This window comes from Emys orbicularis, chromosome 1 (genome assembly GCF_028017835.1).
Source record: "Emys orbicularis isolate rEmyOrb1 chromosome 1, rEmyOrb1.hap1, whole genome shotgun sequence".
Lineage (NCBI taxonomy): Eukaryota > Metazoa > Chordata > Testudines > Emydidae > Emys > Emys orbicularis.
In genome coordinates, this window is record NC_088683.1 from 204,708,653 (window position 1) to 204,969,351 (window position 260,699).

The 260,699-nt window shown below is 43.6% G+C and overlaps 3 protein-coding genes across 9 annotated transcripts; 1 reads left to right on the forward strand and 2 right to left on the reverse strand.

Moving 5' to 3' along the window:
* Nucleotides 1–3,210: 3,210 nt before the first annotated feature.
* On the reverse strand, nt 3,211–10,863 carry PIGP (phosphatidylinositol glycan anchor biosynthesis class P). Of its 6 annotated transcripts, none has more exons than XM_065414867.1 (5): nt 10,816–10,863; nt 8,980–9,072; nt 5,967–6,039; nt 5,093–5,211; nt 3,211–3,841 (listed from the first exon to the last, which is right to left on the reverse strand). In XM_065414867.1, the coding sequence occupies exons 2-5, from the start codon at nt 9,059–9,061 to the stop codon at nt 3,711–3,713; spliced, it is 405 nt and encodes a 134-aa protein (XP_065270939.1). In that variant the 5' UTR covers nt 9,062–9,072; nt 10,816–10,863; the 3' UTR covers nt 3,211–3,710. The 6 variants fall into 6 exon arrangements, with proteins under 6 accessions (XP_065270939.1, XP_065270947.1, XP_065270924.1 ...); XM_065414875.1 differs by lacking the exon at nt 10,816–10,863 and adding an exon at nt 10,582–10,765; XM_065414852.1 differs by lacking the exons at nt 8,980–9,072; nt 10,816–10,863 and adding exons at nt 8,213–8,415; nt 10,582–10,610.
* Nucleotides 10,864–10,896: 33 nt separating this feature from the next.
* TTC3 (tetratricopeptide repeat domain 3) lies at nt 10,897–177,484 on the forward strand. The gene is made up of 46 exons (XM_065414830.1): nt 10,897–10,936; nt 17,183–17,262; nt 33,947–33,992; nt 46,981–47,104; nt 51,070–51,157; nt 53,369–53,422; nt 61,946–62,069; nt 70,427–70,512; nt 70,815–70,909; nt 75,343–75,405; nt 77,885–77,939; nt 78,680–78,842; nt 78,964–79,012; nt 80,208–80,331; nt 82,570–82,627; nt 92,949–93,009; nt 95,988–96,054; nt 99,537–99,674; nt 107,665–107,745; nt 108,608–108,720; nt 108,986–109,112; nt 112,783–112,905; nt 113,076–113,177; nt 113,929–114,021; nt 115,378–115,442; nt 121,680–121,816; nt 140,249–140,566; nt 141,744–142,007; nt 142,896–142,942; nt 145,289–145,345; nt 146,889–146,965; nt 147,424–147,579; nt 149,980–150,889; nt 152,725–152,790; nt 153,654–153,803; nt 154,158–154,297; nt 155,968–156,036; nt 159,341–159,437; nt 160,587–160,687; nt 161,730–161,823; nt 162,668–162,769; nt 167,769–168,196; nt 172,403–172,529; nt 172,672–172,899; nt 174,058–174,150; nt 175,466–177,484. Exons 2-46 carry the CDS (start codon nt 17,194–17,196, stop codon nt 175,571–175,573), a joined length of 5,937 nt encoding a protein of 1,978 aa, XP_065270902.1. The 5' UTR covers nt 10,897–10,936; nt 17,183–17,193; the 3' UTR covers nt 175,574–177,484.
* A 20,357-nt stretch (nt 177,485–197,841) lies between these two features.
* Nucleotides 197,842–216,379, reverse strand: VPS26C (VPS26 endosomal protein sorting factor C). Of its 2 annotated transcripts, none has more exons than XM_065402791.1 (8): nt 216,275–216,379; nt 213,074–213,217; nt 211,243–211,392; nt 205,529–205,609; nt 201,996–202,070; nt 200,893–201,043; nt 200,424–200,572; nt 197,842–198,736 (listed from the first exon to the last, which is right to left on the reverse strand). In XM_065402791.1, exons 1-8 carry the CDS (start codon nt 216,329–216,331, stop codon nt 198,671–198,673), a joined length of 873 nt encoding a protein of 290 aa, XP_065258863.1. In that variant the 5' UTR covers nt 216,332–216,379; the 3' UTR covers nt 197,842–198,670. The 2 variants fall into 2 exon arrangements, with proteins under 2 accessions (XP_065258863.1, XP_065258855.1); XM_065402783.1 differs by having other exon boundaries at nt 200,420–200,572.
* Nucleotides 216,380–260,699: the final 44,320 nt, after the last annotated feature.

Sequence of the window (260,699 nt, forward strand, 5' to 3'; positions counted from 1 at the left end):
CATGTTCAAACTCAACACTGTCTGTAGAGAAACTCCATTCTGGAGAATAGGATGTCACACTGTTTCTACACATGCATCTCTCTTGCATAGAATATCAAAACAGAATCATAGCAATAAGCATCCAAATGCATATGAAAACAAAATTCCTCTAAAGGAACTAGACAAAAAGCATAGCAGTTACTTGCACAATAAGGCTAAAGGCTACCCCCCTTTGCCTAGTTCAGCAAGAATAAAGCTATTAGCCTAGTCTACTAAATACTACTAATCTTGGTGGTGACAAGATACCACTGATAAGGCCAGGCCAAGAGGTGAAAATGAGGGCAAATGTAGGATTTAGCATGACTAAAGGGAGTGGATATTTGATCACATTTAGTCTATTCCAGATCTTTGGGTAGTCTTTACACAGGTATGTTTTAGGAAGGAAGGAGTTAAAACCAGCACCACACTTTAATCTTGTCAGGTTTTGTTTTGGAATCATCCATCTGATAACTTTGAGCTGACAACTGCATAAAGCCTTCTAAATACTTTAGCAGCTAAAAAGAATGCTGTCTCTTTAGGTGCAAAGAACTAGTGAAAAGTAGTTTCCCCCCACCAAGTTGGTAAGAATAAAATATACCTGATTACTGCTGTATGTATGGTCATGTAATGAGGGACTCTCAAGATCCACAATGCCCTGTCAAAGTATATTAGTTTTAAACATTAGATGCCATTAACCTTTATCACAAGTCCCAAACCCTACACAATAGAAAAATACATTGTGTTACAGAATATATTATTTTGATCATGAAGACAACCTTTGATAGTTTGATAATTATTCTTAAATTGAAGTAAAGGTCATCAGAATGTCATTTCAGCACTGACACTCAATGACAGAAAAGCAAAGATTGAGTTTCGTGCCTGTAAATTTCACTTAAATAATAAATGGCCCCAGTTTGTCTGTTCACTTAGGTCCCTTCTGTTAGTTTTCCCATAATTGTGCTAGATCAGCAGACAAGTGAAATGGCAGATTCATCACTGATAGAATCTTTGTTTAAGATTTATAATCCTTTAGTTTGTGTGTTTTTAGGACTTGAGGGCATTTTCCAGTAGCTCTTCTTTATCGTGTAGGGATTTGTGTATCTTTAACTGGGAATTAATTTAATCCTTAAATTAAATGACACCAGAACCATAGCCTTCACTAGTTGTCAAGTTAGAATTTAAATTGCTTTCTGAAAAATTTAGAAAAAATTTCAAGGAACAAGAAAATCATAACCAGAAATTGCATATGAGAAAATATATAACCCTGGAGTGACTTAGTCATGAATTCTCTCAAGAAACAAAAATTGTTAACTATTTTTTTAATGACAAACCTCCCCCCCCCCTCCTCCCCGGCTAGGGAATAGTAAATACATGGTCCCTGCCAGAATAGCCTATAATTTCTATCAGTTCAAGACTGTATGAGAAAGTCAAAAATAAAAGGGGAGAAAAGAAAGGGTTCAAACTGAAAAAAAAGATGAAAGTTCAGCTCTGTCCCAAATCAAATGCTCCACTCAAACAAATATGCCCCATGCAATCTGAGACATCAAAATGAGATTCCAAGACTCTCTTCTTTCTTGCATATTCTGATCAGCAATTAAGTAGTTAATGTTGCCATTTAAAATATAAGCATTAGGCTCTGGCATTAGCACCCCAATGAGATGAATAAGGGCAAGTTACACACTTTAGAGCTATTATTTCAGGCTATCTGCAAACTCAAGCAGACAGCATTACATTGGTTTGTTTGGTTCAAAATTTGAGGATTTTTCTCATTGCTCTAAGAGCTGGAGATTCCTCTCTCTCCCCCCTTGCAAAAAACAAAAACAAAAAAATCAACCAAACAAGCAATCTTAGATTCTGGATCACAAGTTGGGAACATCCATGTGATTGTTCAGCTATAGCAAGCTGGGATGTGGAGGAAGCACTCCCACTGAAGTTAGTGGCAGAGCATTCATTAGTTTTAATGGGATCAGTATGAAGTCCTGCATACAGACGTTTTCCAAGATATCTTATTTCCTTTTCTAACAAAATGGTAACTTTTTGTAACTCTGAAGTTCTTTCCTGATAAGAGTGACGGTATTTTTGTCTGACGACGAAGCTTTAACTATTATCACTAGTGTTTTATGATGCAATGTGTTAGGATGTCAGCTGGTGACAAAATATTTAGACAACTTCTGGTGATGATTTGTCAGCAAAGTAACGTTTAAGTGGAAGAATATTCTCTGTTTAAGATATTTTGGCAGTGGCTTAGAAACAATACAGTATACTTTGAGATTTCCTTTGAATTTAAGAAGCTGGACCACAGTTTTCTATGACATTTACAGCAGTTCCATGGGTCCGGAAGAATTTTATTTTTAGTACTCTTAAGAATTGTAATTTTTTATTATTAAAGAACATTAGAAGAAGGATAAGAAAGCAATTTAAGAAAAACCAACTAATATATTTAAATGGGAACTTGTTTGGATTTTTCTTCCTCCCCCACCTTTTCTCCTGGTTTTGGGAAACCCTATCACTTTTAATAAGGCTAATAAGATAGGAAAACAAGGATATTCTTGATATGCAGAAATATATATCTAAATAAAATCCATTGTGCACTGTATGTCCAAGGCAAGTAAGATACCACTCAGAAAAAAAAAATTAGAAATGCAATCAGTTTTAGACAATTAAAAACATTTTATTAATATTACTGTACAGTCACAATGCATACACTTGAATTTACCATGACTGGTCAAAAAAGGGTGGGATATTTAAGAGCACTCAGTGTTGGCCTAACTCTGCTCCCACTGAAGTCAATGAGAGTAGAATTAAGCCAAACATTAAATGCTTTGGAATATCCCACCCTCAAATGTGCAAGAAAAAAAATCTAGGGGTAACTGAACAGATTACTTCAGATCCAGAGCACAGCTAAACAAATTTATATAGAAGAATTCAGTTCCCAGAATGAAGTATTTTGTCGTTTAATACTGTAGGTCTCTCTACATTAAGGCCTGGTCTACATTAACCCCCAAATTCGAACTAAGGTACGCAACTTCAGCTACGTGAATAACGTAGCTGAAGTCGACATACCTTAGTTCGAACTTACCACGGTTCAGACGTGGTCCACACGCGGCAGGCAGGCTCCCCGTCGACTCCGCGGTACTCCTCTCGCCGAGCTGGAGTACCGCAGTCGACGGCGAGCGCTTCCGGGATCGATTTATCGCATCCAGACCAGACGCGATAAATCGAACCCGGAAGTTCGATTGCCAGCTGTCGAACTACCGCGGTAGTGTAGACCTGGCCTAAGAAATAAAACCATTTCAACAATCATCAATTTGTTTAATAATAAATAATAATACATAGCTCTTAAATAACACTTATCAGTAGATCTCAAAGCACTTTATAAAGGTCAGTATCATATACATAGTACAGATGGGGAAACCAAAGCAGAGTGGTGAAGTGACTTGCTCAAGGTGACCCAGCAGGCTAGTAGCAGAGCTGGGAACAGAGCCCATATCTTCTGAGTCCCGGTTCAGTACTCTATGCCACACAAGGTGAACCAGTGCTGACCACAGCTTAATTTAGATACAAATTCATCTATTCCAGTTGTTGAAAGAGTTAGATTTCTTAGCACTGACAAACCTTTGACTTTTCTTACAATGTGTTTCTAAAAATTATTGTAGTACTGTAGTGTCTTATTCTAACGGGGCTGGTTCCAATTAATTTCTGTTACAAATGCCTTTGTCAGCAAGGAAGAACATTTGGTTTACTTCACTAATGGGAATATCCCTCAATGCAGGGATTGCGTCTTCTTGAGATTTCTTCTGCTGCTGATTTTTTGCAAAGTTATCTGTAGGAAATATGACAAAAGACATTTCACTATTCCATGGTTTAAAACTGATGGTATAAACTGAAATGCTTTGTTTTCCTGCTAGAAGTGTTGCTAGACTCCTACACTTCATCAACATAAAAGCATACTGCTCTGATTTTACATCACATCCAGCTACAACCTAAATCCTATGCAACGTTTAACAGAGTGAAATTCAAGAAACATCCCACTTTTAGTAAACCAGAATGATGCTGTAAATGTCTGAAAAGCGAATACATTTAGTTGGTACTGTCAGTTTATCTACAGTAGATGTTAACATTCTGCTCCCTCTAGCAAAGCAAGTTCCATAGTGCTGATTCAAGAAAGACTTGGGGCTAAATTCTGCCTGTGGATGTGTGCTGCTGACCCTTTTCGTTCTTGACCGCAGCAGCTTTCTATCAAGTCATCAGTCTAGTCACCATCTTTACTGCAGAGTCTACACTTGGCTCTTTCCACTTCAAAGAACAGTTCAGTGGAAGCAAGTGAAAATAAGTCAATGAAGCATGCCTTAAATATTAATTTTGTTGGTTTTCATTAGAAGTGAATGGACATGGCCAAATGGTGCTGTCAATTGGGACAATTTAGCTTTAGCATGGACTCAGATTCTAATGATCTGGGTAATTTTTGAATTCTCCTATGTTCTTGCTCAGGAAAAGCAGTTATCAGCAAATAAAAGAAATACCATCTTGAGAAAGATGGGAAAATACTGAGGAAGCCACCTATATTTCAAGTATTCAGAACTGGACCAGTGGGCAGAAATAAAATCCATGGGAAAGAGTAGCAAATGCTAGACTGTAATGGTTGTCCTAAAGAAGATACATTTGGAAAAAAACAAAACAGTCAAAACTTGTAGTTATAACATTGTATTGAAATGAAGTTTGAACAAAATATATAATTGTTTGTAACAGTCCTGTAATCATAGAATATCAGGGTTGGAAGGGACCTCAGGAGGTCATCTAGTCCAACCCCCTGCTCAAAGCAGGACCAATCCCCAGACAGATTTTTGCCCCAGATCCCTAAATGGCCCCCTCAAGGATTGAACTCACAACCACCCTGGGTTTAGCAGGCCAATGCTCAAACCACTGAGCTATAATACACCAATACATTAAACATAGGTGCAAATTCAAGGTTTTGAATTTGGTTTAGTTTAGTAATACCAGCAAGTATGTTTACAGTGATTGTCAATAACTTTTGTAGAAGGCTTAAGAACTATACAAGAAAATTATCAACTACCTGTAATGGTGTGCATGGAGTTGAGTGGAGCAGTACTCATCATGTTAATACCAAAGAGTAGTATATAGCCAATTCCTAAAGTAACTAGAAGGTATACAGGCAAAGCAACTGCCCAGTACCTGCAGAATAAAATATTTATTTTTAAATGACATTTCGCAAAAGAAAGTCTTTAGTAAAAAATTATTTCCAGCTCTAAATCAAGCAAGACAGTACAGAAGTAGAAACAAGTACACCTCTACCTCAATATAACGCTGTCCTCGGGAGCCAAAAAATCTTACCTCGTTATAGGTGAAACCGCATTATATCAAACTTGCTTTGATCCACCGGAGTGCGCAGCCCCCACCCCCATCCCCCAGAGCGCTGCTTTACCGTGTTATATAGGGTCGCGTTATATCAGGGTAGAGGTGTATGAATTTAAAGTGGATAGAAAAAATAGTTATAGCTAAGACCACCACACTAAAAACAGAAGACCCTGAAAATGCAGTTCATTAACTAAGGACCCATTGTGACCAGTATGGAATAATAGCCAAATAAATGTCTTAGACAGTTTTTTTGGCAATTTAATTTAATAAAATTTACCATGATATTTCAGAAAAAACCTTAATTAAACCAAGCTGCCAAATTACTTTAAGAACATAACAGACAGGTGTACTGCACTTCATTTTAGCTTGCTGATAATTTTTCAGAGTAAACTGTTGTTTGTGAAACATTACTTTACATAAATACTGTAGCTGTTTGTGAGGAGAAACATTAAATCTTCTTTTTCAAGTTGGATTAAATGTAAAATATTTTAAATGTAAAAGGACACTGGCACAATTTTTCTGGGTATGTGTTTGTTCTTTCACATGTTTAACAGTGAATGAATTTAACCTACTTTTGAGGCCAGTATGTTAGTCCCAGTGAGAATAACCAAGATTCAGGAACATACGCCCATACAAGGTATAACACTGTGCAAAAAGAGTAAAAGTTAATATTTTGATCATAATTGTACAGTTTACATTGTTTTAAGAGACAAATTAATTCTAGATCTAGTTAGCACCGTCATTACAGAGGATACAAACAAATTATAAAAATTTTCTCTATAGATTCCAAAAAGCATCTAAATAGGTCTACTGAAATACTGCAGAGAATGCTACTATGAACACAAACTATGCCATAGGGATGCAAACTTTATAACTGATGGTACTTTAATTCTCTTCTTCATATTTGTTTTCTAATTCCAGAATAAAATAGACAAGAATTCCTTGCATCATTTGTCGATTTTTAAAAAAGGTTAAAAATTTAATTTAAAATTAATTTTAAACATTTGTATTTTAAAAACATTGGTCCAAGGTATTTCTCTAGGTCTTCAGAAATATGTACAAATGACTATGTATGTAGAACTATATGACAGCACTAAACCACAAAGGGTCTAATTCTGCAGTCAAAACTAGCAATGATGTTAATGCAGGGGCAGGCAAACTTTTTGGCCTGAGGGCCGCATCGGGTTTTGGAAATTGTATGGAGGGCCGGTTAGGGGAGGGGGGCGTGGCCCAGCCCCCACCCCCTATCCACTCCCCCTTTTGGCCCCGTGATGGCCCCCCCGGACTCCTGGCCCATCCAACCCCCCCCGTTCCCTGACCCCCCCCCGGAATCCCCGCCCCGACTGCCCTGCGCCACCTCATCCAACCCCTCCTCTCCTTCCTGACTGCCCCCCCGGGACCCCTGCCCCATCCAACCACCCCTTCTCCCTGTCCTCTGACTGCCCCCCGCCGCCCCATCCAACCCCCCCGACTGCCCCCCCGACCCTTGCCCCCATTCAACCCGTTCCCCACCCTCTGACTGCCCCGACCCCTATCCACACCCCCACCCCCGACCACCACCCCGAACTCCCCTGCCCTCTATCCATCCCCCTCTCCCCCTGCTCCCTTACCGCACTGCTTGGAGCACCGGTGGCTGGCAGTGCTGCAGCTGCGCCACCCGGCTCAGCACAGAGCCAGCCATGCACCGCACAGCACAGAGCACCGGGTCAGGCTGCGCTGCCCCAGGAGCTCATCGCCCTGCCGCCCAGAGCATTGCACTGGCGGTACAGTGAGCTGAGGCTGCAGGGGAGTGGGAATAGCGGGGGAGGGGCTGGGGGCCAGGAGCTCAGGGGCCCCACGGGCTGGATGTGGCCCGCAGGCCGTAGTGTGCCCACCTCTGTGTTAATGGGTAATTTGACTACACAAGGATAGCAGGATTTAGCCATTAAACACCCCACCCCCAACAAATTAACTCCCAAAACGAGACATCTGTGGAGTACCAAATATTATTTTAATGGAATTCCACACATCTTGAATGAGATTTTCTTTTTTAAATACTTCAGTTCTTTACTACAGTATGCCACTTAAGGGGCTATCACAATAGAAACGATAAAATGTAAAGACCAAAAATAGGGATTAGGATAGCATTGTACTAGGTACTGTACAAACAAACACACAATGACAGCTCTTGCCCCAGAGAGCTCAAAAACTAGAATTCTGGCAAGTGAGTAAACATATAAATGGGGAATTGGTGGGGAAGGATAAAGTAACAGAGTCACTAGTCCTAACTGTCACAAAACTGAAACAAGAGTTACAACAACCTAGTACTGGAAGAAATGTTTTTAAAAATGCATATTTTACTGAAAATATATTTAGAATGGGAGTAAATTTGAGATTACTGATTTCAATGCCAATGAAGCAAGTATTAATCCAAAAATATTTCTCTTAAGAGGAACAGTAAGGTCAGTTTTGGCTCAAAAGTTAAGGTTTTACAACCTCTTAGATCAACAGAACAGTTACTAGCAAGAGGATACAGAAGATGGAATTCCAGAGTAGAGTCTCGGGAACACCCTTGGAGTGGAGCCCTCCTTAGCTCCATCCTTGCTGAGCTGCTTGAAATGGGAAAGGTTCTGGGATTCTTACAGCCAGGTGCTTTTCTGTCCCTGAAATATCTGGTGCTCCATTTTTCATCTCTGTCTTTGATATGCTAAATCTGAAGTCCCTAAACTATCCTCTAACTGTTGGAAGAGAAGGAGCATACCTTCTCTATTTAGTTTTCCCCACCCAAAAGCCTTATACTTGCTGCAAGGGAGTATGGGCTCTTTACTCCACTCCTTACCAAGTGAGTATCTCCAGCACCTTGCTCTGTTGTGGCTCATCATTGCTGAAAGCAGCAGCACAGTGAAACTGATGTGATTTTCGTCAGCCTTCATCCTTTGAGTATCAGTCCCCATTTTCAGAATTTGGGTTTTGCATCTTTGACTTCTACACAGGTCACAAAGTGCCAACTGTGTACACATGATATGCTGTACACTCAGCCTACTAGAAAGATTTTCAATTAACTCCCTGAAATATAGCTGTTCCCTCAGCACACTCAGCTATGTGGCCACCAGCAGCAGTATCAGGGAGAACAAAATCCAAAAGAATAATACAAGGGAGAACTGACAAGACTTGGATTACCCCATAAAGTTGCAAAATTAACAACAGTTCAGAGAAACAAGCTTGGGAGGTAATAACTTTTATTTGACCAACTTCTGTTGGTGAGAGAGACAAGCTTCTGAGCTTGGTGAGAGAGAAGCATTAGAGCCCGGTGTAAACTCAAAAGCTTGTCTCTCTCACCAACAGAAGTTGGTCCAATAAAAGATATTACCTCACCCACCTTGTCTCTCTAATATCCTAGGCCCAACACAGCTACAACACTGCAAATAATAGTTCAGTCCTTCTTTACAACTAATATCATTTTTATTACTTGAGAAGTATTAACACAGAGTTAATCTTTTTTAAAACTGCTACATCTTACTAGAGGCACTATTGTACAGTATTCATTTCTGCCTCTTAATACAGCAAATACATGTAGCACTTTACTCAGAAAGCAAACATACTTACTAAAGCCAAACTGGGAGCCTAAGAAAAGAACAAACCCATATATTGCTCTTTCAGGCAATGGGGCTGGAGAGTTTTCAACCATGTTAGTCTCTTCTTTTTAAATGAGAGAAAGAAATGAATTACAAGAAGCTATTAGTTACACATCACCTTAGGATAGTGTTGCCAATTTTCTAATCGCACAAAGCGGAACATTGCCCCGCCCCTTCTCCGAGGCTCTGCCCACGCTCACTCCATTCCCTCTCCCCCACCCTCACTCATTTTCACCAGGCTGGGACAGGGGGTTGGGGTGCAGGCTCCAGCTGGAGGTGTGGGCTGTGGGGTGGGGCTGGGTATGAGGGATTTGGGGTGAAGGAGGGGGTTCTGACCTGATGCAGAGGGTTGGGGTGTGGAAGGGGCAGCGCTTATCTCAGGTGGCTCCCGCAAGCAAGCATATCCGGCTCCTAGGTGCAGGGGTGGCCACAGGGGTTCTGTGCGCTGCCCGCAGCTGCCGCCCCCACAGCTCCCGTTGGCCATGGTTCCTGGCTAATTGGAGCTGCAGAGCCGGCGCTCGGGGCAGGGCCAGCACGCGGAGCCCCCGTGGCTGCCCCTGCACATAGGAGCCACATGCCGGCCACTTCCGGAAGCCGAGCTGAGTCAGGGAGCCTGACTTAGTCCCGCTGCACTGCCAACCGGATTTTTAGCAGCTCATCAGCAATGCTGACCGGAGCCATCAGGGTTCCTTTTCGACCGTTCCGGTTGAAAACCGAATGCCTGGCAACTCTACAATAGGGATTTTGTATAGGTTTCAAAGATGCTGAGAAACCCGTGAATATGCTATTCCTCTCACTTTCATCTTCGATGTGGCTGGGGGGAATGGGAATCAAGTGGTGTGGTTCCTGGTGCAATGTGGGTAGACCCATACTACTAGCGCTACCTGTTGCCACGGCTCCTAGCAGGGGAACCTGCAGTCTAACTGGATTAGTAATTGCTGGCATAGACAAGACGACGGGGCTTGAAAGAAGCAGTATTTCCTGCTCATCTCAGCACCAAGCACGTTGTTGGGCAGAGGCTGCCCCTGCCGGGGCGAAGACCCGTGCGGAACCCGGTTTTCCTTGCAGCGGAGATGGGCACCCAAAAGACGCCTCACTCCACTCCGGGGCAGCGCGGGCAGAGTACGGCCCGTGGGTGCCAACCCCCGGCACCTTTCGGACCAGCCGCGACCCTCCTCGCCCTCAATGCGGAGACGGGCTGTGAACTAGGTAGGCCCTCGAGTAAATCCAGCGACACCGGGACCTTCGTCCCATCCCCTGCTCCGGGGCGCTTCGCCGCGGCCAGGGCCAAGACCCCGGTGCCTCCCGCGGGGGGGCGGGGGAGCGGGCAGCAGCGGCGCTGCAGAGAGGACCGGGAGCCACATTCGCCCCCGCGGCGCGGGCGCCGGAGGCTCTCGGTGTCCTGGAGGCTGCGAGGTCCTCAGGACTTGGGCGTCTCCTCCCACCCCCGTGAAAACTGCCGCCCGCGCCGCGCCAAGCTCAGTGCGGCCATTTGACACCCCGGGGGGAAGCAGCAGCACCGGGCCGGGGCGGCGCCTCCGGTTCTCCCGCTCTGCCCATCCCCCTCTCTCACCTCCCCCCGGCCTGCTCCGCGTGCGGCCCGGGACTCCCCAGACCAGTGAGCGAGAGAGAGGAATGGGGAGGAGCGCCCAGCCCAGCCGTCCAGGACACATCCAGAGCGCAACGCAACTTCTTTCTGCGCGCATGCGTGGTGAAACGACAGACACGCGTGAGCTCCGAAGTTGTCGCCTGCGCATGACGTTAAAAGAAGCCGTCGGACCCGCTTTCCCGCTTGCGCGGTCTCTACCAGCAAGCGCAAGGCGCCATCGACGTGTGTCTCTTCCTCTCGCGCAGGAAACGCAAGGTCCCGAGGAGCCCGTTCCCCTTTCTAAAATCCCTGACGTCAGAAGGCAGGCAGCCAATAGAAGGTCTGGGAGGAAGGGGGGCGGGGAAGTGGTTGTTTAGCCTGAGGTTCCGCTCGTTGGCCGTGGCGCCGGGCTGTGCGGCTGAGCAGGAAGCGGGCGGTGTCGCTGCTCTCGGGGCTCGCCCGGCCTGGTGAGTGAGTGAGCGTTGTAAGGGGTGCGCTTGGGGTGTCGGTTGAACGATCGTTTCTGGGTTCGCGCTGCCTCCGCCTCCTCTCCACGTGGCGGGGGGGGGGAAGGGTTGTGCTTAGCCTCGGAGACCCCTTGTACCCGCGGCGGGGGGGGGGTCACGGGGCGACCTCGGCTCCCCCGCCCCGTGGTGCTGTCTGCCAGGGGTGCCCCAGTGAGGAGGGGACAGGAGCCCGCAGTCCCCATCCGCCCGGGCTCCGGCGAGTCCCGCTCGCGCCCCTTGCACACCCCAGAGCCCCTGCGGCGGGGCCAGGCCGCGTCCGGTCGCGGGGAGAGGCTGCCGGGGCTCTCGGTCGCTGCTGGGTTGGCTCGAGGAGCTTCCGGCGCCCCCGTTCACGGAAACTTGGGCGAAGTGAACTAAGTGTCACGCGAGGTGGCGTCCAGCCCCCCGCGAACAGGGGCCCGGGCCCCGGCCTTCGCCCGCCCTCCGAGCCCCGGGCTTCACCAGCCTCCGCGCTTCAGGGGCGGGCGGGCGAGCGAGCGCGCGCCCGTCCCTGTGGTGACTGACCGCCGTGAAGAACTGGCGTTGTCTGCACTAACGTGTACCTGTGTCATGTGAAATGGGGTTGACGGGTTAGTTCTGTAAGTGTTACGATCAGCCCTAGTTCGCTTTGGGTCACAAGAGCCAAGACATGACTGCAGACTGCTTTAATTGCCCCGTACTGAAATAGACAGTGCCTGGGATCTACTGTATGATAAAGACTACAGGTAAGCGCCCCTGCGGGGAAACACGCACATCCGTCTGGACCAGGGTGCCAAGTCAGACAAAGGAACTTGGGAATCCTGAACACACAGAGTCTCTGGAATGGATAAAATTGAACCAGGGAGCTGAGGTGAGAGGCTGAGCTCTCCAGTCCGCAAGTCTATCAGGAAGGCAGCAGTTACAGGGGGCAACCTGTCTCACCCTGGCCAAGCTTGGGGTACTCGGCTTAAGCAGAACTTCCATAAACAGGCAAGGGTGGGCTGGGTTTAGGTAGGAAATGTATAGGCTTTTTTTATTTAAAACCCTATTCTCTCTCCTTGTTATGTTTCTGTGAATGAATAATTCACTCGTTTTTGAAGAACGTGTCCTGAACCACTGCATTTCATATTAGCCGCAAGCTCCCAGAGAGGAGTCTAGTTAAACCCAGTTGCACAAGCTGAGCTATACATGACTGGTAAATGAGGGATGTTGTAGCCTGTCTAAAGTGATCCTGTCTAAAGTAGTGTGAATTGTGGGGTTCTGCTCTGGGAGAAGTGCAGGTAGAAGCTTGCCAGTTGGAAGAAGTGCCCATGGAGAGACTGAGGCCTTGGCTACACTTGCAGATGTACAGCACTGTGAGTTAAACCTGACTTCATGCAGCTGAGTAGGGAAAGCGCTGCAGTCTGTCCACACTGACAGCTGCCCAGCGCACTGTTGTGGCCATATTTGCGGCAATTGCAGCGCTATTGGGAGCGGTGCATTATGGGCAGCTATCCCACAGAGCACCTTTTCCCATTCTGGCGCCGTGGATTGTGGGAAGGGGGCGTGGGTGCGGGGGATTCTGGGTCCTGTCCCAATGCCCCGTGATGCATCGCTTCGCATCCCAGAAATCCCTTTGTTTCCGTCCACCTTTGGCGCCATCTTTCAACGGTTTCTGTGCAGTGCGATCTGTCTGCGGGAAATGGAGTCCGAACTGCTGAGGCATATGCTGATGAGTCTCGCCAGCACATCACGTTTGGCTGTCGAACTATTCCTTAAGATCCAAAGTGAGAGTGAGGGTGAGGAGTCCGACGATGCTATCGCGCCGCGTAACACGTACGACACGAAATTGCTTGTGGCATTCACGGACATGCTCAGCACCGGGGAATGCCGTTTTTGGGCTCGGTAAACAAGCACCGAGTGGTGGGATCACATCATCGTGGAAGTCTGGGATGACGAGCAGTGGCTGCAGAACTTTCGGATGAGAAAAGCCACTTTCATGGGACTGTGTGAGGAGCTTGCCCCCACCCAGCGGCGCAAGGACACGAGATTGAGAGCTGCCCTGCCAGTGGAGAAGCGGGTGGCTATTGCAATCTGGAAGCTGGCAACTCCAGACAGCTACCGGTTGGTCGCAAACCAGTTTGGAGTGGGAAAGTTGACCGTTGGAATCGTGTTGATGCAAGTTTGCAAGGCCATTAATCGCATCCTACTCAGAAGAACCGTGACTCTGAGTAACGTGCAAGAAATAGTGGATGGCTTTGCACAAATGGGGTTCCCTAACTGTGGAGGGGCGATAGATGGGACGCACATTCCTATTCTGGCACCACCCCACCTAGGATCCGAGTACGTTAATCGGCAGGGGTATTTCTCTATGGTTCTCCAGGCGCTTGTGGATCACCGTGGGCGTTTCATTGACATTAACACAGGCTGGCCCGGAAAGGTGCATGACGCACGCATCTTTCGGAACACTTGGCTGTTCAGGAAGATGCAGGCCGGGACTTTTTTCCCAGAGCGGAAGATCATGGTAGGGGAAGTTGAAATGCCCATTGTGATCCTTGGAGATCCTGCTTACCCGTTAATGCCATGGCTCATGAAACCCTACACAGGGAGCCTTGACAGCATCAAGGAACGGTTCAACTACAGGCTGAGCCGGTGCTGAATGACTGTGGAGTGTGCCTTTGGCCGTTTAAAGGGCCACTGGCGATCTCTGTATGGGAAGCTGGACTTGGCTGAAAACAGCATCCCCGCGGTTATATCCGCGTGCTGTGCCCTCCATAATATTTGTGAAGGGAAGGGTGAAAGCTTCACTCAGGCATGGACCTCCGAGGTTCAACATCTGGAGGCTGATTTTGCACAGCCAGAGAGCAGGGCTATTACAGGGGCCCAGCGCGGGGCTGCAAGGATTAGGGATGCCTTGAGGGAGCAATTTGAGGCTGAAAACCAGCAGTGATATCTGGTGCCCTGCACGGGAGTGAAGTGCAGTAATTCCAATCTTTAGGAATCAGTGTCTGCTAAGCAGACTTGCAGTGCCTGTTTATTTCCTGGGCTAAGGAGTCTTTTACTTTATGCAATAATAAAGAATGTTTTCAAAGCCAAAGAATCCATTTATTGAAAAGAAAAAAAAAATTATTGAAAAGAAACAAGGCGGTGGAGTGGGGAACAGTACAATCACAGATTCGCGTATGTCCTGTCTGGTGTGCTGTGCAGTGAGTGCTGCACTTCAGGACAGCTATACTGCATGGTGATGGGGGTTGAGTGGTTTTCAGGGCTGGGTGGTGAAGATACTGGTGTTGGAGGCAGTGGGTGGCGTAAAGAACACGGAAGTTGGGGAAAGTGGGTTGGAGGTGACAGTGGGGCACAACGGAAAGAGTTTTGGGACAAGGGCTGTAGGGGGGGTGGCATTTGCGTTTGCGGTACTGCTCCTCTTTCTGCATGGCTACCAGCTCCTGGATAGCATCTGCTTGGCGCTCCAGGATGCTTATGAGCCTATCAGTGCTTTGCTGCCGGTGCGCGGTGCTTTGCTGCCGGTGCGCTGCGTTTTCCTGCCGGATCCTGCTTTCCCTCTCCCTCCAGTCCTTTGCTTTCTCATTCTCTTTAATAGATTGCTGCATCACTTCTTGCAGCATGTCGTCTTTGCTTTTTCGCGGTCTCTTCCTGAGTCTTTGAAGTCTCTGAGCAGGCGATAAGAGGGACGGCTGAGGTCTCAAGGTTGATGCAGCTGTATAGGCAAAATACAACATTTAACAGAGGCAGCATTGTTTATACCAGACAGAGTAATGATTCCCCCCACACTTAAGGAGTAGAAAACACACAGGGTCTACACATTAGCATACTTTTCCCGTCCGAAACAGAGCACATGCATCCCACGGGAGCCTCAAAATGGTGAGTAAGGGGGACTGATTGTTTTAGGGCTGCACTGTCCTCTGGGTTTCTGTGCCTTGGGGAGAGCCAACAGCTTCAGGGGGCACCTACACTGAACACTGTCCCAATGTTTTCCACAGGAGTTCGTCCTGGACGATATCTCGCTGCTGAGGGTGACCTGGGAAGCAAGGGAGGGTCTTCTACTGCAATGCGGCTTCCACCCTGGCCCATATGCAGCTTGCCTGGGTGCAGCAATGGTCCCCGCGGCACAGTGGTGCGGACACGTTAGCCTGGCTGGGACAAGGACCACGGTGGCTCTCCCGATAAACCTGCGCAAGCGCATTGCACACGTTCTGGATGAGACATTCCAGAAGATTACCGAGGCTGATTACCGCGATGTGATAAACCACATCAATGCACTATTCCACATCTAGGCATGCATGCCTAATCCTCCTCTCCCAAAGAGCTCGCACCGAAAAAATTCCTTCCCGAAAAAAAAAACCCGCTTACCGGGAACCTACTCTTCTGTTTGTCCTCCACCAAGTACCGGCCGCTGCGACCGGCTACCTTTCTCCTGGCTCGAGAAGAGCTCCTGGCTGCATGGCTCCAGGGATTCCGGGGTGTCTCCATCTGGCCCACCACCATCACTCCCGTTTTCCTCCTCCTCTTCCTCCTCCCCCCACCCCACACCGGCTCTGAAGTGTCCATGGTGTTGCTCGGAGTGGAGGTGGGGTTAACCCCTAGTATCGCATCCAGCTCTTAGTAGAATCGGCAGGTCGTGGGGGGAGCACCCGAGCAGCCGTTTGTGTTGCGGGCTTTGCGGTAGGCACTGCGCAGCTCCTTCACTTTAATCCTGCACTGCAGGACGTCCCGGTCATGGCCCCTTTCCATCATGTCCTGTGATACCTTCGGGAAGGTATCGTAATTCCTACGGCTGGAGCGCAGCTGGGACTGTACAGCTTCCTCCCCCAAACACTGATGAGGTCCAGCAACTCGCCATTGCTCCATGCTGGGGCTCGCTTGGCGCGTGGAGGCCTGGTCACCTGGAAAGATTCGCTGATAGCACTCCACACCATGCCGGGCTGAGCAAACAGGAAGGGGATTTTTTAAATTCCCGGAGAATGTAAAGGGTCGGTCACATGGTTGGCTACCTGAGGCCAGGGCAGTAGAGTTTGAACTGATGACCAGAGTGGCTAGAACAGGCATTGTGGGATACTGCCGAATAATTCTGGAGGCCATTCACAGCGCATTGGGCGGCCACACTGGCGCCTCAGCGCTGCAACGGCAGCGCAATACTCGCTATTCCTCTTGGAGAGGTGGAGTACATGCAGCGCTGCAACCACAGAGATACAGCGCTGCAAATGCCTTGCCAGTGTGCACGGGGAGTGAGTTACAGCACTGGGGGAGCCTTTACAGCGCTGTAACTCTCAAGTGTAGCCAAGGCCTGAGAGAGTGATCACAGGACAGTTTGCTCCTGAACCAAACCAAAAGCGTTTTATGAATTTGTGTTTGTGTTCATAGTTGTCTGTGATCAGTGAAGAAAGCACAGGCTGTAAAATGCAAATTACAAAGAAAGTGTTTTGGGTCAGTTTTGGCATGGAGAGACAAATTTCTATGAAGTTGACTGTTCTCTGTGGTCCATTGCGAAAAACTTTCCCGAGTCATGAAGCCTACAAAAAATCTTGACAACAGGCTGCTGGTGTGCTGAGTCCACATATGATCATGCTGACCAATATTGTCCCTTGGTTTCCTGTGTTTTCCCCCATCGGTCTATCCATCTCTTGTCTCTAGTTTTATACTACTCTTTGGCGCAGGGGTTGTCTTTGTTCTGTGTTTGTACAGTCCTAGTCTGTGATTGGGACTCCTCAAATAATAACACTGGTTATCTGGACTTAGGATATCTCCATTAATTTATTATTTTATCTCCTAGAACTGGAAGGGATCTTGAAAGGTCATTGAGTCCAGCCCCCTGCCTTCACTAGCAGGACCAAGTACTGATTTTGCCTCAGATCCCTAAGTGGCCCCCTCAAGGATTGAGCTCACAACCCTGGGTTTAGCAGGCCAATGCTCAAACCACTGAGCTATCCCTCCCCCCTCACTTCTATACAATCCTGAGTGGAAAGCTAAAATTCACAGCTGAATGGATCGTTTCCCCTCACATTAGGTTATAACTTAATTTTGCAGACATTCTAAGCACTCTCAGAGGAATATACAAATTGAGGGTTTTTTTCTAATGCATTTCTGGCTTTATTTCCCCCCAGGGACATGCACTATGGAAGTAACTACATTGGAATCAGACTTCAGTGGAATCACTTTTTATGGTAAACAATGCTGTGAATTGGTAAGTAACTATTAATATGTAAGGGATTGGCAGGATGCCTAATGGAGGTTCTTATTTAGGTGGTCTGCACACTGATTTTGTACGTGAATAGCTGTCAGATAGGGTGCAGGTTGTTTTTTTTTTTTTTTTTTTTTAATATATAACTTAAATCATTATACTGGTATGGTACCTAATCAGAACACAGATATACTTATATGAAGATGATCTATACCAGTATAGATTATTCCCCTTCCACTTTGGGAATAAGCTATATGAGTGTATCTGGCCCTCAGAAGGAGTCAGGGGCTTGGCTTACCTCTGACAGGCTGCACTAGGGTGGATGAGGCAACTCAGGTTCATCTGGCTTACTGAGTAATTGGGAGGCATTTAATTAGGCAGTGAAGCACCTGGGCGTGATAAAGAAAGCAATTCCCAGAGGGGATGGGAATCCAATGAAGGAAACCCAGGGAGAATGTTCTTCAGTGGGAGAGTTTCTGGAAGGAAGGGACTATGAATGATTAGGCTCAGAGAAACCTGGCTCCCGTGAAAGACTTCAACAGGCAGAAGCCCTGGAAAAGAGAAATTAGATGTTGTCCTGAGGAAAGGTCTTTGCAGTTTGGCCTTGACCCAGCAGAAGAGACCCTCCCCCAGTTAGTAAGAAGAGGCCCTGGACTCTAGAAAAGGGTTCCAGGTCATGAAGGCCTTACTAGTAAGGGACGTGGGACATAACTAGGTTGACAGACTAATGCTGGCTCAGCCCTTGCACCTACCTACTAGAGATGCTGAAGTGGAGACTTGTTTGTGTGGTATTCCACCTTTGGGGTTGAATAAACTAGGCCCCTGAAGGGGTGATGTTGAATATATGCATCTCATTGGACTTCATAAAACCTTCACTCAGGGAAACTGAGGCAGAGACACAATGGTGGGGCTGCACTGGGCTGCCAGGGGATACTCTAGGATGAGGGCCCTTGTTATGGTATGGTACTAGAAGTGGGGTATGAGGCCCCCTCCCATCATGTAGGAATGATAACACGGAGCGATGCTTACACTCATCTTGAGTGAAAGATATCGTATATTCTGGATCTGCAGAAGGAGCAGCAGTGACAACTCAAGGAGCACTTGTCACAGGCTTGGCGGGGAGCCCAGCAGTCCATGTAGGCTGTCACAGACGCTGAAGGGAAAGAAGTCAGATGGTCCTGCTAAGGGGGTGCAAGTACTGTGGGCAAGAGGGGGCATGCAAGTTGGGTTTGCCCCTGGAGTAACAAGGGAGATTACTGGCTGATGCAGAGTACTGTGGCGCACCCAGAAAGGGCTGGGTCACAAAGGATGTCTAGTCTCAGAAGCAAGAGACCCTGATGTCTCTTAAAGAGACTGACACAAAACAGTTTGTGGCCAAGAAGAGTGATTGTCCTAGGGTTAATGTGCTTGAAATGTGGCGAACTGGGGCATGTAAAGAGACGTTGCCTGGCAAGAACTTTGATCTGTAAACAGAGGGGACCTCCCAATGGGGATGCATTAAGTTGTGTAACAGGAAACTCACAGTATAGAAGCCAGGACTAGAGCTTGACCAGAGGGTTCACCCTCCCCCCACTCTGATTTATCGGGGATACAGTGATTTTTCTTGTAGCCACAGGGCAGAAGAACATCAGAAGTTTGAAGGGCTTGATGGTCCCAGCACTTGCCGGGAAAGAAAGAAAGGGCCCCAGGCTGAGGAAGCTTGGGGGCAAGATCAGCCTAGGTCCCAAAGTTCCCAGAGTCCCAGGGAGCAGGTGGGGCAAGAATGCAAAGGAGGTGGTGAAGCAGTTATCCAGTTTGCAGATGCAAATGTAGGTTTTCCTGGGAAAATTATTTGAGCAAGGGAAGCAAGCCCATCAACTATCTGACATGTAGGTTGGGCTAGTAGCAAGTAGTGAGGGAAATTATTTAGTCAGGTCTTGGATTAAAGTGTTTGAAAGGGAATGGAGCCTTACTCAAGAGAAACCTTGTGTTAGCACTCAAGAAGCCCAACAGGTAAGAGTGCAGTGCCAACACTTAGATGGACAGACATTGTTTAAAATACTGAAAGCTTTGAAAGACAGTAAACCTGAATAAGATGTCAAAGACCAGATGCTGCCTGACCAGGAGAGACTGTTCACAGCGGTGGCCAATACGCAAGGCCAAGAAATCCTGACTCTTTTTTTAGGCTCAGAGATGGGGTAGCTTAAGTCAAGAGTCCAAGAGACAGGATGACTGATGAGGAAAGCAAATATTTACTCAAGGCTGAAAGCAGATGCAAAGGAGTCTGAGTACAGGTCTCTTCTTGCTGCTTTAGAGGTGAGAGTCAGGGCCGGTGCTACCATTAAGGCGAACTAGGCGGTTGCCTAGGGCGCCAAGATTTGGGGGTGCCAAAAAGCAGTGCCCCCAATTTTTTTTTTTTTTTTACAGTGTTCCTCCCCGAGCGCATGGTCGCTGCTCCACTTCTCCCACCTCCCAGGCTTGCAGCGCCAATCAGCCGTTTGGCGCCGCAAGCCTGGGAGGAGAATTAGAGCGGGGGTGCTGTGCTCGGGGAGGAGGCGGAGCAGAGGTGAGCTGGGGGGGGGGGGGAGCTGCCGCACAGCTCCCCGGGGTGGGGAGCTGCTGCGGCGGGGGGGGGGGGGGGGGGGCGGGGAGCTGCCGCAGGGCTGTGGGGTGGGGGCGCAAGGTGGAAATTTTGCCTAGGGCGCGAAACTTCCTTGCACCGGCCCTGGTGAGAATAGTGCATGTGAAAAGCTGTGCAGTTCAAAGTCTAAGAATAATAGAATCATAGAAGATTAGGATTGGAAGTGACCTCAGGTGGTCATCTAGTCCAATCCCCTGCTCAAAGTAGGACCAACCCCAACTAAATCATCCCAGCCAGGGCTTTGTCAAGCTGGGCCTTAAAAACGTCTAAGGATGGAGATTCCACTGCCTCCCTAGGTAACCCATTCCAGTGCTTCACCACCCTCGTAGTGAAATAGTTTTTCCTAATATCCAACCTAGACCTCCCCTCCCCTGCAACTTGAGACCATTTGTCCTTGTTTTGTCATCTGCCACCACTGAGAACAGCCTAGCTCCATCCTCTTTGGAACCCCCCTTCAGGTAGTTGAAGACTGCTATCAAATCCCCCCTCATTCTTCTCTTCTGTGGACTAAAGAACCCCAGTTCCCTCAGCCTCTCCGCATAAGTAATGTGCCCCAGCCCTCTTATCATTTTTGTTGCCATCCGCTGGACTCTCTCCAATTTGTCCACATCCTTTTTGTAGTGGGGGGCCCAAAACTGGACACAACACTCCAGATATGGCCTCACCAGTTCCAAATAGACGGGAATAATCACTTCCCTCTATCTGCTGGCAAGGCTCCTACTAATCCAGCCCGATATGCCGTTAGCCTTCTTGGCAACAAAGGCACACTGTTGACTGATATCCAGCTTCTTATCCACTGTGATCCCCAGGTCCTTTTCTGCAGAACTGCCACTTAGCCAGTCGGTCCCCAGCCTGTAGCAGTGCATGGGATTCTTCTGTCCTAAGTGCAGGACTCTGCACTTGTCCTTGTTTTATAGATTGATAGATTCATAGATTCTAGGACTGGAAGGGACCTCGAGAGGTCATCGAGTCCAGTCCCCTGCCCGTATGGCAGGACCAAATACTGTCTAGACCATCCCTGATAGACACTTATCTAACCTACTCTTAAATATCTCCAGAGATGGAGATTCCACAACCTCCCTAGGCAATCTATTCCAGTGTTTAACCACCCTGACAGTTAGGAACTTTTTCCTAATGTCCAACCTAGACCTCCCTTGCTGCAGTTTAAACCCATTGCTTCTTGTTCTATCCTTAGAGGCTAAGGTGAACAAGTTTTCTCCCTCCTCCTTATGACACCCTTTTAAATACCTAAAAACTGCTATCATGTCCCCTCTCAGTCTTCTCTTTTCCAAACTAAACAAACCCAATTCTTTCAGCCTTCCTTCATAGGTCATGTTCTCAAGACCTTTAATCATTCTTGTTGCTCTTCTCTGGACCCTCTCCAATTTCTCCACATCTTTTTTGAAATGCGGTGCCCAGAACTGGACACAATACTCCAGCTGAGGCCTAACCAGAGCAGAGTAGAGCGGAAGAATGACTTCTCGTGTCTTGCTCACAACACACCTGTTAATACATCCCAGAATCATGTTTGCTTTTTTTGCAACAGCATCACACTGTTGACTCATATTTAGCTTGTGGTCCACTATAACCCCTAGATCCCTTTCTGCTGTACTCCTTCCTAGACAGTCTCTTCCCATTCTGTATGTGTGAAACTGATTTTTCCTTCCTAAGGAAGGTTGTTGAACCTCATCAGATTTCTTTTGGCCCAATCCTCCAATTTGTCTAGGTCACTCTGGACCTTATCCCTACCCTCCAGCATATCTACCTCTCCCCCCAATTTAGTGTCATCTGCGAACTTGCTGAGGGTGCAATCCATCTCATCATCTACATCATTAATGAAGATGTTGAATAAAACTGGCCCCAGGTGTAACAATGCTGGTTCTGGCGGGACCCAACTGAGAGTGCCAATTCAGGACAAATCGCTTAAAACAGGGCAATTACAGCTCAAGGCTGGGGTTTTTTCACCTCTAAGGCAAACCAAACCAGCCAGACAAAGAGGACTTTTGTCTCATCTCACTGGCTAACCACAAGTCACACAAGCAATTCCCTTAGACACTCCAGTTTCCCAGTATCCCCACCAGTGCCACTTGTTATGGGGACAAATGGATATGAAAACCAATACCCCAGTAAAAGAAAAAAGGTTCTCTCGATCCCAAAGAACCAATCCCCAGACCCAGGTCAATATACAAATCAGATCTTATCCACAAATCAGGCTGTTGCCAATCCTTCAGAATCTAAAATCTAAAGGTTTATTCATAAAAGGAAAAATATATAGATGATTCCATTTAACCAATTCTAGCTCTCAATTACATACAGTAATGGCGAAGTTTTTGGTTCAGGCTTGAAGCAGGGATGAAATAAACTGCAGGTTTAAATCAAGTCTCTGGAGTACATCCCCAGTTGGGATGGGTGATTCAGTCCTTTGTGTAGAGCTTCCATTTGTAGCAAAGTCCCTCCAGAGGTATGAAGCAGGATTGAAGACAAGATGGAGATGAGGCATCAGTCTTTTATAGTCTTTTCCAGGTGTAAGAACACCTCTTTGTTCTTACTGTGGAAAATTACAGCAAAATGGAGTCTGCAGTCACATGGGCAGGTCCCTGCATACTTTGCTGAGTTACAAGGCTTATCTGCCTTCTTTCAATGGGTCAGTTGTATAGCTGATGGTCCTTAATGGGCCATCAAGCAGGCTAGGCAGAGCTAACTCCAACTTGTCTGGGATGTCTCCCAGAAGCATAGCATAATTTTGAAATACAGACAGTATAGAGCCAATATTCATAACTTCAACTACAAAATTGATGCACACATATAGATAGCATAATCATAACCAGCAAACCATAACCTTAGACACCTCATTTGACCCCCTTTATACAAGATTTGGTGCCATTACAGGACTTTGGTTGCAACCATGTTCTATATGGTCCCAGTTTAAGTCAATAACGTGACACCAGGACACACCCCTGGGGCACTCCGCTTGATACCTGCTGCCAACTAGACATTGAGCTGTTGATCACTACCCATTGAGCCTGACAATCTATCCAGCTTTCTATCCACCTTATAGTCCATTCATCCAATCCATACTTTTTAAACTTACTGGCAAGAATACTGTGGGAGACCGTATCAAAAGCTTTGCTAAAGTCAAGATATCACGTCCACCACTTTCCCCATATCCACAGAACCAGTTATCTCATCATAGAAGGCAATCAGGTTGGTCTGGCATGACTTGCCCTTGGTGAATCCCTGTTGACTGTTCCTGATCACCTTTCTCTCCTCCAAGTGCTTCAAAATGGATTCCTCGAGGACCTGCTCCATGATTTTTCCAGGGACTTAGGTGAGACTGACTGGTCTGTAGTTCCCCGGATTCTCCTTTTTTTTTTTTTTTAAAAGATAGGCACTATACTTGCCTTCTTCCAATTGTCCGGGACCTGATTGTCACGAGTTTTCAAAGATAGTGACCAATGGCTCTGCAATCACATCAGCCAACTTCCTCAGCACTCTCGGGTGCATTAGATCCGGCCCCATGGACTTGTGCATGTCCAACTTTTCTAAATAGTCCTTAACCTGTTCTTTCACCAATGAGGGCTGCTTACCTCCTCCCCATACTGTGCTGCCCAGTGCAGCAGTCTGGGAGCTGACCTTGTCTGTGAAGACTGAGGCAAAAAAAGCACTGAGTACTTCAGCTTTTCCCACAAATCTGTCACTAGGTTGCCTATCCCGCCTTCTTGTTGCTAACATACCTGTAGAAACCCTTCTGGTTACTCTTCACATCCCTTGCTAGCTGCAACTCCAATTGCGCGTTGGCCTTTCTGATTACACCCTTGCATGCTAGAGCAATATTTTTATACTCCTCTCTAGTCATCTGTCCAGGTTTCCACTTCTTATAAGCTTCCTTTTTGTGTTTAAGCTCACAGATTTCACTGTTAAGTAAAGCTTGTCGCCGGCCATATTTGCTATTCTTTCTGCACATCAGGATGGTTTGTTCTGGCACCCTCAATAAGGTTTCTTTAAAATACAGCCAGTTCTGCTGGACTCCTTTCCCCCTCATATTTGCCTCCCAGGGAATCCTGCCCATCTGTTCCTTGAGGGAGTCAAAGTCTGCTTTTCTGAAGTCCAGGGTCTGTATTCTGCTGCTCTCCTTTCTTTCTTTTGTCAGGATCCTGAACTAGACCATCTCACGGTCACTGCTGCCCAGGTTGCCACCCACTTCTACGTCCCCTACCGATTCTTCCTTGTTTGTGAGAAGCAGGTCAAGAGAAGCATGGCCCCTAGTTGATCCCTCCAGCACTTGCTCCAGGAAGTTGTCCCCAACACTCTTCAAAAACTTCCTGGATTGTCTGTGCACTGCTGTATTGCTGTCCTAGCAGATGTCAAAGTGATTGAAGTCCCCCATGAGAACTAGGGCATGCGATCTGGAAACTTCTGTTAGTTGTCCGAAGAAAGCGTCGTCTGGTGGTCTATAGCAGATGCCCACCACGACATCACCCTTGTTGCTCTTGCCTCTAAACTTAACCCAAAGACTCTCAACAGGTTTTTCTCCAGTTTCATACTGGAGCTCTGAGCAGTCATACTGCTCTCTTACATACAGTGCAACTCCTCCATCTTTTCTCCCCCTCCTGTACTTCCTGAACAGTTTATACCCATCCATGACAGTGCTCCAGTCATGTGAGTTACCTCACTGAGTCTGTGTTGTTCCAATCACGTCATAGTTCCTTGACTGTGCCAAGACTTCCAATTCTTCCTGTTTGTTTACCAGCTTTTTGCGTTCGTGTACAGGCGCCTAAGATAACTAGCCGATTGTCCTACTTTCTCAGTAAGAATCGGGAGGCCTCCTCTGTTGCACTCTCTTCGTTGTGTTTCCTCCCAGTATCCCACTTCTCCACTTACCTCAGGGCTTAGGTCTCCATCCCCCAGCGAACCTAGTTTTAAAGCCCTCCTCATTAGGTTAGCAAGCCTGCCTGCAAAGATGCTCTTCCCTCTCTTTGTTAGGTGGATCCCATCTCTCCCTAGTAATCCTTCTTCGTGGAACAACATACCATGCTTGAAGAATCCAAACCCTCTCTCTGACACCACCTGCGCAACCATGCATTTACCTCCACAATTCGATGGTCCCTACCTGGACCTTTTCCTTCAACGGGGAGGATGGATGAGAACAATACTTGTGCCTCAAACTCCTTTATCCTTCTTCCCAGAGCCACGTAGTCTGCAGTGACCCACTCAAGCCTGAAAACGGTTTCTTACCACTATCAGCATTGGGGGTTCATGGGTTCTCCTCTTGCTTCTTCTGGAGGTCACATGCTGCCAATTTTCTTCCCCGTTCTGCAGTGCCCTCTCTGATTCTTCAGCATGCTGTGCATGCAGTACCAAACGCTGACTTCTATCCAGAAAATGTTAATTTTCTCTGATGCAATGCAGGGTTGATACTTGGGTCTCTAGTCCTTTAACCTTCTCTTCCAAATTGGAGACCAGCTTGCACTTTGTACAGACAAAGTTGCTTCTATCCTCTGGGAGAAAGACCGACAAATGTGGCACATCCCATGCAGGTCACAACAGCTGATTGCTCACTATCCATAATATCTTCCTTCCTGGAGCCTCTTCTGTGAGCAGTAAATACAACATCTGAAGCATGAAAGGCAAAAAAACCCTGTCACTGAGTGTGGGGGGGAGACCAGGCCCTGCACCCCCGGCTTCCTGCGATTTACCATGACTCTCAGCCAGCCAGTAAAACAGAAGGTTTATTTTGACGACAGGAACACAGTCCAAAACGGGTTTTGCTGATACAGACAACAGGACCCCCTTTAGTTAGGTCCATCTGGGGGCCCCAGGGAAGCCACAGCCCTGTTGGTCGGGGCTCCCCTCTTTATTTCCCAGCCAGCTTCAAAAACTGAAACTCTCTTCCGCCCTCTCCTTTCTGCCCTTTCCCCGGCTCCTCCCCCAGCCTTTGTGTCCTTTGTCCAGTTTCCCGGGCAGAGGTGTTACCTGGCCTCCAACCCCCCTCCTGGGTTCTCATGTTACATGCTCAGGTATCCTCCCTTACCCAGTGCAGGCAGTCCCAGCAAAACTCCCCTGCAACCTTCCCAGGTTAATACTCCCTACTCAGCATTTAAATAACACATCAAGAACATTCCCACTTTGTCACAAACCCCACTGTGACAAATCGCCCCAGGAGAAGTCCCAGGCAAACTCCATCTTGTTCAGGTTTACTGTCTTCCAAAGCTTGGAGTATTTTTAAACATTGTCTGCCCATCCAAGTGCTGGTGCTGCACCTTTACATGTTGGGCCTCTTGAGTGCTAACATGAAGTTTCTCCTGAGTAAGACTCCATTCCCTTTTAAGCACTTTAATCCAAGAAGTGCCAGGATGATGGTCACCAGGCAGCTAAGGGGAAGAGGAAACTGGTTGACAGGAGAAGTTCCTGGGAGCTGAAACAGGAAGAACCTGGGCTAGAACTATAGCTCTCTATGGAGGCTTTTCACAAAGGGCAGTTGGACAGAATTAATGTGACTGACAGATGCCATCAACCAGCCAAAACAGTAAGTGAAAGACACTATGGACAGACAGTACAGCACCACACAGAAGGATTTGAAGCAGCTGCTGCATCTGGAATAGAAGAGTGCAGACAAGCTCTATGAGGCTTCTTGGCCAACGGCAGGATACGGGTGCCAGTCTCCCTGTGGCCGACCAGCTGCTTTCGGAGGTGAGGCTAAAAGTGGGAAATGAAGAAAGAAGAAAAGAGGCTGCTAAAGTATCAGCTGCAAAGTCTGCACATAGCAAAGCAGGCTGGAATCTCCCAGCTCCAAGAAGAGTTGGACAAGCTTACTGAGGAGTTAAAGGAGAAGAAAGAGTTTCCCACAATTACAGATGGTGAAGGATGCTTTTTTCATTATCAGGGCCAAGAGTGAGGTGATACGGCAGAGGAAAGACTAAGAGCTGAAATCTCTGCAGCATTGTAACCTAAAACTGAAACAGGAGCTGCGGACAGCTATGCGGAATGTCTCTGAGGTGCAGGGCCAGCTAGCGTTGCAAGCTTCCATAGAGCGATCGCCATTTGCTTCTCCACACTCGGAGCAGGTCTCATTTCTGTGTTGCTGTGCTTCAGGGCAGGCGAAAGCTCCACAAAGTTCCTGGAATGTAGCCTTCTGCATTCCAAAGTTCTGCAGCCACTGCTTGTCATCCCATAGCTGCGTAACGATCTGGTCCCACCAGTCAGTGCTTGTTTCCCAGGAGCAGAAACGGTACTCAGCTGTGTTCAGTTGATGCACGACTGCCATCAGCAACTGTGAATTGTTTCACTCAAAGGCTTGCAGCAGGGCTGCTTGGATGACATCGCAATGTTCCACGCGGTGGGTCCTGTCTCGGCTCTGGAAATACTGCAGCATAAGGTGTTTGTAATGCTCAAAACAAGAGTGCACAGCTGAGTGGGTTCCAGGCTTATCAGGCTGTGGTGTCCATGCGGCTAACCCAGGCTTTTGAAAAAAGGTGTGGAAAAAAAACTTGGTTTGTTTGCCGTTGATATTAGGCAGGGAGGGAGGAAAATGCATCATGAGAGGCTAAAGCCGTATTCCCATTACAACCTGTGACAGTGTTTTGGTTACATGAAGCATTGCAAGTCCTACCCCAAATCCCATTTGCCTACTTGCACTGTGGGTAGCTACCCACAGTGCAGTGCTCCGTGCATCGATGCAAGTGCGGCTAACGAGGATGCACTCTGCCGAAACAAGGAGCATTGGGTGGACACACAAGATTGACTTGCTTAATTTGGAAGCCCGATTTTGATTTTCATAAAGTCAACTTAACTTTGTAGTGTAGACCTGGCCAGAGCTCCTTTTCAGGTCTGGGAAACATTTTTAGGGCTTGGCTACACTTACAGATGTAGAGTGCTGGGAGTTAAACCAGCCTTCGGTGACCGCAGCAGGGAAAACGCTGCGGTGTGTTTACACTGTCAGCTGCAACCGCAGTGGCGTGGCCACATTAGCAGCTCTTGTAACACCACAGAAAGCAGTGCATTGTGGTAGCTATCCCAGTGTGCAAGTGGCTGCAGCGTGCTTTTCCAGGGGAGGTGGGGGAGTGTGACAGAGCATGTGTTGTGTGTATGTGGGGGGAGAGACTGTGTGTTTTGGGGGGCAGAGTGTGTGTCAGCATGCTGTCTTAGAAGTTCAGACAGCAGCAGACCCTTTCTTCCCCCCCCCCCCCCCCCCACAAATGCCTGCCTCAGCAGCAGCATTCCACAGTAATGGTTTGCTTTTTGTCCCGGAGCAGATAAGCATGCCTGCTGTCAGAAACGAAGCTTTGAAAGGGGATATCCACATGCCTGCAGCCCAGTTCAAAACAATGATCAGAGTGGCCACTTGACTTCAGGGGATTATGGGACGTTTCCGGAGGCCAATCACAGCGCAGTAATGCGACGCAACGCATCCACACTGACACCCGGGCGTTTCAGCCAGGGCGCAGCAAGCTTTATGCGTCTTGTGGAGGTGGATTACCAGGAGCACTCCAGCTGCAGCATCTAGGCACTCTAAGTGCCTTGCCAGTGTGAACACCTCAGGAGTTAGGGTGCCCGGGGCTGATTTAATGTGCTCTAACTTGCAAGTGTAGTCAAGCCCTTAGAGTGTTACAGCTAAATACAAGGTGGACCAGATTGGTTAGTGTAAGTAGTTAAAACATTTCAAGGGACCATTCAAGGTGAAGTGGCCTGTTAACACCCCTCCAGTCATGGGGAGGGGGGAAAAGGGAGGGGGAAAGGCAGCTTGTTTTGCGGTTGGTAATGGGTTATAGATGGTTGTAATGAGCCATAAATTCAGTGTGTCTATTCAGTCCATGATTTTTATTGTCAAGCAAAGTTTGAACTAAAGGTTACAGACCTTTGAAGGTGTTGTGCAGATTTCCTATAAGAACTGAGGGCTTGGCTACACTTGCAGATGTAGAGTGCTTTGAGTTAAACCAGCCTTCAGAGAGCGCAGTAGGGAAAGCGCTGCAGTCTGTCCACACTGACCGCTGCAAGCGCACTGGCGTGGCCCCATTTGCAGCACTTGCAGCGGCATTGGGAGCGGTGCATTATGGGCAACTATCCCAGCGTTCAAGTGGCTGCAACATGCTTTTCAAATGCGGGGGGTGGGGTAGACTGTGACAGGGAGTGTGTTGTGTGTATGTGGGGGGAAGGAGAGTGGGTTTTTGGGGTGCTGAGAGTGTGTCAGCATGCTGTCTTGTAAGTTCAGACTCCCCCTCCCCCCGCGCCTCTCTCTCTCTCACACACTGACAGCAAACAACATTCCTAAGTAATGTTTGCTTTGTCTGGGAGCAGATGAGCATGCCGGCTGTCAGAAACTGAGCTTTGAAAGGGAATATCTGCATTCCTACAGCCGAGTTCAAAACAATTACAAGAGTGGCCACTTGACTTAAGGGGATTATGGGATGTTTCCGGAAGTCAATCAGAGTGCAGTAATGCAACACCTTGTTCACACTGACGCTGGGGCGTCTCAGCCAAGACGCATCAGACGTTATTCCTCTCGCCGAGGTGGAGCACCAGGAGCGCTGTAGCCAAGCCCTGAGAGATCAGATATAGAGTGATCACTCTGTGAAATGTGTTCACCCACAAGTGATGTGGTGTTTTTGTCTTTTATCATTTTCCTGTGTTAATCTGAGTGTGCAGTAATTATCTGGTTTCACCTATGTAGTTGTTGTTGGGGCATTTAGTGTTGACCCTGTAGACTTGTATTCACTGCTACGATGATCAACACCCCCCACAACACACCTTTCAAGATCCATGGGTCCTACACATGGCTATCACAACATCTGGTGTACCTCATCCAGAGCTGCCGAAGCAGTCTTGGAGTAATGGGGCTCTTGAGAAAAGTGAAGGCCCAGGCCTCCTAGTGAGAAGGGTATGATCCCAGAAAGACTGTATAAAGGTCGGAGGTGTAGCACATCTGTAATATCATGACACAGTGGTAATCTTGTCTGACTAAGCTGTGTAATTTACCATATTTGGCCATATTCAATGATTACTTAAAGGGGAGCAGGGATCCAAAGGGACCTGTTGGTTTGATTGTCTGTTTTCCTGAAACGCATAGGGTTTAGCAGGACTGTGAAGACCAATAGCTGAATGAGTACTCCTGGGAGAATTCTGTGCCAAAAAATTAAAAATTCTGCATACTTTATTTGTCAAAGTAATGCAATATAATCACATCAGTTTCACTTATTTTGGTAATTTATTTAAACTACCATACAGAAAAAAATCACAATAATTGTTCAGCATTTCCTAATGCACAGAAAAGTTAAGTTACAAATACTTTGTAACCAATACCCTGTACTCCAGTTTTAATCTTGGATTTTCATTTAAATTACATTACAGAACACCAAAATTAAAGTAAAGTAGAATGTAGTTTTAAATTGCTCAGACTTTCACATGTGAAAGTCATACAGTGTTGCTAATCATTGTCCTGCCTTTTTAAAAATGGATAGGTAAAATAGATCCTGAGCTGCAATCTAACCCCCTTGTGCCACTCTGGAAAGCACATAGATCTTCCTAGCTGAGGAGTCCCTTACTTGTAATTTACTATAAGGCTCCTTTTCACTGCCCTAGCAACGTAAAGGAGCCTTTAAGCTTTTACATGTGTTTTTAGGCTCCTGGGAGACTTGACTAAGAATGGGAACAATTAACCAACAATGGGAACATTAGCAGCCTACCTGCATAGGCGTGCACAGTACATTTTATTAGGGTGTGCACCCAGGGAGCCCTGCCCCCATCCACTCCCTCTTACTTCCCACTCCCTGACTGCCCCCCTCAGAACCCCCAACCCCCCCGCTCCTTGTCTCCTGACTACTCCCTCCTGGGACCCTTGCCCCTAATTGCCCCCCAGGACCCCACCCCCTATCTAAGCCTCCCTGCCCCTAACCCCCCCCCCGGATCCCACCCCCTATCCAACCCACCCTGCTCCCTGTCACCTGACTGCCCCCACCCCTTATCCAACCCCCCTGGCCCCGGACCCCTTACCATGAGGCTCCTAGCAGCACGTTTGGCTCCACGCAGAGCCAGACATGCTGCCCTGCGGGGGCAGGCAGCCCCGAACCTCAGAATGCTGCATGCGCGGCAGCAAGGTTCCAGATGAGCGGGAAACGTGTCTGTCTCCCCGCGGAGCCAAACACTGGCCCGCGGGAGCGCGCAGCCCCGGCCCCCAGAGTGCTGCGTGCGCAGCGGCATGGCTCCAGGGGAGGGGGGAAGGCGGGGGAGGGGCCGGCCACTTGCTGTGCTCGGCCGGGCTTGCTGCGTCGGGAGAGTGGGGCCATTTTCCCGCCCCTGCATTAGGGTGTGCCTGGGCACACCTGGCACACCCCGTGCGCACGCCTATGCCTACCTGCTTAGTTGTTACATTTCTGCTCTGCTTCACAGGACAGAGCTTGCCTCACAAAACCCTACCCCCTCCAAGTCTGGGAGACCACAATAGTGAGGGAGAGGGACAGAGTCTCTTTTGCTGATCTGCATACAGGTGTGTGCCCAGCCCTGCCCCCTTAACATCTCTCCATGCATGCTCAAACTCTCCCTCTCCCCCTTCCCTCCCCCCGCCCCGGCGTGATCTACATCTCTGTTGGCTGCTGCAGGCAGATACGCCCAGGCTGCCGGGGAAGGGGTGTGTGTTCCCCACAGACTTCTTTGCTCCCCTGTTTTTCTGCAGGGGAGCAAAGCAATCTGAAACAGTATTCTGTGCAGAATTCCCCCAGGAGTAAATGAGGAGTAGTGTTGATTGATTTCTAAGGGCAAGTCTACACTTGAAACGCTGCATTGGCGCAGTTGCATCGCTGTAGTGCTTTAATGACTTTAAGCCAACACAAGAGAGCTCTCCCATTGGTGTAGTTAAACCATCTACCCAAGAGGCGGTAGCTATGTCAGTGGGAGAGCTTCTCCCATAGCGCTGTCTACATAGGGGGTTAAGTTGGTATAACTTAGTCGCTCAGGGGTGTGGATTTTTCATCCCTGAGTGACTTAGTTATACCAGTATAGGTCTGTAGTGTAGACCAGACCGGAGGCAGATTCATCCAGTTCTACTCAAAGAAAATAGTAAGACCATTCGTGTTGAAGGTGGGTGTGATAGTGCACCCCATAAGGCTTTATGGAAATATGCTTATGAATGTATATATGACATAACTGGAATATGTTTTATGCTACATATGCCATGTAACATATCTCTGAAGATTATAATCTATTGAATCTATTCATCCTATTTGTATCATTTTTGTATTAAAAATTATGAATATTGGCTGTGTACTTGCTTGATTTTTAAGTAGCCTTAGTATAGCATTTGGTCATCTTCTCGAGAAAGGAATGTGCAAATTAAGTGCCTAATAAAAAAACACTTAACGAACAATGGATCTTGGAAGGCTCCAATCCACATAAGTCTTCCTGGAGACATTCAAGATAGCATGTGGGCAATGGCTGCTGCCTGTAAAAACTGAGTCATGCATGGACATGTGACTTGCCCAGGTGACTCCAAAACTCCATCTTGGAGCTGGACTTTGCATAGGAGAGAGGAGGGGGTCTCCACCCACAAAAGGAAGTCTATTTAAGCCTGGGGGGGACCCCTCCATTTTGTCTTCAGCTGGCTCAAGGGAGAGCCTCTCCACTCCCAAGGATACCTGAAAGAAACTGGAACAAAGGACAGTAACTACAGGGGGTGTGAGTGATTGCTGGATCCAGACTAGAAGGAGACTAGTCTGTAAAAGGAAGCTTACTGGAACACCCCTCAGGGTGAGGTCTTACCTGTATTCAGTTTTCTTACTGTATTAGGCATAGGCTTGCATGTTTTATTTTATTTTGCTTGGTAATTCACTTTGTTCTGTCTGCTATTACTTGGAACCACTTAAATCCTACTTTCTGTATTTAATCACTTTTTACTTATTAATTAACCCAGAGTATACCGGGGGGTGGGGGGGTAAACAGCTGTGCATATCTCTCTATCAGTGTTATAGAGGGCAAACAATTTTGAGTTTACCCTGCATAAGCTTTATACAGGGTAAAACAGATTTATTTGGGGTTTGGACCCCATTGGGAGTTGGACATCTGAGTGTTAGCCCTGGTCTATGCTGGCGGGGGAACCGATCTAAGTTACGCAACTTCAGCTACATGACTAACATAGCTGAAGTCGACGTACTTAGATCGACTTACAGCGGTGTCTTCACTGCGGTGAGTCGACTGCTGCCGCCCCCTTTCTCCCCCCCTCCCCCCGCCGCCCCTGTCGACTCTGCCTGCAGGAGTCGATGGGAGAGCGCTCGGGGGTCGATTTATTGCATCTAGACTAGATGCAATAAATCGATCCCCGCTGGATCGATCACTGCCCGCTGATCCGGCCGGTAGTGTAGACATACCCTAAGAGACAGGAACACTTCTTAAGCTGCTTTCAATTAAGCCTACAGCTGTTAGGGGACATGGTTCAGACCTGGGTCTGGGTTTGCAGCAGGCTAGCGGGTCTGGCTCAAACCAGGCAGGGCACTGAAGTCCCAAGCTGCCAGGGCAGGAAAGCAGGGGCAGAAGTAGTCTGGGCTGCCAACTGATGTGCCAAAAGGGGGTTTCTGTGATCCAACCCATCACAGTGGGATTAAAAATGTTTTCATTCAGAGTAGAAGGACAGAAATAATCTTTGTGGCTGTGTCCACAGAGCGTGTGTTGTTTTTTTTGTTTTGTTTTTTTTCTTTTGTTATTTGAAAGCAAAGTTTTCTAGCACTATTACTATTCCTTGATATCTTAGTACAGCAAAGGGTGAGAAAAGTGGTGACAGACAGGGCTTTGGAGCGGAGCCCGGAGCAGTGGAGCTGCAGGTTTTTGCCCGGAGCTGGAGCGGAGCCGGAACAGTCACTATTGGTTCCGGAGCGGAGCTGGAGCTGGAGCGGAGCAATTCAAAAATTTGATTGCTCCAAATCCCTGGTGACAGACCTTAAAAAGTCCTTAGCAAAGTTAAATAAACGTAAACTGCTTTAGAACCAGTTAAATCACTATTGCTTAGAGGAATTATGTTGCCTATGGTTTGTGCATTGTGACTTTTATTGCTTGCTCTGCAAAAAATAAAATTTTCTTTATTTTTAGGTTCGTGAGAAATTTAGAAAGCGTTCTTCAAACAAATGCAAAACAGGTATGTAAACTGACGTTGGAAGTTAGCAAACATTTTACTTTGTATTTTCTCTTGTCTGCTTTACTTGGTCATTTGGACTGTTTCACTCTCTTCCCCCCCCCCCCCCCCATATATTTTGCTTGGATGGCTGGGAACATTCTTTTGGAGCCCTGTTGAGCAGAAGCGTGTATGTTTCATGCTGCAATATTTCTCACTCTTGTCCTAACAGAGAACCGTATGTTCGCAAGAATAATATGGGTATTTTATTAGGATTACGTGCATGCAGCCTCTTAGTATGATCTGAGAATTAAAGCTTAAATTCAGCATTAATTTTCCATGTCCGGTTCAACTTTGCTTTCTTAATGAGGTGTCTTTGAGTTGCTTCAGCTATGTGGTGTTGGGCTGCAATCCTGCAGAGGCTTAATTTTACACTGTGAAGAGACCCATTGAAGTCATTGGAGCCAGGATCTAGCAGCTTGGTTTGTTTGAGCTACATTTTTTTCTGTTACTAAATATGCATTTCTGTAGAAAGGAAGGATTGTCTTGCAGTTAAGGCACTAGACTGCGAATTGGGAGATATGAGTTGAATTCCTGAATTTGCCAGACTTATTTTGTGACCATGGGCGTGGTGTTGTCAGTTTTTGACTGCATGTGTATTCTCTCTGGCCAGATAGCCCGGAAGCAGACTTTATCGAACTTCCCTAGAAGACCACAGACTTGGTTCAGTGGCGAAGGCGCTTGGCCAGGTTTATTATCCTAGTTCCCTGGATCAACATCTACAGTTACACTAGAACATGTATGCCTGTTACAATGGACTTGGCTCAGTGAGCGGCGGCCTTTGACTCCCCCATAGGCTGGACAAAGACACCCCCTCTGTGACCCTTTTTATACACTGATATAAATAAGTTATGTATTGCCCCTCGGACGTGGTTAGCTACCACCCTTTACCTTGTACATGTTGGCTCGATCAAAACATCTCTATCCATCACCCTGTCATCCTGACCTTATCTTTAGGAGGGGTCATAAGAACATAAGAAAGGCCGTACTGGGTCAGACCAAAGGTCCATCTAGCCCAGTATCTGTCTACCGACAGTGGCCAATGTCAGGTGCCCCAGAGGGAGTGAACCTAACAGGCAATGATCAAGTGATCTCTCTCCTGCCATCCATCTCCATCCTCTGACGAACAGAGGCTAGGGACACTATTCTTACCCATCCTGGCTAATAGCCATTTATGGACTTAGCCACCATGAATTTATCCAGTCCCCTTTTAAACATTGTTATAGTCCTAGCCTTCACAACCTCCTCAGGTAAGGAGTTCCACAAGTTGACTGTGCGCTGCGTGAAGAAGAACTTCCTTTTATTTGTTTTAAACCTGCTGCCTATTAATTTCATTTGGTGACCCCTAGTTCTTGTATTATGGGAATAAGTAAATAACTTTTCCTTATCCACTTTCTCAACATCACTCATGATTTTATGTACCTCTATCGTGTCCCCCCTTAGTCTTCTCTTTTCCAAACTGAAGAGTCCTAGCCTCTTTAATCTTTCCTCATATGGGACCCTCTCTAAACCCTTAATCATTTTAGTTGCTCTTTTCTGAACCTTTTCTAGTGCTAGAATATCTTTTTTGAGGTGAGGAGACCACATCTGTACACAGTATTCGAGATGTGGGCGTACCATGGATTTATATAAGGGCAATAATATATTCTCAGTCTTATTCTCTATCCCCTTTTTAATGATTCCTAACATCCTGTTTGCTTTTTTGACCGCCTCTGCACACTGCGTGGACATCTTTAGAGAACTATCCACGATGACGCCAAGATCTTTTTCCTGATTCGTTGTAGCTAAATTAGCCCCCATCATGTTGGGGTTATTTTTTCCAATGTGCATTACTTTACATTTATCCACATTAAATTTCATTTGCCATTTTGCTGCCCAATCACTTAGTTTTGTGAGATCTTTTTGAAGTTCTTCACAATCTGCTTTGGTCTTAACTATCTTGAGTAGTTTAGTATCATCTGCAAACTTTGCCACCTCACTGTTTACCCCTTTCTCCAGATCATTTATGAATAAATTGAATAGGATTGGTCCTAGGACTGACCCTTGGGGAACACCACTAGTTACCCCTCTCCATTCTGAGAATTTACCATTAATTCCTACCCTTTGTTCCCTGTCCTTTAACCAGTTCTCAATCCATGAAAGGACCTTCCCTTTTATCCCATGACAGCTTAATTTACGTAAGAGCCTTTGGTGAGGGACCTTGTCAAAGGCTTTCTGGAAATCTAAGTACACTATGTCCACCGGATCCCCCTTGTCCACATGTTTGTTGACCCCTTCAAAGAACTCTAATAGATTAGTAAGACACGATTTCCCTTTACAGAAACCATGTTGACTATTGCTCAAGAGTTTATGTTTTTCTATGTGTCTGACAATTTTGTTCTTTACTATTGTTTCAACTAATTTGCCCGGTACCGATGTTAGACTTACCGGTCTGTAATTGCCGGGATCACCCCTAGAGCCCTTTTAAAATATTGGCGTTACATTAGCTAACTTCCAGTCATTGGGTACCGAAGCCGATTTAAAGGACAGGTTACAAACCTTAGTTAATAGTTCCGCAACTTCACATTTGAGTTCTTTCAGAACTCTTGGGTGAATGCCATCTGGTCCCGGTGACTTGTTAATGTTGAGTTTATCAATTAATTCCAAAACCTCCTCTAGTGATACTTCAATCTGTGACAGTTCCTCAGATTTGTCACCTACAAAAGCCAGCTCAGGTTTGGGAATCTCCCTAACATCCTCAGCCGTGAAGACTGAAGCAAAGAATCCATTTAGTTTCTCCGCAATGACTTTATCATCTTTAAGCGCTCCTTTTGTATTTTCATCGTCAAGGGGCCCCACTGATTGTTTAGCAGGCTTCCTGCTTCTGATGTACTTAAAAAACATTTTGTTATTACCTTTGGAGTTTTTGGCTAGCCGTTCTTCAAACTCCTCTTTGGCTTTTCTTATTACACTCTTGCACTTAAGTTGGCAGTGTTTGTGCTCCTTTCTATTTGCCTCACTAGGATTTGACTTCCACTTTTTAAAGGAAGTCTTTTTATCTCTCACTGCTTCTTTTACATGGTTGTTAAGCCACGGTGGCTCTTTTTTAGTTCTTTTACTGTTTTTCTTAATTTGGGGTATACATTGAAGTTGAGCCTCTATTATGGTGTCTTTAAAAAGGGCCCACGCAACTTGCAGGGATTTCACTTTAGTCACTGTACCTTTTAACTTTTGTCTAACTAACCCCCTCATTTTTGTATAGTTTCCCCCTTTTGAAATTAAAGGCCACAGTGTTGGGCAGTTGAGGTGTTCTTCCCACCACAGGGATGTTGAATGCTATTGTATTATGGTCACTATTTCCAAGCGGTCCCGCTATAGTTACCTCTTGGACCAGCTCCTGCGCTCCACTCAGGATTAAATCTAGAGTCGCCTCTCCCCTTGTGGGTTCCCGTACCAGCTGCTCCATGAAGCAGTCATTTAAAGTATCGAGAAATTTTATCTCTGCATTTCGTCCTGAAGTGAAATGTTCCCAGTCAATATGGGGATAATTGAAATCCCCCACTATTATTGGGTTCTTAATTTTGATAGCCTCTCTAATTTCCCTTAGCATTTCATCATCACTATTACTGTCCTGGTCAGGTGGTCGATAATAGATCCCTAATGTTATATTTTTACTAGAGCATGAAATTTCTATCCATAGAGACTCTATGGAACCTGTGGATTCGCTTAAGATTTTTACTTCATTTGAATCTACACTTTCTTTAACATATAGTGCCACTCCTCCCCCTGCACGGCCTGTTCTGTCCTTCCGATATATTTTGTACCCCGGAATGATTGTGTCCCATTGATTGCTCTCAGTCCACCAGGTTTCTGTGATGCCTATTATATCTATATCCTCCTTTATCACAAGGCACTCTAGTTCACCCATCTTATTATCTGGCATTTGTGTACAAGCACTTTAAAATCTTGTCCCTGTTTATTAGCCTGCCTTTTTCTGATGTGCCAGATTCTTTTTTATGTGACTGTTTATCATCTGATCCGGCCCTTACATTATACTTTTCAGTCCTCTGCTCCTGACTATAACCTGGAGATTCTCTATCATCAGACTCTCCCCTAAGAGAAGTCTGTGTCCGATCCACACGCTCCTCTGCAGCAGTCGGCTTTCCCCCATCTCCTAGTTTAAAAACTGCTCTACAACCTTTTTAATGTTTAGTGCCAGCAGTCTGGTTCCACTTTGGTTTAGGTGGAGCCCATCTCTCCTGTATAGGCTCCTCCCATCCCAGAAGTTTCCCCAGTTCCTAATGAACGTGAACCTCTCCTCTCTACACCATCGTCTCATCCACGCACTGAGACTCTGAAGCTCTGCCTGCCTACCTGGCCCTGCGCGTGGAACTGGGAGCATTTCTGAAAATGCCACCATAGAGGTCCTGGATTTCAGTCTCTTCCCTAGCAGCCTAAATTTGGCTTCCAGGACATCTCTCCTACTCTTCCCTATGTCATTGGTACCTACATGTACCACGACCACCGGCTCCTCCCCAGCACTACACATAAGTCTATCTAGATGCCTCGAGAGATCCGCAACCTTCGCACCAGGCAGGCAAGTCACCATACGGTTCTCCCGGTCATCACAGACCCAGCTATCTACATTTCTAATAATCGAATCTCCCATTACTAACACCTGCCTTTTCCTAGAAACTGGAGTTCCCTCCCCCGGAGAGGCAACCTCAGTGCGAGAGGCAACCCCAGAACCATCTGGAAGGAGGGTCCCAACTACGGGAAAGTTTCCCTCTGCTCCCATTGACTGCTCTACTTCCCTGGGCCCTTCTTCCTCCTTAACAGCACAGGTGCTGTCTAAGCGGAGGTGGGACAATTCTACAGTGTCCCGGAAAGCCTCATCAACATACCTCTCTGCCTCTCTCAGCTCCTCCAGTTCCGCCACCCTGGCCTCCAAAGTCCGTACATGGTCTCTGAGGGCCAGGAGCTCCTTGCACCGACTGCACACATACGTCACCCGCCCACAGGGCAGGTAATCATACATGCAACAGTCGGTGCAATAAACTGGATAGCCCCCACTCTGCTGCTGGGCTTCTGCCTGCATTGTATCCTAGTTAGTGAAAGGGTGGTTTACAGAAGGGAGTTTTGGAATGTGGTTTGGTTTATAGGTTTTAGGGGGGGGCCACGGGGATGGGGTTACGGCTGGCGAGGGACTCCCACTCCCTTCCCACTCCCCTTCTAAACTCCCTTGCGAAACTCCCTGTTAGCAGCCCCTGGTCGCTTGTGCGCGGCTTTATAAAGCCTTGGCCTGAGTGAATGCCCCGCCCACTGATTAAGGCTCAGCCAATTACCAGAGGCTTCGAGCTTTCAAACCTGCCTCCAACTGCCAGCCAGAGCACACGGTCCCTCAAACAACCAAACAAACAAACACAAGCTCAGCACACAGCAAGTAACCCCCAAACACAAACAAACACACACTACAGACAGTCACTTACCCCACAGATGCTGTATTAGCTCCTCCTTCACCTGGAGAACTCCCTTGCGAAACTCCCTGTTAGCAGCTCCTGTTCGCAAAAAGAAACTTTGCTGCTGTCAGTATGTCACTGTATCATCTTCGCAGAGTATATTTATACCATAACTCAGCGGTCCCCAACCTTTTTCGTCTGGCGGGTGCCAGACAATGAGCCACGGAGGACTGTGGCGGCGGACGAGCATCTGCCAAAATGCCGCCAACAAGTGGCAACGTCAATAGGCGTTGCCGCCAAAATGCTGCCGAGAAGCAACGTCATCCAGAGGCGTCGCCGCCGAAATGCTTCTCGGCGGCATTTTGGCAGATGCTCGTCCGCCAGCCAGTACGCGGGCGCACTTAGACGCCCCGGCGGGCGTCATTGCGCCTGCGGGCACTGCGTTGGGGACCCCTGCCATAACTTGATATTAGGGTGCTCTGGTACTACCCTTCTGGAATGTATTTATGCAAGTATCCTGTGCCTAGCACTTCTTAGGAGTGTTTGTATTTTTGTAATGCCAGCCCTGTTCTTGCCAAGTTCGTGTATCAGACAGTGAACCTGCAAGCAACCATCTGTTTCGTAAGATGGGGGGAGGGATAGCTCAGTGGTTTGAGCATTGGCCTGCTAAACCCAGGGTTGTGAGTTCAATCCTTGAGGGGGCCACTTGGGGATCTGGGGCAAAATCAGTACTTGGTCCTGCTAGTGAAGGCAGGGGGCTGGACTCGATGACCTTTCAAGGTCCCTTCCAGTTCTAGGAGATGGGATATCTCCATTAATTTCTATTTTCTATTTCTATTTCTAATTTCTAAGAGGGCCTGACTTTTGCTCAAAGCCTGACTCTTGCTAACTTTGCTTTATATCAGCAGGGCCTGACTTAGGACTTAGGCCTCATACCAAGCCCCATGCTTCAGGCTCTCTCAACTACACATGTCACTTAATCTCTTTTGACTCATCTATACAGAGAAATTTACCAGTATTAGTATACTGATATAACTCCCCATGTAGACACTTTTATTTGGAAAAACAGTGGATTTTTTTTTTTCAGTTTAAAAATGGCCACTGTTGTTCCAAGTGTCCTCACATGGATTTATATTGATATAATAGTGCTGGTAAAGTTCTCCATGTACACAAAGACCTTGGTACCTCAGTTCCTTCATAGGGATAATATTCTCCCATTTGTTGTCTATTTAGATTGTAAGCTGTTTGGATCATGGATTCTTTCTTACTCTACATGCCCAGAGTCTAGTATGATGGGGTTGTGAACTTGATTGGGTTTCTATAGGTGCTGTTGTAATACAAATGCAATATAAGTGAGAGGAAAGATGGTTGAGTAGTTAGGGTGCAAGTCTGGGATTTGGGAAATGGGAGTTCAGTTCCCTGCTTTGCTGCAGACTTCCTGTGTGACCTGGGGCAAGTCACTTAATCTTTCTGTGCCTCAGTTCACTATCGTATAACTGCTCTACCTCATGGGGTGTTGTGAGGGTAAGTACATAAAAAATTGTGATGTGCTCAGATACTTCATTATTGGGGCTACAGGGTTAGCTGCACCTCAGTCCCCTTTCTGGTCTCCCAAAAGAATACATGAAGGCGTTATGCCTCTTGCCCAAATCACAATTCTTCCAATCTTAGACCAGGACCTGAATATACCATTCTATATATGTCAACTGCTTATCTCCATATAGGCCTGACTCAGTTTTGAGTACTTGAGCTTTCTACCCTTTGGGAACCTGTGACCAGTGTTATTGACCAGCCACTTTCTTAAAACAAAAGCCCTATCAACAGTATTGGCGCTGCAGTGGTATGGCAATGGTGCTGTAACCCCATAGTGTAGACGCAGACTACAGTTGCTGTAGGAATTACACCTTCCCGAGTGACAATAGCTAGGTCAATTGAGGGAGTTTTCTGTTGACCTAGCTGTGTCTACACTGAGGGTTAGGTCAGCATAGTTAGTATGCTAAGGAGTGTGGATTTTGAGGCCAATAGATGTTTTCAAAATTCTTAAACTTTTCATTTAAAGCAGCTGTATTCAAACAAATATTCCCCTGCATTGTTTGAAACCCAAACAACTGCAACATTAAAAGCCTGGATGTGAAACTGTTTATAAGTAAATGTAAAATAGCCTTCATTTATATTTTCCAATCTGAGAGAAATGCAAAGAATAAGCATAAATAATGACAAATAGCTTTTTTGATTTATTCTAAAGTGTTAAGAGTTGTCAGTTGCAACCTATGATTTTTAGTTGGCAGATTTGTTTTGTTTAAACTGGTAACCAAAGCCTCAGAAGTAAGTCTGTCCTTACAAGTTTTGAAACCTCATTTAGAAATGTGTAAACTACTCCAACAAACACGCATACTTGACAAAAAATGAAATTTAAATTTCTCCCTGGAGTGACATTGAGGTCATCGTCAATTAATTAATCTGTACTGTGATGAAGTGGGAAGGTTCTTAATGTCGTCTCTGAATACTGTGTGTGCTTCAGTTTCCCCTGTTGTTCAAGTACTGTATTTAGGTGGCGGGGTAAGAGTGTGTGATCATTGCTGTGACCCTTAGAGGGCAGGTGTGACTGCTGCCTGGGACAGAGAACGGCTGACACTCTGGAGCCTGGCAACTGATGGTCGGGTCACCTCCTCTGCAAGAATCAGCCGGAGGTGTCAAAGTAGACCAGGTGACCTGCTGGCCCTGGAAAGAGACAAAGGAATGAGGAGGGGCAACAGGCGTGTCTGGGGCCAGGCAACTGAAAATGATCAGTCTCCTGTTGGGGACTCGGAGTGGGGAATCCAGCGCACCAGGCCCTGGATCCCCCCAAGATGGACTTTGCTGAAAGTTCCTGATTTCTGTGCTAACAAGCTATGGGGTTACAACAGCATAGCTATGACACCATTGCTATGCTGCTGCAGCGCCCGTACTGTTGATAGGGCTTTTGTTTTAAGAAAGTGGTTGGTCAGTAACACTGGTCACAGGTTACCAAAGGGTAGAAAACTATACTGTGTTCCTGTTGACTCAGGGTATGTTTACAGTACGAAGTTAATTCGAAATTATTCTATTTGAATGTTCGGAAGCGATTTTATACATTCGGTGTTGTGTGTCCCCACTAAAGCGCGTGAATTCGGTGGAGTGCGTCCACAGTACCGAGGCTAGCATCGAATGTCGGAGTGGTGCACTGTGGGTAGCTATTCCAAAGTTCCCGCAGTCCCCGCCGCCCATTGGAATTCTGGGTTAAGATCCCAGTGCATGATGGGGCAAAAACATTCTTGCAGGCTGTTTCTGGGTGTGTGTCGTCACTCGCTCCTCCCTCCGTGAAAGCTACGGCAGATGCCATACTGCCAGCAGACGGTGCAGTACGGTGTACCGCTTGTCTCCTGGTACTATTAATCCACCTCGCATGTCCTCTCGTCTATCTACTCTTTTATCTAACCATTTCCCACCTTTTTTTGGCCATTGTGAACTGAGCCGCACAGCTTCCGCCACAAACTCTGCTCTCCCACTCTTGCAGCTCTAGTGAGCTTCGTGCCTCTGTGAAAGCTACAGAAGACAACCATTTTCCGCCTTTTATTGGCCATCTTGAACTGAACAGCTCTCCTACGTTTCGCGCCCTTTTTCCAGGATTACCCGAGCATGGAGCCTGCTCAGATCTCCACTGCAGTTTTGACCATTGTAAATACCTCGCGCATTATCCAGCAGTATGTGCAGTACCTGCAAAACCGGGCGAAGAAGCGACAACAGCGCGATTACTATACTGATGAGGACATGGACACAGACGTTCCTAGAAGCACAGCATGTGGCGATTGGGAGATCATGGTGGCGTTGGGCCAGGTTCATGCTGTGGAACGCTGATTCTGGGCCCGGGAAACAAGCACAAACTGGTGGGACCGCATAGTGTTGCATGTCTTGGATGATTCCCAGTGGCTGCAAAACTTTTGTATGCATAGGGCCACTTTCATGGAACTTTGTGCTTCAGGACAGGGGACAGCAAGTCACAAAGACCCCAAAATGAGAGCAGCCCGCACAGTTGAGAAGCGAGTGGCCATAGCACTGTGGAAGCTTGCAACACCCGACAGCTACCGGTCAGTTGGGAATCCGTTTGGAGTAGGCAAATCTACTGTGGGGGCTGCTGTGCTGCAAGTAGCCAACGCAATCATTGACCAGCTGCTATCAAGGGTAGTGACTTTGGGAAATGTGCAGACCATTGTGGATGGCTTTAATGCGCTGGGGTTCCCTAACTGCGGCGGGGCGATAGACGGAACGCATATCCCTTTCTTTGCCCCGGCACACCGGGGCGGCCAGTACATAAACCGCAAGGGATACTTTTCCATAGTGCTGCAAGCACTGGTGGATCACAACAGAGTTTCACCAACATCAACGTGGGGTGACCGGGAAAGGTGCATGGCGCTCGCATCTTCAGAAACTCTGGTGTGTTTGAACAGCCGCAGGAAGGGACTTACTTCCCAGACCAGAAAATTACTGTTGGGGATGTTGAAATGCCTATAGTTATCCTCGGGGACCCAGCCTACCCCTTTAAAGCCATGGCTCATGAAGCCGTACACAGGCACCCTGGGCAGTAGTAAGGAGCAGTTCAACTATAGGCTGAGCAAGTGCAGAATGGTGGTAGAATGTGCTTTTGGACGTTTGAAAGCGCGCTAGTGCAGTTTACTGACTCGGTTAGATCTCAGCACAACCAATATTCCAATTGTAATTGCTGCTTGTTGTGTGCTCCACAATATCTGTGAGAGTAAGGGGGAGACGTTTATGGCGGGGTGGGTGGTTGAGGCAACTCGCCTGGCGGCCAATTTCACACAGCCAGACAACAGGGCGATTAGAAGAGCACAGCAGGGTGCACTGTGCATCAGAGAAGCTTTGAAAGCCAGTTTCATGACTGGCCAGGGTACAGTGTGACAGTTGTTTGTTTCTCTTGAAGCTACCTGCTCTATCTATCTATCTATCTATCTATCTATCTATCTATCTATCTATCTATCTATCTATCTATCTATCTAATAGTGTGTGTGTGTGTAATATATATATATATATATATAAAAAACTGTTCTTTATTATTTGTTGCACAACACATTGAGAGAAATCAGAAGTTAGACTGGGGTGGGGTAGTATTGGGTTAGTGGGGTGGTGGAGGAGGAGGGAAGGATAAGTCCAGAAACCAAATCAAAAGTTCGCATATGCCAGCTTTCTGGTGCTTGGGCGATCCTCTGGGGTTCAGTGTGTGGGTCCCCGTAGCCTCCCCCTAGTGTTCTTGGGCGTCTGGGTGAGGAGGCTATGGAACTTGGGGAGGAGGGAGGGCGGTTATACAGGGGCTGCAGCGGCAGTCTGTGGTCTTGCTGCCTTTCCCGCATTAGATCCACCACATAGCGCAGCATGTCAGTTTGCTCCCCCATGAGCTTGACCATAGCGTCCTGCCTGCTCTCATTGCGTGCGTCCCTCCTCTCTTCGTGTTCCTGTAATGCTTTACGGGACTCCACAATTGTTTGCCTCCACGCATTCAGCTGGGCCCTATCAGTGCGGGAGGACTGCATGAGCTTGTCGAACATGTCGTCCCGAGTTCGTTTTTTCCGCCTTCTAATCTGGACCAGCCTCTGGGACGGAGTAGATAGGTGCTGCGTTGAAACATTTGCACGTGTGGGAGGAGAAAAGGGGAGGGGGTAGTATTTTAAAAGATACATTTCAGAGAACAAAGGGGACGCTCTCAGTGAAACAGGCAATTCATAGTACACTGCACATGTTCTTTCTGTACAAGTTAGCATTTTGCCTCTTGTACTGAAGTGCCTGCCACTTTGGTGTGAGTAAGCCATCACACACAGCCAGGCAACAGAATTCAGCTTGCAGGCAGCCATGGTAAGCCCTAGGGGTACGCGAGGGTCTGCTTCTTCCGCATTCATTTCAATGCTTTCAAACTGCCGGGCCACCTTTCCCATAGCAAGCAATGCCTGGTGGGTTTGCCATATAAAAGGAGGGCCTGCGGGCTCTCTGGGATGATCGCTTCACACAACCCCCTCCTTACCCCCCTCCTCCCACCGCTCTGATGAGGCTCTGAGCAGGGATGAGCCCTTTAAACTAAACGCGAACAGCCCAGCGTGGCTGGGTTTCTCCTCAGCCACCCACCGTGTGGCTCTGATCAGGCTCTCACTCACCAGAAGTACCTTCTCCAGGGTCATGGTCCGGGAGCCCGCCTTGGGAGTGGGGGGAGGCTATTGGCTCCAGCATTAAGAATAGTTCCTGGCTAGGGGGGAAAACAGATTCCCCACTTACCGCCTTTGCATTGTCCTACTCCTCCTCTTCGTCCTCCAATGACTCATCCTCCTCACTCCGTGCAACTCCCCCCTTGCAAGTGTCCCCAGACAGTGGTGGGGTAGTGGTGGCGTCACCCCCCATAATTGCATGCAGCTCACTGTAGAAGCGGCATGTATGGGGCTGTGACCCAGATCGCCCATTCGCCTCCCTGGCTTTTTGGTACGCTTGCCTGAGCTCCTTGATTTTTGTACGACACTGCTCTGTGTCCCTGGAGTAGCCTCTTTCCGTCATGGCTCTGGAGACTTTAGCGTACGTATTTGCGTTGATTTTTTTGGAATGTAGTTCTGCCATAACAGATTCTTCTCCCCAACATACGATGAGATCCAGTAACTCCTGTTTGGACCATGCTGGAGCTCGTCTGCGAATCCGAGACTGCGTGATCTCTTGTGATGGTGGACTCTGCATGGTCGCCTGTGATGGTGGACTGTGCTGATGGTCACCTGTGCTGATGGTGACCAAACAGGAAATTAAATTCAAAAGTTCCCGGGGCTTTTCCTGCCCACCTGGCTAGTGCATCGAAGTTGAGTGTGTTGTCCAGAGTGGTCACAAGGGAGCATTCTGGGATAGCTCCCGGAGGCCAATGATGTCGAATTGTGTCCACAATACCTTTAACCCGGGATTGCGATCTCGATTTAAGTGCTACTCCACTTGCCGGGGTGGAGTACAGAAATCGGATTAAAGAGCTCTTTAAATAGAAAAAACGGTTTGGTGGTGTGGACGGATTCATTTTTTTTCCGAATTAACTCTGCTAATTTCGAAATAACCGACTAGTGTAGACCAGGCCTAATAAACCTTCTGTTTTACAATGCTGGCTGAGAGTCACTGCTGACTGGGAAGTGGGGGTGAATGGCCCTTTGGAGGCATGTAAGGCTTCCCTGGGTGTCCCATCTAGGTGGACCCAGTGTGGGGAGCTCATGGTGTGAACGGGGGGTGCTGAATGTTCTGAGTTTGCAAATATAGCCCTTTCTGGAATCTCCCATTTATTTGGGAGGTTGTGGCAAAATAACTCAGCTATACCTAGAGTGTTCAGATTTCCTTGATTCCAGGTTTTAGGCCTGAGCATAGCATAGAAATTACTCTAGTGGTTGTTTGTTTAATTAAAAAAAAAAAAAAAAAAATTCAGCTTTGGTTATTCTTAATCAGGTTCCTTATGTCTTCCTTTTTTTTTTATTAAGCAGTTGATCCCTGTGAAGTGTGGTGCAGTAAGCCAGTTCATGTACTGAAAGACTATTGTGATGTGATTAAAATCTACATTGTTTGGCCGTTTCTATTTAAACTTGAGAATGAAACTGATTTCAGGTAAGCATTTATTTATTCATATTGGTTAATCTTGTCCTTTACATTTTTGTTTTTATTTTAATGCTTCAATCTGGCCATGAGCAAAGTTGGCTATAACTGGGCCATACCAAATTTACGGTCCATTTTGGTCAATTTCATGGTCAGATGATTTTAAAAAATCAGCTCTTTAAATCTGAAATTTCACGATGTCATAATTGTAAGGGTCCTGACCCGAAAAGGAGTTGTGGGAGGGTCGCAAGGTTGTTGTAGGAGGGTTGCGATACTACTCCCCTACTTCTTCACAGCTGCTGGTGGCGGCGCTGTCTTCAGAGCTGGGTGGCCAGAGAGCAACGGCTGCTGGACGGGAGCCCAGCTCTGAAGGCAGAACCACTGCCACCAGCAGCGCAGAAGTAAGGATGGCATGGTATGGTTTTGCCACCCTTACTTCTGCTCTGCTGCCTTCAGAGCTGGGCCCTTGGCCAGCAGCTGCCACTCTCAAGCTGTCCAGCTCTGAAGGCAGCAGCACAGAAGTAAGGGTGGTATGGTATTGCCACCCTTACTTCCACCCTTCTGCTGGCCAGGCGCTGCCTTCAGAGCTGGATGTCTGGCCAACAATCTCCACTCTCCAGCCTCCCAGCTCTGAAGGCAGCGCAGAAGTAAAGGTGGCAATACTGCAATCCCCCTAAAATAACCTTATGACTTCCCCCCTCCCCGACCCACAACCCACTTTTGTATCAGGACCCCCAGTTTCAGAAACACTGGTCTCCCCCTTGAAATCTGTATAGTATAGAGTAAAAATACACACAAGACCAGATGTCACAATCTGTGACACGTTTTTCATGGTCGTGAATTTGGTAGGGCCCTAGCTATAACTGAAGAGACTTTAGATTCTGAATATCAGGGATAAACTCTTCAAAAATGACAGGTTTCAGAGTAGCAGCCGTGTTAGTCTGTATCCGCAAAAATAACAGGAGTACTTGTGGCACCTTAGAGACTAACAAATTTATTAGAGCATAAGCTTTCGTGGGCTACAACCCACTTCTTCGGATGCATATAGAGTGAACCATATATTGAGGAGATATATATACACACACATACAGAGAGCATGAACAGGTGGGAGTTGTCTTACCAACTCTGAGAGGCCAATTAAGTAAGAGAAAAAAAAAAAACTTTTGAAGTGATAATCAAGATGGTTCAGTACAGACAGTTTGATAAGAAGCAAGTGTGAAAATACTTACAAGGGGAGATAGATTCAATGTTTGTAATGGCTCAGCCATTCCCAATCCCTATTTAGCCCTGAGTTGATTGTGTCTAGTTTGCATATCAATTCCAGCTCAGCAGTCTCTCGTTGGAGTCTGTTTTTGAAGTTTTTCTGTTTTAAGATAGCCACCCGCAGGTCTGTCAAAGAATGGCCAGACAGGTTAAAGTGTTCTCCCACTGGTTTTTGAGTATTATGATTCCTGATGTCAGATTTGTGTCCATTAATTCTTTTGCGTAGAGACTGTCCGGTTTGGCCAATGTACATGGCAGAGGGGCATTGCTGGCACATGATGGCATATATCACATTGGTAGATGTGCAGGTGAACGAGCCACTGATGGTATAGCTGATGTGATTAGGCCCTATGATGGTGTCACTTGAATAGATATGTGGACAGAGTTGGCATCGGGCTTTGTTACAAGGATAGGTTCCTGGGTCAGTGTTTTTGTTCAGTGATGTGTGGTTGCTGGTGAGTATTTGCTTTAGGTTGGGGGGTTGTCTGTAAGCGAGGACAGGTCTGTCTCCCAAGATCTGTGAGAGTAAAGGATCATCTTTCAGGATAGGTTGTAGATCTCTGATGATGCGCTGGAGAGGTTTTAGTTGGGGGCTGAAGGTGACAGCTAGTGGTGTTCTGTTATTTTCTTTGTTGGCCCTGTCTTGTAGGAGGTGACTTCTGGGTACTCGTCTGGCTCTGTCAATCTGTTTTTTCACTTCAGCAGGTGGGTATTGTAGTTTTAAGAATGCTTGATAGAGATCTTGTAGGTGCTTGTCTCTATCTGAGGGATTGGAGCAAATGCGGTTATATCTTAGAGCTTGGCTGTAGACAATGGATCGTGTGGTGTGTCCTGGATGGAAGCTGGAGGCATGTAGGTAAGTGTAGCGGTCAGTAGGTTTCCGGTACAGGGTGGTATTTATGTGACCATCGCTTATTAGCACAGTAGTGTCCAGGAAATGGACCGCTTGTGTGGATTGATCTAGGCTGAGGTTGATGGTGGGATGGAAATTATTGAAATCATGGTGGAATTCCTCAAGGGCTTCTTTTCCATGGGTCCAGATGATGAAGATGTCATCAATGTAGCGCAAGTAGAGTAGGGGCGTTAGGGGACGAGAGCTAAGGAAGCGTTGTTCTAAGTCAGCCATAAAAATGTTGGCATACTGCGGGGCCATGCGGGTACCCATAGCAGTGCCGCTGACTTGATGGTATATATTGTCCCCAAATGTGAAATAGTTGTGGGTGAGGACAAAGTCACAGAGTTCAGCCACTAGGTTAGCTGTGACATTATCGGGGATACTGTTCCTGATAGCTTGTAGTCCATCTGTGTGTGGAATATTGGTGTAGAGGGCTTCTACGTCCATAGTGGCCAGGATGGTGTTTTCTGGAAGATCACCGATGGATTCTAGTTTCCTCAGGAAGTCAGTAGTATCTCGAAGATAGCTAGGAGTGCTGGTAGCGTAGGGTCTGAGGAGAGAGTCCACATAACCAGACAAGCCTGATGTTAGGGTGCCAATGCCTGAGATGATGGGGCGTCCAGGATTTCCAGGTTTATGGATCTTGGGTAGCAAATAGAATGTCCCTGGTCGGGGTTCTAGGCATGTGTCTGTACAGATTTGTTCCTTTGCTTTGTCAGGGAGTTTTTTTAGCAGATGGTGTAGTTTCTTTAGGTAATCCTCAGTGGGATCAGAGGATAATGGCCTGTAGAACGTGGTGTTAGAGAGCTGTCTAGCAGCCTCTTGGTCATATTCCAATTTATTCATGATGACGACAGCACCTCCTTTGTCAGCCTTTTTGATAATGATGTCAGGGTTGTTTCTGAGGCTGTAGATGGCGTTGTGTTCAGCATGGCTGAGGTTATGGGGCAAGTGATGTTGCTTATCCACAATTTCAGCCTTTGCACGTTGACGGAAGCAATCTATGTAGAAATCCAGTCTGTTGTTTCGACCGTCCGGAGGAGTCCACGCAGAATCCTTTTGTTTGTAGTGCTGGTAGGGGGGATTCTGTGGGTTAGTATGCTGTTCAGAGGTATGTTGGAAATATTCTTTGAGTCGGAGACGTCGAAAGTAGGATTCTAGGTCACCGCAGAACTGTATCATGTTCGTGGGTCTGGAGGGACAAAAGGAGAGGCCCCGAGATAGGACAGACTCTTCTGCTGGGCTAAGAGTATAGCTGGAAAGGTTAACAATATTGCTGGGTGGGTTAAGGGAACTACTGTTGTGGCTCCTTGTGGCATGTAGCAGTTTAGATAGTTTAGTGTCCTTTTTCCTTTGTAGAGAGGCAAAGGAACCATCTTGATTATCACTTCAAAAGTTTTTTTTTTCTCTTACTTAATTGGCCTCTCAGAGTTGGTAAGACAACTCCCACCTGTTCATGCTCTCTGTATGTGTGTGTATATATATCTCCTCAATATATGGTTCACTCTATATGCATCCGAAGAAGTGGGTTGTAGCCCACGAAAGCTTATGCTCTAATAAATTTGTTAGTCTCTAAGGTGCCACAAGTACTCCTGTTATTTCTTCAAAAATGGATGCCTATATTTAAACATCCAAATCATTGCCCTGGTTTTTTGAAAGTGCTAAGAACCCAGCAGCTACAATTGATTTCCCATTTTGAAGAGATTGCTCTAAGTTTCTAAACACTGTCTTCTTTAGATCTGACTGACTTTAATATTAATAGCTAAGGCTATATAATAGGACAAAAATTACTTTTCTAAAAAAAATGTTTTCATTTAAGCGATTCCTTCTCTTATGAGCTAAGTTTGGAGAAACTCGGGGATATTGAGGTTCTGGAAGACGTGCTTGATTTGGCTAAGAAAGTTGTGGTAAGTGGTGTTCTATAACTTACGTTTTCGAATTTGTTAGAGTGCTTAATTAGCACCTTGCCATGATACAGATCTTGATTTATATGTTAAATTAGAACAAGGCAGTTGTTTCTGCTAGGGTGAATAAATATGTTGACAGCCAGTTGGGTTGCACTATGAGTTACTGTTCTTGTAAGGGAAGTACAATGATTCAGTGATGTCTGCAAGAAAACTGGCTCCAGGGGCTTGATTGGAGCATGGATCATCTTTTTGTTACATGTTTGTACAGTGGATAGCACAGCATTCCCTGATCCATGATTGCAGTACAGACAGTAGAACCACGTCAGTGAGGTGAGAGGTCCTCCTACAGAGTGAAATAAAGTTGCTTTTTCACTCCTCTTTTGCTCAGTAACAGTTTGCTGTTTGAATCTTGCTGCTGCTGCTGCTAGTCTGGTCCAAAACAACCATGTACTGATAGGAGACGCCAAACAAAGGAGAGAGGGAAGCAGCAAAGAAAACTGAGGGTTGTGGGCGAGTGTGCAAATGATGAACCAAATATTTTAGTGAAAAGCAACAGAGGGTCCTGTGGCACCTTTAAGACTAACAGAAGTATTGAGAGCATAAGCTTTCGTGGGTAAGAACCTCACTTCTTCAGATGCAAGTCTTGCATCTGAAGAAGTGAGGTTCTTACCCACGAAAGCTTATGCTCTCAATACTTCTGTTAGTCTCAAAGGTGCCACAGGACCCTCTGTTGCTTTTTACAGATTCAGACTAACACGGCTACCCCTCTGATACTTGACACCAAATATTTTAGTGTGTGTTTGGTGTGGTGTTCTAAATGGAGGTATTGCACAGTTTTTACTTTGAAAATTGTGATCAATGGAAGATTGGTTGTGTGCATCCCAAAACTGCATCTTGATGGTCCACTCTGCCGTTACATGACTTCATAATAAATAGTGCAGTGGTTCTCAACCAGGGGTACGTGTACCCCTTGGGTGCACAGAGGTCTTCCAGGGGGTATGTCAACTCATCAAGATATTTGCCTAGTTTTACAACAGGCTACATAAAAACCACTAGCAAATTCAGTACAAACTAAAATTTCCTACAGATAATGACTTCTTTACACTGCTTTATATACTATACCACTGAACTGTAAGTACAATATTTATATTCCAAATTGATTTATTTTATAATTATATGATAATGAGAAAGTAAGCAGTTTTTCAGTAATAGTGTGCTTGTGACACTTCTTTGGATTTTGATATCTGATTTTATAAGCAAGCACTTTTTAAGTGAGGTGAAATTTGGGGTACGTAAGACAAATCAACCTCCTGAAAGGTACAGTAGTCCAGAAAGGTTGAGAACCACCGTACTAGTGGGTCGCACACTTTGTTGCTTCTGTCTGAGCACGTTGCCCTTACAGGGCATCCTTGCATCCTAGGCTATGGCTACACTACGCAGCTTTTAGCAACACGGTGTGCTGCTATAGCCACGCCGCTAAAAGCTGCGCAGTGTAGCTGCTGTTTGTTGGCAGGAGAGAGCTCTCTTGACGGTAAAAAAACTTCCATCCCCCACCAGCAGCAGCAGCAGCTTTGTCTGCAGGAGAGTGCTCCTTCTGATAAGGAGCTGTTCACACTAGTGCTTCTCGGTAAAACTTTTTTGTCGTATGGGGGTGTGGTGGTGTTTTTTGTTTTTTTTTTCTTTTTAACACCCCTGAACGACAAGTTTTGCTGACGAAGTGCCAGTGTAGACATACCCCTGGTATTCCCTCCAACAAGCTTCCTGTGTGCCAGCCTCCTATTTTCTTTCTCCCCACTGTCCTTTCACCCCACTATTCTTATTTTTTGTCTTTCTGTCTGGGAAATAAGTTATTTTGGATATCAACATTGTACTGTATTGGGAGGATCAGCAAAGCTGAGATAGAGGGGATATTGTTACAAGGTAAGGTGTTAATGGCTGCCATCAACCGGTTCTTTGAAGCTGCTGGCTCTCCTAATCGGTTTCCTCTTTTTCCCCTTTCTTTTTTTTTTCCTTCTGATTTTCACCAAAATCAGTATGATTCTACTCACTGTTGCCTAGAACATTCCCTGAAATTTTTGAATGGATCAGATGTACCATTCAAACGTTATCGCATTACAGACAGAGAAATGCCGTTGAGTGAACAGCCTCACTTTGCTTTTGGTTGGGTGAAAAGTCTGATTTCTTTTTTTGTTTTTTTTTTTTTTTCCCCAGAACAATCCATTTTTTATCAGTGGCATATTGAGTATTGGTACTCGAATAGAAAATGTAAGTTATTTTGACTTTAAAAAAAAGAAACAAAAACCTCCTGTAAATACAAATAAGGCTTTTCCATCTGTCCCCAGTATTTCTTGTCTACATATAAACAAGGTACATGGGTATATAACAGCTAGAGCCCTTGATGGTATAATAGGTTGCATTTTCTTAGAAGTCTCCCAGTTCTGAAGTTTTGGTGCATGGATGTACTTTTTCTTCTGCATGTCACTTTCTCTTAACCTACACAGATGGCATAAACTGGAAAGTTACTTTAACGTTAAAAAAAGAAATTTGCTTTGTAGTTTGCCATTTTGAAGACCATATCGTAGCCACTTTTAATAGTGGGAGAAATAAATCAGGCACAGTTATAACTTGTTACTGGATAATTCACTACTTATATTTTTATTTAATTTAAATGGCATTTTGTCTTGATGGACATGCATTTAATAGTAAATAAAATAATAATCTAAATTCACAAAATCTGTTTTAAAAACACACGGATAGAACATACCAGCCAACAAACATTCTGCACTCAACCCCACTCGTTTAGAAAAAGCTTTGGAACATGCTTTGATGGTCCTCCAACTCAGGCTCTTTTGGACACGGGAGAATTATATTTCAGAGTCAAGGGCTTTTCACTTGCAACACCCTGCTTGAGGAATGTCCGTTCTCATGTCAGCTGTTGTCTCAGTTTGGGTTGAAGCACAAATACATAGGTGGGTGTAGTAGAGTCCTCAGTTGGCTTGAGTGGCTTAGTGGTTAGCGTCCACTCAGTCATGGGGTAGTGGTAGGGGAACCTGTGCCCACCCACTCCACCAGGCTCTGACCCAGGGCCCTATGAGGGTCAGCAGTGTTAATAGACCCTCCTGAGGTACCCTCTCTGGGTTGCTTCCTACCACTGCACCTTCTGCTTCTGGTTCCAGATAAAGGAAAATAAAAACATAACATAAGAATGGCCGTACTGGGTCAGACCAAAGGTCCATCTAGCCCAGTATCCTGTCTACTGACAGTGGCCAATGCCAGGTGCCCCAGAGGGAGTGAACCTAACAGGTAATGATCAAGTGATCTCTCTCCTCCCATCCATCTCCACCCTCTGATAGACAGAGGCTAGGGATACCATTCCTTACCCATCCTGGCTAATAGCCATTAATGGACTTAACCTCCATGAATTTATCCAGTTCTCTTTTAAACTCTGTTATAGTCCTAGCCTTCACAACCTCCTCAGGCAAGGAGTTCCACAAGTTGACTGTGCGCTGTGTGAAGAAGAACTTCCTTTTATTTGTTTTAAACCTGCTGCCAATTAATTTCATTTGGTGGCCCCTAGTTCTTGTATTATGGGAACAAGTAAATAACTTTTCCTTATTTACTTTCTCCACATCACTCATGATTTTATATACCTCTATCATATCCCCCCTTAGTCTCCTTTTTTCCAAAAAGAAAAGCAAACCGCGTGAGCTGGGCTTAGGGTGACCAGATGTCCCGATTTTATAGGGACAGTCCCGATTTTTGGGACTTTTTCTTATATAGGTTCCTATTACCCCCCACCCCCGTCCCGATTTTTCACATTTGCTGTCTGGTCACCCTAGCTGGGCTCAGCATATAGTCCTGTACTTCAGGGATGCTTCTCTAGCCCATTTTGGGTGGAGTTGGTGGAGTAGTTCTGTACTCCTCTCCAGCTTTCTGAGCGGGCTTTGCTCCCTTTTCAACCATGTTGCCAGTTGGAGCATGTTCTGCAGGGTTAGAGGGGCAGGGCTAGCTGGGCCCAGGACTGTCCTTTAACCCCTTACATTCCAGTGTGGGGTTTGTATACCCCACCACAGTGGGTCACCAAGAAAAATGCTAAATAGATCAAAGCCTACAATTGAATGATACCCATAAGTTAATTGAAAGCCACTGCAGTTGAAAAGAAGCTTGTGCTGCATTTGGGGAAACCCAGATAAGTAAGCAGATTGTCTCATTTTACATTAACTGAAGTTTCCAAATGGTCTTCAACAGGAACACTCATTCTGTTGAAAAGTAGCTTGCAGGATGATGCAGACTCTTAAAAGTGATCACCAAAATAAGCCTTCTGCAGAAACACCTTAACAATTTTGTATTGTGCGTTCTAAAGGTAACTCAAAATTTATGATGCTACAGTGACAAAATACAAAATTTAAGTTGGTAGGTGTAAATCAATATTTACTTGATTTCTTCGGTGGAGTGATTTTAAATGATTGAATAGTGCGTTACAAATATTCTAAAAAAATCCTGCAATACTTGGATTCAAGTACACTAGTACTGATAATTAATCTGTCAAAAAGAGAAGTTAGGGGAAAGCAGGGTGAATACAAATCAGTGATTTTTTTTTTAAACAATTTTTTAAATTTAAATTAAATACATTTTAAAAAATAAAACTTTTGAATTAGTTTTCATATTTCACATTTATCTTAAGGCCTAAGCTTACTGTAATCTATTAAAACAATTTAAATAAAAAAAGAGTACATTTGCCCAACTTTTAAAGAAAGTTAGACCACTTAACTGGTGGAAGTCACTTTTGAAGCATTGGAACCAGTTTTTGACAGCAGTAGCCTCTTCTATAGGTACAGAGAGAATATTTTCTTATTTTTTCATTTTATTTAACTAGTTCAGTTTAGTGACTAGTTCATTCAAAGTTAAGAAACCAGTTGGGAAGTTGCTAATGCAGGAAAGCTTGTTTTCCTCTTCCAACTTGAATAAAAACTAGGTGTGAGAAGGTGAGTCTACTAGTTCTAAAATGTTGAAGGACAATGGTGACCAGAAACAATCAGTTCAATTCACTAACTAGAGATAGTACTTTGTTTTGTCAATGTTAGTTTTAAATGCAAACCATGTTTTGATAAACAGTTTCTTAGATATCCAGCACATTTGAGGTAGTTTACTCCTGGAAGTATTCTGTGCCAAAAAATTTTCACACAATATTTTAAAATTTTGCAAAATTCAACATATTTTATTTGTCAAAATAACACAATATAATCATGCTCCCATTATCAGCCTGGGGCTGTCAGTGGGAGCCTCAGCCCCCTGTGCCAGGCACGTGCAGGAATCCTGGGGGGGAAATCACAAATTCAGTGTGAAAGTAAAATTCTGCAGGGAACACAGAATTCTGGCAGGACTAGTAGTTTTATTTAACTGTTTAAAAAAAATAAAAATGTGTGCATTTTTAATTGAAATTTTTCATTGACATGGAATCTGACACATCACAAGTAAATTATATAGTAAGTAAGAAATGCATCATTCACTGTTTTGTAATGTAATAAATGTAAATTAAAAGGTATATAATTGCTTACGTTTGTATACAATGTATCCTTCTGGTTAGCACAAAGAAGCATGAAATATAGTATAAAGTCTATACTGAATTGCAAATCAATGTGTTTTTATGGTTACTAATTGTAGAGAATCAACTTTCCCTTAAGGGCAAAAACTAAGAAGTACAAATACAATGCAAGACTAAAATCGATGATTTAAATCAGTTTCTTGCTTACTGATTTAAATTATTAAAATTGGTGAGTTACGTTGCTTTGATTTAAATTAACCCACCTTTTGGGAAAGGATTGTATCCTTTTTTTTATAAGTTATAAAAAGAGGCGTGGGTGTGATGCTTCTGGAGGCACCAAGAGCTGTGATTCACCTGTTGCCATCTTCCTGCTGCTTGAGGGAGTGTGGCCAGTGCCTGCTGGGTGTCAACTCCCTAACACAACAAAACTGTCAGCAACTCAAGAATTCTAGCCCTACTTTTTCCCTGCAGGTTGACAATGGATGCACCCCAGATCCTGAGTCCCTTTAAAGTGCCCCCCTGTGGTGTCCAGCCCCTGATCACTGGATACCCACAGAAGTACTAGGTTCTCTGTTCCCAAAGGAACACTTCACTAGTTTTACCCTAGACTGTTGCTCCTGTATCAAATGCAGGACTTGAATTCAATGATAATTAAACAAAACAAAATTTATTTCAAGAAACAATAGAGATTCAAATTGAAACAAGTGTGAGTGATGTAAACAAATGGCTACATACAAAGCAAAATCATAAAACGCTAACTAGGGTCTTCACTTACTGTACTTTGGGATGGGAATTAATCTTCTTGCAGCAGTTTGCGAGCTACAAGGAGCCAGAACTCAGGCTATGGCTACACTACAGTTTAAGTTGACGCAAGTTATGTCGCGCAGGGGTGTGAATTAGCCACTCCCCGGAGAGACATAATTTATGCCAACCTAAGCACCTAAGTGTGGGACAGCACTTTGTCAGCAGGAGAGTTTCTCCCACCAACATAGCTGCCACCGCTCATTGGGGATGGATTAATTAAGTTGACTGGAGAGCTCTTTCCACCGTTGGCTTAGAGTGATGGCGCAAACAGAGATGTTGAAATCCCTCATCATGCTGCAGGCAGAATGGCTGTGTGCTTGTGCTGTCCCATGGGGGTCCCCCCCCACCCCACCCCACTGATGCAGAACTGCTTGCCATGCCCTCCCCAAACTCCTCCCACACATTCGTTGCAAGCTCCCAGGCTGTCTTGGTACCCCATTCGCTCCGCACCTTCGGATAGCTTCCAAAATGATAGCTGGACTTAGCACAGCTATAAGAGCCTATACTGCCCTGCACTGTTACCTCCCTTCCCACCAAGCGTTTTGTGTGTTGTTAATTGGTATTTAATAAAAACATACTCTCTGAAAGATGATCATTATTTGTCTGCTTCACATGGTGGTTACTGCTGGAATTAATACACAGTGGCAATTGGATCATTTGCAGACTACAAATTTTGGTCAGGAATCATCAACATTTTCATGGAAGGTGGAAAGTTAACAAAGCAGGCAGGGTGCTGTATAGAAAGACTTATTGCTCGTGCTCATTATCAAAATAGTGCCTCAAAGCTTCCCTGATTCAAATAACCCCCCATTGCACCCTCTCTAATAGCCCTGGTATTTGGCTGCTCAAAATCAGTTGCGCAGGCGATCTGCCTCGGTGCTCCAGCAAGGGGGAAACTGCTCTAGGTTTCTAAACACTGACCGGTAGCAGTCTGGAGTTGCCAGCTTCCACATAGCGATCGCTATACGCTTATCCACCGAGAGGTCAGCTCTCATTTTGGTGTCGTTATGCTGCAGTGCTGGGGCGAGCTCCGCACACAGTTCCAGGAAGGTGGCTTTCTTCTTCTGAAAGGTCTGCAGCCACTGTTCATCATCCCAGACCTGCATAACGATGTGATCCCACCACTCAGTGCTTGTTTCCCAAGCCCAGAAGCGATGGTCCACCGTGTGCAGGTGCTCCATAAATGCCAAAAGTAATCTGGTGTTGTTTCTTTCGATGACCTGTAGCGAGTCAGGCAACTCTGATTCCTATTCAGATTGGGAGTTCATGATATACTACTGCATAACCATCCATGATTTGTTCATAACAGTGACCACAACAGTAGAGAACAGTGCAGGATCCACCCTTTTAGACAGAGATGGTGGGCGCACATTGAAAAATGCTGCAAAATACAGTCGGAAGCCCATGGAATGATGGGATGGGGAAAAAATGCATCATGGGACATTGAGCCCACACCCATGGTGCACTATGATCCACTCTGCCTTCCCACAACTCCTAGCTGCAGAAGGTGGCAAGTAACATAGTGGGATAGCTACTTACAGTGCACTGCTCTCACTGTCTATGCTAGAGCACCAACTGTGTATGCACTCCACCAACAGAAGCAGCGTTGTGCAAATATGCTCAAGCAATGTAATTATAGTGCTTTTAGATAGTCGGAGTAACTTGTGTCCACAAAACTCTAGTGTAGACAAGGCCTCAGTCTTTCATCAAGCACCCCGTTCAACAAGACTCATCTCAGTGAATAGATACAGAATGGCTTTCTCCACCTTGTAATATACTAAAACAGTCTTTTGTCTTTATTCACAAACATGGCCACCCCTTGCTGTCATGTCATTCCTTTTCACTTACAATTAATTTCAGTGTTTATAGTTGCTTTGTTGGTATTCCATTGCCTTTTCTGGGTTGTTGCCGAGGTGGATGATTGAGTAATATGTTACATCATTAGCTAGCCAGAGAGGGGTGACAACTCCCTTCCACTTGAATTGGCCATCACCAAGATGCATTATTTCCTGGGGACTCACTTTCACTTCAAGACCATAAGAGCTTAATTTTCAGTGTAGTGACATTATTCCTTAAATATTTCCCATACGCACATCTCACGATAAGTGAGTGTCGATAAGTTACAAGCTTTTAGTAGAGAAATTGCATATTACCCTTTATAGTGAATGTAGTGAGTTTGTCAGGTCTGAGGAAGGAGCTGCTTGCAAAGAATATTGAGCCATTTGCCAGTTGTCACCAATGGGCCTCGATGTCACAGTGGGCATTTACTGTGCTGAGTAACATTCAGTTCCTTACAAGGAGCAATGATTGGCTGATGACTACAGTCAGGTTGATCCCACATAATGCGGATAATGGTTTTAAAAATTAACATTTGGTTTTATATTGATATACCGGAAGTGTCCTTTCTGGTTTGCTGTCAAACAAGGATTTGAGGAAAGGTTCATAAGTCAGGAGTGGTAATCTGTAGCACCAGTAAAAAGTAACACTGTATGAGAAATGGTACTTATTGAAAGGCATTTGATATGCTACTTTGACTTGATACTGTAATGCTGCCTGCAGTGATTCAAGAGAAGGAGTACTAACCTCAGGGCAGACTGTCAGGAAGCAGAGTACAACCCCCAAATTGGCTGTGAGTTCTATACTAAGGCTATGTCTACATTAGCACTTTTGTCAGCAAAACTATTTTCAGTCAGGGGTGTGGAAAAAAATGAAACCCTGACCGCCATAACTTTCACTGATAAAAGCACCGGTGTGGACAGCACTATGTTGGTGGCAGAGCGTCTCCTGCCAACATAGCTACCGCTGCTCGTTGGGGGTGGTTTAATTATGCTGGCGGGAAAGCTTTCTCCCGCCGGCATAGAGTGGCTATACAGGAGACTTTACAGCGGTGCACTTGAGTGGTACAGTTGTGCTGCTGTAAGGTCTGTAGTGTAGACATAGTCTTAGATTTCATCAACCATTTATCAAGTGTAAATTCCTTAGGCACTATAGGAGCATTAACATGGAGTCACAGTCAGTCCCCTGGGCTGCTCTGAGCTATCTCACCACCCAGGTGAGCGTACTTTTGTGATCAATGGTCCTTTACACCAAGAGAAACAGCAATATTTAAGTTACTCTGAGTCCCAAAAGACCAGTCATTACCCCAGGTCAGTTGCACCTTAAGTCTCACAACAAAGATGATGCTTGCAGCCAATCCTGTAATAAACTATACAAAGATTTATTAAATAGAAAAAAGAAATTTAGAGAATTCTTTACAAGGGTAAAGCAGTAAACATACACAAATGAGTTACAATCTTAAGTTTCAAAAGATAATAGAAGTTTCTATAATCAGCAAGTTCTATGTCCTTTAGCGCTAACTCAGGCTAAGCAGCTGGAGATCTCTTGCTTATGCCTGGAAAAATCTTGTCCCCAGAGTCCAAGCATCAGTTCTTGTTAGGGGTTTCATACCCCTCCTGCCATGTACTGTGAGCTGGAAACTCAACTGATGGGAGGAACCCACTTGCATGACTTGTCACAGGGAGGAGGCCAGAACAACATAAGTCTTTTGTTCTCTTGAGGGTTTGTAGGGAGATTCCAATTGCAGGGTCCCACAATAGTGTGTCGGGTATTGATGGACCTTTCCTTTTGGGAAAGGCATAACACTTTCTGTTGAAGATGAGCCCCTCAGTAATTAAGGTCTCTCTCCTATCTGGTGATATACACAGTCACAGAGGTTCACAATGTAACTGCTGAAATATTACCTTACAATATTGGATACAATATTATAAATGATATTAATGCATGCAGCAATTCATAAGCATTCAATGAAGTCTAAACACATTCGTAGAATTGTTAAAATAGATATTAGAATTATAACACAGGTTGGCCAGACTGATTCCGGTTATGTAATTTGTCAGTGTCTAATTGAGACATGGGGACCTTGGTATGAGCGGGCACCTGATCTGCCAGCATCACTGGCATGTCACATCTAACCTAGCTAGAGCAAAAAACCTATTCCAAAGTTGTCCTTGTGCCAGATTTTTAAATCTAGTTTTAGCCTGACCTTTTCTGGCCTTTGTGGTGCATAAAATGAGATGGCTGTTATAATTTGTGAAAATGCAAGCTAACTTAGTGTTGGTTCTCTTTGACCATATATTTATGCATAGAAATAACATGTCAGGTTTCTGAAATAAACTAAAAATACCTTTCCTGAATTCTGTGGGTTGTGGAATAGATATGAAGTATTTGACCTATGCTCTTCTATTTTTTCCAGGCAACACCCTCAACATTTGCCCTTGCACCTTATTCGTCAGACTGTTACACAACATTGCTGCTATACTATCCATATTTGTTAAATTTTTTACTTTATATTGTGTTGCCAGTAATTTAGGTTATTCCATATAAGAAAAACTGAGTACAGTTGCTAACTTTCTCTAATTTCTACCCTTTATTTGAAATAGAGAGTTTTTGATGTTGGGGCTGCCCTTGCCTGGGTGAAATGTACAGGCGAGTTCAGTGTTCTACAGAAATTAGAAGAACTTGGAGATTACTGTTGGCCTCCTTTAGAAGCTTTCTTTGCTAAATGTAAGTATAATCATTGTGACGGGTATGCAATTTCCTGCAATATTCTGGATGAACATTATTAAATTGGGCTACACCTTATTGAATTAAATTTTAAATATCATAGGATCTCATTATTAAAAATGCAAATGTTTGTGGGATTGTATGTAAGCTGTGTAGGAGACCTGACTAATGTAACCCTTGGGAAGTATTGAGCTTCAAAGGACTATTTTAGAAAATGGGCTAAGACAGGAATGAATTGATAGTTGTGCAGGTTTCCTAGGAGGTATTTGGGAGGAGAGGAATGCAAATGCACATCTCTGGACCTGATCTTTTCAAACTTTCCTTTGGCGACAAGACCTTTGACTATCAATTACCTATTCCCAGGATCAAAAGTCCCAAACAGTATGGAGGAGTAATTTGCAGATTCATGGGGGTGTTTTTTTCTGAGCCAAGGCAATTACGAACTTGTGATCATGAGGGGGGAACAAAACCTTGGTGAGGCTTGAAGGACTGCTCACCAGCCAGAGACCTTGTAGGAGTTGGGGCGATCTCTGGTCAGCTTATTAGCATGCATGTAGGTTCTTTTATTGGTTTTAATATGTTTTCTATATAATGCTTTTACTTTAAGAATAAACATATTTGCTTAGGAAGAGCTGTGATAACTTGTAACTCTAGCAGTTACACAGTTTACAGCCTTGGAAGAGTAAGAAAAGTGCAGACACAGGCCTGTTAGGTGGTCTGCCTTGCTGAGGAATAACAGTCTTAAAGGAGAACTGTACAGGCTGGACATGCCCCAGTCAGGAAGTAGAGAGGTACATATGTCAATCCAAGAGCGGTAATGGCTTAGGAGCTGGAAATCTAAGGGTATGTCTACACTACGAGAGTAGTTCGATTTTACTTAAATCGAATATGTGGAATCGATATTACAAAGTCGAACGTGTGTGTCCACACTAAGGACAGTAATTCGACTTTGTGAGTCCACACTAACGGGGCAAGCGTCGACATTGGAAGCGGTGCACTGTGGGCAGCTATCCCACAGTTCCCGCAGTCCCCGCTGCCCATTGGAATTCTGGGTCGAGCCGCCAATGCCTTCTGGGTAAAAAAATGTGTCGAGGGTGCTTTTGGGTAACTGTCGTCATCCAACCGTCACTCCCGCCCTCCCTCCCTGAAAGCGCGGGCGGGAAATCAGTTCGTGCACTTTTCTGGTCAGTGACAGCGCGGACGCCACAGCACTGCGAGCATGGAGCCCGCTGCGACAATCGCTGCAGTTATGGCTGTTGTCAACACCTCGCACCTTATCATCCACCTTTCCCAGAGGCAGATGCTGAGAAATCAGGCGAGGAGGCTACGGCAGCGCGGTGAGGACCTGAAGTCTGAGAGTGGCACAGATCTGTCAGAAAGCACGGGACCCCGCGCCGAGGACATCATGGTGGCAATGGGTCATGTTGATGTTGTGGAACGGCGATTCTGGGCCCGGGAAACAAGCACGGACTGGTGGGACTGCATAGTGCTGCAGGTCTGGGATGAATCCCAGTGGCTGTGAAACTTTCGCATGCGGAAGGGGACTTTCCTGGAACTTTGTGAGTTGCTGTCCCCTGCCCTGAAGCGCAATGACACCCGGATGCGAGCAGCCCTGAGTGTCCAGAAGCGAGTGGCCATAGCCCTCTGGAAGCTTGCAACGCCGGACAGCTACCGGTCAGTCGCGAACCACTTTGGCGTGGGCAAATCTACCGTGGGGGTTGTTGTCATGCAAGTAGCCAACGCAATTGTTGAGCTACTGCTCTCAAAGGTAGTGACCCTGGGAAACGCGCAGGTCATCATAGATGGCTTCGCCGCGATGGGATTCCCAAACTGCGTTGGGGCTATAGATGGAACTCACATCCCTATCCTGGGACCGGACCACCAGGCCAGCCAGTACATTAACCGAAAGGGCTACTTTTAAATGGTGCTGCAAGCACTGGTGGACCATAGGGGACGTTTTACAAACATCAACGTCGGATGGCCGGGCAAGGTTCATGACGCTCGTGTTTTCAGGAACTCTGGTCTGTTTAGACGGCTGCAGGAAGGTATTTACTTCCCGGACCACAAAATAACTCTTGGGGATGTGGAGATGCCTATAGTCATCCTCGGGGACCCAGCCTACCTGCTAATGCCCTGGCTCATGAAGCCCTATACTGGCGCCCTGGACACTGAAAAAGAACTCTTCAACTACCGTCTGAGCAAGTGCAGAATGGTGGTGGAGTGTGCTTTTGGCCGTCTCAAGGGGAGATGGAGAACCTTACTGACTCGCTGTGATCTCAGCGAAACCAATATCCCCACACAGCTTGCAGTGTGCTCCACAATCTCTGTGAGAGCAAGGGGGAGACCTTTATGGCGGGGTGGGAGGTTGAGGCAAATAGCCTGGCTGCTGATTATGCCAGCCAGACAGCCGGGCGATTAGAAGAGCCCAGCGGGACGCGCTGTGCATCCGGGAGGCTTTGAAAGCTAGGTTCCTGAGTGAGCAGGGTAACCTGTGACTATTAAGTTTGTGTACAGAGAAGCTGAACCTGACCCCGTTTCTTTACCAAGTAAATATTCACTATCCTCTCCAGTTACATACCCCGTTCCCCCCCCCTTCCAACACACGTTTAAAAATAAAATCACTTGAATTTTGTTAATGAACACCGTTTTCTTTATTACTGTTTTCGCGGTAAAGTGTTGAACCTGGGACGCAGACTGTGGTGGGGAGCGGGTGTAGTGTAGTGATGCAAAGGACGCTTCTAAACTCCAGGAATGACAGGCTCCACAGTGGTGGACTGGTTGTTTCAACGGAGCCTGCCACCCCTCCTGTTCGGGACTCTGTGTGGGGGGGCTATGTGACTTTGTGGCAGGGGGAGGACGGTTACAGATCCCCTGCTGCGTGGCTGCATAAGATCTCTAACCGCCCTCCCCCGCCACAAAGTCACATACCCCCCCCCACACACACAGAACATGAAAACCACCTCCCAGACTGACCAGGGTAACTAGTGACTGCAATGTGTGTGTGCCCTGCTGCTGAACCTGCCCCCGCCTCTGTACCCTGGTAAAGGTGACTGTCCTGTCCAATTACCAACCCCCTTCCTCCCCTTCTGACAGACTCTCCTGTAAAAGAACATGATGGAAACAGTAATTAACAGAAACGTCTTTTTTATTAGCAACTACACATGAAACTGGGGGATGAAACTTGGACGGGGGCTTGGGTGAGGCGGGAAGGAAAGGACTTATCAAATTTTGGGGAATGAGAGCCTTCTGGTACTTGAGCAGTCTGCAGGGGTGGAGTGAGAGTTTTCACGGACTCTGCCGCCCCTCCTTCTTGGGACTTTGGGTGAGGGGGGTATGGGACTTGGTGGCGGGGGAGGGCGGTTAGAGAGAGACTGCAGCGGGGCTCTGTCCTCCTGCCTCCGGTCCTGCAGAACATCCACAAGGCGCCGGAGCGTGTCTGTTTGCTCCCTCATTAGTCCAAGCAGCGTTTGAGTTGCCTGCTGGTCTTCCTGCCGCCACCTCTCCTCCCGTTCCATGTGTGATTGGTGCATTTGGGACAAGTTCTCTCTCCACTGGGTCTGCTGGGCTGCCTGGGCTCGGGAGCAGCCCATAAGTTCCGAGAACATGTCCTCCCGTGTCCTCTTCTTCCTACGCCTCATCTGCGCTAGCCTCTGGGAGTGTGATGCCAGGCTAGGTCGGGAGACAGTCGCAGCTGTGGGATGGGAAAAAGGGAGTGAATTCCTCAGAAAGATAAATTTAGTTGTGAACAAAGAACATAGTCTTTCTCTGTGAACAAGACCATGCACAGCACCTATCACATGTGCACTCAAGACAAGGTCGAATTTTCGGCCTTTGCATTCAGTGCCTGGGGTCTTGCAGTGCAGATCAGAGAAGCGGGGCAGGACACCGGAATTTGTGTAGCAGGCAGACATGGTAAGCCGTAGACTTGTGGCTGCTTAAAACTTTAATAATAGCACTGGCCTCCTTTCACGTTGAAAGCAATGCCAGTCCCTGCTGCCAGCAATCCGGCAAGCATGAACTCTGCCCCTGTCCCACCCTCTCGCGGCTGTCCCAGGGAAAGATCCCTGTATGCTGCCCCTCTCCCGCCTCCACCGCGTGGCTGTAAACCGCCGGTTACAGTTCTGTAAAGGAACAGGCAAGCAGTCCCAATACTAACATTCCCCTACCTAATTCAAAGCAGGTCACCATGAGCGACATCACTCTGATGAGGATTTCAGAGACGGAGAAAGAAAGGATGCTTCGGGAAAGCCTGCAAAGACCAGGGCCATATGCCGCCATGCTCTGCAAGGCAATGATCCCGGAGTACTTGCTTGTCTCCTGGCGCAGAAACGTCTCCTACTACGGAGGACCCAATAAGGCCGCTCTCCCCAGGAACCTGATGCAAAGGCTTTCCAATTACCTCCAGGAGAGCTTCGTGGAAATGTCCCTGGAGGATTTCAGCTCTATCCCCGGACATATAGACTGGATTTTACTGTAGCTGCACTGGCAGGGACTAAACAGTAGAGCAACTAGGGCAGAACAATCATGCTAAACCGGACATTGTTAGATTTTTTTTCAGTAGTTGCACTGCCAAGGACTGAAACGTTAAGCGCCTAGGGCAAAGTAATCATGCACAACCCATTGTTAATATTCTTAATATTCCTGTTCTGTTAAAAATAAATGTTTACATGTTTAAAACACTTACCGGCTGATCCTTCCCCTGATTCTGTGTCCGGGTTAACGGCTGGGGACGGTTGGTAGGGGATCTCTGTAAGGGTGATGAAGAGATCCTGGCTGTTGGGGAAATCAGCGTTGTAAGCGCTGTCGACTGCCTCGTCCTCCTCATCTCCTTCCTCATCTTCCCCGTCCGCTAACATGTCCGAGGAAGCGGCCGTCGACAATATCCCATCCTCAGAGTCCACGGTCAGTGGTGGGGTAGTGGTGGCGGCCGCACCTAGGATGGAATGCAGTGCCTCGTAGAAACGGGATGTGTGGGGCTGGGATCCGGAGCGTCCGTTTGCCTCTTTGGTTTTTTGGTAGCCTTGTCTCAGCTCCTTGATTTTCACGCGGCACTGCGTTGCATCCCGGCTGTATCCTCTCTCTGCCATGGCTTTAGAGATCTTCTCGTAGATCTTTGCATTCCGTCTTTTCGATCGCAGCTCGGAAAGCACGGACTCATCGCCCCACACAGCGATCAGCTCCAAGACTTCCCGATCAGTCCATGCTGGGGCCCTCTTTCTATTCTGGGATTGCACGGCCATCTCTGCTGGAGAGCTCTGCATCGTTGCCAGTGCTGCTGAGCTCGCCACGATGTCCAAACAGGAAATGAGATTCAAACTGCCCAGACAGGAAAAGGAATTCAAATTTTCCCGGGGCTTTTCCTGTGTGGCTGGTCAGAGCATCCGAGCTCGGACTGCTGTCCAGAGCGTCAACAGAGTGGTGCACTGTGGGATAGCTCCCGGAGCTATTACCGTCGATTTCCATCCACGCCTAGCCTAATGCGACATGGCCATGTCGAATTTAGCACTACTCCCCTCGTTGGGGAGGAGTACAGAAGTCGAATTAAAGAGACCTCTATGTCGAACTAAATAGCTTCGTGGTGTGGACGGGTGCAGAGTTAATTCGATGTAACGGTGCTAAATTCGACATAAACTCCTAGTGTAGACCAGGCCTAAGAATGGGTGCCCTTGCTGGATCATAGAGGAGCAATTCAGGTGCAGTTGCCCAGACTGTGATAAGCATTTAAAAAAAAAAAAAATGGGGGAAGATACCTTGTCATATGGTGTGTGTGTGTGTGTGTGTGTGTGTGTGTGTGTGTCTGAGTCCTATATATGTTTTTTTTTTCTTTAGCTTTGGAGCAGTTGAGGCATCATGGGAAAATTCGATTTTTTTCAGTTCAGAAGGATTATTCTCTCATACTTACGTATTTCTTTCTTTTCTAATGTTGTTCATTCATATTCTTATCTTGACTTTATCCATTCCTGCTGCTTATTCCCTCATTGACATCCTACTCTTAGTCAGTGATACAATCAATTGCTGTGAAAATGACTATCTTAAATATCATACCCTCATTTGTGGAATAATTAACAAGAGCCAGAAGAACTCTTAGAAAATAACAAAGGAAAAAACAGAACTTGATTATAAGCTAAGTGAAACAGTTTCTAAATGCAGTATACTTAATTTTTCCGTGAAGTCACCCACTCTTCAGTTTTGTCAGCTATTCTAAGTCTAGAAAAACAGTTTAGCAGTCTTTCCTCTGAAATATCCAGTTTTGCTCCAATGTTTATCATCGTTCTTGCTGCAGCTGCCATTGGTATGATATCCCCTGATGTATTAAAAATAAGCTTTTGATAATTGGGATGTGTTCCGTCATCAGTGACAATCGAATCTGAATCCAACTTGGCGTGAGGTACTTTTTTTCTTAGATGATAAACCAGCATATTTTCTCTTACCTTCCTTTTCAAGTTTCAGAGTGGTAGCCGTGTTAGTCTGTATCAGCAAAAAGAATATTGGCCAAACCGGACAGTCTCTATGCAAAAGAATAAATGGACACAACTCAGACGTCAAGAATTATAACATTCAAAAACCAGTCGGAGAACACTTCAACCTCCTTAGTCACTCGATTACAGATCTCAAAGTCGCAATACTCCAACAAAACAACTTCAGAAACAGAATCCAATGAGAAACTGCAGAATTGGAATTAATTTGCAAACTGGACACCATTAAATTAGGCTTGACTAAAGACGGGGAGTGGATGGGTCATTACACAAAGTAAAACCAATTTCCCCATGCTAATTTTTCCCCCTATTGTTACTCACACCTTCTTGTCAACTATTGGAAATGGGCCATCCTGATTATCAGTACAAAATTTTTTTTTCTCCTGCTGATTAATAGCTCACCTTAACTGATTACTCTCGTTATAGTTGGTATGGCAACACCCATTTTTTCATGTCCTCTGTGTGTATATATATCTTCCTACTGTATTTTGCACTGCATGCATCCGATGAAGTGGGTTTATAGCCCACGAAAGCTTATGCTCAAATAAATTTGTTAGTCTCTCAGGTGCTTCCTTTTCAAGAATAACTATTAAAGAAAACAAGGCTGGTCTAACATTTGATGGAAGACTTCAGTGTAACAAAAAACAAAACAAATATAAGAGTTTATATCTAATTATAAAGAAGTGATTCTTTAGCACTTTCTAAAAATTATCTGAAGTATAGTTTTAAAAAAAAAATTAAACAGGAGTCCACAAGTTTGACAGTGTCTTTAGGCAGATTAGGACAGTGATAATTTTGGTCCCATAGAAACTAGTGAGAAGTCAGTTTCAAAGTTAAAACAACTTCATAACATTTGGAGACAGTCTGACTATTGGATAGGATCAGAAATTTTGCAGTCATCTTGCTCAGGAGGCTTTGTCTCTTGTGATGTCATGTGGGTAGGATGGGTGCCTCCATTAAAAGACAACATTCCCATATACTGAAACTGTCAGATATTTTTATAAACTCTCTTTATTTTTTTCATTTTAAAATATTCCAAACTAGTAAATAATTAGCTCTAAAGTATTAGCCCACTTGGTTTTAAATGTAAGCTCTTTGGGGGTACCCTCCGGTACTCATTATCTGGCTAATATTTTTCTTAGTTCCCAAAGTCTTGAAATGGTAACGGATTTAATAGGTAACTTTACACCCATTTTGTGTGGATATTTTAAGGCATACAACAGTGGTAGAATGAAAGATTGTTAGTTTGTCGTCATAATGAAACTCTTAACTGCTGTTCATTCTACTACATGGCTGTGATGGTTAAAACATTTATATCTGTTTGTTATATTACTGTGATTAGAGTTGAATAATATCTGTGTCAGCTTCATGAACATTCTGAATAAATTATTCAGATATATGAGAATTTAACTCTTATGATAGAAAAAAGTTCTATTGTAGTAGGAAAAGGCTCCATGGCACTGAGGTGTAGGCTGAGGATGGCAGGATTTGGGCTTTTAGTACAAAGGGAGGATCATTTAGTCCTTGATTCAGCAAGGTACTTAAGTACATGCTGGCTTCAAATATGTGCATAGTGTTACTGACTTCATTGAGATTGCTCGCATGCTTGAAGTTAGGCATTATGCTCGTAATTTTAAGTACCTTGCTGAATTCAATTGGGACTTACATTTTTTGTGCAATAGTGGAAGCAAAAATAATCCACATTCTGTTTGAAATGTATTACTTTGTTTTAGCTTATTTCTGTTGTTGAGGGGAAAAACAAAACTAGACACATCCTATTTCCAGTTATAGAATATACTATGATTGTTAAAAGCAAGAAGTTAAACCTATTGTTGTTTGGCTTTTGTTTTTTTGCCTTACCGTACTAATTTCTGCCTACAGATAAACATTATATAACTAAAGTTGCATTGGAAGACTGCAATTTAGTTGAAGAGTTTGAAGCTCAGAGTTGTGAAAACTGTATAAAGGTAGGACAAAACACTAAAGTGGATTTAAAAAAAAAAAAGTCAAAGTTACAGAAACTTGTAGGGACGCTATTGGCCAAAGATAAGTATTCCTCTCATAGGATCATATGCCAACACTTATTAGGAGTTGCATGCCTTTTAAGATAATTACACTGCTCCAGATCAATTAGTTATGAGTACATTTCAACATTTGGTATACAGACAGACGAGACACTTAAATACATATTGTTAAATGCTTTTATAGTTTGCATCACAGTTGGGTTAAATTCTGATTGGTTGCATATTTGTTTTTCTTGATCTTACAGAAAAGTGAATTTATGAAAAAGAGAGGAAATTGTGAGTTTTCCAAAGAGAACCTTGATATTGCTATAAGCTCATACACTAAAGCCATAGAATATTGGTAAGAACTAAGTCAATTAACTGGATCATCTTTGTTTGTTACATTTTTATCTTTTTCTGACTTGTCTTGGTTTGTTGACCACTCATTTAAAAATCAGATGATGCCTAACTGACTTACCACAGAGTTTTGTCTACATTCATATTATCTCTGTTTCCTGTCTTAGTACTAAAGACACTTTTTATCTGTGTCTGTGTTAGTGAAGTTTTAAAAAAAATGCCCATCATTACTAATACTAGTTTAGCAACAACGGCTCTAACAGTGTTGGTAGCTGTAGGGTAAATGGCCCGTCAGCTTCAGAAGCCACTTTCAGTGCTGTGTGTTAAACATGGTCCCATCAGAAAAACAAGATACACTACTGAAAACCACTACTGGAGCTGATAGGGCTCCCAATGTTGCTGGCACTAATGGGGCTGACCCAGTGTTGGCACCAGTGGGATATTTAGGGGTTGAGAACATGCTCACTTTCATCTATATGTGTTGCTTATTCCTCCCCTGAAGTCATCCTTTGGGTGGTTGTGGAAATTGTTCTAGTTATGACTTCAAATGAGAAACAATAAAAGTAAAACTAAAACAAATATTGTTCATGCAAATGGTACAGTATTTATTTAGTGTATAATGCTATGCCTTATAAAATGAACTAGCAACAAAACACTGGTTTGCTGAAATTGTTACTAGTGCTATCACAAGCAAGTGCTGCTTTTGGCAAATTCAGTTGTGTCTGTGGAAAGACTGTGAACTTCATAAAGATTCCTATCTTAGGGAGTATTGGGTCTGACACATATTGTAGGCATGCATTTGGAAGGATTGATGCCTTTCTAATGTCTCCCCTCAGATTGTGTGCCAACTAGTAAAGTAGATTTCTTCTTTGAGTAGCTTCCTGTATGAGTGCTCCACTTTAGGTGAGTCTGTGTCCCTGTGCCTGTCATTGGAGATTTTTGGTAGCAGTGCTCATTCAGACCACTTATGCACTTCCGCCGTCTTGGGCCGCTTTTGGCGGCTCTATATTTCGCTAAGCGGCCAAACCGCCTTCAGTGCCTTCTCAACTGCTTTTGGCCTGAGATGGAGCCCTTAGCAGAGCCTATTTAGTATATCTAAAGTGTTACTCTTTAGTGTTGTTGTTGTTATAGTGAGAGAGTAGAGTTTGTTTGTTTGAACTATCCTCCTCTCCCCTCATTTTCTTTCTTTCCTGTTAAAAAAATATTTTTTTCGCTAAGAATCTGTTATTTTCTCTTGAGGGAATTCTGCACCAAAAAATTAAAAATTCTGCTCCAAAAGCACAGGCCACTGGCTGTACAGAGGTGGGACATCACCCTGCAGTCCCTTCCTCCCCCACCCTCTTGTGGCCATTGCATCTACTTGAAGAGTGGAGGAAATAGGGGCTCTCATGCTGTAACCCCCCCCCCCCTATGTAGTTTTCTTTAAAGATAAAGTTATGTTATGACCACATCCAAAGTTCTTACCAAAAATACCTTCCTCATTCCACCTGAATTAGCCTATACCTCCCATCATTCTTCCCCAAGCCACATGCAATAAAAGGGAGGCCCTGCTCCACATGCTAGACTTTAGAAGAGCGCTAGCATTCTGTCTCAAAAGAACTAAACTGTTCAGAAAATCATCAGCATTGTTCCTTTCTATTACTTAAAGATCAAAGGGCTCAGCCATATCTAAACAAAGGCTTTCAAAATGGATTTCCAGTTGCATTCACTTCTGCTATAGTCAGCATGATTTGCAACCCCCCTCGCTTCCCGGGAACTCGAACACACTCCACAAGATCGATTTCCACCTCTCTAGCCTTCCTGAACAATGTACCAGTCACAGACATTTGTAAAGCAGCCACCTGGGTGTCACCCACACATTCACAGAGCACTATGCAATTGTGCAGGACTCATCATCAGATGCTCTCTTAGGACTGATTTGTCTTATCATTGCTCATGAATCCAACTCCGAAGCCCCATTCTTGCAACCAGGGGCACTGCTCTACAGTAACCGAAAGTGGAGCACCCATATGGGACATTACTCGAAGAAGAAGAGGTTACTCACCCTGTGCAGTAATTGAGGTTCTTCGAGATGTGTGTACCTATTGGTGCTTCACAACCCACCCTCCTCCTCTCTCTACATGGACTCTGCGGTAGAGAAGGAACTGAAGGCAGTTTGGCTGCACAGCGCTGTATAGCTGCCAAGAGTGGTACGAGATGGAGGGAGCGCATATGCGGCCCTAACGGCACTGCTACCAAAAATCTCTGGATCACTGGATCAGGGATGCAGACTCACGTAAAGTGGAGCATCCATAGGGGGACACATCTCGAAGAACCTGTTCTTACACAGGGGGACTAACCTTTTGTCCAGAATTAAAGCTGTTGAGAGTCAAAGCAATCAGGTGTTGCTACTGTTATTATTCAGAAAACTCAGTTGCACTGGGCATATTGTTTTACTTTAGATGGCTATGCTAATCAAATAAACTGTCCCAGAAACCATTTCATTTTTATTGCATCATGTGTCCTTGCAAGAGTCCAAGGCCTCCACACAGGAATTGTATTTTTGTTTGCTCATTTTAATAAGGACTGGGATTCTCAAAGGGGCCCTAGGGAGCTGAGTCCCTGATTCCCATTGGGTTTCAGGAATGGTTTCTTTGATTACTAGAGACACCTATTAAATGCTGTTTAGAAGATATTCAATTAATATGCCTAGTACAATTGAAGTGGGAGTTGGGCACTTAACTCCCTAAAGCCCCTTTGGAAATTCTTGCCCAAATCATTTTGCTATGTCTTCATAAAACACAACTATACACATATTGTTACATGCTGAGACAGCAAAGAACACCTCCCATAGTGCCCAATGCTGTTGCTGAAAGCAGGGTTTCAGGTGTGAGGCATTGCACTGTGAGATGTCAGAAGGAGGACTGAAAACAACTTCTATAGCAGCAGTGCTTTTGGGCTCCTGTCTATATTAGAGAGAAGCCTTTGTAGATTGTGCCAGTTCACACCTACCTGAGATGAAGAAACTATTTAGTACAAGCCAGCTTGTAAAATGGTTAGGACAGCGATATGTAGAATTAAAACATAGTTTATGTATTGCATGCTCAAGGTGTTCTCATTTGTTTTCTGCAGCTTCTTCACATGTGTCCAGCAATGAAAAAGATGCAACATTGTTGTAGATGCTTGTGGAAGCCCTAGTTGCTCATAGAACTGAGTGGAGAACTATAGTCATAATCATAGACAACAAACTTGAGAACCACAGGCTGGAAAATTGCTTCCTTTATATGAGTGTGAGGAAGCTAATTTCTTTTCCCACCGTTTTGGTATTCTGATTTCCTCAGTAGTTAGGGGCAGTGATATGTTTGTTATTTGAAAAGTGACATTTTTATGAAAATTGTTATTTAAGCATCTACCACTAAAACCCTATGGCCTAGCACTCATCAGTGTTCACTTTACCCCTTATAATTCTTGCAGATTAGACATTCCTATATTTCAGTGATAGAATGCTCCCTACTTCTGTAGTAAATAAAAAAAAGTATTTGTGTCTGAAGGCATCGTGGTAGAGCCTACAACACAAGGCTAGTCTTCCTCTTTCAATCAGAAAATTTCGTTAGCTGTCAGTCTGCTGCAAGAAGATTCCTGGCTAGCTGGGAGAACCTCCAGAACAACAGTCAAAATAGAATAAAATATCTTCTTGTTTTCTTTGTTTGCTATGTTAAACCAAGTCCTAAGCAATAGTACAAGTCACAAATGAAAAATCTGTTTTGCTGTTGTGCTGATTTTTGCTTCAACTCCTCTGGATAGCATTGGATTGATCCAGGAACAGAGGAAGTCTACAGTAATTCATTCAAGAGGGCTTGATGGAGTAGTTGTATTAGTGTATTGTTCAGAAACAAAAATAAATTCGCCTACAAACATTAATTTCCGTACCAAATAAAGTGGGGTATATATTACAGTACAGCTGGCCTTTCTGCACCTCAGGCACCTTTTCCAGCCTGAAAAAGTGAAGTTGAGCTAAGAGAAAATCATGGTAAATGTACCCTCTCAAAGGATTTGAACTGCACTTCAATAAGTTCAACGGAGCTGAGCTGCAATTTATCTTCACTAATGCTTTGCTTCTGATATACCCCATTCCTTCCTCCCCTGAGTATTTAGATCTTTCTCAGCTGTTTTTAACGGGGGGTGGGGGGGGGCAGGAACTGTCAGAATTGACTGAGTTCTGTACCTTGGCCGAGATTATACATCTGAAATCAATGGGACTATTCAGATTAGTAAAATTAAGCATGTTTGTAAATATTTGCTGGATTGGGTCACAGACTTGCACATATTGAGGAAATGAAGTTGTTGGAGAATTTTATTGTGAAAAATTAAAACTGTTTTCCTTATATTAGTCATTTTATACTGTTCAGAAGTAATATATTTTATTAACTGATACCTTTTTAATAATTTCTTTTTAAGTCCTGAAAACCATCTTCTTTACGGTAACCGGGCTCTCTGTTTTCTTCTCACTACACAATACTGGTAAGTAAATCATTTCTGGGATCTGAAATGCTGAATTTTCCTGTAATTGCAAACTCTGAATTGACAGTATACTTGGTAAAGTAGTATTTTAATCCCTTGAAGATACAATACTTGGTTTCCTGAAGTAATAATGGCACAGTATAAAGCAGACAGGATAAAACTGGTTGTTTTCAGGCAGACTGAAAATAGCTGTAAAAAAAAATAAGTGTGAGCTGTGTTGTCATCCCGGTTCTTCGTTAGGCTTCACATTTAAGTTTCATCTTTAACCTTCTATTTTATTGCTGTTTGTCTGAGCAGAGCCATCCAGCAAATGTTTTTATCTTGTGTGGTTGAATTTCCATTCATTTGAAAGGAAATTCCACAAGGAGAATACGATTGAGAACTTGAAAGATGTAAACATCATCTTTAGAAAACATGTATATTTTGAATAGATATAATTTGTAGCAAATACAAACTAAAGTTTATCTGATCTTTTCCTCTAACTTTCCACCGGTGCCAGTGATCCCATCCCATCTCCTGATATACCTTACCCCCTCTCTGATCCCCTCCATTTCCCTGGTGCTCAAACTCACTCTTATCATGCTCCCTTCCCTGGCAGCACACGCATGCTTTAGTTTATCCCATCTTAAAAAAACAAAAACCCACTGTGACCCTACCTGCTGCTTTAGCTATTGCCCTTCCTCCCCTTCATTTCCAAACTACTTGAATGCATTATCTACTCCAGCTGTCTGGAGTTCCTCTCCTCCTATGCCATTGTAGACCCTCTTCAGTCAGGCTTGCTTTCCTTCCACTGAAATGGTTCTTGCCAAAATCTCTAATGAACTCTAAAATCTCTAAAAAAACTCAGAACCAGTACTCTCTCATCACTGTCTTTAACTTTTGACATTGTTAACCATGCTCTTCATTAAACTTTGTTTTCCCTCTGCTTTCATGACTGTCCTCTCCAACCACTCCTTTAGCATTTTATTAAGAATCCTCTTCATTTCCCTCTGACTTTCTGTGGAAATCCCAAACGGCTCTGTCCTTCTCATCTCCTTTTCTTCCTAAGTGTTCCTAGTCATAAATATGACTTCAGTGTTTTTATACTGATGACTTAGATTTACCTCTCCACTCCTGATCTGTCTCCTGTCCAAGCTAAAAATCTCATCTTGTGTCTCTAGCATTTCTTTGTGGATGTGTAGTTGTCAGGTGAAGCTCAACATCACCAAAGTAGAGGTCTTGATTTTCCCCCATACAGGCCTTCTTCTCTCCTGCTTTTAGTCACCATAGACTCAATTTCCCTTTCACTCAAGACCATAATTTGGGTGTCATCTTTGACTCATCCCTCTGTCTAGATCAGGGTTAGGCAACCTATGACATGTGTGCCAAAGGCGGCACACGAGCTGATTTTCAGTGGCACTCTCACTGCCCGGGTCCTGGCCACTGGTCCGGGGGGCTCTGCATTTTAATTTAATTTTAAATGAAGCTTCTTACACATTTTAAAAACCTTATTTACTTTACATACAACAATAGTTTAGTTATATATTATAGACTTATAGAAAGAGACCTTCTAAAAACATTAAAATGTATTACTGGCACGCGAAACCTTAAATCAGAGTGAAGAAGTGGGTTGTAGCCCACGAAAGCTTATGCTCTAATAAATTTGTTAGTCTCTAAGGTGCCACAAGTACTCCTGTTATTTTTGCGGATACAGACTAACACGGCTGCTACTCTGAAACCTGAAATGAAGACTTGGCACACCACTTCTGAAAGGTTGCCAACCCCTGGTCTAGATCCTCACATCCAAACTATGTCTAAATCTTGCTGCTACTTCCTGCATAAATCCTCAAATCCTGCCTTTCCTTTCTATCCACACAGCTAAATCTCTCATCCAGGTTGTCTTTTATCTTGCATCTCAGTCACTGCAACGTCCTCCTTTCTGGTGTTAACAAATCCTGTCTTGCCCCACTTATAGCCATTTAAAATGCTGATGTAACAATCAATTTCGATGGCTTGTTTTGACCACATCAACCCTTCTTTGCATCCCTCCATAGTCTCACCCCTTCTCCACTGTATCAAAATACTTGTTTTCACCTTTAGCGTCCTTTTGCATGGTATCAAGATGTTGAACCCTGCGTCTAATGCACAAATGATACCTGTCTTGATTGCCACAAGGCCACCTTATTGTCCACTTTCAGATCCCTCCTTACAACTCCTCTCTGCCTTGATGGCTACAAAAAACCTGATGGTTAGGCAGCTGGTGTGCTGTGCTTCTTATGCTAACCAATATTGTCCTATTATTCCTTTTTAGTCCCCCTCCGTAAGTTTGTTATATACACCTGTTGTCTATAGTCTTACACTTAAATTAAAAGTTCTTTTGGGCAGGACTTCTTTCTTTGTTATGTCTGTACAGTATCCAGCACAGTGGGGCCCTGAACTCTAGGTATTACTGCAATACTAATAAATATTTCCTTTTTTTTTTTTTTTTTTTTTTTTAAAGGAGAGCTCTTTTTGATGGAAAAATGGCCGCTATTTTGAAGCCTAATTGGCCAAAGGTTAGTTTAATGTAAATTTGGCAACTCTCTTTACAATAGAAAGAAAAATATGTCAGGTGGTCTAAATAAAAGGTCACAGTGTCTGATATGAGGGCACAATCCTTTTAGATGCAGACTGTTCTCCGCTCCAGTTAGCTCTCATGGAAGTGGCAGGAGCTCAGCTCAGTGATCAGACGAAACTTAAAAAAAAAAAAAAGATTAAAAGTTAGATTGAGATATGTTTTTAAGAATATTATTGGGTGGTGTTTTTGTATGCATGAGGCTGGAGGGTAGAGAATATATTGTACATATTAAAAACACTTGTGATAAATAAAACACGTATTATGTTGCTACATAGCATTATAATATGCACAATACTTTATAATAAAATATGCGGAACAGTGAACAAAGTCTCATTCCCAAAGTTAAGTCTAAAAAGACTTAAATATGGACAATTACACAATTGTTCAAGTGCAAAAGTGGTATTGGGGTTTAGGGAAAGGCATCTTCACTTTTCTCTGAAGCCAGAGATGGGATACTAGACTTGATGGGTCATTAGTCTGTTTTGATGCGGCAAATCTTATGTAACACTGGCCATTCAACAGTTGGCTAGAACAGACAGTAACTTGTATGTTACTGAGTATATAAAAACTTTAACTTGTTCAGTCTACTAAGACACTCTTTTTGGATATAGATTAGTATTTTTCTTTTTTGAAAGAATCATCACTTTATTAAAAATTTTAAATTGATATTCACGTTAGGGTCATTATCGCTTCTGTGAGGCTCTCTCAATGCTGGGAGAACATGAATGGGCCCTGGAAGCTAATGAGAGAGCCCAGGAACTCTGCAAGAATATTCCTGAGCGAGTTAAGGATCTTATTCTGCAAAACACAAAGTTAAGGAAGGAAATGGAAGAAATTAAAGGTAGCTTTTTCTGTCTTCAAGATACTTTCTGAATACAACAAAGTACCTTAAACTGCAACTTTACTTTCAAATGACATTTTTCAGTTGCTGGATCAGTACTTTCTGTGTTAAATTTCTATAGGTCGGAAAGCAAGTAAACAGAGAACAAAGAAATCATTTTTTGAGAAAAGGTAAGTTAAAGCCAGATTTATTTTTATTTATAAAAAATAACTCAATTAATCTAAAGTTAATTTAATGTTTGTTTAAATAGTACAGAGCACAGAGTTTGCTTGAATTACTATGTTATACACCAACAAGTAAAAATAAAGGGGAAAGAGGCAAGTATCTGAACCCAGCAGTGTCTAATGCCTGTTAATCAGAATGAGGGGTAGTCGTGGAGGAGTGTAGGAAACAAAGTAATTAAAAATATATTTCATTTGTTTTGTGCTGACTACTACTACCTCTAGATTTGTTTTCTTTAGTTTTTTACTTTCCCCAGGTTGTAAATCTGAAAAGTCCTGAAAACAACTAACTTTCCTTCTTTTTATCTTTTGTTGCAGTACTGTAGCTATTAGGGAAGCAGATTGGGAAATATGTTACATTTAAAGAATGAAAAGTCTTGATTTAGATTCAGCTAAACCACAGAAAATCCCTGGGGGTTAAAACCATATTGAATCCTAGATATATGAAGTAATTAAGCACCAATCATATACATGTATTAATCGTAGATTAATTTTTAGCATCACTGAAGTTTAGCATGTACATCTATTGGGCAATCCCCGTCTAGTCAAATGTATCTTTTCGGGTCTGTGTATAGAACAAGATAGGATTTGACCTGTCAAGTGTTTTTGTTCCCCCTCCACCTTAGTCACTGTTTATTTAGCTGTGTTAAAGTGCACGCCTATCGACTAAACTTTTTTCTCTAAAAGATGCATTGGATTTTATTGTTTCACTTGTAAGCTTTATGGTATGTGCCATTATAAAAAAGAATGCAGTAACTATAATTAAAATCAGTTTTCTATAAAAAATTAATGACCTGAAGAAACTTCCTTCCATAACCTCCTTTTCTGTATTGCGAAGGCAACATTTGCTATGGCATATAGAGTATGACTTATGTGTAGACAGAAACCGTATAAATGTACACTCTTTATAGAAAACATCACTCTGCTATTTGATTAGAGGTGCTGGACACTTAGTTCTTTTCTTGCTGGTCAGTAGTCTGAAGAACTTTGGTAGCTTGGTTACATGACCACCTCTTTAAATATGTCTAAGCTATCTGTGATTCATCTATCTATGGGGATTTTTTGCAATGCATATACAGTCTATAGTCTTAAGTATTGCCTATATGACTTACCAGCATTGAAAACATCATTTTATTTTCCTTAGAGAATATGGTTCTTCATGGTCTGATTTATTCACATCTCAAGAATCAAAAGAAATGGACAAAGAAAGGAGGAAAATAAAAGCAGACTCTAAAGACCACAGCTGTCATCAAAAACACATTATCAGGGTAACTTTAATCTTTAAATTGTACTGTTACTGATTAGAAATTACTGTCAATAACATGTGCTTTATAAAAATTGTGGACTTTCTTGATAGACACAGTTTGTATTCTTGAGTCCTTAGAAACTGTCCCGGAAGCTCTGATAAACTGGAGCTGACAAAACTTGGCTCACTACTCACTATCCCAACTTCGATGAGTATTAGGTGACCATATGCCCTCCTGAAGGGCTAGCAGCTTTATTCAGCTCATCTGTCCTGCTGCATCATGAAGCGGAGTTCTATGTAGATTTCTCTCCTGATGCAAACTGTGTACAGCCTTGCCCTTCTTTCCTGATTTGAAGGAATAGTTGGAAATTGATTGGACAGGGGTGGAGTTTGGTGCTGGGGGAAGAGAAGAGACTCCCAGCTGGAGTAGACAGGGATTGTTCGGGGCTCATTGGAAGAAAGAATCCTAACTGACACTGCTTCAGTGGCCAGAAAACCATCCCTACTTGCCTCCTGGCACAGTCCAATCTTCAGCCACAGGAGTTTGGCCAGTCATTATGTACTGCCACAAACAGTGGGGTGCTTAGTGAACAAAAATGCAGTATTTCCAACCTCAAGCATTCAAAAAAGTAGGTTTTTTTTAATTTGCTGTCCTGTTTCTGAGTTTTCAGTGTGCATTCAGTTTACATTTTTAAACTCTTTTCCGCAACCATAAAAGCTATGGGTAAAAATCCTGGTCCAGTTGAAATCAATGGGTGTCTTGCCAGGATTTCACACCAGATACTTTTAATATGAAACCTGAGGTTCTCATGCTTTAATGTGATTCCAGGAGCTGGGGGTTTCAGTAAAACACCAAATACTGAGACAGATTTGCAATGAAGTTCAGGTGGGAAATTCCAGTTCACATCACTGGAAACAACACTGTTTGTACCTGAGCAGCAAGACCAGACATTCGATAAATTTTAGAGAATAGATAGGAAAGACTGAAAACAATCTGTAACAGGACACCTAGTATTGACTTCAGATGTAAATCACTGGCAAGTGTATTGTAAATTCCCTAGAAAGCGATACCTTAGTAACATATAGGAATAAGTAATGATGATTGCAGAGTAAATCTCTATGTTAAGAATTTAGGCCTGGTATACTTCAGTGGGAAAAAAAACATGGCAGTGTAGCTGTTCCAGTACAAACCTCTAGTGTAGATGGGAATTGTAAAGGTTCAGTTATCCTGTCTTGCAACAACTCTTGGCTGGTACAAATCATATTACATTCGTGTAACGTATGTTTACACTGTTGGAAATACACCACTGGCTACAGGGCCTGGGATAAACAAGACCTTATTTGCTCAACTCTCGCTAGAACCGGGATAAAGCTGTATGCTCAAACTGAATGAAACTGAACAAAAAGCTGTTACTCTCTGAAGGCATTCTTTCCTTTTAAATTCAACTTTTCTGCCTCTTTCTGACTCCCTTTAACATTATCAACTACTAGAAATTAGCAGGTTAGTTATGCTGCATACTAATGGAGGCATGATGATTCATAATGTGGATCTAACAGCAGTGTAAAAATACATTTGCCTACTATGTAAACGTGGAAGAAATTCTGCCTAGCAACGGGAAAACGGGTCTGGCTAGAAACAAGGCGGAGTCATTTACTGAGAAATGAAACCATATCAGAAGAGCAAAGAGTAGCAAAATAGAAAGTAAGATTGAGCAATGAATTAATTGGAACGCTCTTATTGAAAAGAGGAGGTATTATACACAGGATAAAAGGAGGACTTGAAAGCTTCAGTTCTTATGTATTTGTGGGTAGACTGCCTCTTGTGAAAACATGCCACTTGTCGTTGAACTAGGAACATCTTTGTAAAATAGGTCAGTATACATTGTCTCCTTTAAACTGATAAATACTTTCTGTACTACATTGCTCTTTGGCAATGTAGATTGGCAAATTCTGGCTCCTTCTCAGGTGCAGGTTGGCCACCCCTGCTCTAATGTATTTATAGTGAATGAGAACATAAGTGAGTTACTTTTACTCACCAAAGTTGATCTCTTCTAATTTTACTTTTTTTTTTTTTAAGAAATTTGTCTCTATTCTAGTGCTTTTAACTGTTGATACCATAACCTATTTTTAATATTTTATTTCTTCAGATAATACTTATAGTTATCTGTAGCGTAAACATAGTTCTAATATGTCATTGGAACTTAATATTTATCTAATATATGTTTTCTGTGAAAAATCTAGTTTGTTTATTTGTTGTTAGGGGACTACTGATGCTATAAGTGCAAAAAATAAAGACTGTTCTTCAGTGCTTCCATCAGGTGAGTTAATTTTTAATTGCCTGAGTTAGCTCTAAAAGTAATGGAAATTTAAATGAGGGTGTGTTTTTCTTCTCTCGTCCCCCCCCCCCTTAAATAACTGTGCCACAGTCAAGCAGACTTGAAAATACTGTATACCTAAATCTCAGTAAACTGTCATTTGTCTTATACTTTTCCCCATTAATTGTCATACTGCTCTTCTTATCCAGCTGTCCCGTTCCTGTTTTATTCATCCATTGTTAATTAAATCTTATTCATCAGTATGCATTTGGAATTGAAAGTGGAACTAAACAGACTAACGTAAATGAGTCAGGCAAGAGCAGCAGGTTAGACTATGCCTTTGGACAGGAGATGGATCAGTTGGTGATTACCTGTTCTGTTCATTCCTTCTGAAGCAGTGGTTCTCAACCTTTCCAGACTACTGTACCTCTTTCAGAAGTCTGATTTGTCTTGTGTACTCCCAAGTTTCACCTCACTTAAAAACTACTTGCTTACAAAATCAGACATAAAAATACAAAAGTGTCACAGCACACAATTACCGAAAAATTGCTTACTGTCTCATTTTTACTATATAATTATAAAATACATCAATTGGAATATAAATACTGTACTCACATTTTAGTGTATAGTATATAGAGCAATATAAACAAGTCATTGTCTGTATGAAATTTTAGTTTGTACTGACTTCAGTAGTGCTTTTTCTGTAGTGTGTAGTTGTAAAACTAGGAAATATCTAGATGAATTGACGTACCCTCTGGAAGACCTCTGCGTACCCCTATGGGTAAGTTTACCTTGGTTGAGAACCACTGCTCTGAAAAACCTGGCATTGGCCACTGCTGGAAGACAGGATATTGGGCTAGATGGACCTTTGGTCTGACCCAGTACAGCTGCTGTTATGTTTGGTCCAAGATTAGAATGCACCTTTTTCTTAGCATGCATGTATAACTTTAAGATACATAATAATTTCAAGACACATAGTTTACTAATCAGTACCAAAATCAAAGCCCAACATATTTAAAAATAAAAAATTGTAATTGGGGAGAAAAAGCACTTTAAGCTGTAGCGGTTTCCATGCACCCCCCTCTCACCCCCCCAACCCTTAGTTGTTTTTGAGTTTAGACAATATAAAAAGGTATGATGCAATTCAGTGTTTTATGTGGCAAGTAAATGTAAACACTGAGGCATAGCTCCACTAAACTTTTTTTTTTTTTTTTTTTTTCCTGTATATTGGAATGAGGCAGGTTACTAAACGAAGAGTAATGTCAGAATAAAGACACTGCATATAGGTGGAGGAAAAAGTAGAGAAATTGAGGAATAGAGGATGTTTTGAGGAAATCTGGCTTCCATTTGGAGTAAATTAGAAGTTAAACAATCAAGGGATACAGTGTGTAGAGAGCACATAGTTCTCTAGCTACTGACCCCATACACACTAGCAGTCACTATCCATTCCTTAAAGATTCCATAAGTTTTTGGATAAGAACTTGAGTTTCTTGCACACAAAAAAAACAAACAAAAAAATCTCTTTATAGAGAATCATCCCCATCGCAGGTGCGTGGGGGGGGGGGGGGGGACTTCTGTTTCTGTGCCAAAGATGGAGATTTTAAGAGTTATGTAATTGTCCTCTTCAAAAAGAGTCTGCTTTTCCTAAATGTAGTTAAGTGTTGATATTTCCTGGTAACAGTTGTAAGTGGTTGAGGAGGCATGAGAGCTACTCTTTGCAATCAGAGCTTGTTCTTGTTTAAAATGGTTATATAGAGTTGCAAACATTCCTGGTTGCTGAGTGAAGTGTGTGTTTACAATATGAGGGCTTGTTCCTGCAAGGCACTGGGCCCTCTAGCCCGACCAAGCAAAAGTTAAATACATGCTTCTTCAAGTAGTGTCCCTAAGTGTGCTCCGTTATAGGTGTGCCCAGCTCCTCGCCCGCTTCGAGGCTAGCCAGCATGCACGGGCACTTCCCTCTCAGTTCCTTCTCAACCACTCCGTTCACGGATCATAAACGCTCCATGGATTTGCAAATTTAGCTTCACTTGAAGCTTTTTTTTCTTTAAGTACTTTCGGTTTTTCAGTTTGCCCTGCCAAAAAAAAGACAAGGAAAAAGAAGAAAAAGAAAAGAAGAAAGGGATTGCCTCCCACCAATCCTGGGACCTCCTGGACAAGGTTATGCCTGGCTCTCCAGGTTTCAAGAAGTGTCTGACCTGCAAGGAATCCATCCTGGTAACAGAGGGTCACTTGCAGTGCATTTGCTGCTTGGGGGAACAGCACAATCCACAAAGGTGTGGTTTATGCCAGCAGCTAAAACCCAAGTCCAAAAAGGACAGAGAATTGAAGCTTAAACTCCTACTCACGGAGTCGGCCCTTCAACCGACTGCAACCTTTTATGTCGAAGCCAGGTGATTCCAAGGAGACAAGCCACTCACTCAAGACCTTTAAGAAAAGGTCCGAGTCCCCGCAGAGAACGCAGATGGAGCTGGAAATGTTCCCTGGATAAGGCTCCATCCTTATCATCGGTACTATCGGCACCAAAGCTGAGTAGATTGACTATTCAGGGCTCAGAAGGTACTGAGCCGACAGAGCAAGTTGGTCAGCCCAAAGACCCGATAGGCATGGGCAAGGAAGCTCCGTTACCAAGAGGGTGTGAAAACCATAAAAAATCCACCATGGGGAAGGCCGCATCATCACGTCAACGGCACCAACACTGGTGCACGTGGCACGGGCGGACTATTTGGTCAGGCCCACATTGCTGTCTCGGGCAGTACAAGCCAGTCCGCAACGACAGCTACTGGCACCAACACTCTCTGCACCGACAGAATTCTGGTGTGCATCTGGCCTCTCCATATCTGATGTACTGGACTCACCCATACTCAGCGCCAGAGCCCCGGTACTGAGCTCCCCCAGGGCATTGGAATCGATGGCCTCTCTGTGCCGTGCACCGCCCTTCTCCTCAGAGGGGTTGAAGAGTGAGCAGAGGACCTGGTTTCCCAACGCTCCTCATACCTGCCATACGGGCCTCAACTCCAGCATGGGCAACAGGTATACCACCTGCCAGCCCCTCAACCTCCATGGTATGGGCATCCCTGGTATCAGCTGCCAGCCAGCTACCCCCAGTGGCCATACTGGGACCAGCCCAGAGACAGAAAACCTCCAGGGCCCCCAGTGTGATACCCTCCTTCAGCGACAGCATCAAGGACCACGGAACCTCCCATACAACTGATGGAGGAAATCGAACCTTCAGGCAGAAAGAGCGGGCACCCTTCAAGCCTGTATATCGTTCTCCTCGCCTGATGAGGCAGTGATGCCTCCTCCACTATCCATGGTGGATGACTTCAAGTCATTTCAGGATTGGCCCAGAGGGTTGCAGAAGCCCTACAAATTCAACTACACGAGGTAACTGAACACCACCACAAACTGGTAGATATTCTACATGCTTCCACCTCTGCCAGAGTGCGCTCCCTGTGAATGAGGTGCTTCCATACCCTGCCAGAATCATATGGCAGACCCCAGCCTCCGCCTTGCCAATCTGTAAGTGGGTAGACAAAAAGTACTATGCTGGCAAAGGGCACAGAGTTTCTGTTTTCTCACCTGCCTCCGAACTCTATTATAGTGGACTCAGTTAGTTCTAGGGGCCGCCAATACCAATCTAGGTCCACTCCATCTGAGTGGGATGGAAAATACTTAGACCTGTTCAGCAGGAAAGCGTACTCATCTGCCTCTCTGCAGTTCCGGGTGGCTAACTACCAGGCTTTATTGGCCAAGTACTACCAGAATTACGGGAAGTTAAATTCTTTTATTGATCAGCTGTCAGATTCTCATAAAGACCAATTCTCAGCCATAATCAGCGAGGGTCAGCTGGTAGCGAAGATGTCCCTCCAATCCGCTCTAGATGTGGCAAGTATGGGCAACATGCTTGATTTCCACTGCAGTGGTTATGAGAAGGGCTTCGTTGCTGCAGTCATCAGGTTTCCCCAAAGAGGTCCAGGTGACAGTGGAGGACCTCTCCTGTGAGAGAATGAAGCTGTTCGCTGAGAAGATGGATGCATCCCTTCACACACTGAAGGATTCTTCGGTGACCCTCCGCTCATTAGGAGTTTACACTCCAGCCTACAAAAGGAAGCATAGCCCTCAACCACAATTTAAGGCCTTTTCATTGCAATATATGCCTCAATGGCAATCGCAGAGGCCCTATGAACGTCAAGGGAAGAGGTTCCCTAAGCGGAAGCAGTCGGGAGCACAAACCACTTTGTCACAGCCATCAATATCAAAATGGTAGTTTTGACGGGTTGGTTGAGGTCCCCGTAGAACACTCTCTACTACTACAGACTGGGAGATTCCTCTCCTCCTTTCAGAGATCGCCTCTCCCCATTTCGCAGCCCCTGGGAACGGATAACTTCCGACAAGTGGGTGTTTGAAATCGTCCAGAATGGATATGCAATCCACTTCTCCTCCCTTCCTCCTCCCAAATACCCTTCCCCATCCCTCTTCAGGAACCCTTCTCACAAGAGTCTACTACACCAAGAGGTGAACCATGTGAGCTGTAGAGCCTCTACCCATGCATCTCAGGGGCAAAGGCTTCTACTCTCGCTACTTCCCGATACCAAAGAAAAAGGGAGATTGGAGACCTCATAGAAAGGGGAGTGTACCTCAACGGTCATATAATACAGGGCCAATGGTCCCCAGCAGAGACATGCCTTCACATGAATCTGCTTGAGCTCAGAGTGGTCAGAAACTCATACATCCATTTCCTTCTGCTGATCAAGGACATGCATACAAAGGTCATGATGGACAATATGACCTGTATGTACTACATAAACTGACGGGGAGGTGCTTGGTCTCACTCCCTGTATATGGAAGCACTGAAGTTAATGGAACTGGTGCATTTAAAAAAATATTCTGATATCAGCAGCCTATCTACCAGGAATACACAACACGACGGCCAATAGTCTCAGCCAAAATTCCTGCACAACCATGAATAGGAAATAGAGGTGACAACCCTACACAACATTTTTCAACAGTGGGGTACGCCAGTAATAGACTTGTTTGTGACTCCCCAGAACAAGAAATGTCCCCAGTACTGCTCCAGAGAGGGGATTGGGCATCATTCTTTGGGAAATGCATTTCTCCTTCCTTGGGACGAAGGCCTCCTGTATGCATTTCCCCCCATTTCCTCTACTGATGGAAGGTCCTGTTGAAGGTAAAGGACAAGGCGAACATCATTCTGATTGCCCCTACTTGGCCCAGACACACTGGGTATCCTTACCTGTCGCACCTGGCAGTTTGTCGACCAATGAGCCTTCCGGTCACTCCTCACCTCTTGTCGCAGAACGAGGGGTGAACTCTCCATCCCAACTTGCGGACCCTGCGACTCAAAGTATGGCTCCTTCGTGGTTCCAGCACATAGAGGCATCTTGCTCTGAGGAGGTAAAAGAGGTGCTATTGCACAGTAGAAAGGGCGCTACTCGTTGCACCTTCCTCCAGAAGTGGAAGATGTTTCAGATTTGGTGCCAATCCAGAGGCATCACCCCTGCTAGGTCTACCCTGCCATTTGTATTAGACTACCTATTATCCTTAAAGAAATCAGGCCTTTCTACTAGCTCATGGAAGGTCCATCTAGTGGCAGTTGCAACCTTTCACCAACAGGAAGAAGGCTACTTCTTCTCCCACCCAACTATGAAGAGGTGTCTCAAAGGCATAGCGAACATCTTCCCGCAACCTAAACACCCCCATTCCTCAATCTAGTTTTAAAAGGGCTGACTAGACCACTGTTTGAACCTATGGCCATTTGCTCACTAACTCACCTCTCCATGAAGACAGTGTTCCTCATCGCCATCACTTCGGCCAGAAGGATAGGGGAAATAGGGGGCTGATGGTGTAGAAATGGATCTTTATTGGCCCACGGCTGGCAGATTGTTACCGGTACCAGTGAAAATTCAGATACAATTTGCTGAATGCAAAGCAATTTGAGAGAACCACACAAGCAGTAAAAGGTTATACAATACATCTTCTTAATAAGCCTCAATTCCCCAAGCATAAACCCTCAGTAACTATATTGGCCCAATGAACCCCTTATTTCTGGCCTCACCCTGGAGCCCGCACCCCATTTAGAGCCTTCAACCCCTCCCACACCCCAACCGCCTGTCCCAGACCAGTGAAAGTGAGCGAGGGTGGGGGAGAACGAGGCACTGAGAGAGGGGGAATGTAGTGAGTGGGGCCTCGGAGAAGGGGCAGGGTAGGGAAGGGACAGGGCTATGGTGTTCGGTTTTGTGCCAATAGAAAGTTGGCAACCCTACTCAGGAGTCACCTACAGTGGAACACCCATAGGGACACACATCTCAAAGAACCATCATTACTGCACTAGGTGAGTAATTTCTTAAGTGCTTAAGCACAAAAGTAGTCCTGTTGAAACTACACATGCTTAAATGCTTCTGCTGAATTGGAGCCAGAGTAAAGAGCACCATGCAAGACTGAACCCTAAAACCAGAAGTGGATACAATACCAAACAATACACGACAGAACAGGAAGTGTTGAAGAGTGATCTGGTAGTATGAATGATTCACAGGACAATTAAGCATATGTGTATATATGTGTGTGTGTATATATATATATATAAGTACTAGGAAGAAAGAAGGTATTTTTGAAGCCGGAAAAGGTCGAAAGGGACAAGTCTAGACAAGTTTTGGAGTAGTGAAGAGATGTAATGTAGTAGGATTATAGGGAAGAGATGTTAGCTGGCATAGAATTGTGAAGTATTGCAAGGACTTAATGCCGAAAGATCCTATAAGGCAGTAAAGAGATCTATGAAGGGAGAAAATCATGGTCAGGAGGAAAATAATATTGACAGCTGTATTTGGATAGTCTGGAGGGGCAAAATCTGAGTATCAAGAAGGCTAAGGAGGCTTTTGTAATAGCTGAGGCAAGAGAGGCCCAAGGCATGAACCTGGGTGCTGTTGAGAGAAAAGGTTAATCCATTTTAGAGATGGTGCAGAAGAAATAATGGGGTCTAGTGAAGGATTGAGTGTTTAGGGGAGAGAGAACACACTAAGGCTAAGCAGATAATAGGGCTGTGAATTGCTGTTCCTTAATATGAATTTCTTAGAAAATGTGCCTAGCTTTTCATTCTGTTCTCTTTAGAGTTTTTAGGGGGTTTTTTTGTTTGTTTTTGTTTTCCTTGTAAGTGTCTATAGTACAAGATATTCTTTGTGTTCATACTGATTTTGGAGGAAATATTTAGCTTGGCCTTGATTTGGCAGGAGGAGTTATGCTGTGCATGTCTAGTTACAGATTTTAGGTGGGTGGAGGGAGGGAGTATTCTTTTCTGGGTTCTTTGTTCAGTGAAGGGCTGTGGCTTGTGGAAGATTTTATATAGGACCCTGGTGCCTCCATTTCTTTTTAATTTGCATTTGGCTTCTTTTCCTTTCAGTGTTGTTTACATGTATTTTTTTGAGTGTGTTTGTCTTTCTGTAGTATATTTTTGTTCATTCCTAATGGCATTCCCTGTCAGAGTTAGTGTTACTTCTGGTAAAGCTTTAAAGTGTTTCAGGGGTAAGTGCTTTTCATTTACATTTGAATATGTTCTCCTATGGGTATGTTAAATAAACTTCAGCAGAGTTTTTTTTGTAGTTTTGTATTTTAAGAGCAAATTGAGATTATAAGTAAGTATTAATGCTCTCAGATAAGCAGTGCTTGATCTGGATGATCAGTGGAAGAGGAGGCTTATATTACACAATGGAGCAAGTCGTTTTCCTTTTAATTGTTGTCTTTTATATTTTAAATATGAAATGCATTGAAGATAAAATAGAATCATATCAATTGGAATGTTTTTTTCCTTTTTTGGACTTAAGTTTGTGTTGCACTTAATATTGTGGTGTTCTTTTCTATGTATGCTCTTTAAACATTAGAAGAAGGTGGGTCATAACAAACTAATTAGGCAATTAGCAGGACACAGGTACAAAAACTGTTTTAATGGGGTTTTGGTTATGTTTTTTTAATGTTTGTTTGCATGCAATATCAGTTCCTTAAAAGAACACTTCAGTGTAATAATGAGAAAAGAATTTAATCTGTACATTTAAATGCTAAAATGAGGATATACATAAAACACTAACACGGCTGCTACTCTGAAATAAAACTTTGTTTCAGACAGGCTCTCACTTGCTAGTTTCCCACAGGCTACAAGTATGAGGAAACTATTGTGCATTATTATTTGTAAGTGTCACCTTCAGTAAATATTTGAACCTGCACAGTGCAGAGCTCCCACAGACATCTTAACTTTAGGCTCCTATTTTTTAAAAGGTTTTGGTTTGTTTATTCTAAAGTTCATAATTATTTTATTAATATATTGAAAGTCTAAGTAACTTTTCATTGTTAACACTGAGGTAATTTTTGTTTTGAAGTGACAAAGATTTTATACCACAAAGAAGTTGATAATAAAAATATTAGTCCCTGATGCTACACACACTTATGCATATGTTTAACTTTTAAGTACATAAATAGTCCCATGGGACTATTCATGTAAATACAGTGGTGTACCTATTTAAGTATTTGCAGAATCACAGTCTTAATTTTCATATGTTGTTTTTTTTACCTATAGCACTTTTAGTAAATTCATATAAAAGATGCCACTAATGTATAATATATTCATTATACATTTTCATCTAAAGTTGCAGTAGCACATATTTTCAAATTAGTTTTACAGCGCCTCAGCCTAATTTAAATCGGTGATTTAAAAAAATCCTCCTGGAGTACTTCAGTGAGTCAGAATAAAGTATATCCTCGCATTTGCTAAGCCTTTTATCCAGTTGTGATCGATTTAGCATATTTTTTTGGGGGGGAGAAAACCCTGATTTTCATAACTTAGCATGTCATGAAGAACCCTGGCAAAATCCAGCACTCACCAGATCTATAACTGAACATTGTCAACTATTAATTGTTTGGAGTCCCAAAACATCATTTTGCTTACCCAGATAATCAGAACTTCTGATCATGGACTGGTGAAAGGTTGAGCAGCAAAATAATTGACTGTCTCATAAAGCTTTCATTTAAAACCTACTAAATATTCAAAACAAAAATAAAAATATGATAAACATTGAATTTTGACTTAATTATAAACACACATTCAAACATCCAATCTTACATTTCATTTCCTTCATCTCCAGGCAAGAAAGTGAGCAAAAATCCTTTTCGAGTCAGTGATTTCACTTCTTATTTTCAGCAGACCAGAATAGAAATCAAAATACTTCTAAAAGTTTTTCTTCATTTTGTTGCATTTTCATTATGTTGTGCTTTTACCTATAGCATTTGTACTAAATTAATATAAAAATGCCACTAATATATAATATATTCATTGTCCATTTTACAATTATTTTAAAGTTATAGCTTTAAATTATCACAGGAACCAACCCATTGAGTAATCATCACAATATTAAGATATGTGAAGTACTAGAATTAATTACTGGAGTTTACTTCAATCACTTACCTGCACTGGAGACAATGGTATCACCTCACAGATTACTGGGTTTCTAAGACACGGGCTCAACGATCATGTGTTCAACAATAAATTTTCTGTGGCTATTGAGCCTCTGAATCTTTCAAGCATTTGCACATTTTACAGCCCCAGAGCTTAATATTGGTCTGAGTCAAAGATCTGCAGTCCTAAAGCCAAAAAAAATAGATCTCTTTTACAGTTGCCTGATATGATGTAATAGAGAGGGAGAAACTTTGTCATGAATTCTCCTCACCCGTAGAACATTACAGCATGGACTGGCATAGGTAGAGAAAATGATTTATTTAGATTGGGTATACTCGAGTGTTTATTCTCTCAATTTCTTTTCCCTCTCAATGTAAAGCCAAAAAGAACTGTATGAGTCTGTTCAGCAAGGTATTCTTTAAGTATTGTGGCTAAATACAGCAAATTGAAATTATAATATGTTACAATAAGGCTCATATTGATATTTTAATCCTTCAAAAATTAGACAGTCAACTGGAATTTTTCAAAATGAAATAATTTTTAGCTTGTTGCTGATATAACCTCTTTATAATATGTGATTGTTTAAAAAAAAGTTTCTTTAAACAATTTTAAGGGGTTTTCTTCTTAATTATAAGGGACTTCTAGCAAGGGAGAAATTGTACACAAAGTGGTGTTAAATTTCCAAAGTAAACAAATTGGATAAAGAAAGAAGTGATATTTTTATTAACTTCTTTCAGTTACATTAATCTGAGATATTTGTAACTGTTGGAGGTAAAAAAATTTCAGACAAAATGTGATTTTCGAGTTGGTGTCCTTTTAAGTGAATGTTTTATTCAGTTGGTTCAAAATGATATTTTTATGTAACAGGAGAGAATCACCAAAATAAAGGAAAACTAAAGAACAAAACCAGTGATTCTGAAAAGACGAGGTAAGAAGTAGATATTTTATCATTTTAATAACTTTACATGGTGAAAATCTTTGGAAGAACATTAATGAAACTTTCACTGTTCCTATTTTTATATATTCTTGAAAGGACAAATTTTTACATGAGGGTAGGCATTCAGATATATTGGATAAAAAACTCTCATTGACATGTTGGAGACTTCAACATTGTGTGCACTCCTTGCTAATAAATAAGCTGTTCATATTTTTTTTTTAAAGTGGTTGACCAGCAATGGTGGTTCTCACCTTGTTTTGATTCTGTGTAGAAGTCTGTAAATAGTGAATTTGACATCACAGTTGTTTCAGTAGCAGTAGATGGTTGTCATAAGCACAAGTTTATGATTTCCTTGAAGCTCCAAGAAGAAGAAACTAAGCTGTAGAAAGAAGAGCCATGATTAAAAATTAGATCTTCAATGACAAAAGGAACCCAGAAAAACAGGACCATATAAATATTATGTAAATGTTCTCACTGCTAAATTTGCTCAACTTTTCTCCTTCAGTGGTTTTTCTGTAGTAGTCTTATAATAAGTATCTAAAATCATGTTCCAACAATTATTCATTAACATTTGTAAGTAAGTGAATGCTCTAAATGAGTTTGCAACCTCACAAATAGGGTTGCCAACTTTCTAATTGCACAAAATTAAACACCCTTGCCCCGCCCCCTTCCCTGAGGCTCTGCCATGAGGCCCTGCCCCCCACTCACTCCATCCTTCCTCCCTCTGTTGCTCACTCTCACCCACCCTCACTCATTTTCACTGGGTTAGAGCAGGGGGTTGGGGTTGGGGTGAGGGCTCCGGCTGGGGGTGTGGGCTCCAGGCTGGGGCCAGAAATGAGGGGTTCAGGATGTGGGAGGAGGCTCTAGGCTGGGGCAGGGGATTGGGGTGCAGGGGGGTGAGGGCTCTGGGCTGGGGGTGGGCTCCAGGGTGGGAGGGGGCTCTGAGTTGGAACAGGAAGTTGGGATATGGGCTCCGGGAGGGAGTTTGGGTGCGGGAGGGAGCTCAGGGCTGGAACAGGGGGTTGGAGGGTAGGAGGGGATGCAGGGTGCAGGCTCCAAGAAGGGGCTCAGAGCTGGGGTAGGGGGTTGGGGCGCAGGAGGGAGTGAGGGGTGCAGGTTCTGGGTGGCGCTTGCTTTGGGCAGCTCCCCGGAAGCGGCGACGTGTCTCTCAGCTCCGAGGCGTAGCCAGGCGGCTCTGCGCAGTGCGCACTCCCTTTACCCTCAGGCACCACCCCCGCAGCTCCCATTGGCCAGCAGCCACGCAGAGCCAGGTAGGGATCCTGCCTTAGCCCTGCTGTGCTGCCGACCGGACTTTTAACAGCAGCCAGGGTCCCTTTTCGAGTGGGTGTTCCGGTCGAAAACTGGACACCTGACAACCCTATTCACAAGGCATAGAAGTTACTGTAAAAAACAGATTGGCAAAAAAGAAAAGTAATAGCAGAATTGCTAATTTTAACACATTTGTATAGGTTCAAAGGTATTGAGATGCTAGTGTTACAATCACCAGGGAAATGTCTATAAACAAATGTCAAAAAATAGTGTGCATGTGGGAGAGGGGGAATACAAACAAATCCAAATCACTGCTTGTATAACCATCTTGTACCGCATAGCTGTTTACTTCTGCTGAAGGGTTTCTTGATTATAGTAAATGCATTACTGAAATTAAGATGAACCTGTAGTTATTACAGTAGATCTTACCTTGAAAAATAATTATCATAAAAGTCATAAAATAATTATTAAAACTTCTAAGAATGGTACATGGGCCATAACATTTTGTTAAGTTTGTATTAAGGCTGTCAGTTTGCTGTTTTTACCTCTCAGATAATTAGACTTGTGATCAAAGATAGGTATTCAAAGATTCTTTGATAGAGAACTGTGTCTAGGCACAGCAGAATTTTTTTGGTTTGCTTTTCAGCTGTAACATTCTTTATCACAGTAGTTATAATTTATCAGTTTTTTAGATGGTAAAATGATTGGCAAGCTACTGGTGGCTGAATACATAATCTGTCATTCTCACAGCCAGAAACAAATTTGATATGGAGTTAGTGAGACACCAAAGTGTGAAACCCTACCAGGGCATTTTGAAGTCACTTTTCAGAGCTGAACTACACTTGGATTAAGTTTACAGGTCCAGTCAGTTGACTAAATTTCTTTAATTACTACATCTGTCATGGAGAGGCTGCACTGCTTGAAGTTTTTGTATTGTTCAGAGGCCGTTTGCAATTTTATAAATAAATGCAAAATTAGAAAATTCTTGTTAATAAAATGTGTTGATGCTATTACTTAATCACAGTCTACTTTTATATCTTTGTGGCTGTTGCTGTGAAAAGTTTATAGAGCCTAGCCATAACAATGAACGTGTTTATTGTGCAGTCTAGGATGCCATGGATCTCATACTAATTAGTGAATTAAAATTTAGCCACACCAGCAGAGTGGCTAAATGGTGTGGCTAAATGATCATATCATTTTCAAGGTCCCCTCACACTTGCTCTACTGTATACAACAGACAGATTCCTTCCTAGAAATCTCCAGTTTCTTAGCACACAATCTTTAGGACACTTCTCATGTGCTGGGTGCTTGCTGCCCTTGAACATGGGGCAGAGATGAATGTATAATCAAATGTCTTTAGAAGCTGTGAGTATGCTTCTCAGCACTGGTAGAGAGACCCATGTTAGCTAAGCTGGAGCTAGTGCACTAAAAATAGCAGAGTGGCTCAGGTGGCTAGCCTGATGCCCCGTCCTTGATGGTGCAGTCACACTGTTATTTTTTTGTGTTAGCTTGAACAGAGCTTGTGCATATCTGCCTACTTGCTCTGGGAAGCACCCTCCCAGTTGCTGTGCAGGGGTACCCCATATGGCTACATAAGCAAAGGAATTTCTTCAGCCTCTGAAGAATGGAGTATATAAAATGTATATGTACAAATTTCAATTTAAAAATTGCAGTGATGCTAATACTGTCTTTAATTGTAGAGATCATCTGAGTTTGAAGATCGATTCTAAAAACATCCAGGATAAACTCTGTAGTGCTATCCGAAAGGTAAATGAAGGAAACAACTGAAAACATTAGGATCTTAGTTGAAAAAAACTTTTCATGTCTCTGTCTGAATAAATCATGTTATCTTGGCAATGACATTACTTAAGTATTAAAAAATAAAATAATGGCATTTAATTAACATGTTGAGGCAGCCTAGGGGTTAAGTACACATCTATCAGACAAGCATAAACTTCTGAACAGGGCTATGTCTACTCTGTGGTACAATAGGTCCAAATAAAACCCCATCAGCCCCTACATTCTGCTGCAGTGTTAATTTATTGTGTTGCTAATCAAGTGCAGATTAGGACATTTTAATGAAAGTTTACAATTAAGTAGGCATCAGCTTTGGAAAAGTACCTCTTAGGTGAACATCTTTAAAAATATTACATATTTTATTCATCATAGAGGCTGTCCAATGATCCTCCAAAAATATCAAAACTCAAGAGACACAAAACTACTTTTAAGGAAGTTGGTGGCATGCTTGTCTTTGGGCCATGAGTCCTAAGAAAGACATTTATGTCACCAATTTACAGAAAATTCAATACAAGAATCATAATAATAATAATAAAAATAACATAAATTGACAACCAGTCACTCAAAGATCAGGAAAATAAATACAATTTCAGACTTATGACAAATTTCACCATCAGCATTCTCTCCATTCTGCCCGAAGAGTAGATGAATGTTCTTATTTTTTTTGCAAATACAGCAATTTTAGTAACCATTTTGTTTTGGAATTCAGCTATGGTTTTTGCAGCTTGACTTCTGAAATCTGAATTTTGATGGATGAAAGTTAATCTAAAATTCATCAAGATAAAACTTTTGAAATTTAAAATGTTCTGTAAGGCCCCAGTGTTTGACACGGGCTAGTCTCAGCACAGAATGAGAAGATGTTAACATGGATTTGACCAGATCATTACTTTGAAATCTCACTTCAGTGGTACCAACAGGACTAGTTAGATTTGGCTTTTGTTTTCACTTCATTAAAATGTTTAATGTTTGGGTGAAACATTAATATTTAGAAAATTACTTCAAACATTACAATCATAACTTTTTAATTTCTACTTTAAAGAATCTGAAAATAAAACAATTTTACATACTGAAAACTGTAATTTTAGGCATGATTTAGGAGATCAATTCAGTATGTGCAATAATGAATTTCTTTAGTATTCAGTTTGTTTTTAATGTATTAATTTGGATTTATGTAAATAGGAAAAAGGGGACCTATTGATACCCTCTAACACCCTTGACAAAGCTTAAAAATACACCAAAATAATACTGAAGTGTAATTAAAATACAGCAGTATAATTCAGTATAACACACTATCAGGAAATTGGGCAGCTTAGGATCTCAAGTCATCCTCCTCCGTCCAATATTTTCCCACTTTTATAATTCCTTTCCAACCCCCAACCCTATCTTCCATTGCCTGGAGAGACAATGATGAGCTTTATTCATAATTTTTTACATTTAAATTATTTCATATCTTAAAAGAAAATGAGGAATGAAAGCTTATAAAACAGGTCTGCCTGACATAGGAACAATGAGGTATTATGGTCTGTGTGCATATACGTACATGTACTCCCTTGTTTGTGCGTTGTAAAAATCCTTATGCAGTCTTCTTTAACAAGTAATTGATACCTATGCATAGTAGCTACTTCATGACAAATTCAGCTTTGTTTTTCCTTAATTACTTGTTCAAAATACTAAGGCCCCAATCCTGCAACTATTTGTGCTTGGAGGACTTCTGCACAGCAGTCCATTGTGGTCCACAGCATAGTATCAGAGCCTAAGATATTAGACCACTTCATGAACTAATGACTTCTGTGTTTATCTCATGTATACAGCAACTGTAGAGGAGTAACGAGCTAATATAATACCCAAGATATTTCAGCATTAAATATAAAAGAAGACCAAAAGTGAAAGTATATAGACCAGGGAGAAAAAAAATGTTTTCAAATTGCTTATTGTTTTAGAGAAATGGGTGGGTGTAAGGTGAAAAAAATATAGGAAGTCTGCTTTTAGATGGTAAAAGTGTTGAGGAGCAGACTCTTGAACCATGGTGATGAAATCATGTAACGGGACCGAGGAGTTGAGATTTAGAGAGACTAAGGTCTTGTCTACACTACAAAGTTTTGTTGGTAAAAGCTGCCTTTTGCCGACAAAACACGGGAGCTGTCCACATTACAAAGCTACTTTTGGTGGCGAATCCCTGCTGTTTTGCAGACAAAATAAAACCACCTCAATGAGAGGCATAAAGCTTTTTGTGGCAAAGTTAAAGCGACAAAGGGTCAGTGTAGACACTGCTGTTTGTTTTGTCAACATAACTGACTTCCACCAGTATCCCACAATGCCTGCATGACCGCTCTGCTCACTGTTTTGATCTCTGCTGCCCTGCAGGTATGCGCCTCTTCCCTTTCAAAGCTCTGGGAAGTATCTGACAGCTCAGCCTGCTGCTCAGTTTGGGGAACAAAGAGCAAATCATTAGCGTGGAATGCTCCTGTTCTGCCCTGCACTGGGAGCACAGCGGCAGGCAGACTGCTGCTGCTGCGGGGAGCAGGGGGGACAATGGATGACTGCTGAGCTGCTTTGACATTCTTCAGCATGGAGAGCTCACAGAGCTGCTCAGGATGCTGCTTCCGGCAGCTGAGGAAGCTGTGGGAGAACTTGGAGAGAATCATAGAACCATAGGCAGGCAGGCAGAGCGGTCTGCATTAGGGGAGACTGCTGTGCCGACTGCCAAGCAGAGACGGGGGCTGACCTGGGGTGTGTCCCGCTCCCCCGCCTCAGGATAGGTGGTCAGCCTGCTGTCTCACCTACCCCAGCCACACCACTCTCCTTTCCCTCCCCGCACACACTTCAACTGACAATCTATTAGGATGCCCCTGGAATGATGGGACTGAGAAACCTGCCTCATGTGATGCTGTACCTGACCCATGAGGTATTGCAACACCCTTCCCAAAGCACCCTGCGGCCAGTTGCACAGTGGGATAGCTACCACAGTGCACTGCTCTGTGTTGATGCAAAAGCTGCTAGTGTGGATGCACTCTGCCGACACAAGGAGCTAGTGTGGACATGCAACAGCGGTTTTAATTAAAGCGGCATAACTTTTGCCAACAAAACTTTGTAGTGTAGACAAGGCCTAGGTCTGTGAAGTACGTTGGAACAATAGACCATTGACATACATGGATGACAATTTTTAAATGAATGGGAAGCCAGTGAAGTTGTTGGGGGGGATGGGTCTGAAACAATATTTTTAAAGTTTACCAAAGTTGCTTCTGTGCAAACTTTGAATACCCACAAGTCAGGTCACAATGAATGTTGCCCCTGAACTAAATTCAGAAAGGTGGAACTCTTGTAACCAAAATGCAGAAAAGATTGAACTCTGATATTATTTAATCATGACTTGGATAGCGTTTTTAATAATTAGTAGCTTGTTTCATAACATAGTCAACAAAATTTGATTTAGTTAAGATTGAATTTTGTAGGTGGATTTAACTGTGTTGCCAGAAATGTTGAAGTCGCTTGTTCATGATGGCTATACAGCCTTGACGGACCAACGTTATCGCAGTGCTGAACAATTCTTTTCACACTTATTGAATATTTTGGATCCTTCAGAGTTAAAGGTAAGGAGGCGGGTGCCCTGGCCTACTTACTAGGGGTGATTGAGCCTTGACCTGTAAGTTTTATATTTCACTGCTTTTCCTCCCCCAAAGCAATCATTTTATTTTATTTTATTTTATTGTTTCCAGTCACATTCCACTATGTGCTAGGCATTGTACAAATGTAAAAAAAAAAAAGCACAATCCGTCTCAAATAGCTTATAATTTTAAAAGACAGAGAATAGGGGAAAAGATACAACATATAAAGTAGTTATGGTGATCATGGACAACATCTTGACATTAAAATGTTTTGGGAATACAGATTTTTATCTGTGTGCATATACACAAAATTGCATATCCTAAACATTTTAAGATGTGATCCATAACCATATTAGCCACTTCACTTGTATCTATTTTTCTTACACTTTATTCTCTCTTTAGATTGTAAACTCTTTGTGGCAAATACCGTGATTTTTTTTTTTTTTTTTAATATCTAATCCATCCCCAATAACCTTCTTACATATTTTCATTGTCATACATTCATACAATTTTTAATGTAGTTTTCAGTATCTGCTCCTGGGAGAATTATGCGCCACTGTGCAATGCAGAATTTGCTCAGAATTCATGTTCTGCGCAGAATTTCCCTTTTTCCCCTGCAGAATTGCTGCTGCAGAGCTGCTGGCTGCCACTAGGGGCCACTGGATCCAGGAGAGCCCAACTTGCAAATAGAAGTCACTGCTTGAGTAGGAAAGGGCAAGCTGGATGGCTTGTGGTAGCTGCAGTTCATGGCACGCCATGAAGGAAGGAGGTGGCATGCAGGCAATTCAATACAAATCCTGGCTCCAGCATCAGGCTCTTTCTCCCTCTGGATCCCTGGGCTTTGAGTAGGAAGGAGTACGAGTGTCTGGGCTTGGGGTCACCCTGCAGCTCGGTCCTGGGGAGGAGTGGGTGCGGCTCTCTGGGGAAGGGATGTGGGTCATCGGGGGGGGGGAAGGGGACACCCCGCAGCTGGGCTGTTGGGGGTGAGGGGTGCGGGTGTCAGGGCTGAGTGGCACCCCGCAGCTGGGTGGGAGGGGGTGCGGATGTCTGGGCTTGGGGGTGTGGGGGTGGAGGCGTGTGGCTGGGCTCTGGGAGGAAGGGGTGCGGGTGTCTGGCCCCACGGCTGTGCTCTGGGCAGGAGGGTGCAGAGAAACAGGAACTGGGTTGTTGTAGGGGTTTCTTTAACTCTCTACTTCTGGGGGAATCTTTTTTTGTTGTTGTTGTTGTCTGTATTGTTGCTGACAGGTATTTTGAAATATATTACCAAAATAATTGAAACTGGCATGATTATGTAGTGTTATTCTTCGAGTGCTTGCTCATATCGATTCCAATTAGGTGTGCACGCGCCGAGTGTACAGTCATCGGAAAGTTTTTCCCCTAGCAGCACCTGTCGGGTCGGCTGTGGAGCCTCCTGGAGTGGCGCCCTCATGGTGCTCAATATATGACCCTGCCAACCCGGCACCGCCTCAGTTCCTTCTCACCTCCAGTGACGGTCGTTGGAACTGTGGCGTCTTGCTCAGCAAGTTCTACCACGTTTCCCTAGCTTTGTGTTCTCTGTACTTTTTAGTTAGTTTTAGTTGTTTGTAGCTAGCAATTGGGCTGGGGGAGTTTACCCTCTATCCCGACCGCTTTTCCTTGGGAGGGCTTACATGCCCAAGTCTGAGGGGGTCAAGCCCTGCAAGTCCTGCAGCAAACCCATACCAACGGGCGACCCCACAACGCTTGTCTAAAGCGTCTGGGGAGACTCAGCAAGCCGATTGGTGTAGGACTTGTAAGGGGTTTCAACCCAGAACCAAAAAGGAGCGAGACTTTCGCCTCAAGCAGCTCCTTATGGAGGCGCCACTTAGACCACAACTTCCACCGGCATGGCAAGACCCGGCGCCGAGGGGGAAGGATAGCTCAGTGGTTTGAGCATTGGCCTGCTAAACTCAGGGTTGTGAGTTCAATCCTTGAGGGGGCCACTTAGGGATCTGGGGCAAAATCAGTACTTGGTCCTGGACTCGATTACCTTTTAGGGTCCCTTCCAGCTCTATGAGAGAGATAGGTATATGTCTCACCATTTAAAAAAAAAAAAAATTTAAAAAAAATTCATTGGTGTGTAGTGCCCTGGCGACACTGGTGGAAGCGGCACCGCGGAAGGACTCTTGCAGAGACCCGTGGCACCGATGCTCCCCGGTGCTGAAAATGGCGGGATTGACCCAGCACTGCTCCAACTCCCTGGTGCAGAAGTGGCACCGGAAGCAAGAAAGGAGCATTTCTCCATCTCAGAGGTCTACCCGTCTGGAGCAGGCCAATGGGGTGTGTCCTCAAGAGGAGCACCCAGCACCGAAGCCTGCAAAGATGGCACCATCGACTTCGGCCCTGCAAGGAGGACCGTTGAGTCTGGTGCTGTTGGACTCCCCAGCCCAGGTCATCAAGGAGGTGGAACTGCCATCCATCTTGGACACCTTTGAGGCTGCGAGGGACCTCATTGCCATGACAGCACCAAGGTCACCCACCCTTCGCGCCAAGCCTCCGGTACCGCATTGCATGGCACCGTGTCGAGGCAAACCAGCGATGCGCCGTCCCTCGGTGCCGCTGATAGTCCCGGTGTCACTTGCAATTGTGGCACCGGTCATACTTGCAGCACCACTCCAGGTTACGCCAGTGCTCCCACTCGCAATGCCGATCCACGCATCGATCCCCGTTGCATGGCAGGTCCCGGTACCGCTCAGCGACCCTGTGCAGCTCCAGGTGGCGGGACCGCTCTCCGGTGTAGCAGCACTGCTCTCCGGCGTAGCGACATTGCTCTCCGGCGTGGCAGTGCTCGCAGGATCAGCTCCGCTTGGCACCGCCCTGGCCATTGCCGTCCTGGTCTTCGGACTCAGAGGCGGGATCTAGATACTGAGAGCGGGGTTGGCACTGGTCGGGTCATGGATGCTCTGAGATGGGGGCAGGTCTGCGCAGTGGCAGGAACCAATGCAGTGGCCATTTTGGACCCTGTGGGCATACCACCAAGCGCAAGGCATCCAGTCTAAAGGCTCCTGAGCGTCTGTCTCTGGACCGCCTCCCATAGACACCCGCGCCCACCAGGACCTCCTTCACAGGGTGGCGCGCAACATGGGTCTGCAGGCCAAGGAGGTGGTGGAGTCTGAGGACCCGGTGGTTGACGTCTTGGCCCCGAAAGGTCCTTCGAGGGTGTGTCTGCCCCTCATTAAGACCATACAGGCCAATGCCAAGACCATCTGGCAGACCCCGGCCTCCATCCCTCCCACCGCCAAGGGCATTGAGAGGAAATACTTCATCCCGTCGAAGGGGTACGAATACCTCTTCACACACCTGCAGCCTTGTTTATTGGTGGTTGCAGCATTGAACGAGAAGGAGAGGCAGGGGCAGCAAGCCTCAGCACCTAAGTCCAAGGATGCTAAGCGCCTGGACTTGTTTGGGCATAAAGTGTACTCAACGGGGGGGACTGCAACTCAGGATTGCCAATCAGCAGGCAATTCTGAGCCGGTATAGCTTCAACTCCTGGAACTCGATTCTCAAATTCAAGGAACTGGTTCTGTCAGAGTCCAGGGAGGAGTTTGGAGCCATAGTGGAGTAGGGCAAGGCGGTGGCATGGACCTCTTTACAGGCCTCACTGGACGCTGCGGACTCGGCGGCATGCACCTTGTCCTCCGGTATTGCCATGAGGCGTAGCTCATGGTTGCAGGCCTCGGGCCTTCCGCCCGAGGTTCAACAGATGATGCAGGACCTGCCTTTTGATGGGGTGGGCCTGTTCGCGGAGCAGACTGACTCTCAGCTACATAGCCTAAAAGACTCAAGGGCTACTATGAAATCCTTGGGTATGCACACCCTGGCAACCCAACACAAACATTTCAAGCCCCAACAACAGTAGCAGCACTCCTACCCTCCTTGGCCAAGGCAGGACTTCTACAGGAGAAGGGGCAGGAACGGCAGAAGGATGCCTTCCAACCCCCCTTCTGGGCTGGGACAGGGCCCAACTAATCCATCGTCGAGTTCCAAGCAGGCCTTTTGAAGGGGCGCCCACGGACGGTGCACTAGCCTTGATTACGGATCCATCCCATCTTTTTTGAATCGTCTGTCCCACTTCTGCCGTGCTTGGTCCCAAATAACTTCGGACCACTGGGTCCTCCATACGGTGGAAGTGGGATATTCTCCAGTTCTGCTCCTACCCTCCCTCCCACCCCCCTTCCCCGTCCCTCTTTAGGGACCCTTTTCACGAGCAACTCCTTATCCAGGAGGTGCAGGCGCGTCTCACCATGGGAGCGGTGGAGGAGATTCCTCAGGAGCTAAGGAGCAAGAGATTCTATTCCTAATACTTCCTAATCCCCAAGGCCCGGGGGGTCTCAGACCCATTCTAGATCTGCTCGGACACAACAAATTCATGGCAAAGTTGAAGTTCCACATGGTCTCCCTGGGCACCATTATCCCCTCTTTGGATCTGAGAGACTGGTACGCCGCCCTCGACATGAAGGATGCATACTTCCATATAGCAATTCGTCTTGCAGACTGGTGCTTCCTACGCTTCATGGTCAACCACAAGCATTACCAATTCACTGTCCTACCATTCGGCCTCTCAGCAGCCCCCTGAGTGTTCACCAAGTGCATGTCGGTGGTGACTGCTTTCCTCCGTCAACAGCAGGTGCAAGTATACCTCTACTTCGACTGGTTGCTCAGGGGCCGCACCGGGGGCAGGTGCAGTCCCAAATCTGTTTGAGCTACTGGGTCTCTTCCTCATCTTGGGGAAGTAGACCTTGTAACCGACTCAAAGAATAGAATTCATTGGGGAAGTGTTAGACTCGATGCAGGTGCAAGCTCTTCTGCCAGAGACCTGATTCTGAGCCATCACGGACATAATTCAAAGCCTCCAGCAATTCCCAACCACAACAGCAAGGGAGTGCCTGAGTCTCCTCGGCCACATGGCTGCTTTCACTTGTGACCTCGCACGCCAGGCTGCAGCTCAGACCTTTGCAGGCATGGCTTGCCTTGGCCTACCCCCCAGGGCGCAACAGCTTGAATTCAGTGGTCACGGTGCCAGGACAGGTCCTCATGTCCCTCCACTGGTGGCTCAACCCTCGAGCAGTGTGCAAAGGAGTCCCCTTCCACAACCCTCAACCTTCCTTGTCCCTGGTCATAGATGCGTTGGATCTGGGATGAGGGTGCATGTGGGAGACCTCCGACACAGGGCCTGTGGTCGCAGGATGAGCTCTCCCTACATATCAATATCAAAGACCTAAGGGCAGTGCGCCTAGACTGCCAGGCCTTTCAGGCCCAACTACAAGGCCAGTGCGTAGCAGTTCTAACCGACAACACCACCGCCATGTTTTACATCAACAAGCAGGGTGGAGTCCGTTCCCCTCCCCTATGCCAGGAGGCCCTCCGGCTATGGGAGTTCTGCATAGCCCACTCCATTCACTGGAAGCATCCTTTATACCTGGAGTTCAGAACATGCTGGCGGACCGCCTCTGCATGTCCTTCCGCACGCATGAGTGATCCATCCAGCCGGATGTCATACACCTCATTTTTCAAAGGTGGGGGTTTCCCGAGGTCGACCTGTTTGCCAACCGACGCAACAGGAAGTGTCCAATGTTCTGCTCTTTCCAAGGTCACAGCCAAGGCTCACTCACGGATGCGTTCCTGCTACTCTGGAGAGATCGCCGGCGCCATGCCTTTCCCCCATTCCCTCTCATGCTCAACGTCCGCAGGGAGGGAGCAAAGGTAATTCTGATAGTTTCAGCGTGGCCTCGACAGCGCTGGTACAACACGCTACTGGAGCTGTCAGTGGACGCACCGGTCACGTTACCTCGCCTCCCCAACTTACTCAGGACTACGGTTGCCTCCATCACCCCGACCTGCAGTCCCTCCACCTCACGGCTTGGAAGCTTCATGGCTGAAATCCATGGAACTTCTGTGCTCAGAACAAGTAAGGGAGGTCGTCCTCAGCAGCAGGGAACCCTCCACTAGAGCCACGTATCTGGCAAAGTGAAAGAGATTCTCATGCTGGTGTGACCAGCATCAAACACCCCTCCTCCAGATGCCTGTACCCCTCATCTTGGAGTACCTCCTACACCTGCAACAGCAAGGCCTGGTGGCGTCCTCCATAAGGGTACACTTCGCTACTATCTCGGCCTTCCACCCAGGAGCATCTGGTCGATCCCTATAGTTGGTTGCTTCCTCAAAGGTCTGGACCGCCTACATCCCCAGATCAGGCATCCTGTCCCTGCATGGGACCTTAACCTGGTCCTCTCCAGGCTCATGGGGCCCCCATTTGAACCACTGGCAACTTGCTCCCTACTGTATCTGTCGTGGAAAGTGGCTTTCCTGGTCACCATTACTTCTGCTAGGAGGGTGTCTGGGCTAAAGGCCCTCACCTCTGACCCACCGTACTCGGTTTTCCACAAGGATAAGGTGCAACTCGGGCCGCACCCAGCCTTTCTCCCCAAGGTGGTGTTGCACTTCCATGCCAGTCAGGACATTTTCCTGCCTGTTTTTTACCCTAAGCCGCATGCCAGTAACCGAGAGCAGAGGCTGCACTCCCTCGATGTTCAGCGAGCACTAGCTTTCTACATTGAGCGCACTAAGCCGTTCAGAAAATCGAACCAATTGTTCATAGCGGTGGCAGACCGGATGAAAGGGCTCCTGGTCTCATCTCAAAGAATATCCTCCTGGATCACGTCATGCATCCTCACATGCTATGAGTTGGCCAAAGTACTGGCCCCGGCTCTTACAGTGCACTCCACGAGGGCCCAGGCCTCGTCAGTAGCGTTCTTGGCCCAGGTCCTGATCCAAGAAACCTGCAGGGCAGCAACTTGGTCCTCGGTGCATACCTTCACCTCGCACTACGCCATCGTCCGGCGCGCCAGAGATGACGCGGTTTTCGGCAGAGCAGTGCTACAATCAGCGTTTCCTTAACTCTGACCCCACCGCCTAGGTAAGGCTGTGGGGAGTCACCTAATTGGAATTGATATGAGTAAGCACTCGAAGAAAAAACGGTTACTCACCTCTCGTAACTGTTGTTCTTCGAGATGTGTTGCTCCTATCCATTCCAAACCCACCCGCCTTCCCCTGTCAGAGTAATCATCAAGAAGGAACAGAGGAGGCGCCGGGTCAACAGGGTCATATATTGAGCGCCATGAGGGCGCCACTCCAGGAGGCTCCACAGCTGACCCGACGGGTGCTGCTAGGGGAAAAACTTTCCGATGACTGTGCACGCGGCACGCACACACCTAATTGGAATGGATATAAGCAACACATCTCGAAGAACAACAGTTACGAGAGGTGAGTAACCTTTTTTTGACAAATAAAATTTTCAGAATTTTACAATACTCTGTGCAGAATCTTTAATTTTTTGGCGCAGAATTCCCCTATGAGTAAGTATTATATAGTGTGTATGTATATATGTATGCAGACACCTCCCAAACATGAAATATCCCAGATCCTATTGTATAGGCAGAGGCTTTCTTCTGCAACAAGAGAAACACTAGCCTAACTGTCCAGGCACATAGCATGGCTATCGACCTGAAATCATGTCTCGCCTTATTAATAAGGGAAAAACTGTGGAACTTCTAGTAACATCCATTCACTTAGGAAAACTTTAAGAAATGTAGTATAGCCATCTAGCTAAAATAGTAAATATATTAACTTGTTCTCCCTGTGTTGAGTATTTTCTCTGTGAACATAGTATAGTAAGGTATAATTTTACCAAAAGAAGCAGTTCCAGAACACATCACCATGCTATGTTTGAGGATGGTAAGAGAACAGGAGGACCCTTTTAAGCCATCACAAAAGGTCAAATGAGGATCCTGTCATTGTAACACTGATCTGTTATTGCCTGAAGATTGTGATTGTGTGAATTGTGGTTTTTCCCTGTGCCTACTGTGGAGAACATTGTCTACTTCAAGGCAGAGAGTTCTGGTTACTAACTTAATCTTTTCACACATACTGTTAATGTGATTTCTTTGACTATTTGCAGCAGCTGAATCTTGCTGTTATTGACTATGTGGTAGTCATCTATGGACATGCCACTGCTCTCCTTGGAATAGGACAGCCTGAGGTAAGACTTTAAGCTATTACAATTGATTCTTCTGTATCTTAAAATGATAGTTCAGACATTAGGTGATTTACCAGCACCTTTTATGAGCAGACAGAAATGACCAGGTGAACTCCAGGAAGGGAGGTTTTGACTGTTAGAAAGTAATGTTGTTTACTGTCCAGATAAGCTTGTATTTGGACTTCTAGAAATTAAAGTACTAAGTAAGAAAATTACCTATAAGTTTTCAAATGGGACTCCAAGCCTACTAATGAAAGGGAAATCAGTCCTGCACATCATTTTCCCCCCTTCTCTTCTTTTTTTTTTTATAGTATTTAAAGAGTGAGTAACTTGAGTAGACCCAGCTACCGTTACAAGTCACTTTTTAGTAGCATTTTAAATATTTTTGGTCCATGAATGCCCAATAGCAGATAAGGATTAAGGTTCTGCCTAGTTTAGTTGTTCCCTTCACCCCCAAATATTTTGGAGTACTTTTAAAAATAGAGTTCTTGTAGCCTTCTAGTCTCTTGAGATTTTCGGTTATTTAATGTATATTTTATTCAGGAGAGAAGACTAATGATAACATTGTACACTTGCCTCCCTAAAGAAATCAAATGAATGGACCGTGTGAGAGGGAAGCTTAATTTCCAGAACATGCAAGCGTGATTCAGTCTAGATCAATGAACTGTTTTTTATGTATGTAAATCATAAAGAAAAAGAGAGTGCATAGTCACACACCTTCAGCGTTCTTAAAGTTGACCAAAACATAGGCAGTGCTGCATTTTTTTTATGCAGTTAAGAACCGTTATCCAAAAGCTGTTTGCTTTTTTGTTTTTGTTTCTTAACTATCTCATTAATTTGTGATTATCTTAAACTTATTTTGAAGGAATTAGCAAAGGCTGAAGACCAGTTTAACAAAATAATTGAGCAGTATCACAAGGAGAGATTTAATGGCTTGGCACATTACGGAATTGGAAAAGTATACCTTAGACAAAACAGGTTTGTATAATGTAAAACTTCATTTTTATTAAGCTTGGTGCAGAGACAAATGAACTTAGATTTACTCTATAAATGAAGATATTTGTAACAGATATCCTTGTCTTTAATAGTTAACCTTTCTCCACTACCTTGCACTTCATACAGTCTTTAATTTATGATGGCTTTCAGTTTCACAAGCACGAAGCATTCCATTCCATGTAAGACAGTTGCATGAAATAGCTGTAGAAGTTGTGACCTCACTATCTTGTATGTGTTTAAAATTTAGATTTTCAGATGCTATACATCAGTTCTTGAAATCACAGACAATGATTAATCGTAAAATTGTACCTGGAATTTTAACTTGGCCCACAACATCTGTTGTCATTGAAGAGACTCGGACTGAGAAATTACAGGTAAATAGAAGTATCATCCCCGTAAATCAGAGAATTTCTAAATGAATGGGAAGATGCTGATTTAATACAATTTCACTCAGCTAATGAATCTTGGCTTTTTATGATATCACCAATCACAAGAACGGAGAAGCAAGGGTCCTCAGAATCCTCACCCTGACTGTATTTCTTGCCAATTAAAATATCCTCAACCCAAGCCCCAATTTGTAAAGAGGTGGGATCTGTTCCCTTAGTACCAAGTCAGCACTGCTTGAATGGGCTGGGCTCCGTTCTGAATGTACTCGGTTCCTAAAACTTGGGATCTAGGTAGGGCCTTGAGCTTTAGTACCTTTTTTGGTAGCATATTGTGAAACAACCCTGCCAGTGTTGTCCAAGTGTTAGTCGATCAGTTAGTTTCTTAGCACTTAGAAATTTAGTGCAGAAAAATTCCTGTAATACATTGGACACTATCAGTAAAGAAATCATAATTAATAAAGAATCGAAGTACTGAGAAACATGAAATTAAGTAATAGTTACTTTGTCAGTTTTTAAAGCCAACATTTACTAGGGGTTTAGCAACACGATTCCCAGTAATTTTACTGGGAGTAAAGTGGTTACGTTTCTTGGTCAACCTTGAAAATCTCAACTGTTAGCTTTAAGATTGTCTTTCCCATTGAAATAGTAGAAACAAAGCTATTTTTTCATTCACAAACACTATCCTTAAGTTGAGATAAAACTATTAACATGTAAAATGATGGTCTGGCCAACCTGTATTACTCTTGGGGGAATTCTGTGCCAAAAAATTAAAAATTCTGTGCACAGTATTTTAAAATTCTGCATATTTTATTTGTCAAAACAATACAATATAATCATGCCAGTTTCAATTATTTTGGTAATTATTTCAAAATACCTGTCAGCAAGTATGTCTGTAACAATACAGGTAACAAAAAAGATTCAGGAAATGTTTTTTGACAAATAGATTCCTTACTAAGCATACTAATACAGAACTCTGAGTAATAATTCATTTAAACTACAATACAGAAACGTATTTCCTGCACCCCTCAGAAGAAGTGCAAAGTCTTGGGGGAGTAAAGGGTAACAGAGGAGCTGAGGGAGAGGGAAATAATTGCTGGGAAGGAGCTTGGAAGCGAACCTGGAGGGTTGTTGGGTGTGGGCAGGAGAAGTATGGAACACGGTCTTTTTTGGAGGGGGGAGGGGGAGATAGGGAGCTGTTTCAATGCAGACCCTGGCTGACCTCTAGCCTTTTCCATTCAGTTAGGCACATCTGCCCCTGTCCCCGTGTGTCCCTGCACTCCCACTTCCCATTCAGTCAGGCATATCTGCACATGTCCCCATTTGGCCCCAAACCCCTACTACCATGTGGCCCCGCACTCTCCCCTCCCCTGTTCTCATGTGGTTTTGCACCCCTACTCCCATTCAGCCCTGTCTCAATGTTGTCATCCCACTAGTTCCTGTGCCCTTACTGCAGTCTACCCCCCGCACTAGCCCTTCTGAACACCAGTCTGTGTGGCCCCGTGTAAAAGGTTCATGTCGGGGCTCGACCCTTCCGGACAGGAGGGGAACCACACCGACTCCCTATTCACGTAATAAACAGTCAGTTAGCTCAGGGTTCGGGCCCTCTGGTACGGGGGCTGAGTAAACCACAGTTAAAGAGCCCAGGCCCTCCGGTGCAGGGCTGGGCAAGCAAGCAGTTCAGAAGCCCAGGCCCTCGGGGCAGGGGCTGGGCAGGCAAACAGTTCAGGAGCCCAGGCCCTCTGGGGCAGGGGCTGGGCAGTCAAACAGTTAAGTAGCTCTGGCCCTGGTTCGGAGCGGAGCACCACCGTCAATTAGCTCAGGCCCTCTGGTGCAGGAGCTGAGCAGACAGCAGTTAAGTAGCTCAGGCCCTCTGGAGCAGGGGCTGAGCGGATTAGCAGCTGAGTAGCCCTGGCCCTGGTTCAGGGCGGAGCACAGCCAGTCAATTTAGCTCAGGCCTTCTGTTGCAGGGCGGAGCACAAACAATCAATTAAGTAGCTCAGGCCCTCTGGATCAGGGGCTGAGCAGATAAGCAGTTTTAACAGCTGGGGCCCTGGTTCAGGGCGGAGCACAAACAGTCAGTTAAGTAGCTCAGGCCCTCTGGATCAGGGGCTGAGCAGATAAGCAGTTTTAACAGCTCAGGCCCTGGTTCAGGGCAGAGCACAAACAGTCAGTTAAGTAGCTCAGGCCCTCTGGATCAGGGGCTGAGCAGATAAGCAGTTTTAACAGCTCGGGCCCTGGTTCAGGGCGGAGCACAAACAGTCAGTTAGCTCAGGCCCTCGGGTGCAAGGGCTGAGCAACCAGGCAGGAAGGGGCTCAGGTTCCTACCTGACCGTTGAGTGAGGGGGAAGCCTGCCACCCGTGAATGCGGGTGGCGGGGGGGACACAGGCCCACCCACTTCACTGTGTCCCAGCCCGGGGCCCTAACAGCGGTTACTGCCGCTGCCGGTCAGTGGGGTATCCTGACCGAAACACACTGACATGGGTTCACATGGGTCTACAGCCTGACCAGGGTCGGCTACCCCCGGGCTACTTCCAGTATCCCCCTCAGGGCCTACCTCGTCCGTGGCACCGGGCTCGGTCCAGTCCATCAGCGTGGGCTCCTCTCGGCCGGGGCTTGGTGGCAGGTCCGGCAGCTCCGTAGGGAAATCCGGCCACTGGCACTCGGGTGGCTCCTCCTGATAACAGCAGGGCCACAGGGGTTCTGGTGGGGCCTCCCCCTCGGGGTTGCTGTGGGGGAGTTCCAAGGGCCCCTCCCACCGACGGGAGCGGACGGGCTCCGGCGGCTCCTCCTTGTAGTGAGCTCGGGGCAGCTCCGGCCAGCTAGGGCGTCCGCCTCGGGCCTCAGAGGTATCCTGGCGGGGAGCTCCCGGCCGCACGTCTGCTCCCTGCGATGGCCGGCGCCTGACTGAACTCTGGCGGCCGGCCTTTATACTTCCTGTCCCGCCCCGTGACTTCTGGGGGGCGGGGACAGGCGGTGGTGGCTCCGCCCACTCGGGTGTCTGCAATGGTGCTCCCTCTTCAGGACAGGAGGGGAGCCACACCGACTCACTACACCCCCCCAGTGGCTCCGTGTGCCCTGCTCTGTCCACCTCCCCCCATATCCCAGGCCTCTTCACCTGGCATTACGAGCAGGGCATTGTGAGGAAGGCAGCCTCTGTCCTGTCTCCGTGGTTGGCTGCTCCAGCCCATGAGCCAGCTGTTCTCTCTTCTGGTACCACATCGGTCCATGGTGAGCAAAAGGTGTAATTGTAGCATGACCTCTCTCAAGGCTTCCTTTTGCCTCCCCCTCAGAGTCAACTATTCTGCGGGGGGACGGACATTAATTCTGCATTTGCGCAATGGTGCAGAATTACTCCAGGAGTACTGTAGGCAGAGAGGCTATGCATTCCTCACTGACACCTGTAGAAGTATGAAGAACTTTTGAAATATTTTGCAGCATGAAAGGCAGGATGTTTTTTAAATAAAGTTAATTATTTTCAAGTATAACTCTTTTGGCTCTGAAATTGTGGTGTCTGTTTCACCCTAAAAACATCCAAATCTTAAAAAATGCAAGTAGAGAGATGTTTGATCTCATTACTTGGTTTTTGTGTCTGAGAAATAATTTATTCTTTGGAACAATGTGATATCTCTATTTGTGATTGTATTTGATGTTTTATAGTTGATGTTGGAGAATTTCATTGAGGAATGCAAGTTTCCTCCAGAGCCAGATGCAGTTTGTTCTTATCAGCAGTACCATGGACATTCGAAAATTCAAATCTATTTTACTGACCCAGACTTCAAGGTAAACTTCTTTTTTTTAAGGGTTTTGGAGATCAAACTTTTTGCTGGAGTTATGTGCCTTGCACGTTATACAAGTTTTATGTGAAGCATAAATTCTTAATTTTTTGTTGTTATTGAATGGTACATTTTTTTTCTTTGAAAGCATAAATTCCTATGGTCTTCAAATTTTAGGGTTTTATACAGATTACTTGCTGTCAGCAGTGTAAAGTGGAGTTTCACATCAGCTGTTGGAAAAAGCTGAAAACTACAATTTACAGTGATAAAAATGACAAGGTAAGACCCATGTCAAACTTCTATTTAAGTATTGGTTATTAACTGTTTTCTAGGGGTGTAGCTGTGCTAAAGTCATTAAGATGAGTACAGTCCTGGAGCCTTAACTTTTCACCTGTCCTATGGGGAACATACAGTCTGTGTTGCAGGCATAGGGAAATCCTGTAGGCGTCAAGGTATCTACGGAGGACAGGGATATTTATATAGAGGCTCAATGTGTATGGCCTGTTCTCTTTACCTCTTACTTTATGGATGCTTGATTCCCTTAGAAACCTTGCTGTTATGGCCTCCCCATCAGCTAATACTCCAAAACCAAAAGGGTTTCGATGTGCATAGGGAGACTTGGCAGAAGATAATGGTGGTAATCAGTATAATCTTCTGTTGGGAAATCCCAGCAGGTTTGGGATGGGAAAATGAGGCTGTTAAGATCAGGAAGTACCCTTTCTCAATCCATAGAGCACAAATTCTGTGGACAGGAAATTGGAGGATTTCACCATTGGTTTGGGGAGTAAAAGAGTATGTGCCATGAGCAACTGCTCCCATCTTTTTGATCCCAGCCATTTTATGCCATGATTGGCTTCCCTCTGCTAAATGCAAGTAGAGGCCTAAGCCTTTAGTGATGGTCTTAATTACCTTGGTCAGCTCAAGTTCAGTATACACAATAGCATTTCTGTACAAAAGCACGGAGATAGTGCATCTTTCCATTTTATTGAAAACAGAATTTTTTTTCTACATACCTGATCTTCTCCCACAGGATTTTCTTCAAGAGTCATGTTTCACTCCTGATTGTAGAGGCCTCATTTCAAAAATTGTTATCTTCAGTTCTTCTGGTCTCGTGAAATGTGTGGTAAGTAATTAAACATCAGTGTGAAATGAGAATCAGTTTTTTAAAACAAATCCTCATCTTGCAATTAAGATCCACTGGAGACTTGTACAGTGTTACTTACTGACAGTGCAGTTACATAATTTCACTAGGGGATCACAACACTTTACATAGCTCAATTAACTTTTTTAGCACCCCCCTTTGAGGGAGGTGGTGGTTGTGGTTTTGGTACCTATTTTACAAATGGATAAAAAGAGGCACAGGGTAAAGTGATTTGCCCTTGGTGAGATAGCAAGTCAATCTACTGTGTTGACCTTATTACAAAACCACAGGTAAACTGGAATGTTTTAAATATAAGCTTCTTACATTTATTATAAGACCTTGATATACAAATGTAATTTAGTGGAAGCTTCATTGAATTTTCATAGTATAATAAGTATGAGGTGGTCTGGCTCTACTAGTTTTAACATATCCATGCTGTCTCAGATTCCTTGCACCTAAGTATCCCAGCTTGTTTTGGACTGGTGACGTACTGAAATGACTGATGGTTGTAGGAGCAGGATTTCTGCCTGTTGGGGAAGAAGTAAATCCAGTTCTTCGAGCATGAACCTCTTGAGCCCTTGATTGGAGATTTCCCATTAGCAGTGTCTCTTTGGTCCATGTGTGCACTTGGTATGACCTCGTGTCACACACAGATGGTGTATAGAGCTGCAGTGGTGAAATGTCTGAGTTTTTCTCTACCACCTCAGCCTGAGACTGAGTTCTAGCATGTCCACCTCAGCATGTTCTACATGAACGACACAGCTACAACTACATGGCATACTGTTGTTTGTTTGTTTGTTTGTTTGTTTGTTTGTTTGTTTGTTTGTTTGTTTTGTTTGTTTTTCTCTCCCTTTTTTCCTCCTTTTTTCTGTGGAGCTTATTTGACCTGGCTCGACATGCCTGGCTCACCAGGTTTCAAATGCTGCCTATCTTGTCGGGAGGCTATTCCTGTCAGCGATGACCATTCTAGGTGTATCTGTTGCTTGGGAGAGTCCCATATCTCCCAAAAGTGTAACTCTTGTCTGGCTTTCAAATCTACAGCACAGGAGAATTGGGAGTTTCATCATATGAGACACTGGGAAATAATTGTAAGGAATGTTTCTTCTCTGTTGTGACCTTCTCTGCCAGATTACCTTTCCCGTGAACTAGTTGTCTTTCTATATAACCAAAGCTTGCAGCTTTATATGGCTTGAGCAGCCCAGGTGGCTGCATTATTTATTTATTTTAATTCAAGCTATTACATTGTTGACTTCTGAAACATCAGATGTCATTTTTGTTTTTATTAAGAAGATTGCTTTAGAACTCAAATTCAATTAACGTGGTGTCATTTTTTTGTAGTTTGAACAAAAAATCCCCAAAATTAAGGATCCACCAAGAGCCAGTGTTAAACAGAAATGTTCAAGGTAAGATTTCTAGGATTAACAGTAATTTAAATTTACAATAGGATGGGATTACATATTTCAGAAATAGCTGAATACTCCAAATATTTTAGAGAGGTGATAGTTGCTCTCTTTATGGCTATGGCAAGGATTCAAATGATTATTTGATTCATCTGTGTTCACTGTGTTACTAGAAAGTTGACAAACTAGAGGGAGTTCAGAAAACAGCATAAAAGATTTTAGGGGTTCCTAATTTGATAGGAAGTATGAAAAAGCTAAATGATTAAATCAGAGCTCATATTGAGCTGGTACTAGGTAATAAGTATTATTAGCAGTTCTGTAGTTGCCCCAGCAATTTCTAAAGAACTAAGTTTTTTCATTTAAAAAAAGAACAAAACTTGTTTATGGCCATGAAGAAAACCTTCAAAATATGAATCAATGCAAAGAGTCTTCTCTGAATCTCTATACAGAGAGAATCAAAGGTGAAATTAATTCCTGTAGTAATTCCACTGGTTTCCATAAAATTTGAACTCATAATTCTGAAGTGCAAATTGCTCCATTCATCTCAATAGGCTATTAAATCTGAAGCCTAATTATAATTATTTAAGATTGGTAAATGCCGTTTCACTGCTCACAATCTTATCACAAACAACCTGGGATTCCAGGACTGTGGATGGAACTTGAGAACCATCTCTTCCCCTTCATTCTGCTCACCAATCTGACCTATGGCCTAAGTAGCTATGAAGGGAGGGGAAGGAAGAGCAGGGAATATGCTACCCTTCTTGACATATGTATGTTTTGCTTCGAGTGATGGTCCCTTTTGTATTCCACTGTGGGATATGCATGCACCAGGGGCCAGAGAATTTGAAAGCAGTGTCCATTGGTCTATGCATGCACCCTAGTTCACCTCGTGCCTCCAACTGAGGGAATAAAGGGTAGGGTGGACCAACCGCCTCTCCAGTTCCTTCTCACTGCTGCATGGTACAGGTTGGAACCATTAGTGTCCGCAGCTTCAACTTTGTCCCATAAATAATTACTTCTGAGGGAATTCTGCGCCAAAAAATAAAAAATTCTGCACGCAGTATTTTAAAATTCTGCATAGTTTATTTGTCAAAATAACACAATATAAAAACATCAGTTTCAATTATTTTGGTAGTTTATTTAAATTACAATACAATGGATGGGGAGAATGGGTGTGGAGAGCATTGGAGAAAATCCCCAAACCCCGTTTGTCTAATAGTAATAGTTAGGTTTGACTCTTTATTTCTAGTTATTAGTCAACAAATATATGCAGCCATATGCTTAGTATTACATCATAGGCAGCTGAAGAGCAAGTGAGGGCTGGGGAATTAAACTCACAATTTATATTGGCTACCATCTCCAGAAAAGTCAGTAGTAAACAGTTCATGGAGCACATTTTGATAGGAAAATTTTTCAGTCCAAAAATTTAGACCAGTTCTAATCACTAAAGCACCATAAGCATTTATACTGCTATGTTGTCATTTACAATAATTGATGTCTCTCCCAGCACCTCCCCACACATACAAACACACATACACATGTTGATTTATGTCTTCGCTGGCTGCTCCAAACTGCTGGGGTGGAGTGAGTGACTGTTCTTGCGGCTTCTCTGCTTCCCCTCAGAAATATATTGTCTGTGGGGAAGCAAAGAAATCTGCGGACAATATGAATTCTGTGCCCACACTGTGGCGCAGAATTCCCCCAGGAGTAAACAATAAATAACTTAATTGTAAATTGTTAAGTTTTAATGGTGTATAGTTTTAGCAAATATAACAATTCTAGTAGCTTTAGCATTAGATTAGTCTATGGAGGGTACCCACCCCACCCTGTACCCTGTTCAGGTATTACATCCAGGATGCGGGCTTCAAACTCTGTTCTTCCTGCCCATGATCCTTCTCTGTTGGTGACAGCCACCAACGGTGCCTGTACTGCCTTGGGGAAGCTCACATCACAGCAAGGTGAATAGCACCTCTTCAACCAGAAGACAGATGAGTCCCTCCATACCCGGAAGGATTAGGGCTGCCCTCTGATCGCTGGGGATATACACACCTGGTCCTAAGAGGAAGCTTCATTGCCCATCGGCCAAATTGAGGTATATGGCTCAACAGTTCTTCTATCAGAGGCCCTATGAGCCACTACATCATAGAGAGTATACAGAAGTCCTGCTTCCCTATGTCCTCCACAACAGGCTTTGCATCTCAGTCATCAGCTCGACATTATCTTTGACGAGAGCTCGAGAGCCATGAACCACTAAGCCCACCACCTCCTGACTCCAGCACACCATTCGGGTTTTGTCTAGGTCTCTTTTTCAACAGCTGGAGTGCGATAACAATAGACAAGTGAGTGCTGAATGTCATCCACTCTGGCTATGTGATAGTTTGCATCACTACCTCCCCTGAAGCCCTCTTTCCCGTCCCCCTTTAGGGACCACTCTCACAAGAATTGGCTCACACAAGAGGTGGATTCCTTAATGCAGAGAGGAGCAATAGAACACATTCCTCCACAATACCAAGGGAAAGGGTTTTACTCAACCTCCTTCCTAATACCTAAAAAGAAGAGTGGTTGGAGACCAATCTTCGACCTTCACCATCTCAACCACTTCATTCGCAAACTCAGATTTCTATTGGTCACGTTAGCAGCATTAATTCCATCTTTAGAAAATGGCATGTGATCCATGGCTCTCAATATGAAGGATGCTTGCTTTCACTTAGATATCCACTTCACCCACAGTATTTTCTCAGATTTATGGTGGGCCCCAACCATTTTCAGTACAAGATAGTCCCCTTCAGAATAGCAACTGCACCCAGAGTCTTTACCAAGATATTCTCAGTTGTTGCAACCAACATTAGACGTCATGGCCTTCTTGTCTTTCCCATACCTTGATGACTGGCTCCTTGCTGCCACACCAGGAGGCCTGTGCATTGAGTTGAATAATGCTACACTTTCGCTCTGCACTGGGAGTCAGCATAAACATGGAAAAATCTGCTCTCGCGCCACACAATCTTTAGACACCATTGGGGCACCCCCAAGTTATATCAGCGCAAGGGCGTACCTGCCCACAGACGGGTTTCAGACCATGAACAATATCATAGCTCACATCACAAACTGTCCTCAGATACCGGGCAAAACACTTCTGTCCCTACTTGGTCATGTGGCCTTGTGCACTTATATCACCCCATTGGCAAGACTCCACCTTTGTTGCCTTCAGGTATAAACCGTCATTCCATGAACCACATGGTGACAGTTCCTGGCAAGGTACTGTCGTCCTTCCTATGGCGGACAAATTCTCATTAAATATGCGTGGGGTCCCCTTTCTCTCTTCCTCTCCAGACAGGAACATCATTATGGATACAGCCCCACTAGGTTGGGGAGCCCACGTGGACAACCACACAGCACAATGGGTTTGGACATCTTGAGAGGCCGGGATGCACATCAATATCCTGGAACTACAGACAGTACGGAAGGCTTGTGAGTTCTTTCTTCCATTCATCCCCATCACCATGTCCTTATAATGTCAGACAACACTACAACAGTCAGCAGTCAAATCACCCGATCAGCAGACTACCTCCCAGGAAAGCAGAATATGCTCACAGACATTTCACAATCGATCACGAGTGGGAGGAGGCTTCATGATGTGGTACTCCGCAACATTTTCATTATATGGGGAAATCCCAACCAGGGATCTATTCACCTCTCAAGTAAACAGCAAATGCACTACGTATTGCTCCAGAGGAGCCCTAGGTCACCGCTCCCAGGGCGATGGTCTCCTTCTTACTTGATAAGATCAAGTTCACCTATGCCTATGCCTTCTCTCCACCACCCTCCTGCCACGAGCTCTAGGCAAGATCCTGCAGAACAGAGTGAGGGTCATCCTGATTACCCCCTTCTGGCCCAGACAGTTCTGGTTTCCTAGCCTTCTACACATGTTGTTGTCTCACCCACCAATCATTCTCCCAATGTTTCCTGAGCACCTGACTCAGTGGAACGGCAAGATCAAACACTCCAGTCCACTGCCACATCCACCTTCTCAAGGTTACTGAGTTTTCACTCACCCACTGACCAATAGATTCTAGAAAGGCTTAATAAGAACCTTCCCACCTCCTCAGATGCTTGCACCCCAGTGGGACCTGAATCTCATTCTCTCAGTGCTAATAAGCCCCACTTTGGGCCTTTAGCTACTTGTTCCATATTCCCTCCTTTCCATGTAAGTCACCTTTCTCGTAGCCATCACATCAGTGAGAAGGGTTGGCAAACTTGGAGCTCAAGCTTTTCTATACTGCAGTACCCCTGTATTTTCTATTTGGCAGATCCTCCATATTCTGTATTTCATAAGGATAAGGTTTCTTTATCTCAACACCCCAAATTCATCCCTAAAGTCGGAATTTCACCTTAACCAATCCATTCGCTTACCTGCTTTCTTCTCAAAGCCACACACTTCTGCAGAAGAATGAAGACTCCACTCCCTCGATCTTCAATGAGCTTTGGCTTTCTACCTGCAGAAAACAAAACCAATCAGGAAATCCCTGAAACTGATTGTCACTGTAGCAGAAAGAGTCAGAGGGCATGCCATCTCCACCAGAGAATCTCCAAATAGATATCCAGCTCCATTCTACTCTATCAGCTCTCAAACCCAAACCCTCCCCTCCCCCTCATTCCCCCCCAGAGGTAAGAGCTCATTCCACCATGGCTTAAGCAACGACTATAGCATCTCTTGAGGAGGTACATTATTCCCTGGTGCTGAACTCTTCTGCTGATGCCTCCTTTGGGATGGCAGTACTCCACTCAATCCTACTGTGTACATCCTCTCATCTTTCTCCTACTTAGGTACTGTTTGTCAATCACTCGCAGTGGCGTACAATAGGGACCATCACTCGATGAAGAAGAGAAGGTTACTTACCTTTAACTGGAGGTCCTTGAAGATGTGTGATCCCTATCTGTATTCCACTACCTGCCCTCCTTCCTCTCTGCTTCGGATCTTATCTGATTTTTGGTAGAGAAATAACCGGAGAGGCGATATGTCCACCCCGCCCTTTATCCTCTCAGTCGGAGGCACTAGGTGAACCAGGGCTCATGCGCAGACCAACAGACACGACTTTCAAATTCTCCGTCTCCAGGTGCATGGTATGCATGTGTAACCCCCAGTGGAATTCAGATAGGGACTACGCATCTTGAAGATTAGTTACAGGTAAGTAACCTGTATAGCAGCATCCTTCCCACTCCCTGAGATTTCCCAGACATAGTTTAGAAAGGCAGGAAGCCGGTCCCTGGTATAAATGTTGAGAAACGCCGCATTAGAGCATGAGTTGTCAATCTGGAGGTTGTAACTATTCAATCCTTCTCATATTGTTAAGTGGGAGGAAGGAAATGGCTAGATTCAAGCTACGTGGGAGGGGCATTGCTTGAGCACCTCTACCCTAGAGTGTTTACTTGACTGAAAAATTCTGTATGGATCCTAAGAAAATGCTGGTTAAAAACTGAATTGTGTATACAGGTTACGTTCAAATGTTTGATTAGCACAGTCTTGGCATTACTGTAATATCGCTAAAGGAGTTTGCATTTATTGCTCACAACAGATTTGACAGAGTGGTAAATACTGGTGCTTTATAGTAAGGGGATAAATACTGTAAATATGTATTGGACAGGTTCAGTATAAATCCTCAGTATTTTATTCCCCTTAAACTTGTTCCAAAAGGAAAATTTATCTGAAGGAATGAGATATTCACTAAACTGGTTTCATTTAGGTAGGAGTTTAGATTATTGGAATTCATATTCCAAGTAATGAGAGATACATGTGTAAAGATGGATTTCTTGTGTTACTTAAGTTGGTCATAGGAACTTTGGGAAACTTTTTTTAACATTTATTTATAAATAACTCAACATCTTGTACATGTTAGATGTAAATATGGGCATGCATGCTACATCAGAGAGTCTTTTAAAGTCAGCTCCTCCTAATACAGATTATTGTAAAATATTTAGGATATTCTCTCTACATCTACAAGCTTCAAATAAGTTGTTCAGTATGCCTGAAGGTAGATGGTCTCCATTACTTTTTAACTGAAGAATAGCTAAATTCAAATTTTACCTCTCTATTGTTTGACTAATGACTTCTACTGTGAAAACTTTATAATGTAAGCTGACAAATGTTCTAATAGGTGGAGAATGGTTTGTAAACTGCCAGAGAAAAAATCGTCTATTGATAGTTGAGGCTGATTTGCCTCACTGATCAGTTTCATTTATCAGTTCTAGGAAGCTAAAAATAAAAGAAGAAAAAAAAATAAAGAGAAAGCATGTAAGAGAAGAAGCACTGAACTCTGCCAAAGATAGCGTGGAAGAAAATAAAAGGGAAGATAATACATCTAAGTATGATAGTCATAAAGGTACGTGGAAGTTTAAGGTATTTTGTTGTAGAATACATTTGTATTCTGATGTATTGCTGTACATTATCATATAAACAAATGGATATTTTGATTAGCATAAGTAGCAGTTTTAATGTACCCTCAGTGAATCGAAGATGAGTATTATTTCAAGGAAAGGGTTATAAATACTGATCTGGAGTGTCTTGTATAGTCTTGTTGCTTAATGACTTGATGATTTGTATTACCATGGTGCATAGGAGCCCTAGTCAATGCACTACGGGAAGATGCTCAAATACTCTAGTGATGAACACAGCAGAAAAATCTTTCTAGAACAGAATAGCTGTGTACATATTTATTGTAGTGCTAACGTCCAAATGCAAATGTATTTACCAAAAATGGGTGAGATAAGATGGCTGTGGCAAGCTTTAATTTAGAATTTAATTTACTTTTCATAGGCTTTGCTGCTAAAATTAGACAATACAGTATTAAATAAAATACTACGTTTCACATTAAACGGTTTACTATTTTGTATGTATTAGTTGTGGAAAAGATAGTGGATAGTTGCTTTAATTTAATTCTCCTTTGAGAATTACGTGTGTAGATTCTCACGTATGGGATGAACACATGCCCTTGGTGCAATCAGAGCACAGTCTTTCCCTTCCCTGCTCCCCTTTGGGACCCTTTTTTCCCTCCAGGCAGCATAGAATGAAATAGCGTTAGGAGAGTGGGGATTGAAAATAATCTGTGGAGAATGTTCCTTAGTTTAGTTCTCTGGCACCTCCCTTTTGAAACTCTCTTTAGATCTCAGATCTTTTAACTTAGCATAAATAAGTATCTCAGTTCTTCTGCCAGCTCACTTGGTCAGATTGGATCTGGTCAGGGTCTTCATCCAGATTTGAAATCTGAATTTGTGATGTGTTGCTAAATGTGGACATTGAGTGTTCACAAGCAGTTCAAGAAGTTCTTCTGGAGAGCTGTGAAATTTATGCTCTGAAGTGAGAGTGTTTCTTTGTGGGTCATACCAGGGACTTTCTCAATTCCTTTAAATTTGGATGATCTGTTTTTGCTTATGTATTCTTGACTTTCCTTGAGTTCTGTTAAGGTAGCTGCATATCACTTACCCTTTCAAAGATACTACATATTTTAACATCCTAATGTTAAGTTCTTTAAAAGGATTGTGTAATGTATCTCCACCTGTTTGAGAGCTGCCACCTTCTTGGAGTTGGAATCCAATACTTCTTGAACCAACATTTGAGCCTCTGTGTTATCTTTATACTATCTACCCTTCCAACCCATGGTCTTTGTACTGTAACCTCAGGTAGGGGAAATCTAAGATTTACTGGCTGGTCCTCCTTATACAATGTTTCATAAGAGTACTTCCTTCACCAAGTTTCTGCCTAGGTGGTTTCCAAGTTCCATCTGAATCAATGCATAAATCTGCAGTTATTCTTTCCTGAAACCTCCTTCCATGTTGGGGAAACTAGGGCCTTGGCTACACTTGCAGATGTACAGTGCTGTGAGTTAAACCTGACTTCGTGCAGCTGAGTAGGGAAAGCGCTGCAGTCTGTCCACACTGACAGCTGCCCAGCGCACTGTCGTGGCCACATTTGCGGCAATTGCAGCGCTATTGGGAGCGGTGCATTATGGGCAGCTATCCCACAGAGCACCTTTTCCCATTCTGGCGCCGTAGGTTGTGGGAAGGGGGCATGGGTGCGGGGCATTCTGGGTCCTGTCCCAACACCCCGTGATGCATCGCTTCGCATCCCAGAAATCCCTTTGTTTCCGTTCACCTTTGGCGCCATCTTTCAACGGTTTCTGTGCAGCGTGATCTGTCTGCGGGAAATGGAGCCCGAACTGGTGAGGCGTATGCTGACTTATCTCGCCAGCACGTCATGTTTGGCTGTCGAACTATTCCTTAAGATCCAAAGTGACAGTGAGAGTGAGGAGTCCGACGATGCTATCGAGCCGCGTAACGCGTACGACACGAAATTGCTTGTGGCATTCACGGACATGCTCAGCACCGTGGAACACCGCTTTTGGGCTCGGGAAACAAGCACCGAGTGGTGGGATCACATCGTCATGGAAGTCTGGGATGACGAGCAGTGGCTGCAGAACTTTCGGATGAGAAAAGCCACTTTCATGGGACTGTGTGAGGAGCTCGCCCCCACCCTGCGGCGCAAGGACACGAGATTGAGAGCTGCCCTGCCAGTGGAGAAGCGGGTGGCTATTGCAATCTGGAAGCTGGCAACTCCAGACAGCTACCGGTCGGTCGCAAACCAGTTTGGAGTGGGAAAGTCGACCGTTGGAATCGTGTTGATGCAGGTTTGCAAGGCCATTAATCGCATCCTACTCAGAAGAACCGTGACTCTGGGTAACGTGCAGGAAATAGTGGATGGCTTTGCACAAATGGGGTTCCCTAACTGTGGAGGGGCGATAGATGGGACGCACATTCCTATTCTGGCACCACCCCCACCTAGGATCCGAGTACGTTAATCGGAAGGGGTATTTCTCTATGGTTCTCCAGGCGCTTGTGGATCACCGTGAGCGTTTCATTGACATTAACACAGGCTGGCCCGGAAAGGTGCATGACGCACGCATCTTTCGGAACACTTGGCTGTTCAGGAAGATGCAGGCCGGGACTTTTTTCCCAGAGCGGAAGATCACGGTAGGGGAAGTTGAAATGCCCATTGTGATCCTTGGAGATCCCGCTTACCCGTTAATGCCGTGGCTCATGAAACCCTATACAGGGAGCCTTGACAGCAGCAAGGAACGGTTCAACTACAGGCTGAGCCGGTGCCTAATGACTGTGGAGTGTGCCTTTGGCCGTTTAAAGGGCCACTGGCGATCTCTGTATGGGAAGCTGGACTTGGCCGAAAACAGCATCCCCGCGGTTATATCCGCGTGCTGTGTCCTCCATAATATTTGTGAAGGGAAGGGTGAAAGCTTCACTCAGGCATGGACCTCCGAGGTTCAACACCTGGAGGCTGAATTTGCACAGCCAGAGAGCAGGGCTATTACAGGGACCTAGCACGGGGCTGCAAGGATTAGGGATGCCTTGAGGGAGCAATTTGAGGCTGAAAACCAGCAGTGATATCTGGTGCCCTGCACAGGAGTGAAGTGCAGTAGTTCCAATCTTTAGGAATCAGTGTCTGCTAAGCAGACAAGCAGACTTGCAGTGCCTGTTTATTTCCTGGGCTAAGGAGTCTTTTACTTTATGCAATAATAAAGAATGTTTTCAAAGCCAAAAAATCCATTTATTGAAAAGAAACAAGGGGGTGGAGTGGGGAACGGTACAATCACAGATTCGCGTATGTCCTGTCTGGTGTGCTGTGCAGTGAGTGCTGCACTTCAGGATAGCTATACTGCATTGTGATGGGGGTTGAGTGCAGAGGGTAAGGGTCGTGGTTTTCAGGGCTGGGTGGTGAAGATACTGGTGTTGGAGGCAGTGGGTGGCGTGAAGAACACAGAAGTTGGGGAAAGTGGGTTGGAGGTGACAGTGGGGCACAACGGAAAGAGTTTTGGGACAAGGGCTGTGGGGGTGGTGGTGTCATAACTATAAAGGGAAGGGTAACAGCTCTCCTGTGTACAGTACTATAAAATCCCTCCTGGCCAGAGACTCCAAAATCCTTTTACCTGTAAAGGGTTAAGAAGCTCGGGTAACCTGGCTGACACCTGACCCAAAGGACCAATAAGGGGACAAGATACTTTCAAATCTTGTGGGGGGAAGGCTTTTGTTTGTGCTCTTTGTTTTGGGGGTTGTTCGCTCTTGGGACTGAGAGGGACCAGACATCAATACAGGTTCTCCACATCTTTCTAAACAAGTCTCTCATATTTCAAACTTGTAAGTAAACAGCCAGGCAAGGCGTGTTAGTTTTACTTTGTTTTCTCAACTTGTAAATGTACCTTTTACTAGAGTGTTTATCTCTGTTTGCTGTACTTTGAACCTGAGGCTAGAGGGGGGTCCTCTGAGCTCTTTAAGTTTGATTACCCTGTAAAGTTATTTTCCCATCCTGATTTTACAGAGAGGATTTTTACCTTTTTCTTTAATTAAAAGCCTTCTTTTTAAGAACCTGATTGATTTCTCCTTGTTTTAAGATCCAAGGGGTTTGGATCTGTATTCACCAGGGAATTGGTGAAGGTCTCTCAAGGCTACCCAGGGAAGGGAATTAGCTTTGGGATGGTGGCAGCGGACCAGATCTAAGCTGGTAGTTAAGCTTAGAAGTTTTCATGCAGGCCCCCACATTTGTACCCTAAAGTTCAAAGTGGGGAAGCAGCCTTGACAGGTGGGGTTTGCGTTTGCGGTACTGCTCCTCTTTCTGCATGGCTACGAGCTCCTGGATAGCGTCTGCTTGGCGCTCGAGGATGAGCCGATCCGTGCTTTGCTGCCGGTGCGCTGTGTTTTCCTGGCGGATCCTGCTTTCTCTCTCCCTCCAGTTCTGTGCTTTCTTATTCTCTTTAATAGATTGCTGCATCACTTCTTGCAGCATGTCTTCTTTGCTTTTTCGCGGTCTCTTCCTGAGTCTTTGCAGTCTCTGAGCAGGCGATAAGAGGGATGGCTGAGGTCTCAAGGTTGATGCTGCTGTATAGGCAAAATGAAACATTTAACAGAGGCAGCATTGTTTATACCAGACAGAGTAATGATTCCCCCCGCACTTAAGGAGTAGAAAACACACAGGGTCTACAAAATAGCATAATTTTCCCGTCCGAAACAGAGCACACGTATCCCACGGGAGCCTCAAAATGGTGAGTAAGGGGAACTGATTGTTTCAGGGCTGCACTGTCCTCTGGGTTTCTGTGCCTTGGGGAGAGCCAACAGCTTCAGGGGACACCTACACTGAACACTGTCCCAACATTTTCCACAGGAGTTCGTCCTGGACGATATCTCGCTGCTGAGGGTGACCTGGGAAGCAAGGGAGGGTCTTCTACTGCAATGCGGCTTCCGCCCTGGCCCATATGCAGCTTGCCTGTGTGCAGCAATGGTCCCCCCGCCCCTCGCGGCACAGTGGCGCGGACACGTTAGCCTGGCTGGGAGAAGGACCACGGTGGCTCTCCCGATAAACCTGCGCAAGCGCATTGCACACGTTCTGGATGAGACATTCGAGGAGATTACCGAGGCCGATTACCGCGATGTGATAAACCACATCAATGCACTATTCCACATCTAGGCATGCATGCCTAACCCTCCTCTCCCAAAGAGCACGCACCGAAAAAATTCCTTCCCGAAAAAAAACCCGCTTACCGGGAACCTGCTCTTCTGTTTGTCCTCCACCAAGTACCGGCCGCTGCGACTGGCTCCATTCCTCCTGGCTCGAGAAGAGCTCCTGGCTGCATGGCTCCAGGGATTCCGGGGTGTCTCCATCCGGCCCACCACCATCACTCCCGTTTTCCTCCTCCTCCTCCTCCTCCTCCCCCCCCCCTCCCCCGGCTCTGAAGTGTCCATGGTGGTGCTCGGAGTGGAGGTGGGGTTAACCCCAAGTATCGCATCCAGCTCTTTGTAGAATCGGCAGGTCGCGGAGGGAGCACCTGAGCGGGCGTTTGCGTCGCGGGCTTTGTGGTAGGCACTCCGCAGCTCCTTCACTTTAATCCTGCACTGCAGGGCGTCCCGGTCATGGCCCCTTTCCATCATGTCCTTTGATACCTTCCCAAAGGTATCGTAATTCCTACGGCTGGAGCGCAGCTGGGACTGTACAGCTTCCTCCCCCCAAACACTGATGAGGTCCAGCAACTCGCCATTGCTCCATGCTGGGGCTCGCTTGGCGCGTGGAGGCATGGTCACCTGGAAAGATTCGCTGATTGCACTCCACGCCACGCCGGGCTGAGCACACAGGAAGGGGATTTTTAAAATTCCCGGGGAATGTAAAGGGTGGGTCACATGGTTGGTTATCTGAGGCCAGGGCAGTAGAGTTTGAACTGATGACCAGAGTGGCTCGAACAGGCATTGTGGGATACTGCCGAATAATTGTGGAGGCCATTCACAGCACATTGGGCAGCCACACTGGCACCGCAGCGCTGCAACGGCAGCGCAATACTCGCTATTCCTCTCGGGGACGTGGAATATATGCAGCGCTGCAACCACAGAGATACAGCGCTGCAAATGCCTTGCCAGTGTGGACGGGGAGTGAGTTACAGCGCTGGGGGCGGCTTTACAGCGCTGTAACTCGCAAGTGTAGCCAAGGCCTAGGTTACATATCTTTAGGAGCTTAGGAGTTCAGAGCTACCATTTAATTAGACCAAACCTGTTCATAAGCCCAGATGAAAGGTGAGGGGGTGCGCTCTGTATTGTTCTTGCAGGTGTATCTGATCCAAAATGTTTTAGGGTGTAAGGGACTAAAGCATTTGTTAGATGAGCTTACCTATGTAACATGATAAAGGCCTAATCCTTATTTAGTGGATAATTGATTAGCAGTGTATACGTAGATGTATAAGCAATATCTATGTAGCTTTTGTAGGCCTGAGTAATTGAGTGTAGTTGTTATGAATTCTGTATAATCTTATAGAGATAAAAGTGTGAACAAAGATTCCTGGCAAAAAAAAATTATTAACATTTGAACATCCTATTACCGATTGTCTAGGGAAAACAAGGACAATCCTTGTCAAATAATAGAATTGATAGCTTTGTTATTGCTAAAAAGGGAAGCAACGTGCTATGTAACTTATTGTGTAATTTGAAACATCATGTATGGCAATAAATAATACCAAATAGGAAAGATTTGGGATAGCCAGTGCATAAAAGGGTGTTGATAAAATATATGTAATATTGTGCATAAAAGATCATGTCATGACCTAAAGTCTCTATCTCTATGACTATGTCTATACTGCAGTAAAACACCCATGGCAGGCCTGTATCAGCCAAAGGGTATGTCTACGCTGCAATGTAAGCCCAGGATTAGTAGAACTTATTAGCAGACCCTAGGTTTGTTAGCCTAGAGCTTGAGTGTCTACACTGCATTATTTGGGCCCAAGTCTAATCACCCATGTCCCAATTCACTGGCCTGCTACCTTCCACCTGATCACTGGGGTGTAGCATCTTGTATTTATGCAAATGAAGCCTGGTCCTTGGCTCTAAGAACTCGGCGTAAGCAGTGGTTTTGTCTGCGTTTCTTGGATTTGTGAGGTAATCTGTGGGCCTTTTGAATCAATCCTGAAATATCCTTACATAGGGTACTAAATTATCATCACCAGCATTCCTCAGACATGTATCACAGATGTTGTTGGCCAAATAGGGCCCGTTCTCCCCGGAGCTTACCTAATTACACCAAGGAGGCACGGAGAGACAAGAAGACGGGTACCAAGTTCTTTATTGATCGATCAGCTGAGCGAGCGCTCTCATCGGCTAATGCCAGAAGAGAGAGACACCTTACATGGCCGAACAGGCCCTTTTTATAACCAGTAACAAACAACTTAGCCTTCATCCTTTCGCGTCATTACGCTGACTTATGGATAATAGGTTACACAGGATACATATCTTACTTTTTGGGGAGGGGGATACAAGAGACATCTGTGGCGGATACATTTGTCATTTTGAAGGGAAAACAAGGTACATTTGCTGACCCTTTGCACTAAAAACCTTGGGGAGATATGGGGAAACAGCTGCATATACTTGTGAGCCAAGTGAGCCAATTAAATTGATTAACAAATAGCTAACATGATTAAATGCAAGGTTGAATGCACGTCCTTAGTTCTACTTAGGTCTTTGGGCCTTTTCCATCAGATTTCCCCCCTTAAAAGCATTTTAAGAGCCTTATAGCCTTTGTTCTTCAGTTCCTACTGGCTGGTATAATATCATCATCTGTTGATATGTAACCTGATTAGCCAGTCTTCGGACTGCCGCAACCAAGCAAGGGCTAAAGCAAGCGAGAGTTAATAGTGTGGTAAAAAAAAATATAAAAAGGAGAAAACCTTTTCGTAGCCATCCCAATTGTGGCAGCCAGGAAGTAAACCAATCCGTGTCTCACCCACCCCAGGTCTGTACTGGGACATGGGCTATCTTTCTCATTTCCTTTCTTAACTGTTTTACTGCCTGGCCATTATTGTCTATTTGTAAGCAGCAGTTAGACTCATTCAGTTTCGCACAGAGTCCTCCTTCCTCTGCTAGCAAGTAATCAAGAGCTATGTGGTGTTGAAGAATTGCATGTCTCATTTGAGTTGATTGATCGGCCAAAAGGTCCAGTGCTGCGGCTGTTTGGTTGGTTAATATTTCCAAGATAGCCTGCAGCCTAATGATTCGGTTTAGATTATAAATTGGTTCCCTGGCCCCTGTTATTAGCTCACTAGGGTTCAAGGTGGCCGGTCCATAATGTTTGATGATCCTTTCAGGGGGCCATTCCTGAGCTCCCCAAGTTTGGGAACTCCCGGCAGTCAAAGTGGAGTCCACAAACCGTTTTTCTCTAATTAAATCATCATAAACTTTAATTCCCAACTTATTTCCTTGGTTTTGAGGTAGTAGAAAGAATAGAGGTCTAATATATCCTACATAACATATTCCTGACCAGTTTGGAGGCAGTCTGCGATAAGCATGGGATCCACAGATCCAGTAATGGCCTTTTAAGGCCCAGGTCCCACTAGCAAAGGGGCCGTCCCAGGTTTCAGAATCCATTGGTTGGTCAAAATATAAAGAGTTACCCCGCCTTAGAGGCCCTCCCACAATGGTTGATTTGTTGTAAGAATCACAGTAATTGCATTTCCACGCCCCAGCTCCCGTTTTCCAAACACAATTACAGCTCAGTTCTGGTTTATTGGTGGCAGACCAAAATTGTTTGAAACCCCTGATTTGGGTGCCATTATAGTGCTGCCATGCCCATTGAAACCACCGAACCACGTGATCCTTGCTAGTGGTATTGTCTCGTTGGCAACTTAAGACGAGGGCATCAAAGAATCCGTCCAATCCTACTGCCTTACAACCTTCGCCCGTATGATTCCAGTAGGAACATCTTACCCAGCTATTATTAGTCAGCTTTACATGGGTTTGGTTCCATCGCCCTTGATATTGAGCGCAGTCATACATGTTGCAATCGTAATCATAACAATCAAATCCTGGGGAGAGAGTCCACTTACACTTACTTTCTCCCATATACACTCCCTCCCGTCTTGTTCGATTAAGGCAGAGAGTACCCATTCCAGTAGAAGAGAGCCGCCAAGGGCCACTATCCTCAGTCCATCTCCCTGTTCCATCATGCACTATACTTAAGTTACTTAGCCACCATTTGGGCTGTACTGGCTGGGCTACCCAGGGCCACTCATTTAATTCTCCTGGACCGCCACATACCCAACAATTGGTAAGGTTAAAGGAACCTGCTATTATTTCCCCTAATTGCAAAAACCTGTTTTCCCAACCACATGAATAACTGAATATACATAACAGAAATACAAAGGATAACCTCATTGTCCCTTTCTCTTAAACAGTCCCTTTAGTCCTAGTCCTTGGTACTCCCAGGTGGAGTCTTCACCTGTGCCACCCCGGGCTTCCGGAGCCGGAGCAGGCAGAGGGCTGTTGTCCTCTTCGGTTGTGTTACTCTCCGGGTTTGGATTCAGAAACCGCTTTACCCGTGTATGATGTGTCCACTTGTCGCTCCCGAGAACCTTAACGGCGGCCTGGCTGATGAGCGATACAGTGTGCGGGCCGTCCCACCGTGGCGTGAGGGGATCACGCTTCCACTTTTTGATAAGGACTTGATCACCGATCTGGAATGAATGCACGGGTTGATCCAAGGGAAGGGTCTGGAAAGGCGCCGCGTATCGATGTAGCTGTAACAAAACAGATTGTAGCGCAGAAACCTGCTTCCACAAGGAGTCATTCCCTACTTCCCAGTTTACATCCTCTCGGTACCCCGGGATGAGTACTCGGGGAGGGAACCCAAAGACCAGCTCAAAGGGTGAAAGTTTCAGGCCTTTACGCGGGGCCCTCCGAATGCGGGTAAGGGCAAGTGGCAGAGCATCAGGCCACTTTAAACTGGACTCCATACATAGTTTAGTGAGAGTATCTTTGAGAGTTCTATTCATTCTCTCTACTTGGCCTGAGCTCTGCGGTCTCCAAGGTGTATGCAATTTCCATTGGATACCGAGGGCCCGCGACACCTGCTGAACCACCTGGGAGATAAAATGGCTTCCCCGGTCCGACTCAATTACTTCGGGGAGATGGAAGCGGGGAAGTATTTCATGTAACAGGGCTTTGGTGACTGCCCGTGCCTGACAATGCCGTGTAGGGTAACACTCTACCCACCCAGTAAGTTGGTCAATAAAAACAAGTAAATACTTATAGCCCCTACAAGGGGGGACCTCAGCAAAGTCCACCTGCCACCTTTGAAAAGGATAGGCAGCCCAGGGCCGGCCTCCCATTGGGGCGGGGGGGGGCGCACCCCTTTTGGTTTGTTCGCTGGCAAACAGAACAGTTATTAACAATTCTTTGGGCTTCCATATGTATACCCAATCCCCTAAGGGACCGGGTAGCCAAATCGACCATAGCTCCTGATCCCAAATGTCCCTCCTTATGTAAGGATCGGAGAATCTCCTGGAGTACTGGTCTAGGTACAAAAATCTCTCCCCCAGGCAACTTCCACCACCCAGAGGGAACTTGTTGGGCCCCTGCGGCTTGCGCATGGGACACTTCCTCTGCTGTATAGTGGGGAGTAGGGGTTTTAACTTCTGTATCTTGAACCCAGAGAAGCCATGTGGCTCCTTCTTGTGCGGCTTCTTTCGCGGCCTGATCAGCCAATCGATTGTATTTACGCTGCTCAGTTTCGGGGGCCCTCCCATGTGCACGCACATGTATTACAGCAACCCGGAGGGGGAGCATTAGGGCCTCAAGCAATGACTTAATAAGGGTCCCATGGGCTATTCTTTGGCCTGAAGCCGTAATGAAGCCCCTTTCTTTCCACAGGGTTCCGTGGGCATGCACCACCATATACGCATAACGACTGTCAGTATACAAATTAATAGTTTTCCCAGTTCCTAACCAGAGAGCCTCAATAAGAGCCACCAGCTCCGCCGCCTGGGCAGATAAATTGGGGCTAAGCTTAAACTTGTACACCTCTCCACTCTTAACTACGACGGCTGCTCCTGTAAATCGCTTCCCATCTACTACATAACTAGATCCATCAACGTATCCTTCGATATCGGGATTGGGCCAGGGCAAATCCGAGAGATCAGGGCGAGGTTTAGTCTCTTGTTGCAAAACTTCAATACAATCATGAGTGGGGCGGGTCCTACAGGGGACTTGGGGATCAGGCAATAAGGTAGCCGGGTTGAGGGAACTAACTGTCTTGAAAGTCAGGTTAGGGGCCAACAAAAGCCCCACCTCATATCTAGTATGCCGACTGGGATTTAGATGCTTTTCCCCGGCTCCTGTTCCTAGTATCTGGGGTATCCCATGGGGCACCACAACCTCAGTATCCCCACCCAAGGTTAATTTTTCAGCCTCCTGCACAAGGAGAGCGGTTGCGGCCACGGTTCGTAAACAAGCCGGCCAGCCTTTGGCAACCGGGTCCAATACCTTTGAATAGTACCCTACAGGTCGCCAGGTCGGTCCCGACTTTTGGCACAAGACTCCAGATGCCACCCCTCCCCTCTCGTGAACGTATAGGGTGAACGGCTTCCGGGAATCCGGAAGAGCTAAAGCGGGAGGCTGAACTAAGGCTTCTTTAAGCTCTTGAAATGCTTTTTCTTTTTCCTTGGTCCATGACCAATGGAGCAGACCCTCTTTAGTAAGGGACTCGTATAGTGGTCTGGCTTTCCCTCCGTAGTCAGGGATCCAAAGCCGGCAAAAACCGGTTAGTCCCAGGAAAGCTCTCAACTCTCTGGGACTTCGGGGCTGAGGACTCTCGAGTATAACCTGGATCCTGTCTTTACCCAAGCTACGACGTCCCTGACAAAGATGATACCCGAGAAAAGTGACCTGCTGTTTAATCAATTGGGCTTTTTCCCTGGAAACCTTGTACCCCTGAGCCCCAAGAAAATTAAGGAGTTCTATAGTCTGCTCTCTACAAGCTGTCTCCGTCTCAGTACTTAAGAGCAGATCATCACAATACTGAACTATGTTGCACGAGGGGTGTCTAGCCAGGAACGGGGCAAGATCTCTTTTTAGCTGGCTACCAAAAATCTCGGGTGCACATGTAAGTCCCTGAGGGACAACAGTCCAGAGATACTGAGCCTTGTAATGGGTATCTGGGTCCTCCCATTCAAAGGCAAACAGTTTCTGAGACTCCTGATCAAGGGGTATAGAGAAGAAAGCATCTTTTAAATCTATCACAGAGAACCAGCTGTGGCTCTTGGGGACTTGGCCCAAGATAGTGTGAGGGTTTGGGACAACTGGATAGGGGGCCTCTATTAACTTATTAACCTGTCTTAGGTCCTGGACCAATCGATACTGCCCATTAGGCTTAGGCACTCCCATTATCGGAGTATTGTACGGGGAAGTGCCTTCCCTTAGCCAGCCGTACTGCAAAAACTTTTGAATCAGAGGCTTCAACCCGATCCGAGTGGTTAACGTAAGGGGGTATTGTCGAATTCGGACTGGGCGGCTTCCTTCCTTAAGGGAAATATGCACTGGTAGAGCGTTTCGAGCCCGGGCGAAGCCTCCCTCCTCAGCCCAGACCTTAGAGTTAACCCCCGACAGCTGGTCCCTCTCACCCTCCGGCTGCGCCGGGGGGGGATTTTCAGCACTCAGAAGGGCCATTTGATAATTAGAGGTTTGTTGTTTAGGGAGCCTAACTTCCATAGTCCCATTATTATTGAACGAGATCTCCGCCTGTAATTTAGTAAGGACATCTCGTCCTAGCAGCGCAATGGGACAGGAAGGGCTACAAACGAATTGGTGGGCAATATGATGGCCCCCTACTTTCACTAGGAGGGGAAGAGTTTTTTCCAATTTTATGTTTTGTCCCTCTATCCCTTGAACTATAGTACACCCTTGAGCCCTTCCCTGGGGAGCCTCTGCGAGGGGAAGCAAACTAAGGGTAGCCCCTGTATCAATAAGGGCTTCATTTGGGCGGCCCCCTACCTTAATTGTTACCGTGGGATCCAGGCTGGTGGGCTGTGCCGCCAGAAGGGGCCGCTGGGTCCCCCGGCCTCCCTATTCAAACGACTCTTCTTCCGCGCCGTTATAAAAGATGGGCGCGGGTGGGACTTTGTTTCTATATCCCTCCCCCATGGTGTGTCGCTGGGGGCATTCGTTCTTCCAGTGTCCCTCCTCCTTACAGATAGCACATTGATTTAGTCCCAAACGGGGGCCCTTTCCCTTCCCCTGTGGTCCTGTTCGCCCCTTAGTCTTGCCCCCCTTTTCCTCACTTCCCTCCCTCAGGGCCATCGCTAGCATGCGGGCCCCCTTTTTCCGTTCCTCATAGTCTCTGCGCTCATAAACCTTTAAGGCAATCTCCAAGAGCTCCTCTATATTTTTACCCGATGCCCCGTCCAATTTCTGCAACTTTTTCCTAATGTCCTCATAGGACTGGCCAATGAAGAGGGGAATCAACACCCGCTTCCCATTGGCATCCTCCGGATCGAGGTCTGTGTATCTTTTACAGGTGTTACACAGGCGCTCATAAAAGGCGGCTGGATTCTCATTCTTTTCCTGTCGAATATTATACAGCTTGGCCCAATTCGGAGTCTTTCTAATACAACGTTTCATCCCCTGTACTATAGCTATAGCATATCTACGATGGCGGTCTCGACCCTCCAGTCATTGGCTTCGGTACCCAATGACTGGAAGTTAGCTAATGTAACACCAATATTTAAAAAGGGCTCTAGGGGTGATCCCGGCAATTACAGACCGGTAAGTCTAACGTCGGTACCGGGCAAATTAGTTGAAACAATAGTAAAGAACAAAATTGTCAGACATATAGAAAAACATAAACTCTTGAGCAATAGTCAACATGGTTTCTGTAAAGGGAAATTGTGTCTTACTAATCTATTAGAGTTCTTTGAAGGGGTCAACAAACATGTGGACAAGGGGGATCCGGTGGACATAGTGTACTTAGATTTCCAGAAAGCCTTTGACAAGGTCCCTCACCAAAGGCTCTTACGTAAATTAAGCTGTCATGGGATAAAAGGGAAGGTCCTTTCATGGATTGAGAACTGGTTAAAGGACAGGGAACAAAGGGTAGGACTTAATGGTAAATTCTCAGAATGGAGAGGGGTAACTAGTGGTGTTCCCCAAGGGTCAGTCCTAGGACCAATCCTATTCAATTTATTCATAAATGATCTGGAGAAAGGGGTAAACAGTGAGGTGGCAAAGTTTGCAGATGATACTAAACTACTCAAGATAGTTAAGACCAAAGCAGATTGTGAAGAACTTCAAAAAGATCTCACAAAACTAAGTGATTGGGCAGCAAAATGGCAAATGAAATTTAATGTGGATAAATGTAAAGTAATGCACATTGGAAAAAATAACCCCAACTATACATACAACATGATGGGGGCTAATTTAGCTACAACGAGTCAGGAAAAAGATCTTGGCGTCATCGTGGATAGTTCTCTAAAGATGTCCACGCAGTGTGCAGAGGCGGTCAAAAAAGCAAACAGGATGTTAGGAATCATTAAAAAGGGGATAGAGAATAAGACTGAGAATATATTATTGCCCTTATATAAATCCATGGTACGCCCACATCTCGAATACTGTGTACAGATGTGGTCTCCTCACCTCAAAAAAGATATTCTAGCACTAGAAAAGGTTCAGAAAAGAGCAACTAAAATGATTAAGGGTTTAGAGAGGGTCCCATATGAGGAAAGATTAAAGAGGCTAGGACTCTTCAGTTTGGAAAAGAGAAGACTAAGGGGGGACATGATAGAGGTATATAAAATCATGAGTGATGTTGAGAAAGTGGATAAGGAAAAGTTATTTACTTATTCCCATAATACAAGAACTAGGGGTCACCAAATGAAATTAATAGGCAGCAGGTTTAAAACAAATAAAAGGAAGTTCTTCTTCACGCAGCGCACAGTCAACTTGTGGAACTCCTTACCTGAGGAGGTTGTGAAGGCTAGGACTATAACAATGTTTAAAAGGGGACTGGATAAATTCATGGTGGCTAAGTCCATAAATGGCTATTAGCCAGGATGGGTAAGAATGGTGTCCCTAGCCTCTGTTCGTCAGAGGATGGAGATGGATGGCAGGAGAGAGATCACTTGATCATTGCCTGTTAGGTTCACTCCCTCTGGGGCACCTGGCATTGGCCACTGTCGGTAGACAGATACTGGGCTAGATGGACCTTTGGTCTGACCCAGTACGGCCTTTCTTATGTTCTTATGTTCCCCAGTTTCATGGGTCCAGTCGGGCGCAGTCTCAGGGAGCTGGTCGGCTAAATCAGCTGGACTTGCTCCCCCTCCTGCTAGCCCCTCACGGGCTTTTGAGAGGACCAAACGCCTCTCCTCCGCAGTTAGTAGGGTATTTAGAGCAATTCTCATATCGCCCCAAGTAGGATTATGGGCCGAGACCAAAGTTTCAAAGACTGCTGTTAGTGGAGCGGGATCCTCCGAAAACGGGGGGTTCTGGTGCTTCCAATTATATAGGTCACTTGTAGTAAAGGGGACATATATCATAGTGAGCGCACCTCCGGGGGCTACAGTTTCCCTTAGGGGCAGTTGGCGCACTGGGGCTATCTTTGCTGCTACGGGGCTCTTAATAAAAGTGAATTTTGTGTCCCCAGGGCTGTAGTTTTCTGCTAAGTTCCATTCCCCCTGGGCTGTCCCGGAGCCAGTTTTGCTCCTAGTGCGGACAGACACCGCAGAGCCTGTGGAGCTCGTAGAGGGCTCTGGATCAGAGGAGTCCTGATCGCTGAGATCCTCTCTAATATTCTCTCCTGATCTTTTCGTTAGGGTATCATTTTCAGGGGAAGGGGACTGTTCTGGCAGGACCGGAGGGCCAGGATACAATGGAGGAGGGGGCATAGGATCAGGGGCAGAAGGAATCACAGCTGGTGGACAAGGTTTCTTAACAGGGGGACGACCAGGGTGCCTAACAGGAGCACGGGCCATCAAGGCCCCAATGGCTTGTGCCTTACACTTCCGCAGCCGGGGTGGGGTGGGGGGGGGGTTAGCTACAAGATCCTGCCAAATATCTATATAGGGATACTGGTCCCAATGTCCATCCCTAGTTACAATATCATGCACAGCTTGCACAGTTTCTAATTTAAGTGTTCCCCCAATGGGCCATTCCACCCCATTCCCCCCACGTCCATTCCACAGTACAGAATTTTATCAGATCATCTTTACATAATACCATTCCATAATCAGCCTGGCGTCTAAATGCCTTCCAATTATTTAACATACATTCCAAGGGTGTCCCAGCATATCTGCCTTGTCCGGACCCCATTATGCTCGTTTTTAATTAAACCTGGTCACGGGTTCGACCGACCCCCCTTGCGATCAAGATATCCTGGTCACGGGGTTTCCCCTCGCAGGAGTCTCGGTGCGGCTAGAGTCGGTTTAAGTCCTAGACCTGGTTATCACAATTTTGGCTTCCAGCATATCATTAAAATGAAAAAGAACAGTACCCCTACCAGGAATAAAAGCAAGCCCTGGGGCTTTTCTACGTCCCAGTAATTGTCCAGTACGGCCCACGAACTAGTGAAGTTAGTGAAATTATTCATAAGCCGTTACCTGGTTTAGTTACCATGACCACAAAACATTTGTTCATTGGACGTTACTCATTCATTTAACAACACAGTAACAAGACATTCATAATACTGTCACAGCTTTTAACACTCATACACCCTTCCTCTGCACAGGCTGCCTAAGGGGCTTCCACTGTCCAACCCACACTTCGGGGGCGTTATTCCTCAAAACCCAGGAGGTAAACGCACTTACCGCCCGGAGTGGCTGCGTCCAGCAGTCGGACTTCCCCTTCTTCTGGTACCGTCTCGCTTCCGTGTCCTTTGGAGTTCTCTATAGAGGGGGCGCAGCCGTCCCGGTCGATTGTGGCGACCCGGAGCTTGAGCAAACCAACAGCTCAAGGTGGCCACTCTCCGGAGTCGTCCTCGACCGGCGGTCAGCGTCCCCTACAGGGAGAGAAGTCCCGGCGGAGTCGCCAAATAGGGCCCGTTCTCCCCGGAGCTTACCTAATTACACCAAGGAGGCACGGAGAGACAAGAAGACGGGTACCAAGTTCTTTATTGATCGATCAGCTGAGCGGGCGCTCTCATCGGCTAATGCCAGAAGAGAGACACACCTTACATGGCCGAACAGGCCCTTTTTATAACCAGTAACAAACAACTTAGCCTTCATCCTTTTGCGTCATTACGCTGACTTATGGATAATAGGTTACACAGGATACATATCTTACTTTTTGGGGAGGGGGATACAAGAGACATCTGTGGCGGATACATTTGTATTTGGGGGGGAGGGATAGCTCAGTGGTTTGAGCATTGGCCTGCTAAACCCAGGGTTGTGAGTTCAATCCTTGAGGGGGCCACTTGGGGATCTGGGGCAAAATCAGTGCTTGGTCCTGCTAGTGAAGGCAGGGGGCTGGACTCGATGACCTTTCAAGGTCCCTTCCAGTCCTAGGAGATGGGATATCTCCATTAATTATTATATTATTATAATTTTATATTATTGTCATTTTGAAGGGAAAACAAGGTACATTTGCTGACCCTTTGCACTAAAAACCTTGGGGAGATATGGGGAAACAGCTGCATATACTTGTGAGCCAAGTGAGCCAATTAAATTGATTAACAAATAACTAACATGATTAAATGCAAGGTTGAATGCACGTCCTTAGTTCTACTTAGGTCTTTAGGCCTTTTCCATCAATGTGTAAGGCTGCTATCTGGTGCTCAGGTCATACATGCACACCACCATTACTTTAGACTTGGTAGGTCTGGTCCCAAATTTGGGGGAGAGCAGCACTTCAGTCTTTTTTTTTTTTTAATCTTCAGACTCCTCTTCTTCAAAGGTAGTTAGTGCTAGTTAGTCTCTCAAGTGGCAGTCTGTTAGAGGCAGTTCTTGAAGGAGAAAGAAAGATTACTTGCTAGTGACTGTAGTTCTTACATTTGCCACCCGTCTTTTCTTCATTGTCTTTTGCAAAGACTTTCAGGCAGGGATAAGGCCAAGGTTCCATAAATACCCTTAAAACATAATGTTCAGATGCATGCATCCACACTGGTCACTGCTACTCTGGAGAGTTCCATCTAGGCACCCAGAGTGCATATGCATTCCATGTGGTGGTAATTTGAAAGCTAAAATTACTGGTAGTTAAAATTTTCTTTCTAATATTAATTGAGGAAGTATGGTTTGCTCCATTTGTAAATCAGTTTCTTACGCATCTAAAATTCAATTACCAGTATGAGAAATTCTGTTAGTCTATAGCAAGTGCAAGTAGAACCCTTGTAGTTAAATCTGAGTTCCAGTTCACATGATTATTACATTATTTTTTAAATGTTTTTTAAGTTGATCTATATTTTGGGGTTGATTCTGTTTTGCAGCTGTTCTAAACTGACATAACAATCTTGCTTTATTTTGTTATAGGTCATGTTCAGAGGTTCTTATTTGCTAGTGATAGAGTCCTGCAGCATATTTTGCAGAATGTTGAACAGATAAAAACTGGTATACATGACACTTCCAAACTTCTAAGTGAACTACTTTCTTGGTGGGTAATAAGTGAGGAGGATTACAGCATGTGTTCCACAAGTAGCAGTACATCAAATGAAGTGATGGAGCAGCTCATAAGTCATTTAATTCAGAAGAAGAATAGAGTAAACACAAGAATTTTTGTCCATGTGCTGAGTGAGCTTGAAGAAGTGGATCCCAAATTACATGAGTGGATAAAAGATCTTAACAGTTTTGGTAGGTCCTATTTCATATAACTGTAAGATGACTTAATTTGCAGATGAAATTATAAAATTAAGCATGCTTTCCACCTTTCTTTTTCTCCATTTACTGGAAAGCAAGTCTGTAGTGTACTATCATGAGGTTCCATGTTTGTCTCTGGTTTCACATGGAATTTGTTCAGTTTACAAATTAAAAGATGGCTAAAAGATCCCTAGTTGCCAGCTCTGCATTCTCAACCAAGGATCTTAAAGTCAAGCTTTGTTCTTTCTGACTTGTGGTGTAATCCTCAATCATATATTCTACAGCAAAAATTCTGCCCTCAGTTTCACCTAGGCAACCCCACTTGGCTCTGCAGTGCTGTCAAAAACAGTAAAAGAACCTGTCACTGAAGTGGTCAGATGTTTTCGTAATGCAAACAAAATGCATCTGAGTAATAAGGTGGCATTTTAAGTCACTCTCCAGAGTAGAATTGCTCTTTTAAGTATTGCACTTCATAGAACTAAATACTGTTCTGTCTATAGCTAATTAAGTTCCTAAAATGAAGGTGGTTTAAATGGCAGATAAATTGATTTGAAATATTGGACTCTTTGCAACTGATTTGTACGGGACTTTGCCAGTAGGAGAGGATTAGATGTAGAGAATCTGTCCCTTTAAAATCCAGAATGGAGAAGACAGTCTATAAAATAGGGATAAATCTAAACATTTTCTACAAAGTAACCAATTATTTATTGTCTTGGCCTTACAAATTGGAATGCTAATCTTCTGTTTAGCTGACTACAGTTTGAAGAAGTCAGCTTCTAACTTTTTTGGTAATGTTGCCCTGCTATAGAGCTTTATTTGGTTTGTTGTTTGATTAAAATGTAGGGTGTATGTTACAAGTAAAATGGGATAAGATATGTAATAAATGCCAAAAATGGGGTTAAAATCAGTTTTTAAAAATTGGATTTCGTTACCTGTACTTTGACAGGCAATAGACACATTTACGAAATTGATGGTAGAGTAAAAATTTGATTTTTTTGGAACCTGTTCTGATTGTTTGCACTTTTCAAGGCTACAGTATATATCTTCAGTTTTGGCAGCCTTACATCTGGTTTTGGAGCAAACTGTTCTGTAGGAGATGTCAAACGTTCAGCCCTAAATTGGAATAACCTAAATTGAATTTATTAACTGATATTAATTTTTTTCATTTCAGGTTTGGAAGCCACAAAGCTCTTTTTCTCTTGTTATGGAGATATTGTTAAAGAGCTTGACCTTAGCTTTATAACCATTCTCTGGAATGAGAAGTATGGCAGTAAATTAGGCAATGTGTTGACCAGCTTTGAAGATAATGAAATACTTAAGTGTTTCTATGAAGCATCATTGAAGGAAACTCGTTGTGTAATATGGCTATTAGAGGATAATAGAGAGAAATTTCCATCTCTGCATCAAGCTTTAGATGAATTCTTTGATAAAATGGGTAAATGTATACAGCTTATTTCTTTTATAAGTGCCCTCTTGTGCCTGCCTTTACTCCCCATCTATGTTATTGTGAATTATCCTAGGAAAGTGGTGACACCGTAATTTAAATGATACAATCTTGGGATAGTATTAGCCTCTCTGATAAATTGCATATTGGATCTTCTAAGTTCCATATTGAAGACTGAACAGTCTAAAGAGGCAGGAGCATGTAAAAAAGAATGCAGCTAGTACAGTTCAGAGTTATTTAAATCAAATGAAACTAATAATTAGCATTATTTATATTGTAATGCTGTCCGGTAGTAGCTTTAAATTATGGACAGCTATTTTTAAGGGATTACGTTGATTCCTGATGATAAATGTTATTAAAATGTTTGGTTATGCATATATAAAGATTTTACCCATGTATTTCAAAAATTGGAAATACAAAATGCAGTGTACAGCAGGTTTTACTTTGACTTGTTGAGAAGTTAGAATTTTTATCTGCTGTGGTTATTTTAAAGGAGTTCATAGAGTTCTGTCTTCAGAATAAAGTTATTTTAATTTGGAGAAGTTTAACTTTAGAGTACCTTGAAATGCTAAGCCCTTCTCGAGGCTGTGTGAGAATGAGAGATACCATGTTCCACTTGTAAGTCCCAATCCTGCGAAGATGTATGCATGGGCTTACCCTTAAACATATATATAGTTCCAGTAAAACCAGTGCTTAACTCCAACCATGTGCATGCCGTCTTAGCAGGAATGAAATTCTAGAGAATAACTTTTTTTATTCTGGGAGATATTTTAAAGATTAATTTTTTTATCCCCAAAATCTCATAATTTACAGAATCTAATATTTTGTGTACTACTTTACAACTTCCTTTAAAGTAATTTAATATTTTTCTTTCAATAGATGTTCCTTGCATTATATTAAAGAAGCAGGAAAATGAAGATCTCTCCGTAAGTTTTTTAAATAATAAATTGAAAAATGAACAAATACAGACTCAACAGTAAACCATCACAGTGGACACAAAGTATAATGAAGATGCATGCTCACTTCCTGTTCTTTTAAGGGGACTTGCAAAATAGAAAGTGAAAATTGTGTACTTCTGTTTTGTTTGGTTTTTGTTTTGTTTTGAAGGCCTGAAAGGTATACAAAACAATCTGCAGTTAGAAAAAGGAGAAGTATTGTGAATATCAAGTCTTCCTTGGTTTTTGGAGGATCACTCCTTAAAAGACTGGAGAATAAGTATGGGAGCGTTCTCAGCTCTCAGTTATGGAGTTGGGGGAGATTTGGAATCTTTGAATAGACAGATTTTCTCCAAGTGTCTGTCAGGAGGTTGAATTAAATAGATATTAACAAAACAGTGAAACAGTCAGGCTAATGATCCTTTTCTCTTTCATTTGCTCAGGTTTTAGTCTTTTGTCACTGTGATGACATCCTATAGTTCTCCATTCATAAATGATCGAAACAAGACCCCAATATTTGTAATTTAAAAAACAAGCATAAAAAACCTTTAACAGGAATTGGGGAGATGGGGGCGGGAGGGAGGGGGGTAGAAGGGGAGTTTAAAGCCTTAAAGAAGTGAACAAAGAGCTTTGGTTTTCTTCTTTTAAAAAAAAATCTTTCAGCACAGCATTTCATTTTGCATTTTGGCCAAACAACTTTTCTTCTGTTTTCTCTTTATTGGGGGTGGGGAGGAATCCAGCTATCTATGACTTATGTTTTACAAGGAAAAATGTGACTTGGCAAATGTACCCCCTCCCTTTATTTATTTATTTTTTGCTAGAGCAAAGAAGCCACCTGGTTCATGTGAGCTTTAGAAACAGTACTTGAAACTAATGTGTGGTTTCAATGTGAAAAGTATCACTGTAAAAATAGCATTGTGGTGGTGGTGGGTCAGATAAATTTACCACTTTATAGGTAAAAGACAGTTGGATTTTTATTTCTATGTTTTTTGTTTTTTTGTTTTTTTCTTAACTGCCAACTTTGAATCCGAAATTGAACTCAGGGTCTTTTTGTAGTAACATTGACAACAACCAGCAGTAACTCTGACCACTTCACATACTATACATTTCAAAATCGTAAGTGACAGGGAAAGAACCCAACTTGACTATCAGATCTCAAGTTGAGCTTGCAAGGCTAGTAATTGCAAAAATTATTCTTTATTAAGGACCTCAGCATATTTGCTCAGGTCATTTAAGACAAACTGAGAACTACACATTGACATTTTTACAGTCACTTTTCAGAGTACAACTATGATTTAAAAAAAAAATACTTAAAGCCTTTGCTGTCCATTATTCTGAATCATATCTTACTAGTTTGCTACCATACAACTTTAGTAATGTCATCTTTCTGCCAAGTGGAATAACAGAATATGCATTTGTCAGTGGTGCTCATGTGTTTGAAGCATTCTGGTTCAAAATGTATCTATTCTGCTTGCTAATTAGTCCACCTATGCAATACAGTTAACTTCTGATACACAGAATGGGTGTTTTGACAAGGTTAATGAATGTAGATGTCAATGGAATGTGGAACCATGTGCTATCTTCCAGTTTCAGGGGAAACTAAAGTTGAAGAGTAATGTAAATGTTGTTGTTTTAAAATATTTGTGTTTTTGGTGTATTATTTGTATATCAAAGTAAGCTAATGACATACGGTATTGCTACAATTTGCCACAAATAATTGTTGTTGTTGGAAATTAGACTTCAGTGTTAAACATAAATTGAGAAGACAAATACCTTATTAGAGAAAAATTGGAGAGGAAATAATCTTTCAGTCAGTTGTGTCAGTTCAGTTCCCAGTTCCTGTTAACAATAAGTGAAGATAATTCTTAATTCCCTCCCTCACTTATCACATAGAGATATTTTTGATGTGAACAAGATGGTCAACAGTTGCCCTGTTTCTGAAGCTTATTCCTTACGTGAAGTTGTGGTGTTTGTGACATCACAGTGGACTGTTACAGAAGTTGTCACAGAACAGAATCATTGCTTCATGTGGGGAACAAGCAGTAGAAACAGAAAAATTGTCAATTCTCTTTTTAAAACCCATGTTCCCTATAATAAAAGTGGAGAATGAGGAAAACACAGAACTCATGTGAGTGGAACAGTCTAAATACAAGACTTTTGCCAAATTATTTTCCCACGTGGGTTTCCAGAAGTGAAAAAAACCACTCCTTGTTGTGCTCTGTAAATTATTATTCCAAATGATAGAGTTTTAATTGAAGAACTGTGTGTGTCAGTGTAAGAAACACATGGTAACCTCTCTTTAATGAGTAGCTATTGACTTTATATTTCTGTTTTTAGACTAATGGTATCAAAGTTAAAAACAAAAATAGGAAGAAGAAGACAAAAGAATCAAGGGTATGTAATAATTGTATTGCTTATTTCTATACGCTGATTTACTAAAAATTGGAATTTGTAGTATTTAAAAATCTAAAACTGAGTATTTTCCAAAACAGCATGTTGAGAAATATTCTTGAAGTTAAGTTAAAGAGAAGTCCCTAGATAGAAAATGTCACTAAGGTACAGTTAATGTTGTAAGTAGCAATTAATGTAGTATTCGAAATTTGCAGTAACAGAAAGTAAAAGGCAATATATTCATAGTTTCACAAACAACCATGGTTCTGACCACATTAGCATTTCCAACAATTTCCTTGCACTTCAATACGGGGGCGGGGGGGCGGAATTCAGTATCGTAGAGATAGAGAGAACACAATCTACTGTGATTACTTCAGTGCTGAAATACACCTTTTGGCTCCAGTTCACACTGGAATTACAAATCAGATTTGGCACAGGAGCTTTTACCAGTCCAACAGCTTCATGTACCATAATCAACAAAGGTGAATGTGTCCGGGACTGTAAGGAAGATCCACGTTGTGAGAGGGTGTATCTGTAACAATATTTACGTTGGGAGTGTCTTCCCCTTGTTCTTCTGATTGTGTTTATGGGACATGTTAGTAACTGAAAAAGCAGAAAGTATCCCCTTAAAAGCTCAGGGGGAAAAAACAAATCCATTACAAGATACCCTGTCAAATATTGGTTAACAGATAACTAAGGAATAATGTCCTGCTTCTGACTTCTGAGATGTGGGAACTGTTACCTGTCTGTCCTTAGTTCTGCTTTTCAGGGCCTGAATTTAGTGAGGATACATTGCTAAGAAGGAGCCTCAAAAAGAATTTTCTTTGTTTTCAGCTGACTTTGAAACTGTAGTAAAATAGAAGTTAAAAATCTTTCACTTATTATTAGTATTCGATAGGGTACTTCTAAAGTTATAGATGTGTGAAGTTAATGAAAATTGTTCTTAATGACAAAGCAAAAAAAAATATGAAATTTAGGAGTGAATGAAAAAAGTAGGTAACATTTATTTAACTTAACCTGCTCCTTTACATTTGTTACCTTTTAACAGAAAAGCCTATTGAGGCACAGAATATAAATCGAATAAATAGTTTGGTCCCAACCCTCTAAAAACTTCAGTGGGAATATTCCTAATGCATGAAATTAAGCGCCTACATATTTGTAGAATAGGGACCGTAGATTACATTTGAGAGTTAATGAAAAGATAGAAAGATGTCATAGGATTTAGATGAACAAAGAGTGAAAAGTCATTTGGGGCTGAACATCCCTTTCCTGCTTTCTACAACTAGTTCTGAAGAACAGACGATCATTTACCGGTAATTCTGGAAGGATTTTTGGGCAGGCTTACTCAGAGTCCTCTAGCTTTTGTTGTAATCACGGTGATCAAATTTCATAATTCATTATAGGGCATCTGAATACATGTCAAACTAAAACAGGATTTGATACAAATAAGTCGCTTACATTCCTGATGGTGGGTCACTGTCTTGTAGATATTTTGAATTTTATATATTGTGGCAGAGTAAAAAAATTGTATTTTTTTTTAATTTAGCCTATTTTAGTACTATCTGGTGGGGTTGGTGCAGTAACCCGAGAAGAAGACAGTATATTTCCAGAAGAAAATACATTGTGAGTACCAGCAGGCAACTTTATTATTGTTTTGTATAGCACCCCAGAGTGTGCTGTTTTACACAACAAGGAGAAGATACAGTCCCTGCCCGGAAGGATTTATACCGTAAACAGATATCGGACCAAAAAATGTATTAAGATGAAAGTTGAGGTTGAGGATACTTATCAGTAATTTAAGGTTAAAAAAATCTATAAAAAGGATTTGTAGTTAGCCTAAAAAAATAAAATAATAATAATAATAATAATAATAATTTAAAAAAAAAAGCTGACACCAAGGAATTCAGACTCTCAGGGTGTTGCTTAGAGGTACCAAGCCACTCTTAACATTACTATTAAAACTTTTAAAATTAGTTTAATCAAATAATCTTGGGTCCTGTGCATTAGTCAATTGGATGAGTCCAGTAAACCAAGGTCTGTTTTTTGTTTTGTTTAAATCATAAGATTTCTCTTCCCAACAGAAGTTTTATGAATCCTGGTGAGCCTTTCATAATTCCAGAATATCTTCGTGATCAAGTGGAAGAATTTGAAGCTCTGTATGACAATGTTTCAGACAGTAACAATTATCAGAGACTTTTGGATAATAACCCAGACCCAACATGTAAAAATTTATACGAGTAGGTGTAAACTTATCTGTTCAGTCATTTCAAATATTTGTGTTTTTTTAATTTGTGTGAATTTTCTGTTTTACATGAAAATAAATTCTGCATCATCCATTTGAGATTTAAGCCACAGTATTTTCTGAAGGAAGAAATGCTGAACCGGTAGACAGAAATAAAACATCCTAAAATTTAAGTTTAGAGTGTAATTGATAATTAATACCTCAGACTTTTGAACAATACAAATAAATTGAGAGCCAGTTGTACCCCTGTAAATGCTGATGTAAGGGAACAAGAAATTCCATCAAAGGGAAAGCTGGAGGTTGTTTCCGGGAGATTTATAGCCTTGGAGGCAGAATTGATCTGTTTTGCTGATCTAGCATCTGTTCTAACCTCCTCCTCCTCTAATATGCTTCAACTTTGAGTTAAAAGGTCTCTATGCAAAAATTGTGGTTTTATTGGGTTTGATGTAGACATCAGTCTGCTGGGAACTGAACAGAGATGACCAGTTTTATTTCACAGAGGCCACGGGATAGCTGGCAGTTGGTAATACTTGATTTCTATCAACGCTTGGTTAAGGCTGAACAAGTGACTTAGAAGTGGAAGATTTTGATATTATTACTAATTTCCTGAGATGTCTGTCTCTGTTGTTGGCACACTAACTTACACTTAAATCTCATTTGCTTCACTATAAAAATGGCAGTTGTGTCATCAAGGAATAATTCACAGGGCTCAGAATGGACACACTCTTCCCTTATTTAATATTTCCAGCAGAAATTAAAACTACAGTGAGATTAGTTGACTATGTCTAAAACTAAAATTATGACTTATTGTAATAAGCTGAAAAACAGAATCTCACAGTTAACACTTTATTTCTCCAAAGAGAAGCTAGTGTTATATACTTTATCTGAAGGGTTAGCAAGGAAAAGATAGTACATAATGTAGTTAGCTGAAGTACGTGGATGTTAAAAACAAGTAACTGGAAATGTAAATAGGAAACAATAAAAGCTCAGAACCTAGGCAAAGTGTCACTATAGAAAACACTGGGGGGATATTAAAACTAAGATAGCTATTTTAAGTAAGGCCAAGTCAAGTGAACATGAAAGGGAGAACAAAGAAAATAAACCCTGTGAAATGAAAACATGCAGGAAATATAGGATTCCTCAAGATTTCTGATGAAGAGTGCTATACAAGTTAGTTTTTCTAGAGAGGAGAGAAAGGTACCTTCACCTGCACTAAAACACTTCAATGAGGAATATGCTGATTAAAGGACATGTTGTCCTTTTGTAAAGAATGAAACCGCTCACACTACTCCATCAAACAACAAAAAACTCCCATCCACACTCCCAACACTATGCAGAAATAATACAGCTAAGGCAGTAACTGTAACCACCCAGAGAAAGAACTCAGTGTGTGTCTAACCTTTCAACTGGTGTACAACAGTAATTACTCTGCAATAGCGTGCAAAGTTCCACTGCTCAGAATAGAAACCAAAAAACAGAACTTAACACAGTATTCAGCAAATAAACTCCAGACTAGAGACACTGGGTAATGTACATTTGTGGGTAAAGTAGACAAAACACACACTGTCCAATAAATTAGGCCTACAATTTGATGTGATCTTTGAATTACAGATTCTAACTCTAAATTTTCTTTATAATTTGGTGATTGTGGCAATGAGATATTAAGACAAAGACATCCATCTTTAAAACTGGTCATTCTGAGTTACCCTCTCTCAGACACCCTCTACACCAACCATCTCTCTACCATCACCACTGCTGTGTTGTGGGTGTTTTGTGTTAAGTAAAAGCAGTAGGTTCTTTAAAACAACTTTTAAGGTTATTACATTTATATATAGAGAGAGAGAGAGAGAGAGAAAAATGTTTCTTTTTTAGGAGTTTGGTTTCTCTGAGGATTTGACAGCAATTTGTATACAGTCATTTCATTTTTTCACCTGTCCATGGAGATCTTTTACACAGCAATAGAGAAGATAAAACAACTTTTAGAATATATGGAAATGTTACTAACAAACCACAAAATTTGTCAGGACAACTCAAGGGGGAGGTGCAATAACAAAACTAACTGAAAATATGTTTTTTGCAAATTGGCTAGGATGTCAAGTTGAGAACATCAGTTCTTGGCTCTGGCCATCTCCTTTTTATATTGGCACTGTATTTGGAGAAGTTAATTTGAGTCACAGTTGTAGAAGAGTTAGAGAGAGCAAATATCTAGAATTAGTAGGCGTTTCTTAATGTGTTTTTTTTCTGAAAAAAATTGATTTCAAAAGTTTCTTAATACATTACTAATGCTATTTGTCTTTGTAGAAATTACTGTTAAAACAGTAATGTAAATATCAAGTATGACTTAAAAGTGAAATGAAAAATGCTTGGATTAATGAGTATAACTGTTTTTTTCAAGCTATTTCGCTCAGATCTTGGAGGAACATGGTCCCATGGAAATTGATAATAAATTGTTAGTTGGAGAATATGAACATTTCCCTGCAGAAGCTCGTAAGATTGTGGAAGATGCAGGTGGTCTGAAACCTTTCCTTCTGGAATCCCTTCATTTTGTTATGATGGATGATCTTATTGGCTTGATGAAGCATGCAATTCTGCTTAAGGAAAATACTGAGACTGAAGAAGATACTAGAAATGAAGAGGAAAATCAAATAGCCTGTCAAAATAGTCACGAAAATTCCAAGAGCAAACTACAGTTAAACCCAGCTGCTAAGGAATTCAAACCAGTGTCTTATATTAAACCTTGTATACCAATTTCTACTAATACTACAGTAGCAAACTGTGAAACTCCAGATTATTCAGTCACGGGATATTCCTCACATATTTCTCATATTTCAGTGCATTCTCTCCCTAGTCAGAGTATTGATACCATAGAAGGACCACTATCTTTTTCAAATGAATTACTGCACTCCTCTATTTCTGATAATCATGATATACCTCTGACTAAGGTTTCTTCGGGTTATGAAAATGAAAGAACGTTCTCAATGATTTCTCAAATACCTCCTATTCCAGATGTTGCTGGGCAACCTAGTTATATATATGCTGATTATGAAGCTCCTCTTGATAAAATAACAATATTAGGCAGAGAGTACATATCTGGCAATCATCTACCAAGTCAAATACAAACATACCTGGACGCTCAGTATGTATTGGTGAAGTCAGACTACAGCTCTTATGAAGCTAATCTTGACCAGGGTATGAGAAGTATTAAGGAAGTTAAATATGATCTATCTGCTGTTAAGATGGAATTTGAGAATAAAAATACACCTGTAGTGAAAAGCATTCCACTTACAAGGATGATAGCTATTCAGGTAAGAAATTAAAGGAAGAGACTCTTTTAAGGATCTTTGACTAGTAATGCATTAAATTTCCTTTCCTGTTCTTTCTTGATAAATAGAACACTTAATTCTCTAGAGCTGTCAGTGCAGACACAACCACTTTTTGCAGCTCATTCACATTTGTCCCTTTAATACTTTAAAGGGACATTGAGATTTTTTTATGCCTAAAATTACACGAAAAGGGAGGGAGTTACAGAAGCAGTATAAAATTTATCTTATAGGTTGGGGAAGGTTCTTGTTCTTTAACTTGTTTTTTATTTCAGTGGTTGTTTAAATTGATACGTACTAAATGAGACAGCTGTATTTAATAAAATAGTTTAAAATACGTAAACATTTAAATTGTCATCTTATGTTAATGTACACTAAATTCAAGATTTCAGAATATCTATGTATTTACTAGTCCACTGTGAGCTAAGACTAAATTTGACTTATTGTTTTGGGATCCAGTCCTGCAGATAGTAACAAGCATAGTACTTTAAGCTAACTGTTTGCAGGATTGGTCCCTTTATGGCTCCTCAACACCACTTCACTAACGTTTTCACAATTATATTTATATCAGTTGGTTATGTTAGTGCAAAAAGGCAGATATTTGTATAGGAATGAGAAGGTATTATACAAATTGTGGATTTGCCTATTTTTGTAAATAAAATAAAAATGTGCCTTCATCTCTCTTCATACCAAAGGGAAGAAAATCAGATTGTTCTCCCTTTTTTTTCCATTTTGAAAACAGTTTTCAAACTAATACCTGCATATAATGAAACACTTACAAAAAAGAACCCCTCGTGCCTAGTAATTGCATGTTTTTTCAGTGGTGCCATATTTAAATCATTGCAAGATCAGCAGAAGTAAACTTTTAAGACTTTTGGTACAGTGGGAAATGTAACTGCATCATACTTTTAGTGACTATTATCTCAATATTAGGGATTTCTTAGGGACTCTGAAAGTTAATGGAGATAAAACAAAGAAAAGAAAACCCAAACATTTGTTGCTTCAAATAAGCATTTGAAAAAAACCTTCCAAATAAAATTTGCATTTCTGAAACTACTGCAGGTAGTAGACATCTCACCTGGACACATGACCTCATTAGTGGAACAGGCAATGGTAGAAGTCCGGTGTCAGATTAATAAAGTACTATTAAAGCAATATAACAATTTTTATAGCTTGCTGATATTGAATTCCATTATCACCACTGTCCCTAATGAGGTTAACTTTTTTAGAGCTGTCTGTGCTACAGATTATCAAATGCAAATTTATAATTCAGCTGTATTTTCAGGTATTATACATTATTCATGGTAATAATTTGTTTTTTGAACTCAGAGTGGTATTTTCAAAGCATTCCTTGTTGGCCTAACTCTGTTCTCATCAAAGTCCATGGTAAAACTCCCTCTGCCTTCAGTAAAAGCTGGAGGCCAGTCGTGAACACTTTTGAAAATCCTACCCTGAGCTTTCAGAGAAACTCTGCTTGCTCACTCAAGCTTCTTTTTAAGGAATCTGAGGGAAGGGATTGCTCTTTAAACATAATACGAATATCTGTTTGTTGACCTGAGAGTGGAGAAAGTTCAACCAAAATATCCTGCATTCACTTACACATGCAACCATTTTAGGGAACTCATTTACAATATTGTTATCCTCAAGTTGGTTCCTTCAAGTCTGATAGATGGGAACTACTCATGATCTAAAAGAGATGTTAATGTGGCTTTAAGTTAGGCCCATCTACACTACAAAACTTTTAAGGGACTGGTTGCAAGTGTAGATGGGATATAATTTTTTATTTTTATTTAAATAACTAGTGGTTGTTTGTATTCTAGGTAAATCAGGAATTAGCAGACAGGGACACTAATACCATGCCTTTTTATCCATTTGAAACTCAACAAGTAAGTACATGTATTTTTACTTAGGCAATATTTGATATGAAAGTCTTTGTTAATTAGATAAGGAAGAATTAAGGGCCCAACAAGAAGTGCACAGTGTCATTTAATTTAGTATCTCGCTATAAAACAACAAATTAGTCACTTAGTAGTAAAACAAAAATCTATTATTATAGGATTTTTTTGTTTGTGGGACAAGTGCTTAAATCACCCAAACTACTTCCAAACTATATTAAAACGTTTTGTTTGTATAGATCAAGAGGAGCTTGAGATAAAAAGCATCCCCAAAAAGTTTATAGTGAAAGGATAAATCTGGCTGAAAATGACAGAGAATTTTAGTGACCTTTGGGGTTTGTTTGTTTGTTTTTTGTTTTTTCCCATCCATCTTGTTTGGACCTGCTTTTTAGTATGTCATAGTGTGGAATTCATAGAGGTCTAATGAAAAAGAAGTGGCAATTTTGGAGTTCAGGTTCTCTAGTTGTTGCCCAAACATTGGAGTCAGTTTCAGTGGTGAATTTTGTAATTCTTCCTTTCCAACAATTCTGAGCATGATTACATCCCTCCATTCTGGGATGTAGAAGTATCAAGTGGATAGGAGTATCTAACTCCCTGTAATGTTAAACGGCAGTTTTATACCCACATCAAGGGGGGGAACAGATCTTCAAAATGTTCATGCTAGTTCAGTGCTGAATCACTATTTGTTTCTTGAGTTGAATTCAAAATCTTTTTAACCTTTTATCAACAAAGTTCTCTAAGATCTTGGACCATAGTTCACATTAATCTTTTCCTATGAATGTATTGTGGACTCATGTTGTTACTCTAGGATACTGAGTGCTATAACAAAAGTTCTTTCATATCCTAAATTTCAGGGAGATATTTTACGTATGGAAAAAGAGCATCAGGTATTACACGAGCAACTTAAGGAAGCAAAGGAAAAATACGAACAGTTACAGTGCCGAAGCTCAGAAGAGACGAGTGTTTTAGAAGAGCAGTTAAAAAAAAGAGTTGAAGAAAATAAGGTAAATTTTTTACGCATACCCCAATGTAGGGTAACAGATAAAGAGCAATTGGAATGATTTAAAAAACCCTCTTAGCTTTAGACAGCTTATTGATCAATAATGCACTTGAGACGTAAGTGGTAATCATCACAGTAAAGCTTAGCTTTAACAACAGAATGCCTTTTTCACTTGTTCTGAGTAGCCCTGTTTATTTTCATCTAAATGTGAATCAAACACTGGCTGGAACACGTGTTCTAATCAGCATGCATTTGCTAGGCGGTATATCAATCCAAAAAAACCCACAACTTATTCTAGTAATTTTTAAAAGAAATGTCTTTAAGAAACTACATTTTCTTAAATATTTTCTGCCTCTAGATTACACAAAGAGAGCTGGATTGGTTTCACCAAGATTTAGAAATGGAAGTTAAGAAATGGCAACAAGAAAAAAAAGAAAACCAAGAGAAATTAAAAGCAACAAAGAATACATCCAAAAAACTTGCAGATACTAATGAGATGTAAGTGTCCATTTTTGTTTGCATGATTTTAGAAATGGGAGCAGCAGTATAAGTACTTGAAATATTAGTTGACTAGAAATAAACCTTAAATATTGATTCTGTATATTACAACTGAATGGTAGAATAATTTATATTATTGTTCTGACGATAAAAATCTACAAAATTGGTGATGGTTGTTAGCTGGGTAACATGTATGGAGTGAGAATACATGCAACTAGACTTGTTTTCTTAGGGTCTGACACCCTTAAAAATCACATACCTTATTCTGTGATTAGCCCTACTGATATTGGTAGGTCTGCGTGCAGAATAATTTACATAACCAGGTTATATAATACCTTGTTTCCCATCTCAGACTACCATCTTCAGTATTGGGGTTTCCCTGTGCACTTCTTTGAGCACCCCCTAATTTTCCACTCCTTTTGAACTTTTCCTCTCTTCCCTCACCATCATTGATTCCATATTCTATTCCCTCAACTCCTATGCTGCTCCTCCATTCCCACTACACAGTCATCCCAACCAAATCCCAGCTCTGGCTCACATTTCAGATTCACTTTCTGTGTTCATTCTGCCATGCAACAGAACATTTCTGGGGCAATCCAAAGACAACATTGATTTCCTCCTGCTTTGGTTCTGCCATTTCTTGATATAGTTACACCTGACTTCATGCCATCGTTGCATCTAATTAGCATGTAGTTTTGATATTAGATTCAGAAGTACTGATTTTGCAGTTCAAAATGAAACTGCAAGCATTTCCTTATGTCTACTGTGTTTTTTATCCTGTCCTATAAACAGAAGCCTGAAAGGAGTCTCTATGGAACTGGGATCCTTATTATTAAGGGTGCACGTCCCTTACATGGGCTCCTATCATCTCCATGCTGTGGGGTTTCTTGGCAACAGGGCTCTCTGGCTGTGGATTAAAGGGCATTAACTAAATCAACTCCTCTCCACTCACCCTACTCAGTGAGCACAGGCAATAGTAGCAAATAAGAAATTTTCAAACTAGTGATGTACTGGATGAGTTGAGGGTTGGTTGTGGTATTATAATAATTCCTTATGCTTTCCAACAATGATCTTATCACTTCATAAATACTGACTGGTTTTTAGACGTCTTTCAGGTAGGTGTTGGATCACTGAACTTGGGTTAAGGTACATACATTTCTGCTTAAACATACTTTTCTTTTGCAGGTAAACACATTCAATACTGCTTTCTTTTAACTTGCAAAACGTATATTGACACTTGTTTAGTGATACATCCCTGATCGGCTTTGACATCTTCCTGTATTTTCATTGTCCTCTATTTACATAGACCACCTGTACCTCAGGAGACTTTGAACCTTGGATGTTTTTGGGGGGGCGAGGGGGTATATATTTTTTTATATTTATCGATTAACCCTTCTTTTGTCTTGCTAGATGGGTTGGGTCACATCTTGAAATAATCTTAAATAACATTCAAATTACAAATTCACAGTGCTGATCTAGCAGAAAACAAATTTGTGGGATTAAGAGATTAAATCCTAAATGAACTACCTACAAAACTATAAATCAAATGCATAGACTTATTTGTCAACTATATTTGTGCAACTAAGGTTATAGAAGACTGTATTGTGGTTGCTGAGTAAATATTTTTCAAAACCAGACTTAATAGATTTCCTTGTTTATGATGCACGTAGGTACTTGAGGAACATCGATGAGAAGGACAAGCAATATACAGTGTATTTGGGTAAATTCCTGGAGATCAGGTAATTTTTTTTTTTTTTTTTTTTTAATAAATTCTTGCATCCCTAAGCACTATTGACTTATCTTAATTGGTTGGTGTTCTTATCCTAACACTGTTGTCTGTTGTACTAGATACAATAAAGAATCATGAATACCAGATTTGAGTTGATAGGTAGTGGCTTATTTTGAGAATAAGCAAAATACCTAACTTTTTTTTTTTTTTTTTTTAAACTAAGTTAACTGTAGTAGCATGCTTTACTGAAAATCACCTAAATACTAGTTACTTAGGGACATTATGGTTGTTGCTCTTCTTAAACACTTTTAAAAAGGATTTTTTCATAATTTTAGAATATGCAGCAGCAGGGCTAGAAAGAAGTACCTTATACCACCAAGAAGGACAGGAAATCTTATTTGTAGTCTTAATGATCAAGAGATCTTAGACCTTAAACCAGGGGTTGGCAACCGGCCAAAGGCGGCACGTGAGCTGATTTTTACTGGCATGCTGCTGCCAGCCAGGGTTCCGGCCGCCGGCCCCGCTCAGCCCAATGCCTGCCTGGGTGAACGGATCCCCTGGTCGGCAGCGGGCTGAGTGGGGCTGGTGGCCAGGAGCCAGCGGACGGAACCCCAGACCGGCAGCTGGCTGAGCCGCTCAGCCCGCCATCGGTCTGGGGTTCTGTCCACCAGCCCCGCTCAGCCTGCTGACGGTCTGGGGTTGCAGCTGCCGGCTGGCAGTGAGCTGAGCAGTGCGGCGGCCGGGACCCCAGCTGGCAGGAGCCGGCGGAACCCCAGACTGGTAGCGGGTGAGCCGCTGCCGGTCTGGGGTTCTGTCCGCCACCCCTCTCAGCCCGCTGACGGTCTGGGGTTCCGGCCACCGGCCCCTTGCCAGCCGGGGTTCCGGCCATCGGCCCTGCTCAGCCTGCTGCCGTCCTGTATACCAGCCACTGGCCCCGCTCACCTCGCTGCTGGTCTGGGGTTCCAGCCGCCCGGCCCTCTGCCAGCCGGGGTCCAGGCCTCTGGCCTGGGGCTCTGCTCCTGGTCGGGGCCCAGCGCTCTGCAATTGCCCTGGGGTACCGGCAGCCAGCCCAGGGGTCTTCTCCTGGCCTGGCCCCAGCGCTCTGCAGTCGCCCCCAGCTTCTAAAAAAATCTTGCAAGTCTTGCACCCCCAGAAAGGGCATCTTGCACCCCAGGTTAAGAACCACTGCACTAAACTGATAAGATCTGCATTTTAATTTAATATTAAATGAAGCGTCTTAAACATTTTTAAAACTTTGTTTACTTTACATACAACAATAGTTTAGTTATATAATATAGACTTATAGAGAGAGACCTTCTAAAAACGTTAAAATATATTACTGGCATGTGAAACCTTAAATTAGAGTGAATAAATGAAGACTCGGCACACCACTTCTGAAAGGTTGCTGACCCCTGCCTTAAACCTTTCACTTGAGTTGTTCTAGGCATCAAGAATTTTGGGGGAAAGAGTGAAACATTTTTGTAACAAGAAGTTGTAGAAGTGTGGCTACTGAATCTGTGCAGAATTTAGACTATCCATAGTAGTCGTAAGGGGAGATTGATTAGAGGGCAGATGAAGCAATGAAAGGTGCCATGATAAGTCAATAAATGTAAACTCTTACATCTAGGAACAAAAGTGCAGGCGTTTCTTACAGGATGGAGGACTCTATTCTGGGAACAGTGACTCTAAAAATGACTTGAAGGTCACAGTAAATCATCAGCTGAACATGAGCTCCCAGGGTGATGCTGTGGCCAGAAGGGCTAATATGATACTTGGGTGTATAAACAGGGGAACATTGAGTAGGAGTAGAGAGGTTATATTACCCTGTATTTGACACTGGTGCAACCGCTGCTGGAATATTATGTCCAGTTCTGGTGTCCACAGTTCAAGAAGAAGGCTAAAAAAAACCTGAAGCGGGTTCAGAGAAGAGCTGCAAGAATGATTAAAGGATTGGAAAATATGCCTTATAGCAAAAGACTGAAGGAGCTTAATCTATTTACCATATCAAAAAGAAGGTTAAGAGATGAGTTGATTACTGTCAATAAGTATATACATGGGGAACAGAAGTTTGATAATAGAGGACTTTTCAATTTCTCAGGCAAAAGTATAACAAGATCCAGTGGCAGGAAGTTGAAGCTGGACAAATTCAGACTAGAAATAAGGTGCTTTTTTTTTTTTTTTTTTTTTTAAACAGTGAGGTAGTTAATTGCTGGAACAACTTAATAGGGGTTGTGGTGGATTCACCATCGCTGGAAATTTTTTAATCAAGATTGGATCTTTAAGATATGCTCTAGTTCAAAGAGGAAATAATTCAAGGAAGTTCTATAGCCTGTATTGTGCAATATGTCAGACTAGATGATCAGAGTGGTCTTTTCCAGGTTTAGAATATAAAAATCTATTAAACGCAATTTGGGTTGATTCCACAGATTATCAAATGCATATCACCACCATATGTATCTGTATGTGTGTGTGTTGCATTTATATCTCTGCAGCTCTCTTTCATGCTCGCTCTCCTACTTTCCTTTTAGAAGCTGGAAAATAAAAATCTCTCCTCCACCCCAAGTCTTGGTCACCTTTCTCATTCTGCATTTGATCAGCCTGTCTCTTCCTCTGAAACAGCATCGACATTGATCGGAAAGCAGCCGTGGGAAATAATTTAAGTGCTGCTGTGGTACAGCAGGGGGAGCTCACATACTTGTTGTAGTTATAGCAATCCTGTAGCCTTGCTCTCAGGGCTTGTCTACACTGGCAATTTACAGCACTGCAACTTTCTCACTCAGGGGGTGTGAAAAAACTCAGGGGGTGTGAAAAAACACCCCCCTGAGCGCAGCAAGTTTCAGCGCTGTAAAGCACCAGTGTAGACAGTGCACCAGCACTGGTAGCTACACCCCTTGTGGAGGTGGTTTTTTTAGAGCGCTGGGAGAGCTCTCTCCCAGCGCTCTAAAAAAACCACCTCCACAAGGGGTGTAGCTACCAGAGCTCTCTCCCAGCGCTCTGCCGCGGCCACACAAGCCACGAGCCACGGCAGCGCTTTAACACTGCCAGTGTAGACTAGCCCTTAGTTTCTTAGTATACAAGTGGTAGGTTTAGAATTATTCATAGTACGTGTATCTGCCCCACCGTATTTAAGATTAGTTAGCACTGTCCAATATCCATGTCTACATGTAATGTACATAATGTAATTAGTGATGCATATTTTTATAGAAGAGGAAAAAAATGTGTTGTAGAGTTTTTGGAGTACAGTTCAAATGTAGATGGCATCCCGGTATTATTTTGACATCTTCATTTTTATTTTATTTTATTTTACTTCACAGTAATAAATTTGCCAATGAAAAAGTACAACTGGAGGAGCTAATAAAAAAGAGCAAAGATAATTACCAGGAGTGTATTAAAAGAGCTGTTGCAGCAGAGGTAAAACATGCTACACTAGAACCTTGCTCCTTTGCATTTCACTAATCCCCACAAAAAAGGTTGATCTGCCCACTTGTCAGAATAGATTTAATAGAGAGATCTGGTGAGGTCTCGTCTTAATGATGGCTTCATTATTGTTACAAAATCACTTACACAACATTTAATAGTATGCTCAATCAGCAAAGTAAGCTTTGTGATGCGCTATCCTGGATATTTTTGTTCACTTCGTTGCTAATTCTCCATGGGTCTCCGAGACACTGCAACTTAGCAAGGTTCTATTGTATTTGTTCTGTGTATATATTTTTAGAAGCGGTTGGATGTTTGGGTCAATGTGATATATTGCCAGAAAATTTTTTAAAAGTTAAGTCTACTTTTAAAAGGTAATTGCAATTAAAGAATGTTTTATCCCTTTGACATGCACATAGTTTCCATTAGTGGGAATTACTCACAAAAAAGAATTTATCCTTTTATTAAAAAATTACTGATCTTGAATAGGAATATCAGCACATCTATTTCTAGTTGTATTAGAATGCACAGATCCCTTTGAATATTTCATTCAAAGGCTGGCATCTTGTAAATAATAGGACTGTCCATAATAGTTCTCTTAGCTGATTTCCTCTAAAACCTGTATGTTTTTCTATATTCAGAATGCTTTGAACTCAAATTTCTTGAATAAAAGAGATGCTATGCAACTTTTCTTTTAAGGAAGTTTTGGATTGTTAAATTTGCTTGTGATTGCAAGTCGTGTGTTCAAAAAAAGGTGGTCCTTATTGAGCTAGAAGCCAATGCATCTGCCTTGAAATAGATAAATACCTTTTTAATCATAAAGATAATGCACAATATCCAGGTTGTCTGTTTTTAAAGGATGGGGATGGAAAGAGTTTCACTATTTATGAAAGTTTTAATGCTCAGCAGACTGTTTACAGCCACCTGAGAGTCATTGTTTCCTCACACAATTCTGCCATTGCATTTTAACGCTGGTTGAAATATCTCACTACAGAGATGTTCTAGAGCTAGGCCTTTCCTGAGTATGTTTACTAAAGACCAGATTGAGGCTGAATTTAGATTAATAATTACTTAGTTTTAACTGCTTGTGCTAAGGAAAATGCTTGTACTGTATGTCTTTTAAGTCACAGAATTTAATTTTAGGTGTCAGTACTTGAAAGTTGGAAGAACACTGAAGTATGCAAATTACACAGCATAGCTGCAAATGCAGAAGCAAATCTTAAATTCCTAAAGTTAATGAGCAGGTATGCATTTAATACATCACTATAATTTGTGTAACAACTACGAAATAGAAACACAAGATAAGTCTAACTAGAGAACATTGTCACTATTTCATCTAGAATTACATTTTAGTCTAGATTCAGTGTACACACATGAAAATTCAGTAATTTCATATAAACTTTTTACCTTCTTGTTTTCTGGTTTTAGTATTGTTTTATATCCTCTCACTAATTTAGACTTGCTTTTATTTATTTAATGGAACTGTACATTTCTGTTGGAGGTAACAGGTATTCACATTGCCAGCTGCATTGGTGACTTTAAATAAATACCATCATAGATGTTTTTTAGACAGCTAACTACATCTTTTAGAATGTACTAACACCATGCTAAAGCTTTGTCCAAGAATGTGTTTTTGATGCCTTGCATCACATTTTAGGGGCCTGAAAAATTAAGTTCTGAAAGTTTAGGAAAGCAAAGTGGCATTCATTAGCTTTGCGAATTACATCAATTGTAAAGAATCTTTTCTTCGTTGCTAGCATTCAATCTCTGACCATGCAACATGGGAAAAATTCAGAGTAAAAGACTTCCCAGCTCTATGCCTGTTCTAGTTTAGCCATGGTGGTTCATGCAGCTCAGACCTGCCCACATTTTCCTGCCTGACGGTATGAGGAAGGGGAAGGACTAGAAGGAGATGGAGCAAGACTGATGGGCATGGTGGAGCTCTGTTTCTGCATGTGAGGAGACAGAGCTGGGATTGGCTCCACCCAAGGGCCTGCCTCCTCCCTGCATAGCATCCTCTCCAGGTCTTGGGGTATCCTTAGGAGTCTGGCTGTTGCTTGAGGGTTCTTACTTTCCAAGACTGGCCATTTCCTAAGGGTTAAATTAGTAGACAAACACTGATACTTGAATTTGTTAAAATTCTGTGTGACTGAAGTCTTCAGCTATGATTTACCTGGGAGGGGAAGGAGAGCATTACACTTTTGGGTGGCAGTTTTCTCTGTTGGAGAATCACTTACGAACTCAAGTTATCACATTATTTTGAACTGAAAATTTGAAATATTTCAGTGGTCCCACTTCAGTGTTACCTCAGTTGAAGTCACAGATTGATTCTTGGGAAACATTTATTTCAAATATCAAGAAAGAAATGGAAAAAGTAGAAGTAAGTCTGTTTTCCAAACACATTTTCCTGTATTATAAGAGTCCTCCTTAATTATCTCTTCTTACCAAATGTAGAATTGTGATGTGCCTAGTAGGTTAAAAAAAGCAATATATATATCCTTTGTTTTAAAGATGGATGCAAACTGTTAGTTTGAAAATAATTTGACAATCATAAGTATTTGGATTTATATTTCCTTTATAATTTAATACAGATCTCAAATAGCTACTCTTAATGTATTTACTTAAATGAATAACTTGTAAGAGCCCTGATGAAGCATACACACAGTGTCTGTATGGAGCCATATTGAAATCAGCAGAGGTCCATGTGGGTTTGGGGTTCTTTTAAATGAAGCACCATTGACTTCAGTGGAGCTTCATGTGGGCCCAGGTGTTCACTCAGGCAGGCATCCTTGCTGAATTGGCCAAAAATGTGACCACCTTTTCTCATTAGCTTACCAAGTCCACATAACTTATAATGAGTCTTCTCTTCTGTTTGGGGTAGGGGTATGGAAAACAAATAACGAGGCTATTTACAAAATAATAATAATAATAATAATAATCCTAGGAAGCTGAACAACTGGTACACAGTTGGAGAAAAATATTCCCAGTAATCCTAAATCTGTAAAATTAATGAATGTATCTTTCCATGGTTATATTTTTTTAATCTATACACTAACATAGCAAAAAGAAAATCAAACTTCTATGTAGTCTTATTTCTATGTATTAGGTCTTTGGTCTCTCTCAAAATGTAATAGTGTTAATTGGTACTTTGAGGTCTTATTTTGGTGTAAGTGGAATAATATAAAGGCTGATTTGTTTTTGGTTTTCTTTGTCTTTTTCTGTAGTCTCAGTATGAAGAGAGAATTCACTTAGTGAAAAATGGTGCACAGCTAAATGATCTCTCTAAAGTGAAAGCTGCTGATCTTCAGTCCCCTCCTAACATCTCAGTAAGTATCTCAACGCTGCTAACAACTCTACTTTGATTTTTTGTTTCATAGAAAGCAAATGAAACCACTAAGTTCTTCTTTGAGATGTTGTCAATGTGAATCCCACTGTAGGAATACTTGTGCTTCATGCATTTGAGATTGGAGATTTTTTAAATAAACATGTCTCTGCCACCTCGTATAGGGGCAGGAAGGGTGGGGTAGCAGTGATCCTCCCTCAGTTCCCTTTTACTGCCTAGCAAGTGTCTTATCTGACACTGTCTTCAGAGATTATAAAACTGTTTTTTCAACCGACTTCAAAGAAATCTCCATCTTCATGTTCTTTGGAATTGGATGTTTCAAAAGAGAAAAGATTATCAGTGACCCCCCTGTACAGCAGGGCAAGGTGCTTTGTGTCAACTGCCACACCTCATGGTAGACTGCAAACCTTTAGGATTCAGACATTGCCTGTCCTGTGAGGGATTGATCTCTATCAAAGATGGACAAAGCCTCTTCTGCCTAGGAGAAAGCCACATCCCAGTCATGTGCCCTGTGTGCAAGGCCTTTTCTTCCAGGACTCACAAATCCAGGGATGCTCAAACTACATCTGCTAGAGTAATCCATGTGGGTCAGTTTGGATACAGAGATGATAATCACTACCAGAGCAAGGCCAGATTCACCAGCATTCTCTCGAGTGCACATCAGACCCGTTATCTGGCAGTAGAAAGAAGGCAAAAATGGCACAGGCAGAGCTTTACCAGCAACTTCGACTCCAACCATGTCAATGTCATTGAAGTCCTCTGCAGCAACAGCACTGGCATAGCAGGCAGTAAAGCCTCTCCAGCCTTTTATATACACCTCTCCCTCGATATAACGCTGTCCTTGGGAGCCAAAAAATCTTACCGCGTTATAGGTGAAACCGCGTTATATCGAACTTGCTTTGATCCACTGGAGTGCGCAGCCCTGCCCCCCCGGAGCACTGCTTTACCGCGTTATATCCGAATTCGTGTTATATCGGGTTGCATTATATTGGGGTAGAGGTGTACCTTCACACTGATTTCCTATGGTAATAATGGAAGTTAAGTAAGACAGCGCCACAGTTGTCCTCATTGCTGGCTACTGACCAAGGCAGTGTTGGTTCTGGACCTGCTACAAGTGTCCATTCAACAGCCTAGTCAGCTCTCGGCCTCCTCAGACATGATCCCACAGCACCACAGCCAGATACTCCATCCAGATCTAAATTCACTGCATCTGACAGTGTGGATGTTGAGTGGTTGAGTAGCATGGACAAGGACTTCTCCCTAAAAGATCCAAGAAATCCTGATACAGAGCAGGAAGGCATCTACCAAAAAGACGTATTTGTCTCTAAGTGGAAGAGGTTATTGATGTGGGCCACTTAACATATAGTCTAGTTTCAGTCCAGGCGTTGATACTGAAGATTGTTGACTATTTATGGCATTTAAAGGAGGCTGGTTTCTTGTTCAGTTCTATTAAGGTCCACCTCCCAACAGTTTTGGCATGCCATCCGCTTGTACAGTCATACTCAGTTTTTTCTCAGTAACAGTATCAAAGTTCCTCAAAGGGTTATTACATACTTACCCACTAGTCAGAGAACCTACTCCTACCTGGGACCTCAACACAGTCCTCGTTAGACTCATGGAGCCTGCTCCCTTTGATCCACTTTCAGAGAGCTGCTTTACAGTTACCTCACTCGGAAGAGTCTTCCTGTTGGCTATCACTTCAGCCAGAAAAGGTAGTAAGCGTACAGAACTTATGGCTAACCCTCCCTAAATGACCATTTCATGGGGATAAAGTGGTGCTAAGACCTCACCAAACTTCATCCCCAAAGTAGTCCTCAGAATTTTATCTAAACCTATCAATCTACCCATCTCCTTCCCGAAACTACAGTCTGCACTGGGCAAAAAGAAGTTGCACACATTTAGACGTGTCTAGGACTTTGTTTTGTTGCATTGACAGGACCCTTCACACCGTCTCCCCATGTTTCTGGCTCTAGCTGGGCATTCTAAAGGTCAGGCCATCTCTTCACAGAGCAATGGCTAACACAGTATCTCTCTCTGTTACCAGCTGGCTGGTGTATTTGGTGGGAGAGATTCTAAGTCTTACTCCACCAGAGCTCCAGCAGTACTATTCTTGTGCTTCAGGAATATGCCTATATCAGAAATCTGCAAAGCAGTGAAATGGAAAAACCAACTGACCGTTGTCAAACATTATGCTTTGGACTTGGCACTGGACATGGCTGCTAAGTACTGTTTGACTGATGCAGCTGAAAAAATACGATTACTTACCTTATAGTAACTGGTTCTTTTCTATTGTCAGTGTGAGTCCCATAACCTGCCTTCAATCCCTTCTTTTCAGAGTCCTCATCTAAACATGGGTTTCAAATTGCAAGAAAATGGAAGGTGGGTCACAGCTGCCCCTTCCTTGTGTCCGGGCATGGGAGCACAAAGAGGCATATGGTGCAAGCGCGCCCCAAAACAGACTACTACTTTAAAACAAAAATCACAAGAACCTCCAATCTCATGTGCATTAGGCACATATGCACCCACAGTGGGATCCACACTGATATCAACTTGAACTGTAGGATATCAGCCCTTACTGTAGGGTCAGTAACTGTTCTTTCTCACCACCACCGGAAGAATTTTACTGTGTAAAACTAACATTAATTTAAATGGTAACTCTCTTGCTGATTTAAATCTATATTAATTCTTAAGACACTGACATTTTCCAGACTGTTTGACAAACAGAGCATTTAATGTAGTGTATGTAATTTTTTGACAACATGACTGCCCTCATTAATTGTGGTCAAATAATGTGACTGAAAACTTAGGGCATTCTACAGTTTATATGTGGTGAGTTTGGGGCTGTTGGACAAAACAAATGCAGCTTTCTTGCAGACCTGTACTTGGTTAGTTCATTTGCTTGTCAGTCCCTTAAATGCCCTTTCAGCTCACATCTTATTATATTGTAGCATTTCTAGTGAGTGAGCTTTGAAAATAACCAGAAAGGTTTGATGCTGTTTGTTTGGTCACCGGCCTCTTTTCTGTTTTTGTTAATTTGTATTCAGTAGCCAGACAACCTAGTCAGAATGGGGGCCCCATTGTACTGGGCACTGTACACACAACTTCCCTGGATAGTTTTGTTTTTAATTTTTTTCTGAATAGTTAATCCGGGTAGAGGTTCACCATTGAAATTTGAGCCATTGAAAACCGTTCTCTCCTCTCTCTCCTTCCCTTTCCTTAAATATCAACTTTTTCTGTACTCTGACTACTGATCTCTTAAGTCCCTCTCAATCTGCTTCATTCTTAGATAGTATTGTTATGGGTTGGATTAAACCTTGTTGAAATTGGTGGGTGTAATAGCTGCCTTTCATTCATGATAAATATAAAGAAGCCATTAAACATCTTTATGTAACCACACAGCTGAAACAATAGGCGTACCACCCAAAACACAGGCATATATGAAAACTTGAGCAGAAGCTGAACTATGTGGCCCAGGGGGATGGATATAACAAATGCTGGGGCTAAGGCATTGATTGGTGGAGCTGTGTACGTCTGAATGCCTCAGAGAAACAGCAGAAAGACTAGAGGAGCAAGGAAGCACCAGAGACAGCCTGAACAGGCACTGGGAACATGGTTCTGAGAAATGCTGAGTGCTTTTGGGGCTGAGGTGCTTGGAGCTTGGAGCAAACAGTTTCCTATTTGATTCCTCCTGTGTTCAGAAAAAGAAATAGATATGATTGCATCAAGGATACCTGACTCCATCAAATTCTCCTCCAAACAGAAACAACCCACAAGGCCCTGAACTTTGTCTAATCTCTCTGGTCAAAATGGGGTTACGATAGTTTTCATCTTCAGATCTGAGAAACATTACTAAAGGAGATAGTGTTATCCTGATTTTATAGATGGGGAAACTAAAACTAGTACTGTTCTCTCCCTGTGTTCTTGATCTTTTATCTGATTTCACTGTAGACTAATGCAAGGAAAACTTGTGCTAGGAGTGGTACAAAGATAAATTCACATTTACATAACAGGTATTAAAATCTAATTCTAGAACATAAGAATGGTCATACTGGGTCAGACCAATGGTCCATCTAGCCCAGTATCTGACAGTGGCCGGTGCCAGATGCTTCAGAGGGAATGAACAAAACAGGGCAATTTTGCGTGCTCCATCCCCTGTCACCTGGTCCCAGCTTCTGGCAGTCAGAGCTTTAGGGACACCCAGAGCATGGGGTTGTGTCCCTGACCATGTTGACTTGCTTTTCGTATTCATAGAGTAGTAACTTATTCTAATAGTAATTCCATTGATTTGATTTCACTAGGTCTGCATGTAGAGTATAGCACTACTCATTATGAGTAAGTGGGCACAATTGTGTTTTAAGTGAGGATAAGTGTATCCTTTTTTAAAGAGCCCTGTGATGAAAATGAATTCTAACCCTGCAGAGCCTTTCAGGATGGTGAACATGGCAGCCATTTATTTCTTTAAATAAAAACCCATATATGGCTAAAGTTTAAATATATTCCTTTAAAAAAAAAAAAAAAATTAAATGCCTCTAACTGGTAGCTTTCTTGACAGCCATCTTGGAATCTTTAACGAAGAAATGCCCACAGCCACTTTCAAAACATTTCTTCTGTAAAATCATGATGACTGGCCAGGACCATTTCTGTAGCTAAAACCATGGGAACTCTGTATAAGTTAAAATAACGGTAAGGGTTGCATTTGTGTGCACATTATATTTTAATTAGGCTTGGAGCAAATCTTGTCTGTAGGTACTGCACGATTATCAGAAAGGGCATGATTTTGCATGTGTGCTATAAGCAGGTTACCCTGCGTGGTAAATCAGGTCAGGATGAAGTGTTGTCTTTTACTGTGCATTTCCTTCTTAACTGCCTAAGTTAAGTACAGCCCAGTCCATGAAGTAGCTGTAGCCTTAACATGTTTGACAATAATACTTGACTAATATTTTAATTACTCTTCATCTTTCTGGGGAATCTTTTTTTTGTAGGTAATGCAAGGCAGTCCTCCTATTAATGATCCAGCCATCATAATGTATTCATCTCCACTTGTACGTCCCACTTTACTTCCTGCATTTTCAAGCTCCAAAGATCAAAGTCCGGTGCATTCCACACTTAATGTGCAAACTGGAAATAAAACAGCATGTAAAAGTCCTAATCCTTGTTCTGCAAAGAATGGATCAGTAGAAATACCCTTTGAAACGTTAGGCGCATCATACTCTGATCAAGTTCGAGTAGCCCAGCCATCAGGGATTTCTGGAAGTACTGCTCAGAACATACAGCCGAACCAAAGACAGCTAAATGATCCAGCATCAGCTACGCAGTTGGGAGCTGTTGGGGTGCCAAACAAGAAGGCACTTTCAAAAGCACTTGATAATATCATTGAGCGTCTAACGGCTATATTTCCACACTATACAAGGTAATACTGTTTTAAAAGGTTTTTTTTCTTTTCTTTATTTCTAACGTACTGGGTTTCTTGGCAGGGAGTCTCCTCATATTTTAGCTGGGAGCAGGATGTGTTCTTGGGTGATTTTTCTCCCTATTTGGGGTTTATCTTCCCATTAATCTTGTAAAATGTTCAGCTGAAGGAGGATTCTCTGTGGGTACATGAGGCTAAATTTAATAGCATTTTGAGTCTAAAGGGGTTAGAAATGGGGCAGCATACTTGTTGAGGTGTGCAGGATAGAGCCCACTCTGAGTTGACATGATAGCTGCTAAGGTGTGCAATAGAGGATCTTCCTTTAGACTTCACATTTGATTATACCTAGCCACATGCTCCAGATTATGGAATTTATGCATGCTATTACCAATTAGCTGCTAGTTTGCAGCACCTCGAAGTCCTGACAAAGGTGACGTGTCCACCCCACCCCCAATCTTCTTTCTTCTCTTATTAAGTGAGGAAATTCTGTAACCAGGACCCTTACATTATTGATAGAAAGTTATGATTACACTGTCAGATACACATTCTTAACTTTGCTCCCTTTTGTGTGTTTATACATTGACAGTCTAAAGTGTTACATTATTTTTAAACACAATGCAATGCTACCCCAATTTTCTACATGTGCTATTGTGTACGTCAGAGTCATTAGTCATTTATATGCAAATACTCAACAACAGTTATACAACAGATTAAGTATATACCATAGAAGTAATAGTAAAAAGTCCTGTTTATAGTACTTATAGACCACCTAAACATGCAGCCATTAGCTTTAGGTTATTTGCTTTGACCCCTAATTTGCACCTGCAGTTAGCTGTGCTTCTGCTTCAAAAGAGAAAATTATTCAGTACCTACCATAGATATCTTATACACTAATTCTAGTCTTCTCTCAAAGGTACAGTGATCTATTACAGCAAACATGTTGGTGCAAGTATAAAAGTCTGAATAAATATTGCAAGGTGGAGGTTTATCTAAGGTGGCAGGAAATTTCATATTATATTGTAATTGAGGAATAGAATGTAATCCATGTAATTCAGTTCTGTGATAGTGTATGTACATGGGGGCAAAGTAGAGAAGTTGTTAGTGCAACCTTGGTATTCTTGCATTTTGAGTTCTTAACCATGCAACTGATAAGGCTCTCTTTAGTTTTTGTTTAGACTAAGCATAGAATATTAAATGTTTTTAATAGAATAATAAAATATGTTGAATAAGCGTCAATCCCTTTACATACCATTAGGAATGTGACAAGGACAGTGGTACTTTATAAAAGGCCCTTGAGTTTTCTCTCAAACACCTTCTTTGACGTGCAGTAGAAAGTTACTAGAGCTCCTTCCAAAGTGTTGGATGTATACTAATTTTTAAATATGTACATACAAGACGCATGCTAAAACAAACACTGAAGATGAGGCAGAGCCACTCATTCAGGTTAGAAGTGTATTTTATTTTATCTCTTGAAAAAATGAGCAACTTCTACATAAAACATAGGAACAAAGTAATTCTAAAAGTAAGATTTTTGTCCTAGAAAAAACCCCATATAGGCTATTTCACCTGACTGTTTTGAAATCTCAAAATTGGCTAGGTAAATAACAGTTTAGTGCATACAGTTTTTATGGATTTATAACTTCTAGTGCCAACTCAGGTAGTATGATTTTAAAAAAAAAAAAATCACCTGTGAAGTTCTGCTATAAATTTCTGAAATATTTAGCTTGGTATTTCTGCAGCCCAAGTTCTAAGGCCTAGTCCCCTCCTGTCTGCAGTTTCCCAGAGCAGTTCATCTCTGTAACACAGTCCCAGCTGATTACATCCCCTACTGTAACTTGCCACCAAGTCTTCACTACCATAGTAGCAGTTCACTTTGCTTCCAATCATTTCTTTGCCAGCCTTGTTTTTAATTTTTTGGCTAGAAGTGAGCAACCTTTCTTCTCCCTTCCCTATTCTCTTCCCCTGGATCAGATAAAGAGCATCATGATGGTGTCAGCCTCCTTGATCCAGCATAGCAGGTCTGTCCCATAAACACTGGTTAAGTCTAAGCAGTGTTCCGTATGTGAGGCAGCATTTACAGGATCTTCAGAGGGCAAATTAGTGCTGTGTCTATTCTCTGCCAGGACATGGGGCTCAGAGTCAGGGCAGGGGAGACCTGACATACCTGTCTGAGGAACCATGACTCCAATGTAGAAAACCCCTCCCACGAGACAAGTTATTGTGGGGGGGGAGGGGTGGATATCCAAAGATGAGGACACCAGCCAGCCAGCTCGGGGTTAAGTCCTGGGGCAGACCCTGATCAGAATGAAAAAACAATGGGCACCAGATCCCCCACCCCCGATACAGAAGTGGATCCTAAACTCCCTAGGAAAAGAAGCAGGATTCCTACATAGCTCTCCTTCCCACACAAAGCTACGGACACTAGCAGTGAGACCCCATTCCCAGTAAAGGGGAAGGTACAGGGAGATATTTCCATGGGACTCAAGAAACCCCACCCAAGCCATAGCCTGGTGACAACTCCTGCTGAGCAGATAAGAAGGGCCAAAAATCCAAAAAAAATTATAAAGGTAAAGAAAAAAATTGAAAGAAATCTAAGAGTATTTCTCCTCTGATTCAGGCTCTGCCGCCTCTAATGAGGAAGGACAGTTCTCATATTCAGGCTCTGCGCAGGGCATGGAAAACATGCAGCAAAGGTTTTTCACCCTCTGATAAATTTGAGACCATATGCAGAAAGGTTGCATCTGCTCTCCAGATCAACCAGAACTGGCACACGAGGACCAGCCTAAGGGCAAATACCTGCCTTCCAAATCCTCGCTTCTGACAGCATTCTCACTGCACCCTTTTGAGGATGTGAACAGGGATGAATGGGAAATACCTGACAAGGCTAAGCACATAAGCAGGTGTGCACTTAGATAAAAGTTGCAAACACCAAAAAGCACCATTACAGAAATGCCAAAGGATGATACTGCAGTGGCATCTCTAGCAAAAGAAATAATAATCCTGGGTGAAGAGGATTTCTCTCCCAGTGATACAAAAAGGTGAAAGCCACCATAAAAGGAACAGGCCACTATATGCTTCACAAGAGACAGTCAGGATGGCCATGAAACCATGACAACAAAAGGACCATCCTGACTTCTAACCCCAGCAACAGACTTTATGGCAGAAGCCTCAGTGGATGCCGTGAGATTCTCAGCTAGTGCCATGGAATCACATCTAACTGTGCCCTGGACTACAGATGCTTACTCCAAACAAATTCTTTGCTCACCCAAATACACAGGTTGTCTCCTGTCTGGAGAAAAATTGGATTAAGTTGTGGCAGACAGCACTTCCATACCAAACTAGTAGTGTGTTGAGAAGGAACTACAAGCCCAGTAATATGCAGAAATACTCCTTGAATTTTCCGTTTCTCAGGAGAATGGTCTCTATTGACCACAGACAAGTGGGTGAGAAATAGTGAGTTGTGGCTACTCTCTGAGGGCCTCACCCATCCCTTCTTCATCCACTCCTCCATCTCAAGCAACCCCATCAAACCTGAATTAACATTGCAACTATTTCCTTGAGTCAGCCCATTGTGGTTAAAACATCTAGATGCTGGTGTTTAATTATTTCAGATTGGTGTTATATGATAAGAGCAGTGAAAACTAGACACTGACAGAATGGTATCTAGAAGTGTGTCTACTAAATGCATTTAAAAATGTCAACCTCTCTCTCTCTTCTTCCCCCCCCCCCCTTTTTTTTTTTTTTTTTAAGAGGGCCACTACTATGAATCTAAAGCAGGGATCGGCAACCTTTGGCATGTGGCCCGCCAGGGTACGCCCCTTGGTGGGCCAGGCCGGCTTGTTTACCTGCCGCGTTCGCAGGTTCGGCTGATCGCAGCTCCCATTGGCCACTGTTCGCCGCTCCAGGCCAATGGGGGCAGCGGCGCAGGCCGAGGGATGTGCTGGCCCCCATTGGCCTGGAGCGGCGAACCGCAGCCAATGGGAGCTGCAATCGGCTGAACCTGCGGATGCAGCAGGTAAACAAGCCGGCCCGGCCCACGAAGGGGCTTACCCTGGTGGGCTGCGTGCCAAAGGTTGCCGATCCCTGATCTAAAGCCTTTAAGCAAAGGCTTTTTTTTTTTTTTTTTTTTTTTACTGTAACTGTGCTGACTGAATCACAATGCAAACTGTTGTAAAACTCTGTTCTTTACTTTTTTCCCCCTTGCAGTTTTGATCTTACTAACTTCATAAAAGAAGTACAAATTAAAAATGGAAACAAACTTTCAGGATTGAGCTCAGATGAAATCCTTACCCGAGTGACAGAACTCATTCTGGACCATCAAAATAAGAAAAAGGTACATGGCAGATGTCAGACTTTTTGCACCGTAATTGATTAAAATGGTGAAACAAAGCTGAAGAGGATACTGAATGTTCTTTAGCAAATGCATGGCATAATGCTTGATGATGATAAAAATTTCCTTTGCAATACCTCTGTAGGCTCCGACCTCAGCAAAGAGAACCGAAAAGCCAGCATCCTGCGCTGTAACTCAGACTCTGAAAGTAGCCAAGTCTGCTGTGGGAAATGTGTCTAGCCTATCCAAGGCAAGGCCGTCCTATAAAACTGTTGCAAACAAAACAACTCAGCCATCACAGCCAACCCACCAGCCGTGGAGACTTGTTGGAGGACCATCACAATCAAAATGGATAAAATCAAATGATTCTACTGTAAGTTTTCTTTACTCTTCCACTAATTTAAATATATATATGTATTCAATCGATATATCAAAGCACAAGGGGCAATTTTATGATGCACTACTCCATGGTTTTTAATTAAGTCAAGGTATTATATCTTACAAAAAATTCAACTAGGAAATCAAAACTATATTTTAAAAAAGAAAATCTGTATTATTTGCTTCACTAATGTTCTTAGAAGATACTTTATAAAATATCTTCATTAGTCAGATGAGATCTCTGTGCATTGCAGTAATTAATGAGACAGCCTGTAAATACTTGGCAGTAAATGCAGCACAGCTTTGTCACACACACACACACACACACACACACACACACACACACACACACACACACACACACACACACACACACACACACAAAATGAGGGATGCCTTTTTTTCTAATGCCTGTCGCCTTAGGCATTGTAAGCCAATTCTTTGAGTGTTCCCTGGTCTTCAGAGCAGAGAACTGGAAAATCTCTCCCTGTGTTCTGCTCCTGGCTGTGCCACTAACTTGCTGCAGAACTTCAGACAAGTCACTCACACTCTTCCTGCATCAATATACTTATCTGTAAAATGGTGATGGGTACCCTACTTGATATCTTCCCTACAAAGTGCTTTGGAATACTTATTATTCACTTTCCTAGCCTCTATTTTTAGAAGCATAATGTATGTAACAGCACTATCAGGTGTGATCATGTATGAGGCTTTATTTTAAAGGTGATTTGAGAAGGCAGAACAAGATTTATCTGAGGTGTTTGCAGGATGCAATTACCATAATATGCAAATAAAAATGGGAGATGGGATTCCCAGACTTTCAATCACTAAACTTTGCCTTTCATAAAAATTTCATTGCTCTGTCTTCAAAAGCATTCCATAATGGTTTCTCAGCTTCAGTAGCATCACTTGCGTTAACAACTTACTTTGAAATACTGTTGTTCTGTTCTGTTGTGCTTTTAAAAAAAGATAGGAGGAATGGGTTTGTTTACAATAGGTTGTAAGCTCTTCAGGGCAGGATCTATGCCTGTTTTATGTTTGGAAGGCACTCAATCCACTGTGTTACAACTAGCTGACTATACTTGATTGATTTTTTTTAAAGTAGTTGCTAACTTTACATAAAATATATATATTTAAATTATTTTATCTCTAGACATCTGATGATGACCCCTGCATAATATGCCATGAAGAGCTAAGCCAGGAAGATATGTGTGTGCTAGAATGTGGACACAGTTTTCACAGACGGGTAAGGGTTAATAATTTTTTTTATATTCTCATACTATTTACATGTGAGTCTTTTGAACCTACCTATCTGGTGTAAAAATATTTTTTGAGTTAGACAGATTTCCCACCTTTTCAAAAAAGCCCCCAGTTGTATAGTATTTAGCATTGATATTAAAGTAGCAATTCATATATTGGTTTTTATTGTATCCCTTGTAATAACTCATCGTATGTTTGAGAATATTCCTCTTTTGTATTTTCAGTTGGCAAAATTTTCTTGTATTTTAGAGAGCTAGACACTAAAATGGTTTTGTTAAACTACCATTTAAGCTTAAAAATAAAGCTGACTACAACCCTTCTATTCAAAGTGTCATAAAGTTACTAATTAATTACATCTTTCTGCATCACTTCAAAAAACTAAAGTGCTATAGAAATGCTAAGGTCATTAGTTAGGCTACGATTTTGTCATGGACATTTTTAGTAAAAGTCACGGACAGGTCACGGGCAATTAACAAAAATTCACAGAAGCTGTGACCTGTCCCTGACTTTTATTAAAAATGTCCATGACAAAAAGGGGGAGAGAGGGAGGATCCAGCACCCTGCCCAGCTGTGGCTGGGATCTGCGGCCCGAGCCCCCTGCCTGCAGCAGCTGGGGAGCTGCCAGGGGATCCCCTGTGGGGACTGGAGTTTCTGGGGGATTCCCCATGCTGTGGGGGCCCCCGCCACTCCAGGGAAGGTGGGGTAGCCTGCAGCTCCCAGCTGCTGTGGGCTGAAGTCACAGAGGTCTGTGGAAGTCATGGATTCCTCTGCGACCTCCACGACCAAATTGTAGCCTTACTCATTAGCAATCAAACTCCAGACCTGTAATAGGAACACAGGCTTCATTGCCAGTATTTTATTAAAAGGGTAGGCAACCATGAAAATAGCTACATCTATAGTAAGTTCTTACAGTAAGGAAGAATCAAAATTGTATACTAAAGTACATTATCTACTGGTATGTAGGACTTTATTAAAGTTGATGATTGAAAAGCTGTCCATGTGCACTTCATTATTTATTTATTTTTTATGGGTTTCCAAACCTTAAAAATAAGTGTAATAAAAATAATTGTATAATTGGTGTACACCAGAAATTGGTTTTAAAAAAACCCATAGTCTGTGTAGCATCATGGAACCAGAGGCTGTATTTTTTCCAACACCAAATCTTAACTTATGATTGAATGCTTTGGACAACTATCTATTTTTAAATGTATTTTTGTTAGTATTTATCACTAAGTTGAAAACTCTTAGTATAGCTGAAATTAACTAAAGGTTTCTGACTTTTCTCTTGCCATCTTTTACAGTGTATTGGAACCTGGCTTAAAACACAAAGTACGTGCCCAACATGTCGAGTTCATGCTCTATTACCTGAAGATTTCCCTAAGCTTCCTGGACGAAACCGACATGCTTAAATTTTGCCTTATTAATATTCAGATTAGCAAGAAGATGCAATTCATATTAGTAGCTGCAAATAAATAATCTTGGTAACAAATGTGTATGTGTAATGTGCTGCCTAGAAACATAAGCGAAATCCTGGCTCTGTTGAAGTCAATGAAGCCAGAATTTCACTGAGTGTTCTAGGTCATGAGAAATAAATATTATCATTTTTATTCCAATTAAAATTTAGAAGAAAAAAAATCAAACCAGTTAATTTTTAATACTGAAAATGCTGGCTTTTTTCCTGATTACTGGCCAAATGGATGTGTATATTAACACACCATAGGCTATCTTGAAGAGGATTTTATGTATTATCCAGTTCGTATATTTAAACTGAACAAAATGTATATCCCAAATGTATCGGGGTAAAACATGGGGTATTTTTTTATTTTAAAGGGATACCTAAGCCACGTAGGCCACCAAATAGACCTTCCTCTAGGGAAGGCCTATGTGCTTCATCCCTGGAAGATGAAGAGTGATCTCTCTTGAGAATTCAAGCAAAAGGTTAGATAATTACATAAACAGCTACTAAGGAACATAATTTTGGGGACCTAAATACTGTCCTTTTTTTTGAAAGTTCTCTACCTTTAAAAGGTCCGATCAGATACTATTTGACTCCAAATTTAGCATTTGTAAAAATTTGTCAATTAAAAAAAAAGACTTCAGCTGATGTTTACATGAAAAAGAAATCAAAATTCCAATTAGCTCATTTAATTAACATTCTCCTGCAAAGTTGGACCACAAACATTACCGTGTTGCTTCAGTGTAAAAAATAAATACTAACTTTTTCTCAGCTTGGTCAGTCAAAATAAATTAAACTGCTTAAATAATGAAAAGTAGGATCTTTTAAAACTTCAGTTTTAATTAGCTGTGCTGTTTGTAAGTTTTTTTTAAATGATTTTTTTTTAAATAAGATTAAAATCTATACATTTCCTAATCACAAAGTAGTGATTGTAGTTAAAGGCTTCAAATCACAACTTGTTCAGAATCCATATCATAACTGTTGGGTTTTTCCCCTACAGATAATGTTTCCATACTAATACTGTTTTTGTATAAACCACAACTTTAAGTATTTTGAATTAGACTAGATTATTTTATATTTTGAATAACCACTATTATGTGTTAACATTTTCTGATTGTAGACCTCCAAGCGAATGATTTATTCACTTTTATCATGTTTATTTTTACTCTAACTCACTACATGGTTTAAACCTTCTACTGCTACATGCAGTTTCTGATTTTTTTTTAAAGTGATGTAAGAACTTGCATTTTCCTCTAACTGTAAATGTTATTTTTTGAAGATGAATCAAGTATCATCATTAGTATTTAAATTGAAATTGTATTCTGTGCATGGACACTGGCTTATCTCTTGTTCTCAGATATGGGTAAATGCATCTGGAAAATTAGATTTGTTACATTACTTTTTATTGAACCAGTCTAAAATGTTTATCTGAACTAAGCTTAGTGTTGGTCTTTTTGAATTGTCCCCTCAGTCACAACAGCGTGCTTGCAATTGGGGCATTTTTTAAAACATCTGCTCAGAACTGCCTCTACTGGCCTAATATTTTGCATTAGTCTTGTAGCATTTTCTTCAAGTTTTGAAGATCAATACTGGTTAAGAGTTAAGATCTGTTAATTGCTGAGTTACTTGTCATAGCAACCTGAAGACCAAAACTAGGTTACGTACCACTAAACATTTCAGACTCTGAAAATGTCAAGAGTATTAAAGTTGACTGGTTACATGAAATAAAGTGTCTAATGTAACATAATCCTCCCACACACAGCCTATTTATACTTCTTTTGAAGTTTTTTGTTAAATCTACCTAGTAATCAATTTAGTATGTTTAATGTTAATTTGAGGCTTGTGATCAAGTAAAATTATTTCTACATCTAAAATGTGTGGTTTCTTTGTATAAGTTCATAATTACATATGTAAAACACACTCACTAAGTTCTTACTTCCACTGATTAGGAACTGACATCTTACCTAAACATAACTTAAGATTTCCTTTCTTAGGCGTAACCTCTCTCCCAATCCATGACTTTGCCACAAAATGAGTTTGATACCCCCTGTTGTACACAAATATTCATAGGTGATACTGATGTGGAAGTATGGGGATACAGAGGTAAGCTAAGGTCCTGAGAAATCAGAATATCGTTGGGAAATATCACAGCTAGAGTTCTATCTCGACTTTTTCTTTGGCTGAGATCTAGTATTACTCTGGATGTCCTGATGTGCCCGTGCCCCCATCCCCAAACAACATGAAAGCATAAAGGGTGGAGCAGGGCCAACCACCTCTTAATTTCTTCTTACCACCCTGGCATTGAGACAGAACTTGGGCTCTACCCGCCTTCTGCCCCACATTTACACCTCATTAGAGTAGTTACTTAGTTGTAGTTAGCTGCTTGTTTTTATATTGCCAGTGGGCAAAATTAAACAAAATAATTTTTTGTTAATTTTATTATATTAAGTACAGTTCTCCATACAGGAGCCTTAGACTTCATGGCAGAATTTAAATCTCTGATGTCTTAAATCTTGTCCCAACTGTGGTGTTTCTATGCCTCTTAATGACTGGCACTCTAGGTTCCTTTTTCGTTTTGGAGAAGAGTATATCCTGGATCATTGTTCTGTCTGACACTGCTTCTTGAAGTGGTCTCAGAAGGCAAGGCATGCCGACTTAAAGCTTTCTATTGGAGCGCCCAACGACGCTCGCCTCAGACTCTGAAAAGAGAGAGGTGGCCAAGGGACAAACCCCCAAGCAGTCCATTACTGTTAGCACCCCTGTGAAATGTGAACCCATGAACTCCTGGGCTGCCTCCTTGACCAGAAACTTCAGTTGTTAGTTACTGAGATTTGAAGGGCACAACAGGCCGCCTTGATGCAGTCAACCTTGTTCTGGGGGAGGACGTTCCAAAGACAAGCCTAAACATAGGTCACCTTCTTCAGTACTTATGAAACAAAGAAACAAGTCACCATTTCTTGGACTCATCTCAGGCTTCACTGTCAAAAAGTAGTAAACTACCCAAGACTGGGTCCCTCCAACACCTCAACACTGACCATGTACTGAGTGAGTCCAGTATCATCCAGCTCTGCAGACCACAGTCCCTTTGGTACACACTCCTAAGCACCAGCACTCTATATAGATACTCTCTCTATACCTGTGTCCTCAGCACCAAGTTTTCCAGCACTGACATTCTGAAGCCCAGCATCTCCCACAATTACAATACACCTCTACCCCAATATAACGCGACCTGATATAACACGAATTCGGAAATAACGTGGTAAGGCAGCTCTCTCTCAATTTTAATTCCTGTTCCTCAACTGAAGAGCGGCTTTCAGAATGCAACCGGGGGGGGAGGAATTCTGCTGCCCAGCTTCGCTCCTCATTCCTCACTAACAGGTAACACCTCTCACCTGTGGAATTGGGGGGCAGCCCACTGTTGCTGCTGGAGCCTCTAGCTCAGCTCACCAACAATAATTCTTCCAACAAGGGAACACGGTGGCAGTTCAGTTTCTTCTGATCGCTTTGTTTTATATAATTTAACTTTGATTTGTTTTCATGCAGCAGAGACTTCAGTTCAGCTTCCGGAGCCACTCTCACCCCTTAGCGCAGCAGCAGTGAAGGCCTCCAAGCATTGAGCCACATGCAAGAAGTGGCACAGGCAGCTTCCCAGTAGCCTCAGCGAGTGAGCTATGCCCTGCTGCCCCAAGCTGCCAATCTTCACTCTGGCACGCCAGGGCCTCAGACCCCACCCAAAGCCACAACTCCACTGCGGTAGGCTGGACCAAGAACATGGGGATTCCTGCAGAAAGGAGAACCCCTCACAGGGCTAAGTCTTGCAAACTCCAGCTGCTCCAGGACCCAAAAAGGCAAAAGCAAACATTTCAAGTCATGCCCCCTTCTGCAGCTTACTGCCAGATCTTCTGCAGGCAAGTGACTGTTCACTTTGCTCCCAACTTTACCCATTTTTTCGGGCTGTGGCATGCACCATTTCTTCTCCTGGACTAGTTGTGTAGTGGCGTGATCTCAGCCCCCACTTCAGGCATGGCAGAGCTGATGTGCAAACATCAAGCTAAATCCAAGCAGTGGTCTATTTCTGAGGAAGCTTTTACAGGCTCTTTAGAAGGCAAATTATGCCCTGCCTGTTCTCAGCCAACTGGAGGGGCTGTATTGGACAGGCTCGTTGGGTTCCCACCCTGTCCCCAAGAAGCTGCAATTCCAACCCAGAGAAGCGTGATCCAGTGTTGCTGAGCAGACCGGGGAGAGACTCCAAGGACAAGGAGGACTTTAGTCAGCCAGCTTGGACAGAACAGCACCAGAAGGAAAAAACCCTAAGGGGCTCCAGCCCCCCACCCCCACACACATCCTAGAATTCCCTGGGGAGAGAAGCAGGGCTCATACTCGGCTCCCCTTCTTCCCAGCTCAAACTGGGGAATTCTAGCAATGAACCCCAATTCCCTGGGAAGGGGGAGAGGGACCCTGAGAGAAATGCAGAGGGCTCAAGGTACCATACAAAGCAAGCTGCAAAAGCCTGTGCCCTGACCATAGCAGGGCAGCAACACCAGCAAACTGGACCAAAAAGCGCAAAAAGGAAAAGCAATGGCATTTAAAACAAAAACTAAGATTTGTCCTCTGCCTCAAACATCACCACCTCCACTGAGAGGGGAGCACTCAGATTCAGCCTCTGAGCAGGGCATAAAAAAAAAAAAAATGCAACAAAGTTGTTGTTCCACCCCCATGTGCAAACAGGTTGTATCCATACTTCAGATCCAACCTGAGCCAAGCACACACTGCACGGACAAGCTTAAAGGCAAATACCGGTCTTTCAAATCTGAGACAGGCAGCCGTCCCATGGTACCCATCTATGAGGACATAATCAGGGAGGAATTGGAAATATCTGACCAGAGTAAGTGCATAACTAGGCATACATTTATATCTAAATTGCAAGCACCACAAAAATGCCATTACAGATATATCAGGGTTTCTCAAACTTCATTGCACCACGACCCCTTTCTGACAACAAAAATTACTACATGACCCCAGGAAGGGGGTACTGAGCTTGCCCAAGCCCTGCTGCCCTGGGTGGGGAGGGCCAAAGCCCAAGTCCCACGGCCCCAGGCGAGGGTGGGGTGGAGGAGCCAAAGCCAAAACCCCAGGACTTCAGCCCCAGGCAGGGTGCCTGTAACGTGAGCCCCACTGCCCAGGGTTGAAGCCATTGGGCTTTGACCCCGGGCAGTTGGGCTCAGGCTTCAGCGCCAGCCCTGGTGACCCCATTAAAACAGGGTTGTGACCCACTTGGGGTCCCGACCCACAGTTTGAGAATCGCTAAGAGATACCAACGGTTGATGCTGCCGCAGTATCTCTAGGAAAAGGTATGGTAATACCATCTGAAGGGAATTTATTTCCCAAAGCTCTAACTTAGAAAAGTAGAAGCCATCCTCAGAAGGGATTTAGAGGCTTCATCAGCCACCCTTAGAGCATTCCTGCTTTCAAGAGCTGCAGCGTCCTGGCTGGATGACCTTAAAGCCATAAAGGACAGATCATCCTGACTTCTGGCCTACACTTAGAAAATTTCCCTTGCAACAGCCTTTGTGGCAGATGCTTCAGTGGATGCAATGGGATTTTCAACGAGGACCACGGCATCCAGCTTAGCAGTCGGACGCCACAACTGGTTTCATCCCTAGAAGCTCAACACTCACTCCAAAAAGCAACAGAGGGGCCTGGGGCACCTTTCAGACTAACAGAAGTATTGGGAGCATAAGCTTTTGTGGGTAAGAACCTCACTTCTTCAGATGCAAGTGAGGTTCTTACCCACGAAAGCTTATGCTCCCAATACTTCTGTTAGTCTTAAAGGTGCCACAGGACCCTCTGTTGCTTTTTACAGATTCAGACTAACACGGCTACCCCTCTGATACTTGACTCACTCCAAACAAATTCTTGCTCATCTAAATTCACAAGCTCGCGCCTCGCTGGGGAAAAAATAGACAACATTGTGGCAGAAAGTGCTGCCAAACCAAAACAGCCCCTCAGTCTAAGCAGGGACTACAAATCTAGCAACAGACAAAAATGCTCCTTTTATCCATCCTCCTCGCAAAGTACCAGAGGAAAGACAACAGGTGTATCAGGAAAACTCTGAAACAGAAGATGACATGAGAAGTCCAGAGATCGTTCCACCATCTCTAAGAGACTACCATGACAAGGAACAAATGTGCCTCCATCCAGATCTGAATCTAGGAGACAATTTCCCACATCTCAGAAGAATGGTCTTGATTGACCACAGACAAGTGGGTGAGAGAAGCAGAGAGTTACAGATACTACCCAAACTAAGGACTTCATCCCATCCTGTCTTCATCCACTCCCCCATCTCGAATGACCTCCATTCAATGTGAGCTGCTGTTAATGAAATCTCACATCTCCAGGACATAGGAACAATAGGAAGGGTTCCTTCAGAAGCAAGATTCCTAGGACAATACTCCACTTTCTTCATTGTCCAGAAGTGGGTGGTGGTGGTAGTGGTATATTGTTTGAGCCATCCAGGATCTCAAGTGGCTCAACAAATGGATGAAGATGACAAGATTTTGGATCGAGTCTCTAGTTTCAGATTTCCCTGTCTCAAGGGGACTTCCTTGCTTCTGTGATTCTAGCAGATGCACATTCCTATATGGCCATGTAACCACAGACTACTGAGATTCACATACATCACAGCTTGCTACCAGTACCAAATGCTACCCTCTGGCCATTTGTTGGCCCCCAGGGTCTTTACCAAGATGTTGTTGATGGTAATAGCCAAACTCAGGATTCAGGGCACTCACTATATCCCCTCCTGGATGGCATTTTGATCAGAGCTTTGACCCAAGCAGCGGCACATTGTGCCACAGTCTGGATGCTGGATCTGCTTCAAGCACATCAATTTGTGATAAACACCAAGAAGAGATCCTGGTCTTCCTCCATAAAGAGAGTTCATCTGGGAGCACTGCTGTAGCAAAAGGTCTACCCATGATTGGACAGATTCCACAAGATTCAGAACTTGATATCCATGTTGGTAAAGTGTGCAAGGCCAACCCTAATTAAATATCTACAGCCTCTTGGTTTTGTATATAGAAATCACCTCATGGGCAAGGGTCCTATATCAGAGGAGAGGCCTGGAGGCACCTGAAAGTATGGAACCACTCACTGGAACGCCTGCAAGATCAGGTACTGGTTCCAAACCAGATGCTGACTCTAAGATGATGGACAATTGCACAAAATATTTACAAGGAGCTTCACACATGCCTTCCAGACCCCCACACACTCACAACCAATGCTAGCCTGACAGGAAGGGGAGCTCACCTGGGCACAGGATAGCACAAGGAGCTTAGAAAGCCAGGGGGAAGAACCAGAGCATTAAAGCTGTTGGAGCTCAGAGCTATTCTTAATATTCATCTCACCAGCAGGTTTTGACACCACAGTCAAGAGTCTGGCAGAGCCTATAGAGGATTCGTACCATCGCTCTTCCTTTTGGTGTAACCTTCCTTTTTTTCCAAGGAAGCCTGGACTGGGATCACCACACACCAGTGAGTCCTAGAAATTATCAGTACAGGATATTGACTGCAGTTCTACACCCTTCCTATCGCTACCTTCCTTCCCCATCCCTCTTCAGGAAGTCTAAGGAGGTACTGTTGAAGCAAGAGCTAAACTGTATCCTACATCTTAAAAGGAGTGGAGGTGGTGCCCTCAGTTAAGGTACAAATGATTTTACTCCCATTATTTTCTCATCCTAAATTGGAAAGGCGGATGGTGTCCTGTTCTAGATTGCACCATGGAAGTTCAAGTGTTTGGCAGATGTGGTAGCTCACTTAAGGAGATAGGGTAGCAAGGTCTACCCCTACTTTGACTGATTGACATGGGGAAGATCAGTCCAACAGGAGACCAACTCTGTTTAAGTAATTCTACAGCTTTTTACCACACTGAGCTTCAACACAGAGAAAAATCTACACTCATTCTGACTGCAAGTATAGAGTTAATAGGAGCTGTGGTAGGTTCAAAGATGATGAGAAAAGTTCCAAACTATAGTAGACCTCATCAACCAACTTCAAACTCACACAAAGACATCAGTTAGAGTGTGCCTCAGACTTCTCAGACACCATGACCGCATGCACATACATGATGCAATTTGTCAGGCTTCACCTACTCTCCATGCAAAGGTGGTTGAAATCAGTGTATTTTCTCCAGCAAATGTCACATAGACATCCAGCTTATGGTCCCACAAGAAGTCCTCTCCTCATTCAACTGGTGAAAAGACCCTCTTCAGGTCTGCAAGGGAGTGCCACTCTCTGCACCAATACCTACCAAGACTCTGGTGACAGATGCCTCCAGGCAGGGATGGCTCATTTGGATCTCCTACAAACAGAGGGCCCGTGGTTCCCTCAGGAAGTTCATCTGAACACAAATACCCTGGAACTCAGAGCCATCCACTCTGTGTCTAAAGCATTCCTGTCTTTACTCCAGGGAACTACAGTCCAGGTGTTGACAGGCAACAACTCAGCTATGCATTGTGTTAGATAGGGAAGCCATTTGGCTCTGGACTTGGTGTATTCATCATCACAACATGCCATTGGCCCTCCATCCTTCAGGTGTTTGGAACTCTGACTAGCAGATCCTCAGCAGACAATTCTCAGACACCCACAAATGGTGTCTCAACAACTCAGTCCTGCAGAAGGTCTTGGGGTCCACTGGGTCCAATGTATACCTTCCCTCCATCCCCATGATACAGTGTGTTCTGAGGAAACTGAGGCAAGACACAGAATTGATGATCAGGGTAGCCCCAGGATGGACCAGGCAGTTTTGGAACTCTGATCTGGTGAACCTGTCAACGCAGTCCTCTTTCCAGTTACCTGCCACACACAACAGTCTTGCAGAACTAGAGTCAGTTTCTGCACCCAGGCCCAGCCTCATATCATTACACCTAACAGCCTGGGTGCTGGCTGTTTAACTGTCACCACAAGAAGCTGTTCAACTGAATTTCAGAACATTCTGGTGCTAAGCAGGATAGCCTCAACTAGATTGCCATAAAGCTAAGTGAGTTAGCCAGATTAAATCCTTCTGTGCTTATTACAGCGTACTCCACTACAGTGCAGGCAACCTATATGGTCAAGTTTTAGTACTATCCTGGCTTCTGAAATCTGTAGGGTGGCTACGTGGAGCTCAGTCCACACTTTTACCCAACACCATTCCTTAGTTGCGTCTTCTAGATCGGATGCTAATTTTAGTAGTGCTGTTCAACAATCCTTGTTTAAATAGGCCTCTTAGTAACCAACTCCAAGCAAGGCAGTAACTGTTGGAAGGTCACCATAGGTGGGATCTCTGTGAACAGACAGTCAAAGGAGAAAATGGCTCCTTGTATTGCAGCAACTTTGGTTCTTAGAGATGTCTTGTCCACGTGAATTCCATGACCCACCCTCGTTCCTTGCTACTACAGAATTCTACAAACTTCGGATTCAGTATTGGAGAAGGAACTGAAGGGTTGTTGCACCAGTGGGGGGAACACGGACATCCAGGCCACAGATGCAGCCCCAATGGACACTCCTGGCCAAATTAATCCAGTCTTGCATTCATGAGGGTCATGTGCACCAGGAATGAAATCTATGTGGACAGAACATATTAAAGAACTACAGTTACTGTAAAATAACACAACTGTTCTTTCCTAAATTTTGTAAAACTTTGTGGCCTGGTGGCTGAGGCTTTTGCCCTGGGTGGTATTTTCCTATTACTTCCTGATAATGTTCTCAACGGATGACTGTAGGAGAAGGACAGTCTCCAGTTTTGCATTTGGATGCCAGGTATTTCCCCACTGGCTTTCTGCTGCCTTATCCTTTTCAGGTTGCATTTCAACCTTGGCAACTATTTTTCTACAGATTGTTAAATTTGACAATGAGAGAGAAAATGATCAGGTAAGAAATTTCTCATTCTGCTAGCAGCTTCTGTACTCATTCATAAAAATGGGTAATGCATCTGACCTGTGGAATTTGGAAGTAGTCTTGTGTTGTTGCTTTCAAGTTCCAGAAATTAGCCACTGCCTTTCAACTCAGGCTACCTCAGGAGCTCTTCCAAAGCTGTAGAAACACTCCAGGAACAGATAAGCATTGACAATGACTTGAAGTTACATTAAACCTAAAAACAATTATATATGTCTCCCTTTAAAGAAAAATTGGAGTTATGTCTGTACAACGTGTGAATTCTGATTGATATCGTGAACTTGTATTATGAAAATCTTGCTGTATAATGAATACCTGTATGTATGTGGATCCGCCATTGCTGACTGGTCTTGTACACGCCAGCCCGGGACAATGGGAATACTTAAGAATAACGATGATACTTAACCCTCACAAAGCTTATGCTAAAAAGCAGCTCAAGCCTTGGAAATCCAGTCTAGTTTTACTCCTCTGAAATCAGGGGTGAGGTAGGAGCAATGGAAGGTTACTAAGAGGAGTACAAACTATGCCTATGGTCAAATATGCTAATTGTGGGAATGGCCCAATAGAGGGGGAGCCTGAAATGATGCCTGACTGCCCCCCATCCCCCGGCTGGCTAGCAGCCCTCTGAGCACTTTAGGAAAGAACTAGGGTCACTCAGGGCTTAACTCAGTAGATCTGGATCAATTTTGAATACAGGAAAGGATTTCTCACGTACCTCCCTGTCACCCCAAAATGGTGCAGCTGCATGAGGCATGGGGAGTCCTCTTCCTGACATGCTTTGTGTGCTACTGTGGAGCCACCCTCTGAGTGTGAGAGTCTGTGCATCTAGAGAGACTCCTTCATTCTGGCTCTGAACTCCTTTCCCTGGCACTAAGTTACTCAGAATGATTAAGTTTCTGGTGGAGTTATTTGGACTTGAAAAGCACCTTTATTTACCTCATTTATCATGTACGGCAGCATTCTGCTGAAGTGTGGAGGTAAACAATTTTAAATAGCTAGTCTTTGCGGCTTGGAATGCAGTCATCTTGTCTATCTTGACCACACGTTTTGGGGAAAAAAGCAGATTTAAATGGTACCAATTACAGTTTCATCTGTATTTCAATCTGAGCAGAATGAGGGGCTGTGGGCTGAAAGCCAGAAAAACACAGCTCCCATTACAGTGCTCCTTGACACTTGCCCAGAGATGCTGCAACATGGGGTGGGGGGGAGGGCAGGGAACCTGATACAGAGCACGGTGAGAGCTTCAGTTTAGGAGAAAAGCCCCAGCAAACCCTCCCTCCAGGGAGAAAGGTGAAGGAGCAGGTTTAACCTGTGATTTTTACACCATTTGCTCATTAACAACATGAATTGCCTTAATGAAGGGGATGTTTGCTTTTGCCTTTTTGGGTCCTGGAGCCGCTGGAGTTTGCAAGACTTAGCCCTGTGAGGGGTTCTCCTTTCTGCAGGAATCCCCATGTTCTTGGTCCAGCCTACCGCAGTGGAGTTGTGGCTTTGGGTGGGGTCTGAGGCCCTGGCGTGCCAGAGTGAAGATTGGCAGCTTGGGGCAGCAGGGCATAGCTCACTCGCTGAGGCTACTGGGAAGCTGCCTGTGCCACTTCTTGCATGTGGCTCAATGCTTGGAGGCCTTCACTGCTGCTGCGCTAAGGGGTGAGAGTGGCTCCGGAAGCTGAACTGAAGTCTCTGCTGCATGAAAACAAATCAAAGTTAAATTATATAAAACAAAGCGATCAGAAGAAACTGAACTGCCACCGTGTTCCCTTGTTGGAAGAATTATTGTTGGTGAGCTGAGCGAGAGGCTCCAGCAGCAACAGTGGGCTGCCCCCCAATTCCACAGGTGAGAGGTGTTACCTGTTAGTGAGGAATGAGGAGCGAAGCTGGGCAGCAGAATTCCCCCCTCCCCCCGGTTGCATTCTGAAAGCCGCTCCTCTTCAATTGAGGAACAGGAATTAAAATTGAGAGAGAGCTGCCTTTGGTGCCTCTTGGCGTTCATTCTCCTCTTGTCTCAAAGCTCTGTCCTAGTAGCGTAAGGGTTGGCGGGCTGTGGGCAGCTAAGGCGTAGTTCAGTCTCTCGGTGCCTGAAAAGAGTTGCTTCACAAATAGAGAACTGTTTAGGTTTTCCCTGCTGCTCGCTGGACTGCTCTGCCATGAAGGAGTGAGAAGAAGTGAGTGCAGCTAAGGAAGTAAAAAACTGATGTGTTCCCCAGGTGATGACAGGCTGGAGAGCGCCTGCTCCTGTCCAAAAATAAATAATTGGCAGAGGTGAACGTAAGCCGGTACGGCGTACCGGCAAGAGCCAGTACACCGTGCTGGACTGCACTGGCTTCCGTGGCGGGGATTTAAAGGGCTCTGGGCTCCCCGCGCGGGGGGGAGCCCAGAGCCCTTTAAATCCCGCCCGCAGCTCCGGCGGCTGGGCTAGGGCCAGGATTTAAAGGGCTCGGGGCTCCCCACAGCGGCGGGAGCTCCGGGCCCTTTAAATCCCGGCCCCAGCCCGGCAAGGCTTGGGGCTCCCCGCAGCTGCGGGGGCTCCGCGCCCTTTAAATCCACGCCCGAGCCCAGCTGCCGGGCTGGGGACGGGATTTAAAGGGCCTGGAGCTCCGCGGCAGCCCGAGCCCCAGGCCCTTTAATTTGCCCCTCTGCAGTGGGAGCCCTGGGTTGATTTAAAGGCCCTGGGGCTCCCAGCCACAGCCGGTGCCCCAGGGCCTTTAAATCTTGAGAGGTCCCGCCTCTTCAGGTTGAGGCCACGCCCCCCTCAGGAGTCCAGCAGTACTGGTAAGTCCTGTAAGTTACTTTCACCCCTGATAATGGGTGAAAAAAAAACAAAGGTAGGAGATTGCTAGATCACCAGACTTGTTCCTATGCTGTAGGCAGAAAGGAGGGATGTAGTGGTGGGTTGGAATATCCCAGAAACCGTACTGAATTGACTCCAACATCCACACAGACAAGGCAGAGTCATTCAGTTGTGGATGGGGGAGCAGTTAAGACCCAGAATATGACTGCAGCAATTAAATTCCTTAAGATATTCATACAAATAGAGATGCAGAATGTACCCGGTTCTAACATATTAGTGGTCACAATAGGCGTAAACAGAGACAATAAGATGAACATTAAGGATGCCTGGTAAGGATTCTGCACTGAGAGAGCTGTCTCTATAGTTGTGGGCAGCAGTCTTTCTAAAGATCCACGTCACTCGTAGCGGGCCATTTTTTCTGAGGGAGCCCTCCAACCTCCTCTCAGCTCCAGTACAACAGCACACACAAGCACTTCCTGCAGTTGTAACTCCTGACTCTCAAGGTGGCTAGCCCAACGCTGGGTGTGGAACCCCAGCAACACTGTTGGGCCTACACTCCCTCTTCCCGAAGGAGGAGGAGCAGCAGCACTCTGCTCTTGATCATCGGGGAGGGGGGACGTTTATCCAGCCCTCTTTCAGGGCATTACATTATATTGTCCACCCCACTGTGTCTAACTGAAGAAAAATTGCAAACTGTGCAGTGGCTGCCCACTAACATCTTGTCCAATCTCTCCCTACTGCCTCCTGGTGACTGAATGAAGTGGCTGCAATTTGGCTGCGTCCACCATGTCTTCCACAGGAACAGCAATATTATCATATGCTAGCAAGATAAAAGTCGCATAATACTCAAGTAGTTATTGCATCTGCTTTAACTATACTCTTTCATTGCTTACAAAGATTCTTCTAGTTCCACAGAGACATGTTGCCTCTGAGGAGGCAGCCCATGCATATTTCCTTTGCTGGAGCGTTGCTCCCTCATTTATAATGAGTATTTGAAATTCCATTCAGGTAACGGTCATGCTGGAAATAATTGCCTGTCTATGCCAACTAAACTTAGTACGGTGAGGCAAAAATCTCCCCACAGTGCATCGCTCCCAGTAAATCTAACACTTGGTGATGAGTCAGTGCAAATACTTCCCTAAGGTCATACCTCACTTCCTTAAAACAGTGAATTAATTCTTCTCCTTCTGAGAGAGGTCACTAGAGAAGCATTTGCAGACTCGGTGGCAAATATATATATATTCTTATATATAGAAGAAAGTTTTCTGCTTCACTGTTTCCAACAAAACACCATACAGTCACAGGCAACACTTCTTACTTTTTTTTTTTTTTTTAATAATTAACATAATTTTCAACATTTACCCAGTGATACCCCTAGGTATAGTTGCCAGTAGCGTGGATAAACATATATGATTAAAAACAATTTAAAAAAAATCAGATTTTCTGGATTTAAATTAAATCTAGGTTTACTTTCAAAACTACCAAAACTATTTAAAAGTAAAATTTGAAATTGACAACCCAAGTTAATGCCTACATTTACTAGAAACTATTAAAGTCATTTAAATTATTTTAAAACAATAATATTAAGCAGTATATCTTTGCTTATAAGTTTTAAAGAAAGTCAAAAGCACTGAACTGCTAGAAGCTACTGGCTAAGCACCTGAAACTAGGGTTTGTTGCAATGCTAAACCAGCTTTTGACAGCAATAGCCTCTTCTGCAGGTGTAGAGAGAATATTTTTTCATTGAAGTTTATTCAACAGTTAATTCAAAGTTAAGAAACCAATTGGGAGCTGGAAAACCAGGGAAGCTTGTTCTCCTCTACCAATCTATGAATAAAAATGAGGTATGAGAGGATGAACTCTACTAGTTCAAGATTTTAGATGTCATGGTGGCCATCAATTCAATTCACTAACTACAGATAATACTTCCTTTCTTTAATAAACCAGTTAATTTTAAATGCAAACTATTTGGATAATTTTCTTACATATTGAGGACATTTAAGGTAGTTTTATCAAACTAATAATAAAAAAAAAATTCAAAATGCTGGTTTTGTGAATTTTTAATTGAATTTTAATTTCTATCCAAATAGAGTTTGACACAAAACACAAGTAAAAAAATTAATCGTCAAGTAAATAAGAAATGCATCATTCACCATTTTCTAACAAAATAAAGAATCTGAATAAATGTGAGAATCTACATAATTGCTTAAATAAACGAGTATAGATATCATAGTCTCCTGGTTAGAAAATAAAAGAACCAAATTTGGTGTAAAGGCTATATTTAGTTGCAAATAAACACATTATAATGGTTATCAAACAATGGGAATGAAGCTTTCTTTAGGAAAATAAAAAAGTACAAATGCAAAAGATTAAAAATGAGTTAAATCAAGATTTCCTGTTTGCTGATTTAAATCATGATTAAAATCTGTGATTAAAATTAGTCAGATTTAAATCAATCCACCCTGGTGGCTGCAACTGAATAACATGAGGAGAACACAGTAGATATTTCTAAAACTATCAAATTGTGCGGGGTTCTCTTTAAAATTTCTTTGATTTTAAAAATTTCCCATTCGAAGGTTTTTGTATGTCAGTTTTAAGCAAACTTTGTTCATATCAGATATAATCAAAACCAATGAATTGTATTTACTTTGGTTCTTTATCTGATCCTCTTTGTTAGCTAAAGAGTTAGCAACTTTATGACTAAGGCCAACACAGTCTTTGAAATCCAAATTATGCATGCATTGACACAGTGGAACAAACATGTCTGTCTGATAGCTGCTGCTTTTGCAAGGAGCATTATGTAAGAATTTATATCACTCAGTAGTGGTAGTGTCATTAAGGTGATGTAGCTTCCAAAGTTTTGTTAGGATAACTTTAGCTCAATTCTAGATTCCCACTACAGTTTTATCTTGGAATAACATGCTTCAATTTAGAGGGGGAAATTATGCTGCTCTGTGATTACTGTACCTTATTTTACTCCTGGGGGAATTCTGCACCAAAACATTAAAAATTCTGTGCACAATGTTTTAAAATTTTGCAATTCTACGTATTTTATTTGTCAAAATAACAATATAAGCATGCCAGTTTCAATTACTTTGGTAATTTATTTCAAAATACCTGTCAACAAGTATGTCTGTTACAGACAACAAAAAAATTCAGGAAATGTTTTTTGACAAATAGATTCCTTAATAGGCATATTAATACAGAACTCTGAGTAATAATTCATTTAAACAACAATACAGAAACGCATTTCCCGCACCACTTGGAAACAGTGCAAAGTCTTGGAGGAGTTAGGGGTAATGGAGGAGCTGAGGGAGAGGGAAGTAATTGCTGGGAAGGAGCCTGGGTCTGAACATGGAGGGTTGTTGAGTGTGAGAAGTATGGTATTAGGCTTTTTTCGGGGTAGGAAGGGATTGTTAAGGAGCCTCCACTCTGCAAATCCTGGCTCACCCTTAGCCTCTCTCATTCAGTCAGGTACATCTGCCCCTCCCCAATGTGTCCCTGCACCCCCACTCAGCCACCCATCCTCCCCCCATTCCCCCACGTGTCTTTGCACTTCCACTCAGCCTCCTCCTCCCCTTGTCCCTATGTGGCCCTACACGCCTCACTCAGCCACCCCCCATGTAGCCCTGCACCCCCACTCAGCCACCTCCTCCCGGTCCCCATGTGGCCCTGCACCCCCTACTCAGCCACCCCCACCCCTGTCACCCCACACCCCCATTCAGCCAACCCCCTCTCCCCATGTGGTCCTACACCCCGTCCCATCCCTGTGCCCCTACTCAGCCACCCCACTATCCCTGTGTTCCTGCACCCCCTCCCCCATCCTCATGCAGCCCTGCACCCGCACCTCCATTCAGCCTCTACCCAGTCTGTCCCCCCCAATAGCCCTTCTGAAACCGTCTGTGACCCCCCCCCCCGCCAGCAGCCTCATGCTGTCCATCCCCCCATAACTCAATGACTGACCTGGCCGGCCCCATAGGCAGAGCACTGTGAGGAAGGCAGCATCTTTCTCTTCTCTATCTGCAGCTGCTCTGTGTTCTGGTGCCACAGCGCCCCTGCTGGGCGAAAGCAGTAACTGCAGCATCTTTCTGGCAGGATGTATTTTCTGAGGGAAAAATTCTGCATGGCACATGAGCTCCCCCAGGAGTGGTATTTGTGGTGTTTCCACAATGTCAAATGCAGGGCAGACGTCAATTAAAAAAATTCCACTCATTATGACTGTCCATATTGTGTTGAGATCTCTTCACACCTTGCTCTGGAGTTAGCGCTGCTCTTCCTGTAGCACTCCCTCCCTTCAATAGTCCTCCTCAGAGCACCACAGCTAGGAGGATGGTGAAGTACAGTGGTCGCTAGCAGTGGGATCGGTTTTTAGAGCGGTTTTGGAAAGCATGCTTGAACGCTACAATACCCAGTGAAACCTGTACAAGTGGCCAAACCCTTAATGAGCAACTGCCTTAGCTGCAGAGCCCACCCCAAAGCAATCTCATATTATAACTCTTTACTTTAAAAGTCCACTGTTAAGTAATCCAGTTTTGTCAGTCTCAGCCCTGCCAAATCTATAGGTTGATATGGTATAAATCCCTAGTGGGACAACACCCAACTCACTGGCTGTGCTGCTCTAGTCTCGTCCCCACCCCCAGGGCCAATCAATCAGTTGCTTGCCCAGACCGTCAGCACTTGCCATAGCCACTGCTCATGCAGCTGCTTTCTTCTGGCTCCTCCTGCGCCCCGGCTCAAGGGGTGACGGTCAGGCCCCCTGCTAGGAATGAAGAATCCTGCTGCCTCCAGCCAGGCTGAAAAGAGGAAGATCCTGCCGATGGGGGATGGGAAAGCAATGCTAGGTTTTTCTGTGTATGCAAATGGGGGGGGGGGGGGGTAGGGAAGAGGCGCTGCCAATACTGTGAACTATCAGTTTCTCCTCCAGGTTTAGAAGGAAAACCCACCAGTCTGTGCAGCCAATCCAAGCTGCTACTCATGCATGCTATGAGGCTTCCTTCCTTCCTCAGCATGTGGAGCGGGCAAAGATACTTTTTTCCATTTCCCCACTCTCCCAATGCCTCCTTAAAGGGTCAGGAGCCATCAGCCCTGCTCCCCAGCACCACACCCTTGTCTGTAAGAGGCGTCCTGCTGCACCCCTGGCCCAGAGGCTGGGAATGAGACTCCCAGCTGCCCCCATCCCAGCTCAGACTAATCCAGCATCAGAAAGGAAAAAAAGAGAAAAAAGCAGTTGGAGACAGAGGTGAGTGCTCCGAAGGGTCATTAGTATTAGTGGGAGGGGAGGTGTCTGGATAGGTGGAGGGACCAGTAGTAGTTGAAGCAGTACTTGGTGATGACAGTGTTTCCAGCTCCTCTCCATTGTTGTGGGTTGCAGGAAGAATATGGCAGCTCCTCACCCTAAGGGCCCCTGCACAATCAGCATCTACCCTACTTTCAATATATACAACTTTAGAATAGGCTATGTTTCCCCCACAGTGTTAGCTGCTATGAATCTGTGAGCTACTGGTTTTGCATTTGGGCATGGCCAGCAGTGCAGTCCTCCAGTGACTAAGACAAGTGCATTCATTCATACACATTTTTAAAAAGCACTTGTCACAATAGTATCTAAGACTTCACTACAGCAAGGACTCCATGCATTCTGCAGTTCTGCTGCAGCAGACTTCACCTCTTGGTGCAGAAGTGTATTCTAGCAGTGTAGTCCAGAACTAAAAAAACAAAAAACTTTGAAAACTGCTCAATGCTAGGTCCTGAATCTTGCTTACTTGACAAAGTCAGCTAGATAGGACTGTCTTCTATTTGGAAACTTCAAAACGAGCATCAAAGAGCTAGCTGGGTGTTCACATGCACTAAACATTTACTATGGCCCCTCTCCCTTGCTACAGTCTGAAGTATTTTTGAGGGTGGATTGCTGATTACAGATCCCACCCTCTTTAGTTTTAAGTATGAGCTTTCTAACTAGTACAGTTAGAGATTTCCTTGCTCTTAGAAAAGTGTGTCAGACCTAGCTACACAGGGCTCATCTATCCTTAAAATGTTACAGCAGTGCCTCTGCCCCGCAGTAGCTCTTCAGAGTAGACACTACCTATGCTGACAGGCAGGGGTTTCCTGGCAGCGAAGGTAATCCCCCTAGCTGAGGGTTTGCCTACACTTGAAACACTTCAGCGGTGCAGCTGCACTACTATAGCACTTCACTGAAGATGCTCCCTATGCTGACAGGAAGCGTTCTGCTGTCAGTGTAGGAAATCCGCCTCCCAGAGAGGCAGTAGGTAGGCTGATGGGAGAACTCTTCCATCGACCTAATGCTGTCTACATCTGCAGGTAAGTCAGCTTAAATACATCACTCTGGGGTGTGTTTTTTTCACACCCTCAAGAGATGTAGCTATGCAGATGTAGACCAGTCCACAGACTTGAAAGGGAAAACGCTACTTCACATATTCAAACTTCTCCTTTAAAGCTGGAAATTATGATTACCACCAGTAGCTCACTTTAAAAGTCCAAACTGCTTCAGAATTCAGATAGGTTATATGAACAAAAAATTAGTTCACTGCAAGCAATAGCTACCTCTCCTGAAATGAGCAGGAAAAAACTCCATGGATGCAGACTTAATGGTCATGAACTAATATGAAGGGCCATAGTCTAGAAAACTGGTTATGTTCAACAAAATTTAGAAAAGGATAATAAAACTAGTTAGATTGTGATTTGATATTCCCCTAATGGTGTGAAATAAAGAGATTTGTTTAAAGCTATTCAGTATTAATGGTTGTGGCTTAAGCACTAGATCATAGTTGTTTCAGTGAGATCAGACAGTTTTGGGGTCTTTCAAATTTGACCTATGGGATACTGCTGAAGGGCTTTGAATTAATAGAAGATTGAGGGCTGAGGAAAAAGTCAAGAAGTCACAGCCTTTTCTGGATGCTTCTTACTTTCCAGTTTTAATGCTGCTAGAAGTAAAGAAACTGTCACTCTATAGCACAGGGGTAGGCAACCTATGGCACATGTGCCGAATGCAGCGCACAACCTGATTTTCAGTGGCACTCACACTGCCGGGGTCCTGGCCACCGGTCCGGAGGGCTCTGTATTTTAATTTAATTTTAAATGAAGCTTCTTAAACATTTTAAAAATCTTATTTATTTTACATACAACAATAGTTTAGTTATATATTATAGACTTCTAGAAAGAGACCTTCTAAAACGTTAATGTATTACCGGCACACGAAACCTTAGAGTGAATAAATGAAAACTCGGCCCACCACTTCTGAAAGGTTGCCGACCCCTGCTATAGCAGGTCACATTTTAAGTTGTGCCTTGGAATTTGACCAGCTCTGCTAACATTTGAGTATAGATGAGCAGAGTCATCAACTTCAATTGATGGTAAAGATTAGTCTGTCAAAAAGCCCCAAACCTCTCTGTGGTGGTGAAAAGAGACTATGAAAAATGTAAATAGAGTACAGATGAGAGTCTTTGGGCTTCCACCAATCCCTAATTCTGCAGAGCAGAAAAACAATGCCTTAAAAACAAAAAAACAAAAATGGTAATTTAAGGTTCTGGGGCTCACTAATTACTATCTCCCCACTCTCAAGCTGAGGGCAAAAGTCTATTGTTTATGCTGTAAACAGTACAAAATAACTGGACCACTGTGTTCAAAGAACCAAGCTAGAGTCCTTCATACCTGAACAATAAAGAAACAGATGTACAGTGAAACACAAGGAAGGTTATATACATGACTTCCTGCTAACCATAGCTTAGTGTTTGGAGAACAATCTTTTCCCCCCACCCTGCATCTTTTCAGCCAATGGCTTAGTAAATGGAAGGGGAGGACTCATTTGCTCTCTATTCCCTAAGGAAAATAGTGTTCCTTCCATTACATTGATATTACTAGCTGAAAGGGTATCATCCATGTAGCAAGATTAGCTGGGAGCTTTAACGTGCTCTCCTCTCCAGCAGATCCAGAATAATCTTCATAGTTTGTCTCACACACTCCAGTAGGTGTCACATGTGAACAAGAACTTTAGTGGGATGATCTAGGTTGGCGTAGTCCTGTGCTGGAGGGTGTAGGTCAACTGTTCCTGCTGTGACAATGCAAGGATACAATGCCAGTACTCCCTAAACTAAATGCAGGATTCATAGCAGTGTTGTTTATACATTGTTTCCATTAGATGTTCATTGCATGCTTACAAAAGACCCCTAAACATCTGTAAATTCACATAGCCATTTTGGTATTGGCCAATAGCTGGCAGTCTAGTATCATCCTGCGTGTTTGAAAGTCACAGACTTCATTTCCCCCCCAAATGATCCTGTGATAATATTTCCAGATCACATGCAAACATTGTTTTTGCAGTGGCTGAGGAGAGGATTTTGTAATTATTTAATGCCAACACGTTGTGCTGATACTGCAAATTGTTAAACTAGATTTTTAGAACTTCAGGTTTTTATTCCTTAAAATATGGAAATTGCTGAACAAGGATTCTGCTGTTAGCCACACCAGAGGCCTGAATAGCCAGCTGGAAAACTTTGTATTTTTCTGTTGGATGAAGGGAGGGGTAAAGCCAGAATCAGATGTTTTGTCAAGTGTCTTTACTTCAAGATTGAGTTAACGTTTTAGGCACCTGCTCATTTTGTTTTGCACTGCCTCTTCCTCCTTCCCCCTCCCCAGATGGTTTCATTTGCAAATGTACATTCAGAAAAAGCACACTTTGCCTTTATACATACTTTTTCTTACATTATCAAAGACACAATTCTTCCATCCTACACCACCTCCCCAAAACAAGAGTCTCCTGGTTTAGTTCCTGCTGTGGCAGTTTAAGCATGTCTACCCAATAAAGATGTGCTAACTTAAAAGCCTTCCATTGCGCTTTTTTTTTTAAATCAGCAAATAGTGTAAAAAAAAAAAAAAAATTCATTTCTGCCTGGCACATTTCCCCTTTCCCATGCCCCCTACCATAGTTACATCTTGACATGTTCAGCAAATGTCAACTAAACCTTCCAATGAAAGGGGAAGCAGCTAGTAACCGGCTCAGATAATTACCCACATAATAAGGGCCGGCTCCAGCATTTCTGCCGCCCCAAGCAAAAAAAAAAAAAAAAAAAAAAAAAAAAAAAGCCGCAATTGGCGGCAGCAGTTCAGCGGCAGGTCCTTAGCTCCTAGAGGGAGTGAGGAACCTGCCGCCCCCGAATTGCCACAGGTGCCGCCCCAAGCACCTGCTTGTTAAGCTGGTGCCTGGAGCCGGCCCTGCACATAATACCATATTGCAGGCAAAAGGTTAATTGGGGTGGCCAAAACAAATATGTTTATGCAGTCTTTAGTAAAGTATTCTACCTTGCAATAAAGTCCGGCACAGGAAAGAGCTAGTCTACAATGTAGCAGCCAAGCATACGGACAGCAGCTTTCATCTGATGCCTTTGTTGCCACAAGAGCAAAGTAAGGACCCACATTTTCGCACCACAACTAGATTGTAGGTAAAGAACTCAGTAGTAGGGGGGGAAAGAAATTAACATGGACTGGCTAATCAAGAGCAAGAGGTCTGGCACAACTGCAAGCTAGAACCTCTTTTGACAGTTTGGTCCTCTCACTGCAGTAGAGCTTATGCAAGTAACTGACCAAGCTAACTAGAGTGTGATAGTTGTATCAACTTTGTTACAATAAAAAGCTGTAACTCTGAGGTTGTTCTCCTGATTAATGGATTCATTTCCCAACCTAACTGAAACATACTTAGTTTCCTTTCACTTCATATTCTTTGTGTGATGCTGCTCCAATAACTGTGTTGCAATTCTGTAGCACCATTCAAAGGTCTCAAAACATTTCCTGAACATTAGGTCTCTCAGCATCCATATGATGAGGCGGCTTAGGAAAGAGCTAATCTCTCAGTCTCTCCTTCAAGGACCAATACATAGCAGGGCCTGTTAGCTGTTTAGATACAAGGATCCTTATAAAGGAAACATTTAAAGAGTTAGCACAAGTGTTAAATTATCAATTAATCATAGAAACTTACTGTGTGTTGTGCACGACAGGAATGTGCAAAAAACATCCCTTAAGGGTTCTTAAGAAAAAAAATAGAGAAAGGGAGGCATGGCTGTTGAATTCAAAGAGATACCTGGCAGGAATCTCAGCAGAAAAGCACATTCACTAATAATATCAGAAGATAGACAAAGTGGTAAGAGTTACAGAGAACTGCACTCCCTTCCAACACAGAAATCAATAGTGGGATGAGCAAATGTTTTAGTCCTTCAATTAAAATAAGTTTGAAGCTATGAACTGAATTTCCATTTGGTAGCTGAAGAATTTCTTTGTTCCTCCATTAGCAATTCTCCTGTGGATATTCACACCCTGCAGAGCTTCAGTGGGAAATTTTCTGTGATGAGGTGATCATCATGCAAGAGGACAACAATGTTAACTTCAAACTCTAGGGGAAAAAGAGAGCTCTGGTATTAACTCAAATTGTACAGTAGAAACTATGATAATTCTGTGGCTCCTGCTCTCAGCTTCCTTCACCTTAGATAAATCTTTCAAGCTGTTTTTAGTGTTCTAGGATGATCTGTGCTAGATGATTCAACACTGTAGAAAACAACAGGGCACTAAAAAAATGACCAATTTCTCCAGCCTATGTGTCAACATATACATAGCTCCATAAAAGATTTGACTAACTGCATTAGTGGTAGCCACCTGTCTAGCCATTATTAGCTAGTAATTTACTGTTGGCATCATAGTAAGAAATCGATCTTGAGGAGTAATTTGAAGGAGTTTAGGGTAGTGGTTCTCCAAACAAATCCATTGGAGGGCATTGCACATATAAAAGAGCACATATAAGAAGCACAAAAATGGATGATCAAAGTTGGTGAAGCAGAGGAGATGTAATTGGGGATGATACTAAGATACAAAAGTAGGAAGGAGCTAAGTTGTGGAGGGTCCTAAACGCAAGCACAAAAAGCTTTATGTAGTGGAAAAGGAGAAGCGATATAGGGGATAGATTCAGAAGAAGGCAACTTAGTTAGAACTATGGATTATGAAGATGATTTTAGCAGAAACATTTTGAATGTCCTTAAGTGGAAAGTTTGATGAGGTTGTTAGGAAGGAGGGAGGCAACTGTAATATTCAGGAGGAGAGAAAAGGGCCTAGACAAGAGTTTTTGTGGTGTGCATTGATGAAGAAACAATCTTGGCAACACTATGGAAGAAGTCGTCGACAGATTTGGATATGGACTGGCTGTGAGTCAATAGATGGAGTCACAGACAACCCCCAACTTCCAGGCCTGAGTGACTGGGAGAATGGCGGGTGTGTCAGTGGTGACAGAAAGGGATAATGGAAGGAAAGCATCACTTTTCAGCATTTTACCTTCAGAATTTCCTGCTGCTCTTGAGAGCTGTCGGTATTCAGCATATTTAATCCCTACCGGAAACAGGTCTTTGCCATTAAAACTGCTTCTCCCAGATAATTTTCCTGGTCAGAACTAGTTTAGTTCTAGTTTAGACAGAATATACTAGACAGAGAACTTAGTTTGAATGGAGAAGGTTATAGCTAAAGGAATGGTATAGAGGTTTTTAATGAGACAAATTGCTTGGTATATTTAAAAAGCAACAGAGAGTCCTGTGGCACCTTTAAGACTAACAGATGTATTGGAGCATAAGCTTTCGTGGGTGAATGCCCACTTCGTCGGATGCGTTCACCCACGAAAGCTTATGCTCCAATACATCTGTTGGTCTTAAAGGTGCCACAGGACTCTCAGTCTGGATCTGTAAAAAGCAACAAACACGGCTACCCCTCTGATACTTGGTATATTTAGTATTCCCTAAAGCTAGTGGACTGACAGACCTGGAGCCTGAATCCTCTTTATCCACAACAGGTACTGTTCAAAGAATGGTAGTGCTGATTTCCCCACATTACTCTGGTAATATACTTCAACCCTGGTATGGAACCACCTCTGTTGGTAAGAAGGTCTCCTTGGCCTCCCTTGCAAAGCTGCTCATTAGTGCCAGTGGTGGTAGTTTGTATTGTGGCCCCTTGCCCACTAGAAACTGAACTGAAACTAGCAGCTTGTTTCACATGGATTCTGAAGGTACCAATATTTCAAAAATATCTGGGTCCATACCAACTTTGAAATTTGTAGTTTCCAGTGTAGGGCAGGTGAACAGCCTGGGGAATATCATGTATATTGGAATAGACAAGCTTCTGCAGACATCCCCATCAGCAATCTGAATATTCTGAATCTCTGTAGCATCTCTAGCATAACCTTCAGCACAACCTGGAGAAAACAAGTATTAGGGTGAAGGGAAAAAAAGTAGCACTAATTCTACTAGAAAGTTACCGAACATAATTCAAAGGCTGGAGGCATTAGCCAAAAAACAAACACCCTCCCTTTTACCCATTAGAGCTTTGACTTTATGACTGTTTAAAAATTACATCTGAACACCCTATAAATTGATACTTTTGATATACAAAAAGGAACTTTTGCAAATGATTTCTACTACTGCTTTAGACAAGTATGCTATGTCCATTTAGAATATAAATATTCAGATAACCCGTGTGATATATTCAGATTTTAGTTTACATGAAACAACCTACCACAAGTTTCCACACGTACTAACTGTAGCTCAATACTTTTGACTGCAGCTTCTGCATTCTCCACCACCAACTCCCCAGTTAGTGGTTGTGTAATGATGCAGTTAGTCGAGTTGAGATGACCTTTGATGAAAAATTTTGGGAGCGAGGCTCTCTAAATGTAGGGTCGGAAAAAAAGTCACATGACTAATCATAAAGAGCACAGCGAATGCTAAGTAGGCAAAACCACCCTTTGTGGAAAGAAGCAGCATAAGAATTACTGAAGTACATAAAAACCCTACATTAAAAGAACATTATTAAGGTTGCAAAGTCAGGCCCTTCAAAGGTTAGAAAATGCCAGGATCAAACTTGCCTGTGCAATGTTAATGGAGCACCCTTGAGCGCATGCATTGTGATACAGTCTCTAATTACATGGTAACCTTTTTTCCCCCCACTAGGTCCCTGCACAGGATGGACTGTGGATTGGGGATCAATCAGGATCTTGAGTGAAGGAGGCTGTTGCCTGTAGGACCCCTGCTTTATTTTTTGTGGCAGTTGGAAGGTGTTTAGTGAATGAAGCAGGGGATTGTGGGGAGAGAAAGGAGGGTCTCAGTGTTAAGGCAGTTGAATGCTGCCCTGAGAACTGATTACTATCCCTGCCTCTGTCACCATATAGCTACTGGGCAAGTCATTTAAGCCAAAAGTGATTAATTGTGTGTTCCTCATTTTCCGGTGCCCAGCTTGAGATGCTGGGGTCTGATTTACAGAAGTGCTGAGTACTCACAGCCTCATCTGAAGTCAATGGGAGCTCTTGGCTGCCATATTCCACTGACTTGGTTGGTTCCCAGTAAGGGAAATATAAAAAAAAAATAACGTGTAGCCATTACTGAGGAAAACTCTTAACAACACAGCATCAACACAAAAGAACAAGTAGCACGGCTGTCCATTAAACTGTTGCTTAGCATGTCAGGAATCAAAACTGGCAAAAGAGGAGAAGAAGAACTATGACTAGCTGTGGAGCAGAATCTAATAGTAGCCACTTATCTCACTCCTCACACCAGTTCACACTAGAGAAAAGAGAGTCACTCAACACCACTTAAGGGATTTTTTAAAAACAAAATGTTTACCTCTTTAACATTCTGTAAGGTTTCAGGTGTAATTGTGAAGTCCACTGGGCTTGGCATCAACTTCCCTTTCTGAGGCTGTAATGTAATGAAAAGGTAGTATTGATATTGGATACTCAGTATATAGTGTTTACATGATAATGTACACACATCAAATCATGAAAAGAATCCCTTTTCATGTGCCATTACTTGCAAGACCGGTTTAGGAGCTGACCTAATCACTTTACAATGTCTAACTTTGAACTAGTCTTTAGAGAACTAGGTGTAATTCTTTTAATAAGAAATTGACCCATTTCATGTAAAGTCTATTAGATGTTGCAAGAAAACAGGACATGATCATGACATGGACCAAATACAAGTCACCAGGTGTTACAAAATAACCACATTTTGACATTCTAATTCCTGGATATCCAGAACTATCCTTGCTATTACTGCAATAAACCACGACAGGATGTTAAGTATCAGAGGGGTAGCCGTGTTAGTCTGGATCTGTAAAAAGCAACAGAGAGTCCTGTGGCACTTTTAAGACTAACAGATGTATTGGAGCATAAGCTTTCGTGGGTGAATGCTCACTTCGTCGGATGCATGACGAATTATTCATGGTGAATTACATGACAGGATGTGCATTACTAGGCTACTGGTGCCTGCCCTGGGCATGTTGTGTTGCGAGTCACAAGGTTAAGTGCTCTAAACCAATAGCCTACTAATGCACACCTTGCCATGCTGTTAAAGTAGGGCTCTTGATTTTACATATCAGTGTTGGCTTTTTTTTTTTTTAAATATATTAAAGTTTTGTGAGGTCTGATTCAATGTGTCCTTCCAGTAGCACTCAGCCCTCCTAGTAAGCAGATTTGAGCAAATAGTAGGGAAAGTTATATATACACACTTTCTCTATTATCCTGAACATATTGATTGTTTTTCTAACCCTCTCTATCTGAAGTGCCCTCCCTGCACTATTTGAACTCCCTACCACCCCCCTTCCCCCAGCGAGAGCTCTTTCAGACGCAGGTTATGGCCCAGTAGCTGTTTTCAACTTACTGGGTTAGATACTCAGCTGGTGTAATTCAGTGTTGTTCCACTGATTTTGCCAGCTGAGGACCTATGTTATCTTTTTTTTTTTTAAATCTATATTTGGAATATTTAAAAACCTCTTAGTTTAGCTTTTATGGTAGAAAGTAAGTTTAAAGCGACTTAAAAAGCCCTGAACTGCTGCTGAAATGGCACTTCGCACAGAAAGGACAACATAATTGTCATTTTAATCTTCAGTTAACTGCCTCTCTTCACCCTCATCCCAACGAGGTGCCTTATCTTTGTTCAGCTCCATTCCCATTTCAGCAAAGCTTCCATTTAAAATAAGTGTAAGGATTTTTTGTGTGCCAGTCAGTGATGAGGGTCCCAGCTATGCACTGTTGAAAGTTGGTGCAGTGCTTTATCATCATCATCATCAGAAGACCCAACTTGAACTTTGCAGTTGTTTTACTCTCCATTACTTTGTGTCCATAGTAGTTTCTTGTGTACAACTGCAAAACTGGGAAACTGCCAGCCATAAACAAACACATATTCTCAGTTATGGGAAAATACAGTTGACAAATTCTGGCAAAGGAAAGAAGGTTAAGGGAAATAATATTGTGTACTGACAGTGAGAATTATATGTACAGTAGAACCTCATGGTGAATTACTGAATTTTGTGAACTAATGAGTGCTATTTCTGAAAAAGAAATAAAGCAAGAATACTGCGTAATATGTAAGCTGCTCATTATTTTGACAACTGTGGCTTATTTATAATACTTCATAATGTACTAGTTAATGTAGCATAGTACGATTTTTCATTTTACAAAATGTAGGAACAAGATCTCTGCAGTGTCTTGCTATTAAATCTTTGCTGACATGAGCAATTTTTGTGCACGTTATTGAAGTTCTACTGTATTAATTTTCATCACTGATGACGAGGAGAACAAAACATTGTTAAGTATATTAGCACTCTTCTTAAAGAGCTCCTTACAGGAGCTAAGCATCATGTGTGTTCTAGCAAGTTTTGGGTGGAAGCAAATGTATTTTGCTTGTTAAGTTTGCGCAGATTATATTGCTTATACATGTGCTCTGCACACATCTATAATCAATACAAATCACAGTTGCACCCATTTTACTGAACATGTTAATGATGAAAGGCAAAAGCAGTTCATGCCATACAGCTAAAAACGTGGCCTTGATTCTGCAATAAATTCCACACAGGTGCAAGGGTCCACTTGCATAGAACTAATTGCAGAATCAAGGCATTAATTACAATAGTCATTTCTGAGCCCACCACTATCTATGAACAACTTGATGAGAACAACTTGTTTAGGACACCAGCCTTATGTAGTCCCTATAGGTATGTCTACATTGCAATTAAAAATCCACGGCTGGCCGGAGTCAGCTGACTCAAGCTTGTGGAATGTGGGCTAAGAGGCTGTTTAATTGAGGTGTAGACATTCGGCTCTGAGACCCCACCCAGAGTTCGGGCTCCAGCCCAAGTGTCTACACTGCAATTAAACAGCGCCTTACCCCAAGCCCAAGTCAGCTGACACAAACCAGCCACAGATGTCTAATTGCAGTGTAGACATATTCTAAGAGGCTGTAAACTTGTCTCCAACTAGATGCAGTCCTATTTCCACACCTAGAGTAAGGGACCTAAATCAATAATTTACGCATTTGAATACAAGAGGCTTGATATCTTCCCTCCATAGATGCTGAGCACCCAAAGCTCTCAATCTCCAATGGGAGCTCTGGAAGCTTAGAACCTGGGGGAGGGGGAGGAGAGAGAGAGAGAGAGAGATCAGGCCATCCAAAAGATACTTATGGGAGCACACATCACCATAGTATCTAGATACTGAGTAGACCAGTACGTATCTAGGACATGAAGGGAACAAGCAGGGAACGGGAAGGGGAGGACTCAGGGGGAAAACAGGAGGTTTTCACAACATAGCAAGCTCATCATCTCAAACATATTTGTGTCAGTTAAAAGAGCACGTTTAAAATAAGTTAAGGTGGAAAGGTTATGTAAATTATAGCACAATGAGGTCCTAGTTCATGTCTCGGCTGCTAGGTGCCACAGTAATACAAATACACCTCTACTCCTATATAACGCGACCCGATATAACACGAATTCAGATATAACACGGTAAAGCAGTGCTCGGGGGGGTGCGCTGCGCACTCCAGTGGATCAAAGCAAGTTCGATATAATGCGGTTTCACCTATAACACGGTAAGATTTTTTTGGCTCCAGAGGACAGCATTATATTGAGGTAGAGGTGTAGTAACAGAAATGCTTGAAGCCTGAATACTGCTAACTTCAAAACATAAAAGAAAGCATGACACCAACCTTCCCTCTCCCCCCCACCGCCACCTTAGGTCTTATGCCTTGTTAATATAGGAGTTACAGCATTACATACAAGTTACAGCATTACATCTTGTGAACATCACCATACAAGACTGGGCACCAAACGTTGCTAAACAGAACAAAACTGCAGAGATGAAAATCTCTGTATTCCAACTTACTGGTGAGTGGACAATGAATTCACAAGTCTTAGTCAGGTCCTTGGCCAGTAGAGAACGTCGCATATCACACCGAAGGGTATACTGTGAGAAAGATTGGGGGATAAAAGAGTCTTATCAAAGCTTTCTTCCATCTCCAGCATGGACTTAGAGAGAAATCATTCTAGAAACACAAAGTGTCACTGGCTATTTATATTAACATTCCATTTATAAGTCGTTTATTAAAAGTCAGTAGGCAACTTATATATTCTTTAATAAATTGTTAATCAATGGTTATAGATGCTGTAGAGTCCAACAGGTTGCTTTTAACCATCTATATCATGTAGTACTCATGTATCCAACAACCCTATAACATCTATTAATCATTTATCAGCTCTTTATAAACTGAACCTTAAAGTGTAATAACTGAATATCAACAATAATGCTCAGAGACCTCACTCAGGACCAGGCCTGATTGCTCTCAATGCTAATCACATAATAGAAAGATATGTTCCCTACCCAGCACAATTTACAATCGATTTTGTTTACTCTACTAGTAAAAGAAAAATGAATACAGAGTAATGGTAGCTACTCCCAGCTGAAGAATAGTCTTTACGTATTTGTTTAGTCCAATCATTATTAGCAGAATACGCACCAAAACCTGTCTGCTATATTAATGAGGAAACTGCCTAAAAGACTGTAGTACTAATACTAATCAACAGATGTTATGTCCAGGGTTCTATAGGAACATTACAAGTTCCAGTTAGCACATATCTACTTAAAGCATTGTTTCTCACCCTTTGCAAGTTAGCAACTCATTCAAAACCAAAAATTTTCATAACTCTTACATGTACTTTAAATGTAAGAAAAGTACCACTGGTAACAATACAAAGTCTATATAATCGGTGTGCATTTTGAGAGGCTGACATAATACTTGACCAGTAAGGGTGTGCAGGGTGCAGATTTTCTTTGGATTGTAATAAAAATTTAACACTTTTTGTTTAAAAAGTGCCCACCCCCCAATTCCCTTTCCTGACCTACTTGGGGGATGAAATCCACCAGTTGAGAATCACTGATCTAAGGTACCTGTATGAGCCCAGTACAATCAAGCACCTCATCATCTTTAGTGTATTTTTTTATCCTCACAACACTCCTGTGAGGTAGGAAAGTAGCATTTTCCAGGTGGGGAACTAAGGCACAGAGATTCTAAGTGCCAAGGTCACATAAGAAGTCTGTAGCAGAGCAGAGAATTGAACCCTCATCTCTCAAATCCCTAACCACTGGAACAACAACTCAGGTCATCTGTTGGAGTTGTATGAAATTAACAAAAAAAAAAAGTACAGAGAGAAAAGAGGTCTCTATATCGTTGGGAGAAAGGATAAACTCCTTTTATGGCTGCTTTCTCAATATAAATGAACCTTTGGCAAGGTTAGCATTGAAAATGGAGTGATGGCTCTTCAGATAGGGTATTTCAAGCAGAAAATGGAAGGATGATCACAGCTTGGCTATGTTGAAAAGTCTGATGTACAAGATCACACTAAGTTTGCTCTGCAAAAGGGGAAAATATCTAAAATATGCATGTGCATGCACAAGACAGACTAGAATGAGTTTTATTCTGGCACTTATCATATTTCCATCCAAGGCTTTTTACAAATAGGTGTTGTCTCATGACATAAAAGTCTCTTGTCTGGTTTTTCTGGTAAGTAACTCTTGAATTTAAAATGCTTAATGAAAGATTTAGTATCCTACTGCCAGAAAGTTAGAAAAACAAATTACAAAAAAACCAGAATATTACCTTAAAGCAGCTGCTGCAGCTGAATGAGAAGCTATTTGCATGAATCTACAGGATTCATAATGAACAGATACAGCAATTATACTTATGATGGAAAATCCTGATAATATGCATGATCATAACAGTAGAAATAACATGATGGAAAAGAGATAGGATAGTCTGCGGAGTCAAATGACCTTTCAGCTTTTATCAATATGTGCGTAAAAAGAGTCAGAAAAAGAACTGGGAAGGTTCCACTGGGATCATCAGAAGAGTCTGGTGTGAAAAATAATTTAAGTACCAAAAGCATGCTCAGTGCTCAACACTTTCTCCCACCCCTCAAGAAAATATGGGCCATGCCTGAAGAAGTTTAAAATAGGAGGCCAGATATTGCCCCCACTGAAGTCAGTGGATAATATGCCCATTAACTTAACTGAATCCAGGATTTGGGCCAAAAATTAGAGATGAAAGAGATGTGACTTGGTCACTCCTAGAATATTCCCTTGCCAAAGCAGAATTGTTCCCTTTCTATATTTTTTAGTGTTTTTCCCAGTCTAGTTTTAAGTGATTCAATAATTCAAGCAATTGTGCTTCCTTCCTTTAGGAGATTACTTCACACTTTAGCAGACATCACTGTTAGGAAGTTATTCCTTGATATTAAAAATCTCTTTACTCTTAAATTGTATTCCTTGGATAACTCTAAACAGTGCCTCCCCTTCCTTGATACTTATACCCCACAAGCTGCAGGTGAGTCCATGTGGGTGGATACTTACACCTGGATGGATGTTCCTTGGAGTCAATGGAACTCTGCCCACATGGATCCAGCTGCAGGACTGAGAGCTTAAGGTATCTCCCCCCACCTAAAAATGGACCTCAAAGCCAGTCCCTTTGTCTCTAGTTTTTGTTACAATCATAACCATCTTTTAATGGACCAAGGTGCCCATTATGGAATGCAGTATTCTAGCTGTCATCTCATCAGTACTTTATAGGTTGGAATTAAACTTGTCTTATCTGGGACATGCTATCTGTGTATGCAGCCCTTCTGTGTATGCAGCATTTTGTAATTATACTCTGAATATTTTTGAAGTTACTTTTGACAGCTTAAGAGGTTGATAAAATACACTTTCATCAAGAGTGTTCTGTGCAAGTCTCTTGGTTCAGTTATAAAAAGGAATAGTTTTTATTAGTTTCTTTTGTACTATATACTCACAGCAATGCTGTGGGGGGGAGGAGAGAAGGTGTGAAGATTTTGGTGATTCTTCACTAGTACTCTAGTGCAAAGCATCTCTCTGATGGTAATTTGTTTTAATGGATTCCTCTGAGCTTTATCTTGATAAACATAAAACTTCTCGAGGGGGAGGGAAAGTCTCCCACTAATACAAAAAATATATATGTTCAAGACCAGATTTTCAAAACATCTCCTTACATCACATTAGCCAGAGGAAAATTTTTCAGTTAGAAACCCCCTCACCTAATATAAATGCAACAGTATGGTAAAAACATTTAACACAAAAATCAAAAAATGCAAAGCTGTACTTCCCACGGTAACTACCTACCACACTGTATGCACATTTAGGCAGACAATCTGTTGCTACATAAAGTCATAGGAAATATGCACAAGCAATGAGGTTTGGTTTCGAAGGGACCACAGTTTTCAATTTTGTGGCTTGTATGTGTAAAACTCAGCTGTGATATTGCAGGACCATAGTTTTATTTGGCACTAAAGGTAGCAGAGGTGCAACCCTTATTCATGAACCAAATTCATGTAGTTGCATACTCAAGATACTGTAATTCATCCACGCCTTATACTATAAAAGCCATTATAGATTACAATTAACTGATGGATTTTTAAGTCCTCCTGTAAGAGTCTGCATACACCATTCTCCTCCTCCTCTTCTTGTAAGGTTTACTCAATAAGATGTAATGTCTGAAATAAAAGGGGACAGAAAGATATTTCTGCAAGTTACCAAGATTCAAAAGAGACTTCTCTTCAAAAAAAGAAATTAGGAAAAACTGTGCCCGGCCCTGGGAAAGAAAGGAGAGAGACTGCATCATCTTATGTAGCAAGCTGCCACCAAATCAGGAATGGATGTTGATGACATGAGCATAGGATATCAGATTCCAAAACAGTGTGTAGCCCTGTCCTGAGTGAATTTGTACTTATCTCTAACAGATATCTGAGGGGTCAATCGGTTTTGGTATTTTTAAAAAAATATTTTGGCAACACTTGTGTAGCTTGTCATGTTAACAAAGTTTCACTGAAAGATACTTAACTGTAAGCACACTTTCTTTGGAGTAGAACATTACAGATGGTGCATAAAATGGGAGCTACAAGTTACCACGTAATAAAATAAGAATTAGAAAATATTATAAATGTACAAAAGAAACTGCCGCAGGTGTAGCTGCTCCATTGCATTCCCTGCTGGCTGAGCATGGCACTGCAAGCTCTTCCTGCCTCAGTTCACAAGATGTGGTAGCCATTCCAGAGCAGGGTAGCCTATGCCATAAGCATCTCATCAGTCTTTAAACAGTTAAATTCAGAATTTGGCTGTCTCTGCCTTTAAACAAACTAACAAATAAATGTAGGAGGCAAGCGCTTGGTCACTTTAAGTCAAGGCCCTGATCTGGACCTGGCGTTCTGGGCTAGGACAGAGGAGTTGCTCCTCAGTATTTCACCCAGCACTCCCCTTGTGAGGGAATAGGAAAGCTTTCTTAACTGATCTGCTGGCTCCTGATTGGCCAGTCTCCTCCTGGCCCTTCTAGGCTTCTGGGGAACTAAGTCTTGTTGGTAGCCTGACTTGAGTGAGTTTTCCTTGAGCTGGGGAGTGATGGAGGTAGTATCAGATTGCTGACGCCTCCAGCAGAGAGTAGAGAAGGCCTCATAGACCCCATCCTACAAACTAATAACAGCTCCTACATGAAATGAAGAGACTAAAAGAAAGTTTTAACTCAGGCGATGTACACATTTTATGGTTAATAAGACACAATAGGTACAATACAATATCCTGTGCTAGGATATCACTGTCACATTATACTTAACTTCATATTTGAACCTACTGAAGAGTGGTGAAATTCCAATGAATCAATCTCTCTTGATTCTAAGTTTATAAAATGGCCCTACATTAAAAAAACAACAACCCACCACTAAAGATAGATGTGAAAGGGTGAAACACAGTATAGATTCCTTCTTTGTTTTTAAGACACACTTATTTCAAGCAAAAAACAAAAACAGCAACAACAACAAAAAACCCTCCAAAACTTTGTTTGTTCTTCTTTCTTATATTTCCAAGGCTGTATCTGATGATACTTATATCCCCTGTTGCAAGGAACACAAGCCAAAACTCCTAGTTAGGAAAAAACAATCCCAAATATTTTGTTTTTAAAGTGCAAGTATAATTTTTAAGCCTATATATATATATATATATATATATATATCCTGATAAAGTTTTGAGATCTTAAAAGGGCTGTTATGCCATGTTTGGAAAGAAATCCAAAAAGTGTTTCTCTTCACACAGGTCTTCCACTGTCTCTGAGGTACTAAATCCTGGAGAATTAGCTAATGGGACAATTTTTGTTCTGTCTCAACAGCTGTGAGCTGAACGGAATCGTGAAACTTTTGACTCAATTTAAGCCATGTAAAGTGCACCCAAATACCACAATGACAGATGTTTGGGAAATGTTTGAACCAATATATAATCTTTTCCTACTAGCATTTCGGTAAATTTAAAAAAAATCCCCCACAGCTGGAACATGAATTTTAATTTAAGGGACCTTTAATTTAAGGGACCTGTACATGAGCATTGCAATAACTGTACAAAATTGACAAAACCAAAAATATTGACAACATACAATTATGCTGCCACCAGATAGTTTCCTCCCATAGTGCAATTAGAGAAGTTTCTCAGAGTGTAGTTCCTGCAGACAGTGCAAGTTCATCACATTTTCCCTACGCAGAAAACCGTCTCACCTGAATATTGACAAACACACCATGATATGTCTCGTATAGAACTTTGTTGCCCTTCATATGCAATGGAAACTCAAAAGGAATTTCTGTTTTGCCACTGGGAAGTTTTCCTGGTTTTACCATTTCTATGGTACTGTTGATAACTTGAATAGGCTGTAAAGAGAAACGTTGAGAAGTTTATAATAAAGCAGTCCGCTTCATAATAATGGCCCAATAACAGAGCCACATGAAACCCTATCAACCTTTCCAAATATCTCAAAATTCACGTCTGTGTCCCATACAAACAATTCTCTACAAACTCACACTGTGGCAAAAAGTGGTCTTACTTAATGTTTCTTACCAAGACAGTCTGTACAGTTTTTTTGCATGTGTGTCAGACTGGTGGCTAAGCACATTTAAGAAGCTAACAAGTAGAACCTAGTACACTTTTGAAAGCAGCACATTTCTTGTTCCATTATCGAAATCACAAACCTTAACAGCAGCAGCAGGAGTCTGTATGTGTATATGCCAGTTGAGCGGTTAGCTCTTGGAGGGAAGAAGGGCTCCCAAAGGCAAGCTATATATTTAGCATCAGAATATATTTGCTGGAACAATGGCAAACTATGGTTTGGCACTTGACTGGGGAAGCATGCAAATTCTCATGAAATATGCCTCCATCAATTAAAAGACAACAGAGTAGGAACAGCAAAATAAAATAAATAAATACATGCACTCCCAGAGCACGGAAATTAATTTAATATCAAATAGAGCATTGAAATAAATATCTTATTTTCCCCTATGTGATTTTTCATTTTTCTTTTCAAACCATTTTTGTTTTAAATTGCTACAATACCCAATGCCAATGATAAGATGATGGCCCCCAAATTACTGTTCAAAGGTCATTTGTCTAAATCAAGGAACTTACATTTGAAGTTAAACTTCTAAAGCTGAAATGGAATTAAAATTCTTGTTCTGGTTGCAGGGCCGGCTCCAGGCACCAGCTTAACAAGCAGGTGCTTGGGGCGGACAAGGGAGAGGGGCGGCACCTGCGGCAATTTGGAGGCGGCAGGTCCCTCACTCCCTCTAGGAGCGAAGGACCTGCCGCTGAACTGCCGCCGCCAATCGCGGCTTTTTTTTTTTTTCTTCCCCCAATTGCCACTCGCGATCGCGGCATTTTTTTATTTTTATTTTTTTTTTTGCTTGGGGCGGCAGAAATGCTGGAGCCGGCCCTGTCTGGTTGCTTGAAAATGCTTTGTTGGGGAAAATATGGATATCTCCTAAGTTTGGGACTATTCAAACCTGGGGTTTTGGCTCATCTCTGCTGACACATGAAGCAGCATAGACTGACGGAAGCTTTCTTTCTCCTCAGAGTAAGTATTTCTTCTCTCCTCTCAAAAGTAAACTATCAAGCTGCTTAGGGCTCACATATGGAAGAGATATTTTATATAACTAAAAACAGGCTTCTCGTTGCAGCTTTGCTTGGAGCCTTCACATTCACTTTATTTATAAGAATTCAGTTCTAGAACAGTTTTACTCATCTTCCCCTTGCAGGACTGTGCTTCTTACACCAGTTACAGCTACATGCAAATAGCATGGCACATTACAGCAGTAAATATCTTGACAACGTTTCTTTAACTCTGTGGTTACTTAGGCTGGGTATGTCTTAACACATTTTTCTGCATCTGAAGCTCACAGTGTTATGCTAGATAATGGCAGTGATTGGGAAAATATTAAACCACCTGCATACACTGAAGTAATACACAATCATAAAGAAGTTGAATTACTAAGGAGAGATTTGATTTAGACACCAGACATAACTTTTTGTACCCAAGAAACCAACCTACATATTTCTTACCTTAACAGAGTTATAGAAAGCTTCAAACACACCAACGCTTTTGGCACTGAGCTGCAGATTTACTGATCCTTCCATCGTTAAGGAGACACCCTGGTGTTGGACTGCATCCTTACTCGTTATTACCACCACTCCAGAAAGAACTTCCTAACAAGGAAAAAGTGACAAGCAAAACATATTGATTTTATCAGTTTCTTCTCTTGCTAGAATTCAGACTGTAGTGACACCCAAAGTATGTTAGGTGATTTCCAAACGCAAAGGAAGACAGTCCCTGCCTCACAAAACATACAGTTTGAAAAGACATATTGATGAAGAGAGGAGGCAGGGGAAAGGAATACAAAATACAAGTTAAGTGATCAAGGTGATGGCAGGCAGAAGTCTCTTTACTTACATGTTTGCTTTTCAACTCCACTCCCACCCAATCTGCTTCCAGAATTCAAACCTCTCTTCTTCCCCTTACCCTAACTCACAAATTGTGTTCCAGTATCTGTATGCCCCTCCCTCCTAGTCTTCAATATCTTTCCGCTACATAAATGAGCAATTTATTTAAAATAAATGACATGTAAAGAGATGGCTTGGTCAGCTAGCTTCTTGTGGGTGTTGAAGAAGTGGTCCTTCAGAAGGGATTTAAATGAGGACAGGGGATTCCTCTGCAGACCTGTTCAAAGAATGTAATAATACACAGTAGCAGGGGGAAAGTATTGTTGTAAAAGAAGTGGACAAACAGGACTTCACAGCTGGTGTTTCAAATGGAGTGGAGGTGAAGTGAAGAAAGGGGGGGGGGCAACATTAAAAAAAAAAAAAAAAAAAAAAGAGGATGGATAAATTGAAACTGACAAAGCTAGGCAGGATATTGAAGACGATCACAAGAAGTCTGAACTTAATATGGTGAAGTCAGTGGACGGATCAAAGAGGCAAGGAAAGGAGAGTGTTGATCTGGTCAGAATGGTGGGCAAAGTTTTAGCAGATGTATTTTGTATGGACTCCAGGGGGCTGATGTGGGTCCTGGGAGCCTGATGAAGAGTAGGTTACAGTAATCGAAGTGGAGCTGTTCTAACTTAAGGCATCCTTATCCAGATGCCTATGGGCTTCTCTAGAGCCCAAAACTGTCAAAACATTCTATTCTTCTACCAATCCTTTCCACCTCCAGCATGGCCCTATTCCAATATAAACTTCGCTCGTTACCTCTTTCAGTGCACAGGATGGACTGTGATTGAGGCAGAGGGTTCCAAGAAGAGAAAAGATGTTCCATTGCATTTAAAACACTGGAATGCAAGGCAAAATAACGGGGTTCTACTGGTGGCTCTGCCACAGAATTCCTATGCAATACTGAGCAAGCCTATCATAATAGATATGCATAAGGGTACCCAGTTCAGGTAGTCCAAGGAACCTTCATACTGTCATTGCCTAACTTTGAAGTGCTTGACGTTGCAACCTTGTTATTTTAACATAGTTTTTATATATAATTATAATATTAGTGACAAAAATATGCAGCAAGCTGTAATGGTTAATTAAGGCATTAATATATCTGCCTAAAATCCAAATGCAGTTTCAATTGGATTTGGTAATTTGTTTCCCCCACCTTAACTATTGTGTAATATTGCCACCTGCAGTTATATAGCTAGACAGCACCACTTGGGTGCAACATGGGCATTGGTAGGTGAAGGGATTTCTATACACAAGTACTGTTCGTGAAAGCATGTTTTGGGATTCTTTGGGATGAAAGGTGCTATAAATAAAAGACATTATTACCACTGGCTGATGTCAGTGTAACGTGTGGTGACAAGTGACTTTCTAAAAAAGAATAGAAAACCTACACCGTGCAAGTAACTCCCATGATTAATTAAAACAGATTTATTTTTAACTTCTTGACTATTCCTAGCGATTCCTGATCAAAGATTCAGACAGCATTTCTAGTACAGCACTCAGCAAACTAAATAGTTCTTTCAACATTGTGTTCTCAGATCATTCAGCTCTCCTGTCTAGTCAGTGTACTAAAGGTAACTTTAAAGGAAATGTAATCAACAATCTCTTTAAAGTGGCAACATACAAACACAGCCAGACTCTTTATATATATATATATATATAGAGTGAATAAGAAGTTACAACATATTTGGCCTTTATGATGATTTTATCAGACTTCAGTCCAGGGAATGCTCTTAAAGCTGAGTTATAAATCCCCTGAACAATGTGATGTGTAATGGAAGTGTACATAAGCCTTTAGGTATAGGGTGCAAACAAGACCACTGTAATCATTATTATTTTCTATTTCTCATCCACTGATTGCTCCAGTAATGCTTTTTCTCTCTCATTAAATGGTTTTATTCACTAATTCAAAGCTGTAATGCTTGTGTCCATCCTTATTCAGCTGCTTTATTTGGCTAACAAATTCCATTTCAGAGGGAACTGCCCTCTAGCTTATAAAGAGCAAATCAAGTGTGTATATATATATATATATACACACACACACACACACACATATACATACAGACACACACACTTGATTTGTTCTTTATAAGTATCAAGTATATATATATACATATACACATATACACACACACACACACACTTATACTTGATTTGTTCTTTATAAGCTAGAGGGAATCTCCCTACTTTGAACAAACAGTTCACTCTGAAATGGAATTTGAGAGCAAAACCATTCCATTTCCCCTGGGGGAAAACCCCCTCAGAAGGCAGGTGCTCAGTCATCCCGAACTTGCCCAACAGCTCGTAAGACGCACGGAACAGCCACAGGAGATACAGAGAAAGGTACCAGTCAGTCCCCTCTACCGGCGAGGGGCAGGCAGGCGGCGCCAGCCGAGGCGCCCCAGACCCGCCGCCAGGCAGCGCCGGGAACCCGGCCCCTCGCGCTGTCAGGGAGAGAGGAGCTGGGCAGGCTCAGCGCGGGCTTCAATCCAGCCGGGAGGGACCCTGGTGGCCCCGAACCAGCTGGGCCAGGTGAGGCGTTTTGATTCCGGCCCCGGCCCGCGCTTCACCCCGGGCTCTAGCAGGGGCTGGATGCCCCAGAGACCCGCGGAGCGCTGGCTGCGGCCGCGACCTCCCCAAGCCCCTCCCCGGGACCCCCTCGGGCCGGGTCACCTGCCCCCTCGGTTACCGAGACTGACAACGGGCCCCGCCTCCGCAGCCCCCCTCAGGAGCCACCGCGGGCAACGGCAGCTGCCGCGCGCCGGGCCCCGCACTCACCCCGCAGAGATAGACCTTGTTGGCCCGTTTGATCTTGATGTCCAGAGCGGTCCCCATCGCGCCGCGTCCCAGCCCGATCACGTGACCGGCCACGTACCCCGGGCGAGGGACTCCTGTCTTGTGTCCTCCCGCCCTGTGACGCGCGCCATTTACATCCGGGTCACCCCTCCCCCCGACGCCATTTGTAGACCTCTATAATCACATCGTTATACAACATGGCTCTGCCCGTTCCCCGGTAGTCATAGCAACAGTGAAATTAGCGGCAGCGGGACTCTCTCCCTCTGTTCTCCACGTCACAGCAGGGGCGGAGTCGAACAGGCGTCTACCAGCCGGCGGACTACAGTTACCAGCATGCAGCGCGGCCCGAGGGGACTGAAACCCCAGCGAGTGACGCCGAAGCGCTGCATGCCGGGAGCTGTAGTGCTTTGCGGGGCTGCGTTGCATGCTGGGTGCTGGGGCGAGGTCTGCTTGTCCTGGCTGCGCTGGGGCCAGGCCAGGGCGCTCGGCTACGGAGTTGGACGGCGGGGCGGGGCCTGTCCTTGTTTGGGGGGAGCCAGGGCCCTGCCGCTGAGCCGCCGGTGGCTGCGAAGACGGGGGGCGGCGCAGGAGAACCGCCCCGGCCCCCGGGGGAGGGAAGAAACCAGGGGACGCAGCAGAAGCGGCTGCGTCTTATTCCGGCCCTGCGGAAACCAGCGCGAGGCCGCGGCTTCGTTCAGGCGGCCCCTGAAAGCGGGGCCCGCCTGCCCCTCCCTGACACTACACCGGCACCCGCTGGGAGCGCGGCCGAGCAGGCGGGTGTTTGGCTCACAGGTGCCCTGTGCTCAGGCTACAAGGCCTGGTGCACAATCACTGCCTGCGGCTTAACCACAGGGCGTGCGTTTGTCTCACGTTAGGCTTTCCTGTGCTGTAGAAGAGAAGCTCAATTTGACATCTTGGGGAAGAGGAGACAGTAGGGTGACCAGATCAGCAGTATAAAATATCGGGATGGGGGGCGCAGCAAAAAGAAAAAAGGGAGTTTAAAAGGGCTGCCCTCCCCGCGGAGCCTCCCACAACGCCCCGGGCATATGCGGCGCGCGGTGGGTCCGGGCGGGGGCAGCGCGGAGCAGGCAGGGGCCAGGTGGGCGGTGCGGGGGCGTGGGCCGAATCCCTGCTGCTGCCGGGGAGCCCCACGCCTCTCCCTCTCGCTTGTGGCTGCAGCTCCTTCCCGGCGGGACGCGCCTCCTGCCGCCCCGGCCACGTGCGGCGCGTGTCCCCCGCGCCTAGTCTCCCTCACGCCTAGTCTCCCTCCCGCCGGGAAGGAGCAGCTGGACGCGCGCGCATGTGCCCGGGGCAGGCCGGGGGGCGCGTCCCGCCGGGAAAGAGCCGCAGCCACAAGCGGGAGGAAGAGGCGTGGGGCTCCCCGGCAGCAGCAGGGATTCGGCCCACAACCCCGCACCGCCCACCCGGCCCCTGCCCGGACCCACTGCGCTGCCCTGCGGGCTGCAGGGCTGGAGCAGCCTCCAGGCTGCGCTCCCGGCCCCGGGTGCAGCGGCCCGGGCAGGAGCCCTCTGGCGCGGCGGGGGGCTCACAGCTGAGCCCCCGTCTCCCTCCCTTGCCCACCCCCCTTTGCCTGCCCGGGTGCGGGAGCTGACTCACCAGTTCCAGGATCCAGACACCGCCGCTGCCCCCTCCCTCCAGGCTTGCCCCGCCATGCTGCAAGCCTGGGAGGGAGGAGGAATGCTGTGTGGTTGGGGAAGAGGCGGGGCCAGGGCAGGGATTTGGGGAGGGAGCCACTGGGGGAAGGAGGGGGCGGGGGTGGGCGCGAGCGCCAGAGCAGAGGGCAAAATTTCTTTTTTGTCCAGGGACCGGGACAAAGAAGCAAATATCGGGACAGTCCCGATAAAATCGGGACGTCTGGTCACCCCAGGAGACAGCAGGCCCCTTCCATGTCTGCTAAATTCTAGTCACCTATTTTGACCATTTTCTCTTTTGCCTTCACACTTGACTGTCTCATGCATCAACTCGCCTTTCAGGGCTGTGTCAGAAGTATAAATCTGGGCTCTTGAGTCTGGTGGATGGGGGGAATTTGAGACACAAATCCTTAACATAAATGCATTTTTATGTAGCTTTAAAGTTTAATGCTTTCTATTTAAAAGTATAAAATATACTGTACATTGCAGTTAGGCAAAATGTGCTATCTCAAAACTATTTACAACTGTAATGAATTTAACTTCACAATATTCTGTGAAGTACAGTATGGGATGTTATCCCTGTTTTCTTACAAATAAACTGAGGCAAAGAGATTAAATACCTGATCCTGCAAGTTTTGAGTGCCATCTGTGTGGTGCTGAGAAACCTCCATCGCTTCCCTGGGAGTAGAAGGTAATCACCAGCTCAGGAGGTGCTTAGTTAGCATCTTGCAGAATCAAACCCAGAGGCTACGTCTACACTACAGACCTTACAGTGGCACAGCTGTACTGCTGCAGGTGTGCCTCTGTAAGGTTTCCTGTACAGTTGCTCTATGACTGTGGGAGAGCGCTCTCCCACCGGCATAATTAAACCACCCCCAACGAGCGGCGGTAGCTATGTCGGTGGGAGTTGCTCTCCCACTGACATAGTGCTGTCCACACCAGCGCTTTTGTCGGTGAAACTCATGTTGGTCAGTTTGTTTTTTTTCCTCCACACCCTGACCAACAAAAGTTTTGCTGATGAAACTGCTAGTGTAGACAAAGGCGAAGTGTAAAATCCCTTTGATTTCAGTGTGATCAGGATGTGCCCTTAAATGCCTTACCAAAATCTCACAGGAAATCTGTACCTGTAATGAAGTAGAACACAGGTCTTCAATTCTGAACCTTAACTGTTATTCTTCCTCCCATGCAAAATGCAAAACATTAGTTCAACATTTAGTTGAAATATTACAAGCACAAATCTCAGGATGATTCACAGACCAACTGTAACCTGGTCCAATTGCATTTTAAATGGTGATAGGTTTCACTGGTCTACAATTTTTGAGAAGTCGTCTGCTTCAGAGATAAAATGTGCTATTTATTATGTATTTTGATGTGCTGAATTCAAATATGACAATTAAAACAACTGGCTACTGTTTCTAAGATATTTAAGTTTTTACATTTTATGTCTATGTATATTGTGTAGGTAGTAGAGTTTTAATCATAAATTGTAAACCTAGGTCTTTTCATGTGTTTATGGTTGCTTTACATGATAATATTTCACCTGTCCTGTTTATGTGACACTTTAAAAATCAGCCAAAGGGTTATATAAATAAAATTTATTATGAAACTAAAGGCAAAAAACTATTATGTACATAGTTTAGTCCTATTCAGTGTCTACTCGGCGCTTCTTGGCTTGTCTCTTGTATTCATTAAATGGAGCATCTCTTGTCACTGTCCAGCAATAGTCTGCAAGCATTGATGGGCTCCATTTGCCCTTATAGCATTTCTCCATTGTTGCAATGTCCTGGTGAAATCGCTCGCCGTGCTCGTCGCTCACTGCTCCGCAGTTCGGTGGAAAAAAATCTAGATGAGAGTGCAAAAAATGTATCTTTAGTGACATGTTGCAACCAAGGCTTTTGTATGCCTTGAGGAGGTTTTCCACCAACAACCTGTAGTTGTCTGCCTTGTTGTTTCCGAGATAATTTATTGCCACTAACTGGAAGGCTTTCCATGCCGTTTTTTCCTTGCCACGCAGTGCATGGTCAAATGCATCGTCTCGAAGAAATTCACGAATCTGAGGACCAACAAAGACACCTTCCTTTATCTTAGCTTCACTTAACCTTGGAAATTTTCCACGGAGGTACTTGAAAGCTGCTTGTGTTTTGTCAATGGCCTTGACAAAGTTCTTCATCAGACCCAGCTTGATGTGTAAGGGTGGTAACAAAATCTTCCTTGATTCAACAAGTGGTGGATGCTGAACACTTTTCCTCCCAGGCTCCAATGACTGTCGGAGTGGCCAATCTTTCTTGATGTAGTGGGAATCTCTTGCACGACTATCCCATTCGCAGAGAAAACAGCAGTACTTTGTGTATCCAGTCTGCAGACCAAGCAAGAGAGCAACAACCTTCAAATCGCCACAAAGCTGCCACTGATGTTGGTCATAGTTTATGCACCTCAAAAGTTGTTTCATGTTGTCATAGGTTTCCTTCATCTGGACTGCATGACCAACTGGAATTGATGGCAAAACATTGCCATTATGCAGTAAAACGGCTTTAAGACTCGTCTTCGATGAATCAATGAACAGTCTCCACTCATCTGGATCGTGAACGATGTTGAGGGCTGCCATCACACCATCGATGATGTTGCAGGCTACAAGATCACCTTCCATGAAGAAGAATGGGACAAGATCCTTTTGACGGTCACGGAACATGGAAACCCTAACATCACCTGCCAGGAGATTCCACTGCTGTAGTCTGGAGCCCAACAGCTCTGCCTTACTCTTGGGTAGTTCCAAATCCCTGACAAGGTCATTCAGTTCACCTTGTGTTATGAGGTGTGGTTCAGAGGAGGAGGATGGGAGAAAATGTGGGTCCTGTGACATTGATGGTTCAGGACCAGAAGTTTCATCCTCTTCCTCTTCTGACTCAAGTGAGAATGATTCTGGTGCATCAGGAACCGGCAGTCCTTCTCCGTGGGGTACTGGGCGTATAGCTGATGGAATGTTTGGATAATGCACAGTCCACTTTTTCTTCTTTGACACACCTTTCCCAACTGGAGGCACCATGCAGAAGTAACAATTGCTGGTGTGATCTGTTGTGTCTCTCCAAATCATTGGCACTGCAAAAGGCATAGATTTCCTTTTCCTGTTCAACCACTGGCGCAGATTTGTTGCACAATTGTTGCAGCATATGTGTGGGGCCCACCTCTTGTCCTGATCTCCAATTTTGCAGCCAAAATAAAGGTGATAGGCTTTCTTAACCATAGTGGTTATACTGCGCTTTTGTGATGCAAAAGTCACTTCACCACAAACATAGCAGAAGTTATCTGCACTGCTCACACAAGTACGAGGCATCTCTGCTCACTTTGGCTAAACAGAAATGTGTCCCTTTGCAAAATCAAACACTGACAAATAAGAGAGCACGACACTGTATGATTTCTAGAGCTGATATAGGGCAATTTGTTCAGCAGAGTGATGTAAGCTTCGTTATGATTGCATCATCCATGCCTTATAGGAATAACATGATGCAATTCATATCATGTATGATGCAATACCAGCTTCAGATTGAATCATTCATTGTTTTGCCTAAAAAGCAAGTACTGTACAAACCCAGTCATAGATTTATTCATAGATCCAGTCAAAGATGTATTTTAGTCATTTCTGGTTTAAATTGAGATCCCTTCCCTTTATAACTCACTTATCCTCCGCCATTCCCAAGTCAAGGGTCGTATATACTGACCCAATAGCATATCTTGAAAACTAGAGCCAATCAACAATTTTAAGCATCCTTTTCGTTCTCAGTGACCCAGAATTAGTAAAGTTTGACTACATTTATTTCAGAAGCATTTTGGCTGTAGAGCAGTGTTTTCTGCCTTAAAATGTATATGTGTAATGTGCTTGAGTTGTGTGGAAGAAATTAAACTGTACATTTCCCAACTTGTGTGTCTGTTGCATCAACATTTTTAATTTAATATAGAGAAGGTGCACACTAATTACTCAACCAATTCTTTCTAATTCAGAAAAAGTAATTTATGACTTCTTGTGAATTACATACATGTTGATTTAGAGCGTTTATGAAGAATCCATCTTTTGGTTATCCAAATCTATATAAGAATAATTTTCTTAGAGCGAAACACTTTTTCCCCTCTGCTTTCATATCAAGTGCCTCCTTGATCATAATGTTATGGTAACTAATATATTAAATTACAATGTAAACAATGGGGCAGATATTTAAAATTCATGAGAGGAACAATGTACTAACTTTAAACTTGGTGCTTGCTACAGACAGCCAAGTGCATTGTAAGCTGAGTACGCCTCGTGAACAGGTGAAGCAAGCGTTTTGGATGACAGTTTTGGGGTCATAATGTATTTGTCACAAAATGTACTGGTCTTACTTTTAAATATTTTCTTTACCTTAAATGCCATAGAAAAAGAAAAGTTAAGCAGGGATAGGAAGTAACTTGCTAGGCTGATAAATTATGCCTTTATCCTGAGCGTGTCTCAAAAATGTTGGCTCGTCTGTAACAGAGACTTTGGAGAGGTTTATCTAATCTTCCACAATATGATACCTTTCATGTGCTTCAGCTGTTTGCTTTGTTAACCAACCAGTTATTTCAGGTCCCTGTCCAGAAAAATGTCTCCATAATTTGGTCCTATGGAATTTTTGTGTGGTAGCTTCTTTTTTTTTTTTTTTTTGGAAAGTATTCCTAATCTAATGTCTCTCTGGAATGTTTCTCTGCTTAATAAATCTGTGGGTGACCCAATTTGGATGGTCTCAGGGGACTCTTATTTAGGAGCACAATGGGCTCTTGAAGTTCTAGTGCTTAGGGCATGTTTTGCTGACTGCAGGTGGGAAACAAATTTTAATATTTCTTCATTTATAATAGATTAGACAAACAAGTCTGTAAAATGATAGAGTGAACCTTTCAAGAACTTCAAAATCCTGTGTATTTTAATTGTATTGCCTAGTATAAGCAACTGTTTCTCTTCAAAAGCGTTGTGTAGATGTTTCAAAATCATTCTAGAAATAAGTTGTCCTCAGAATCTCACAGCTAAACAGCATTAAGCCACTGTCCGTGTTGGAAATATTGGATCCTACTAACAGCTTTCAGTGACATCATTTGTGGGGTAAGAACAGTGCCTCCAGCAGTGATGGGAGAGTGCACACCCAAGTAGCATATACTGTAGCATTTTACATGAAGCAATGTGTGCCACACCAAATCCACTGACTGATGTGGAGGGAGGCTGGACTTCTCCAAATAAATTACACATATCAAACACAGGAATGGTGTGGTTAGGGTGACCAGACAGCAAGTGTGAAAAATCGGGACGGGGTGGGGGATAATAGGCACCTATAGAAGAAAAAGCCCCAAATATCGGGACTATCCCTATAAAATAGGGACATCTGGTCACTCTAGATGTGGTACCACTAGGATACCAGGGAGTGAAAGGAGCAAAGACTTGATCCCATAGCATTGACCTCTATAACAGTTTTTCTGTTGACTTCAGCAGGAGCATGGCTCAGTTGAGGAGGATAAGGACATTGAAGAGAAGCTAAACAAATGAGCAGAAATAAAAATTAAAATATAATTGTAAAACTAAATGAACATGATAGGAGATGGACAAATCATCACAGTATCCATAAAATAAAATAATCTTTCTACAATATGGAATACTTTGAGTGTGTCAACTAAAGAGTATAAATTATTTGGACTTTCAAAACCCTTTTTCTAGAGTCACCACCCCGAAGGCTGTTAAGGATACTAAATAGCGAGTGACAGGTAAAGTACTGTCATTGATTAGAAACTGGCTAACAGGCAGAAAGCGAAGTGTAGAAATACAAACTAATGCTGAATTTTCATCATGGCAAAAGTTTAACAATGGGGTGCTCTGAGGTTCCATACCAGGACCAGTGTTAGTTAATATATTTATAAATTATCTGGGAAAAGGGTAAACACAGTGAAGTAGCAAAATTTGCAGACTTGCCAGATGAGAGGGAACATGATAGAGGTATAATAAAAAGCATAGAGAAGGTAAATTCATCATAAGCTGCTGTTGAGTAAGGTGACTTCTGTTGGATTTCTTGGCTTAGATAAGTACCTAGACTGCCAGCCACCTTAAGTCTAGGCACATTTTACAGGTGGGGAACTGAGATAGAGAGAGGCTAAGTAACTTGCCGAAAAATCATACAGGAAGTTTATGAGAGAGCAGGGCCTTGAACCTAGGGCACCTACATCTTAGGCCGGTGCACAAACCTCTCATGCATCCTTCTTCTCCAGAATGTAAGTTGTGCACTGCTATTTAACCTTTATTATAAAACAAGTACAAATAAATTGAAATGCAGCACATTTAGAATTGTTTTTACATAACATAATTAACTTGTGGAACTCATTGTCAAAGTATATAACTGAGGCCTAGAGCTTAGCAGGATTAAAAAACTAATTTGATATTTATATAGCTAATGAGAACATCCATAGTTACATTACTGTGACCCTAACAACTCCTTACTGCCACTGGCAAAGGGTTCGCTATTCTGTAACAGCAACTCCTGTCAGACCTGACAAACTCACTACATCTAGCACATTGCTTTCATAGTACTTATCCATAAAGAATGTCATGAAAGGTCTTCAATAAAAGCCAGGGTCACACTGGTCATTAATACTGTTGTATGTGGGCAAGTATGTATGGATAGCTAGAAAATATGTTCCCTAAAAGTCTGAATCAAAGCAGAGTTGACAAACAGGTTGCTGCCAAAGGATGTATATTCACTTGTGTACCTAGGTTCACATGTAAATTAAGCATTTTAAGCCAACATAATAGAAGCACCATTTATGTACAAAATCAACAAAAGAGTGTAAGGTCAACAGGTGACAAGACACAGGAGAATGTACCACAGGGGATTGTCCTGTCTCTGGAGGAGACAATAAACTCGGGGAAATGTGGCCCCTCTCCCATGGGAGAACTAGAGCATCCCCTAACAAGCGTTTTCTGAGGCCAGCTCTGGAGCAATAGAGTGGGCATTTCCTGTTCAGGTAAGTAGCAAACAGGTCTATTATTGGGATTTCCCAGTGATTCAATATGTAGTGGAGTACTGCCAGGTTCATTTCCCATTCGTAGTCATGTGAGAACTTGTGGCTGAGACTGTATGGTGTTATATTCTGTACTCTCAGCAGGTAAGCAGGTGATATGAGAACATTGTGGTGAACGCAACAATTCTATAGCTTTAGTGCTTCGGTGCACAGGAAGGATGCACCCCCTTGATGATTTATGTAAAACATGCATACTATGATTTTTGTGTGCGTGTCCCTGATCAGTGGAATAAAGTGAGCACAAGCATTTCTGACCGTTCTTAGTTCCAGGAGGTTGATGTGGAGAGTCGACTCCATTGGGGACCATTTGCCCTGAACTTTTTGGTTATTCAGATGGGTTCCCCAGCCTATTAGGGATACGTCCATGTTTTTTTTTGGGGGGGGGGCAGTTGTGTGAAAGGGACCCCCATGCAGACGTTCATAGGGTCTTTCCACCATTCCAGGGAATGTTTGACCCTAAAGGGCATCGACAGGGGTTTGCCTAGTCTATCTTTGGTGTGTAGACAGACCTGAGCCATGCCTGTAGGCACCTCATGTGTAGTCTGGCATGAGATATCACAAACGTGCATGCCACCATGTGCCAGAGAAGTTGGAGGCAACGTCTGGCTGGTGTTTGTGGGCTGCCCTGAACTGTCTCTATGAGAGTGGTCAGGATGTGAAATCTGTGTTGCGGGAGGAGTGTTTACGCTTGTATTGAGTCAAGATCAGCTCCTATGAACTCCAACTGGTGTAGTGGAGTCCAGGTCGATTTTGGGGAATTGATTAGCAAACTCAAATGCATGAATACATCTTTGGGTGTCCCAAAGAGCTTCTTTGAAGGAGTGGACTCTGAGGAGATAGTTGTCCAAGTAAGGGTAAATCATGATCCCTAGGCTCTGTAGATGAGCCATGACTACAGAGAGGAACTTGGAGAATACTTTGGGTGCGGATGAGAGTCCGAAGGGAAGGTACTCTGTACTGGTAATAGTTCTGACTGAGTCTTGAGGAATCATTTGTGGGATGGCTGGATTGATATATGGAAGTAGACATCCTAGAGGTCGAGGGCCGAGAACCAATGTCCCTGCTCTAGAGATGGGATAATAGCTGAAAGTGTGACCATCTTCAATTTTTGTGCCTTCGCAAATTTGTTCAGTGCTCTTAGATCTAATATGGATCTCCACCCTTCTTTATTCTTGGGGATCAGGAACTATCTGGAATAGAAGCCTTTGCCTCTGAGGTGCACAGGAGTGGGTTCTATGGCTCCTAGGAGTAGCAGGTGATCTATTTCCTATGTTAACAGTCTCTCGTAAGAAGGGTCCCTGAAGAGGGACAGGAAGGGAGGGTAGAGAGGAGAGAGAGAGGTGAAGTGGAGAAAATACCCATTGGAGATAATCTCCAAGATCCATCTGTCAGAAGTCACGTTCTTCCAATTTTGGAAGAAAAGAGTGAGGTGGCATCCAAAGGTCTGTAGGTTACAGCTGATGTTATGGGGAGTGGTCTCTCGGGCCCTTGACCAAGGTGCCAAAATTGGTGTTTCGAGGTCAAGAGCTGGGATGTTGAGGATTGAGGGGCTGATGGTTTACGTTTTTGAGTCTTAGGCCTCTTTCGCTGTGGCTCATAGTACCGTTGCAGTGGTGAGTACTGGGGTGGTTGGGATCTATGGGATGACTGAGGACTGAATTTTCTTTTCTGTCCCAGTATGTAGATCCCCAGCAAATGTAGTGTGGCTCTGGAGTCCTTAAAGGTATGAAGTGATGCATCGATCTTGTCTGCAAACAGTTTGGAGCCCTCGAAAGGGAGGTCCTCGACCGTCATCTGTACCTCCTTTGGCAGTCCTGAGAGGTTTAACCACGATGCCCAACGCACCACTACTGCCATCGATACCGAATCGGCCGCTGTATCCGTGGTATCTAGTGCTGTCTGGAGAGCTGTTTTCACTACTAACTGTCCCTCATGTATGATAATCTGTTCCCATTGTGTTTCTGGCAGGTGGTCAATAAATGCATGAAATTTGGTGTAGTTCATGTGGTCATACTTTGCCATTAAGGCCTGGTAATTCGCAATTCTGATTTGCAAAGTCGCTGAGGTTTTTGTCTTTCTACCAAATAAATCAAGTCTTTTCCAGTTTATCATAAGGGGTGGCCTTAGAATGATGTTGTTGGCTGCAGGAATTCACAGCGTCCACCACAATGGAATTAGGTGGGAGGTGTGAAAAGAGGAACTCCGCATTCTTGGGGAGCACATAGTACTTTTTATCGGCCTTTTTGCGTGTTGGTGTGATAGAGGCTGTAATTTGCCAAATGACCTTACCAGGATCCAGAAGCACCTCATTAACCGGGAGGGCGATTCTTGAGGAGGAGAACGTGTGCAATATATCCAGCAACTTGTGGTGGGTATCTTTCACCTCCTCCAGGGGAATTTGTAGTTTGTCTGCCACCATTTTTGTGAGTACCTGAAACAACTTAAAATCATCTACTATCGACGATGGAGGAAACATCACTGCCTCGTCTGGAGAAGAGGAGGAGATGCTGGTTAGTGGTGTAACCTCCTCTTCTAATCTGGCCTCTTGCACCTCAAAATTTTCCTTTCAAGGTTCTGGGGCTCTGGACATAGAGGCTGCAGGAGATTGTCTTATTGGCTCAAAGTAGGAGACATCAGATGCCTGTGAAGCATGGTGCCTGTAGGCTGCCCATGGATCCCAGTATGGCCACTGGGGTGGGGGGAAAGGCATGGGTGGTGGTACCCATGGCTGGTCATATCAAGAGGGCTGAGACTTAGACTGATGGTGTGACTGGGAAGGCCCTGGTTGGTGTAGAGATGGGCCATGATGTGTGGGTAGTGAGAGGACATCATCCTGGTCACTATTTGAATCCTTGCTGGAAAGTGGTGGAACTGATAAGGAGGCTGGAAGCAAACACCCCGTTGCTTGTGGTGATTCTGGGAATCGAGAAGTGCTCGGTACCGGGACCTTCATACCCGAGTAGCAGGGACTCTGGAGTCTCAGCCATCATAAGATCTCTGGAAAAACAGAAGTCCTGCGGTACCGCAGTGATCAGTACCATCAGGGCCTGTTGGTGCTGACTCGCTGGTACTGAGGAAATCGGCACAGATCTTGCCCAAGATGGTCGATCCAATAAGGGTTGTTTGGAAACGGTCAGTAGCAATGGTTTACATGCCGGTACCTCCTTCGCAGAGACGGTACAGTCTGTGCTCTTGCCTTTGTCAGGCGATGCTGCTGCTTCGGAGCCTGCACCCTTAGAGTCCTTAGGGCTTATAGGCGGTGTCTGCACCATATGACCCATGTGTCCTATGGATACCGTGCTTTGGAGTCATCGGTGCCACTGGTGCCGAGGTGACTGATCGCACCAGGGATCTCCTCTGGCTGGTCTGGGGCTGAGTTTGAGGACTTGCAGCCCTCTTCTTTGAGACCTTGCAATGGGAGTCCAAAGATTTCCTCCATGGCTCACTGTCCTTAAAAGTAGAAGGCTCCGGGGATGGTCTGTGTCGTGGAATGGATTCTGGACCAGGGTCAGACGCTGGTTTAAGAGCATCCTCCATAAGGATGAGTTTCAGCTTTAACTCCTATTTTGGGGGGGATCTAGCCTACAATTGTTGGCAGAAGGTGCACTTCTGCAGAATGTGAGCCTTTCCAAGGCATTGGACACAGCGGGAGTGTCAGAGGCACCTTTTAAACCCAGGGAGCCGGGCATGCCCCTTGTTGGGGGTGATCCCCAGAGGAGAGAAAAAGAAAGTGGGGAAGAAAAAAAGTTATGTTTTGTTTTGTTTTTTAACGGGGAAAAAACCTAACAGAAACCCAATAAGACTAAGAGAAATCTAATGGAAATAATAACTAAAACAAAACCTAACTCTAAGATAAGGGAAAGGGGATTGCTATTTGCTCTGTCTCAGGCTGGGGGCAGTTAAGAAGGAACTGAGGGTGGTTTGCCCACGCAGCGCTAATTAGCCTTGAGGCAGAACACAAGGGAGGGAGAGCGCATGTGTTGTCCGAACAGATACTGCTACCAAAGATCTCCGATGAGAGGTGCAGGGATGCAGACACACCTACAGTGTAGCACCTATAGGATGAAGAAGAACTTAACGATTGTTTGCACTATAAATATATCTCAGTGTTGTTGTGTTATATGGGAGCTGGTCCTCAGTTGAATCAAACAGGCTGGTGTGTACATTGTTTCCTTTGGGGGAAAGCAAACCTGCAATTTCTGTGAGTAGACAGAGGCTGGATATCGCAGGGGAACGCTTCAAAGGGGCTCAGGACTGGAGTGCACCTATTGTTAATCTGCAAGGCAAAGTAAGGGTTGGCATAGCCCTGAGGAGATTGTTTGGGTGGCTAACAGATTGTAGGTGTCAAGAACCTAACACCCAGCTAAGTATCAGCAAGTCTCTCTCTTGCTGGAGCCAGAAGGGGTAACTGGACACTATGAGAACCATCAAAATTGCATAGAATAAAAAACACCTCCTAAATAAAGGATAGAAACCCTCTTGTGTCAGGGCATAACTTAATCATTAACAAATGGCAGATTCGGGAATAAAATTTTCCCTGTCGGCAGGGTATTCCATAACTGTCCACTATAGGGTTTCATGTAACTTCTACTGAAGCATCTCGTAGTGGTCACTGTCGGAGACGGCAGAATACTAGACTAGACAGAGTGACTACTAATGTGATTTAGATGGCAATTCATATGTTCCTGTGTTCTTAATCTACATGCTTAATCGTTTTTCTCCAATTGGTAGAACAAATATCTGACGTTACCAAATTTTCCCAGGAAAGGGGGAAGCACCTGATCCTCGATGGATCAGTATTAATCTAGCATTTTAAATCAGATCTCCATATAATCAACAGGTTTTGTACAAAAAAGTTTTAAATTGGCATTAAAAGAGCCTCTTAAGCAACATAAAAAAATTAAACATTTTCAAAAATTATATCCTCGACTGAGGAAAGAAAGAAAAATTCCAGTAATGAAATTGATACTCACATTTTTAATCAGATAAAAATAATTTCTGAGACTCTAAATCTAAAATTATATCCCATAGATTAGTTTTTATCCACTGTTATTCCCTTCTGCTAAATCTAGGGAATGTACAAATAGGCATGTCATTTAAGGTATGTGAGGGACTGGATATTTACAACTCTCCTCATCTGATTGGCAGACTATGGAGACAGATGAGATAGCACCCACCTCTTTTTTAGCTTTCTTGTTAGACCAAAATAAAACTAAATAACTTGACACTCAAAATAACTTTTTCCTTTGGCATATAATCCAAATACGGCAGGAGGTGATGAAGTATCATAAAATATTGATTGACTCTACCAGTTTGTAATAACTTAAACCTCTCTTTAGGTTGGAATGATGGTATTTTAAAAATGGAATGAGGGAAAGTATTGAAATCATTGCTGACTTGCACGTGTGTACAACATGTGTGTGTACATGTATGTACACACACAAATCAGCAATTATTTCAATACTTGCCTTCATCCCATTTTTAAAATACCATCATTCCAGCCTGAAGAGAGGTTTCAGTTATTACAAACTAGTAAACCATCTACACACACACCACAAAAGGTGGTTTTGGCTCTTATCAAGAGATGCATAACAGTATCACTGAGATACTTTTAAAAGATAATACTTATTAGTCTGGTGCAGTTTCAACAGATTTAGGGCTAGATCCTCAGCTGCAGTTGAGCAGTGCTTTGCACAGCAGAGAAGGGGAATGGTGAGTGAATTCTTTAAGGGGTAGGTTAGGCAGCTTTGCACTGCCAGATGGTGCAAGGCAGCCATAGTACAAGGTAGGATATGGCCTTTAAATGTAGTCTGTCGCACTCTAGAGAAATCTGGCTGTCCCCTCCCACAACAATAATGGGCCACTCAGCCAGTTTCTTTCTTCAAGTTACAGTAGAGGTATATTGTTTCCTATGTGAATTCTGCAAAGAGAACATTCAGGGGAGTATAAAAGCAAAGTCAATAAATAAATTGAAGGTAACAATATAAATGATGGTATGGAATGATTCATAGACTGGGAGGATGTTGGGAGTAAAGGCAGTGACTTAATGCAGTGTTTCCGAAATGGTGGGTCCCGATCCACCAGTGGGTTCCAGGAAGGTTCTAGATGGGTTGCCCATATCCAGGGCCTGATTAACCCATCACTGGGCCCTGGTCTAGGCAAACATACACTCCTGGCCAGGCCAAACCTGGATGCACTACAACCCAATGCACTATGTCGCAATGCCTGGAGTAGGAGCCAGCCCGCAGGACGTGAGCCGCTGATGCAGGGTGAGTGTGAGGCAAGCTTGCTCTCCACCCCGCTCCAGCTTCCTCAGCTGGGGCAGACGGTGCATATAGGTAATAGTGGGATGCAAAAAAAGACAAAATGCAGTTGGTTGCTGCCTTAGTAAAAACATTGGGACCCACTGCCCTAATGAAGGGGAAAGTTTAGGCTGCAGAAGGTAATCTGGGGCACTAGGCACAGTATGATATAGGGCCTTGTGTGGCCTTAGCCCCACTTAGAATTGTGGTGGCAGAAGGAACCCCTATCAACCTAGAGAGGAAGGAACAGTGGCATGGGGCCCCTTTTCCCCCCAAAACCAGAAATGGCAACAGGGGCAGCCTCCTCTCAGGAGCAGCAAGCAAGAGGCATGGGGCTCCCCCTCTCCTTACCTCTGCAGCTGGGTTGTATCTGTCCAGATCGGTAGGACAGGCCTGCTGCTGCACTCTTCCCCTCCTGCCACACACACAGTTCTATGCTGGGGTGATGTTTATGGGGCTCCACAGAGCAATTATCTCTTGGTCCAGCCTACTGTGATGGATCATGATGGTATTTATGTAAGTTGAGGTTTCTGGGCACTACAAAAGGAGGTACATGTAGCTATGGCACCTTTACTGCAGATATTGGAATGATGTACAGAATAGTCCTGAAAAAGGCAGGGATCAGGCTGGATGAGTCAAGTGGTCTCTTCTGTTCCTACCTCTTATGGTTATTAATCAGGGAAAGCACAATCCTATCTACCACTGAATATGAATGATTTTTAGGAAAATTACTTCAGCTAATGACTAGTGGCCTGATTATTAGATGTTCTGAATCCCCACCATTTCAGCTGAAGTTAGTGGGAGTCATGGGTGCTCAGCACCCCTGGAAATTGGGTGCTAGATTAGCTCAGCAAAGTTGTGGAACTTCAGTAACATGTTTTACTTAAAAATCTATATTTCATATCCAATTGAGAGCAAAATAAGGAAATTAAAAGTTTTGCAAAGCTGTTCAACATATATCATGGTTTACCAAAAAAAAAAAAAAAAAAGTACTCACCTGACCTCTCCACAGGTTGGATCTAGACTACAGCCGGATTTCATCAACAGCCAAGTGCATACAGGGGCCATGCACATGGAGTGGGAGCAGGCAACCCACAACTTTAAGCGACCTGAAAGAGAGAGAGAGAGAGAGAGAGTTAAAAAGGTACCTTTAAAGTAAATGATATGCCAAATGCTTGTTTTAGCTTTGCTATTTGAGACATTCAGCGTACGTCTACAGCAGTGAATGGGATTAGTTAAGGTTGCAATCTAGTATCCATTCTAACCTCCCTTTTTCGTGACTCACAAAAAATTCATTTGAACTGGAACTTTCCATGCTTGGTTTCAGCTCAAAAGGTGAATGTTGTTGGAAAATTTGAGCAAAATCAGTTATTTTTTAATTATATAATGATGGAAAATACATTTTCCCACTATGTTTCAATTGAAATGTCCTGCTCTCATAACTCAAAAGCTGAAAGTTGGCTTGTTGGGTCATTAAGGAAGGGAAAATAATCCAAATTTGAAGAAAATCAATTCAATGTTTTTTGAGTTATGAACAGTTAAAACTGAAATGTTCACATTGATGTAGTAAAACATTTTCTATTAATTTTTTTAGGTTGATATATAGCTAAAGTTGTTTAGAATGGGTGGATACTGAACACTTCAGTTTTTAAGTACCTTTAATGCCTTAACCTTCCTTAAAACCACGTTAGCAATGGGTTTAGGTAAAGACCTTTTGGTACTAACTATGAATAAAAAAAGTTTAATGCTATGAACATCCCTGCTCCAAGCACTAATTCACTGCACGAGCATTACCTGAGCTGATACCACAGACTTCTTGGTCCAAGTTCCCACTTCTCTCTCAAGCATTTGGGGGAACCAGAAAGGGTACAGGATTTATAAGGGAAAACAGTGAGGTTTGATAAGGCCAGGAACAGGACTTCACGAGCATAAAAGCTACAAGTTTTATTTGTGCACTTGCCATCCCTATGGCAGATATAAAGTATGTGTCCCATCTTGGATGTGTTTTTATATTAGTCACTCTTAGAAATGGGATAGTCCTAGTTTTGTGGAAAGAGCATGGGTCCAGTCTATTCATTAGGGTTAAGGTAATCTAAATAAGTTAACTATATTGCACAAAGTTTGTGGTATTATCCTTGTGGATAGTCTGTCATCTTCACAGGCTTAAAATAATTAATTAATTCAGGTTTCCAGGTATTAGACATGAGATTTTTGCATTTGATATCCACAAATTTAGGATAAGCTTTTTTGCTCTCAGTGCAAGTACTGTACATTGATACCCTAAATTTCATACCACTTATGGTATTATGGGGGTGTAGTGGGGCAGCTGCCCCACTCTGGCATGAAAGGAGTTGGAGCAAGCCAGAGAGGCATCACAGAGCCCCAAGCAATCATGGAAGGGCTTATTTGGAGCCAATCAAGTGGAGGCTTGAAAGCAGCCTATCAGGGCCTGGCTGGGCCCTATAAGAAGGCTGCAGGGCAGAGAGGAGCTGAGGGCTTGGCTACACTTGCAGATGTAGAGCACTGTGAGTTAAACCTGCCTTCGTAGAGCGTAGTAGGGAAAGCGCTGCAGTCTGTCCACACTGACAGCTTCAAGCGCACTGGCGTGGCCACATTTGTGGCACTTGCAGTGACATTGGGAGCGGTGCATTATGGGCAGCTATCCCAGCATGCAAGTGACTGCAACATGCTTTTCAAATGGGGGGGGGTGGAGTGTGACAGGGAGTGTGTTGTGTGTATGTGGGGGGAGGGAGAGTGGGTTTTTGGGGTGCTGAGAGTGTGTCAGCATGCTGTCTTGTAAGTTCAGACCCCCCCCCCCCTTACTCACTCAAAGCAAACAGTAAATGTTTGCTTTTTCTCGGAGCTGATAAGCTTCTCCGAAACGGAGCTTTGAAAGGGCATTTCTGCATTCCTGCAGCCGATTTCACAACAATGACAAGAGTGGCCACTTGACTTAAGGTGATTATGGGACGTTTCTGGAGGCTGATCACAGCGCAGTAATGCAACACCTCATTCACACTGGAGCCACAGCGCTCCAGCGGGGTGCAGCAAACGTTATTCCATTCGCCGAGGTGGAGTACCAGCAGCGCTGTAGCTGCGGAGTCAGAGCACTCTACGTGCCTTGCCAGTGTGGATGGGGAGTGAGCTAGGGCGCCCGGGGCTGCTTTATTGCCCTGTAACTCGCAAGTGTAGCCAAGGCCTTAGTCTCTCCCTGGAAGGCAAAGGGAGATGAACTGGCTCTTAGCGAGAGAAGCACCTAAGATAGAGCAGAGCAGGGCTTGGCAGGGCCAGCAGAGGCTGGGAGAACTCTAGGCTAACAACTGCCCGACTGGGGCCCTGACACATAAGGGCAGAGAAGGTACTGGGGCTAAGGGGAAGTGGCCCAGGGAAGCAGGCAGTAGAGGAGAGTTGGAGGAAGGCAGTAAGTGGCTGCTGCTAGAGGGTCCCTGGGTCGGGGCCCAGAGTAGCAGGCGGGCCTGGGCTCCCTGCTTTCCCCCCACTTGCCAGTGATGAGAGTGGCTAAGCCAGACTGCAGTTTGCCCTTGGAGGAAGGGGCTAGACTGATGACTGCTGTGAGCCACTGAGGCGAGTGATAGAACCAGAAGCTGTTGGTCCCCTGGAAGGAGGGGGAGAGCCAGCGGAGCGGGCACAGCCGGAGGGCAGTGTCTAGAAGTGGACGCTGTGGTCTGGAAGTGACAGGGGTCCAACGGTGAGGACTGTGGAGACTGAAAAAGTAACGGAGGGCAAGACACCACTAGCAAAGGCCTGCTGCCGAAAGAGCTAATTCCCTAACCAAACAGCAGGAGGCACCACTGTAGTGAGTCCAGCACCGTTATGGCGGCTTCTGGTTGCAGCCTCATAGTTAGGGATGCGTTCTAAAGTGGGCTTAAAATAACACAGAAGTTCTTGTTTTTCTTCTAAAAGTATGTGGACTTTTGGTGCAAAAATTCACTTTGTTAATTTTTATGCCCTTTGAATTTTCTGAGAACATTTATTTGGTTTCTCTTGATACATTTTTAATTGGAAGTCTTTTAAATTGGGTTGTGTCTGAAATTTGCCCTTGACAATATAACAGGTGTCGGCAACCTGTGACACACGTGCCAAAGGTGGCACGTGGGCTGATTTTTAGTGGCACGTTGCTGCCAGCCGGGGTACTGGCTGCCGGCCCCGCTCAGCCCGCTGCCGGCCTGGACTGTGAAAGCCCAGACCAGCAGTGGGATGAGCTGCTCATCCGCTGCCCATTTGGGGTTCTGGCCGCCGGCCCTGCTCAGCCTGCTATCAGCCTGGATGGACGGAACCCGGGCTGGCAGCGGGCTGTGCGAGGCTGGTGGCCGGGACCCCGGCTGGCAGGGGCCGGAACCACAGATCGGCAGCGGGATGAGCCGCTCAGCCTGCTGCCGGTCTGGGGTCCCAGCCACCGGCCCTTGCCAGCCGGGGTCCCAGCTGCCAGCCTTCTGCCGGCCTGGATTATGGAACTCCAGCCCAGCAGCGGGATGAGCCGCCGGCCCCGCTCAGCCTGCTGCTGGCCTAGATGGACGGAACCCGGGCTGGCGGACGGAACCCCAGACTGGCAATGGGCTGAGCGGCTCAGCCCGCTGCCGGTCTGGGGTTCCGTTTGCCGCCCGCGCTGCTAGTCTGGCACGTGAAACCTTTTACTGGCATGTGAAACCTTAAATTAATGAAGACTTGGCACACCACTTCTCAATGGTTGCCGATCCCTGCAATATAATCATACATTGTTGACTGATATCTTTAAAAACACTGTCCATCTGCACAAATTTTGGTAGATCTGGTGCAATGTGTATTTTTGGGGTTGAAAAAAAATGGATTTCAGATAAATTTTTAGCTTTTCTTTGTCATAACTGAAATGTTATGTGCCAGTGATTGCTAACAGACAAACTCCATGTTTACTTGTAAGCATGATAATCTGGATATGCATCAATTTAATGGGCCTACATATAAAATGTTAGCCATTGGGAGCTATGCTTTTTTCAGATTATATTCTCCAGATGGGAAGAGATTTAGGTGCAGAGGACTTAACATTCAAGGAATTTTGTGCAGCCACTGGCACATCAAGATTCATGTGCTGCTGCTGCTGAATTAACTTCTCCATCAGCAGTTGCACTTCTATCCCTCCATGGGATTGCCCCCTGTTATCCAACCCTACATTTAAGCATTGAAAAAACAACAACAAAGGAAATTAATAATTATGAAGCAGTTAGAATTGCTCCACACAAAACATACCTGACACAAACCCACAAAATAAAGAAAATTAAAAGTACATAGCCTCTCCTCCACTCAGAGGCATATATCTTACCATTATCACAACCATAAACTACAGAAAATGCTCAACAGCCTTAACTCTGCTCAGTATATGTGCTAGTGTTCCATCATCCCATCTGTGAAACTACTCTCTCCCAACAAAGCACAAAACTACACTAAACTTCCACAGGCAGTACTGTTTTGGTAAAGAGGTTTTTGGAGAAGGGTGAGTCAAGGTTAAGATTGTGGTGTGTGGTCTATGATGTATGATAGTTGTGGTAACAGATGGTAAAGTGTGTATTTATATGTGAAGGAGGAAAAGATTTGTTTTATAATACATACACACTGCATAGAATTCTGTGGTCTACATTTACTTTGCCTGGGGTTCAATACTACATTTTTGTTTTCCTTTCTCTCTATATATATAAAAAAGTGTGTGTGTATGTATACATATACACTCTTTACAATATATTTATGGGCTTGTACTATCCATCCTATTGGTTTTATACATCTTTAGTATGGGAAAAGCTCATTTAATGGAAGAATATGGTTCTTTCAAGTTCTAAAATGCATCCTACTTGCAGTACTGAATCCTTTACTTAAATTTAATCTAGAATGTAGTAAAATCAGGGAGGGGGGAAGACTTAAGAGGAACATGATTATTGTGGGATCTACTTTCAATCCTCTGCACAGGTAATTCTGATCTAAATGACCTGAAGAAACACCTTCAGACTGAAAAACATGTGAGTAGCATATTTTCCCCCCAAGGGAATACAAACATTTTTCTTAAAATCCAGTTTAACAATCCTTCACTGTAAAAAAACATATAAACATGGAATTCCTATTGATTTTACTAACCATTTAAAAAAGTTTGTCAAGATGATTGTTCCTCCAATTCAGGTATTGCAAAATCTTTTTCTAGTGGAAGAACAAAAGCTGAATGAATCAACAAAACCCTGTAATTGCATCACACATGGTCACTCGTGAGTCATGCCAGATCTGCACCCATTCACTGCTACAGTGATTGAAAATAATGATGCCAACAATGACAAGAAGGTCTGTGTCATAATTAGATAGTTTTATCAAGAAGCAAGACTTTTGAATAATGTTTTTTAAAGCCTGTGTGTAACATTACAAATGTGGAAAAATGTCTTGCACCAATATTTAGCTTTCATGGATTCCAACATTCTAGAGACAAATGCAATTGGATTTTCCTTGGACTCAGCATATGTAATGTTTGGCAAGCACAATCTGTATTAAGGGGAGTCAAAGAAATGTCAGCTTCTGTGTATAGCCTTCCATGCGTGACACCCTTGTGCCACTTGGTAACTAAGGCTGCTGTCAAAGCCATTCCCAAACCAGTGGAAGACATGCTGATTGATATCTTTTACTTTTACTTCAGTGTAAAAGCAATGCAAAGTGAAATAGGGAATACTGCTAGTACCAATTGTGGTGCAATACAAATGACTTATCAAACACAGTGAACAAAGTGAAAAAGGCCAACATTTTCAAACCCGTGTGCTAAAATTAGGCTCCTAAAACTATATTTAGGCACGTAAATATAAGTAGCCTGATTTTCACAAACCAAATTCCCAGTGAAGTCAATAGTAACTCCAGGTACTCAGTACTTTTGAAAGCCAGACTACTTCTTTTTAAGTGCCTAAATACAGGTTTGAGGCACCCAAGTTTGAAAATTTTGGCCTAAGTCTTTATAAAGATATTGAAAGGCACATTAATTTACTTAATGCTTAAAGGGAGCCACTTAAGGTTTATTTTCAACAGGTGCTCTAAAGTTGCAGTGGAAGACAGAAATCAGTACACCTCTACCCCGATATAACGCTGTCCTTGGGAGCCAAAAAATCTTACCGTGTTATAGGTGAAACCGCGTTATATCTAACTTGCTTTGATCCGCCGGCGTGCGCAGCCCCGCCCCCTGGAGCACTGCTTTACCGCGTTATATCCGAATTTGTGTTATATCGGGTCGCATTATATCGGGGTAGAGGTGTATGTTGCTGATTAAGAGATCTGGAGCTACAACTATTTTCTTTCTTCTGAGAGACTGCTCTGAGTGACCAACAGTGGGCTAAATTTCAAAACTGGCTTCTGGGAATATGCACATATTTGGGCATTTGTGCACTGCAAAACATCAAAAGCCATGTTTACACTGGAAAAATTTGCTAAACAATTCCCATGAATTTTAACTGAATTGCTGTTAGAACTAGTCCAACTACTGGTGTACAAAAGTCTCCTGTGTCAGAAAGCATTTTTAGCAGTGTTTTAGTTAAACCTGGTGATGATCAAGTCTAATTAGGCCTATTAGGGAAAGATAAGAGAGCCTCAGGAAAAGCAGAGGTATTTTCTCCAGCAGGGAAGAAAGAAGACTCCCAGGAATGAAGCCCTGAGAGTTGCTGCTCAGCAAAATAGGAAGGAGTGACCCAAAGGAGCCCAGGAGGAGTTGATGGGGAGAAACTGAAAAGAGCCCAGGAAGGGATTAAAATGGAAAACTGAGCTCAGGGGTTTTATGAAGTGTCTGAGCTGAAGACAAACCAGATCCTCAGAATGGGGAGTGTCCCTGCCAGCAGGTATATGGGATCTTGGGGAGCAATTACCACACAGGTGGGGTGCCAATTAATTTCTTTATTAAGAAAATGCAAAAACAGGGAAAATTCAATAGTGAGGGGTATGGGGTTTGTTAAAGTAGACAATTGGGGAGGGGTTTCTTTTAGTAAATGGGATAGGGGGTTTCAATAGTGGGGTACAATACAGTTGGTAACCAATTAACACTGAAGTATAAATGTAACAGGTAGCTAACAATTTCTATGTAAAGAGTGTGTCACAGCAGCATATAACCAACTAACAGTATGGGTAAAATGTGTTAAATAACCAACAACTTTAGGTAAAAAATGTGTCACAGTGGTGTAAATGTAAAATGTGAGGTGTGTTAGAGAGAAAAGGGGTAACCAATGGGGTTTTATGCTAGAAAGAGAGAGAGCAGACAGGCTGCAAGTTTAAACAGCAGAGAGAAAGAGAGAGAGAGGGGAAGAAAGTGGTAGAGAAGTGAGGTTGGGGGAAGAGGAGCACGTGGTGGAGCAGAGGCCAAAGGCAGAGGGAGATTTAAACTCAGGGAGACACAGAGAGCAGACAGGCTGCAAGTTTAAACAGCAGAGAGACAATTATACAAAACACAGCAAAATCTTATCTATGATTTAACTTAATCCAAACTACACAAATTAGCAAGTAACAAAACACAATGCAACAGTTCTTTAAGCCTAACTTACAGGGTACAATGCAAGCAATTTTCTAAACCTAACTTAACTACAGCTATGCAAAATGAAATTACAACTTATCTAGACTAAAGGACAAAATCTAACCTAATGGGTGCACCTTATACTAGGGGTAGTTCCAGAGGGCAGAGTGGTGTGTGCCCAGGATACAGCTCCAAGGGGGGAGGGGGATTTAACTAGTGGTGGCTGCAAGCTGGCAGCCCAGGATACAGTCCAGGAAGGCACAGGCTTATTTCTAGCAGCAAAGGCGCTGCAAAGCAAGAAACAGATTACAGATACAGACCAAGGAGTTTAAGAGAGGTTTTAAGACACAGACCAAGGTTTAGCTTTAGTCTGTGTGCTGGGGAAACAGAGCCAGCAGCTAAAGTAATAAAAGTATAGAAAGTTTCACAGAGGGATTCTTACCAGTCCCCAAGGCAGCAGCAAAGGCAGAAGCAGCAACAACATCAGAAGAAGCAAGGAGGGCTCGGTACGGTCTTGATAATCAGGAGGTCTCTCAGGCAGCAATTCGTTCTTCGTGGGGGGGGTGTTAAAAACGGGGGTACGCTCAAAAATAAAACGAGAGCGGAGAAAGGACCCCCCAGAACTCCTGGCTGATCAGACCAGGTAGCAATGCAGGAACCTTTCTGATCTTTGTTTCAAAAATGCCTGTTCTTAAAGGCAATCTCAGGCAGTTTCCCCACCAGTAATCCTGATAGGCTCCTTCTGTCACAGGGGAGGAGATACAGGGAAAAACTGCAGGTGAGCATAGAGACATGCCTGGGCAGAGTCCTGGACCATAGGCGTGAGTTCCCACCTCAGGATTCAAAAGCACATGAGGCCTATGACTCATGCCCAGGATCTTAAAAACACATTAGGTCTTGCAGCTCTGGACATTGCCTACCCTACACCGAGCCCAGGTTTAACAAGGTGATAACAGGACCAGTAGTCCCACTTAGCACGTAGCACAAGTGGCCATCCCTTTGAGAAGGGCAATGGCTCTTGGTAAACAACTTAAGGGGCCCTCCCTTTGAGAAGGGCAGTGGCCCTGGTAAACAACTTAACAGCCAGGGAGGGGCAGCCACAGGAGGAGAACAAAAACAAAATGGAGTAAGGGGACAGCTGTAAGAAACAAAATGGAATAGGGGGAAAGCTGTAACAGACAGGGAGTTGGGCCCAACTTGAGGCTGGGATGTAGACTCCGTGGGTTTTTTGTGTTTTTCTTTTTGAACTCTTGTACCCTGGAATGGGTGGACTTTTAATAAATGTCTTAGCAGGAGAGCCAAATCACTGTAGTAGCCAAACTTCACTGCTTTTCAAAAACTCTCACAGACTGAAAGGGAATTGAGGCAGGTCTGCTGCAGAGCCATCCGGGGGCACTCTGGAGGCAGGGACCTTGATATAGTGTGACTGCACCAGTTTAAGCACAAATGGTTCAGTGAGTCCATGTTAGCCATGCTTACTTTGAATTGTGAACTATTGCAGTTTTGCCCTGTGTCCAAATCGGGCCACTCTTTGTATATGTATTCCTCAATTCCTGACAAAGCTCCCAGAAACTGTGAATTGTAGAAGCTTTTTTAAAGGCCAGTGGTGCCCTGTGGGACATGAATAGGAAGATTGTATAACCTGTTTTGGTGCCATCCAGACTGGCATACTTGTCAATATCTTGTGACAGAAATTAGAGATTTAATTTGCATGAAATTACACATTTGCATAAAGTGCTACCTGATGACACAGACAGCTTACAGTCCTCACAAAACTCAAAAATGCCAAGTAATTAATTCTGTATAGCATAGTCCCACATCGGTCCATCCCCCAGTGTTACATCAACAATTAGGCACTTATCACATCTATATCAATTAATGATGTGCCCCCAAAGTTGCATCTGCTACAACCCAGCAGGTCTGTACCCCCATTCCCAAATCAATTAATATTTTGCCCCCACATCACATATAAAACTAGTTATAGAGGTTCTTCAACCTCCTCCCTGGCTTGTGTGGGCAGCTCCAGTGGGGGTTCTCCTCTTTCCACTTTCCTGGCCTGGTGTTGCAGGGATATATAAAGAAGAAGCAGGATGGATAAAAACAATTAATTTTTTTTTTAAATAAAAAAAATCAGATTTTTTAAAATTTAAATTGGATTTTTTGATAAAATGCTTTTTGAGGAAAAAAAACCTATCTAAAGCTAGTTTTAATTAAGATACATTATAGCTCAAAGATTAGGGATTACAAATTCTAATTCTATAGTATGAGACAATATATTCATGTAATGTTTAAGAAAAGGTTTGTAAATGAGTTCCAATAGTTCATGGATTAGGGACCTAATCTTATGGGGTTCCAGGAGCTTCTGTATAGATTATTTAGGTTAATCTTTCTATCTACCCAATTGGACTCAGTGCTCAATCTAGAAGATACCATCAGAGAGGCTTAGTTTTGCAGTTCTCAAACTGTGGATTTGTGTCTCCAGAGATAACATGCTTCTTAACAGCAAAAATGTTTTTAAATAAATATATGGAAGTGAGAAATAACAGACCTCAACCCTATTGTCCCTCTGAAAAACTGTGTACACAGAGTTAATCCCTTACCTCTCTCTAAAAGTGCAAGTTTCAAAAAGTTCAATGAATAGAAGATTGTTGGGGGTGGAATAGATGTGGATAAGGAGAAGAAGTCTGGAGATAAATGTGAGAAGGGATGGGTAGACAGTAGAAACAAAAGTGAAACTGTTTGAGCAGCACATTCCAGAAGTCTTGAGATCTTTCTGTGTATAGCCTTCATTGATCTGAAATCTACCATACCATTCTCTCACTAGAAGGGAAAACCTATAATGGCAGCAGGCCGTAAAAGAGACCCAGTTTGGGACTATTTTAATGAAGTTCCTCTACCTGTGGATAAGACAGGCATGCGTGCAAATGCAAACAGTGCAACAAAGAAATGCAAGATCTGATTGCCCGAATGAAACAACATCATGAGAAGCATTCCTTCTCAGGAGGAAGCTGCGTTGAAGATGATGAAAGGAACATGTCTGAATATGCAGAATCTTCAGGTTGGTAAACTTTTTTATTTCATACTTCTTTTTTAAAGGACTGACTGTCTTCCTTTTGGACTATCCTTGAACTCTCATGTTTGAGCAAAAAATATAGTTGTTACTCTATGGTACTATCATTTTAGATGCAGTTGTGATAAAAAAATAAATAGCTCAAATAGGCAGATCTTCCTTTTACAATTTCACCTTTAAAGTAGTCCTGAGTGTCAATGAATGCAATAAGTAATACTAAATGAGCAGTATGGTAATAATAATTAAATAACTGCATTGACTTATTTTGTTTAGGAGAATCCATCCTCAACATACAGGCTTCTGAAGACTATCCACCTTCAAGATCACCATCATTTTCTATAGCTTCAGAGTTATCTGCCAATGATAGTGTTTCAATCACATCATGTATGTCACATAGCCACAGACAGTACATCACCTGTAGCAAAAAGAAAAAAAAATCTCCATCATCCAGAAACAACCATGGCTAAGTTTGTGATAAGAACCAGCAGATTACAAAAAGAGGTCATTGATGAAAAAATTGCCCGGTTTGTTTATGCAACAAACTCTCCTTTCCATATGATTGAGAACCCACACTTCATTAACATGGTTCAGTCATTAAGACCAGGAGACAGTCCACCCAACACAGCCGATATCGCAGGCAAATTGTTGGATAAAGTGTATGAAAGAGAAATTGAGCAGTGTGCTAGGTCTAGAAGGTGAAATTGTTAAGATGAGTCTCAATGGGTGGAACAATGTCCACAATGATCCTGTTGTTTGTGCTTGTGTGACAACAGAAGAAGGGAGTGTCTTCCTTAGAGAAACAATTGATACATCAGGAAATGCACACACAGCAGAATACTTACAACAAGAAGTAGCAGTAAAAGCTATAACAAACTGTGAAAAAAAATTAAAATGTCTAGTACGCAGCTTGGTCACAGACAATGCTGCAAATGTATCTAGATGAGAAGAAATTATTCAGAAGAGAGTGAAGAGAGTCCCAAGCTAATAACATACGGCTGCAGTGCTCATTTGATGCATCTCCTAGCCAGACTTCAGTGTTCCAGAAAGAAAGGCTAATGTTGCTGAAATTGCAAAATACTTCCATAAGAACCACTTTGCAACAGCTGCTCTGAAAAAAGTGGGAGGAACCAAGCTAACTCTCCCACAAGATGTGCGATGGAACTCAGTAGTGGACTGTTTTGAGCACTATATCAAGAACTGGCCTAATTCGATCAGTTTGTGAACAAAATTTTGAAAAAAATAGATGGCACTGTCAAAGCCAAAGTTCTCAACATTGGGCTTAAGAGAAATGTTGAACACATGCTGAGTACTCTGAAGCTTATTTCTCTAGTCTTGAACAAAATGCAGGGAAAGAGCTGTTTTATTGCAGACGTTGAAATTCAGAAGGAACTGAGTGAGATCTTAAAAAGAGAAATATGCAATGACAGAGTTAAATTACAAGCATTAAAAAAACGAATGGGACAAGCACTATCTAAAGCTCATTTTCTTGCAAATATTCTCAATACTCGGTACCAGGGTCAAACCTTAACTGGTGAAGAAGAGGAGTTGGCTATGACATGGATATCCAGCAATCATTCCTCCATAATGGCAACTACAATAAACTTCAGAGCTAAGGGTGAACCATTCAAGAAATATATGTTTGCTGATGATGTTTTAAAGAAAGTCACACCAGTGAACTGGTGGAAGTCACTTAAGCACTTGGATTCAGAGACTGTTGAAGTGATAATCTCACTTTTAACAGCAGTAGCTTCTTCTGCCGGTGAAGGAAGAATATTTTCTTCCTTTGGACTAATTCATTCAAAATTAAGAAATCGTTTGGGACCTGAAAAAGCAGGAAAGCTTGTTTTTCTTTTCCAGATTATGAACAAACAGGAAAATGAAGGTGAAGACGACTGAGTTAGCTGCAGAAGCCAATATTTTAAGTTTCTCATGTTGACCTGGCTGACATAGTCCAATTTAATTTTTGTTTTTTTTTTAAAAAATATTTCATTTAACTGTTTTAGTTAAAAACAATTTTAACAAAAACAAACCTGATTTTAAAAAACTTGAGTGTTTAACTAAATTCAAAAATCCATATGCTTGTTTTGTTAAATTATTATATGTTTGCTGTTGAAGAAAAAAATCCAGAATACATAACGTTGTTGTTTCAGTTAAATAAAACAATTTATTTTACTGGTCTGGTGATGTTCTCCTCCTAATACAGCATGGGAAGAAAATCCTCCAAATATTAATGATTAACCTATTGAATTGGAGATAGTTCACCTCCCAATGACTTCATAAATCTGCTTCAATTACCTTTGGTAAATGAAATTACCAAACAATCATTCATTTTCTGATATAGCTGTAAAACTAATCTGTAAAGTTTTCAAAATAAATCACTTAAAAATGTATAGTGTGTACCCTCTAAAAATGAAACCTACATCTATCTCTGAGTTGTGAAGAATATGTATTAAGGTTATAACAACCAACAAGAATGCACTTTAATGTAGAAATCCATGATTAAATTGAGTCTTCCTGACTAGTGATTTAAATCATGATTTAAATCAATTTGATTTAAATCAAATCCACCCTGAGGAGAAGAGTGGAGTGGATAAGAACAGACCTATTTTTCCAAGTGGGGAAGAGTGAGCAGAGACACCTTGAGCTGCTGAGATCTTTTTGCTTCCTTCTCTGCCCCTCCTGTGAAAATGGTATTGTGTACTCCTCTCCCCTGCCCCTTACCCAAAAAATTCTGTCAGTTCCTGAGGAGAGTGGGAGCACTCAGCCTCTGACTGCCTACTGTAGCAGCTCTGATTTGCTGTCCTTCCAGAAGAGGCAGTGGAATGGAGAAGAATCCTAGAATATCAGGGTTGGAAGGGACCTCAGGAGGTCATCTAGTCCAATCCCCTGCTCAAAGCAGGACCAATTCCCAACTAAATCATCCCAGCCAGGGCTTTGTCAAGCCTGACCTTAAAAACCTAAAAAACCTCCTTCCTAAAAAAGGAAGGAGATTCCACCACCTCCCTAGGTAACCCATTCCAGTGCTTCACCACCCTCCTAGTGAAAAAGTTTTTCCTAATATCCAACCTAAACCTCCCCCACTGCAACTTGAGACCATTACTCCTTGTTCTATCATCAGGTACCACTGAGAACAGTCTAGATCCATCCTCTTTGGAACCCCCTTTCAGGTAGTTGAAAGCAGCTATCAAATCCCCCCTCATTCTTCTCTTCTGCAGACTAAACAATCCCAGTTCCCTCAGCCTCTCCTCATAAGTCATGTGCTCCAGCCCCCTAATAATTTTTGTTGCCCTCCGCTGGACTCTTTCCAATTTTTCCACATCCTTCTTGTAGTGTGGGGCTCAAAACTGGACACAGTACTCCAGATGAGGCCTCACCAATGTCGAATAGAGGGGAATGATCACGTCCCTGGATCTGCTGGCAATGCCCCTACTTATACAGCCCAAAATGCCATTAGCCTACTTGGCAACAAGGGCACACTGTTGACTCATATCCAGCTTCTCATCCACTGTAACCCCTAGGTCCTTTTCTGCAGAACTGCTGCCTAGTCATTCAGTCCCTAGTCTGTAACAGTGAATGGGATTCTTCCATCCTAAGTGCAGGACTCTGCACTTGTCCTTGTTGAACCTCATCAGGTTTCTTTTGGCCCAATCCTCTAATTTGTCTAGGTCCCTCTGTATCCTATCCCTACCCTCCAGCATATCTACCATTCCTCCCAGTTTAGTGTCATCTGCAAACTTGCTGAGAGTGCAGTCGACGCCATCCTCCAGATCATTAATGAAGATATTGAACAAAATCGGCCCCAGGACTGACCCTTGGGGCACTCTGCTTGAAACTGGCTGCCAACTAGACATGGAGCCGTTGATCACTACCTGTTGAGCCCGACGATTTAGCCAGCTTTCTATCCACCTTATAGTCCATTCATCCAGCCCATACTTCTTTAACTTGCTGGCAAGAATACTGTGGGAGACTGTATCAAAAGCTTTGCTAAAGTCAAGGAATAACACATCCACTGCTTTCCCCTCATCCACAGACCCAGTTATCTCCTCATAGAAGGCAATTAGGTTAGTCAGGCATGACTTGCCCTTGGTGAATCCATGCTGACTGTTCCTGATCACTTTCCTCTCCTCTAAGTGCTTCAGAATTGATTCCTTGAGGACCTGCTCCATGATTTTTCCAGGGACTGAGGTGAGGCTGACTGGCCTGTAGTTCCCCGGATCCTCCTTCTTTCCTTTTTTAAAGATGGGCACTACATTAGCCTTTTTCCAGTCATCCGGGACCTCCCCCGATCGCCATGAGTTTTCAAAGATAATGGCCAATGGCTCTGCAATCACATCCGCCAACTCCTTTAGCACCCTCGGATTCAGCGCATCCGGCCCCATGGACTTGTGCTCGTCCAGTTTTTCTAAATAGTCCCAAACCACTTCTTTCTCCACAGAGGGCTAGTCACCTTCTCCCCATACTGTGCTGCCCAGTGCAGCAGTCTGGGAGCTGACCTTGTTTGTGAAGACAGAGGCAAAAAAATCATTGAGTACATTAGCTTTTTCCACATCCTCTGTCACTAGGTTGCCTCCCTCATTCAGTAAGGGGCCCACACTTTCCTTGACTTTCTTCTTGTTGCTAACATACCTGAAGAAACCCTTCTTGTTACTCTTAACATCTCTTGCTAGCTGCAACTCCAAGTGTGATTTGGCCTTCCTGATTTCACTCCTGCATGCCTGAGCAATATTTTTATATTACTCCCTGGTCATTTGTCCAATCTTCCACTTCTTGTAAGCTTCTTTTTTGCGTTTAAGATCAGCAAGGATTTCACTGTTAAGCCAAGCTGGTCGCCTGCCATATTTACTGTTCTTTCTACACATCGGGATGGTTTTTTCCTGCAACCTCAATAAGGATTCTTTAAAATACAGCCAGCTCTCCTGGACGCCTTTCCCCCTCATGTTATTCTCCCAGGGGATCCTGCCCACCAGTTCTCTGAGGGAGTCAAAGTCTGCTTTTCTGAAGTCCAGGGTCCGTATTCTGCTGCTCTCCTTTCTTCCTTGTGTCAGGATCCTGAACTCGACCATCTCATGGTCACTGCCTCCCAGGTTCCCATCCACTTTTGCTTCCCCTACTAATTCTTCCCAGTTTGTGAGCAGCAGGTCTAGAAGAGCTCTGCCCTTAGTTGGTTCCTCCAGCACTTGCACCAGGAAATTGTCCCCTACACTTTCCAAAAACTTCCTGGATTGTCTGTGCACCGCTGTATTGCTCATCCAGCAGATATCAGGGTGATTAAAGTCTCCCATGAGAACCAGGGCCTGCAATCTAGTAACTTCTGCTAGTTGCTGGAAGAAAGCCTCGTCCACCTCATCCCCCTGGTCTGGTGGTCTATAGCAGACTCCCACCATGACATCACCCTTGTTGCTCACACGTCTAAACTTAATCCAGAGACTCTCAGGTTTTTCAGCAGTTTCATACCGGAGCTCTGAGCAGTCATACTCCTCTCTTACATACAATGCAACTCCCCCACCTTTTCTGCCCTGCTTGTCCTTCCTGAACAGTTTATATCCATCCATGACAGTACTCCAGTCATGTGAGTTATCCCACCAAGTCTCTGTTATTCCAATCACATCATAGTTCCTTGACTGTGCCAGGACTTCCAGTTCTCCCTGCTTGTTTCCCAGGCTTCTTGCATTTGTGTATAGGCACTTAAGATAACTTGCTGATTGTCCCGCTTTCTCAGTCTAAGACAGGAGTCCTCCCCTCTTGCACTCTCCTGCTCGTGCTTCCTCCCGATATCCCATTTCCCCACTTACCTCAGGGCTTTGGTCTCCTTCCCCCGGTGAACCTAGTTTAAAGCCCTCCTCACTAGGTTAGCCAGCCTGCTTGCGAAGATGCTCTTCCCTCTCTTTGTTAGGTGGAGCCCGTCTCTGCCTAGCAGTCCTCCTTCTTGGAACACCATCCCATGGTCACAGAATCCAAAGCCTTCTCTCCGACACCACCTGCGTAGCCATTCGTTGACTTCCACAATTCGACGGTCTCTACCCAGGCCTTTTCCCTGCACAGGGAGGATGGACGAGAACACCACTTGCGCCTCAAACTCCTTTATCCTTCTTCCCAGAGCCACGTAGTCTGCAGTAATCCGCTCAAGGTAATTCTTGGCAGTATCATTGGTGCCCACGTGGAGAAGCAGGAAGGCATAGCGATCCGAGGGCTTGATGAGTCTCGGCAGTCTCTCCGTCACATCATGAATCCTAGCTCCTGGCAAGCAGCAGACCTCTCGGTTTTCTCGGTCGGGGTGGCAGATAGATGACTCAGTCCTCCTGAGGAAGGAGTCCCCGACCACCACCACCCTCCTCCTTCTCTTGGGAGCGGTGGTCGTGGAACCCCCATTCCTAGGACAGTGCATCTCATGCCTTCCAATCGGTCTTCAACCAGTCAAAGAGGCTTTTACTGTAAACTGATGAGTTTTGCCTGCAGGGTCTGCAAACCTATAATCTAACATGTAAAGCTGACAGGTCTGCATTGACGCTACAATGGGGCAGACTGAAATGGTTTAGTCTAAACCAGTATTTAATCCTGAGTAATACAAGTCTAATCCAAGCAGTATTTGGCATGCTTGAAAACTGTTTAGATCACGCTTGTGTGTGGACATGTGTTTTACAAGCATACTAGGGGACCACTTGGTTCTTAGCATGGTACAGTTCCCTAGGTGGAGAGTTTTGAAAATCTGTCCCACTAACTTTTCTAGCAGAAGATTTGATGGTACGGTAGGTACAGAAGAACATACTTCTAATAACTTTCCTGAATAGATTTGTGAAGTCAGAGATACTGCAAATATCATCTGCCTGAATTTAAAAGACAACACACCCCAGAGAGAGGACAAAAAGCTATCGCTTGACATCCAGAACAAAGTTTTCACTTCAGCCAGCACTGACATATTCTGCCTTACAACCATAGAATGAGGAAATTGTATTTTGTACCACCGGATAATCTTCAAAAGAAGCTGCCAAGGAAAGACCTCATTTTAACAGGATTGAGGATATTTTTTTTGACTGCTCCAGGAATTTCCCACAGAGAAGCAAAAGCTTTGTCTTGCATGATACCACATAGACTACAATTTACCTGAATTAAAATCAACAAAAAGCAAACTAAGTATTTGGGGAGGGCAAGTGTGATGGATAACACAGACCCTTTGACATTCAAGGGTGGGCTCTAGGATTATGGTATCCGCATGTCTCAGCCTTCTTATGAAGGGAGAAATCCTTTTTCTGAAGATTGGGAGGTTAGGAGCTAGAGGAGTTCTCATACTAGCCCAGGGGAAGGAGGCAAGACTGATGCAAATTTTCAAAAGTACATACACAAAAGACAGTCTTCTAGGAAGGCTCCTGCTAGGAAAAAACTGCATTTCTGAGACACTACTACAACCATATGTACTTCTGGTGTGTTAATTTTCTTATTTGAACTTTTTATGAATAAGCAGCCCATAAAACTAAGGACCTTTATGAAGTCTGCCGGCTTCATTGAATCCCTTTTTAGGCATCTAACTTTCCCCTCGACTTGTATGGGGAGCCTGGATGCCGAACTTGATCTTGTGGATTTCACTAGATGAGAGAGCACCTAAAAGGCACATGTTGCCATGCATATGTCCTTCTTGTGAACTTAGTCCCAGTTGGTTAGCCAAGATGATGATTTGATTTAGAATTGACTGCCATGTGGCATTGCCCTCTGTTCTCTTCTGAGTGTTCGTGATGTAAATCCCATTTTTATCTTGTGCTCTGGCCAAGCACCCATGGGATTGGACTGTGTGGTAGCTTTGACCCAAAACTCAATTAAGTGCACAACAGACTCCAATCCTTTGAGCGCTTGTGATTGGATGAGCTGCCCATACTGGCCCTGCAAGAGGTGAATTGGGCCAGGTGGGCCCAATCAGCTAATTAGGTTGCAAACAGGGAAGTTTTAGGCTGGAGGAAGTTAATTAGAGAGGCTCACCTGTGCAGGAACACGCAGGGCCTGTAAAGCCAGGTAGCAGGCTACAGACTGGGTTGTAGGGAAAGGCAGGAGGAAGGCAAGCAACTGCCATTCCTAGAGAAGGAGGTTTTTTGGAGCTGGTACACATATCCTGAGAGAGGAGAAACCAGAGTGGTAGGAAGTAGTCTAGTGAAGGCAGAGAGAGGATGCCTAGAACTGCTGAGCTGAGGGTCCCTGGACTGGAACTTGGAGAAGAAGGTGGGCCTAGGTTCCCCTACCAGCCACTGAGCACATGGCATAAAATTGAGGCAGTGAATGGGAAGACTGCTTAGGATTGTTGAGGGACTATACCACAAGGGGGAATACTGAATGACTTAGCTGGAGGGCTAAGTTGTGAAGGAGATGCTGAGGGTCCTGGAGTGAGAGAGGCACTACAGACCAGAGTTGGCGTAATGGTGTGCAAACTGCAGGCAGGGGTGTTGGCATCTTGAACTCCTCCCCAGAGTGACCAGGAGGAGGAGCTAGACCAGCGCTGAGTGGTGCACCCTGTGATAGTGTTATGTAGTCTTGCCTGGGGACTCCCAAACCTGGGTCTCCTGGCACTAGCAGAGGATGTGTAGAAGACAGACTATTTGAATGGCCCAATGAGTGCTCTAGATTGTAACATATCAGAGTAGAAACATTATTTCCTGAATAGATGAAAGAGCCACCACTGCTGGTGGTGAAAGGAGCTTGGTGTTCAAAAGGAAAAAAACAGAGACATGGCTTTTCAGCAAAGGGGTCACTGGATGAGGGCTCTCAGAGTGTATGTCCTCCCATTTGGTTTAAATGGAAGACTAGGGCATATGAAGCAAAACTGCCAGTTAATGGTACGTGATTACATGAGGTGCAGCAGCTATGTGAGTATCTCTGGTTTTGACGCTAGGTGGTAGAGGGTAGGTGGAATCATGCCTATGGAGCTATGCTTTACTTACCTCTTGAACCACTCATGTCTGCTCTAATAGACTTGGGCTGGATCCAGAAATGGTGCAGACAGACAATATGATTCTCCTAAATTGTGTTTGTGGGCTTCTTAGAGTCTAGGACCAGGTAGGAAAAGTCTTGGACTGGGGACACTAAAAAGCTGTCCTGGAAGTTGTCTTGGGTGAAACTGGAAGCATTTTCCACCTTGCAATTTCATCACCTCAAGCTACATGGAAATGTAGTCTGAGTGAACAGAAATTCTCAAATCAGGTATATGAGGTAAACTTCTTGTGTTCTGATATGCTGGGACTGGTGTGGGGGAGAGAAGCAAGATCCTGAGACTGGTTTGTAGGGTCCAGTATTCTGGGAACCTGAGTGTGATAAACTTAGCATCAGGCATAATATACAAGCCTGTAGAATGTGCCCACAACTAGAGGAAAACAAATGAGCCAGTGAGTAAAATCAAGTACATAAGTAAAAACTAGCAAATGAGAACATAAGAATTGCAATAGCGAGTAGACCAATAGTCAATGTAACTCAATAACCTCTCTCCTACAGTGACTTCAGTACCAGATGCTTCGGAGGAAGATCGAGATTTCATCCTCCAAGTAGGCAATTATGGAATCTGCCCTGGGGTAAGTTAGAAATTGGCTCATGCCCTGAAACATGAAGATTTAGAAAAAAGCCATAAAGGATATAATACATTAGATCAATATAACTGTGAATGTTCTCATAAATGTGTAATCCTTTTTGTGATTCCTATTAAATTTCTGCCCTCAGTGATATCCTATAGCAATGAGTTTCCTGGTGTAATTATGCATTGTTTTCAAAAAGTTTCCCTGTATCAGTTTTAAATCCTTAAATACCCTCTCAGTCTTTTATAAAAACAAGGAAACAGGAATGCCTGGCTTGAGGTTTTTTTTTTTTTTTTTTTTTATATACCATTCATTATTTTGGATATCCGTATTGTGTCCTCATCTGTAGTTCTCTCTGCATGATGATTCCAATGTATTTGTCCATATAAAGGGAGATTGTCTTGCCATGTCTTTAATTATTGTCACCAGTCTCTGAACCCCCTCTTTCTACCATATCCTCACTGGGAGATAGGGTGGTATCATAAGAAACTTCTGGCTCATCTGAGTCCACATAGCAGCCTTCTTCAGTCTGCATCCACTTGAATAGTTCTCCAGCTGTCTAAGCAACGAGGTGGTCTGGTGTTTCAAAAGGGCTTCAGGAAGCACTGATGCTGTCTGAGTTGATGTCCTAAATGCCCTTTATAATGAGGATACCAGCTTTCAAGCCAAAGTTTCCAATGCTGGGAGTACTGAGTTTCAGGGTCTGAGCATCTGCCTTGGTGTGCAAGCTGCCCCCACCTCCCAAAACAAAAAAAGGCTTCAACAGATCCCACCCCTGCCAAAGCAGGGTGAGAAACACCTCCTTACTGTGATCTTCATGGCTGCCTGATGGAGGTCCAGGAGTGACCAGGTCAGGTTGCTGAGAATATATCAACAGCCAGAATCACTTCTTTTTTTCCTTTTCTGCTTTGAGCCTGTAATAGCAGAAAGGAAAAATACAGAGGCTTGGTTATGGAGCAGCTTGGAGTCAGAGGTGCATCAGGGAAAGCTGGCTCTTCCATAGTGCCTCAGCTTCTTGTATTCATAGAATCTAGAACTGGAAGGGAAGGTCATTGAGTCCAGTCCCCTGCCTTCATAGCAGGACCAAGTACCATCCCGGACAGACTTTTGCCCCAGATCCCTAAATGGCCCCCTCAAGGATTGAACTCTCAACCCTGGGTTTAGCAGGCCAATGCTCAAACCACTGAGCTATCCCATTTTTGTATGCAGATTAACTTGACACCAAACTTACAGAAGTCTCTCTAGGGTGCCTTAACGAGTTTGGCAGTGCTTGTTTCTTCGTGTGGGGTGGCATCATTGCAAATCTCAGGCAGATGATGCAATTAACATAGTCATCAGTCTGAAACACTTTGCTTAATGGTGTCAAACATCAGCGAGGGAGAATTCTTCCTTTCTCTTGGGATGCCATACTCAAAATAAAGGAGAGGAAAAAAGGAAGCTCATTTGGGTTAAAAGAAGAATGGACCAGACAATGGACCAAACAAGTGCAGAATGTGGACAGAGGTGCTGAACCACGAGCCATCCAATTGTCCTCCAGATTTTGGTGCTGGAATGCCTTGAAACAAAAACAGTGCTGGCTGTGAAACTAATGAAAACACTGCAACAGTGCTGAGGAGCTGGAGGGAGGGGAAGAGAACAGGCTAAAGCAAGTCATAGGCAGAAAAGACTAGTGGTGCCAAAATACCCAGGAAAACAGGCACTGAGACTGGCTTTAAAAAAAAAAAAAAAGGATGCTCAAGCTCTACAGCAATGTGCTGAAGCACAGGCGACAAAGGCTTCATATTTATAAACCAGACCTGACTAGAAGTTGAGGAATAGTAAGTGAAACCCAGAAAGTATTGCTAGATTCCTGATGTGATGAAGACTAAAGAGGTGCAGTCTTCTGTGGGGAGTTCCTTTGCTGACTACAATTAAGTAACTAACTGGAATGTTTAGATGGTGATATTTATACACAGCAGGGGAATGGGCACAATGGCTATCCCCTACTGCTGCCTTCAAGGGTCAAATACATTGGTAGAATGGCCCTGTCTCAATCTTGTGCTAAGAAGTTGGAATCTTGCACAGATGGTGGGTTCTTTTTTATAGAAAGAAGTTTCATGTATAACAACCCCACCAGACTTGTATGGATACTCATATGGATTTCAAATATTGTCCATGTTACAAATACAAAGACAGTTAAAAGAAACTTATTAAAATTGTGATACATTTTGCATTTCCAATTTTTATGAACCCACAACAGTAGCTTTTTGGTTTCACACATGTCAACAATACATTTCAAAGTGAGAGTTGATGAAGGAGAGTTGTGGTCAACCTAAAGACAAAAATAGGAGGGAGACAGGATAACCAGCCAGGGCTGTTTATAGGGAAATCTTCTATCCCCAGCACAGATGATCCCATTTTTAATTAAATTCTTGCTATTACATACTTTTACATCTACTCTTTGTATTAAGAACTTATAAAAAAAAATCTTATTTGTTCTTTCCCCTTGTCCCCAGCTCCATATTTCCTTTTTCTCAGCTGTCTTATCTTTTCTTGTGTCCCTTTCAGTTTGTTTATCTTCATCACTTCTGTTTTTGCAGGACAATTTTTTTCCCCCTCCAACTTTCTTGTGTTTTATATTCAGCGTCTTGCAGGTTGTTTCTGTTAGGAGAAATTGATATTGCAATCTTGTAAATGAACAAGTCCTGTTTCCCTGAACAAAGTAAGACTCAAACAGGAGGAAGTCTCTTTGCTCAGAGTTTCAAGGCCCTTTCCAGCTAGCACTCTGCCCAAAAGTCCCCTCATAGCTTTGTTCTCACTGTCCCATTACAAGTTCACAGGCTTGTTACAAGTGCTATGTCTGGTGCTTCCTCCTCTGTTTGCCTTTGCAATGTTTCTCCTATTCATACACATTTGTGTGCATGCACAAAGCTCTACCAAACAATACCAAGCCCCCTGTGTTTGCTCTCCTAGGACAGCTCCTTGCCATGAGTCCTGTGTGTGGTGGTGGTTTTTTTTTTGGAGGTGGCTCATATTTCAGGTATCTTACTCCAAAGGAGCTTAGCTGCTTTTCACATTTATTCTGAATGAGGGCCTGCTGTTGCACCCACCAGCTTCAATGGTTTCACCCAAACCGTGACATAAAAATATGGCTCCTTTCCTGTTTTGTATTCCACATTCTCAATTTCTCTGTACGCTTCCCACTGTCATCTTCTCTCTCGTATACTGTCCTACCTCTTCCACTATAAACTGTCATGCATTCTTCTTTTTTATCCCAACTAATGCTCACTTCTGCTTCATGCCCCTCCCCCCAATCTCACAGATGCTCCACTGCCTGGCTTTCAAGTTTGAGCAAATGCTAAACACATGCAAACTCCCAAGAATCTTCTCTTGCACACAGACGCCTTCCTCTGCACTCACCAAACGTATTGACACAGGCAGGCTCCCCTCAATCCCAACCTACTTGGGACGTGTTACATAGCCTGACCTCCAAAAATTTATTTATATCCTCTCTTCCACTATAATCAATCTCTCCCTTCCTTGTCAAGTTCTACCTCCCTCTCTAGCCTATAAACATACACAGCCTCCAACTACCTCATGGTTTTCTCATTCCCATGCTACCCTCCACCCAATTTAACTGATTTAAGTTAGTGGTACAACTTTCTTGTGAAGACAAGGCCTAAGTCTACTAGACATAATAAATACCAGTGCTACAATTTAAAGCAGGGGTCAGCAACCTTTCAGAAGTGGTGTGCTGAGTCTTCATTTATTGACTCTAAGGTTTCGCGTGCCAGTAATACATTTTAACATTTTTAGAAGGCCTCTTTCTATGTCTATAATATATAACTAAACTATTGTTGTATGTAAAGTAAATAAGGTTTTTAAAATGTTTAAGAAGCTTCATTTAAAATTAAATTAAAATGCAGAGCCCCCCAGACCAGTGACCAGGACAGTGTGAGTGCCACTGAAAATTAGCTCATGTGCCGCCTTTGGCACGCGTGCCATAGGTTGCTACCCCTGGATTACGCTGTCTTTCCTAATGCCTTAATATTCTCTGAGGGAAATTGTTTGGCATATTCCTTAGCCAGGACTCCAGGTTTTTACCAACAATTTCAGAATCAAAGTCCCTGTCCAGAAAGCAAGTCCCTTCCTCTAAGCTACCAAGGGCACAGGGCCTACAAGAGGGGTCCCCTTTGGATGAGCCTGCTCTGCCTGCCAATAATAACTGCAATGAGGGCAGAAAAGAACTTGGAGCCAGCTATTGAATATGATCCAAGCAACTTCCAGCTCGCGTGCCGCCTTCGGCACATGTGCCAGAGGTTGCCTACCCCTGATTTAAAGGATTACAATGGTTGAACGCTGTTTACTGAGCACTATTTAATTGTACGTACATGCATGCTATTTATTTTTTAGAAATTTAACTTGTTACATCTTGTCTTTCCCGACTTCACTTTTTTTTTCTTTTCTATTGTAGAGTATGAGGGGTGGCTGGTGCCCAAAATCAGTGGCGGGACTACAGATACCATAGTGTTTCCCAAACCTACCCCTCCTCTGGGTTTTCTTTTTTGTGGACTGGAGTCTTCTGTACAGCATCATGGGCTTTTTAAAATTTCTTCCATCAAGTCAGGTGTTACCTGTTCTCCCTCTATATTAAAAAAATGTGTGGTGTGTTTTTTGTTTTTTTTTAAAGCATTTTCATTCTCTATCAGGTACCATGTGATCTGCAACTCTCTCCCTCACCACAAATTAATTAGATTTTTTTCAAAGTTTAAAACTGGCACACTAGTGAGCATGTCCCTGAATGGCTTTTGGTGGGGGATAAGGGAGGTTGGGGACAAGTTGAAAGTGGGAGAATCCTTTTCTTCCCTCTCCATCACCCTAGTTCCTAATGAAAAACTGGGCAACATTATAACCAAGAGCAGGGTGGAAGAAATGAATGTCTCCTTTTGTGCCTTGGTGAAAAATAAGGGTGAGGGAGATTGTGATCCCTGCTTATTGTGCACACACACACTTATTCACCAGTTCAACTCATTCACCTATCTCATAGCCATTTCCCTTTCAATTAAGAACATCCAAGTTCCCTTAACTATTTATTTCTTTCCAGCCTGATCTCCCCCAGGCTCACCCTTCCTCTCCCTGCCCTCTGTTTTCCCCCTTTTACCTACCGTTCAGAACCCTCTCCTCTGCTTACCCTCCCTGCTGCTGAAAGCCCTTCTACTTCCTGATAGCCTTCCTTCACCCTGGCTCAAACCTGCTACTCCCTCACAACTCCACCTCCGTCAGAATCCCTAGCTCAGACGCCTCCTTTCTCCATGTACCAAATCCTCTGCCCTCACCATAACCATCCTCCCTGACTAGTCCCAAGTTCAGAATTCCTCCCCATCCCACCTTTCTTTCTCATGTCTCAGAAATTCACCCTCACCCACCGCCTCCTGCATATTCAGAAACCCTTCTCTAGCCAACATCTCAGTTTAGCACTTCCATCCCCTGCCCTTTGCTAAGCCTGGTGAAGCAGCAGTAGAGGCAGCAGGGAAGGACTGTGGCTGAAGGCAGCATGTATAGGGGCCCCATATCTTGTCTCTGAGGCAGCCTTGCAGAAGCCTCTATTCCTGGTATCTACTTCTGCTTCCTCTAGTGCCTGCTGCATCCTGTGTGCTGCAGCAAGACCACCAGGAGTCTGCCAGTAGCAGCAAGTGATACCGCATGCAGTACAACAGCTACATTGTAGACCTTTGTTGTGCTCTCCATGCCCAAGGGGTGGCATTAAGTGTTAAAAGTTCAGCTTGCTTGGTATCTTATGTGAGCCACATGGTATGTTCAGATTCTGCAGAATCTAAACTTTCATTAAAAAATTCTAGCTTTCATGGTTGCAAATGTAATCTTTCAAATGCAAACTGAGAGTAAATGCAGTGCTGTTTTCCTGAATGTGCAAGCAGCCTGAAACAATGGCTTGGAGAAGTGTGAAGTTCCTGTCCATGTTAATCTGTGTATTAATACTCATATCTAACAATGACATTTTATATGTCTCTATTTAATTGTTGATCTTGTTTCAGATGAGATGAAAAATGGTGTAGGAGTGAAACTATATGGTGGGAATTGGGAATTGTTGCACATCAGACACTGTAAAAAGAGACCCAGAGGCAGAAAACATTGAGAGAAGACACAAAATAGAGTACAAGGAAGAGGAAATAGAGGGAAACAAATAGCACTAACTGGTCCTAAACAGGAAAAGAATTTCCCCCGAGTGATGCTGTATGTGACTTAAACTTTTAATTATTTAAGTCAAGGTAGTAAAGGCCATATTCTACTGCTGATATTTGTGCAAGCCTCCCAGTAAGATGATTGGGAATTCCACAGTAGATTTAGAGTAGTATGTAGAACTAAATTTAGACCCTGAGCCAAAACTAAAAGTAGTGTTCAGGCCTCTTTAAAGAATGTGTATGGCACCCTTGCTATAAACACTAAATATACCATCTGTAGTGTGGCTGCCAAATTGAAGCTTTACAGTCCCAGGGCCGTCTCCAGCATTTCTACCGCCCCAAGCAAAAAAAAAAAAAAAAAAAGCCGGGATCAGCGGCAGCAGTTCAGCGGCAGGTCCTTCGCTCCTAGAAGGAGTGAGGGACCTGCCGCCCCCAAATTGCCGCAGGTGCCGCCCCTCTCCCTTGGCCACCCCAAGCACCTGCTTGTTAAGCTGGTGCCTGGAGCCGGCCCTGACAGTCCCTAAGGACTAGACACTCTGAAATTTTTTTTTTTGGTCTGTCTTCAATGTGTATTTCCTTCTCTCAATCCAACCTTTTAATCCATTTTTCTTTATTCCCTACATCCTATCTACCTTTTCTAACATTTTCTCCTCCCCACCAATCTTTCTCCCAGTATCCTACTTTTGCTATCTAATATCTCTTCCCCCTCCCCAATCTCGCCCTTATACTGATCCACTCACAAGCCAGAATAGCTGGTAAAATTTTCTGTGTAAACTGCTGGGGAGCTAAACCTACTAGCCAAAGCCTGGAACAATATGTAGGAACTACCTTGTGCAGAAAAATGCCTCAGTAAGATCCTAACTCCCCTTGCAGGAAAAGAGGAGGAGCCTGGATCTCCAACAGGTGCTGTCTCTGGAGGACCTTATCTTACCCTAAGCTTGCTGGTTACACACAGTGATAGAGGGGTTAGGTTCTCTGCATGCTAAGCCTTGTGGGCGCTGCAAAGTTGCGGGTCTGCTACCTTTTCCTTCTAATCTCCATGTGGGGTCTCCTCCCTAGTAGCTAACGGCAGGGCTGCCGTCCATTATTGCTCATGGCTTTTTTTTTTTTTTTTTGTCTCTGTAGAAGGTTTCTTAATAGCTGCCGTTGCCATTACTTCAGCTTAAGTGTGCAAGGTTAGCCCGGCAGCAGAGGTACTGGCGCTGCCTGCAGATCCAGGCAGGCAGCGCTGCGCCTCAGCTTGTCCTCCCGTAACGCGTGGAAGGGGTTCGCTCCACGACTGAGCGCTAGAAATTTCTTTGCCTGCTGCGGGGAGAGGGGGTGAGCGCGGCTCCTGCCTGCTGCCGCTCATGCGCCAGATCCCGCTGGCTCAGGCCCAGGGGAAGCAGAGAGGAGGCACCTCCCGCCGCTGCGCGCTCGGGATAAAGCCTGGCGCTCCCGCGGAGCCAAGCCCAGGGGGGCGCGCGCCCCCTCCCCTCCGCAGGCTCGGCGGACCCCGGGCCATGGACGACCCCCCGCTGCGGCGGCACCTCTGAGTTTATAACGTCACACCATGGTGGAACAGAGGAGGGAGGAAGAGAAGCACCAGTTGCCAAGGAAACCAAGCCCCTCCTTCGCACATTTCTCCCCCTACACCACGTCAGAGCGGCCTCCCGCCTCGGGGGCGGGGCGCCTCGCGGCGTGATTGACAGTTGCCATAGTAACAGGCTTGTCCCGTCGCCATTTTGTCAGTTGGGGTTTTTTTTTTTTCAAATAATTTCCCTTCCCGCCCGAATTATAATTTTACCCAGGAAATTGTCCTCGCGGGTTTTGGGGGCTTCACCCCTCGCGGGCCCAGGGACAGCAGGGAGGGGGCGAGGGGGAGGCGGCAGCGCGGGCGGGCGCGGCAAGGAGCGGTCCGGAGTACAGCCCTGGAGAAGCCGGCTCGGAAGGGGGGAGGGGGAGGAGCGGGGGGGGAGGGGGGAGCGAGCGGGCAAGTGAGCGAGGAGTTCCCGGGGGCTCGGTTCGGCGCTGCGCTCCCCCCGCTCGCTCGCTCGCTCTCGCGGCTGTCTCCGCTCTGCCTGGCCGGGGCTCAGGCCGCCGCCG

Coding starts and splice junctions, on each gene's coding strand:
- TTC3 (XM_065414830.1), top strand. CDS start 17,194: ATGGAAGTAACTACATTGGAATCAGACTTCAGTGGAATCACTTTTTAT. Junction 142,943..145,288: donor AGGAAAATGAAGATCTCTCC/GTAAGTTTTTTA, acceptor TTCTGTTTTTAG/ACTAATGGTATCAAAGTTAA. Junction 160,688..161,729: donor TTCCTAAAGTTAATGAGCAG/GTATGCATTTAA, acceptor GAAATATTTCAG/TGGTCCCACTTCAGTGTTAC.
- VPS26C (XM_065402783.1), bottom strand. CDS start 216,331: ATGGGGACCGCTCTGGACATCAAGATCAAACGGGCCAACAAGGTCTAT. Junction 205,610..211,242: donor GTGTGTTTGTCAATATTCAG/GTGAGACGGTTT, acceptor TCTTTCTCACAG/TATACCCTTCGGTGTGATAT. Junction 200,573..200,892: donor AGTACGTGTGGAAACTTGTG/GTAGGTTGTTTC, acceptor TGTTTTCTCCAG/GTTGTGCTGAAGGTTATGCT.
- PIGP (XM_065414875.1), bottom strand. CDS start 10,765: ATGCGCAGGCGACAACTTCGGAGCTCACGCGTGTCTGTCGTTTCACCA. Junction 9,073..10,581: donor GCGGAGCAGGCCGGGGGGAG/GTGAGAGAGGGG, acceptor TCATTTAAAAAG/AAGAGACTAACATGGTTGAA. Junction 5,212..5,966: donor CTAACATACTGGCCTCAAAA/GTAGGTTAAATT, acceptor TTTATTCTGCAG/GTACTGGGCAGTTGCTTTGC.